This window comes from Ahaetulla prasina, chromosome 2, assembly GCF_028640845.1.
Source record: "Ahaetulla prasina isolate Xishuangbanna chromosome 2, ASM2864084v1, whole genome shotgun sequence".
Lineage (NCBI taxonomy): Eukaryota > Metazoa > Chordata > Lepidosauria > Squamata > Colubridae > Ahaetulla > Ahaetulla prasina.
In genome coordinates this window covers 232834002-233122359 of record NC_080540.1, presented here as the reverse complement: position 1 = coordinate 233122359, position 288358 = coordinate 232834002, and the positions used below count along the sequence as shown (strand labels likewise).

General features: G+C 38.1%; 4 protein-coding genes across 13 annotated transcripts in view; 1 reads left to right on the top strand and 3 right to left on the bottom strand.

Moving 5' to 3' along the window:
* VPS13A (vacuolar protein sorting 13 homolog A) overlaps window positions 1-25925 on the bottom strand; it is a 121452-nt gene extending 95527 nt beyond the window's left edge. The window contains exons 1-14 of the mRNA XM_058165989.1: window positions 25594-25925; window positions 16776-16819; window positions 16565-16607; window positions 14412-14507; window positions 13296-13397; window positions 10702-10808; window positions 9902-9961; window positions 9426-9485; window positions 6384-6464; window positions 4134-4191; window positions 3363-3490; window positions 2593-2699; window positions 2139-2310; window positions 37-99 (exon numbers count right to left, since the gene is read on the bottom strand). Of these exons, the coding sequence (XP_058021972.1) occupies window positions 37-99; window positions 2139-2310; window positions 2593-2699; window positions 3363-3490; window positions 4134-4191; window positions 6384-6464; window positions 9426-9485; window positions 9902-9961; window positions 10702-10808; window positions 13296-13397; window positions 14412-14507; window positions 16565-16607; window positions 16776-16819; window positions 25594-25693 (1221 nt within the window). The 5' untranslated portion in view covers window positions 25694-25925. The remainder of the gene's footprint in view (window positions 1-36; window positions 100-2138; window positions 2311-2592; window positions 2700-3362; window positions 3491-4133; window positions 4192-6383; window positions 6465-9425; window positions 9486-9901; window positions 9962-10701; window positions 10809-13295; window positions 13398-14411; window positions 14508-16564; window positions 16608-16775; window positions 16820-25593) is intronic.
* A 59672-nt stretch (window positions 25926-85597) lies between these two features.
* FOXB2 (forkhead box B2) lies at window positions 85598-86626 on the bottom strand. Its single transcript, XM_058168064.1, has 2 exons — window positions 86260-86626; window positions 85598-86148 (listed from the first exon to the last, which is right to left on the bottom strand). Exons 1-2 carry the CDS (start codon window positions 86624-86626, stop codon window positions 85598-85600), a joined length of 918 nt encoding a protein of 305 aa, XP_058024047.1.
* A 40528-nt stretch (window positions 86627-127154) lies between these two features.
* Window positions 127155-251648, top strand: PRUNE2 (prune homolog 2 with BCH domain). Of its 5 annotated transcripts, XM_058166498.1 has the most exons (20): window positions 127155-127342; window positions 165318-165422; window positions 167262-167464; window positions 169373-169524; window positions 177917-178069; window positions 178952-179046; window positions 203976-204131; window positions 206315-212621; window positions 213056-213842; window positions 232838-232914; window positions 234123-234323; window positions 235550-235726; window positions 237644-237746; window positions 239419-239550; window positions 241231-241317; window positions 242174-242272; window positions 243811-243846; window positions 244292-244324; window positions 247250-247297; window positions 251364-251648. In XM_058166498.1, the coding sequence occupies exons 1-20, from the start codon at window positions 127307-127309 to the stop codon at window positions 251389-251391; spliced, it is 9015 nt and encodes a 3004-aa protein (XP_058022481.1). In that variant the 5' UTR covers window positions 127155-127306; the 3' UTR covers window positions 251392-251648. The 5 variants fall into 5 exon arrangements, with proteins under 5 accessions (XP_058022481.1, XP_058022483.1, XP_058022482.1 ...); XM_058166500.1 differs by lacking the exon at window positions 243811-243846; XM_058166499.1 differs by lacking the exon at window positions 244292-244324.
* A 17407-nt stretch (window positions 251649-269055) lies between these two features.
* On the bottom strand, window positions 269056-287324 carry GCNT1 (glucosaminyl (N-acetyl) transferase 1). Of its 6 annotated transcripts, XR_009153148.1 has the most exons (3): window positions 282887-283864; window positions 271347-272989; window positions 269056-269782 (listed from the first exon to the last, which is right to left on the bottom strand). XR_009153148.1 is itself a non-coding variant. In XM_058166504.1 (2 exons), the coding sequence occupies exon 2, from the start codon at window positions 272910-272912 to the stop codon at window positions 271605-271607; it is 1308 nt and encodes a 435-aa protein (XP_058022487.1). In that variant the 5' UTR covers window positions 272913-272989; window positions 287222-287324; the 3' UTR covers window positions 270908-271604. The 6 variants fall into 6 exon arrangements, 5 of the variants coding, with proteins under 5 accessions (XP_058022487.1, XP_058022489.1, XP_058022486.1 ...); XM_058166504.1 differs by lacking the exons at window positions 269056-269782; window positions 282887-283864 and adding an exon at window positions 287222-287324 and having other exon boundaries at window positions 270908-272989; XM_058166506.1 differs by lacking the exons at window positions 269056-269782; window positions 282887-283864 and adding an exon at window positions 285751-287191 and having other exon boundaries at window positions 270908-272989.
* Between the last annotated feature and the right edge of the window lie 1034 nt (window positions 287325-288358).

Here is a 288358-nt window from a genome sequence, read left to right as displayed (position 1 = left end):
CTACATTTTGCACAGTGTAGTTTAGAAGACATTTACCTCAAATTCTGCCTGTTGTCTTGCTAGAGTGATGTTGAATATATCTAAAGTCTTCTCTAGATCCTATAAAGAAAAGTATGTTACATACAATACAATGTATTTATTTAAATGTATTTCTACAGAGTTTCAATCACTAAATAATATACTTGTAAAGTGTAACGTCATGTGACTGCATTGCATATCAATGGCAGTCTTGGTTGCTGTTGTTAAGTGAGGACCTCATGGGTCATTATGTAATGACCTCACATGACCATAACTTCCAAGTTCCTGCCATTGGCTTTGCTTTTGGGAAACTAACAGGGAATGGCTTGCTACAACATTGTAATCAAGAGCTAAGTGCCAATTCACAATCGTGTGGCTGAAGGGATACTGCAAAGGCCAAAGGCCAAAACTCCAAGACTGGTTTTAAGTCCCCTTGTTGTCCCAAAGGTGCTTTTTCAAGTCCTTCTAGCAGTTCCAAGAAGGCTCTACACCCATTTGCACTACTCAGGTGACTCTGAGGGCACAGACAAACCTCCAAGTGGCCTCAATGACTCTGTAAAAGAATGCAAATGACCAGTTGTCTGCAAAGAATATAAATCCTTCCATTCCCTACCATCCAGTCAGAGCTGAAGAAGCTTCTTGGATGAAAAGCGAAACGTCTTCAAAGAAAAACCAGAAAGTCCAGTTGCCTCTTAAAAAAGCACCTTTGGAACAACCATGACCTGGATGACTGAGAATCTCCATAAACAAGTCCCCTTGTTCTGTATGGTTGCAGGTTTGAGTGATCACTGAACAAATGAACATAAACTACCTATAGTAGAATTTTTAACAATCAAAGATTCATAAGTTGCTATCGCATATTCTCTAAACCAAGTACTATTGTTCCAGATTTCAGTCAACATGCAGCAAAAATCTTGGCATCTTCTTAGAAAATTAAGAAAAATATATTATATACTTCCACCAAGCTTCCATTTTGAGATGATAAGATTCAAATCAAATTACTTGGAACCACAATATAACAAGCACCCCCAATCACTCCTAGCATGAATTGTACCAATCATTTTGGTATGTTTGGAGGCCTAAATCTCTGAAAGGGTTAGGGTATCTATTTTTACCATCAAAAATCCCAAAATGTCAAGCAGATTTTTCTCGTTTCTTGTTCCAAAGGCTAAGAGATATCTTAATTATTGTCGAATTAAAACTGGGAGAAGCTATTTTTGACCCTATTCCCTACCCAGGCCTCTGACATGCATACATAGTTGGAATCTTCATCACAATTAGTTTTGGCATTCAAAATATATAAAAAAGACAACTGGGAAAAGGAACCTTCCCTTGTTCAACTAAGGAAAGACCTGGAGAAAAGAAGATATACCCCTTCCTGAAAAAGTGTTCTCTCAATCCAATCAACTGGGCAACTTCTACCCAGTGGATTATTTCTTATAGTCAAAATTTATGCCTGGGAATGGGACAGAAGTCACACTTGCCAGCCTAACCAGGATGGAAAAGGGAGATCTCCTGTTTTTTTCTGCACCTCTGAGATGCACTTAGTACCAATGACCAGTGTTCACTGGTATTGCTTCTGAGAATTGGGGGGTAGATGTTACCATTTTATAGTAGTTCCACTGTTTCCTAAGTGAATGAAAGTAACAGAATTGAAGTTAGAGAGAAATTAGTAATAGTTTTTTTGCATTAATAGTACTATGCACTCCAGACGATGGAAAGTAATTCATCCATTCTACCCTGTCCTGGTCAGGCCCTTTTGGTACACTTGGGATGGTAACTAACCGGCAAGTTCACAGGAAAGCTTCCAACATGGTGAAGGGAGACCAGAAATAAAGTCTTGTGAGGAACAGTTGTATATTGGATATTTTTAGGCCATAGAACAGAAAAGGGGATAGCATTTAAATATTTGAAATGTTATCCAAAGAAGAAGGGTTAGACTAGACAGTATAGGACTGACCAGAATCAATGGAAAACCACAATGAAATAGATTCAGGAAAGCTGTCAGGAGGAACTTCCTGTCAGCCAGTGAAGATTTATAAATAAATATGCAATCCATCATTATACTTTAGAAAACAATTTGTAGCTTGTGATAAACATAGTGATTTAAAACATCTAACCTCCAACATAAACAAACTCTCTTGTGTAGCCTTCTTTGAAGTTATTTTTATTTTATAGAGCTCTTTATAACTTTTCACTTGATTCCTATGGTATCGAATATGTTCCCAAGACCACATTTGTAGCTTAGGTTGGATGTTTACTTCAAGAATGCCTTGTGTAACATATCGCCACCTAATAGAAAAAGAAAAAAAATGTTAGGACATAATATTACATGCAAAATTAGTATTTCTTTTTAAATTATATTTTAGTAAAGCAATATTCACAAATTAATTTATAATTTTTGATTCTCTTCTCCAAAATACAAAAATTAAATCTATTACTTTATTAATAAGGGTACTTATGAAATTCTTCCCTATCAAGTTTCTTTGGGATTTTGAATTCCAATTTATGAGAATATTCTAACAGAAAGACCATCAGAATTGTAGAAGTTTCCAAAAGTTATTGGATGTATACCATTTCCTGGCATTGTTGTGAACAGGAACCTCTGGCCTATATTTCCTATATGGTAAATTCCGGGTCATCATATCAATTGATTCAAGGAGTTCCATAATACTGAAATACTGGAAGAAAAAATGCAAAAACATATTTACTACTAGTATAGTATAATAATTACAACAAAATGTAAACAGCACTTGCCTTAAAAGTTACATTATTTAAAGGTCAAATATAGTGTAACATTAAAAGCTTTCATTTTATAACGACAATGGAGTATTTAACTTTGAGTTAAAGTAATAATTATTCCAAGAAAAATCTGTTCTTTGGCAGATATATTTATTTCAAGTTGTTTGCAAATGAATACATATATGAATACATGATTAAAAATCCCCATGGCTATGTTGAAAATGGTGAAAGTGAATGATGTTGTATCCAGTCTATGCCCAACAATATGGCTAAAAATTCAGGAGTATGAAAAGTCCCATCCTTAGTGCTGTAATTGATTAATTGACTCTGCATTTGAGTTAGTATTGACTCCTGGTGGTTTTCTGACAAGGCTACAGTTTTCTTGGCAATATTTTGGAAGTGGTTTGCTATGTCTGCTTCCTGGGCACATTTTTGACACTTAAATAACCCTGATATACAAGTCTACACAAATGTAAATTTGGAAATTCTTTCAAGATTTAACAAAAACTATAGTTTTATAAAAAGATGCAAATAGAACAATGAGAATTTAATTCAGGAATAAAAAAGGTTGCTATGAAAATCTAAATCATTTATGTAGTTACCTGTGGCTTATTCAGTTCAATGGTTATATCCTGAAGGTTTACATCCAGATCTAGTTTTGGTGCAGAAAAGTCAACATCAGATCGTGGATTCATACGAAGTTTGGCTTTAGCTGAAATCGGACGGAATACTAAAAAGCAGAATTTTAGATAAAGTTAATCAAGAAACAAATAGGTCATGCAAATAGATTAATTTTTTTCAATATTATATGGATGCTCCTTATGGAGGGATATGAAAACAAGATTCATTTTTTAGGCACCAAAGTGAAAGCTAAATTTTATAACCAGTTGCCCAACTAGGGACAAGGCTATGCTATGTTTGCTCACATGTAGCATTCTGGAGGATAAAACAAAGACTTTGCTATAATCTCTATAAGCACTAAGCCACATCAATACTGTAGTTTAGCCTACTGTGATAATGCAAAAAAGGTTGAACTGTACCAATAAAATGTTACGTTCAGTCCTAGATAGATATTTTAGTGCCAAACACTATCTTACAATGAAACCTGTTTTTGTTTCTTTAGACCTATAAATATATAGAGTTTTCAAGGTACTAAATATCTCTTTGTATTTTATCCAGAAGTAAATCAGCAGTCAGTGTAACATTTAGCACAGACATATGATCCCCAAGTACCTTAAAAAAACTAATCTAACCACAATTGTCTGTGTTAAATGAAATTTTTAGACTAAATAAAAAGGTAGCTCCAAGAGGAAACTATACCTATGCTTACTGTATTCCACATACAAGTTTGTTAGGAAATATTAAAAACTTACCAAAACTATAGCCTTCTGGAATCACATTAGTGCTTGCAATTCCATATTTTAAATGACTCTTTTTGGAGAAAAAAATTGAATTGAAAATTTATTCACAATAAGAATGCAAAATGCAATATAAACCAAAGAGTATTTTTCCCAAGCAATATACTGATCAACATTAAGTTAAAACACAGAGACTCAAGAATATATCTTACACAGGTTCAATAATTCTGTCTACGTATTATGCAGAAGAGGCTCCCGGTTTAAAAATCTGAGAATATGTATTATGATAATACAGTGAAATGTAAATATTAAGTCACCCTTAGAATGCTAAATCACAGTAGACAACTGCCTAAATCAGAAGAAAAAAATATATAGAACAAATCTGACCTATCAGATCTCTGTTCAATAAGGTCTGATTGAAAAGAATATCATGAGGAAAGCAAGCATTCCCACCCCCCTTATTTAATGAAGAATTAAAAAAAACTTATGATAAAACATATCACTTTAATTTTTCAAACATAGACCCTAATGAAGCAATTCATTAATAAATCCCAAGTAACATCAGGTCTTCAATTCAAAGTATCTACTGTGGTTTTTGGTCAGAAATATACACACTTGATAGTTAAATGGGCATAATATTAATGAGCATTTAATATACTGCTTGGGTGGTCTGCAAGGGCATTTCCCAGGATATGACAAGATTCTAAAATATTTCACTTATTACTAAGGTTTTTGGTTGAAAGACTGAAAATTTCCAAGAAAACTGAGGAAAAGTACTTATATGCTTATGAATAAACTGAAAATTTTAGATGCAAAAATACATCCCCAAAATTGCTTTTGGCTTATTTTCTGATGAGTTTATCCATAAGTATATATAATAATACTTTTAAAGTACCTGTATTTCTGATTTAGGTTCTCAGATAAGCCATCCACTAATAGGCTGACACTCAAATTTTTAATCAAAATCCCACAAAAACGGACAATTTGTAGATTACCTATAAATAAAACAATTATGAAAATATAAGCATATAAAAATGTGAGGGTCAGCTTACACATGGATGATACGTTTTTAATAACTGGATTTAAAAAGTTGAAGTCAGCTAATATGTATGTAGATGAGCTTATATGTATGTAGATTAATTTATATGGGTGGGTGCCATGGGCAGGTACTGCAGGTGGGCTATAGGTAACTGCAGGTGGGTGTCATGGGTGGGAATGGGTGCTATGGCTGGGTGGCAGTGAGGAAGCGGTAAATTTTCATCATTTGACTGCAGGGCAGTAAGATTTCAGGAATTTTGAGGGCCAGTCATAAACTCATTTTTTCAGTTATATTGTAGCTTTGAACAGTTGCTGAACAACTGGACATAAAATGAGGACTATCTGTGTACAAATTCAAAAACGCCAAACCTAAATTCCAAACTTTTAATCATTTAAAGTTTTTTTCATGTTAAAGTGTAAATAATTTTTCCATCTTTTTTATTTTATATTTTTATTTAGGATCCTTAGCGAACATTATTGTACAATTTGGAGCAGACTGGCCTTAGTACAAAATTGGAGTTAAAATCTAAGATAATGACTTTGATTTTGATGAAAGTTATTTTCAATTTAGCCTTATAATTCTACACTGCTTTTATTTTATATTATTTCATTGTTTTATTTCAGAACTATTTACTGCAGAACCATTTTACAATGAAACTGAATTGTTAATAAACGAGTATATTGTACAGATAGCTGTATAATATTTCCCATAAAAATTTCTGATTTTTTCTTTCCATTTAATGCCTATATTAATCTTCATACATAATGTCTATTCCCAAGATCAGCTGAAAAGAGAAAAACCAGACATAAATTTGCTAAGTTCAGTGAACCGTGGTTTTTTTTTATGCCTTTGTGTCAGTTTTTGATTCCTGGCAGTTGCCTTGAGTAGTCCTTGCAACTTTCTTGGTACGGTTTTCCAGAAAAGGTTTCTCCATGTCTCCTTCTTAGGGTTAAGAGAGAGTGCCTGGCCCAAGGTCACCCAGCTTCCTTCATGCCTAAGGCAGAATTAGAATAGTTTCCTGCTTTCTAGCCTAATGTCTTAATCACCATACAAAACTGGTTCTCTTATCAGTAGTGCTTCTTGAAAAGTTAACTAGCACAAGACTACAGCATTAATGATCTTTTTTTAAAAGCTTATTAAAAAGACACTGTATAAAAATATAAATGAACTGTAATTCATTTTGGACAAATCATACTTGAAATGATGTATTAGCTTTGTCTACTCACCAAAGATTCTTTATAGTCACCATGATAATACATTTCAGACTTCACATTCCAGTATGCAAAGAAGTTGTCCAATCGAACTAACTGAAATATATATATATATATGAATTACTCAAAATCATTATTTTTTAATTTGAATTTATATCCCGCCCTTCTCCGAAGACTCAGGGCGGCTTACATTGTATTAAGCAATAGTCTCATCCATTTGTATATTATATACAAAGTCAACTTTTATTGCCCCCAACAATCTGGGTCCTCATTTTACCTACCTTATAAAGGATGGAAGGCTGAGTCAACCTTGGGCCTGGTAGGACTTAAACTTGCAGTAATTGCAAGCAGCTGTGTTAATAACAGACTGCATTAGTCTGTTGAGCCACCAGAGGCCCTTATTTAAGGTTATCTAGGTCTAATATCTTATACTTATGCATGTTTATGAAAATTATTACAAATATATCTTTTATAAAAGCTAAACACATGTAAATGGAACTACTGAAATTAATCAAATAAAGCAGCTGTCCCCAACCTTTGCAGCTTGGTAGCCTGGCCGGGGTGGGGAGCGGGGAGAGACGGTGACTGGACAAGTTGAAATGCATGAAAACATGTAACATATATTAGTTCTCAGTTGTGGACTATGACAATCAGAGCCAAAAAGGATACCTCTCCCTTGTATTTATTTTTAAATATATTTGTATTATAGATGATGAAATTAAGAAACAAAAATAAAAAAGTGGCAACAGAATTAAAAATAATCATAATTGTGTTTTAAAAGATTCATGGAATTATTCTCTGGCCATCAGGAATAATATGGCACAATGTGTCAGAAAATGGCTATTAGTATGTCCTAGCAATATAAGTAGGGAAAAAAAGAATATTCTATTTTGAATTACAAATGAAATTTAAATAAAACAACAATTCATCTGAAGAATAAATCACTTTATTTTATCTAAAAGGAGACCAAAATTTCAAACATCCCAGCAAGATAATATTAAAATAACAAAGTATATTTGCTTTAGCATGGGATGGACAAGACAATACAACATTGTACTGTTTCATTCAGTTATTTTTATTATTAGTGACCACATTTTAGTCAAAATTATTGTTAACTCTTGTATTTCTGGATTGACTTTATTTTATTATTATTGGCCACAGTTCCATTTAAATTAATTTAACAGTTTTATTTGTTGAATTGTCCTGTGCAAGTTGGCTGTGACAAGTTGACTGCGGCGAGTTGGCTGTGGCAAGATATCCCATTTCATTTTCAAATGTTTTAAATAATTATATCCATTACAGCAATAGTTCTCAAAACTATGGCTTGGAATCTCTGGGACTGCCATGAGCAGGTTGGTGTGTCATTGTGATTTTTCTTTAAAAAAGTGACCAGCCTTCCACAAGGAGAGTAGAACGTGATCATAATTTGCTCTAAACTCTACTCTTTATTTTGTCTATGTAGGTCCCAGTGGACTACTGCAGCACAGCAAAGTCTGAGAACTCTTAAAATACATAGATTAAAACGTAATTACTGAAAGTAGTAATTGGTATATTTATTACTTCTTCAATCCTAACCCCAAAGCAAATTATCTTTACTTATGGGTGCTGTCACTCATATATTTATCTATCACTTTAACTGATATGATACTGAAAAAATTGTCCTATGATTATTTTGAAACAATAATTAAATCATTACAGGTATTAACCAATATCTAAGAGTAGACATAAATGTTTAAGAATATCATATATTAACTTGGATATGATTCTATCTTAAAGCATCTAGGTAATTCATGAGAAACAGAACTGCTGGATAAATAGCAAGGTAATTCAATGTTTAACATGAATTAGATGAATTACCCAGAATATTTCTGAAACATGTTATGGTAATTGAGAAATATGGAGGTAGAGCATCCAACAGTACATACAACATGTTGGAAGGCAAAACAAGGCTATATTGTTTTTGCTACTATAACGAGGTATCAAACACTGTGGCAAATAAAATGGTTTGTCTCAGTGATCAATTTTCATAGATTTTATGAAGTTTTAACATAAAACCTAATGTATGGGCCTAATGCATACCTACTGCAAGTACAAAATCATTTCATTACAATGAATGAAAACAAAGATAATTCAAATACATTTTTGGTATAAAGTTCTCATAATTAACATAAGTGTAGAACAAAAGTAAAGTAATCAACAATACATTGAGTTTTTTAAAAAAATTATTGGAAAAGATTGCAAGTCATTCAAAATTCCTTTGAATTGGGATAGTTAAGTATGGTATATAAATAGTATGTATATAGTATTATATTGCATATAAATATTAAGGAGGCAAAGGTTTTGAAAAAATGAAAAAAAATATGGCCTGTGTGTGTTCTTCATTGTGATAGTTTTGACAATAAGAAACAAGCTCTTTCAGCACCCCAAACCCTTGGCCTTCTCACAGCCCTCCTTTCCTTTCATTTTTGCTTTCCTATTTATGAGACTAAAGAAAGTTCTTGCTTATGTGGCAGTTGAAAAAAATCGTAAAAAATATATAGCCACTTCTTCAGATATTGATGTTTACCTGATTTTACTTCCTGAATTCAAAATCAGCTGAAACAGGGACAATCTTTGGATCAGTTAAAAAATGGGTTTGATATGCTTTATCTCTTATTTCTAGATTTATGAGAAAAGTAAAGAAATCACTATAATTTCATGTACCAATGGTCTATGAATCATTAACTGGTTATCACACTTACTAAGCTATGTAAGCCATGTAATAATTTCAATTTATTGATCAACTTTACCACCCTGAGTTCCTGAATAAAAAGTAGGATTTAAATCCAACAAAAACACTTTTAGTCCCTTCACTGTGTCAAAATTACCACATGCACATTAAAAAACTTGCCATATAACAATTCAGTGTAGTTGTGATTTAGCTCTGGTCAAAATGAGATTAATTATGTGAAACAAACAACAAAAGAATGAAACCTCCCTTGTGCTTTACATTAACCCAAATTCAGAAGGAGTCTCACAGCACATTCTACTCAACTGGATTTCCACCTAGAACTCTACCTTATAGAACAATTTAGTGGTTGCATCTTGCATACATGGATTCCAATCTTGATCTGAAGTCTGAAATAGAACAGAAGTTATTCTGATATTATTTTATTTATTTATGAGATAAAACAACATTAAGATTTCCCCCAGCTGTCATCAGGAACACCTGACTGGATTTGTGCAGTGTTCCATATTTAGAAGTAAGGTCTGAATGAACGAATCTTAGTCAGTTCCCAAGTACAAAAAAAATCTTTCTGTGGAGACCACCCAAATTTCAGATCTTTTTTTATAAATAATGCAAACAGTTTTATTTAATATTCAATATTTATTCAATTTAAATCATAAAACTAGTTGTGCTTTAAAATTGTCTTTTTAACTTTTGAAGTTTTGTCATTTATTCCTGAATTATTAAGATTGAAGAGGCTACATACATATTAAGACACTCAAAAATAGGAACAAGTTTTAATTAAAAACCTTAGCAATGATAATACCTGTAAACTAAGATTTTCGAGTGAGATACCAAATGACAATGGAATATCTTTATTTGTGATCTGCAAAAAACAAAACAAAACACCACCAAATATTTTTCAATGTGCAACAATATAATACCGATATACAGGTATACAACATGCAGGATGTAAAATCTATGGTAACATGTGTCCTTTATAATAAAAAAACAGACATTTTTTGACAATTTCTCTACATATAAGTATTGATTTTATAAACCAGAATATGAATTGCTATGATTAACTTTGGGTTAAGATTAGCTAACCTATGATCTTAACTATATGTTTCAGCCTAATATTCCCAACACAGTATCCTTAGTGTTTTATTCTACACATACTTCTTTATGTGTATATATTTTAGATTAATGTACTGCTGCATAAAAAAGTACCTTCCAAATCTGAACTTCATTTGTATAATTACTATGGGCTTCAGGCAGAGAAAAGCTGTGTTTAGTTTTAAATCTAAGGGTAGGAATTTATATAGTCATTAGTTCTGCAGTCCTCTAAAACCTGAGAAAGAAGGGAGGATTCAAACGTTATTTGCTCAAAAAGATCCCCAGCATTATGCCAGTACTTAAATAATTTAATATGCAACTTTGCTATCATACTATCATTGAATCTTTCCAAATTACGATGCAATAGACAAATAAAGACGGCACAGACTCAACAATCTCAGCAATCACTTTCTTTATGGGTGAAGAGGACAAAGATTATCCATCTATACAACCATCTGAAGTATTCATATTTTTACAACTTATCTGAATATTCTATGCACATATACTTACATCATCCTCATATCGTATATGGATGTTGGAAATTTTCAATTGAAGGTTTCTTATAACTTGAGTAATTAGCTTCTCTATGAAAGTATCTGGCTTTTCTTGTGCTTTATCTAAATCAAGTGAATGAATACTTTATATTATTAAGCAATGGAGGCTATATTTGATTTAGGCAGAGAAATAATATTCAGAAATAAGTAACAGGTAATTCCATATATTGTTTTATTTATATATTCACATAGAAAGGGGTACCAGAAATAGCGTAGGTAGAAATTAAATATGAGTTCCTTTGAAGAGATGGATGCAATCACCTCTTTTTGCAACAACAGATGTGTGCCTTGTTAAACATAGAAGACTAAGAAAGGATGCTTAGGAACTCATTTGATGTAATCATTTGAGATGACACAAGCAGCCATACTATATGTGACCAAAGTGTGATGGAAGTTGGTCAGTCAAGCCTAAAATAGGGGGGAGAACATAAAGAGAAGGGTGAAGAGAAATGAAAACTCAAGACAAAGGATCTTTGGAATCCTTACAATAAATGGTGCTTCAGCTGAGTTAAGTGAGCTGAGATCCTCTATATAACATTTGTTACTGAAATCTAACAGGGACAAAGTTTGTTGCTGACTGAAGCAATTAATGGGCTACAGTTGGAGCCAGACTGGAAGTGACTATATCTTCTGCAAATGTGAGGAGTCAAAATTATTCAGAAGCTCAGTCTACAATGATTCAGCTCCACAGCATTAGAAAATAATAATAGTCAATAACTAAATTTGCAGGCTGCAAGCTATGATTATTTGTGATTCCACAGACACTTAATAATTCATTAAGTGGGTAAAAGGTCTACTGAATCCAAACTGAATTATACCTTTTAAGAGACTTATCAAAAGGGCAGCCAAACCTTAACATTTCATTTAACCAACAGCATGTATTCTATGGTTACCATACCAAATCCAGAAAGATCCCATGATGAAAAGTGTCAGAAGTGGCTGAATCTATTATTTTGAATATATTGAATATAGAATTGCAATTTATTCAAAATATATCAAAATATTTCCAAGAATTGTGTAGCCATCACTTATATTTGTGGCTATTTATTATTTGCCTATGATTTACATATTTAGCATTTGCTTAAATGTAAATATTTTACAATAGGATACATGCTGTAATAGATTCAGCCACTTCTGACACTTCTCATCATGGAATCTTTCTGGATTTGATATTAGAAGCAATCAGCATGAAATAATACACAATGCAGTCTGCATTTCAGAAAAAAGCAGCCTCAACTATAATACTCTGCTAAAAGTTTTAAATGGATTTCTCAGTTTTAATTTCTAATACAGTAAATATTGGTAGATATAATGCACATAAGCCAAAGCTCCTTTGGTCCTGTATCATTTTTAAGAAGGAGACCAAAATATTTGAAAATCACTGGCTTAAAAGAATGAAAAACAATTACAAACCAATAACAGAATTCAGAATCCTAGAAACAATTTGGAATGAGATTTGCAAGTTTGTTTTGCTGCTTGCCTGCTTGCCTTTAGAACATTCCTAGATGGGTCCTGAAGAAAGTCAGATGAGAAGTGGAACCTTCTTTGGAAAGCTTTTGGCTGCTTGTCTGACCCTCTTTACATCCTCTCTTTAGGACTCCTGTAAAGGTAATCAGACAAGTAGCAGAAAGAATTCCAAGGACCCAGCTTCTGCCATGGCTGTTTGCTGCATGTGTTCTGCCCTAGTCACTTTTTTCTTTTGAGTGGAACTTTTTCTTCAGCTCCTCAACGCAAGCTGCAGAAAGATTTTCTTTGCTCCCTTCCTTCCTTTCCTCTACTCTTCAGTCTGGCAGTCACTCATCAATATAAGTAACTTACAGATTCTGTCACCTTCTTCCCAGGCTTTCAGTAAATTTAGCAAAGGAGGTGGGAAAAGGGTTCAACATTGGAAAGTAGAGGCAGAGAATTTAGTTTCAGCACCTAATTGGGGAAGTAGTGGGAAGAACAAGTCTGTCCCTCCCAACTTTTTTTTTCTGTTTTCTTTATTGAAGAAATTAGGTTTTGGTGGGAGGGAAGGCTTAAGCAAGGAAAAGGGGGAAAGCCTCTTTTGGGGTGCCTCTCCTGAAGCTGCCACCCTTGCATGCAGGTGGCTGGCTTTTCCAAAACCCAGCACGATCCAGGAGAAATTTGCAGTTTCCCAGCTGATCTGGGCAGAAAACTCCAAAAGCAGTCACCATTTCCACAAAAAATTGTTGGAGTACTGAAAATGGTGCCTGCTTCCAGGAGGCACGGAGAGCAGGCCCAAGTACTGCAGGGTCCCAGTAGGATGAGGGGAGAGATGGGGAGCACTATAGTATCACTGTGGTTGGTTGTACGGGAAAAGGACATGGGCGGTGCTGCAGCCACCATAACTTTGAAACAAGGTTGTATATAGCCGGGGGAAGGAGGGGATCTGTCATAACTTCAAATGGCTGTTAAGCGACTGATCATATATCTCAAGGACTACCTATATTTTGTAATTCTTTTTAATTTTACTGCCTTTATATTGATTTGCTTTTTATTTTGTGAATCATTCAATTAAAATTGAATGACTATTGCATCTTTTCTTACCTTTGTCAGCAATCTTTTGTTTCGCATCTTCAATTCTTTGCAATTCCTTTTGCTTTGCTTCCAGATGTTGTTTTTCTTCTTTTTCAGCATCATATTTAATACCTAACAGAATGGATTACTTTAATAATTAAACACAACTAGATTAAATCAACATCTGAAATTGCACAAAATTAAATCTTATTTGGCTATACTTACATTCTGTATGAAAAATATTTAGTACCTATTCTTTGTACACATTCTGGCAGTAAGCAATAAGAAACATCTTTTTTGTAGCATCAATTTACCTAGGAAATTTTGGTGAAGAATTAAGGACAATATTCTTTAAAGTATTGTAGCATTCTTATAAAAATTTTAAGCTTGATGACCTGTTCTGAATCAAATATAGTCTTTCGGAAGAACAGGTGTATCATTTGGGAGTTTTCTTTTATTCAAAGATGTTGTTAGATTCATGGGGGGCTTTATTGGCAAGAAGAAGCTATGTTCGACTTCAGTTAATGTTTCAGATATAATCTTTTAATGAACAAAAATCTATTTCCATTGAACTATAGTCACTAACATTCTTGTAGCTGGGCTTTAGTGAAAGATTGTCATTGAAGAAGGTTCAGAAGCTGTGGGCTATGGAGAAAATAGCTGTTAAAATCCTGAGTAAGGTAGCTAAATAAAACCATGGGAGCTCAATCCTTAGCCTGTGAGCTACTAGACTCAATTTAGGGAGACAAACTATCCAGCTCTAAACAGCTTAGGACCCATTTTCTTCTGGAGGGAAGTATGAACAGATTCAAATGATTAGATATGTTTGCTTACCCAGAAATTGTCCACTAAATTAATTAAATCAACAAATAACAATACTAATTGCTTCTTTCTTCCCAACCGCAAATAACCTCAGATTTTAAACAATGATAAACACCAAAAACCAACTATTTTTTTTACAAATATATACTTAACTTGAAAAGGAGGTTTGACTCTGAGTTATTAACTTCGAATATGTAAGTCTGAATATTTATGGGTATCCAAACTATTGTATGATTAAAAATATAGAGGCAGAAATTATAATGGCTAAATATTATTTTATATATTTATTTTACAAAGTTCTGTTCTATATCTTAATAAACTTACTAGCTGTAGGTACTATAAGCAGATAAACTTCATCTAAAACAGCTTCAACTGGCTGAGTATAAAGATTTTTCCATGGTATTTGCAAATTTAGATGACCTAAAATAAGAAAGAAATAGTCATATTCCTCATAATTTAAAACATACCATGCATATATTTTTAAAAATTGTGCAAATATTACGTAAAAGAAAAACACATTTTAGGGATGGGCAAAAGTTGCTATGCACTGATCACCTCAAGTACAAAACACATTAATTCTGAGTCATAGTATATTTCATCAAGACACAGACCCTTAATGTTTTATCTGGAGACAAACCTAGAACATGATCATTTAATGCAGTGGATGTTCCAAGATGTGGAAGGGAAGAAAAGGGGACTATAATATGATTCAGCAGAATAGGATAAATGGAGGTATGCAAAGGAAAATGCAAGAAGATTAATGGGAGGAACAGGCAGGTTTGCTGGCTAGGTTCATGCAGCATTAGGTGTGTGTAACGAAGGGAAAACAAATAATGGGAAGATGGGAGTAACGTACACCAGACGTGCCCTACTTTTCCCACTAAACCCCTTTTGGAATTTGCCTCAGCTGAAATATAAAATATACAATACTTTTCACCTTCTGAGTCAGCTGGTCCATGGCATTTCCACAACAAACCAGCTGAATGTTCAAGCTACAATGTACTTGTGGTGATTTATCATTTTCCCATTAGCATTAAATGTTTCTAAAACCATAGAATTTGAATATAAATCTGAACTTTATTTTTCCCTATATGTATAAAAGTACAATATGGCATTACTTTACCCATGCTTGCAGTAATTTACTTACAGTTTAAAGTGGGGGGGAAACATATATTATTTGTTAAGTTTGTACACTATCCAATTCTCAATTATTTTGGAGGTTGACATCTAACAACCATAAAAGGAATAAGCAACAGAGTAATAAATAATAAGAGAATGCAAACTGGTAGGAGCAAAAAACAACCAAAAAGGGGGCTTCAATCATGCTTGCCCAAGACTTGGCAAAGAGATGGGCTTCAAAGCCATTAGAAACACCAGCAAGATAGCAGTCAATCAAATCTCAGAGGGGATTCCATAAAGCAGGCACTCTTCCAGGGACCCAACAGATGGTACTGTTTAATTGAAGGAATCTAAAATGCCCAAAATTGGCTGGGTAGATAATACTGGAGATACTGGAAATGGATGTCCCTCAAGTAATGAAGTCCTATGCCATGTAGGACTTTACAGATAACAACCAGCTCTATAATGACCACTAACTTATTGAAAGCAATAAAAAATACAATCTCAATATTTGAATCTAAATTCAATAGAAAAATAGATACATAAAATATAGCAGATACAGTAGTCCTCGATTTACAACAGTACATTTAGTGACCATTCAAAATTACAACGGCACTGAAAAAAGTGACATGACCATTTTTCACACCTACGACTGTTGTAGCATCCCCATGGTCAAGTGATCAAAATTCAGATTCTTGGCATCTGACTCATATTTATGACAGTTGCAGTGATCCCCTTTTGAGACCTTCTGGCAAGCAAAGTCAATGGGGAAACAAGATTCACTTAATAACCAAGTTATTTGTAAAGCACTGTAAAGTCTAAGTGCTATTGCTATTATTAAATTAAAAACTGCAGTGATTCACTTAACAATTGTGGCAAGAAAGGTTGTAAAATGGGGCAAAGCTCACTTAATAAATGTCTCACAGCAACAGAAATTCTGGGCTCAATTGTGGTCATAAATCAAGGACTATCTGTATATAAAAAACTCAGATTATATCAACCAAGAATACAAGAAGATATTTTTATATATTCAATACCATTAATAATCTGCTAATTAACCAAAATGGTGAACCATAGTAGACAACATATTTTTAGCTAATAAATACTATTCACTAAATATCTTAATTAAGAAACTACAATCTACTATCCATTGAATGGTAAAAGGTTAAACATATAGGCTTTTATTTAATCTATATGTAATTGCACATAAATATCAAAAGTTCTCAAGAAGCCTTAAATTTGTATTGATAGATAATAGCTGTATGATGAATCAAGGCATTTTTAAGTAATAAAAATCCCATGTTTTTAAAAATACAAATTTAATTAATTATTGTAAAAAGCTTCGGAATTCTACTTACCAATATGACCTGCTTTAACTTTAAAGGGGACATCAAATTGATACTGTAAAGATAAATTTTTTAATTACATTTCAATGATGAAAACATTATTATTGAAACAGCATAGAGCCCAGAATGTGCACAAGTGTTTTTTTATTAATTCCTAAAACAGCATAAAAACATGTATTTATGAAGAACTAAATACATGTGCAAAAGGCATTTTAGTACTTACCAATGCATTTTCTTTTATTTCAAGATTTTTAAGTGCTACAGCTCCTATTAAGAAATTTGGGGAAAAAATCATAATCAGAGAACAACAAACTTGATTTACAACATTTTCAATAGTCAGAAATACCTCTTATTAGAATCCTAACAATTCAAATGGAGCCCTAGCAAGTTAAAAAACCCGCAGTACTTCAGCCAAAGATTGCAAATTTATGTTTTTGTATTGCATGAATCAGCACACAACGCTTTGGCATTCCTCATGGTCAAAATTTCCTAACCTTGAAAAAGCCAGTCTCATAAGCCGGTAAAAAGTGAGAAAAGGGAAAGAGATCAAATCTTATATCAAGACTTCAACTCCAGTATGTAAACTAGAAGATACTTTGCAATCAGCTGCAAAGTTTGCAGATTCAATTAGACTGCTGCAATTTCAGCAAACACATTTACTTTGCCAACTTGTTCAAACCAACTACACGTTACACAAGAGTTCCAGGAATATTATTATAGCAGTATGTATAGCAATATGTAGCAAGTATGTGTAGTTGAATGATAATCTTGGGGAGAACACTGCAGAGAAGAATGAAGCCTTACAGGATTTCCTGGAATTGAGAACTAAAACCTCCCATCCATCACTGAGCTACAGTACTTATAAATTTTTTCTTTCTTTCTGATGATGTTGCCATGGTATTGCTATTTACCAAGATATAACACCAGAGGGACTGTAAATTCAATCTCTATTATTTTTAAAGGATATTTCTTTTCTTTAAAAATTAATGGTTAAGAATATATTTTGTTTAAAAATGCTTTCTAAATTAACAATTCTGCATAGCATGACAAAAATATTGTCACTTAAAAATACATCCTATGGATTTTTATCCGTCATAATACAAGTAAGTATAGATGTACATCTATTATTGGCATCTTCTTCAATAGTTACACATAGGATCCAGAGCATTCAGATTTGGGCCAATAACTTTTCCATTGTCCTTTTCAGCCTTTTACTACTGAACAATGATACCACAAACTTTTTTTAATGAAATAAAGGTTAAAAGTTATAGGAATATGTTTTAGTAAGTATATATATAAAATTAGAGAAAATAACAAGAAAATGTCAACAGTCTGTAAAGAACATCAGTCTGTAAAAAAACATCAATTTTTATAAACTGCTAACAAGTTTTAGCAAAAAAAAAAAAAGTCATGTTCTTCAGGACTGCACCTGTAGGAGTACACTTAAGTCTATTTGCACCCAAAATCTCAGCATACAGTCACAGATATGTAAGTACACACAACCATCTACCCATATATTCTATGTGTACACACACACATATATATCTATATATTATATAAATTGTATTTTTATATAAACTGCCACCCACATGCCCCCAAAACAGAATGATTTTCAGTTTCTTCACCAAGAGGAAAAGAGAATCTAAGAGCTTTTTGTTTTCTTCTAGCAAAAAAGAAGAAAATCAGTTTTACATTGGCTAGCCACAACAATTTTCAGTAAGATGATGGCCTTTTACTTCCCTTCTATTGAAAGGTCATTTCATGAAGTTTTCTGAGCAGCTGACTGATGGGCAGATGAGTGGAGCTGCAGGTTTCATGGAACATTATACTAGCACCTTCCAAGGATGAAAAGAGAATTGCCCATGTAAAATCATTCTGTACCTACTTCTGGATAATCACACATGCACACATAAAAATCACTCCCTGAATTCACTGAAAAAATATCCAAAGCCTTTAGACAGTAATGCCTTTAATAAAGTCAACTAAAAATCAGAGAATGAATTCTTTATCTAGCTGGGCCACAGGAGTTGGCACATTTTTAAAATCACAACTTCTGTAACTCTTAAGTTTTAAGATGAAGTGCAGACTTAAATTAGCTTCAGCTAGCTGTTAAGCTGGTTTCATGTTGCATTCACAGATGTCAAGACAAGTCACCTTGGTTGATGGCACATTTGTAATAAGTCCAGGAAGTAGAAATTATGCAGTTCTCTTATCTATATAATAAGTGGATTTAAGAAAGAAAAAATAATACAAAAGTGTTGATCTTCACATAAAATAACGGGGAGAATGGGCACTTAATGATCTGGCAAGTAATAGCAAGAGCAGCAATACATATCAGAAAGACTAGTGTGCCTTTTATTGTCATTTACTGACTGACTGATCATAATTTAGTTTTCACTAAAGTTTAATATTTTTTTGATCCACTTAGTATAATATTATGTGCCATTTATATTTCATCTTCATAATATATGAAACTGCTTTGTTGGCTACTTTCTCTCACATGAAAACCACCTACAACAAAGATGATGGAAAACATGAACAATGGAATAATTAGTTAAGGAGTGCAGTAAGAAAATCAATAAGACATTCAGAGAAAGAGCTATAAGGTCCTCTTAAAGGCTCCATGAACAAGACCAAGTAAAATTCTTGAGAAAAAAATAAGCATTTCCCAACAATGAAACATCACTAGAACATTCAGTTGTATCAGCCATACTTATCAACCACAATAATCCAGAAAACATGAGCTCATCTAATATTAGGTGATGTAAAAGTTCAAATAAGCGTGGGCAAGTATTAGAATATACAGATAATGAAAACATATGATGCAAAATTCTACTGCATACTCAAGTTATGTTGCTGAAATTTATAGCAATGAACTATGTTATTTTCAGGCAACTCAATAGAAGAAAAAATCTGTAATCTAACTGAAATATAACCAGAATTTATTTAGTTGAGTCCAGCATCCTAGTCCTTCCCGTTACAGACCAAGGCCCCCTTTTTAACCAAATGGAAATCCAGAGCAGATACTGTAATAATGCTTCCTCTGAAGCTGTATGGTAAGATTATTTTCTATTGGCAATATTTCCCTCCCAATCCCACTTCTGGAGGCTCCCCTTCTCTCCAGAAGACAAGCCACCACAACTTCTTTCTTATCCATTGCCATTAAAAAGATTTTTTCTTTCTCCTTATATTGGGCATTTTGTTCCTCCATATTGTAAATATGTTGACAGATGAAAAACAAACATAATGGTGGAACAAATCTCTTATTCTATTGGAGAGACAGCTGCAGGGAAAGAAATGAGACAGCTGTTGGTGCCACATACTGCATGAAAATTATTGTAGTGAAGGGGCATAGTGACCAGTCATATGGAATGGGGCCAGCTCTTAGTTTCTGAGCTAGATCTCGAACCAATTGTTGCACTTACTAAACTAAGCATCTACCTGAAAATGTCAGGTTTAGAATGTAGGACTTTATGAATAAAAGTATAGGTTCTATCACTGAGTTTCACTATCTCCCCCGCACATACACAGAAGAAAGTAGTAAAAAATCTGTTAGAAAACAGGCAAAACTACTGCTACCTTTCAAACTTGAAGATAAGTGCTGTATCATTTGAGCTAATTCCCTAACCAATGATTAATATGTAATGCTGTTGTATTTATAGTTGCATAGATTTCCTTACTGGTATTTCAACCTCTCTAAATTTAAGCACCAGTACAGTACAATATATCCCTGAGCACAAACAACACCATTAGTATTAGGTATGCTTTCTAGTACTCTTTTTTTATTCTCTTACTTCCAATACTATTTATAATAGAAATGGTAGCTGATGCTCTCTGGGCTCTGTTCAACTATGAGGCTCTTTTAAATATTTATTAAGTTGATATTAGTTTGCAAAAAATATATATACTATCTAAGAACAGATAGAAGATGCATTTCATATATTCTAAAATAACTAATTAAAATCAAGAGCTAAATAAGTTGTCTATTAACATGCAGAAAGAAAAAAACGTTGTTTTTTAAAGATTTAATATGCATAATTATAGCCTTACACAGCATTCCAAGAGCTACAGAATATTTCACTATCTTCCCCACAGCAAATTTAGATTCCCCTCTTCCTCTCAAGCAACCGAAAAAAAATATTTTCCAATACAAGTAGTCCTCGACTTAACAACAGTTCATTTAGTGACCATTTGAAGTTACAACAGCATTGAAAAGAATTATTTATGACAATTTTTCACACTTAGAATTGTAGTATCCTCATCAGTAGTGGGTTGCCCCCGATTCGTACTGGTTCTTGCGAACCGGTAGTAAAACCGGGGGGGTAGGCTCCACCCACCAACCCCAATGTCATCAGGAAGCTTCTGCGCATGCGCTGAAGCAAGCACACGCGCAAAGCAAGCAAGCGCACACGATCCCGCTGCAAACCGGTAGTAAAGGTAAGTAGAACCCACCCCTGATCCTCATGATCACATAATCAAAATTAAGACGCTTGGCTACTGACTCATATTTATGATTGCAATGTCCCAGGGTCATGTGATCACCTTTTGGAACCAGGGGTGAAATCTAAAAATTTTCCCTACAGGTTCTGTGGGCGTGGCTTAATTGGTGGGCATGGCTTGGTGGTCAGGTGACCGGGTGGGCGTGGCCAATAACCATAAATAATAAAAATAATAAACAAAGTATACAAAACAATAAGAGTACCAAAAACCAACTTTCACACTTTACACAAACACAACATAACACAACTGACTCACACACAATGTAAAAGCAGCTGAACTACACTCAAAATGGCCCCTGCAACAAGCAGGAACCTCACACAGCCACAAAAAGCTCAAAAACCAACTTTCACACTTTACACACACACACAACACAACTGACTCACACACACACACACACACACACACACACAAAATGCCACATACAGCTTTGTGAGATTTTGTGTTTGCGTAGTTAGTGAAACACTACAGAAACACACCAAATCTCAGAAAGCTGCAAAAATATTTTATTTTATTATTTTATTTTATTTATATTTTTTAAATAAAAGCAGCTAAATTTAAAACTTCCTTAACTTTAAATTACTGTCTAAAAAAAACTCCTTAAAAAAACCCCAATTAACTATTTTTTAAAGCTTCCCTCCCCCATTACTTACCCAATTGGAGGCAGGCAGATTGAGTTGCTCACCGATGAGATGGATTGCAGGCAGGCAAATTCAGTTGCTAGCTGATGCAATTGATTGCAGCAGCTGAAGCAAGGCTTTGCGAGCCCGAAAGAAGCAGCAATTAGGCCAGTGGGGACCGGGCGATTGCGTGGGCATGGGCAGGGGCTGTTGTAAGAGGTTGTAAAAAATGATTTTAAAAACCTGTGGTGATCAGGCAACTCAGCTGGGATCGCCAGAGGGGAAAAAAAAACTTTTAAAAGGCTCCTCTGACGATCCCAGCTGAAGTTGCCTGATCGCCAGAACCTCTTAAAAGAATTTTTTTAACAACCTCTTTGGCCGAAGTGCTTGTAGAAAACATGCTTTTTAAAGGTTCTGGCAATCAGGCAACTCAGCTGGGATTGCCAGGGGAGCCTTTTAAAACCTTTTTTTTTTTAAACAACCTCTTTGGCCAAAGAGGTTGTTTAAAAAAAGCTTTTAAAGGGTTCTGACGATCCCAGCTGAAGTTGCCTGATCGCCAGAACCTCTTAAAAGAATTTTTTTAACAACCTCTTTGGCCGAAGTGCTTGTAGAAAACATGCTTTTTAAAGGTTCTGGCAATCAGGCAACTCAGCTGGGATTGCCAGGGGAGCCTTTTAAAACCTTTTTTTTTTTAAACAACCTCTTTGGCCAAAGAGGTTGTTTAAAAAAAGCTTTTAAAGGGTTCTGACGATCCCAGCTGAGCCACTCGATCATCAAAGGCTTTTTTTTACTTTTAAAAGCATTTTTTCGGCTGAAGAAAAAATGCTTTTAAAAGTTTTTTAAAAAACCACCTCTGATGATTGTGTGGCTCAGCTGGGGCAAGAGGTGGGGCCAGGGATTTTTGCTACCGGTTCTTCGAACCACCCACTGCCATCGCTACTGGATCGGGGGATCCGGTCTGAACCGGTAGCATTTCACCCGTTTGTAACCTTCTGACAAGCAAAGTCAATGGGGAAGCTAGATTCACTTAACAACCTTGTTACTAACTTAACAACTGTAGTGATTCACTTAACTGTATCAAGAAAAGTCGTAAAATGGGGCAACACTCACTTAACAAATGTATCACTTAGCAACATAAATTTTGGGATCAACTGTGGTTGTAATTTGAGGACTACTTTTACTTTAATACGAGGTTGCCAAAAGGACATATGCAGGCCAGAATAGGTTCTCAAGAGTAGGAAACTCCCAAATGACCTCAATTTGGTTCACATGGCCCACTCAGGAAGACATTGGAAATTGCTCTGTAAAAGTACCTTTATTTTGCTGACAGTATTTATTTAGCATAAGAAAGAAAATAAACCTAACATATTAAAAAAAATGTAGAATAGGGTTGGAAGACATTTTGGAAGCCTTCTATTTCAACTACCTACCCGGGACATAAGTCTTTTAAGAAACATCCTTATGTGAGAATGTGAGAACTGTCTTAAATTATTTTGATTTTCCAGCTTTTAACAAATGATATATGCTATAATCACCATTTAGGAATTCAGCTAAATTACAAGTTACAAAGTGAATATTTTGATTTTGCTTGACATATTAAAGTGGCCAATTATAATTCATACCTGTGCAGCTATAGAATTTGATTATTTTCAAACTTGTACGTATTGATTTAGAACAAATTATTGTGAGAAATTTAACAAAACCAAATGAGAAAAATAAATCTTGTAATATATTAAATGAGAAAATTTGTTTATCTACTCTACTAAGATTTCAGAGGGTACATTTTAAGATACATATCACACATCTATAGCATTAGCAAATAAAATTACTTCGAAAGCACTTATGTCATCCTTAAATTAGTCCGCTCACTATATGTATTGTATCAAAAATATATTCAAGTGCAGTCAAATCAAACATTAGTTTTCTAAGGAACATTTCCAGAAATGGAAATATTTAAACATGATCTCCAATAACTTGGATTATCTAGTCATAGCATTTATTTCCTATTCCCTCTGTAATTATTTTGGACCAAAAAAAGAGAAATTTGATAAAATCAAAAGGCTAGCATCAGAAAATATTTCACTCATCTATGTATTATTAACCAAAGGCCAAATATGCTGAACAATGCAAACAATTCACCAATTCAAAGATATTCATATTCTAAAATGGGTTACTATTATGTTCAGAGAATTATACATATATATGCCACATGGTACATGATCGATTTCTTAAAGCACCTTGCCAAAACTACATCTGGCTTGAATTACTACCTCAGTAACAAATTAGGAATTCAATGAAAGAACTGTGATTGAAAACAGCTCAAACTGCAGGGAGGTACAAGTAGTCCTCAACTTACAACCATAGCTGAGACCAAAATTCCTGTTGTTAAGTGAGACATTTAAGTCAGCTTTGCCCCACTATGATTTTTCTTGCCACAGTTGTTCAGTGAATCACTGCAGTTAATAAATGAGTAACCTGGTTGTTAAGTGAATCTGGCTTCCCCAATGACTTTGCTTGTCAGCAGGTTGCAAAAGGTGATCACAACGCCCCCAGGACACAGCAAAGATCATAAATACAAACCATTTGCCAAGCATCTGAACTTTGATCACATGGTCATGGGGATGCTACAAAAGTCATAACTATGAAAAACGATTATATATCACATCTTTCTGTAACTTTGAACAGTCACAACAAAACCGCTGTAAGGTGAGGACTATTGTCTGTATTAGGTATAACACTTAAATAAAAGTGATTTTTATCATTATTCTTGAATGACAAATAAAATTGTTACTGCAAGATTTTCTGTCCCATTGCCTACAACCTGGAAAAGCAATCCATAGGCTCCCATTCTACAAGGACCTACCAGTCTTTGTCTAGAGAGATTCTCAATCATCCAGGTTATAGTTGTCCCCCAAAGGTGCTTTTTCCAGAGGCAACTGGACTTTCTGTTGTTGTTTTCTTTTATTTTTTTTTGAAGAGGTTTTGCTTCTCATCCAAGAAGCTTCTTCAGCTCTTCAGCCTCTTGAAAAAGCACCTTTGGGACTACAAGTCTTTAAAAACATAGTCTATCTACTCCCAGGACTGGAGTTTAATTATCTGTTGACTTTCTGCAAGGGAAGATGTATTTACTCCTGTTGCACATAGTTGTATCTTTTTGTTTTCTTTAATTACGTTAAGTTACAAGTGTCATTCGGGAATCAGGCATCTTCTAAAATTAAGAAATAAACGAACATGCTAATGCGAAATAAACGAACATGCTAATTATACGCCAAGCGGCGTATAATGCGAAATAAACGAACATGCTAATTATACGCCAAGCGGCGTATAATTAACCAAAGGCCACAGTACTAAATTCATGCAGTACTTGGGTTCCCACACCCACCCACCCAAAAAAAAATCACCTTAAAACAGAATGAGCAGCAAAGTACACAGTGGAAAAAACCCCAGTTTTTACACCTCGTTCAACACAACCGCCTCTTTATTCTCGAGCACACTGGGAAGAGGCCTTTAACTTCTCTCCTACAGTCTCTCCTTAAAAGATTTGGAAGATTCACTTCCAAAAAAAAAGAGCAAACACGGGAGAAGTCAAGGCATGACACGTGACAAGAAGGCCTGGCGGTGCTGGAAGGAAAATAACTCTAAGCAATTCAGCGAGACCGCCCGCGGGGGCTTCGCTCGCCGAGGAAGAACGAGAGTTTGCCCCCACTTCGTCGTCTCTCGGGCAGGGAACCGCGTTCGCTTTCCCTCAGCGGCACAGAACACGCGGGCGCGCCGGGAGGCTAGCCGCGGTGCCCTGCGAAGGGGAGGAGCCCGGCCACCGCCTCCTCAAGAGAAAAGAGGCTTTCCGAGATAAGGGGGGCTGGCTGCCGGACGAGGCCGAGTTCGGCTCCAATCCGGCCGGAGCCAGCTTGGCCTCTGGCTTACCTCCCCAAATGCCCAGCTGGAGCTGGGAACTATCCAGATTCACCACATAATCGCCCAGGAACCGGTTCAGAACGTCCACCACCACCGATTCGAAGACCATCCTCGAAAGCGGGAGGACTCGCTGGCTCCCCTTTCCGCCAGTTCTAAACGTCGCCTGACGGGGGCGGGGGGACAACAACCCCAAACCCCGGCAACCTCCGGGAAGTTCCCCGCTCTCGCCGGCCAGTCACCCTCTCCTCCAAACAGGGTGGCGCCCGGCCTTGGGCGTGTTCTGCTGTACTGTACTCTCGACTCGCCTAGCTTAGCGCGCAGGCGCGGAAGGGGAATGTGAGGGGACCGAAAGCGAGAGCCCTTCCTGGCGCGGCTTGCGTGGAGGTGGCGGCTCAGTCTCGCCTCTCACCAGAAACCGGCAATGCCGCGGCGGGGGGGAGGGGGGCGAGAGGGGGAAGGCTCGGGTCTCGCGCGCGCCTTGAACGGGTGGAAGGGCTGGGTTTTTCTTCGTCGCGCGAGACTGGCGGTTAAAACTGCTCCTCCAGCTTTGGGGGGGGGGCGGCGCCTGGCCGTGAACCCCAAACGTAGCGATGGAGTTGTCTTCCCCCCTTCTCGCTGGCTTTGCCCCTTTCCTTCTCTGCGGCCCGCTGTTATTAACGAAATGGGCGCGCGTGTAAACCGCTTCACAAGAGCAGGAGGGCCTGTCCCCACCCGACATGCCCTCACGGAGACCCTCGGCCGGTCTGTCAGTCATGCTGTTGAGCTGCTGACTCCGTAAAAAAAATTACAAGGGAAGCTGAAATTTTGGGATGTGATTCTAAGGGGCAAGAGCGTCTACTTCGCTTGGGCTACTTTCATATGTAAATAAGGATTGAACAGTGTACAAAAGAGGTTGTGGACTGTAATCCTTTAACGCCGGGGCAAGGCGTGATTTTGCAGCTACCGGTGCCTCATGGATGCACGTTTTTTTAATAGTATTAGTATTGTTAATAGGATTTTTTAAAAAAAAAATCATCTGGATTAATAATAAACAACCTTAATCTTGCCCGCGGCTAGAAATACTCCAGAAAACGCTTTTTAAATTAGTAATACTTTTATATAGCCTTAGCTGGCTGGCTGATCTGAAAGAGGGAGGGGCGTTATGTTCAGAATTGTTTGTGGAATTGAGACAAGTGGTTCTCATTGACACACCTGTGAAAAGTAGTTTACAGTGTAGTTTAACATGTCCTGACTACATCATGTTTTAAAAAAACCCTCCCAAAACGAATTGTCATTGCCCTGATCTCATTCCCAGTAATGAGTGAAATAACTTTAATCATTAATTGTACCAGTTTTAAAGTGGTATTTCCCCCAAAACTCCATATTATTTCAACCATAGCTACAAAGTATGCAAATTAGTATTGCTTCTTATCCATTATTTTGAGATCAGCAACCTATTGTGGGGAGCAAAAATGAATTTGGGAAATGGCACATCTCTCCAGTGTTCACAAGCCAGACACCTCTTGCATTCCTGACAACAGCAGAGGTCCAGCAACATTTGGTTTCTGGCTTTGTCAGGCATAAAGAACCATGAACAACACGTGGACCTACTTCTGAACAGTTTCTTTATTGTTGCTCACCTACAATCTTGCTAGACTACAGCAATTACCTACAAGAATTATATAGTCCTAGTCCTTGACTTATGACCACAATTGATCCCAACATTTTTTTTACTAAGCAAGACAGTTAAGTGACCTTTCTTGTCACTGTTGCTAAGTGAATCATTGCAGTTGTTAAGTTAATAACACAGTTGTAAAATGAAGCTGAATTCCTCATTGACTTTGCTTGTCAGAAGGTCACAAAAGGTCAGAAGGTCACAAAACAAAATATGACCCTGGGACACTGCAACCATACGAGTCAGTTGCCAAGTGCCTGAATTTTGATCATGTTGCATGCTGCAATGGTCGTAAGTGTGAAAAACGGTCTTAACTCATTTCGGAGCCATTGTAACTTCATACGTCACTAAACCAATAGTTGTAAGATGAGGACCACCTGTTTCACAAATTGCTAGGGAAAATACAAACTTGCTCTCTTCATGCGTACATTCCAAGCTCTGCTATCTCTTTGCCCTCTGAAAAGGCTCTCCCTCCTGCAACTCCAGATTATAGGTAGTCCTCAGCTTACAACTATAATTGAGCCCAAAATTTCTGTTGTTAAGTGAAAAGTTGTTAAGTGAATTTTGCCCTATTTTATGATCTATCTTGCCACTTGTTAAGTGAATCACTGCACTTGTTAGTAATGTTGTTAAGTGAATCTGGCTTCTCCATTGACTTTGCCTTGTCAGAAGGTTGCAAAAGGTGATCATATGACCTCAGGACACTACAACCAGCATAAATATGGTATGAGTCAGTTGCCAAGTATCCAAATTTTGATCATGACGATGGGGATGCTACAATGGTCATAACTGTGAAAAATGATTATAAGTCACTTTTTCAATACTGTTGTAATTTTGAATTGTCACTATATGAAGTGTTATAAGTCAAGGACTACCTGTACATAACACTACAGGCTTGTTTCTTACAACATGATCTAGTTTCCATGAGAAGTTGGCAACCATTTTGTCACCTTCCTTCAACCCCAAGTCTTAGAAAGGCAGCACAACCGCCATTATTGTGATTGTTTCTGACCTGCCCTTATGCTATTTACATCTGTAGCTGGCAGATAAACGCTTGTGGTTTCTGGACTGGGGTTTTGGCAGCGTGTTTTGCTTTGGTTGGAGATAATCTTTTACTATCTGGATGCTGTTGGGCTTTTCTGTGAGGGAGAACCATTTGCTGGAAAATGAACTCATTTTTTGCTTCAAATGATTAATCTGGTGGCTGCTTAGGTCTGATGCTGGGTTACATGGTTTTGATACCAAAATAAGTTCAGGGGTCAGTAACATAGCAATAGGTTAGTTGCCAACATCTGAATCTTGAAACCTCAAATAAATTTTACCTCTTATTTGAAATTGTCTGACTTTTCTGGACAAGCTAAGCAAGAAACTGCAAGAATAGACTTCCAATTCTGCTAAGTAAGATGCCAAATCCAATTAGTCTCCTATAGAGCTGTAAAAATCTAGCCCATTAAATGAGCCCATTCTCTTATGCAAGTGAGTGTTTGTTATACCCAATGTCAGTTATGAGCTCTGCTTTTTTAAATTGATTCTATTTAACTTTTGACTTGTTTTTTTATTCTTTATTGAACTTCATTCACAACCCACAATCCTGACAAAGCTAAATTTATTTGGGCCTCCCAGATCCAGATGTAGACTTTTAATAGTATTAGGTTTCCCCATTTGAAACTTATATGCTGGAGGTCTTCTTGGACTCTCCACTCCTATTCAAAAAGCAGATGGAAGCTTTGGCCCTTTGAACAGTACCAGTTGTGCCCTTTCCTGGATCAGAAGGCCCTTCAGGCAGGCATACCCTTTCACCTTGCAATTGGATTACTGTAATCCACTTTATGTGATGCTGCCCTAGAAGACCATCCAGAGGGTAAAGCTGGTCAAGAATGAAGTACAGTGGGTAGTGATGACGGATATTATGACCATGCTATTTTGTGAACTGCCCTGGTTATATAGTTGGTTTCCAGGTGCAGTTTAAGCTGCTGGTTATTCCTCTTAATACCCTTCATGGTGTGGAGCCTGGCTGTCTAAGGTCCTACTTATCTTCAGTTGTCTCTGGCGTGCGTAAGAGCACAAGCGTGCCTACCGTTTTTGTCCTATTGTTTCCTTTCATTATATCCAATTAATATAGTTATTATTTATGCTTATATATATGCTTATATATTGTATAGTTATTTCATGCTTATGCTTATATATACCGTGTGACAAAATAAATAAATCAATCTGGTATAGTCCAGCAAGATTGGTAATCTCCAGGTCCCACTAATTAAAGAATGTCAGTTTAAGGAATCCTGGAAATGTGCATATTTTGTTGCAATTTCTGCCTCTGGGCAATCTCTCTCCCCCCCAAGATGTGTTGGGCATTCATCGTTATGTCAATCAGATAAATATTGGAAACCTTGTTGTTCTCCCAGGCCTTGTGGATAGGGTGATTGTTGAGCCTCCATTTTGTTTGATTTGCTTTGGTTCTGTTTTGTCATTTTGTTCTATGAGTTGGTTAACATTACTTCTAAGTAGAAGTGTCTGTAGAATTGTCCTTTAGAACTTTATCAAACATTATTTCAATCTTTCCATGTGTGCCACTTTTAAATATGCAATTCTGATAATAGGATATATAAACACATAAATGTTTGACAAAGATCAGATTATATAGAGAAATTAAGTTAAAAAGAAGTATGTCGTTTTTTAAATGTGAAGGTGAACATGAGAAAATCAATACAAGTTTTTCTAATAGATTCTGTTGCAAAACAGATGGGATCATATGAGAAATGGAGTTATATAGAAAAAGTAGAACTGTATAGGCTAGAGACTTGGTTGTTTGAACTTCCCATGGGCATACAGTATTCACTCTGAGTTGGAAGAGTTATTATATTTTCCTTTTAGTTTAATTCTGGATGCTTAAGCATAGAAAGCTATACAGGTGCTTGTCAAGGTAAACAGCTTTCTACAGAATATTGTAGAGATTACATATTGTTTTTGAAGGTCTGTGACTAGTACATTTTTTAAAATTTCAGAATGTGATTTCAGTGAAGTTTTTATGTTGTTCATAAAAAGGGGCTCTTTAAAAAATAACTTAATTAGGAAAACTTTAATTCTAAACACTGTACTTACTATATCCAAACTTTTAAGAAATCAATGCATATTGAATATTGATTTTAAAATGTAGCTAAGAATTGTAAGTTCTAATAATATATCCTTTTTAAGATGGTCTAATAAGATGAGGAGATTGATTTCTATTTGTAGTAAGCAGCTTAAATTCCAAAGCCAATGTATAAGTAGCTCAAGTTCCAGAGCCACTCCACACATTCTATTAACTTCAGTAGTGTAAGGCCTATAAATGTAGATAATTTTTAGGATTGTAATTAAGTTATATACATAGAATATAAAACCTGGGCCCAGTTTTAATGTTTGTAAATGTATGCTTATGAAAAAAGACGAACTTCATGAACTGCTTCAATCGTTTCTTCAGAGTTTTGAAAAATGCAATCTTCTCCTGTACGCTGCTAAGAGAGTCCAAAGCAATGGGTTGTTAACTTCATCTGATTGGCCTGAGACTGAGTTGAATTTGTTTAAACACACCTCCTCTTCCTGTTTAGCTCCAGTTTATTAACTCAGTCGGCCATAGAGAGACTACCTCCTTTAGCTCCATTGCTTTTGACTCTTTTATCAGCTCATAGGACTTCAATAAATTAGGAAAAATTCTTAAAAAAAGTTTTAAAGTGCCCAATTGTTTTTTCTTGACTGCTGAGAGCCGGAGCGGCAAGGAAAGAGGCTCGCGCTTCGCGCGCAGCCCAGCGCCGCTCAGCTGAGCCGCCCGAAGGCCGGCGGCCGTTTTTTCACATTCCAAGCCTCTCAAGCCTCGTAGAATCGCCGGTTTGAGGAACGGACATCGCTGGACCTCACCAAACTGTAAGTGGAGGCCAGCGGAGCGCAGGAGAAGCCGTGGTGTCGGCTTCGCGCCTGCGGGGGTGGCAAAAAAGATCCGTGGTGTCGGAGGCTAGTTCCCCCTGCCAACGCTGCAGTAAAAAGGGCGCTATAGGAGCAGTGGTGCCTGCTTCGCGCCATTTGGGGACACCCCCCCCAAGCAACCCCCCATGCAGCCTTTGAATGCTTTGAATCCAGCTGTGGTGTCAGCTTGGTGCTAACTGGCCCTTATTGTTTGACCTTATTCCAGGATTCTCAGATCAGGGCCACTATATTATTTGGGCATATATTCCAAGGCCTCTGATAACCACTAGGCCTCATTTACAAGATGGCGGATCGCAGCAGATCTCCTTTCCGGGCTTCTGCCTCGCCCTCCCAAGGACACCTTACTAGCGTGGCTCCTCCCCCTCACAAGAGCAGATCCAAATCAAGGGCTTCTGCCACCAAATCTAAGTCTTCTACTTCTCTCCAAACCTCTGCTGCTGCAGAGAGAGATGCCTCCAGAAGACAACGGGCCTTGGATAGGCAATTTGATAAAGCAAAACAAAGATTAGCAGAGGAAGGCAGGGAAACTTCTGTTCTACTAACTGAAGATTCTCCTCTATTAAATCAGCCTGGATGGTCTCCCACTATCCCTAGTGGTTCAGGAGAAAACCAAGAAACAATTTGTACAGTTTTTGGAGATTCTTCTAGAGCCATGCCTGAGCCCCCACATCAGGCACCTTCTGCCACCTTCACTCCCACAGCAGCGGGAGTCTCCCACAGAGAGGACAGTAATCCTGCCATTTCCCAGGATATACGTCATCTTATCATGCAAACCATTTCTCAAGGCATTGACAATGCCTTCACTCAGAGAGGTTTCCCAGCTCCATCTCCTTCGGGCAGCTCTGACCAAAGACCCCATTCTGATAGCCACCCACCCAGACTATGCGCTGCGCACACGCTCTCCAACCCCTTCACACCATAGTGAGGACTCCTTTTTGGGGGAGGAAGACATAGCAGAGTATAATCTGTCTGAAGACGAAGAGTCTGCCCCAGACAAACCTGCTCCCACCGGCCTTTTTCGCCATGAGCTTTTCTACACATTACTACACAAGGCAAAAGTTACGGCAACATGGGGGTTGCCTTACGCCAATCTGAGGGAGCTTCAGATCCGTCAGACCCCAACAAATTCCTCTTTACTGAACCAGTCTCAGAGCAACGGGTAATTCCTTCACCCAAGCTCTTCTTGGACACCATCCAACGTCAGTGGGGTCACCCTGGTGCCATTCCTACTCCTAGTGGCTCAGACAAAAAGATGTACACGACGGATCAAGATCTTGAGGACCTCCTCAAGGTTCCTACCGTAGACACCCCAATTGCCACCTTGGCTTCTTCCTCCAACATTATACCTTCAGATGCAGCAGAAGGTCTCCGAACGGAGGACCGCAGAGCGGAACTCTCCACCCGCAAAACCCATCAAGCGGCTGCATGGGCTATCAGATCTGCCACAGCAGCCTCATTCTTTGCTAGAACCTCTTTGATATGGCTCAGACAAATGCAGGAGAGGATTACTCAGGATGACTCCAGATTACATCAGGACATAAATAAATTGATAGCGGCTGCTGAATACACTGCGGATGCCACCCTTAATTCTGCAAAATTTGCATCCCGAGCCCTTGCCTCCAGCATCACCTCCAGGAGGCTGTTATGGCTCAGACAATGGCAAGCCGACATGAAGACCAAATGGCAGTTAGCGGCTGCCCCATTTAAGGGTGGATCTCTCTTTGGTGAAGCCCTAGACCCTATTTTAGTTGAGGGAAAAGACAAACATAAGATCCTTCCCTACGTCTCGACGTTCAGATAGACGTCCTTCTCTTCCTTACCGCAGACAGCCTTTTCACACCCAGGATCCCGGTTCCAATCCCCGACCTATCAACGTTCCTTCCAACCTCCCCCTGACAGGTTTCAGGACAGACAGTCTTTTCGTGACAGGACCAGGCAATCCCAGACCAGACGTCCCTACCGTGGGTCCGGCTTCCGACCTTATCGCAGGAACAAATGACTATCCCGGCGGTCGTCTCACCAAGTTCGTCCCTATCTGGTCCCACACGACAACCAATGCCTGGGTACTGCAAATCATCACCCTTGGTCTCTCCCTCGAATTCAATTCAAATCCTCCGAGGAGATTCATCCAATGCCAGATTCCCAAAGAACCCACCAAGAGGGCTCAAATGGAAGACGAGATTCAACACCTTGTCCATCAGTGCCATAGAACCGGTTCCCACGCCTCACCAGGGGACCGGCTTCTATTCAATTCTTTTCCTAGTGGACAAAAAATCAGGCGGCACCAGAGCCATCTTAGACCTGAAGCAACTGAACCTTCACATCAAATATCGCAGATTCAAGATGCACTCCTTCAATTCAATCTTAGGAAGCATCAGAAGAGGGGACTATCTAACATCCATCGACCTCAAGGAGGCCTATCTACATGTACCCATCAGACCAGCCCACAGACGCTTTCTCAGGTTCAGTTATGCCGGAGCCCATTTTCAATACAGGGCCCTGCCCTTCGGTCTATCTTCCGCTCCTCGTACCTTCACCAAGATTCTGGATGCTGTGGCGGCCCACCTTCGCACAATTCCAGTAAGAATGCAATGTTACCTGGACGATATATTGATTCTGTCGTCTTCCGCCCAGCAGGCGTTACGGGACTTACAGGTAACAATTCAATCCCTACAGGATCACGGCTTTTCGGTCAACAAAGCAAAGAGCCATCTAGTGCCTACGACCGAAATTGTCCATCTGGGAGCAAGAATCAACACCAGATCCGGCCAGGTGTTTCTTTTCCGAGACCGTCTCCTCAACATGAGAGACACGACAAAAAAGGTAAAGGCACTCAAGAGGGTTCCACTTTCACTGCTCTCACAGTTATTGGGAAAGATGGTCTCTTGTCTGTCGATCGTGCCCTGGGCACGTCTTCACTCACGACCCCTACAATGGCTACTTCTCCCACATCAAAGAACAGGCAACAGCCATACCGATATCAGAATTCCTCTTCCCCCAAAGGTCAGAAAGTCTCTACAGTGGTGGCTGTTTCCAGCCCTGACAAAGGGCTGCTCATTCCAGGAACATTGCCGTCTCGTCCTCACCACGGATGCAAGCCTCTATGGCTGGGGTGCCCACCTATCAGACCAGGTAACTCAGGGTCGTTGGTCCCCCAACGACCTCAAGAACGACATCAACTGGTTGGAAATGAGAGCTGCTCATCTAGCTCTCAGGTACTTCCAAGCGCAGCTATCAAACCATCATGTGCTACTGCTGACGGACAACACTACCACAAAGGCCCATGTGAACCGTCAAGGAGGCACCCGATCCCGCATATTGATGAAAGAGGCTGCAGCCACAGGCCTGTGGGCAGAAAAACATCTTCTCTCACTACAGGCAGCCCACATATCCGGAGTCGCCAACACACAAGCGGATTGGCTGAGCAGGACGACCATCGATCAATCAGAGTGGCAACTGCATCCGGATCTGTTTCTCACAATCACGATCAAATTCGGGCAACCCATAGTAGACCTCTTTGCCAGCCCGACCAACAAACAACTTCCAAGGTTCTTCTCCAGGTTCCAAGCCCCAGGAGCAGAAGGAACAGATGCTCTACGATGTCAGTGGCCCCGGGGCCTTCTTTATGCCTTCCCCCCGACTCCCCTTCTGCCACGGGTCATACGAAGGATCTTGGAACAGAAGGCAGAAGTTCTCCTCATAGCCCCTTACTGGCCTCGACGGAGTTGGTTTGCGGATCTGGTGAGCCTGTCCGTCAATCCACCTTGGCGAATTCCACCGGATCAGATTTCACGCCAAGGAGCCATTCTCCACCCAGAACCTCAATGTTACCAACTAGCCGTCTGGCACTTGACAGGGAGATACTAAGGAAAGAAAAACATTCCATGGGGGTCATCTCCACCCTTCTGGCTTCTAGACGCCCATCCACAACGCGTATTTACGAGGCCACATGGTCATCATTCCATCGCTGGTGTCTTAGACATCGAATAGAACCTACTTCTGCCTCCATTAGACATATCCTGTAATTCCTCCAGGACGGATTGGACAAGGGTTTAGCCACCAACACCATCCGCTCTTGCCACTGTTTTATTCTGTGACGGGACCTCCACACTTTCTCAACACCCCCGTATCCGACGTTTTCTGAGGGGAGCTTACAATCTTCGACCGCCTCCGGTACACAGATACCCTACCTGGGACCTAACCCTTGTCCTTCAGAAGCTTACGTCTTCCCCTTTTGAACCCTTGAGCTCCTCCAGTCTTAAGCTCTTAACCTTTAAAGTCGCCTTTCTCATAGCCATAACCTCAGCCCGCAGGATCTCCGAGATCGCTGCCCTTTCGGTCAGGAAGGACTTATTGATTATTCACTCTAACCGAGTCATTCTCCGATTAGACCCTACCTTTCTTCCTAAAATAAACACAAGCTTTCATAGGTCTCAAGAAGTCATCTTACCGGATTTTTGTCCTCATCCCAAGCATCCATCGGAGCGTCCGTGGCACACGCTGGACGTAAGAAGGGCCCTGCGTATTTACCTCAACAGAACAGTTCCTTTCAGGAAGACAGAATCCCTATTTGTTTCCTTTCAACCAAGGGCTCTGGGCACCAAAGTCTCCCCATCCACCATAGGCAGGTGGATAAAAGCCTGTATTTCCATGGCCTACGACCAGCAGAAACACCATCTTCCAGGCCGCATCACTGCACACTCCACCCGCAGCGTGGCCACCACAGCTGCCTGGGCCACCCAGGCCTCTATCTTGGACATTTGCAGAGCAGCCACATGGGCCTCTCCTTCGCCATTTATTAAAAACTACAAGATGGACCAATTTGCCTCAGCCGAGGCCTCATTCGGACGGAGGGTCCTGCAGCGAGTTCTTCCTGTTGCTGAGTCTTCCTAATCTTTCCTTTCCCGCCCTAGGGATATTTAGCTTGGGTATATCCCATTGCTTTGGACTCTCTTAGCAGCGTACAGGAGAAGGAACATTGGCTTACCTGAAGGTTCCTTCTATGTACGCTGCGTGAGAGTCCAACCTCCTATTTTCACTTATTGTTTTTGTCTATATACAGGGATCTGGAGGTTATTGTTCCGTTTTTTCCAGTTTTCAAATTGAGTTCGTCTTCTCCAATACCGCTTCTTCGTTAATAAACTGGAGCTAAACAGGAAGAGGAGGTGTGTTTAAACAAATTTAACTCAGTCTCAGGCCAATCAGATGAAGTTAACAACCCATTGCTTTGGACTCTCACGCAGCGTACATAGAAGGAACCTTCAGGTAAGCCAATGTTCCTTATATAGAATTGTGCATAGGAAATTGGGATAAAAATAACTAATAATTCAAGGTTTACGCATGAATAAAGTGGGTTATTCATATTAAAATTAAAATTAATTATTGTAAGCCACCCCAAGTTTCCTATGGTAAGAGAGGCAGCCAATATATTTATATTGGTATGTGGGTGTGTATACATACCATATAGGTATGTATACACATCCACTAGGTGTATATATATACCTAGAGAGAGATTTATACTGAATACTAGAAATATATTTTATTAGAAGTAACTTCTTGCTTTCCCTCCTTAACAAAAACACACTGCACACAGACAGACCGTATTCCTTTCTACTGCTATCATGGCAACAGGGAAATTGCAGAGTGAGATATGAAGAAGCCTTATTGACTTAGTTTGCATTGGGCACTCTTCAAATTAACATCAAGAATGAATATAGATATATTTATTTATTTATTTATTTATTTATTTGATTTTTATACCGCCCTTCTCCCGAAGGACTCAGGGCGGTGTACATTTCTGAGTAAAACTATCCGATCATGTGGAATTTGTGGCTTTGATCATTACTTTATGATTGCATTACTCTGGAGGACACTAGAACTACCTTGGGAGGACTAATTTGAGGATAATTACGTAGAGCTATAATGGGTTCTATGTGTGCTTTTACATTAATTTATTTCTCTAAACAAGGTTTCACACAGTAGTGAAGCAGATGGGCAGTTTCTTTTCCGTGAAATGATGAATCCTTGCAATTAAAACGAACACAGTAAAGCAACTCACCTTGTCTTAAAACAATTAGCCAGATAACTGATTTTAGCATTATTATAAGCTTCTTTAAAATGAGAACAGTATGCAGATATTAAAAAAGAAACGGAGATGATTTCCATAAAAAATAGAGCCGGCAGTTGTCATTGGTAGGAGAGATGAAATGTATCTGTTATGTATTTACCATTTATAAAACGTGTTTATTTTAATATTTATTATGCTGTAAGAGTTATTTAAAATGAGATGGGTGGCATATTTAATCAATACCGGTAAATAAAATATACCAATTTATAATGCTGTGCATTCACGCTGTCCTTTAATGTGTGACTCTGAAGGCATACAAAATAACCAAGATAAATTAAAATATAATTAAAATTACTAGGGTATCAGCCCCAGTAGACACACCAGACCAAGAAAACAATTCCACAGGATACTAAAACCACTTTCATTGAGATCGGCTATAATAACAGACTCTTGTGAGTCTGATTATGCTTTGCCTTCTTCCCCTTTCTAATAACTCAATGAATTAGGGAATTATGTATAAGCCACTTATGAATGCTATCTGGGTACAATTAAAAATTGCTGACTGTAACCTATAAAGCCCTTCTTGAAATAGAGCCATACTATTTGCAGGACCACCTGTCTCCAATTACTTCTACAAAACTAATTCAATGGACAGATATATATACCAGGTCCCATCACTCAAATAATATCACGTGATAATAATCAGAAGACATGCTTTTTTGGTTGCTATGTTAACTGGAGAACAAAAGTTTTCCCTCCAAGGCATGAATAGTTCCAATCCCCTCTGCCTTTTGACATTTGTTTTTCTACCCAGTCCCAGTCCCAGAATCAGGAGATTTTGTTGGTTGTTTCTGATAGTTTGAGACTCTCTGAAGTTATCCTTCTTAGGGAGTAAGGAAGATGACTGAGAAATTCTGTAACCTAGGAGTGACAAATATTTTAAATTTGCCACAGACAGATAACTCTCCTGAGGGCCATTCCTTGTTGACCACTCCAGAAGCTCCACCCCACCCCTCACCATTACCAAAGTTCTTAATAGTTGTCAACAGTTCCTCACAGAGATGGAAGGACTTACAAATACCTACAATGGAAGAATGGAAGGGAAAGCTAATGGAATTGGCTAAGTTGGCTTAATCAGAGGACTACTCTGATTAAAGAAAATATTTTGGCTAACTATTGCTACTTGGAAATCACTGTTCAACTGTTTTCTAGAAACTTAAATGAAAATGTTAGGATCTGACAATTAGAATTACTTATGATTATAGAAAACTATTTAATATTATTGAATTTAGAGAAAGAGATTAATGTATCTTATATCCGTATCTGTACCAAAGAAAGTTGGAAGTTATTTCCCCCTCTTTCTTCCTTTTTCTTTCCCCTTATAGTCCTGATTTTGTCTTTTCTTTAACTTTCCCTAATCCCTTTTCTTTTGGGTTTATTTGGATTTTATTTTTTGCTAAAATTTAATGTTTTTTTAAATACTTGCCAACAGTTCAAGAATTTCTATTCCTTCCACAATCTCCATTTTAGCCACTGACTCTCTCAAAAATACATAGCCATTCAGACTCTGAAGCCCATCCCAAACATCTATCTTATCCTATTTCAGATTTTAAATCCATAGTTATTAGGTGCAAAAATCTGTAATATAATATTTTGTCCAAAGCTGAATAGATGGCAAATGAGAAAAGAAATGTAAGTAACCTCTGTGTTTCTTGGAAAGAAAGCTTACCTGTTTAATTTGGCTTTCAGCAGGATCATACAGGGGAAAAAAATGCAAAATTAGGTCCAAGGTTCAGAGAGCCAAGCTAGTTCATCAGTATGAGAACCCAGATTGTTGGGGGCAATATGCTGATTCTATAAACAACTTAGAGAGGGTTGTAAAAGCACTGTGAAGCGGTATCTAAGTCTTAAGTGCTATTGCTATCCAAAGGTCAAGGTGTTTGGGGGTTTTTTTATATGAGGAGAATACACAGGAACAATACATCAGAGAAGAGAATCAGAGAGTTGTTTCCAACACAGAAACATTGCATTAGGCCTGCCTTTTAAATCAGGCTGTAGCCACCAATCTTTAATTAAGATTGTTGCTTCCTTGCTTGGAAAGGAACCTCATTTAGCATCTTTGTTCTGCTCTCTGCTCTCCTTGCCAAGTCCAAGGGCTTACAATTGTCTGATTGTTCCAACTGTTCTGATGATGCTTGTGTTTGATCAGCCTCAGGTGACTCCTGGCTGGATGTGCCCTGACCATTCCACTGGTTTGGCTGGAAAAGCTTATTCAGAGTATGAGCATGAGTCCTGGGCCATGACACATCATTTCTTCTATGGAAAATAAGTAATAGAAAAACAAATCTTCCTTCATGAAGCATACTTTGGAATTTATCTGTCCTTGCTCATAGATTTTACTTCTAAAACTGCTGTCTCCAAACCAAACTTACGTTAGTCTTGCTCAGGTTTTTTTTAATATTTGTTTAATGAACTAATTTATCTAAGCAGTTAACTAAGATTTAGCACCAAATTCAACTAAGGCCTCATGTGGAGCAGCAACATCAGTTATTTAATCCGCTAATACAATTCTTAAAGAAGACATAGCATAATTTCAATTTTGGCTTACCGGTAAGTGCCAAATTTTTCCCAACCGAGCTTATTCTTTTTTAGTTTTAGATTAATTCCAATCTTCCTGACATTCTATAATACTAAAAAAAAATGTTCTCTCTCTTGATCAGTTATTGTTTTTAAAATATAAACAAATTTGCTAAATGATTAAGACTATATTAGTTGATAATGGACAACAGAATTAATTTGGTTAATTTCACATCATATTTAGACCTTAAATGGGAACCAAGTAGATATTTAACTACATTTATATCTCTTGCACAACTGTGAGACTTGTTAAAAGCCAGATATGGTGTTTTAGCTATAGCAGTTCTGAGTGCTATATCATTAATAATATAAAATATAAAAACCACAATGCGTGAATGTAAAGCGCAATAATGGTGCCATCTCAGGGTTTCACTGATTCCCTGGGATTCCTAAGCCTGATGACCTAGCCAAGTCTTGAGGAACCTCTGCAACATTTACAGGGAAGGTGTTAACCTCGCTTCAGGGGAAGAATATTTCATAAGTAGGTGCCACAGCAGAGAAGACCTGCCTCTTGGAACCTGCCTAATGTAGTTCCCTAGGCAACAGGATAGGCAGCATGCCTCCTCTGCAGATCTAATGGGTCAGGAAATATAATCTAGAAGAGATAGTCCCTTAGACGAGCCCCATGCCATAAATGACTTTAAAGATTAAAAGCAGCATCTTGCATTGGACCAGAAGCAAACTGGCAACCAATGTAGCTCATGGACAAGAAGTGTAACATGCTGTTTTAGAAGTACACGTAATTGTCCGTGCACGCCACTGCATTCTGCACCAGCTGAACCTTCTGGATATTCTTCAAAGGACCTCATATAAAATGCATTACAGAATCTAATTGGGAGGGGATTGGGGTATGAACAATTGTGAACAGAACCCCCCAATCCAGGAACAGGTGCACCTGGTGCACAATGAGAAACTTCAAAAATTCTCCCATGATTGCCATCTGCTCTTCAGGCAGAAATTATGAGTCTAAAAAGATCTCCAGATTGCTTACACAGTCTGCCTGGGGAAGTCCAATCCCATTCAGCACAATGATGATGAAGACCATAGTTAAGTATTCACACACAAACACATGCAGGCTCATAAACACCAGTGTAAAAATATGATAAAGATAGCATAATCACAATGTAAAATCTTACCTACAGTATTAGTGCATCAGTAAATATGAGTACGTAACTCAGTTGGAGAGATTTTTAAAAAATCGTTTAGAGAAATGGAAGATAATGCTTTTGAAGACTATTTCATATTATTCAAATAATTCATGTGATCATTGTACAACTATAATTATAGTATCAGGACTATAGTAATTTAAAAGTTCTAATGCTATCACACTTTTCTTTCAGTTACTTTATCAAATGAAACTTGTGCCTGATTGGATTGTGTAGCTTCAAAACATAACTTACTTTCAAAAAGTAACTGCTTCTAGTAAAAAAAAAAGTTTCTTCTTTTCCATGGATTTATAAAATGCACATAGTTCATTACATGACCAGAAGATGGCAGCATGGAAACTGAATTACTTACCGCATGTAGTCATTTAAAACACACACACACACACACACAACCTTGTCCTTTGTAATGTTTGTAACTGCTTTTACAATGAGGAGAAAAATAATTTCCATTTGCATCACCCGTAGTAAAACAGAAGACTAATCAATATCAGTCAGATTTTCCATTATATTATTAAGGTCCTGAACCAACAATGGATAATATATTCAAGTGAAGTGTGTAATTACTAATATAATTCTTAGTAATGCAAGACCACAGTTACATATTGAATTGTAATCTAGCAATTAACTAGTTATTACATGTTTAATAAAAAAACTTGCCACAGAAAGTTAGACTAAAAGTACATACTGATTTTAATTTCCGAAGTAATATTTCCTGTGATGCTTCAGGTAATGTAAAAAACATGATTTAAAGCTCTTCCTTCCTTCCTTCCTTCCTTCCTTCCTTCCTTCCTTCCTTCCTTCCTTCCTTCCTTCCTTCCTTCCTTCCTTCTCCTTGACAATTCCCCAAAAATATTGATGTAATGTACCTTTAACAGTTTTGGCGGGAAAATAACACGTTGCTGATTGGTCGAAGCTCCCAGCCAAACTGTATATAAAGAGAGGTTTTTCCCAGCGTTGGTTGCTGGGTTCACCATATAGTAAAGAGCTGTTGTCACTATCCATGGTCTCCTGCCTCGTTATTGCCCGGATCTAACACTGGCGACGAAGGTGGGATCTCGAGGCTAAGAGCACCAGGAGCAGGCTGAGCATGCGACAGAACCGAACCCAGCAAACGCAGGGCAGAAACGCAGCGATGGCCAGCTACACTCCACCCGCGCCGTTTGACCCATCCAGGGAGAAATGGGGAACGTACATGACCCGTTTCGAGAGCTTCCTGGAAGCAAACGAATTGCAAGGAGTTCCAGACAACCGCAAAAGGGCGTATTTCCTGAGCCACTGCGGTCCCGAGGTCATCGACATCGCGGAAGCCCTGGCAGAGCCAACGCCGGTACAATCGGTATCGTGGCAAACTCTGCAAAATCTATTGAAGAACCACTTCGCGCCAACACCATCCAAATATGTTCGGCGTTATGAATTTGGAGAGCGCAGACAGAAAGAGGGCGAATCCATCAGCGAGTACATGGCCGCCCTGAGGAAAGCCTCCAAAGACTGTGGGTACCGAGACTTGGATGAGGAGCTGTTAGAACAACTCATCCGTGGGGTCAGAGACATTCGTTTGCGGAGGCGGCTGCTATCAAAAAGCAATCTAACGCTGGCAAACGCTCTGGACGAAGCCAGAGCTCATGAGATGTCCACCCAAGCGGCGGAAACCCTACAAAAGCCGCTCACGCCAACGGCGAGCGCGAAAGCAACCCCGGTCCACAACGAAGAAATCCAGACCGAATCAGACGGCGAGGATGATGTGGAAGGAATTTGCCACACCGAACGAAGGGGCAAAGACAACCGGGAGGAATGCGGAAGTTGCGGAGGGCAACACCAGCGTCACAATTGCAAATTCAAAGACGCTACATGTCGGCGGTGCGAGAAGAAGGGGCACCTGGCTCAAGTTTGTCGAGCACCTCAACCTTCCCGCCGAAAATTTAAACCAACCAATCAGAGCGCGGGATCGGCAAGGCGACCCGTGATTGGTCAAGACAAAAAAGGCGCGAAACTAAACCGAACAACCGTGATAGTGGGGCGCGCAGCAACCCGCCTAGAGAAGAAAATCTTTACGAAGCCAAAGATTGAGGGGGTGCCATGCCGATTGGAGGTGGACACAGGCTCAGCAATCACGATCATGTCCTGGGACACTCTCGCGAAAGCCTTACCCGCCATCGCAAAGCGCAAACTGAAAACACAGAAATTAAAGGTACAAGACTACCAAGGGAATCGCATCCCTGTTCGAGGGACAACGTCCGTCCACGTCGAGTACGGACCCTACCAAAGAACTCTGCCCATCACCATAGTCGATGGAACCCTACCAAGCTTGCTGGGACTGGACTGGTTCCGAGCATTGGGCATGGGAGTGACTGGAATATTCAGAAATGGAGTCATAGAAGGCGAAGCCGACCTCAAGGACACACTCGTGAAAGAGTTTGAGGACGTTTTCAGAGAAGGACTGGGCAAGTACAAGGGGACCCCTATCTCGTTTAACATAGACCCCCAAGTTGCCCCCATCCGTCTAAAGGCGAGGAGGGTTCCATTCGCCCTTAAGCCCAGGATTGACCAAGAACTAGACAAACTAGTAAACCAGGGAATTTTAGTGCCCATTGACCATGCTAAGTGGGAGACCCCTATAGTCACCCCAGTCAAACCGGACGGGTCGGTCCGGATTTGCGCTGACTATAAGGCAACGCTTAACAAAGCGTTGCAAAAGAGTGCTTACCCCGTTCCGGTGGTACAGCACTTACTGCATTCAATTGGGCAAGGGCAAGTCTTTGCCAAGCTAGACTTGGCCCAAGCCTACCAACAGCTACCCGTAGATAACAGCACAGCTGAGGCACAGACCATTGTGACTCATAGAGGGGCTTTTAAGTGCACCCGGTTACAGTTTGGGGTTAGCGTGGCTCCAGGGTTATTCCAGAACCTAATGGAGCGGCTATTACAGGGTCTACCAGGGGTGGTACCATACTTTGACGATGTACTGGTATCCGCCAAGAATCTAGAGGAACTAGGGGCAAGGCTGCGAAAAGTATTGAGAATTTTCCGGTCTGCCGGCCTCACAGTTAAACTGAACAAATGCCAGATCGGGGTGGAATCTGTGGAATTCCTGGGCTACCGGATAGACAGGGAAGGGATTCACCCCACTGAGAGCAAAATTAGGGCCATCAGGAAGGCTCCAGCGCCAAAGAACAAAACGGAGTTACAGGCATTCTTAGGTCTAGTCAACTTCTACGCCGTATTCTTAAGGAATAAGGCAACTGTAGCCGAGCCGCTACACAAACTGCTATCCAAGAAAACTGCATGGTCTTGGGGAAAGGCGGAAGCCAGGGCATTCGAAGGGCTAAAGAATCTCCTGTCGAGTGAGAGCCTCCTAATCCAGTACAATGGCACGCTACCATTAGTGCTAAGTTGCGATGCATCTCCCTATGGGGTAGGGGCTGTGCTCAGCCACAGATTACCAAATGGCAGGGAAGCCCCTATAGCATATTACTCCCGTACCATGTCATCAACTGAGAGGAATTACAGCCAGCTTGATAAGGAAGCCCTGGCTATAGTCTCTGGGGTAAAGAAATTCCATGAGTATGTATTCGGTCGTGATTTTGAAATCATCACGGACCATAGACCCTTACTAGGTTTGCTGGCTGGCGACCGCCCAACGCCCGCGGCACTCTCACCAAGACTGACCCGATGGACTATTTTCCTGGCAGCATATTCGTACAAATTACTGCACCGGCCAGGAAAAGAGTTAGGGCACGCAGACGCCCTGAGCAGATGCCCGTTACCAGAGACTATCGAAGACCCCACGCCGGGGATACCGGTTCTACTAATTGACTCTCTGGACTCAGGCCCAGTCACATCAAAGGAAGTGGCTCGGGCTTCGTACAAGGACATTACAATAAGGACTGTAATGGGATGGGTACAAAGAGGTTGGCCCGCTGCGCCGGGCGAGTGTTTTAAAGAGTTTGTCAAGAAACGGGGGGAACTTTCTGCTCAAGGGGGGTGCCTGCTATGGGGGGATCGAGTGGTAATCCCAGAGAAATTGCGGGAAAAGGTATTGGAGATCCTCCACGAGGGCCACCCAGGGATCGTTAGGATGAAGGGTCTAGCGAGAAGCTATGTGTGGTGGCCCTTAATGGACAAGGAAATAGCTGAAAAGGTAGGGAAATGCCAGGCCTGCCAGGAATCCAGACCGCTACCCCCAACAGCCCCGGTTAGGGAATGGGAGAGACCCCAGGGCCCGTGGTCTAGGATCCACATCGATTTCGCCGGCCCCTTCCACGGCCAAACCTTTCTGGTAGTAGTCGATGCCTACTCCAAATGGCTGGAAATCATTCTCATGAGATCCATGACAGCCGAAGCCGTAATCGCAGTCCTACGGCACCTATTTGTGACCCACGGGTTGCCCGACACGTTAGTTTCCGACAACGGCCCGCAATTCACGGCAACCCAGTTTGAGGGGTACTTGGCAGAGGAGGGCATCCGACATGTCCTCTCGGCGCCTTTCCACCCTGCGTCGAACGGCCTTGCAGAACGTGCCGTTCGGAGCGCAAAAGAAGCATTATCTAGAATCAAGCCGGGCGATTGGCAAACAAAAATCGATATATTTCTAGCGGTCCAACACAGAACCCCTTGTGTAGCCACCAGCCGCAGCCCGGCAGAGCTACTAATGGGCCGGAAACTCAGGTGTCCCCTAGACCGTTTGAACCCAAACTACACACCCGATGGATTCAAAGGGACACTCGAAAAAACTAGAGAAATGGCGGTAGGCGATCTAGTTTGGGCACACAATTACAGTGAGGGCCCGACCTGGGTAACTGGAGAAGTCATAAAATTAACGGGACCAAAATCATACCTCATAGAAATAGAGGATGGCCGGGTATGGAGGCGCCACATAGACCAAATTAGGAAACGCATAAACGGTCAAATAGAATCAGACGAAATAGGCCCTGACTACCCAATGCTTGAAAACACCACTAACTCAAACCCGGCGGAAACGCAAGGCTTATCTGGGGTCCAGGAGGTCCAGCGACGCCAACCGGTTCCTCCAGAGGACAGCAGGGACGACACTGCAAATAATCCAGGGCCGGATGGCCTAGAGGAGGAGCTGAGAGGAACAAACAGTCCCTCCGGTCAGCTCGACTCACTCCCAGGGAATGAATTGCGCAGGTCTGAAAGAGTCAGGAGACGCCCAGTCTACTTGCGTGATTACGTCGATAAATAACATGTAAATATTATGTAGATAGAGGTAAAGTGCCTTCTGGGAGGGAAGGAGTGTAATGTACCTTTAACAGTTTTGGCGGGAAAATAACACGTTGCTGATTGGTCGAAGCTCCCAGCCAAACTGTATATAAAGAGAGGTTTTTCCCAGCGTTGGTTGCTGGGTTCACCATATAGTAAAGAGCTGTTGTCACTATCCATGGTCTCCTGCCTCGTTATTGCCCGGATCTAACAATTGACTTAATTTATTTGGGCATTTTAGGACTAGTGTTCTAAATTTTAAGGAACTAAACATTGGTCCAATGCATGACAAGGGATTCTAGGGTGCACACACACATTCACACACCACATACAAACCTAAAACCACCCTACAATACAATTTAGTAATTACATCCTGTATCAATAAAATTAGGTTTATGCCAAATATGTATGACTAAAATCTCTCTTTGAAAAGCTAAGAGGTGATAATTTGAATCTATTAACTAAAATACTCAGATTCCCAGTAACTGTATAAAAAAAAACATGTTGATATTGCTTATATATATATTTATTTATTTATTTTGTCACAATATCATATAAAAGATTATATAGTATATAAACATATATATGAGTAAAAAAAAATTAGGAGGTATAAGTATATATATATATATATATATAGGAAGAAGAAAAGAAAAAAAAACAATAGGACAGGAACGGTAGGCATGTTTGTGCGCTTATGCATGCCCCTTATGCTCCTCTTAGGAATGGGGTGAGGTCAATAGTAGAAAGTTTTTGGTTAAAGCTTTTAGGATTATGGGAAGAGACCACAGAGTCAGATAAAGTATTCCAAGCACTGATGATTCTGTTACAGAAGTCATATTTTCTGCAATCTAGATTAAAGCGGTTAACATTAAGTTTAAATCTATTGGTTGCTCTTGTATTATTGCAATTAAAGCTGAAGTAGTCTTTAACAGGAAGGACATTACAATAGATGATTCTATGAGTTAAACTTAGGTCTTGTCGAAGGCGACGGAGTTCCAAGTTTTCTAAGCCTAGGATTTCAAGTCTGGTGGGATAAGGTATTTTGTTGTTTTCAGAGGAATGGAGAACTCTTCTTGTAAAATATTTCTGGACTTGTTCAATTGTATTGATGTCAGAGATGTGGTGAGGATTCCAAACAGGTGAGCTGTATTCTAGAATTGGTCTAGCAAATGTTTTATATGCTCTGGTTAGTAGTGTAGTGTTTTTTGAAAAGAAGCTACGCAAGATTAGGTTAACAACTCTTGGAGCCTTTTTTGCTATGTAGTTACAGTGGGTTTTGGCACTTAGATCATTTGACATGAAAACTCCAAAGTCTTTAACGGGGTGGGGGTCATCTGTAAGGTAATGTCCATCAAGTATGTACTTAGTGTTTGGGTTCTTTTTTCCAATATGTAAGACTGAGCATTTGCTGGTTGAGATTTGGAGTTGCCAAGTTTTAGACCAAGTGGTTAGATGATCAATGTCTTTTTGGATGATAGATGCATTGTCTGTGGTGTTAAATAGTTTGACATCATCAGCAAAGAGAACACAATTACTTGCAATATGGTCACAAAGATCATTAATGTATAGTATGAAGAGTGTTGGTCCAAGGACGCTGCCTTGAGGAACGCCACTCTTGACAGGAACAGGATTTGATAGAGCGTTGCCAATTTTGACCATTTGTTGTCTGTTAGACAGAAAAGCAGATATCCATTTGTGAAGGGGTCCTGAAATGCCATAGGATTTTAGTTTTAGGAGAAGTTTATTGTGTACTACTGAGTCAAAAGCTTTGCAGAAGTCTATGTAGATTGCATCTATTGTTTTGCCTTGATCAAGATTTGTAGTCCATATGTTTTTACAGTGGAGAAGTTGTAAGTTACATGATAATTTTTTCCTGAAACCAAATTGTTTGTTGGAGAGTAGATTGTTAGTTTCTAGGTGTGAGGTAATGGATTGGTTGATGATTGATTCCATGACTTTGCAGGTGACGCAGCACAAAGAGATCGGTCTGTAATTTTCAACTAAGCTGGGGTCTCCTTTTTTGAAGATAGGGATGACTGTGGCTAGTGACCAAAGTTTGGGAAGGGAACTGGTAGTGAAAGCTTTATCAAAGACTATGCTTAGGGGTTCTGCTATATTAGTGTAAAGTTTTTTAAAGAAGTATGCACATAGTCCATCGGGTCCAATAGATAGCGATGGTTTCAAGTTATAAAGAGCTTTTTCAACGTTATCTTCTGTGAAATCTATATGAGTTAAGTCATCATATTCATTGCTGGTGCGTTTATGGAATGTCGGATATGTGTTATTGCTGTTAACAAAAACTGAGCCAAAGAAAATGTTGAAGAGGTTAGCTTTAACTGTTTTGTCATTGTATTCTTTGTTGTTAGAATCTTTTAGTGGTGGGATGGATCTTGAGTCTTTAAGTTTATTGTTAACAAAATTATATATAATTGAATATAAATATAAATATAATTGAAAACAGCAAGGGTTTTAGGTGATTTTGTTACAAGATGCTATGTCTTTCCCCGGAAATTTCACCATTTTTAAGTACATAAAAAAAGTAATGCTATTCGACTAGTAATTTTACAAGATAGCCACCAAAATGGACTTTTCTTTTGGTTCGACAAAAGATATTGATGCTTGGGGGGTTTGAAGGCAACTGAAAAAGAGGCCCATCGCTCATTCAACATTCTCAGTGATGACACTCTTAAGCGTGCAATTCTATGAAACAGGTCCTGGTAGAAATGATGTTTCTCCTCCCCCTCCCCCTCCTCCTCCTCCTTCAAAAAGTCAGAAGGAACTGAACAATAGCAATAACATCTCAGAAAACGCTGTGGGGCTTTTATCTAAGTAATCAGATTATATACTGTATTGCTAAGGAAAAATGTTTTGCATACTCATTTAATGAAAACGGAAAAACTTAGGTGGGTTATCCTGATATTTTTAAAACTATTTTAATATCTAATTTTGTATTTCCCTCAATACAAGTTGAGAGCCAGTTTGGTGTAGTGGTTAAAGCATCAGACTAGAAACAGGAAGATTGTGTGTTCTAGTCCTGCCTTAGGCACAAAGCCAGCTGGGTGACTTTGGGACAGTTACTTTCAGCCCTAGGAAGGAGACAGTGGCAAAACATTTCTGAAAAACTTGCCAAGAAAACTGCAGGGACTTGTCCAGGCAGTCTCTGATAATTGGACACAAATGATTAGTTACGTGGCTTTAGTACCTCTTTACTATAGATTCTTAATTTAGTACTCTGAGTAGTCACTGTACGAGAAACTAAGGAAGAACTGTGAAAAAAGTAATTAACATTTCACACAGTTGCTATTATAAATAATCATGGGACTCAAGCCTCTTTCTTTTAAAAAAAAAAGAATTCTTTACAAGAGGTTTTATCACTGTAATGTAAGTATGAGAGCTCTCTCTAGGGAGAAAAACAAGTTATATTTCAAATAACCTGTGACTGCTGACAAACATAATCTAACGTTTGATATTTTTATCAGCAGATCCGGGATCTTCCAAGAAGTGGAGCATGTTGCTTAAATACACAGTTGCCACTCGTATTATTTGAGGCATCTCATACTGTTGTTTAGTGAAGGAGGAAAAGCTGAATCTGGTAATTGAGAATGAATGTCAAGTAGTGTCAAGAGTCCACTGTTCATAAAGCCAATGACTCTTTGTATGATTGCATTTTTACCTGTACAGCTGCTGTACTCCTGGACTTGGTTCTTTATGTCATATAACAAGTGAGGCTTACAACAAAATGCAGTGGCTTCAAGTGCTCCCTTCTGAGGATTCTAGTTACTCTAGTCCATTTCCCTATTTTCATGGATAGATGATGCTATTGTGGCTACACAAGCCACACCACACACAATCTGAACAATACATAGATCAGTGTTTTTCAAACTTGGCAACTTTAAGATTTGTGGAACTCCTCTGGAATTCAGAATTCTTCAGCCGACACATCAAATTAAGTCCTGAGATTGGATTTTGGCTAAGTGCATTGTATGACCATCATGATTTAAAACAATGGGTTATTAATCAGCCAAAGTGTTAACCAAGTCATTGTAGCTTACTTAAACTAAACCGTGGCCCAGCTATATAGACTCCAGTATCTGATGATGAATTCAGTAATGTTGGCATTACTTAAAGAGAAAAGGCTAGTTTTTGGACAATTTTTACCAAATTAGTACTTGACAATGATCAGAGCTTCATACAACATCATTTTGCTGATAGAAGATTTTCCACCTGTACAAAAGAAATGTTTATAAAATTATGGAGACTTTGTGTTTTTGGAAAAAGAGTCATTGAAGTTTTATTAAAAAAAATCAGACTATCTATCAAGCCTTAATTTTCACGATGTTTCATTTTAAAAATTAACTTTAAAATCAATATTACTAAAGAAGGAAAAACCAACCCTATTCTGTTATGCATTTGTCTCTGATATACTGGCATTTTGACATAAGTGATATATTCTCTATATATGTGCATATAAATATATCATTATTTTACTTCAAATACAGTAAAATATTTTACTTTGATTAACATGCTGTGATAGTAAAATATTTCCAGTGTTTAGAAAACTACTTGTACAGTTTATATTCAGCAGTATTCAAGCTTTGCTAGTTCTAAAATGTTTTAGGAAAAAAATCTATCTTGTTTTTAACAAAGAGATAATAACTAGTTGATGCTCACATTTCATGATGGCATATGAAATAATCTGTTCTGAAAAATACAAGGGAGTTGCTGATTTTTTTTCTATGGCTCTGTTTAAACAAAATATTAACTTTGCCCTATAGTCTTTATTCCTATTAAATAGAGCTAATATTTACGACTCTTGCCGTCTAGCTATTCTTTTCTTTATCTTTTTCTTAGATAAAAATTAAACACAGGCACACAAACATGTATATAAACATAAACATAATAGTAGTAGTTAAATACATCTTTTGAAACCCTCCAGATAATATTTAGAATTTAAGAATAGCACATGAGATTCAACAACTAAAGAACAATGAATACTGACACCAGTTCAGTTATCTGGATAATAATTAAAATTTGTCTCAATGTCTTATTAAAGAACAAGTAAAAGATTATGTCAGAATTGGAGAAGACTTCAGCAGTTAAAAGTTATTGAAATGTAATTGAGCATGAGTAGAGCTGCTGGATAATGCAGACAAGATAATGAACTGGAGATAAATGATCTCAAGAGGCTATCTGCTTGGTATCGGGAGAATATGTGGATGAGCCAGATTTATTATCTTAACATCTTATGGTTATGACTTGTAATTTATCGAAAATACCTGTGATACTTTTAAGTGTTCTCTTTGTGTTGTAACTCCATCACAATATATTTCACTTACCAGCATTCGTTTCCCAGAGCCTTTCACAATAGAGTAGAATACCGATCTTTATTTTATCTTATAACGATGCATTTAAGTCCAGATTTTGACTTTCAGAGACAAGCTTCAATCAGTGTTCCCCAAAAAGAGTTTAGTCTGATTTATGCATCTTTAAACAAGAAGAGCATGTTTTACAAAAACAACAAGTTGTTTTATATTCACCACCTAAAACATACAGTGGTTAACATAAACCATTAACAATATGTTAACTTCTTTAACAGAGTATATTCCATTAATATTCCCTGGAACATAATAATGGATATTTTTGGCATTTATTTATGAATCATCAATTCTCTATCTGAATTAAATACTATAATAGGGTGCCACATTTCTCAGTCTCTGGAACTTGCACTCATAATTCTTTCCACGGCTCAGTGACAAAGATACTCAATGGGTATCAGGGAGAAGCATTTTTCCCATTTGCCACAATTTGCTTTGGCCTGAGAAGGGAATTTCTCCCCTATTTCCCCCAATTAAACTGGAAAACATTTTTTTTAAATCAGGTTTGATATCAAATTGATATCAATCATTGTATTTCACTGATATATAATCAGTCTTGTATAAAACATTTCAATAACTGGAATGTTTACTGAATAAGTAAGATTTGAACATCTTGGACCGGCACATGCAAAGTTAAAAATGCAACAAGAATACTTAATCACCGTCCATGACCAGAAATCTCAGTTAAACCCTTTTCCTCAGATCTGAATCTACTCCTCCTTTTCCTTTAACAGGTTTCTTCTTCAAATTACCAACTTTAGTTAATATTTCTTTTACCAAAAATGTCCTCTCTTTCCTTCTCTCCAAACAGCAAACTTTAATTCCTTTTTGGGCAGCAACCACTATATATCTTGTACGCATAGGATAATGTTACTGTAGGAGGGAGGAGATAGGTTGATAGGTCTATCATTAATACCTATACTATCTTGTCAAACCCCTGCTTAAGATCTTCATTCTCATATCCTTCATCTTGGTAGCTATTTCATCCTGTTGGATAAATATGCTCACTCTATCTATTTATGAATAGGAGATGCCTCCTTACCTGCAATTCACATTTCCAAAACAAGAAATCCCAAGCACTTTCCCAGGGCTTTCAAATGAATGCCTCCAACTTCCCCCTGTTAACTGGAGCTATCAAACCAAGCTACTTAAAGTTAAGATATTCCCTAGTTAGAGCTAGCCATATCTTTTCTTGGAACCATCCAACAATATGGACAATATGAACACAGTCAAAACCGTAGAAATGGTTAGGAGAAACCCTTCCATACTTCCACCTCTCCCAATACTAGACAACACAGTATCAACAGTAGAAACCTTCAGATTTCTAGGTTCTATCATATCGCAAGATCTAAAATGGACAGCTAACATCAAAAACGTCATCAAAAAAGGACAACAAAGAATGTTCTTTCTGCGCCAGCTCAGAAAGCTCAAACTGCCCAAAGAGCTGCTGATCCAGTTCTACAGAGGAATTATTGAATCTGTCATCTGCACCTCTATAACTGTCTGATTTGGTTCTGCAACCCAACAAGACAGACACAGACTTCAGAGAATAATACTACAGAAAAAACAATTGCTACCAACCTGCCTTCCATTGAGGACCTGTATGCTGCATGAATCAAAAAGAGGGCCGTGAAAATATTTACAGATCCCTCACATCCTGCACATAAACTGTTTCAACTCCTACCCTCAAAACGACGCTATAGGGCACTGCACACCAGAATAACTGGACACAAGAACAGTTTTTCCCCGAACGCCATCACTCTGCTAAACAAATAATTCCTTCAACACTGTCAAACATTTACTAAATCTGCACTACTATTAATCTTCTCATCGTTCCCATCACCCATCTCCTTCCACTTATGACTGTAACCAGTGGTGGGATTCAGCCAGTTCTCACCATTTTGGGAGAACTGTTTGTTAACTTTCTAAGCAGTTTGGAAAACTGGTTGTTGGAAGAAATCATTAAGGCAGAGAACCGGTTCTTAAATTACTTGAATCCCACCACTGACTGTAACTTTGTTGCTTGTATCCTTACGATTTATACTGATATTGTTTCCTGATTGCTTAATTGGAGCCTATGACTATCATTAAGTGTTGTAAGTGTTGTACCTTGATGAAGGTATCTTTTCTTTTATGAGTGCATATGCACCAAGACAAATTCCTTGTGTGACCAATCACACTTGGCCAATAAAAAATTCTATTCTATTCTATTCTATTCTATTCTAGAGTTACTCTCTTTAATTTTTCTTCCACTACTACTCTTCTATTTGGTTACTGTTGTGGGCTCTTTTATTCTATAGCATGCTAGTAAGAGTTACCCTGTGATAAAATGGATGGATGGATGGATAGATAGATAATTGCTAGATAGGTCTTACTGGGCAAAAATCAACATTTTATTTCTACTGTCCTGAGAAAGTGACACTTTTGAATAGTTTAAAAATGGACAGTAATATTTTTTTTTTAAAAAATGAGCTGAAATGGGAATATTACTATTAATCATCTAATAAGTAACAGTACTTTTAAAACTTTATAACCTTCGCAACAAAAAATATAATTTACCTAAAATGGATGAATATCAATATCTTGACATCTCTGAAACTTCAAAGACATTGAGTGTGTGGGAAAAGGCCTTCAAGAATTCATCAAGAATTAATCAACAACGCATTACAATTGTAATTTTTTAAAAATTACAATTAAAATTACAATATTATCCAAGCTAAGCTAAACTTGGATAATATACAAGAAATCTGGCATAGTCAAATAGAATATCCTATTGAGTGGCATTATGGTGAATATAGTGGTGAAGACTCGTGCCTCCCACTTGGAAAGGTTGAGTATTCAATCCTAGGTAGGGGCAGAGTCTCTTTTAGGATACAAAGGAAAAATATCTGCTGTAAATTCCATGTGGCATCAGGAAGGACATCTGGCCAGTAAATGCTCAGATCCATCCAGTCTATCCTGAATTAAGGGATTATTGGGTCATAAAAAGAGAGTTTAAATGGAATATCCTTTATTGTCCAAACAATATCTTCAGATTTTAAGGAATGTCGGATATATTTCATATAACTTGAACACAGCAACCCAGGTTTATTGTTCCCTTCAAAAATGTTTAACCTATTAACCCATCCATGCTGGAAGTATGTGAATAAACCTTTTTATACCTACCGCCCACTTTTGTATCTCTGTTAGTAGTAAAATTTTCTAACCACCCACCGGTTCCACAGTAATGGTGATTTATAAAGTAGGGAAGTAACTTTACTTTATAAAATTTATAAAGCAGAGTTACAGCAAGTTAAAGCACATAATAATAATTACTTACCATTTAGTTTCACTTACGTAGCATGAACTAAACTTATGCGCGGGCAATACAAATAGTGTATTTTCAGAAATTTAAATTGTCACTGAGAATTTTATGAAAACCTAATGAAAATGTTTTTAAATAATGCTATGAAAATTTTTTTTAAAGTCAATTAAATTTAAAAAAAGGAAAGTGCTTCAGTATCGGACAAAACCCCTACCGCCCACCATGAAAGCTGGGATGCCCACTAGTGGGCGGTAGGGATCAGGTTGACCACTGCTTTAGAGCAAATGCTATGAATGTGTCCACTGGCATTACTATGGTGAATCAGATTCTTAGAAGGAACTTAACAAACGTATATATTAATGTGTTGCTAAAAGTTAGTTCCCATTTGGTATCTCTCTGTTTATAAAGAAATTGATATATAGTAAGAACAGACATTTTGGGAAAAATGATTATGCATTCTCGGCAACTGGTAAAATGAACGTTATCAACTTTCAGTCTTTGAACTAGCTTTAGATCATAGGAGAGACTAGATTGAACATGATTCCATATAGTTTAGTTCAATTCATTGTTTAAAAATTGTAGGGTAAATATTTGTATTAATATAAAATTAATAGGATAGTGTAGAATGGTGATATAATTGTGAATTTTGAATGGTTTGCCATTTCATTAATTTCTTTCTTCTATTTTCTTTTTTTTTTTCTTTGTTGCTGTTGCATTCCCCTCTTTTTTCTTAGTTTTTATTTAATTAGTTTAGGTTTTCTTCTTCAGCCTATAGTTTATTATATAATAGTTTATAGCTAGATATTTGCTATTAATTATGTAATGCCTTTAAAAGAAACCCAGCTTTAATGATTTTTTTAAAAAAGCATAGATTTAGTTTAGTTGGATCCATTTTGAATTATTTCCAAATAAATATAGCAGCCAAAGTACATCTTAGTTCTATAATATCACTATTATTATGTATTAATTATTATTATTAGTAGTAGTAGTAATAATAATAATAATATTATCACTATCACTAAGGGTTAAATTGCAACCTATAACCATCATTTGTGTTGTAAATGTACCTTTGATGAAGGTTTTTTTTTCTTCTTTCTTTTTTTTTCTTTTCTTTTATGTACACAGAGAGCATATGCACCAAAACAAATTCCTTGTGTGTCCAATCACAGTTGGCCGATAAATTCTATTCTATTCTATTCTAATATGGAGACAAAAATCTAGTCATTCATAGTGTTTCTGTGAAATATTTTGAGTGTACATGGCCCCAAGACATCTGGCCTTTATATGTCCATATGTAGCAGAATTTGTAGGTGAGGTGAGGAGTGAAGTTAAGAGGCTAGGTAGATTGGAATCCCTGCAAAGGAGGAAGTAACAGTGAATTGCCCCCCCCCCAGTTCAATCCCTGAAATGTTTATGTGGTTGTTCTCAAGAGAGTAAATTCTTCTAAATAGGCGACCCTTCTCTGAGTATCATTCTGGTTCCTTGCTCCTACAAGCAAGGATTATAGCTATTCCAAACCTTTTCTACAGTAGCTATTGGATGACTTGAGAGTTCACACATATATTGTAACCATAGCCAACAACAAACAGGTATGAATAGACCTCACAAATGAACATGAAAGAGTAATTTTGTATCAGTGTTTGATCTACTTTGGAAAATTTGCAGAATCCCTAAGTTGCAGCAAATACTGTATCTCTTGGCTCCTATGTAGTGGCTGTCCAGCTTTTTGGAGGCTAGATAAAGTAGATTTATGTAAACTACAATAGGTTAGAATAGACCACATTGTAATTTCAGAGCAATCATTAAATGAAGTTACAACTGTATGAATTACCCCAAAGTGGAAAAATTAAGTTTTATTTTATCTCATTTCCTTCTGCCGTATGATATGTAGAGCAATTAATGTTGGAAGCACAAATCATTGTTTTATGAATTACTTAGCAGAATCATAAATAGTCATGCATACAAACATATTAAGTGATTTAGAACAGTAATTAGTAATTTTAAAGTCCTGAAAAACAGCAGGAAGATCATACTTGGCCTGTTGCACTTTCAAAGAAGGGCAGCTCTTGTTTTTTAATCTGTTTTTCCAAAAGCTACCAGCAAATAAATGAACAGGACTTACTTGCTATGATGAATTAATATGCACACTGACAACTTATAAGATAATACTGCTCGAGGGAATTTGCTATGAGAATATATACATACAATTATATGTTTTAATGGTTTATTTAATTTTCTGAATAATATACCTCTTAAATGGAAATTGATAAAAATAGAGAACACAAATATAAAGTTTTATCAACTTTGCATTGAACCTATTAAGATAAGGCTTATTTTAATGAGAAAATTAATGTATTAAGCGTTTCATTATGGATGAGCATTATTTCTCGTTGTTAAGGATTTATTGCTTCCAAACTGTCATAGTCTCTCTAATTATGATTAATACCTTATCTTGAATTCCATTGCCATTCACAGATCAGAAATAAATGCAAACTTCTATCTCACACCCAGGGTTCACAAAAGAAGAGTGATTTATTTATGTGCTTATATTTTATTCATTTATATATTCACATTTAAAGCATAACATTGATTTTTCAAATTCTGAAATTTATTTTATCATGACATAGTACATAAATCTTTATCTTCCTCTGAACTGATGTTTGTCTATAGAATAAAAATAAAAAAATCAACAACATAATTACTATTTTACAAATATAGTAATAATTGTTTTATACTAATCTTTAAACATCTCTTCTCCCCATACAAGAGAAAAGTAATAATAAAATTGTCTTTTATGTTGATTCAAATGTAACATTTCATTTCATAACACAGAATCAAAAATGAGTTATATGGCTGTTCAGAAAATTATAATTTTTAGGATATTTTTTTTTGGTATTATTTAGCATTCTCACAATACAGCAATATATGAGAAATTCAGATAAAATAATACATATAATAAAAATGTAAACAAAAACATGAATATACATTAACAGAATAAAAGAATAACAGAATTGGAAGGTCTTCTAGTCCAACCCGCTGCTTAAGCAGGAAACCCTATAGTATTTCAGACAAATGGTTGTCCAGTCTCTTCTTAAAAACCTCCACTGATGGAGCACCCACTGCTGTTCCCCTGATTTATTGTTCTCATTGTTAGGAAATTTCTCCTTAGTTCTAGGTTGGTTCTCTCCTTGATTAGTTTCCATCCATTGTTTCTTGTCCTGCCATTAGATGCTTTGGACAATAGAGTCTCAACATCTTTTTTATATTGTGGTGATTAAAACTGGATGAAACATCCCAAGTGTGGTTAATACAGTCTAGGACTGTGTTGGCTTTTTTGGCAGCTGCAGCACACTGCTGACACACATTTAAGTGATTGTCTGCTAGGATTCCAAGATCTTCCTCAAAGTTACTACTATTGAGCCAGGTTCCACCTATTCTGGTGTATTTGTTTTTTTCTTGCTTAAATATAGAACCTTACTTTTCTCACCATTGAATTTCATTTTGTTAGCTAAGACCCAGTGTTCCAGTTTGTTGAGATCCTTCTGTATCTTCTTGAGTCTATCTTCTGAAATACTGAATATTCCTGCCAGCTTGGTGTCATCTGCAAATTTAATGAGTTCCCATTCTTCCCTCTCATCTAAATCATTAAGATATTGAAGAGTACTGGACTGAAGACAGAGCTTTGAGGTATCACATAGCATATTTCCTTCCATGTAGATGCAGTTCCATTGAGTACCACATGTTGAATGTAGTTGGTCAGCCAGTTACAAATCCATCTGGTGGTGATGCTGTCTAAACCACATTTTTCTATCTTGTGGTCTACTTTATCAAATGCCTTACTGCAGTCCTAGTAAATTATATCTACAGCATTTCTATGGTCCACTAATTTTGTCACATTGTCAAAGAACAATAAGATTTGTTTGGCATGATCCGTTTATGACAAATCCATGTTGGTTTCTGGTTATAACTTTGTTTGCCGCTAGGTGTTCATAGGGTTCATTACTTTATCTTTTTCAGAATCTTCCCAGGTATTGATGTCAGGCTGATAGATATATAGTTTCCAGGAATAATTTTTTTCTTTTTAAAAAATTGGAAACTACATCGGCCCTTTTCCAGTCATCTGGTACTCCAGGTTATTTTAAATATATAGTTCAGTAGTTCTGAGATCACATCTACCAGTTCCTTCAGATGTAATCCATCTAATCTTGGTGATTTGAATTCGTCTAGAGTGGATAGATGTTCTCACCATTTTCTTGCTTATTTTGATTTGTATTTCTGTTCTGTATTTTACAGTATATTTTTTGATAGATTTGACTGTTTTTTTCCTTTTGTGTAAAGACAGATGCAAAAAGTGAGTTAACAGTTCTGCTTTTAATTAAAAATATAAAATGTATTCCCAGGTAAGCAGATCTAAAACACTTACCCACAAACAATTTGAAAGTCCAAACAGAATTTTATTTTATAAGAAAATATTTGAGTTTGCAAGTAATAATATACATGCCTGACAAACCATTCTCTGTCAGTATTCAGTGATAGCCTTACAAGTTATTGCACTCATAATAGACAAAAGATGTTATGTTCAAGGAATGGGTGATTATTGCCAAATTAAGACTTAAGAAAGGCTGTGTCTATGGGTGGGACAAAACAACTTTTGATCTGTGAAGAAGAGTGATTCTATATCCAATTTCCTCTGAAACCATTCCCTTATTTATTTATTAATGAATAGATTCTGTCTTCCTGGTAATCAGGATAGTTTATACATTAAACACAATTACAAGCTGATAAAAATTGCAAAAACAATAAATATTAATGGAAATAAGATGAAAAGTTTAGAACATCTAAGAGCAATTGTAGAGAACACATAAAATCTTTGATTTAGCTGCTTAGATATCTTCTGGAATAAAATTACCTAGGTTATTGAGAAATACATTTTTTCATATTTTTTGTTTTTACCCCTAAGTTTGCAAACCAGAGCATTTTTTTCTAATAGTTTCATTTAACAATTTATATCATACCACCAAATTGGAAGCTATGTTTGCCTCAAAATGTATTTTATCATTTAAATCGTAGAATAATAATCCTAATTTAAGAAGCAGAACAGCCAAATATTTCAGTGATAAAAAATAAAACTGGTTACAAAATATTATTTTCCTTTTATCCTCACCTGCTATTAGAACCAAAGAAAGAATTTTTTTAAGGTTTTCCACCCATTTTTCTGGTTGTAAATTCCTTTTGAAAATAACACGATTTAATAACATTTATTAATTATTATGCAGCAAATGTTGCAACTTTGCTTTTAATGCATTTGATTATTTCTTTTCTTGAAGATAAACTATTGTTTTGTTCTGTAAGTTAAAACTTAGCTTTATTCCATTTCACATTTTCATTACAAGAGCACATCAATTGTACTCACTAGAAAAAAACTACTGTAAAGATAAAATACACTTTCAGAGCTGTCAAACTCTGCATCTTAATGACATTTTCCCATAGGTATATGGGGTCATATGTTTAAGAGTGTATGAGGTACTTAAAAGTTATTTCTTTCAGCAGTCTCCACCATTGAGATAATGGGTCTGCCCTTTTGAGAGTCACCCTTTGTCATATTTATGACAGTGTCTAGTTCTTCTAAGTCAATTGATTATGCCCATTGAATTTGTTGTCTTGTCTCTTGTGGGAAACTGACAGCTCTTGTGATAGTCTATTCTTTGTCAAATAATCAGATGTAAATTATTTCTAATTTTGGGTAGACAATCTGTATCATACATACACTTCTCATTCTCAAATTTGAGCCACTTCCAAATGGTACTGCCAAAATTCTTCTATTGAAGAATGTCAATTTTTGACTGCATGCTTTTTGTTAGAAAATAACAAAGAAAATAGATACACCAACCCTCTTTTCTTGTACCATCAATGCAGACATCATATGAAGGACAATATATGGATCAGTCTTCAGGGATTCTAATATATTTTAGAGGAGCAGGGAACATATGTTGCACTTAACCGGAGTCTCATCATTGTGCCAGGATCACAATATGCCCATGGTCACCTCCTTGATATGTGCATGGTTAAGCAACTACCAGTTGCCTGTTAATTATAGACTTGACCAGAGTCTCACATTCAGAATACAAGTGTAAGCACTATGTCCATTCATTTGATTCCCAAGTGTCCCTAGTAATACATGCACATACCAACACTATACAAATCATCTCGGTTAAGACTAATAAACACTAAATACCTAAGCTATGTTCTTATTCATTAAATATGAAGCTACTTTTTCCTTGTTCTCACAAGCACTTAGAAGACACACACAAAAATAACACATGTCAGAGGACAACTCTTCTGGTCAAAGTCTGCTGATCAGCAAATCCCACCTCAACCAGGAAGTGGGCCTCTTGACAATATGGCATCAGAATCCAGTAAATATTCTATATAAATAACACATAACTTGAAGAGGACAAAATAATGTCTAAAACATCGATGTGAGGGTTTATGTTGAGATAGCGAATGCTAGCCAAGTACCTGAAAGGAATGCATCAAAAGTGTGTATATCTGAGGCATAAGCTCCATGTTACTAGTAAGATTATTTACAAGTCAAGTGAAACAAAAGAGAATTAAAAATGGTGACCTGACACTTTCCCCAGACATTGGAACAGGTGAGATGAAGATGGGATGAAAATGTGGCTGCGTTAGAGAAGTGCCTACCGTTCCTGTCCTACTGTTTCCTTTCATTATATCCAATTTATATAGTTATTACATACTTAAAGTCATATATATGCTTATATATTATATAGTTACTTCATGCTTATGCTTATATATACTGTTGTGACAAAATAAATAAATAAAGATTGTAGCAGCGGGTGTTTCTGTTTTTAGTTTTATTGTTGTATGTATTCTAAATTGCTCTACGCTGTTTTATTGTTGTAAGCAACTTAGAGTGGCTTTTAAAACAGATTACTGCATAAATGATTTAAATAAACAAATAAAAATTAAACCTATGCTTTTATAAAATAGGAAGTATACACCTAGTAAAAAACCAGGGAAGTACAGCAACCAAGGTCTCTAAATAGCAATAACATTTAGACTTCTATACTGCTTCACAGTGTTTTTACAGCCCTCTCTAAGCGGTTTACAGAGTCAGCATATTGCTCTCAACAGTATGGGTCCTCATTTTACCAACCTCGGAAGAAGGCTGAGTCAACCTTCAGCCTGGTGAGATTCGATCTGCCAAATTGTAGGCAGCTGGCAGTCAGCAGAAGTAGCCTGCAGTACTGCATTCTAACCACTGCACCACCACAGCTTAAAGCCAGCTAAAGGACCTGAATCAGCCAAGGAATTCTCTTCATATTTTTTTATATTTTTTTAACAAAAAAGAACTACAATACATAACATACATTGACATAAAGCATATATTCCTTCTTTACATAACCTTTGTTTCCTTATTCTTCTCATATTTACATCTTTATTCCCCCTCCCATTTCTTTTAATTGTACTTTTCTTTTTTGTCCCATTCTCTCTTGTTTCTTTTTGTCTTCTATCCTACCTATTCTAACTATTCATTTTCTTTCATACATTGCCATTTTATATACATACTGTATATATATAAGTTTTTCACCTTTTTTCATCATCTAGTATTTCTAGTCTCTAGCCAATTATACAGTTTGTTCCATATTATGTAGTATTCCGACTCTTCTTTTTCTTTTAACTCCTCTGATAGTTTGTCCATCTCAGCACATTTCAAGATTTCGTTTATCACCTCCTCATCCATTGGTATATTCTCGTTTTTCCATTTCTGTGCGTAAACTATTCTGGCTACTGTTATTATATGTAGAGTTAGGTATCCTATTTCCTTATTATATTTCGTGTTGAATATTCCCAACAGGAAGGTCTCTGGTCTCCAGTCTATATGTTGATTAGTTATTTCTTCCAGCCACTTTTTAATTTTAACCCAGAATTTTTTCGCTGTTGGGCATGTCCACCATGTATGGTAATACGTTCCGTATATCTTTTTATACTTCCAAAATAGTGTGGAGCTATTCAGGTATATCTTAGCAAGCCTTACAGGTGGAAGATGCCATCTATAAAACATTTTCAGCTGGTTTTCCTTGAATGCCGCTGACATTGTCATTTTCATATTTGTTTTCCACATTTTTTCCCCATTTCTCCAATTCTATATTGTATCCTAAGTTTTTTGCCCATTTGATCATTGTTTCTTTAACAACCTCATCTTCCATTTTATATCGCAATAGGTATTCATATATTTTACTGATTAATTTTAGCTCTGTTCCATGTACGATTTTATCTAGTTCTTGCTGCTCTCTTTGTATTTCATATGATTTTTTATCCTCTGTGTATCTTGATTGTATTTGTGTGTATGTCCACCAATCTACCTCCCTGCCTATTGCTTTTTTCAATTCGTGTTTTGTTCTCAAATTTCCCTATACATTTATTAATTTCTCGTATCTAATTGTATTGTCTACGTCTAATAAATTTGGGTGTTTCATTATTTCTGTTGGAGATAGCCACATTAGGATTCCTGTATAATGTTTTGGTTTTATTTTTTTCCAAATCTGTATCCTAATTATATGTGTTTGAAAATATTTATGTGTTTTGTATTTGTCGTCCCAAAGGAATGCATGCCACCCCACTTGCAAATCGTGACCTTCTATTGCTAGAATTCTTTTATTTTCCAATTCCATCCAGTCTTTTAGCCATGTGATCATTGATGCTTCGTAGTATAATTCCCAGTCTGGTAAAGCCAAACCCCCTTTGTCGGTCGTGTCTTGCAATAGTTTTAATTTAATCCTAGCTTTTTTCCCTTGCCATATACATTTAGTAATCAATTTATTCAACTCTTGAAAGAATGTTTTCCCTACTTTTATTGGATAGCCAAGGAATTCTAAAAATCTATATCAACAGGGCCGAGACTTTATAAACATTAGCTATAACTGTACTATGGCTTATAACTGGCAAATAAGTTTAATGCTTTTACATAGTCAAAAAAAAAAAAAGGTGGAAAGCTGGCATGCTGCAAAACAAAATGCCTACTTCCAGCATTACCTTTACTTTCAAGAATACATCTGGTCTATATGGTTGAAACTCAAAGTTACATTTCAATATGAACCCCTGGTTGACATATCACAAAGATAAGCAATAAAGTAGGCTATATTATATAAATATATTTGATATTTATGTGGGGGCTAAAGAGAATAAAATTATTTTAAATCACTACAGTATTTGACAACTGGAGGTTGTCTTTTATCACAGAGGGGAAGATTTTTGACTGATTTGAAAAAGCAGAATTAAACCTGTTAAAATGTGGATTGGAAACAATCAAGAAATGCTGGAGCTATACTGTACTGCTGGCTAGTGAGCTAAAACAACAACAACCTCAAGGGGAGAATTAGGATCATCCAATGTAAATTAGACCCTATATGGAAAAAGAAAAGGCCAAGGAACGTGAGACATTATTGCTGATGTAAGTTGGATAGTTTCAAAAGCTGAAGAATACCAAAAAGAAGTCCTCATGTGTGTCATAGATTATAGAAAGACTTTTTGTATCCAATCCCATTAAGCTGTGGAAAGTGCTCAGAAAAACAGGAATCCCAAAACATCTCATTGTTCTCGGGAGAAATTTACAGTATGTAGACCTGAGGAAGATGCAATACAAACACAACATGGCAAAACAGACAGGCTCCAGGTTGGCGAAGGAGCATGTACATTCTCCCCTTGTTTATTCAACCTATATATTGCATATATATTAAGAGAAGCTGAAGTGGAAGAAGATGGGTGTGGTTTTAAAACTGGAGGAAGACACAACAATAAACTGCACTATGCTGATGACACTATCCTGATAGCTGAAATGCAGAAGGTTTACTAAATGTCAAAGAGCACAGTGAAAAAAAGGGGACTAAAATTAAATATTAAGAAGACTAAACTACAGTAATGACAACAGGTAGAACAATCTGCCCTAGAACTGGCAATGAAGATATCAAAGTGGTGGATAGCTGCTGCCTTTTAGGATCAACCATCTACAATCAAGAAATAAGCTGTCAAGAAATATCTCTCAGACAGCGCTTGGTGAAACAGCAATGAAATCTTTGGAGAAGATATTCAAATGCCATGACGCCTCTATATATACAAAGAACAGAACTCTGCAAGCTGTGGCATTCATTCCCTATGACACTCTATAGAAGCAGAAAGTTTGAAATTTAAAGAAGTAGGATGGGAAGAATATTGACATCTTTGGTGTTAGAGAAGACTCCTGAGAATATGATGGACAGCCTAGAAAACAAACCAATAAAATCATCAAACAAATCAAGTCAGAGTTTTAACCTGAGGTAATTATGTCCGGGTTCAAATTACTTCATACACAATAACCAAATTTCTAGCTTTCTAGAAAAAGGCTCTAATGTTGGAAAAAGTAAAAGAAAAGAGAACAAGATAAGTAACATCAGGGTGAATGGTCTCAATTACAGTGATGAGTGATGATGAGTGCACCATTGAAAGACTTGAAAGAACAGGTTAGAAACAGATCATCATGGAGAAAATCTATCTGTTTGGTTGCTAGGAACTGAAAATGACTTGATGGTACATAATCAATTAATCAGAAGAAGGCAATGGTAAATTAATCATTTCTAAACCAACACAGTCAGGGTCACAATCACTAGGAGTCAAGCTTGTCTTGAAAAGTTCCCTCTTGGAAACTATTTTATGGATGGGCAAGCCTATCTGTAATGCTTTAGTGGGAATATCACAGATTCTCAAAATTTCAAATATGTCCACCAGTCTACAAATGTTGGAAACCTCTGCCCTAGGCCATTGTTTGTTTGATACATTCAGTGAGTAAGACACAACTGGTTTGACACAGCATGCTAACCATACCATAAACCATGCTAACATACTACCTAAAAATCAAACCACATTATGACTTGGCACAGTATCTGAACTCGGGCTGTTTATGTGTTCATAGTGACTTTTATGAGAAAATGTTAGAATATCAATTTATATTCAGACATAGTAATTCCAAAATTGCTGGTTTATTATCAAATATTTGCTTTATAGTCAGCCATAATAGTTATAAAAGCCAACAATGATTCTCTTGAGAAATGCAGACTGAAATATCAACTTTTAATAAACATAAACCACAGTCTCAATGCATTAACCTTCCATTACATAATAGGAGGGGGGAGGAAGAAACATGTCTCTGGAAATAAAGATATAATAGCCATCAAGGAAGGTTATAAACAAGAGGTACAATATGTTACATTTTCACTGGATTGTTGTTTAATTTCGCTTTTAGCTGTATAAAGACTCTACCCTCCATTCAATCATGTCTGATTCTCAGAGACTCCCTAGACAAGTTTTTGTAAGATATGTACTGTATGTTCTGTTTTACAAAATAAAAAATAAAAAAAAGTTTTGGCTTGTCATCTCGTCAGCAACCCCAGTCCACAACAGACCAATGCAGTCTTGTAATTTAAAAAATGAAATCCAGAAATAGAAGACAGAGCCATGCCTTTTATACAGCATCTACAATAGTTTGTCCCTGACTTGCAACAATATCTGGAGAACAGTGTAAATCATAGGTGAAAGTAAATTAGAACTGGTAGCAGAGCAGGATTTTAAATTATCTAGGTCTTAATTCAATGAAGCAGGAATAGGCAGCCTACTTTTTTTGAGATCATCTTCCCTCAGAGATTATCTATCCGGATTTGCACACCAGTGAGAAAATAGCTGAAGGACATAATAAATAATGGACTATCTTTTCTCTTTTTCTGTTTTTCTTTCATTCTACCCCATCAGGCTTCTGAGAAATAAGCTTCTGCTTGAATAGATAGCTTTCAGACAGCTCAAAAATTAAAAACTGCAGGTTGTATTTCTGCAGCTATCTTCATGTAACATTCTTATGTTACAGAATAAGAGTGCTAGTTTTTCCTTAGAGAAACCACTGATGTCTCAGTTTATTGATCAATATGTAAACCATTGTCTATGGTAAAAGGTTTTAGTCTGGGCATTTACAGTATATGTTACTGCTAATCCCTGCTTTGAGGTTGTTTTTAAAGATAGTAGGCTGAAATTAATATAAATTGAAAAAATAAAAGTACATTCAGATAAGGGTGTTTTTTTTCATGAAAAAACATAGTTTTAACCATTACTACCTCATACTGAAATATTTAAGATGGTAATAATATTAAATAATAATTTTTTACAACATTCCTATTCCCTGTAATATCAAAACAAATTAAAATGTGTGTATATTTATGTTTATGTATGTATGCATGTACTGTATGTATGTACTTATGTGTGTATGTCCATCTTTTATACAAGAAAAGTGATTTTACCTTCATTATTTATTATTTTGCCTGATTAATTTTACCTCAATAACATTTAATTATAATACTGGTAAGATCCAGTTTGGTGTAATGGTGAAGGCACTAAGCTAGAAACCAGGAGACTCTAATTCTGGGTTATGCACAAAGTTTTAATCATAAACCCAGAGGGGTAAACTTAGACCAAACACCCTCTCAGCCCTAGAAAGAAGGCAATGGCAAACCACTTCTCAAACTCTTGGCAAGAAAATTGTAGAGACCAGTCTAGGTAGGAATCAAAACAGACTTGAAGTAACAATGGTAATATAAATGTTTACTTTACTACACAACACTGTCCTACAGTTTATTCCACTTAGGGGTGTTTTTTTTTACATTTTAGTATTTTAATCAATGTAGCAAACTTTTCCAGTGTTGTGCAACTAAAAGAAATTAGCACAAAATCCTATGCTATCTTTGTTGAATTTTGATAACTTTTAAATGTGGAAATCTATATTTTTCTTCAAAGATCTTCCAAACTGGAAAGGTTGCAGTGGCACAACTTTTTCCAATAAGTGTATTGTAAGATAGAAGAATTCAGAAAAGAGGAAAAAGAATGAACTCCCATAAACACACTATACTTATAAGTTTCAGTCATGTATACTGTCTGATCAGTTGTCACACTTCTAAACTAACCAAATATCCATACTTCGGTCAAGGAAAATAATATAAGCTGTAAAGTATAAGCTCACATTTCCAGCCATGAATTTGTTAACTATACACAGTATCACTTACCTTGGATTTGAATTCTTTGTCTCGAAAAAGCTTTCAAATTGCTGGGTATAAGACTTTCCTTTAGGATGCAAAACAGAAAACAGCAAAAATGGTTCAAAAGAGAAGTAAACCTATGGCCCTTAAATTACAAATTAAATGAACTTTTTTCTGCTCTGTTCTGAGAGGCTTCAATCTGGTGACTTCAAAGGAAGGATTATGTAAGAAGCTAAAAACTTGATTAACGCTCATGTCTGAAGTCCCTAAGCTTCCCCTTTACAACCAAAAATAGCTCTCCTTAAAGCATAAAAACCAAGGTCCAAGTGCAAGCAGGAAGCTACAACTATGTGCTGAAGATTGTAGGAAGAAAATTAGAGAAAAGAAGATAGCTTTTCCTTAATATTCTCATGGTTGGCTTTTGTACACATAGAATATAATTAACAGGGTGGCTTTAAAATAAGTATTTCAAGGGGTAAAATAGGAAATATTCATAATTAGGTAGGTAGTGGCATGTTTGGTAGTTATTAATTTTTCTATCATATTGGAAAGAAGGGAGTTCACAAAAGCAGATCAGTGTAAGCAAAGCATGTGCTGCGTAAAGCTTTTGTAGCTGCTTCAAATATCATCTCTGGAAGTTTACTTGTATATGTGTATGTGCCAACTCTGCTGGATTTCTGTGAAAGCACAATCTTGCACAAATATGAACAAGCAGAGAACTGAGGATAGATTTGCAGCATCGTGTGTTAAGCATTTGAATAACAAAGTTCCTTTAAAGTTTAATAGAAAGAGTGCTTTGCTTATATGAAGCATCTTATGAGATACCAGTTAATACTTTGCATAGCCCCAATAGCAAAAATCTTGTTGATAGTGAAATTTTCAGTTTTTACAGATCTCCAATGCTTGGTTTCCAAAATGAGATTAATAGGCAAATAGAATAGAATAGAATAGAATAGAATAGAATAGAATAGAATAGAATAGAATAGAATAGAATAGAATAGAATAGAACTTTCTTGTCACTTTAAATGTACACTAATCAGCATACATTAAAATGAAATTTCATTGCATTTATCTGTCAAAATATAACCATTATACATATACCCACATACAAATACATATACGAAACAGAGAAACATCAGTCTAATTCAAATATATACATATACATGGCGGGGAAAAAGAATCCTGCACATTTATAAGATGGTTGGTATAAGGAACAAAGCTGTTATAGAATCTAGTAGTCCTACTATAAAAACCTCCTCCCAGAGGGAAGCAACAGACCTTGAAGTGGGTGTGTGGGGTCTCTAAGAATGCTTCAAGCTCTAAGCACATAGAGTTTATAAGCAGTATCCTGAATAATTGGAAGCAAGCTTCCTATAATCTTCTCAGCTGTCCTTACCACTCTCTGTATGGACTTTCTATCTGAGACATTGCTACCACCAAACCAAACAGTGATACAGTTTGTTAAAACGCTCTCAATCGTGCCTCTGTAAAAAGTGGCCAGGACAGAAGGAGAAAGATATGGTCTCCTTATCCAACAGAGGAAATGGAAATGCTGGTTTGCCTGCTTCACTAAAGATAAGATATGAAGAGACCAAATCAAATCGTTAGTTATCTGCACCCCCATACTTAATACTGTTGACCACCTCCACAGTTGCAGCCTTGATGTGGTGTATGACTATGCTGGCTCTTTGTAAAAACAACAATGATCTCCTTTGTTTTGTTAACATTCAAAACCAGGTTATTTTTATTGCAACAGTACACCAAAGCCTTCACCGCCTCCCTATAAGAATCTTCATTGTCAGATTGCCACATTGGCGTGTTATCCGCATACTTTACAATATGATTTGTAACAGACTTCACATAGAAGTCATGGGTCGTCAAGATGAACAGTAACAGACTCAAGACATAGCCTTATAGGGAACCTGTACTCAAGGAGATGGAATTGGAAACTTTTCTTCCAATTTGCACAGTAAGTTGGAAGAAAAGGAAATAAGGAAATCAAGTATTCAATTACATAAAGAAGTATTAAACCTAATAGGTCCAGTTTGTTCACCAAGTGCTCAGGAATTATTATGTTGAACGCTGAACTAAAATTAAAAAAACACATTCACACATAAGTATTTTTCTCCTCCAGATGAGCCAAACTAAGATGAAGCACAGAAGAAAAGTGCATCTTCTATAGACCGGTTCTTCCAATAAGCACACTGTAATGAATCAAATGTAGAGGGAAGGCATGAAACAATATAGTCCTTTACCAATCTCTAAAGGGAGAGTGGAATGGAAGTGAGTACAACTAGACGATAATCATTAAGGTACGTAATTATAAGTTTTGTGGGGATTGGTACAATGATTGCAGTCTTAAAACATGATGGAACCAAAGCCTGGTGCAATGAAAGTTTGAAGATGTCTGAAAGAACAGAGGCCAGCTGGTCACACACTCCTAAAGTACTCACCCACGGAAATTATCAAGACCCGCAGCCTTTTGTGTTTTGACTTTCCGCAAGATCTTCCAAATGGCAGTTATATCAAACCTGAGCACCTGAGTCCAAGTCTTAATATTTGATAGCTTCAGTTTCAAAGTCTCACATAGTTGGTAATATACTCTTTATAACTATTAAAAACTATATATAAAATACACTTCAGAGAACATTTTATGATTAAACTTTAACTGTGTATCACCAAAACCCAAATGTTGATGATAGGATCTTACAAATTGGGACAAATTATACATGGAATTTGACAACTGTATCTGTAGAGTGCCACAGGCAGTCTGCAACTCTGGAACTTAATAATCAGTATATTGATGCATTAATAACGGTTGCCTTAAATATATTTTTTTACTTTTGGAAAATATCTTAGTAAGAAATTCACATCATTATTTCAATGAACATTCCATAAAATCCAACCGTACACTTTCTGAATGGAAAGATAGATTTTAGATATAAAGATATAAAAGATAAAAAACGTTATTGCTGGGAAAGCTAACATACAAATATGTGCTAATTAACTTTTGCTTCACTTTGCAATAGCATAAGATTTATGCTAGTTCCTGAAATACCTTACATAGCTATTTGGATTGATTTTATAGAAAGTTGAATCTTAGAGTTAGTTGAGTTTATAGACAGTGTGTGTGTCTCTGTGTGCATGCCAAAGCCATTGTCGTAAGTTCTGGTGATAAATCTTGTGCTTCTATTTCATTTTCATTGAGTAAAAATAATGTTAGCTCACTTGTGAAAGAAAAGAGTTTTATTTTTTTTTATTTCCAGGAATTATTAAATACGCATTTTAAAAGTGACAAATTACTGTTCCTGAAAATTTATTTTGAAGCATTATCAGAGGCAGACTTTCTCTCTATTCTGTTTAAAATACAGCATGGTAGAGTTTCAGTTCAGGGCAATTGTATTAAAGTACTTTGGAAGAGTAGAGCAGAAGGTCTTTGTTACTTGATGATGTTTTATAAGCACTCATTGAGAGCTTTCTGAAAAACTTTAAAGAGGACCAAATTTAATTTAACAAATAGTCCTTGGCGGTCTTTATAGTATTCACAGATCTGGGTGGTCCCACTAGATTCTTTATTTCTAAAGACTTTAACATTTTGCAGATAACATTGTTAGAAGATGCTTCAAACTCTTCAAGGAGAACTACATTCACATTTTTCAGGGGTCTGTTATGCTACTTTTACATTTACAAATTTCAGAGCTCGAAAGCATAAAACATTTTATACCATTTTATGCCAGAGGAAAGGCAAATAACGTCGTTGTGACGAGTATAATTTTTATTTATTTATTTATTTTGTCACAACATCATATAAAAAGATTTTATAGTATATAAACATATATATGAGTAAATATTGGGAGGTATAAGCGAAGGCCTCCAAGGTCCCTTCCAACTCTGATGTTATGTTATGTTATGTTATATATATATAGGAAGAAGAAAAGAAAAACAATAGGACAGGAACGGTAGGCACATTTGTGCGCTTATGCACGCCCCTTCTGGTCCTCTTAGGAATGGGGTGAGGTCAATAGTAGAAAGTTTTTGGTTAAAGCTTTTAGGATTATGGGAAGAGACCACAGAGTCAGGTAAAGTATTCCAAGCACTGATGATTCTGTTACAGAAGTCATATTTTCTGCAATCTAGATTAAAGCGGTTAACATTAAATTTAAATCTGTTGGTTGCTCTTGTATTATTGCAGTTAAAGCTGAATGATAATGAATGATAATGAATCACTGTTTCCTATGATATTCTTTAGAACTGATAGAATTTCTTTATCATTTCTTAACAGTAGAGATCATAAAGTTTTTAATGAAGTTTTTAAAAGGGGGAAATGGTCATTTCTTGATTTATGACATAAACAAAGGAATTTAGGACAAATATAACAGTTTCAATATCAGGTGGTAGCTAAAAGTGATGAAATATTAATATAAGTTCAAAATAATTTAATAATTCAAATCAAGCAAAATGATATTGGGACGATTGCAATAATTTCAAACATTTTGCATATCACTATAATTGATTATTTGCGATTCCATTTGTTCTGATATTAGAGAAAGTTTAAATATACCCTAGCTTTGTATCTGCAGTTAGATCTAAAATTAGCAGATATACAAAGCAGTATGTTATTTTCACAGACAGTAAGACGCTTGCACATTTTATTTTAAATTAGATATTCAAATACTTACAATTTTTTTCAAAACAAAATACATATTTTATATCAATAAGTATATTTTTTCCAAATAAACAATTGCAAAATCTTATTTGCAAACAAAAATAATTATAGTGAAGATTCATAAATAATTAGCTAGGTTGATGTGTGGAAAATCATTTAAAATGTACATCAGGAAATTGATTTAGTCCAATTATTTATAATAAACATTAAAATATAAAGATAATCTGAAGCCAAATTATTACATTCACTAGGCTAGGGTACACACTTGAGCTTTGCAAATCATGTGAATTTTCTCTATAGATGGCTGATGTGCAAATTATTTTATAAATATTGCAAACTTTTAGAACAATACAGCAGTCAAACAATGCAGTCAAATCTGTCAGGAGCTGATATGGACTGAATCAGCCAGGAAGGGAAGAATGTGGATGCAAATTGGAATTGTTGTAACTGTAGCCACTAGCATCACCTTGACATTCATCCATACCTCTTCAAGTGATCTACCACCCATCTGAACCAGATTTTAAATCTCTAGTCTACTCAGACCAGTAGATTTCTCAACTATCATGCTTTATTTAGGGTTGGATTAAATTTCATCCTAATCTATGCCAAAAGTGCTCTGAATTCCAGTTCAGAGGTTTCCCATCTGAAATTAGTTAATACAAACAAAGACCACATTCAGGCGTTGTGCTATCTGATAGCTGTATTTATTCAAAACAATAAATCAAAATTAAACAAACTACACTGGGATTTAGTGCAAAGCATAAACTCAGCCAAAAAGCAGAACCCAATAAATCCAGCATTTTGATGCTTTAACTAAAACCTCTGGATAACCTCTCCCACTGATTTAATGCATACGTTCAAAACCTGGAGATAAAAAATTATTCAAGGTGGGTTTTTTTCTGAGAGTAAAAGAAATGAGTTGTGGTTTTGATATCACACATTTATTCATATTTAGATGAACACTGCATGTATATGTACCCCTTCATCTCCTCCTTCCATTATTTCTCCCAAATGAACACCTTAAACATATAGAACTGTGGTGTTTTGGATCTTTAAGTTAGTTTTGACACCTGGCAACTGCCTAGACAAGTCCCTGCAGGTCTTTTTGGCAACATTTTTGGAAGTGGTTTGCCATGGCCTTCTTTCTAGAGCTGAGAGAGTAAGACTGGTCCAAAGACATTCACTTGATTTAATGCCTAAGGCAGAAGTAGAAAATACAGTCTCCCACAGTGGTGGAATTCAATTTTTTTTACTACCAGTTCTGTGGGCGTGGCTTGGTGGGCGTGGCAGGGGAAGGATACTGCAAAATCCCTATTCCCTCCCCACTCCTGGAGAAAGGATATTGCAAAATCTCCATTCCCACCCCACTTTGGGGCCAGCCAGAGGTAGTTCTCCGAACTACTCAAAATTTCCGCAACTGGTTATCCAGAATCTGTCAGAACCTGCTCTATAGCACCCCTGGTCTCCCACTACACCAAACTGGCTCTTCATATATTTATTTATTAATCATATTTATAAAACACAGAACCTTAAGGATTGTCAGCAGTCAGTTTAAAAGGTAAAATACATAGAACGCAACATACAAATAAATGCTAAGCATAAAATAAAGATTTGCAAACTAAGGAAAGCAAATAAAATAAAACTAACCAAAGCAAACCAAAAACAAATCAAGATAGAATCAAAATCCACATTCTCTACTGAAGAAGCTCTCTTTTTGGAAAGCCAACCGAATGCCATTGGGAGACCATTCCAAAGTGCTATCACAAAAAAGCAGCACCACTGAACTTCAGCTCAGCTTGCCTTCTTAAATTGAACTCACCAGGGAATTTCAAAGGGAAAATGCAGTCTTCCAGTACCAAGTCACAGAGGGCTTTATAAGTTAACATCAGCATTTTAAACTCTGTAGGCGAGGGGTGTCAAACTCAAGGCCCGTGGGCCAGATCTGGCCCATGAGGTGCTTAGATCAGGCCTGCACCACCGTCCTGGAAACAGTGAAGGACCGACCCGCTGTGCCTCTGCCAGCGAAAACAGGCTCCCAATCTCCATTTTTGGCTGGGACGGCCTCCTGCAACCCTCTGCCAGTGAAAACGGAGCTCGGGAGGGGAGGGGAGCCCATTTTCACTGGCCGAGCACTCGGGCCACCACAGGCGCCCCTGACACAAGTGATGTCAAGTTGGCCATGCCCACCCCGGCCACGCCCACCCCAGCCCCCCGAGATCAAACACAACCCTGATCTGACCCTCAATGAAATCAAGTTTGACACTCCTGTTTGTAGGCAATGAATGCAAAGCCTGTGTTGTGACTCCAGCCCCCGAACCTGGCCCCATGCCCCATGCCCCATGCCCGGAAGTGACTTGGAGCCGGGCCTGCTGCCAGAAAGTGACTTGGACAGTGAGGGGGAAGGGCCGTCAGGACTTACCTCGGGAGCACCGGCTTCCCTGGCTCAGCTCCAGGACCCAGAAGCAGGCCAGGTGGAAGAAATAATGAGGCCTAGGAAGTGCTGAGTCATGGAGCCACACCCCACAGGATATAAAAGGCAGCCAGAGCTGGTGTGTCTCTTTGTAACAGGCAAATCCACTGATTGACTAGAGCTGAAGTTTGTGACTCACCAGCGTCATCGAAAATAACAAGGGCTCTTGGCAGACGCTGGCTCTTTTGCCGCCAGAGCTGATAGTGCCGGCTAATTAAGCCATCATTCGGACGGAGGCGGAGGAGGACAGAACAGCCTGATTCTGTGTGATCCACCACATGCTGAGCCAATTGCAGCTTCCGAGTGATATTCAAAGGCAACCCAATACAGAATGTGATATAGTAATCTAAGTGGATAGTGATAAGATTATAAGTAGGGCACTAGTGACACAGCAGCAAAGTTAAGGAAAGCAACCTGCCCTGGGTACAATCTCTACCTGCTGTCTCACAGGACCATGAGTCCAGAATAATTCATAGGTTGAAGATCTGCTACTTCAGGGGTAGTGTCATTCCATCAGGAGACAACCCTGGAACAACCCTGGAACAAACAATCTAATTAAAAAAAATCTAATAAATAATAAAATAATTACTCTCTCTTATTGGGATTTAGTTTAAGTCTTCTCTTTCTTCTTGTGTTAGTCCAGATAAGAAGCACAATAACAAATACTAATTCTATCTTTACTGTAAGGTTACATTAACAAAACTTGCAGATCTGAAAGTACCTATCTCATCCCCTCACTTTTACTCACCCCAAAACTAAGGAGCATTTTTTTCTCAGATGCTTTCATGAGCTGCATCCCCAAATATAGCTGGGAAGGTAAGCCTGATGGATTGAAAGCATGTGAAGTGTTATAATTCTAGCCAATGAGAGGCTGGGAAAATGGTTTGTCAGAGAGATATAGGCATTGCGGGGTGGGGGGAATCAAAGAGTTTTGCTAGAGGAAATTAAATTTGATTTACTGAAATAGCAGCTGTGTTATGGAAAGGCCATATTATATACATATACTGCCTACATTTGTTCTGAGATTTTTGTTTCCTTTTTATCTATACTTGTGAAACTGATTCACGCTGACCCTCTAAGCTCCTTTGCTGATAGGCTTTGTGTACTTTTGTTTTGCAATTTGTTGTTGATCTAAATAAACTATCTAATTTCAGTAATGGAGTTCATCATTCTTTGGGGAGGTTTTAAATGCTTGATTTGGATCCAACCTCATGGGATTTATAATGGGGGGAGTGGGGGTGGAATGGAAAGGAGATTATCACCTGGAAGAATAATAGAGACTGATTTTATTTTATTTTTTATACTAGGAGAAAAAAGAAATCAAAAGGCATTGGCTGTCCCAGTATGTCATTCATTTTCACAACTTTCCAAAACTCAGAAGGGAATGGACCTAAATATTAGAATAAAAAATTATCCAAAGTTAAATTATTAGATTTCCATTCTACCATCTATTCTTACTTCAAAATAGTCATGCTTGATGCTAGATGTCCAAAACAGCAATATTCTGAAGAGTATGTGTGATTGTTCTCAAAAAGAGAGATAGATAAGCTATCAGAGATTTGAGAGAATAATACATTTTTTTAAAATCCAAAACCAGTCTTACGTCATAGATAAATGAGCAGGAGGTGAGGAAGTAGTGAAAAATTCTTCTTCAACAAGGGTTTTAACCAGAGATAGAGGATTATTCATTTCATTGTTGTTTTGAGGCAGGTTTATAGGATTGTCACCTCCTAAAGTTAATATCCAAATCTGGGCTAGAACTTTTCTGGTGTATTTGATTCTGGTGTATCAAAGCTTCTGAAACTGAAAAACTGTCATAGCAAACCAACCAGACAGTACTATCAAAATTATAGAGGTCAAATGTAAATAAGTGGAGTGACAGTAGTCTAGCCAGAGATGTCAACTATTCCCAATGGCCAAATTGAAAGAAGAAAAGGAAAAAAAAAATGTTAGAGAATAAAAAAGCAAAGTCTCAATGGATTGTGAAGAAACTGAATGCATTTCACAGGAATTCTTCAAGGGCACAAGAACATAATTTTTGCAATGACAACTGAAGGCATATTGTAGATTAATGGTCCTCCATAATTGCTTGCACTGCCACTGATTGTACAGAAATAGGTCATTTTTCACAGAAGCGTTTTTTCCATTTAACTATCAACCCTGGGACTTCTTGCTGTCTTCTAACAGAAGGAAGTAGAAACGCATGCACTAAATCAGTAGGATCATTCTTTTGAAAGACCCCCTGCCTCAAAAATCAAAACCTACAATCAGTAAATTAACAGAATAGTAAACTACTCAGAATGAAGATAGACCTATTTTGGGAGGGAAAAATAATCTGAACAACTGCTAGATGACAGCAAAGAGATGCAAAAGTGTCTTTGTTGTGGCCACGTGGATTTTTGCAATCTAGAACTGGTAGCTTTACTAAAAGTATCTTTCTTTGACCTGCCAGGGAAGAATGATACAAATGCCATCTCTTCTCCCTCTGCATAAAAATATTAGACTTTTACATGCCAATACCGCAGCATGTATAAACTAGCTCTATTCCATAATTGCTTCAATTGTAAAAATCTGTAAACCAGGTTCTGTGAATAATCCCCAGTGAATGACGCTTAATTCTGAGTAGATATTGATAGCATATTTTAAATCAATTCTGTTTGTTTGGTAAACTGTACACCATTCTCACTCTCTTCTCACATATCAACCCCAAAATTTTAAAAAACACGCAGAAGCTAAATTTCTATACAGATGCTTCAGAGTTTTGATATAGAAAGAAAAGGCTTTTCTCTGTTTCTGCTGAGAAGAGTTTTGATATAGAAAGAAAAGGCTTTTCTCTGTTTCTGCTGAGAAGAGACAGAAAAAATCTATATTAATTTCAAGGATAATGCTAGGATATGTATACTGTCTTAGATAAACAAATACTTCAACTCTCTTTGCCAAGTTAAATCCCAAGGGTCTACAATATGAAGACTGATTAAACTGTTTTGAAACAAGGTAAAAATACCCACCATCATGTCATTTCTCCCATTTCCCACAATAAAATTTGAATAGTAATTTATTTAGTAAATTGCACATCCTAAATCTGCTTGAGTTTATTCTGGCCCATTTAGTGATTGCTCAATTCTGCCACAAAGACAAAGCTATTATCTGAAAGAAGATGGGAAAGTCCCTTTTTGGATTATGCTCTTCTCATCAGGAAAAAAAACCCACATCTTGAAACATCTGAGTGGTTGAAGTTTCTGTATAGTTGAGAAATAAGAAAAAGACAAGGAGAAAGATGGAAACTTGGAAGAAGGGGACATCTGGATCAGTGGAATGAAAAAAAAAGCTCTCCTAATAGAAGGAAGTCCCAGTTAATGAAAGCATTGTAACCTCAGAAGCAAAGCACAAATCCTTCTTTATAAATTGCAGTGAAGAGGTATCATAAGTTAAGCATTCATGTGAGAGAAAGGTAAACGACATTTATTCCCCATTAAACAAAATATGAACTGTACCCAGGGAGGCAATTCCTTGAAAATATTATTCTCAGGAGAAGGAATCTAGCAAAACCTTAAAGCTCTTGCTAGCTTGCTCTGTCTGCTATACCGGTAGTAGCAATGTAAAGCAATTGAATCTGTACTTAGAATTAGGGAGTATGTTTTAAACAAGATATTTTAAAGACAGCCAGATCTATTCAGTTCTAAAATCTCCTTGGAAATTAAATAGTATAAGTTTGGCTTCTAAACATATTAATTTTTATATTGGAACCTACTGTAACTAGCGTGGATTGTAGTTTCGGTCTACAGAACCCCTAAGCTTTAGTTTTACAAAATGCAGTTGGCAATACAGGTAGTCCTCAATTTATGACAATTGAGCCCAAAGTATATGTTTGTTTGTTTTTTTACATTTATATCCCGCCCTTCTCCAAGACTCAGGGCGGCTTACAGTGTGTAAGGGAATAGCCTCATTCTATTTGTATATTTACAAAGTCAACTTATTGCTCCCCCCAACAATCTGGGTCCTCATTTTACCTACCTTATAAAGGATGGAAGGCTGAGTCAACCTTGGGCCTGGTGGGACTAGAACCTGCAGTAATTGCAGGCAGCTGTGTTTTAATAACAGGCTATCTTACAGCCTGAGCCACAGAGGCCCGTTGCTAAGTAAGAAATGTGTTAAGTGACTTTTGACCCATTTTACAACTCTTCTTGCCACATTTGTTAAACGAATCACTTCAGTTGTTAAATGAGTAACACGGTTATTAAGTGAATCTGACTTCCCCATTGACTTTGCTTACCAGAAGATCACAAAAAGTGATCACATGACCCCACTGCAACTGTCATAAATATGAACCAGTTGTCAAGCATCTGAATGTAAATTCCATTGTCCGTGGGGATACTGCAATGGTCATAAGTTTGAAAAATAATCATGTCACTTTTTCCATTGTATCTTCAAATGGTCACTAATGGACTACCTGTATCCAGTTTGACAGCAGGCCATGGAGGCTAGATTCTTTACTCAGCTTTCTTTTTGATGCATTAAGAAATGTGAACATAATTTATATAATCTGTGTTTCTCAACCTTAGCAATTTTAAGACGCATGAACGTCAACTCCCAGAATCCCCCAGCCAGACTTCTATGGCTGGGGAATTCTGAGAAATGAAGTCTGCACATCTTAAAGTTGCCAAGGTTGAAAACATTTAAATTAAAGAGTATTTAGTGAAATGTGTATTTCAGTACAAAATTCATCACTGAAGAGTTCTATTTGGCTCATCAAAACTTGAAAATAAGAGAGAAGAGTAGTCCATTTTGACCCCAGGCATTTTTTGTTCCAGGCAGTTCCCATTTGATCTCCTCTTTGGAAAACAGCATAAGCACAGAAGTGTTTTCTCTAGAAGACAAACTGAGTCCTTCCCTTGGAAGGTGGAAGGAACTCTACCGCTCTCATCTTTTTTCGCGCATGCGCTATCGGTACATGTTCGTTTGGTGCTAGAAGACTTCGCAGCACACTGCGAAGAATACAGCCACGTAATTTAGGAACTTGAATTTTGTTGTTGTTGTTGTTCTTGTGAAACCCCCACTAAACCTCCCTACTGAGATGCCTCGGCAGGTATAGGTAGGCGGGTACACGTCACTTGCAGCCTGTACACGAGTGTTTCTCTCCCTCCCCCCTTATTTTACCTCTCTCCCCCCACCATTAGCCAACCTGGCGGGCAGAGGTTCGTCTCAGTTCCCAAAGCCCGGAGTCCCCCTTGCCTCCCCTGCCCGCTGCCTGACTTGCCGCTGGAAACCGGAGAGGCAATTCCTGAGGGAAAGCAGCTCCACTAATCGGGTTGGCATCAGGCAGCGGCCGTTTCGGGTTTCAGGAGTTGGCGGTATGTGTGTTACAGTACAGATGATCGACTCTCCAAATACTGACTGCTGCCAGGGAGGCTGGCAGCCAAGCTGTGCCTCGGGATTCCCGCAATTGGCAGCGGATCCGCTCCTTCCCGCCCGGGCCTGTGCGCGGACTCATCATCTCCCCAACTTTGACCCAAAGAGACCTTTTTCAAGTCCGATCGCCCCCCCACCACCACCAAGAGCCCCTGCCCCTGGCAGAGCCGGGAGGGGAATTGTTCGGCCTGGAGCCGCGAGGCTGCCAAAGACAAGGGCTCCCTCCCGCACCTCCTCTGGGCCGCTCCCTGGGCGCTGCCGCCGCAGGTTGCCAACCTGGCACCGGTTTTCTGGTGGTGCCGCTGTGGCTGCAACCGAGTCGGATGGCGCATCCCAGCCGCCAGCCCAACTGTCAGCGCTCAGCCTCTGGCCTTCTGAGACACGGAGGGATTCCCGGGGGATAACGGGGGGCTCAGCTCGGCGGGATCGGGGCGCCCAAGCGGGGCAGGAGGACCCTTCCTTTGCAAAGGAGAGATCCTCCAGTTTTTCTCACTGGAAACTCCCAAATGTCTTCCCAAGTGGGGTCAGCAATTGTCAACTGGACACTTGAGAAAGCATCTGCAGCGCCTGCCGAATACGTGCGATTTGGGTTCCAACAACAAGCTCTCATCCCTAGAAAACTCTATTTGAGGGACCATTGATCCTCATGCAAATTTAGAGGACGGAAGGAGGTTAATACCCACCAGCAAAACTTTAACTTTATAGTATGATTGTATCGTAAGCAGTAATTATCATATCTTATCAGCCCCTCCCCCAACAAAAACCTAAAAGAAATTTGTGTTTTTAATCGATTCTAATGTCTTATGATAGGTTTTAATGTCCTGCATCATTAATATAATTGTTCAGGGAACAGTTTGTTTGCTCTGTTAAATGAAGTCCTTCCTTACCCAGATAAACGCTTAATCCTTTGTAATAAATACACAAATCAGGTTCGTTTGGTAATTTGTCGCCTCTTTTTTAACCAATAGACTTTTTAAACTAAAGATTAAGTCATTAAATCACTTCCCCAGTATGACAGTAAATACGGTGACTCCCTTCCCATACTTTTACCCACTTTGATTTTCATTGACAGTCCCAATTTACAATATATTGACATTGTTAAAACACCAGTTTACAACAGCAGATCTCAAAACCAGAAACCGCGTGTATCTTTGACAGGTTAATAGAAAGAGAATTCCGCTTTAAGAGTAGACAGTCCCTGCCCAGCTGAAATTAAGCCGACATCGGGGATTTACAGCCGTTCTCACGAACGCCTTTTCGGAGTCAATCAGGCTACTTTGATCCAATTTACTCTTCAGTTTTTAAGGTGCCCCGATCCAAAGTTCAACGCCAGGAATGTCTCTTTTGGGTAGGGCTGCTGGAAGACTTCAAGCCCAACTGCTGTTGTGTCCTCCCCACCAATCAGGTTCCTTCTCCAGCGCAGTCCCGGCGCCTTTCACCCGGGGGGGGGGACCAGACGGTAGTGAAGAAGGGTGAAGTCAGCTTCCCACCCACTTTTTCTACGACTCCGTTCCCAAGCTGTCTCACCTCAATCGTTCTTTTTTTCTAATCAACAAATCCGTTTCAAGATTATCTTACCCCTTGCCTCTCCTTCCCTTATTAAATGAAACGGCTCCAAGATATTTATTTATTGAACCAAGAGTCATTCCATGTTTCGCATTTTTTTCAGAGTACGAAAAGTGGTGGCTCATTTTATAATTCTTTAACAAGGGTGGGCAGTGTGACTGCCCTACCTATTTGTAAGATTTTTTTTTAGTGAAATCAAGGTGAAACGATGTTTTCTCTAGTAATAGGAATAAAACTCCGTTTCATTAAAATTATAGGACAAAATACGGGTCTCCAGCTCTCTTCTAACAAAACTAAGGAGCATTTGTACATAGGGTGAGATTAAAGTTACTTGTTCATCTGGAATAAGAACTGAAGCCTACCTAATATCAAAGCCTGTTGCAGGGATTCCTGAGTTCATCTCCCTCCCCAAATGATTCATTGCACTTATGTAACTGTTATTTCACCCATATATATAATATAGTCTTCCAATATTTTGACAGATATATTGATTTATCACTACAATTTCTCATATATCTTATTATGTAAAAATATGTGATACAAGTATGTCATTAAAACTCTTCTTTAATTCCAGAAAACAAACTTCTAAGGGTATTGATTTCTTTATTATTTGTTCCAAGTACTTTGGTAAGAACCAACCTTGCATTATGTGTGTTCAGATTTTCTGAGGAGAAAAATTTCCTGAAAAAGAAAGTATGAAAGACATTTAAAAATCAAGGAAAAATTCAAAGCATCTCAAAATGTCCTAAACTTAATAAATGAAATTGTGCTGAAATGTTAATTTTAGCTCCAGATTACACTGAATTTAAAATTGGATGTAGTGGTATAATTCTAGTTTTCAAGACGTTCTAGTGAGTATAGAGACTAATACATCATTTTACTACCAAACTTCATTATATTGATCCTCAAATACAATTGCGTGAGAAATATAACTCAGATTTTATGTTACTTTTTAAAAAAAGGTTGTAATTTAGGTATAAAAATGTTTGCTGCAGAACAATTTATTTCCATACATCATGATTATTGCTGTAGATTAGTGATTGAAAAATAAATGAAGCAAAAAATATATATTATCCAGCATCAAATGAGATGATCATCTCCTATCTGGGTAGAATACACGCAGAACAATAACTTGTGAGTTACAACTTAAGTTTTCAGTTAGAGATTTATTGATGTTTTATGGATAAAAATGGCTAGCTAGACTGAAAAGCAAAAGTTCCAGAACTATATTTCAGTCTGCTGGGAATGTTACTACATGCTATTCTTTAAAGCCTAAGAAAGAAACTATGAGCACATCCTTTAAGGGATCACTTTATCCTTCTAGTGGAGCCTCTCTTGATCTGCCCCTTCTTGCATAAATAAAAATACAAAAGCTGATGCAATTTAATCTTAAGAAAATTGAAAGCACTCTGGTGCTAACTGACACTTCAGCACGAAGCATATTATGGCTTCAATGGGATTTCCTTGTAGACGCATATAATGAGTTCACAGAAAAACTACAGAGGATGGTGGAGATTTTCTCTCAGAACTATACATTTGCACAAACCAATGCATTTTTAAGTAGGATTTCAGAGGATTTTGTTCTAACCATCACAAATTAAACTCTGACATTTAGTCAAAGGGTTAACGTATGTATTAATCGTTCTTCAATTCAAGAGAACATCTTTGGCCTCCAAAAACACTTTCATGTGGCATAGTGCAGATTATCAATGCACACACTTACATTCAAGCATACACAGGTTAATAAATCATAAGAATTAGAGTTAGAGCAGGAAACCAAGAGATCACTTTTAATGAAAACAACCATGTACAATAAAGCTCCAACTACAACAATTCACAAACCAGCTGAGACTCAAATTCCAACCAAAAGCAAAGCTCAAAAGCTGACTCCTGGAACAGAACATTATCTTATTTCATTGAAACTTCTTTGTGTAAAGTGCTTATCTGATAGGTAAGTATGTAAATAAGTGGGGAAAAGAGAAATCAAAGCACACACATGTAAAGCAGAATAGTACTTTTGAAGATAATAAAAATGTTGTGATAAGCATTATTCACAAGAATAATTTTTTGTTAATAAACAAACAGAAAAATACAAGTTTTGCACATGTATACAGCAATATAACATTGATGTGTTGATAGGCTGAAACTTATTTCCAAATAAAGATCAAAAGGGCAATAGATTTACACCTTAGCTTCAGGAACTTCAATTTATGCTTTACTGCACTCTTTACTGTACCATCTGGTGGCAATGCTTTCAATCTGACATGGAATACAAAGCAAATTTAAACCCCAAATTCTTTTTAATCTCCATTTATTTCTGTGTTTTAATTGTTTCTTCTTCATTCATAAAATGAAGAAAAATCAAATTGCAAAGAAACAGAGTTAATGTAAAACTGAGAGAGACTCTAAATTGTCATATAAATCTTAGTTGTAATATTCCCAATCCATAGCACAACTGTCATTTTTAATACTCTTTAGGCCCTGGGAAATTTATGTTGCTCTAATATTCAAAATTATCAAAATTACAGTAACAAAAATATAACAAGAATAAATTTTAATTAAACCTTTAATCTTAATATCAGTCTCCTGAAATCATGACATTCTGTTGCTGCTTTATTTAGCTTCCTTAACTTTTAAAAGCTATCTACTTTACTTCATCCCTGTTTGACAGTGTCACTTTTGATCTAAACTTAATAGTTTGAAATAAGAAAGATTGAATAAGTTAATGAAGAATTCTGTGTGATTTAAAAGCTCACATACTTTAAACTTGCAAGAGCATTGTGGGGGGGGAAATCTTTATTTTACAGAAAAAGTGGCAAACCCCAATCAATGGCAACATTTTCTTTGATTTTTATAGCTCATAACCTACAGTGCTAAAATACTTCATTTGAGATATGTATATATATTTACAAATTCACTCCAACTACACCTCACTTTTGTACATGCTAACATAAAAATAATAAGTACTGGGATGACCCAGTACTTGTGGAATTCTAATAGGCATTCATGTAATCTTGATTCTTTTCTATTGCAACAATGGTTAAGGGTAACTTATTTTCAAGAAATTCAGGGAGGCAAAATTGTGTATAAAGTTTCTTTTGGGACTGGAGCTTGAGGCTTGAGTATGGTGTCTGTGTGCGTGCATGCGTCCTTGTATCATTATATAGCAATTCATGTGTTAACTGAATACAGCTTTAAAAGTATTTCACAAAATTAACAGGACTATTTCTGAGTTTATGATGGCTAACATTGAACACAGAAATTCTTACCTGAACCTGGCTCTGAACACTTTGATTTTACAACAGACAAAATACATAATAATTGAATTATAATAATACAAAATGTTCTTTCCAAAGACACTCAGCAGGCCCAGACCAATCTTTGCCCTGTGCTTAGATCTTAGAGGATAGGACTATGTCAAGAGTCATACTTCTCCGTCTTCCATTCTATGAGTGTACCAAGGCAGAATGTAAGGAGATTTTGCCATTGGAGGAATTCGGTGGAATCTGTTCAAGAAGGGAAGAGGAGACACTGGGAGATGTGGTCTGACAGAGCTGCTGTGTGACATGGCTGACCGTCAGGGCAGAGATGGCAGTGGATGGCGCAATAGACGGGGTGGGCTTGATTGGCACAGGGATTGCAGGCAGTGTTTGTGTCGATGGGTGGCAAATGGTCTTGACCGGCATCCCGAAAGGTCCGTATTCTCCTGGCGAAAGAGGAATGCCACCGGCAGGCTCAATCATGCCCACGTGGGGCCACACCGAGCTGACCATGGTGCTGATCTGTTGACCGGCCATTGGGTAGCCCAGGTGGTGCATTACGGAAGCCAAGGGCAACCCACCGCCCTGGATCACTCCTTTGTAGTCTCGGCCAATGAGGTTCTCGATGGCGAAGGGATGCTTGAAGCCAGGAGCCGGGCTGTAAGGCTGGAACTGAGGCAGCCTTCCTACGGCCGCTGCCGCCGCCGCCGCCATGGCCGCCGCCGAGTCTGGATGTCCTTTGGTTGCCCCTGGAGGCTGCAGGGGAGGAGGCGGTGGCGGCGGCAGCGGCGGGTGATGAGGGTGGAAATAGTGGCTCAGGTGGGGGTGCAGCACCCCTCCCGTTTTGCCCGCCGCCGCTGGCATGTGGGGCTCCGGCCGCGGCACCTTGAAGCGCTTTCTGCGCCTGAGGAAGCTGCCGTTCTCGAACATGTCCCCGCAGTCCGGGTGCAGCGCCCAGAAGCTGCCTTTGCCGGGCTGGTCGGGCCGCCTCGGGATCTTAATGAAGCAGTCGTTGAAGGAGAGGTTGTGGCGGAGCGAGTTTTGCCAGCGCTGGGTGTGCTCGCGGTAGTAAGGGAAGCGCTCCATGATGAACTTGTAGATGTCGCTCAGGGGGAGCATCTTCTCACTCGAGTGCTGGATGGCCATGGCCGTCAGCGAGATGTAAGAATAAGGAGGCTTCTGATCACTGTACGAGCTCTTGCCCGGCCGAGGCATGGCACATTCCTACCCTCCTCCGGCTGCCCTGCCCAGAAGGACCGCGCTCTTGGACCAGAAAGGGCCGTTCACCACGTCAAGGAGAGGAGCAGGAGGATCTGTCGCCGCTTCTCCAGGAGAACCGCTGGCTCTTCGGCGCATTCAGTCGGCATTTCCAAGGGAGTCGGCGGACACTTTGCAAGTTCTCCTCCTGCCCAGTCCGCGTGCGCAAGGCTGGTGGCGCCTCCGTTGCCGGTTTTCCCCTCACGTCGTTTTTCCCGCCAAGCCCGGCGGCCGGCGCTCCTCTTCCCCTGAGCTCGAAACTGAGCGGCTTAATATCTTATTAATTGGCCTCCCGCCAAAATAAGAAAAAGCCTTTCCTTAACTCCCTTTGCCCCGCCTCAGAATCAAACCCTCGCCGAGCGCTTCAGCCGAGAAGCGCCGGAGTCCAGCCGCTCGGTTCCCTCCATCTTCGCCTCGATTCTGACCGAGTTCCCGACGAACCTCAATGACCGCCGGGGTCGTCTTCAGTCTTTCCCCCCAGTTTTCCTTCCCTCACACCCGTCCCTTCTCTCCGCGAGGAGCCGCAACCGACTCCGCTTCCTAGTTTCTGAGCCGTCTTAGCGCCGGCCGAAAGCCGCGACCTCAGACGCCTGGCTGTGAGGCGGAGACTTCGGGCTCTGCTTTGAGATTCGCGGGGATGGCAAGGAAGAGGGTCCCGCGTCTGCCCCCCCACCTCCTCGCCGGCTTGGAAAAGTGGAAAAGCAGCAGCGACCCGACTGGTTCCTTTGAAAAAGAAGCTGACGGAGCCGGCGGATGCCGCGGAAACCAGAGCAGGCGGTGGCCGGTGCCCTTGGGCTGAAAGGCGCGGGTTGGCTTTGGCGAGGCGGCGCGGCGGCTGGGTTTGTGGCGTGACGGAGCTTCCCAGCTCGGTTTTGTGCCGGTGCTGGCTCCGAGTCCGCGAGCCCCCCGCCTCGCTCCGCTTCCCTCGCGTCACATGACCGGGCTCAGGAAAGAGACGGAGCTACGAATGGTCTCTTTCTTCTCCCGCTCCTTCGGCGGATGAGGTGGGGGCCAAGGAGACCCGCGGCGAATCGAGGCGAGGCGAAGCCGGAGGGAGTCTTCCACGCAGGTCTCTCGCCTCGCAGGCACTTGAAGGACGGGCGGCTCGCTTTGGCTCCCGGCCTGGGAATCGGATTCAGTGCCACCCCTAGCTCGCTCCCCCGCCTAAAGCCTCGCTCGCCCTCCTCTCTGAAGACGCTCCCGCCTGTCCTCGTAATTGCCGGCAGGACAATGTGAGAGAAAAGACCACGCCTCTCAGGGCGCAGCGATGCTGGCTGGCTCCGTTGAGGAAATCTTCCAAACTTTGAAAAGTGGTGCTAGACTAGAGATAGGAAGGTGTTCCAGATGTTGAGACTCTGGAAAGAGTGCAGAGAAGAGCCATAAAAATGATTAGGGGCTAAAACAGACGAAGGACGGCTACAGGAATTGGATAGGTCCAATCTAATGAAAAGAAGGACTAGGGGTGACCTGATAGCGCTGTTCTACAAAGACGAGGGGTCAAACTAGTTTCCAAAGCACCAAAAGGCAAAGCAAGAAACAATGGTTGGAAACTAACCAAGGAGAGAAGCAACCTAGAACTAAGGAGAAATTCCCTAACGGTAAGAGCAGTCAACCAATGGAATAGCCTGCCTTCAGAAGTTGTGGGTGCTCCACCACCGGAGGATTTCAGAAAGCCATTTGTCTGAAATGATATAGAGTCTCTTGCTGGAGCAAGGGTTAGACTAGATCTCCGAGGTCCCTTCCAACTCTATTGTTCTATGTTCTAAGGCTGCCTCAGGTATCCTTGGCCTTGGTTCAAATCCATTTCCATGGTTTTTTGTAGTGAGTGGCACAGTCCAGTTCACATCCTACTATCTTTCCACTAAGAGTCAAGTATTCAATTTGTCTCAAAGAAGTAGCTCAATCTTGTATGTTTCCTAAACTGAAAAGAAGGCAGCAATTCGGAAGTCACTTTCTGGTACTAGAGATAGAATACAAAGATAGGAAAACGAAAGTTGACATCTCCACGAGGGATGATAGTTTATACTTGCTTTTATGATCATAGAGTACAACGAATCTGAAGTGCCTCTAGGTTAGTATATCGGGCCAGTAGGGAAAGGCTTAGCCTTCGGGTAAGATCTGTTGAAATCAATTGGACCTCATTGTAAAGCAGCCTTCCCCTCCAGAGCAATTAAAGCTAGAATTTATCAGCGTAGGGAGGCGGGAAGTATAAAGTATAAAATATAAAGTATAAAGTATAAAATAATAGCATTTAGAGCTGATGGGTAAAAATGTGAACTAAAACTACCTGAAATTGATGCAGAGAGACCTTGGAATTTCACCCTATTGTCTCTGAAAGGATATCTTATGTTTTTAGGCTTGTGGGCTAAAGAGTGCCATTTCCCTTACCCCAACCTAAGCAAAATTGGACGGCGTTCCACTGAAATGAGGGTGCTTTTCAGCATTTTTGGGTGGAAAGTATATTTCTTCCGGGCGGAGAATGAAGTTTTGGATAGTATTCTAGAGTCACTGAATCAGCACCGAGGAACGGTCATAGCCAAAAGGCACAGAGAGGTTTCTTTCAGCGCTTAGTCCATGAGCCGCTTCGCCCGTCTCAGGATAAACAAGAGCGCAAACGGGCAGTTGCTTGTGCAGGTGCCTTTCTGTAGCCCGGAGCTGAGACTTCCTAGGGAGGAATTTTTGGTGGTCGGAAAACAGTTACCGGATCCGGAGAAGAATGTGAAATTACCTTGTCAGGGAAAGAAAGGCTTGAAATATCTGCGTAATTGTGTCTCTGTCTCAACCCTGAGCGATTCGCACCATTATCCGTTTTCGAAGCTTATTAGAATCGCTCTGCTGAATCGGTCCTAAAGTTTGCAAGGAAAAGTAACTCAAATTAACCGGCAGCAGAGAGGAACTCACAGAACAAAACACATTTTCCAGCAAATGAAAATACACACCCACAAAACAAACCATGACTGAACAACTTGTTGCACTGTTATGGGGAGAAAAAGCACTGGACAAAAGCATTAATTTAGTTTTGAAATGGCTCGTGTCTCTTTTCAGCAGAAAGTTCCGTGAGCATTGATAAAACTGTAGATATATGTAGATGATTCTCCTCCCCACCCCACCCCCAGTCCAAGCAATGTGCAGATCTATCTGGGACAAAAAGGGTTTGGGTCACAACAAGAACAATAAAAAACACCCTGGCATCAGTACAGTAAACTACATTTCCGCATAATTTCTTCCTTTTCTGCTACACTCCCCCCCACCATTAGCCAACCTGGCGGGCAGAGGTTCGTCTCAGTTCCCAAAGCCCGGAGTCCCCCTTGCCTCCCCTGCCCTCTGCCTGACCTGCCGCTGGAAACCGGAGAGGCAATTCCTGAGGGCAAAGCAGCTCCGCTAATCGGGTTGGCATCAGGCAGCGGCCGTTTCGGGTTTCAGGAGTTGGCGATGTGTGTGTACAGTACAAATGATCGGCTCTGCAAACACTGACTGCTGCCAGGGGGGCTGGCAGCCAAGCTGTGCCTCGGGATTCCCGCAATTGGCAGCGGTTCCGCTCCTTCCCGCCCGGGCCTGTGCGCGGACCCATCATCTCCCCAACTTTGACCCAAAGAGACCTTTCTCAAGTCCTGTCGCCCCCCTCCCCCAGAGCCCCCCTCCCCCTGGCAGAGCCGGTAGGGGAATTGTTCGCGCCTGGAGCCGCGAGGCTGCCAAAGACAAGGGCTCCCTCCCCCTTCCTCTAGGCGGCTCCCTGGGCGCTGCCGCCGCAGGTTGCCAAGTAGGCACCAGATTTCTGGTGGTGCCGCTGTGGCTGCAGCCGAGTCGGATGGCGCACCCCGGCCGCCAGCCCAAATGTCAGCGCTCGGCTCCCCTCTGGCCTTCTGAGACACGGAGGGATTCCCGGGGGATAACAGGGGGCTCAGCTCGGCGGGATCGGGGCGCCCAAGCGCGGCAGGAGGACCCTTCCTTTCCGAAGGAGAGATCGTCCTGTTTTTCTCTCTGGAAACTCCCAAATGTCTCCCCAGGTGGGGTTATTGACACGTGATCTCAGGAAAAAGTATTTACAACATTTGACAAATCGGGGAGGCAGTGATTAATGATTATGTGCCATCAGTTATGTGTCGACTCTTGACGACCATATAGATTTTCTACGGGATGACATCCCCCATACTTTGAATAGTCTTTATATAATGTGTCCAATGTACAGTATTTTGTATGTGTTTATTTGTGCCTCGGAGTGATTTGTCCCATGATCCAGTCTTTTGGCAATCCATGATATTCTCTGGAATCTTTTCCAACATCAAAGTTAAAAACTGTCAATCTTCTTTCTATCCTACTTATTCAAAGTCCAACTTGTGCTTCCACAGAGTTTCATGGGGAAATCCTGTGCCTGCACAATTGTGATCTTTGTAGGTATATACATATCTTTGCATGTGAATTTCTTTTCCAAAGGCTTTATTGCTACTGTACCATGTAGAGTAGCACCTGTAGTAGAATCTGTTGTATTTCTTGGCTGCTTTTTAATGTGAATGGTTGGTCCTAAAAGGCATACTATATATCTTCATTTTCAATGATGTGGTTTCAATGATCCAATAAAATTGGGGATCAATAGGGTTAATCTCTTTGCACCCAAATCACCTCCTAGCAATGGTCATTCACCCACATATTTATTTCTAATCCCATTTCAAAAAAGCAGGGATACTTACTCCCTTCATATTTGAGCTTTTGCAAATCACCATAACTTCAGCATTTATTCTCAGGGCAGATTCTCTTTCCTAATTTTCTATCCACCCTCAGAAGAGAAGATATGTATTTTTCTTGTTAGATTTTGGTTCCACCCATCTACCCTTCAAGAGTTTAAGGCTGCTTTCATCTTGTCTTTATCCCTGGAAAAATAATGTTGAGCAGAAAGAGTGGCCCAAAGTCCTACAGGATATGTCCATTCCTAAGAATGGGCCTGAACCCATCCTTAGGAATGCACCTAATTCAGGACCTAAATTAATGAATGCATCAAGTTGTCTGGTAAATGTTGCGGAACAATGGAGAAAACTGTGCAATTCAAATATTCTTTTGAATATTTCAACATTCAGAAAAATTAATTAAGATTGGGACACAAAACCCAACCTTAAATATGGCTTTTAGAAGCCAAACTCATGCCTTAGTCCAGCTTATTATCCAGTTTGCGAGGGCTTTCCAATACTTAATTGTGATGGGTTTCAAGTATCTTGGGAGCCTGTCTGGCAGCAGGGGGTGGCAGAGCCTAAAGCCAAGCTAAAGATGGATTTCCTTGTCTCTCTCCTTGGAGATATTGCTGCAAGATCTGGTCCAGATGTCTGCCTCCGTTCTTTTTATTTCCCAGTAAAAGTTTCAAAATCCAACATTTTAATGAGAGTCAGTGATATGGCTCCCTTATCTGCAAGATCAGATCAGATCTGCTCTGTTTTTGCCTTTTTAATAATATATGACTGCTTTTAATTGTTGATCATTTTTTCATATTCCTATTTTATCCTTTCTATTGTATGCTGCCCAGAGTCATATTCTCTGAGATGGGTGGTTATATAAATCTGATAAATAAATAACTTTATAACATGATTACAGTTCATATATTTTATCCAAGAGTGATTTAAAAAGAAACTATACTTGTAGATAAGGGAAAGGGGGCATCTAGGTGGTAAAACAGACTTTGCCTCTTCCATTTGGAAAGGTGTCAGAAATGGAACGCTTGGGGGGTGGGGAAATTGCTTTAAGTCAAAGGGAAGCTCTTTTTTTTTCTTTTCTTCTGGCAGTTATAAGGAACAAAGTTTTCCTTTTCTCTTGGAAAGAGTAACAACAAAAGATTGTTCATCAGCAGCCAGGTGTCACGGTGCAACTCTTGACAGCAACTGTCTTCCTTTTGAGCCAGCCAGCTCTGGAATACATTACATTAATTAAGTCTTTGGTGATTTAGCCTCCTTAGAGATAAGTCCAACAATGTAATTAAGAGCATGGTGGTTATATTAGGTATGAATATTCAAAACAGCGTCAATTAATTAGCCAACAGATCTCTCTCACTGTTTCTCAATAGCCCCTTAAGTCCTCTGATACATTTCAAGAGTCATTGTCAGGAAAAGAAGAGAGAATTTAAAATGTTTAACCACCCACCGTCAAGCATCCACACAAGCAGGGCAGAGCAGGCTTTAGATGGTGTACAGCATTTTTGTAATGCTGCATATTACTCTCATTCCCTCTCTCTCCTCCCCCGAACCCCCTGGAGCATGTGCAGAAGGCAATGAAGGTGGGATTGAGTGACCCACGAAAGACAAGATCACTTACAATTAAAGGCAGGAGCAACTGGAGTGGAAGGCCTTCCTTCCAGGCACCAGGAGGCTAATCCATTCTCCATCCTTTCAGACATGTTAGAAAGATAAATATTAAATCTGCTATCACAAAGGGAGCTGTTAAACAGATACTAAGCTGATATGCATAAAAAATTAATTAGGTAGTTTTCTCAGCTTCAAACTCCTGGACAAATAACTACTTGTAAAGTACACCTTCTGGGCATATTGAACATATGCTGGAATTATCCTTAATTGACTAATTACATAAATTACTCATTAATTTTACAGCACATCAATTATAAAAGATATATCAATTAATTTTGCATAAATTAAGACTCAAGCCCTCCCCAGAACACAAGAGAGAGAGGTTGGTGTAACAAAACATGCAGAGCGGGAGGAGAAAAAACAATGTTTGTGTATTTGTAGATGGCAATAATAATTTGTTCTGCTCTGGGCACCAAGATTTTCTTAAAGAACAATATCCTTGGCAATTAAAATAGTCCTAAAGACCACTTACGACGTGATCATGCGTGCACCAAGGCGAAACAGACCATTTAAATCAATTAGAATTGCTCTGATGGAAAATGAGAGCTTGGCAATGACAAAGTACTTAGACATTAGTAATCACAAATGATTTAACATCCACATTAAATGGCTGACTGGGTAGTAAAGCTTATTTTCCTAAGTCAGCAGGGTGCCTATAACTAAGTAAGTTATCTCTGTATATTCCAAAATAGACTTTGGCAACGATTTCACACACAATTGGTAAAAATTAATTTGACACTCCTCACACCAAACACATGCATAACTGTTTTTCCCTTCAATTTTCCAATAGTCTTAGGAGCATACTTTTTTATTTTTTCACATTGTGTTACCTTAAAATATAGGCCTGCCAAAGTTTTTATTTTAAAGAAAAAAACAAAGGAACAAATAAAAATAAAGACATGTTCCTTTATTTGTAAGGATAGTAAAGCCAAAGCCATCAGTTTAATCTGTTGGGCTGTCAGTCTAGGTAATAATAATAATAATAATAATTTAATTTTTATACCGCCCTTCTCCCGAAGGACTCAGGGCGGTGAACAGGCAGATAAAATAATACAATACATTTCAATAAAAACACTATTTAAAAAACTTATTCCAAAAGCCTAAATTTAAAATACAATACAAAATATAAAATAAACCCCAATAAAATCCATGTTTAAAAAAACCCTATTAAGCCAGTCCTGCTCGGAAGAATAGATATGTTTTAAGCTCGCGGCGAAAGGTCCGGAGGTCAGGAAGTTGTCGAAGTCCTGGGGGAAGCTCATTCCAGAAGGTAGGTGCCCCCACAGAGGCAATAATAATTTGTTCTGCTCTGGGCACCAAGATTTTCTTAAAGAACATTGTACAGTACTGTATACCAGATTATTCTTAAATTGGGGTTAATATATCTTGACTTTTCATTATCAGATTAAAATGAATCTTGATGAGAAAGTCTTTACTTGATTGATACGATAGATTATTTTGTTTTGTCTGACTAATTAGTCCAACTATTTTTGTAATGCAAAAATACCTAAAATAAATGTATACACAAATGTCTAGTGTTTAGTTTTTATATACATTATACATACTGTAGAGTTTCCAGTTTTAATAGCTGTGATATACTTCTAATTTTTGGATAGCATTTTTTAAATATGCAAAAATCTTTGAATTTAAAAAAAAAGGTTGAGTAACAATTGACAATGAACACAAAAATGCAAGATCTAGGCAAATTTAAAAACTGATCTAACAAAACAAAACAAAATATCTCAGAATAACTTTTTAATATTAAATAATTCTAGTGCAACTAATATTAGATATATACATGTGAACATGCACAATAGTTAAATTTTGATCATTGAGATAAGGCAAACAATTCAGGCCCAGATAATTTTTCTAGCCAATATTATAGCAGTAATCCACTCCCCAAATGAAATATCTACGTAGTTCTGGCTATTTAAATATCATGTGACTTGCCTTAAATTGTCAAAAGGACTTTTGATTAGACTTAGATTTGAATAAATTTGTCAAAATTGAGACCTTAATATTTATATCAGATTATCACTTATGAAAAATAATTTTAGTCACAATTAGTCACAGATAACATTTTATATTTGGATGTCTGATTGGATGTGGATAAGGGTTCTCAGAAATCTGAAGCAATTATTTGTATTTTGTCCTATGAACGCTGAAGGTGCAGTGCAACAAATAATTTCATCTGAACATTTTTTTTCTCCATAGAAAAATGAAGACCAAAGTCAGTGGATATCAAAAGCTAAATTTTGTGATAAATTAAAAATCAGCATATTGCTAGATTTGAGTGGCATCCATTTCAGTTTGTAGCTGCTGATCATCTAGCAAAAAGATGATGCAAGGCAGAACATAACTGAAAAAGCTGAGGCAAAATGTTGTGTTTCTTGTACAGAAAATGTTATCGCTATAGTCACCTTTTGTTTCTATTGTCATTTTGGTGTGTCCCAGGAAGCAAATGTCCTAAACCAATTTTTACTAGGGGATTTTAAGTCCCTGCTGTTAGTCTTTCTGGAAAATTTTAAGTGGCTAGTGTAGAAGAAAGGACTTGGATGATCAATCAGCATTTTTAATATTCTTAGCTTAATATTTACCAGAGAATATTTAAAATTATATTCTGTTTTGCATAGACAAATCAAATGTTCTTGAAAATTATCCATACTGCAGAAATGGCTGTCCAAAGTGAATTGCAAAGCAATTACTTTAAGTCAGCATTTAATAATTGGATATTTTTGGGTTGGGTATGGCAGTTTGCAAGAATGGTGAGATGAATTATAAGGGTGTTTCATTGTAGATGATAACAGGTTAGTTCATGGTTTAAAAAAACTTTTTTCATTTTCTCAAAAAAAAATCCCAAACCTCTCCTCCAGAAGATATAATGGTAATATAATGACCTTCAGAGGGCATAGCAAAACTCTTTATCTTAGCACATGTTCATGGGCCTATTATGAGAAATGGTATATCCCCATCTAGCCCTGTTTTTGCTCAGCCAAAATCCTCATGTTCTTTGAGTGAATAGACAAAGAAAGGCTCTCAGGATTGTTCCCTTCTCAACTTAAATTTTTATGGGCATACTATGGAGGGGAATGATAAACAGGACTCTCTTATACTCTTGCAAGTTGTCTGTTCATCTGAGTGCCACTTCTTCATCAGGGCCTGACTGAGCCTAATTAATTAGGGGTAAACTCTGTCATCTACTTTCATGAGATATCTATTAAATAAAAGAATGACCCAGCACACAGTTTATGTACTTAGTCAGAAATCACAGTGAAATGTCATTATGTTTCATCAAGGGATTTAAGAGAAGTGAAGTGAGTTAAATGCAAAATTAATTAAGTTGTTAATTAGTTAATTAACTGTTATGCTTTTAAGTGATGCCATTAACAATCTGACATAAATTTCAGTTTAATTTCCTAAATGTAGAAAGTGTTTATGAAGCTGTAAAAGCCTGAGGGCTCCATTTACCCCACAGAATTTTAAAGCAACTTTCATATTTATATGAAAACTATTAGATTGCTTTTTAAAAAGAGTCCAAAGTAAACCTTGCTCTATTTTTGGAATACAGTATTGTTTGTGATTGATCCTCCATCATTCCAACTTTTTTAAGATGCCTCAGGTGGCTCTAGTCATGATGTTATTTATTCAGCTAATGTAATGGTTTGAGCAGTGGTCTAGGAGTGGGGACCATCTGGGTTCAAATCCCCACTCAGCCATGTAGCTTACTCAGTAACCTTGGGCCAGTCATTATCTTTCAGCATAATCTCCCAGGACTGCTGAGAGAATTAAATTGGATGGGTGGAGAACCTTATAAACTGGTTTGAGAAACTGTGGACTATAAATGCTCCTGCTGCCACTGTTCTTAGCATTGAACATGGACACAAACAACACGGAATGTTATTCTCAGTATATATCTTAATGTTAGTCATACTTTGCATTTTATCACTTTTCTCTCAAATGATTTGTATTACATAAGTTATCTAGTTACATTATCAAAGAGGTACTAATCCAGTGGCAGCCACTGGATTGTCCTACTAACTGGAAATCCATCTAAAAATGTATAGAGTGTTTCGCATAAAATAATCAGCCCTTTCTAGCTTTTGGAGCATGTGGCTTGAAAGTAAAATTCAAAAATTGAAGAATGTTATTATTATTTTTTAAATGGCTTGAATATAAGGGTTCTTTCTCTTTTACTACACATACCATAACAGCACCCACAGTAAAGCTCATTGAAAAATAATAGAGTCTAAGGTTCCTTTACATAATTTATTCCCAACATTCTGTTTGTCTGGAATAATAAAAAATGAATGAACCCATTGATTTTACTCAGACAAAACTGATATTCAAATATTCATAAATGGCCATCTTTTAGCTATAAATAGTTTACTTTCTATGAATCACCTTTTCCAAAATAATATTCTTAAGGTATTTGGATACAATTGTTGGAATTTCCATAGCCCATAGTATTTAGGAATCCTTGCTATTAGAGTTCCAACAGATTTGCACATATTTAAAGTAACCAGATATTGTTTTAAACTAATTCTAAGTAAATAGATGTACATATGAATCAGGGGTGAAATGCTACCGGTTTGCATCAGTTTGGGCGAACTGGTAGTGGCAGCGGGTGGTTTGGAAAACCGGTAGCGGTGGTAGCGCGAGGCTCTGCCCACCTACCCGGACATCATTACTTCCTGGTTTTACCTAAGAAATAACCTATTTTTTTTACCCTATGTGCATATGCAGAAGGCTTTGTGCATGCACAGAGGCTCCAAAATTGCACGTGATTACCTTCCGAACCGGTAGGGAAGGTAAGTAGATTTCACCCCTGATATGAATGTTAATATGCTCCTAGCCTGGCCTGTGAAATAATAATCTAGTAATTTACCATTTAATGTAGCTGCTATTTTCAATATAGCCAGCAGAGGAAGCAATACTTTAAATTTAAGGATTTAGTTTTGAAGAACTTCATTCTTAATAAATGAAGGCAGATACTGTTTTCCACTCTTTTATTTTTATTTTAAATTTACCTGAAGCATTGTGAGCTATTCCCTTCCCCTAAATAAATATGCTTACAAAATCTGATTGGGTTTATATTTAATATTTATAGATGGCTCGAATAAAACTTCGCCAAAAGGGAAGAACTGACTGCATCTCCATATTGGAGATACGAAAATTTTTTATCTGAAGCTTCGGAGAACTACTGCTATCAATCAGGGCAGAACAGGGATGAAGAGCCTGTGGCCTTTCCCATTATCCTTCAACACCTCTTATGCTAATTGAGGCTGCTGAAATGAATTTATGTCAAGATTAATTAAACTGAGTTAGATAGGCCAGTCAAATGACTCAGGATATAGAACATCCCATTTGAACTTGGTAGTCAATTTTATCCATGAGTTGCAATATCATTCAGATTAGTAAAGCTCCACATTCATGTCAGAAGCATCTAACAGCCTAACAAAGGTAAAAGTTTCCCCTCTGTCCAGTCATGTCTGACTCTAGGGGTCAGTGCTCATCTCCATTTCTTAACCGAGGGAGCCAGCATTATCCAAGGATCCTTTCTGTGGTCATATGGCAGCATGACTATACGCCAAGATGCATAAAACACCTTCCCACCAAAGTGGTACCTATTTATCTACTTGCATTTGATGCTTTCAAACTGCTAGCTGGGCAGGAACTGGAGCATGTAATGGGAGCTCATCCAGTCACGTGGCGCCTGGGTCTTGACCGGGCTGTCAGTTTATCAGCTGACAAGCTCAGCGTCTTTAACCACTGAGCCATCACACCCCTTCAGATTAGTACAATATTTATTACTTATTAAGTAATAAAACTGGAATAGAAACCTAATATATAAATAAATAATAAATGTAATAGTGTTTATTGAGAGGGAAGTGGTTTAGAAGGAGATGATGCTACTGAATAAATAGCATATTTAGAGGGATCAGTTATAATTTTCTCAAAAAATTATCTAAACAGCCAAAAAGTCTTAAGTTTTGATAAAATAATGAAATAAGGAATTTTAATAAATTTGGGAATTATGGCAGTTATTTTTCTACCGTAATTATAGATTAAATTAATGTTCACCTCTGTAGTGAATATTGGATTAGATTAGTTTAACTATAGTGCACATAATAACCCATTACAATACAAATAATACACATATCTGGTAATTACTTAATAAAAGGTTGGAGGGGATGCAAACAGAAGTGTAAATTTCTTCATATATGATGGATCAACAAAAAATTTGCATCATTTTTATAGAGAATTTATGGATCTATACTAAAACAAAAAGTACAATATGTTCCTGAGCTGGGGGTTATTGCATATATTTGAGGAAGAGAATTCATAGCTGATTAATAAATAACTTGTTATATTTTTACTCTAATCCATCAAATCTATAATAAGTCAATGGGAACTTTTAGATAGCTTAAAATTTAAAAATTGCATTCAGAGGTACACTATAGCAGGGGTGTCAAACTCAAGGCCCACGGGTTGTATGCAGCCCGCAGGGTGCTTAGACCTGGGCCACAGAGCTACCCTGGAAACAGCAAAGAACTGGCCCATGGTGCTTCTGCCAGTGGAAACACAGCTCGGAGGACTGCATGTGGCCCTCCTGAGCTCTGTTTTCATTGGCAAAAGGTTGCAGGAGGCCGTTGCAGCCAGAAACGGAGCTTGGGAGCCCTTTTTCACTGGCGAAGCACATGGGACACTACAGGTACCCCCGACATGAGTGACGTTGAGCTGGCCACGCTCACCCTAGCCACACCCACCCAGCCCCCACAACCATGTCAAACACAACCCTGATGCAGCCCTCAATGAAATCAAGTTTGACACCCTTGCTCTATAGCTATAGTTGAAAAAAAATAATAACATAAAATCTGTTTTAAATGGCCTACAATAAGATGTAACAATGTTGCTGTAATGCAATATTACAAATGATGTAAACTTGTTATTAGAGTAATATATAAATACCAGTGGTGAAATCTAAATTTCTTTCCTACCGGTTTGGTGGGCGTGGCTTGGTGGATATGGCTTGATGGGGTCATGTGACTGGGTGGGCATAGCTATGTAACCATGTGACAGGGGGATCAAAAGACAAAAACTCACTAATAATGTTCTGCTGGAGCAGGATTGGACTAGATGACCTCCAGGTCCCTTCCAGCCCTGGATTATCCTCTGAAGCTGCTTCTAGTGCTAGGTTGTAGTCCTTCCTTCCTCTCCTTTTTCCTTCCTTCCTTCCTTCCTTTCTTGGGTTCCTTTTCATCTGTTTCCAGTTCAGGCACTTCCTCTCCCTCACCAAATCTATTCCATCATTTGTTTATCAGGAAGATCCTTGGAGATAAAATAAGGAATGCTAGCAAAGATCCCTTACATACTTTCCTTTCAACAGAAAGTCATTGATTTTTATTGATTTATTAATCCAATTTATATTGCTCCCCTTCTATCTTAGAAACTCTGGATGGCAAATGAAATAAAAAGATAATTATTAAATTATTAAATCATTAAAGCAACAACAACAAAACCTTACTTTTCAGTGCTTTTAGTAAAAACACAACGCTGCTAGACACATCTATTCGTTCAAGAACACCTGTGTTAATATCAGAAGCCAACGCCTATGTTTGTTTTTTTAAACAAGCATTTATTATGTTTTTATTTATGGTATAACTGCTGGCATTATATATATGCTACCTTCATACAATCTATAAACAGAAAGGAAGATATAACCAGTGGTGGGATTCAGCCAGTTCGCACCACTTCGGGAGAACCAGTTGTTAACTTTCTGAGGCAGTTTGGTGAACTGGTTGTTGGAAGAAATTATTAGGGCAGAGAACCGGTTGTTAAATTATTTGAATCCCACCACTGGATATAACCAAGTGTAATAAATTATTATCATTAATGTCTTTTGTTTAAACAGTTTTCTGCTTAAACTAATATGATTAAGGATATAAGATAAGCTTGGACAAAGTCAGTGGTTTTTCTTGGTATGAAAATTTCCATATTATAAAAACTTCCCCAAATGTATTTTACAGACCTATATAAGATAATAAAGGACTCAGATAGTCCATTCATTTAGGAAATGGTAAGGTCACCAGAAACAAACAATTTAGTATAGTGATAGGTCAAATATAAAGTTCATTCATGAAGTCCCAAATTCAATTCCCATTGTCTACCTTCTCCCTGAAAATGTGCCTAATTTCTGCCAGTCTCAAAAATACTGGGCTAGAGAGACTGGGATTAATGCTGTCAATTCATCAGAATCTCTTTACCATTTCAAGAGATTAAAATATCTATTGTGGAAAGAAGAGACATGGGAATGAATACCGTATATACTCGAGTATAAGCCGATCCGAATATAAGCCGAGGCACCTAATTTTACCACAAAAACTGGGAAAAACTATTGACTCGAGTATAAGCCGAGGGTGGGAAATGAGGCAGCTACTGGTCAATGTAAAAAATAAAGATAGAGCCAAGTAAAATAACATGAATATTTATTTGAACGAAAAACAATAAAAGTGCAAAAGGGGGAAGGAGGATTCCCAGCTTTAGAAAATTTAGAACTACGCCGCCTTTGGTATGACCTGAGCATAGCTCATAAAATTATCTGCTACAATGTACTTCCTATCAATGACTACTTCAGCTTCAACCACAACAATACACGAGAACACAATAGATTCAAACTTAAAAGTGAACCTCTCCAATCTAGATTGCAGAAAATGTGACTTCAGTAACAGAGTTGTTAATGCCTGAATGTGCTACCTGACTCTGTGGTCTCTTCCCAAAATCCCCAAAGCCTTAACCAAAGACTATCTAGTATTGACCTCACCCCATTCCTAAGAGGTCTGTAAGGCGTGCATAAGAGCACCAGCGTGCCTACCGTCCCTGTCCTAATGTTCCCTTTAGTTGTATTCCTTTTATGTATTCAATTCATGCTTATATTTATATAATTATTTAATATGTATTTGACAAAATAAAATGAATGAATGAATGAATGAATAGAATAGAATAGAATAGAATTTTTATTGGCTAAGTGTGATTGGACACACAAGGAATGAATGAATGAATGAATGAGTGAGTGAGTTACTTCAACAACATTGTCTCACAGAAATTGACAATACAACTGCAAGCATGAAAATGAGTCCTCCTTTAGCTTCCAAGGGACCAGGGTGCCTCTGAAGGTCAGTGCTCTAAGCACTAAGAACCCAGCACAAATCTAAGCCTGTATGCACACCAATAGTGAAACATCCCTGCACAGTGTCTCTTGGCAGAGAAGGTTAATTTTCATAGACGTTGGGGTGGCTTTTTTTTTTTTTTTTTTGGCAGGGCAATAAGGGTCTCTAATATCATTAAACCCAAGTGTGAGGAAAAAGACAGCAGCTAAAATGTTAAGGCCAGTTGTGTGACCTTCTCCAATACAGTTGGCCTGGCTGTTTGCCAAAACTTAAAACACCCTCCCATCCCCCCTCCCTGCTAAAGCTTCTTTCTTAAAACAATTGTGGTCTTTGCCTTTCATTGTGCCAATCGACTTTAGAAGTCTGTGTGTGTGTGTGTGTGTGAGAGAGAGAGAGAGAGAGAGAGAGAGAGAGAGAGAGGGAGGGAGGGAGGGAGGGAGTGCAAAAGGGGGAAGGAGGATTCCCAGCTCTAAACAAAGGGAAATCCCGGAATGCCAGCCAGCGTGAAAGGCGGTGCTCACGTTCCTCCTCCCTTGCTCAAAAGCCCCAACATGATATTGGAATTGGATGCCATTATATACCTGCTGAGGGGATAATTTGAATAACTTGAAAGATATAAAAGCTCTAAACATATTTGTTTAAAAATCTAAAATCTATACTTAAAATAAATGAATATAAAGTAATAAAGTTCTTTAAAGTTGTAATTCACTTTGCTGCTGAAAAAGAAAAGAAGCTTAACACCTTAAATGGTATTTATTAACTGAAATATCATCAAATCAAATATATAATGAGGTATATTATAATGACCTTTGTTTTCAGAAAGAAGCATGATGGAAGTTTTTCAATAAAGGGGGAAATATAGAAAAAACTTAGTGTCATGCTCATATATCATCTTTACAGATGTTGTTAACACTATACTATGGCAGCATATGATGGTACAATGTTTCAATCAATTTCAGGATGAAAACTCATCAATGAGGAGGAGGAGTATAATTTATTAACCTTGTATGATATCAGTTTCTCAAGGACTCTAGAAGGACCCGAGGAAGAAATCTCTGCCCCTCCCACTTTCCCTTTCCAACCCAGCCTTCCAAGGGGACCTTGAGGAGAAATCTCTGCCCCTCCCACTTTCCCTTTCCAAGGCAGCCTTCCAAGAGGACCTCTCGAAAAGAGCGAAGCTTTCTCCTGGCCGTTTACCACCACCACACCTCCACGCCGCCATCCTAGGCTGGGTTAGAAACAAGGAGGGGAAGTTCAAGGACCACATCGATGGCACGAGCTCAGATTGCCGGCTGGGGATGATGGGCGCTGCAGTGCGATCTCGGGAGAGACTAGGGGAAGAAAGAATGACTGTTTCCCACACCCTAGGATTGGGGAAAACATTGACCCCCTTAGTTGCGGGAGAAGGTTGCGCTTCAAAGCGGTCGCCCATCCATCAATCCATCCTTCCTTCCTTACTTCCATCCATCCATCCATCCTTTTTTTTCCCAGCGAGCGGTGCGTGTGTGTGACATGCAAGCAAGACGCCTCACGGGCGTGTGTGTGTGTTTGTGGTGGGGTCTGCCCCAGCCACCCACCCACTCGCCTCCTTTCCCTCTTCGGAGCGTGGGCTGTTCCTGCTCGCCTGGCCTCCGTCCTCCGATCTCCTGCGCTGGGAGCGAGCGAGCGAGCCAGCGAACGGCTTCGGGCACCAAGGACTTTGGCAAGGAGGAAGGTGGGAGGAAGCGAGCTGCCGGCTGTGGGGGTTGAGGCGGCAAGAGGAGTGAGCGTGGAAAGGCCTTTTGTGTGTGTGCGTGTGTGTGCGCCTGTGTGCCCTAGGGAGGAAGCGGAGCTGCCGGCTGTGGGGGTTGAGGGCGTGCAAGAGGAGTGAGCGTGAAAGGCCTTTTGTGTGTGTGTGTGCGCGCCTGTGTGCCCTAGGGAGGAAGCGGAGCTGCCGGCTGTGGGGGTTGAGGGCGTGCAAGAGGAGCGCCTCCTCCTCTTCCTCCACGCCGCTCCTCTTGCACGCCTCAACCCCCACAGCCGGCAGCTCGCTTCCTCCCACCGGTCCCAGTCCAGCCGAACGGTGAAAGCGACATGCCGAGCGCCGCCCGCCACCGCTCGCTGACTGGGACCGTGAGGGAAGCGGAGCTGCCGCTGTGGCGCCCGCTGAGCCGCCGCCTGGAAGAGGGAGGAGGTGACCTTCACGCGGAGAGGGTGGGGATGGTGGGGTTGAGGCGGCAAGAGGAGCGAGCGGAGGAAGAGGAGGCGCGCCTCTTGCACGCCTCAACCCCCACAGCCGGGTAGCTCGCTTCCTCCCACCGTCCCAGTCCAGCCGAACGGTGGCGACATGCCGAGCGCCGCCGCTTTCACCGCTCGCTGACTGGGACCGTGGGAGGAAGCGAGCTGCCGCTGTGGCGCCCGCCGAGCCGCCGCCGCCGCTGAAGAGGACCTCTCGAAAAGAGCGAAGCTTTCTCCTGGCGTTTACCACCACCACACCTCCACGCCGGCTATCCTAGGCTGGGTTAGAAACAAGGAGGGGGAAGTTCAAGGACCACATCGATGGCACGAGCTCAGATTGCCGGCTGGGGATGATGGGCGCTGCAGTGCGATCTCGGGAGAGACTAGGGGGGAAGAAAGAAGACTGTTTCCCCACACCCTAGGATTGGGGAAAACATTGACCCCCCCCTTAGTTGCGGGAGAAGGGTTGCGCTTCAAAGCGGTCGCCTCCATCCATCAATCCATCCTTCCTTCCTTACTTCCATCCATCCATCCATCCTTTTTTTTTTCCCAGCGAGCGGTGCGTGTGTGTGACATGCAAGCAAGACGTCTCACGGGGCGTGTGTGTGTGTGTTTGTGGTGGGGGTCTCGTCCCAGCCACCCACCCACTCGCTCCCTTTCCCTCTTCGGAGCGTGGGCTGTTCCTGCCGCCCTGGCCTCCGTCCTCCGATCTCCTGCGCTGGGAGCGAGCGAGCGAGCGGGCCCGCGTACGGCTTCGGGCACCCGCGGACTTTGGCAAGGAGGAAGGTGGGAGGGAAGCGGAGCTGCCGGCTGTGGGGGTTGAGGGCGTGCAAGAGGAGTGAGCGTGGAAAGGCCTTTTGTGTGTGTGCGTGTGTGTGCGCGCCTGTGTGCCCTAGGGAGGAAGCGAGCTGCCGGCTGTGTGGGGGTTGAGGCGTGCAAGAGGAGCGCCTCCTCCTCTTCCTCCACGCCGCTCCTCTTGCACGCCTCAACCCCACCATCCCCCACCCTCTCCGCGCGTGAAGGTCACCTCCTCCCTCTTCCAGGCGGCGGCGGCGGCGGCGGCTCCGAGCGGAGCGCCACAGCCGGCAGCTTCGCTTCCCTCCCACCGGTCCTAGTCCAGCCGAACGGTGAAAGCGACATGCGGCGCCGCCCGCCACCGCTCGGCTGACTGGGACCGTGGAGGGAAGTGAGCTGCCGCTGTGGCGCCCGCTGAGCCGCCGCCGCCGCCTGGAAGAGGGAGGAGGTGACCTTCACGCTGGAGAGGGTGGGGATGGTGGGGTTGAGGGCGGCAAGAGGAGCGAGCGTGGAGGAAGAGGAGGAGGCGCGCCTTGCACGCCTCAACCCCCACAGCCGGCAGCTCCGCTTCCTCCCACCGTCCTAGTCCAGCCGAACGGTGAAAGCGACATGCCGAGCGCCGCCGCTTTCACCGCTCGCTGGACTGGGACCGTGAGGGAAGCGGAGCTGCCGGCTGTGGCGCCCGCTGAGCCGCCGCCGCCGCCGCCGCCTGGAAGAGGGAGGTGGTGACCTTCACGCTGGAGAGGGTGGGGATGGTGGGGTTGAGGCGTGCAAGAGGAGCGGCGTGGAGGAAGAGGAGGAGGCGCTCCTCTTGCACGCCCCTCAACCCCCACACAGCCGGCAGCTCGCTTCCTCCCACCGTCCTAGTCCAGCCGAACGGTGGCGACATGCCGAGCGCCGCCGCTTTCACCGCTCGCTGGACTGGGACCGTGGAGGGAAGCGAGCTGCCGCTGGCGCCCGCTGAGCCGCCGCCGCCGCCGCCGCCGCCTGGAAGAGGGAGGAGGTGACCTTCACGCTGGAGAGGGTGGGGATGGTGGGGTTGAGGGCGTGCAAGAGGAGCGAGCGTGAGGAAGAGGAGGAGGCGCGCCTCTTGCACGCCTCAACCCCCACACAGCCGGGTAGCTCCGCTTCTCCCACCGGTCCTAGTCCAGCCGAACGGTGAAAGCGACATGCCGAGCGCCGCCCGCCACCGCTCGCTGACTGGGACCGTGGAGGGAAGCGAGCTGCCGCTGTGGCGCCCGCCGAGCCGCCGCCGCCGCCGCCTGGAAGAGGGAGGAGGTGACCTCACGCTGGAGAGGGTGGGGATGGTGGGGTTGAGGGCGTGCAAGAGGAGCGAGCGTGAGGAAGAGGAGGAGGCGCGCCTCTTGCACGCCTCAACCCCCACAGCCGGCAGCTCCGCTTCTCCCACCTTCCTCCTTGCCAAAGTCCGCGGTGCCCGGGTTGCTGGCTCGCTCGCTCGCTCCCAGCGCAGGAGATCGGAGGACGGAGGACGGAGGCCAGGGCGAACGGGAACACTGCACCACCAGGGCTTCCCCGCGCCAATGCACAGCCCGCCAAGTTTGCGCCATCCGCCCACCAGACACGGGAATGGGGGCCGGTCTGGGGGGGACAAATCCCGCGAGACCTCGGGCGGGCCCGCCTCCCGCCCCTCCCATGGGAGTCCGCTCGTACCCCTCCTGTGCGGGGTTCTCGAAGTGACTCGAGTATAAGCCGAGGGGACGTTTTTCAGCACAAAAAACGTGCTGAAAAACTCGGCTTATACTCGAGTATATACGGTATTTCTCAAGGAACACAAGAGGTTTTTAACTTCTCTGGTAGCTTCTCATACAAAATGCTACAAGTGACAGACAGATGAACAAGTATTCTTGCTTTATGACACTGAAAATCAGTGTTTAAATAGCTGTCTCATTTTACAAAAATCATACACGAAAATCAACCATTTGTTATCATTTATTTGATTTCCATGTATAATTTTAATACAATGAGAAAACTAGATAATTCCTCTAATATCTAGATGATCAGATAAGGAATTATTCCATATGTAATCATCTAGACCAGGGGTGTCAAACTCAAGGCCTGGGGACCAGATCCGGCCCGCAAGTGCTTGGATCTGGCCCATGGGGCCGCCCTGGAAACAGCAAAGGTCTGGCCCGCGGTGCTTCTGCCAGCAAAAAAAGGAGTTTGGGAGGGCTGCATGAGGCCCCCTGAGCTCCATTTTCGCTGGCAAAAGGTTGCAGGAGGTTGTCGCAGCCGGAAACAGAGCTTGGGGGGGCACATGCAGCCCCCCAAGTTCTGTTTGTGCTGGCAGAAGGTTGCAGGAGGCCGTCGCAGCTTAAAATGGAGCTCGGGAGCCCATTTTTGCTGGCAGAGCACTTGGGCCACCACCACCTCCTCCTCCTTTTGGATACTGCCTTTCTCCTATAGTATCTGCCGTGCTGGTTCAGTTTGGCATAGTTGTTACACTCTTCAATTAAACAGTCTGCTGGGATCCTGAATGTGCACCTTCTCAGTTGCAACAACTGCTTTCTAGAATGAAGTTCCCCAGAGACCTAGAAGGCCATGTGATGGTGCTCAGAAGGCCTTTGAAGACCTGACTTTTCATCCAGGCCTTTGGCATGGGTGAACGAAGCCCCCTTGGATGGGTTTGTTTCTTTTCATTCCAGTCTGGTTTTTTTCTTATCCTTGCCTTCTTTACATTTCAGATGATGACTTCCTGGTATCCAAATCATCATCTGTATCACTAGAAGAAATGAAACTTACAGTACCTAGTAGTAGAATTTCATTTGATTAGCTCTTTAATTAGGAGGCCCAGTTTGGGATAGTAGAAACTAGCAGACATTGAATTCTAGTCCTGCCTTAGGCACAAAGTCAGCTGGACCATCACAATCCTTTGCCCTAGAAAATAACTGGGGCAAGACAACCAAAAATGTTGCCAAAAAAGCTGCCTGCACTTATCCAGGCAGTTCCAAGAATCAAAACTATCTCAAAATCATAGGGGGAGAAAAAGGATAACAAAGGTTGTGGCTCAACCAACGCTCTTCATACTATACATAAATGATCTCTGTGACCTTATCTCAAGTCATTGTGTTCTCTTTGCTGATGATGTCAAACTATTTAACACAACTGACAATACTTCTACCCTTCAAAAAGACCTTGACTTTGTATCCGATTGGTCTAAAACTTGGCAACTCCAAATCTCAACCAGCAAATGCTCAGTCTTACATATTGGAAAAAAGGACCCCAACAATAAGTACAAGCTTGATGGACATTACCTTACAGATGACTCCCACCCTGTTAAAGACCTTGGAGTTTTCATATCAAATGACCTAAGTGCCAAAGTCCACTGCAACTACATAGCAAAAAAGGCTCTAAGAGTTGTAAACCTAATTTTACGCAGCTTCTTTTCCAAAAACTCTACACTACTAACCAGAGCATACAAAACATTTGCCAGACCTATTCTTGAATACAGCTCACCTGTCTGGAACCCATATCACATCTCTGACATTAATACAATCGAACGTGTCCAGAAATATTTTACAAGAAGAGTTCTCCGCTCATCTGAAAACAACAAAATACCTTATACCACCAGACTTGAAATCCTGGGATTAGAAAATTTAGAACTCCGCCGACTTCGACATGACTCTGTGTTTAACACAGAGAATCATCTTATTGCAATATTGCAATATTGCAATATTGCAATATTGCAATATTGCAATATTGCAACAACTGCTTTCTAGAATGAAGTTCCCCAGAGACCTAGAAGGCCATGTGATGGTGCTCAGAAGGCCTTTGAAGACCTGACTTTTCATCCAGGCCTTTGGCATGGGTGAACGAAGCCCCCTTGGATGGGTTTGTTTCTTTTCATTCCAGTCTGGTTTTTTTCTTATCCTTGCCTTCTTTACATTTCAGATGATGACTTCCTAGTATCCAAATCATCATCTGTATCACTAGAAGAAATGAAACTTACAGTACCTAGTAGTAGAATTTCATTTGATTAGCTCTTTAATTAGGAGGCCCAGTTTGAGATAGTAGAAACTAGCAGACATTGAATTCTAGTCCTGCCTTAGGCACAAAGTCAGCTGGACCATCACAATCCTTTGCCCTAGAAAATAACTGGGGCAAGACAACCAAAAATGTTGCCAAAAAAGCTGCCTGCACTTATCCAGGCAGTTCCAAGAATCAAAACTATCTCAAAATCATAGGGGGAGAAAAAGGATAACAAAGGTTGTGGCTCAACCAACGCTCTTCATACTATACATAAATGATCTCTGTGACCTTATCTCAAGTCATTGTGTTCTCTTTGCTGATGATGTCAAACTATTTAACACAACTGACAATACTTCTACCCTTCAAAAAGACCTTGAGTTTTCATATCAAATGACCTAAGTGCCAAAGTCCACTGCAACTACATAGCAAAAAAGGCTCTAAGAGTTGTAAACCTAATTTTACGCAGCTTCTTTTCCAAAAACTCTACACTACTAACCAGAGCATACAAAACATTTGCCAGACCTATTCTTGAATACAGCTCACCTGTCTGGAACCCATATCACATCTCTGACATTAATACAATCGAACGTGTCCAGAAATATTTTACAAGAAGAGTTCTCCGCTCATCTGAAAACAACAAAATACCTTATACCACCAGACTTGAAATCCTGGGATTAGAAAATTTAGAACTCCGCCGACTTCGACATGACCTGTGTTTAACACAGAGAATCATCTATTGCAATATTGCAACAGCTAACATCAAAACATCATTAAAAAGGACAACAAAGAATGTTCTTTCTGCGCCAACTCAGTAAGCTCAAACTGCCCAAAGGAGCTGCTGATCCAATTCTACAGAGGAATTATTGAGTCTGTCATTTGCACCTCTATAACTGTCTGGTTCGGTTCTGCAACCCAACAAGAAAAACACAGACTTCAGAGGATAATTAGAACTGCAGAAAAAATAATTGCTACCAACTTGCCTTCCATTGAGGACCTGTATACTGCACGAATCAAGAAGAGGGCCGTGAAAATATTTGCAGATCCCTCGCATCCTGGACATAAACTGTTTCAACTCCTTCCCTCAAAACGACGCTATAGGGCACTGCACACCAGAACAACTAGACACAAGAACAGTTTTTTCCCGAAGGCCATCACTCTGCTAAACAAATAATTCCCTCAACACTGTCAGACTATTTACTGAATCTGCAGGAGGCCGTCGCAGCTTAAAATGGAGCTCGGAGCCCATTTTGCTGGCAGAGCACTTGGGCCACCACCACCTCCTCCTCCTTTTGGATACTGCCTTTCTCCTATAGTATCTGCCGTGCTGGTTCAGTTTGGCATAGTTGTTACACTCTTCAATTAAACAGTCTGCTGGGATCCTGAATGTGCACCTTCTCAGTTGCAGCAACTGCTTTCTAGAATGAAGTTCCCCAGAGACCTAGAAGGCCATGTGATGGTGCTCAGAAGGCCTTTGAAGACCTGACTTTTCATCCAGGCCTTTGGCATGGGTGAACAAGCCCCTTGGATGGGTTTGTTTCTTTTCATTCCAGTCTGGTTTTTTTCTTATCCTTGCCTTCTTTACATTTCAGATGATGACTTCCTAGTATCCAAATCATCATCTGTATCACTAGAAGAAATGAAACTTACAGTACCTAGTAGTAGAATTTCATTTGATTAGCTCTTTAATTAGGAGGCCCAGTTTGAGATAGTAGAAACTAGCAGACATTGAATTCTAGTCCTGCCTTAGGCACAAAGTCAGCTGGACCATCACAATCCTTTGCCCTAGAAAATAACTGGGGCAAGACAACCAAAAATGTTGCCAAAAAAGCTGCCTGCACTTATCCAGGCAGTTCCAAGAATCAAAACTATCTCAAAATCATAGGGGGAGAAAAAGGATAACAAAGATTGTGGCTCAACCAACGCTCTTCATACTATACATAAATGATCTCTGTGACCTTATCTCAAGTCATTGTGTTCTCTTTGCTGATGATGTCAAACTATTTAACACCACTGACAATACTTCTACCCTTCAAAAAGACCTTGACTTTGTATCCGATTGGTCTAAAACTTGGCAACTCCAAATCTCAACCAGCAAATGCTTAGTCTTACATATTGGAAAAAAGGACCCCAACAATAAGTACAAGCTTGATGGACATTACCTTACAGATGACTCCCACCCTGTTAAAGACCTTGGAGTTTTCATATCAAATGACCTAAGTGCCAAAGTCCACTGCAACTACATAGCAAAAAAGGCTCTAAGAGTTGTAAACCTAATTTTACGCAGCTTCTTTTCCAAAAACTCTACACTACTAACCAGAGCATACAAAACATTTGCCAGACCTATTCTTGAATACAGCTCACCTGTCTGGAACCCATATCACATCTCTGACATTAATACAATCGAACGTGTCCAGAAATATTTTACAAGAAGAGTTCTCCGCTCATCTGAAAACAACAAAATACCTTATACCACCAGACTTGAAATCCTGGGATTAGAAAATTTAGAACTCCGCCGACTTCGACATGACCTGTGTTTAACACAGAGAATCATCTATTGCAATATTGCAATATTGCAACAGCTAACATCAAAAACATCATTAAAAAAGGACAACAAAGAATGTTCTTTCTGCGCCAACTCAGTAAGCTCAAACTGCCAAAGGAGCTGCTGATCCAATTCTACAGAGGAATTATTGAGTCTGTCATTTGCACCTCTATAACTGTCTGGTTCGGTTCTGCAACCCAACAAGAAAAACACAGACTTCAGAGGATAATTAGAACTGCAGAAAAAATAATTGCTACCAACTTGCCTTCCATTGAGGACCTGTATACTGCACGAATCAAGAAGAGGGCCGTGAAAATATTTGCAGATCCCTCGCATCCTGGACATAAACTGTTTCAACTCCTACCCTCAAAACGACGCTATAGAGCACTGCACACCAGAACAACTAGACACAAGAACAGTTTTTTCCCGAAGGCCATCACTCTGCTAAACAAATAATTCCCTCAACACTGTCAGACTATTTACTGAATCTGCACTACTATTAATCGTTTCATAGTTCCCATCACCGATCTCTTTCCACTTATGACTGTATGACTATAACTTGTTGCTGGCAATCCTTATGATTTATATTGATATATTGATCATCAATTGTGTTGTAAATGTTGTACCTTGATGAACGTATCTTTTCTTTTATGTACACTGAGAGCATATGCACCAAGACAAATTCCTTGTGTGTCCAATCACACTTGGCCAATAAAATTCTATTCTATTCTATTCTATATCCTTCCTGTAAAAGACTACTTCAGCTTCAATTGCAATAATACAAGAGCAAACAATAGATTCAAACTTAATGTCAACCGCTTCAAACTTGATTGCAGAAAATATGTAACAGAGTTGTTAACACTTGGAACTCACTACCTGACTCTATAGTCTCAACTCAAAATCCCAAAAACTTCAACCAAAAACTGTCTACTATTGACCTCACCCCATTTCTAAGAGGACTATAAGGGGCGTGCATAAGAACACAAAAGTGCCTACCTTTCCTATCCTATTGTTCCCTTTCATTATATCAAATTAATATAGTTATTGCATACTTTTACTTATATATATGTTTTTATTTTATGATGTGTTGTTGTTTTATGTCGATGTTTGCGTATACTGTTGTGACAAATAAAATAAAATAAAAAAATATCAACCCTGTCAATTCCCATTCTGGACAAATTAACTTCAACATTCATATTATAGTCCTATGCAATTTTATTAAGACATAAGTAATATAGAATTGAGTGACACTTATTCTTCTGCAAATATATTTCAGAGTGCAGCCTTACAATTATTAAATAGTTATAACCTCTAAATAGGACAAAATAGTGGAAAATGACTCTTTTCTACTTTTAAATAGAAAGACAAAAATTATTTATAATCCTTGGTTAGTCATAAAACTGGGTGACAGAGTTAATTGCTTGGCTCAATCAACACTGCAGGATTTCCTAGAGATTATAAAAGGAAGATGCAGTGTATAAAACTCCTTAGAGTAGGAGTGGAAAATACATGTAATAATCGTAAATATAATTCACTGGATATATTTTTAAATTCTTCCCTGATGCTCATATTCTTCATATTAATTTTTAAATTCACAAAGCATACAAAATTATCTATTTCACCAAATCCCTACTGGATTATTCTCTTTGTATAAAATTTGATACCCAGTTTGATCAGAAATCTTGAACGCAAAGATGCCAGATTTATAAAATGTAAATGAATGAGATTTAGTAGTTATTCTCTGTTGAATCATGTGCTTAATTCCCATTGTTGTTAAGAGAGGTTATGCAAAATAACAAGTCAAGATGCTTCCCTTAAGGTTAGCTTGTGAAAAGAATGCTAATTTGATGTATTTACAAGCATCAGAAATTTGAATAAATTATAAGTATAAATTCTAACTAAAAATGCTGTCTAAGCAGGACTGTCTGTATCCAATTGTCTGTTCTCATTCTATGATATTCAGCAGGGTGGGCTTGCTTTCAGGACCCTTCTCTGAAATAATGTCGCCTGGTAAGGATCTTTCTTCCTATTCTCATCCAAGATTTGGATGGCCCCAATTCTGTTATCTTTTGTGTAAGGCTTTGAAAACCTGATTTATCTTCTGGGTGCTGGGCTAGATTGTTGGATGAACCCATCCTCAAATCACTTTGGGACTGGAATATATGGTGGCTTGGCCTTTGTGTTGTGTTTTAGGTATTTTGTTGGTGGTGCTTTTTGTTTTTATGTTTTTAATCTGATTTAAGGTACCCAGAATCACTACTTGCAAGATGAATGATCACATAAATAATATAAATAAATACAGCCTTTTTTTCTAACATGTCAATCTGAATTAGAAAGAATCACATTGCAATGACTGTGTTTGCATCACTATACATACTGCTGTAAGACTTGGCATTTTGACAGAAGTAATCAATGGAGCCCAAAATATTGCTGCAAATATAAAGCCAAATCCTTACTTAGGAAAATTACCGTAAATGGCTCAGAAAAGTTATTATAGAAGATTTGGTCTAATCACTGTATTTCCAAAGGCTGTGTAGGTTTGAACGCTGACTATAAAAAAGACACAATTGAAAATCAATTTGTTAATTGGAAGAAGAAGCCAATTCATGGTCAATACTTGAAGACTATAGAAGCAGAAGTTGATTTAAAAACCCACATGGAGTTAGTTGAAGTCAGGAGTGTTAAAGAAAGAAGCAACTAGACTTGAAATCCTGGGCTTGGAAAACTTGGAACTCCGTCGCCTTTGACAAGACCTAAGTTTAACTCATAGAATCATCTATTGTAATGTCCTTCCTGTCAAAGACTACTTCAGCTTCAATTGCAATAATACAAGAGCAACCAATAGATTTAAACTTAATGTCAACCGCTTTAATCTAGATTGCAGAAAATATGACTTCTGTAACAGAATCATCAGTGCTTGGAATACTTTACCTGACTCTGTGGTCTCTTCCCATAATCCCAAAAGCTTTAACCAAAAACTGTCTGCTATTGATCTCACCCCATTCCTAAGAGGACCATAAGGACCATAAGGACCATATTCCTAAGAGGACCATAAGGACCATAAGGACCATATTTTGTCACAACAATATATGTAACTATCATACAGAAAGGTTATATAGTATATAAAGGTATAAACATATATATAGGAAGAAGAAAAGAAAAACAATAGGACAGAAACGGTAGGCACGTTTGTGCGCTTATGCTGTATGATAGTTACATATATTGTTGTGACAAAATAAATAAAATAAATAAATAAATAAATAAATAAATAAATAAATAAATAAATAAATAGATGTGAACACTCTAACTTTACAGAAAAACATCCCGTTTTGCATGGAACAGCCAACATCCTTAGGCACCATCTTAATAAGTCTTAGGTTAGAATAAGTTAGAACTTGAAATGTTAAGCTTGCACCAGTCTGCAAATCTAACTGCAAATTATTCATCATAATAATTTAACAAAAATGTATGTTGTCCAACCCTCATTGGCTCTTGTCAGCTCACAAACAATAAATCACATCAATAAATAGTAAAAATGAAAGATGGTTAGTGTGATGAGGCAAGTGTTCTCACTCTTCCTTGCTAAAGTCCTTCACAGCTCTTCTAAACGTCTGGCCATCTGGATCTTGGGGTGGTGGGAAGTTGACCTCTTTGGGGTAGGTTTCATGCAATGTAAAGATCTCACTGAGTTAAATTTGACTTCTAGTGACTATATTACCATCTCCATGTAGTTTTCTTCACAACCATAAAGAAGTATTCAAACTTTGCCTCTTCCTAGGTTTTAGTTTTTCCTTTCTTTTCCTTCTTTCCAACTTCCCAGTCAAACATATAGCCCTGTAATAATTTTACAGAAAAGAGCATTTTGAAAGGCTCAATTTGTTGTGCAAAGTTTTATCCTTTGCACAACAAATTGAGCCTTTCAAAATGCTCTTTTCTGTAAAATTATTACAGCTCCATACTGTAACTACAGCCACCATCTCGGTAAAAGCAGAAATTAGGTACCCAATTCAGCCATTCCAGCTGCTGAGCCATCAGCTCCCTCTACCACAAAGATCCTGCAGGAAAAGGGCAGTATGGACAACCGTGGGATCTGGCAGGGTGAGAGCTGTGAACCATAAACACAAAGCTTTTACAGTGTCCCAGTATAACAGATATAGTGCCCTTGCTGACCTAAATAGGAACACTAAAGTGACAGATTCTGTAAAATTATTACAGCTCCATACAATAACATCAATTATTTCCTGCAACTATTAAATACTGGGGAATCCTTCTCCTTGGGAAACTTAATTTTCTTTAAAATCAATATAGTCCACTAATTTGAGAGTGATGCTGTTTTATATCCAAGTTAATAAATGGGCAGCATTTTGTTCATGGCGAGATTCTACAGTTATTAACCAACCACACTATCTTTTTTCAGTAATATTTCATAAGATTACTTAAGTCCATAGGGAAACTTATGGATAACAATAAGTACTTCATGACCATCCATTTAATGGCATTCTATATGTGTATATAATTTACAGACATTCAATAAAATACACTAACATATTAAGTACAATAATTTTCATTAATTATTATAAAAGCATTATTTTCTTGTTTTATTCTCAATTATTATGAAAATAAGTAGTCCTGTAAGGCTGTGCCATTCAGCAATTCATATTACTTGTTTCAAGGTGTTCTTCAAAACAGAAGCTGATTGCCCAGTAGAACAAATTGTTCCTGACAGGCAGCTCCGTAGTATGTTGTACAGAATATCAAAAGCTGCTAAATCAAATGGGAGTAAAGCAGATCTTTATGAAAAGATTTGCTAATAAGGAAACAAATGCTCCAGAGTGTTGCCGTAATATCTTCAATGAACTGTAAAATAGCACAAGTGAGGAAAAAAATTCCCAAAACCTTGAAATACACCAAATGTATATCTGATTATGTGGCTTCTAATTTATGCACCATTGTAAGCTGATTCTCTTTCTTTCTCTTTTGTTGTTGTTGTTTTATTTTGTTTTGTTTTTGTTCATTCAAGTCTGTCTTGACTCCTGGTAATTGCCTGGACAAATCCCTGCAGTTTTCTTGGCAACATTTCAGAAGTAGTTTGCCATTGCTTCCTTTTTGGCTGAAGTCGAGTGATTGGCCCAAGGTTACCCAGCTGGCTTTGTACCTGAGGTGGGACTAGAATTCATGGTCTTTAACTAATTTATATGGATGTTATCATTTATAATATATGCAGCTAATGTATACAGATATCTCACATGATCTATAATCTATTTTATTTTCCAATGGTTTCTGATGGCCAGGCTCAAATAATCAGATTTGTATCATGACGTGATTTTCACAACCTCTTATTGTGGAGAGCATCTTTCTCTATCCTCCTTGGAGAGGCCATGATCCAATTTACTTCAGCATTTGCTCCTCAGAGTAGCCCTCCAGATGCCTCTGAATTGTCTGCAAGTAGAAAAGTGACATGCTACTGTCTCATTTTTACTGCCCAGCAAGCGGTATTTGGAGCCTACTGTATTTGGGTTCTTGAAGACTGAATCTTGAAGACCAATAGCTTTGATACAACTTGTCCTCCATGAATTTATTCAGTCTATTTTAAAGCCATCTATGCTAGTGGCCATTGCATGTCACGAGGTAATGAATTAAATAGATTAATTAAACATTGTGTGGGGAAAAGCACTTATTTTTGCCTGTTTTAAATCTTTTATCCCTCCATCAGCATTATACCCTTCTCATTCTTGCCTTCACATTATTTGTACAAAATATCTCAGCTTTTAGCTTCATTATTTTTTCCAGTGAGCTGTTTGGTTTTATTCATGCAATATGGAATGATTTATAGCCCAAAATATTCTCAGCAATTTTAAATGCCACCACAAATAAAAGGCAAACTTTTTCTGCATTAGTCTTCCTGATGATCCAACATTCATAGACACATGTTATAACTGGAAAAGCTATGTCCTTAAGAATGCATACCTTTGTGGTCAATGCTAGTCTCTGTATATTAATATTTCATCTACATTTTTCATAAATTTTCTCCCAAGGAGCATATGTCACTTTTTTTGTAACTACAGCCACCATCTCGGTAAAAGCAGAAATTAGGTACCCAATTCAGCCATTCCAGCTGCTGTGCCATCAGCCCCCTCTACCACAAAGATCCTGCAGGAAAAGGGCAGTATGGACAACCGTGGGATCTGGCAGGGTGAGAGCTGTGAACCATAAACACAAAGCTTTTACAGTGTCCCAGTATAACAGATATAGTGCCCTTGCTGACCTAAATAGGAACACTAAAGTAACAGATCAAGGTAGTTGTTATACTGATAACTCAAACAATCAAGGGATTATGGTCCAAGATGAAGAACTTACTTTGGAAAAGTGTGAACCTACTTTGGAAAAGTGTGTATCAAGTATTACGGATCGGTCACACAAGAAGAGCACGGTATCCAAAAAGAGAAGCCACCTTCTGATTGGTGATTCAATTGTAAGGGATGTAAATTTAGGAAAGGATATGGAGGTTTTGAAAGACGTCAGGTGTCTACCTGGTGCTACTGCCAGCAGAGATAAGAGGCGTATTCTTAAGATAGTCAAGAATGCCAGTAAGGATTCTGATGTTGATGCTATTATACATCTTGACACAAATGATCTGTCCCAAAAGGGTGTGCTTTCTGTGCAGAATGATTTCCAGAGCTTGGGGTATGAACTTAATAGCATAGGTTGTAGGCTTAACTTTTCAGAGGTTTTACCAGTACATAAGAAACAAAAAGGTAAAGGCCAGTGTGTAGTGGAGTTTAATGTGTGGCTAAAGGAGTGGTGTAAAAGGGAAGGCTTTGGTTTTATTAGTCATGATATCTGCAACTGGTCCAATGAAAAATTGTACAAAAGAGATGGATTGCATCCATCAAAGAAAGGGACTGAGTTACTTAGCAATACATTCACAGATTTTCTGGATAAACATTTAAACTGAACAGTGGGGACAGAGAATTAACTGATACAGAAAATTTCTGTCCCCAGCAATCGAAAACTAAAAGGGCTATCAGTGCATGTAACATAGATGTCTGTGTGGGTAAGATTATCAACCCTGCTATCAAGCAAAACCAAGCATTTAATAGTGAGTGCCATACCATGTGCACTAAACCAACAGGTGGCAAGAAAGTAGGGGCAGTCATGCACAACACAGGTTACGTAGACAGTAAACACATGGCCAATCCAAATGAACTCAAATGTCTATACACCAATGCACAAAGTATGAGGAATAAACGGGGTGAATTAGAAATTCAAGTAAATGAGGGCAGATATGATATTGTTGCCATTACGGAAACTTGGTGGGATGAAACTGACAAATGGAACATACAGCTAGAGGGATATAAATTATTTAAAAGAAATAGACCAAATAAAAGAGGAGGTGGAGTTGTACTATATATAAGAAATAACTACATCTCTACAGAAATAGAGCACAACAATGATGAAAATCATCTTGAATGTATTTGGGTCAATATAAAAGGGGTGAAAAATGATATTGCCATAGGTCTATACTATAGGCCACCCAACCAAACAGAGGAAGTAGATGAACTTTTTGCTAGTCAGCTAACTAAGGTATGTAGGAAGCACATCACAGTAGTAATGGGGGATTTTAACTACCCTGACATCAACTGGGAAACAAATTCTGCACCAAGTTTCCACTAACAAACCTAGCAGACAACTTTGTTTCCCAAAAAATAGAGAAGGCGACAAGGGGATCAGCCATACTGGACTTAATTCTCACTAACAGAGATGAAACGATAGAAGGTGTTGAAGCTACAGGAACCTTGGGGGCAAGTGACCTTGCAATATTGGAATTCGACATTAAGCAAATACAAGTAGTAGAACAAAGTCAAACTAGAGTCTTGGACTTTAAGAGAGCTAATTTCAATAAACTTAGAGAGAGCTTGAGAAGGATTCAATGGATGAGAATCCTCAGGGGGAAAACGACTCAAGAAGCTTGGGAAATTTTGAAAAGTGAGATTATAAAAGCGCAGTCTAACACAATACCAATGAAGAAGAAAAATAATAGATCTCAAAAGAAACCAGCATGGATGCATAAAGAACTATCTGACAAATTGAAAGACAAAAAGGACAAATATAAAAAGTGGAAAGAGGGGCAAATAACTAAGGCAGAATATCAGCAAATAGCCCGAGCCTGTAAAGATGAAGTGAGGAAAGCTAAGGCTCACAATGAACAAAGGCTAGCGACAAAAGTAAAAATAACAAAAAAAGCTTCTTCCAACATGTTAAAAACAAGAAAAAAGTCAAGGAAACAATTGGCCCATTGCTGGGAGAAAGTGGCAAGAAGATGACAAGCAACAGGGAGAAAGCAGATCTACTTAATTCATATTTTGCATCTGTCTTTACACAAAAGGAAAAAACAATCCAACCTATCAAAAACAGCACTACAAAAAACAGATTAGAAACACAAGTTAAAATAGGGAAGAAAATGGTAAGTGAACACCTGTCTACCCTAGACGAGTTCAAATCACCAGGACCGGATGGATTACACCCCAAGGTTCTGAAGGAACTGGCAGACGTGATTTCAAAACCACTGAACTATATCTTTCAAAGATCCTGGAGCACAGGCAGCTGCCAGAGGACTGGAAAAGAGCTGATGTAGTTCCCATCTTCAAAAAAGGAAAAAAAACAGATCCAGGAAACTACAGACCTATCAGCCTGACCTCAATACCGGGGAAGATTCTGGAAAAGATAATCAAGCAACGAATCACCGAACACCTAGAAGCAAACAAAGTAATAACCAAAAGCCAACATGGGTTTGTCAAAAACAGATCATGCCAGACTAATCTTATCGCATTCTTTGACAAAATGACAAAATTAGTAGACCAGAGGAATGCTGTCGATATAATTTACTTGGACTTCAGTAAAGCATTTGATAAAGTAGACCATAACCTACTACTAGATAAAGTAGAAAAATGTGGGTTAGACAGCACCACCACCAGATGGATTCGTAACTGGCTGACCAACCGCACTCAACGTGTAGTCCTCAACGGAACTACATCCACATGGAGGGAAGTATACAGTGGAGTACCCCAAGGCTCTGTTTTAGGCCCAGTACTCTTCAACATCTTCATCAATGACTTGGACGAGGGGATAGATGGGGAACTCATCAAATTTGCAGATGACACCAAGCTGGCAGGAATAGCCAACACTCCAGAAGATAGGCTCAAGTTACAGAAAGATCTTGACAGACTTGAACACTGGGCGCTATCTAACAAAATGAAATTCAACAGTGAAAAAAGTAAGGTTCTACATTTAGGCCAAAATAACAAAATGCACCAGTACCGTATATGTGGTACCTTGCTCAATAGTAGTACCTGTGAGAGGGATCTTGGAGTCCTAGTGGATAACCATTTAGATATGAGCCAGCAGTGTGCAGCAGCTGTTAAAAAAGCCAACACAGTTCTGGGCTGCATAAACAGAGGGATAGAATCAAGATCACGTGAAGTGTTAGTACCACTTTAATTATAAACTTGGTAAGGCCACACTTGGAATATTGCATCCAGTTTTGGTCGCCACGATGTAAAAAAGATGTTGAGACTCTAGAAAGAGTGCAGAGAAGAGCAACAAAGATGATTAGGGGACTGGAGGCTAAAACATATGAAGAACGGTTGCAGGAACTGGGTATGTCTAGTTTAATAAAAAGGACTAGGGGAGACATGATAGCTGTGTTCCAATATCTCAGAGGTTGCCACAAAGAAGAGGGAGTCGGGCTGTTCTCCAAAGCACCTGAGGGTAGAACAAGAAGCAATGGGTGGAAACTGATCAAAGAAAGAAGCAACTTAGAACTAAGGAGAAATTTCCTGACAGTTATAACAATTAATAAGTGGAACGACTTGCCTGCAGAAGTTGTGAATGCTCCAACACTGGAAATTTTTAAGAAAATGTTGGATAACCATCTGACTGAGATGGTGTAGGGTTTCCTGCCTGGGCAGGGGGTTGGACTAGAAGGCCTCCAAGATCCCTTCCAACTCTGTTGTTATGTTATGTTAAAAGTTTGAATCTCCTTCCGCCTAGATTTTTCCATGTTTTTTTTTCACCTCTAATTAAAGATTACTTACATTTTTTTTCTTAATTAACCACTTAGCAATCCATTAAAAAGACAAATTATCTGATAGTCGCTAAGTTTACTCAAGAGCCTTTTGTAAAGTTTTTGGCAAAGTTGTTTTTAAATCAAAGTAGATTTCCTTTCTGCAAAGCTTGTTCTGTAGTATGTGTGGCTGAGGAACTCTGGAAGTTGAAGTCCACAAGTCTTAAAGTTGCTAAGATTGGAGACCCCTGTTTTAAACAATTTAATGTAAACAATTTAATTTAAATAATTAAATTTTGCTTTAACTGTTCTAATTCCATCACAGAGGAATGCAACAGGCTTAGAATCTCTCTTACAATTTCCATAGTCAAAACAGATGCAAAGAAGTCATTGAGTTCTTTGCAATTTCTGTATCTTGATTAAGGATTTCCTTCTTTCCTTCCTTTCTCTATTTCCTTAATTAGTTTTGTGCTACATGTGACTTGGTTCTACCCATTATGCACTTTTCATTCTTGAACTGGCCAGGCAAAAATTCAGAATAATTCTGGGGAAGAATATTCAGTTTGCTAATACAGTTTGCTAATACAGGATGAAGACTATTGCTTGACATAGTGTAAGCCGCCCTGAGTCTTCGGAGAAGGGAGGAATATAAATGGAAAAAAAAAAAAAAGTTTTCTCATGGATGAACTGTCTTCAGATACAATTAAGAAAAAATAGATGTAGTTGGGCCTAACTGAACCTAATGTAGAATAATAAAAATATCTGGCTTCAGATTCCTTTTACAGGTTACAGTCCTTGAATAGGCTGTCTGACATCTGGAAAGTCATTAACATACCGTTCCAATAATGGCCAATTTAATGAAAATGTACTAAGGTAAGCAGAAATAGAAACAGTATACAGATGGTTTGTTATAGAGAAATGATAAGCTGCTTAAATTTTATTGCCCCATCAATCAATTTTCACAATGGATTTTAATATGTAAAATATTTTCATGAAAAAGTAATAGTATACCCCAGGTATTTGTGCTGTTTGTTAAATTTAATGTATAATTCAAATTTTCTGGTGAAAATTATCTTAGTACATATTTCATTAAGTATGTTCTACAATGTTATTTCAGATCTTGTAATCCATCCTGCTTACCATTGATTACCCATTACATTTTAATGGTCATTGCCATTTACCTGACAACTACTTAAAACTTAAAATCTTCTGGTAATTATTCAAACCTTGAAGAAACCTGATACTAGGAGAGCCCAGGGTGCTTTGCTTCTACCCAAAATCCTGGGATTCCCAATTGTTTAGCTGTAATCTCCAAATATCACTACTGTATATCAGCTAAGTTTTTCAACCTTATTATTTCTTACATTCCTATAATCAGTTATCATTTTGCCATCTCATCTGTCACTTCAGTCAGCATATGTGTTAAAATCAAAGAACTGTAAGTTGGTCCCTCTAACTTGTGCTTATTGTACAACAGTAAACTTAGTTTTTTTAGTGTTAGGCCATGATACAATGACCTTTGTCCTACATTTGGCATGAAACCAGCTGAGTGACCTTGGGCCATTCACTTTATCGTACCCTATGAAGGAGGCAGTGGCAAACCACTTCTCAAAAACCTCACCACCAAAATTGTATGCACTGGTCCAGGTAGTCTCTGAGGGATGGATATGATTGAACAGAAGGAAAAAAAAGTAGTCTAATGTTACTTATGCTTTTGAGAGCTAAAGTAAAGCAAGCACAAAATTCATACAAACATACGCTTATATATAGTAAGCATGCACCCCCTTAGACTGGACTCTAAAAAGTGGAATCTTAAAATCATATTCAAACTAGGGATTCCCTTCCAAGCTAAACCCTTTTACTAGGTAATTATCCTAAGCTAAATTGAATGCTGTAGTGAAGGAGAAAAAAAACGATACATTGCCTTGTTGGCTCATTGGCGTCTAAGTTCTTGGCTTACTAGCAAGCATTAAAGATTTTGGGCAGTAATTCGAGTACTCTATGCCAATTTGAATTATGTTTAGTAATGAACCTAAACAACAGTTGCCTTACAAAACCCTTGATACTGCTAAAAATCAACTTTAGGAATTTAGATACTTCCAGTGATCAGAAAGAATGGCACTCTAAATACATTTGGTTGCTAAATGGAACAACTCTCTAGTGACCAGATAGCAAGAGTATTTCCACTTTATGCATGTTTGCTAAGAAGCAAATCTTAGTGACTTTTGCAGGTTTCAAAGCAATGCACAGCAATTACACAGAAGATCTCATTAAATGTTTTTTAAAAAATCCAGCTGTGGATGAGAAATGGGAGTGTATGTTCTACTTTGACCTGGGTCACCCCATGCTGATCTGGAAATTATATTAAATGAAACTGTAGCTGCATTATTTCCATTTCTCCTTCTCCAAGCCATCTTTTTTTCTTAAAAAAATATCTCTGTAACAATTCTTTTATGGCCACCAGAATTTCTCTGTCAATTTTATAGGGTTTTTTTCTACCTAGTCAATGTTGAACATCATGTGGCACCTGGATGGTACAGAGAATGCTTTTTGGCCTGATTTTTCTTCTTTATCTTTTAATGTATATTTAAATGCAAATATTATCTTGGCACAAATAATCCAATTTTCAGGCTTAGGAAATAAGTCACCAATTTGCTAAGTTAATATCTGACACTGGAAGAAGTAAGTCTGTAAGCATTATTATAATTAACCTTAGGAAAAATATTCAAAGCAAAGTCATTATATCACTGAATTCATAAGCAGAATGGTGGAATATAATTTGTACAGCTAAATTGTTCACCTCCAATGCCATTATTAGTCAATTAAAAGTAGCACCTTATTATCTGTGTTCTTGAAGATTTATTAGAAGGTTTAAACAGTATCAGAAATAACAATAACAATAGAATAAAGTAAAAAAGTAAAAACATATATACAAATCTATATATGTATATAAAATTTTACAGAATGGTTTCATTCACTCAATGGTTTCAACCATATTTCATTTAACTATCCATTCATAATCAGATGTAAATAATTATTCCAATAAGTTGCAAGTGACATCAGCCCTTCTATCCCTGGAGTAACCAGGACCATAATTTTACCTTTCCATGTTGAAGGTCGAGTCTCTTAGGAAAAGAAAGCGGGGGACATGGAGAATCCATTTTCATTGCCCATAGATCAATTCCATATAAAATGGGTGTAGAGAAGAGTATGGATATAAAAAAAATTAAGCTCTGTCTCAAAATCAATAAATGTAAGAGTGTAACAACTTTAGGCTTTCTCAAAAACTTGTTTTAATGAAGTGTTTTTTTTTATTGCCTCTTTAATAAATGTGACCCAATAAATTTGAAGGATTATTTTTCGGTTAAATTAGACAAAGTCTAAGAACTATTTAAATTTTTGATACAGACATTGAGGCAGTTTCCTATAGTTCAGACAAAATGAAGATCTTGTTGTGCCTCGCCCTCCATTCTCTCCTCAGCCGGGCCCTTCCCATCTCCTGCTATCTGAGCCAGAGTCTGATAATGAAGAGGAACAGCCTGGCATGCCTCCAGCCCCCAGCCCTGACACCATGCCCGGACAGAATGTCAGGAATGAGCAAACTAACCTCCCTTCTACAGCGTGTGAGCACGAAGCCAGCCACGTGCTAGAATTGCCAGCAGCAGATCAGGAGGACAGAAAGTCACAGTGGATGGATCCCTGCTTCCGGAGAATGGAGAGACGACATCAGCAAAAGGAAGGGAGGGGCAGGCCTGGATAAGTGCTGAGTCATGGAGCCACACCCCATGGCCTATATAAAAGACCAGCTTGAGTCAAGCAATTTGAGTCAAGCAAAGTCTCATCTGGATTGCTGAAGTCACACCTTGGATTCCTGCCTGCCCTGAGAACTCTGAAAGGAATTTGGCAAAGCTGCAGAGGCTTTGTGGCCAAGCTTGATACAGACTTCCCAGACCTGGCCATCGGAGGGGGAGTGGGGCACTACAGATCTCCAATTCCTTTTTATTCAGGTTTTAAAATTTGCATATCAGATAAATGCATTTCTATAGACTTTCTTTCATAAGATTTGGTGATCAGTTCTAGTAGGTGTCATGGTGTCAATACAAGTCACAGATACTGCCAATTGGCAGCAAAGGCAAACAATATTTATTTCAATATGCACGTCACTTTTTTCTTCACAAATATGGATATTCTACATAAAGTATGAAATATTCTGGCTTAACAACTCGTTTATCAATAGCCAAAGAAACCTCTTTATATATCTTATTTGTATTTAATGTAACTATTTGACAAATATCACATGAAGTCAGAGTACCTAAATAGTTAATGAATAAAGTGCATATGTAAAAATTGTGTATTGTATTAATAAACAAATATTTCTATAATGCATTCATTTTGATTCAGTCCATTAACAGAGCATCCTGCAGAAGTATTCTGCAAGTCAGCCAAGTTTCCAAAACTGGAAACAAAGTACAAAGTCCAGGGGGAAAAAAAGAAATATAATCATAATCAAGATATTATTATTTGGATCCATTTTATAAATAATACTAAACTGAAATGTAGTATGCCCAAGTATGCCTTTGTACATATCTAGTATAAATAACACTTTCTGTTATGTATGTATGTTGTATGTACATATGAGATGTGCTGGAGTTTGTTTTACAGCAGTATACTAGAAATTTGAACAATACACTTGATTTCTGTGTAAAATACCAAAATATATGAAGTGGCTGCCATGCTTCACTGAATAAAGTAAGACATGTTGTTTGCTCAGGTTCCTGCAAAGGATAAACAAACGCTGACAAACATCCCAGCCATGATAATCTGCAGAAATATATGTTACCATTTTTATGTCTTTAGAAACCTCATTGAAAGCCATAGGATTTACTTCTAAGCAAGCAGGGTAAAATTTGGCCGTCGGGGCTGCATCTGGCAATCGGAAGTTTCCAGCACCCACAAACTCTAATTACAAAGAAGGAATCGGGCATCACAACACAGTAAACAACGTTTTTCGTGGAGCTTTCCGGCGCCAGATATAGCTCGCTCCTTGTTCCCACATAGCAGACATCCATTGGGGCTCTGCAGTGCTGCTGGGAGGCGAGCGAGCGGACCGAAGGTTTCTTTCCTCTGCCGCAGATCTCCGCATCTTGTATTTCGCCTCACTTTTGGGCGCTGTCCATGGTTGCAGCAATTGTCCGCGTGACGTCAGCCCGCCCGAGAGTCTCTGCCATTGGTGGAAGCGCTCGGTCGGCCTGTGGAATCATGTAAACTCTTCCCACCCACCCCTCGCCCCCTCCCATGCCCGGGGACCCGAATCCACTTTGTTGCCTAAATAGGCAGAGGAGTCCACCGGCAGCGCCGATCTGTGGGGAAGACGTATAGCAGCCGCGCGGCGGAAGAGGCAGAAGCCAAGGCAGCGGGACAGTCGATGCTGGGGAGGCAAGGAGCCGCCCTACAGAAGCAGTGCGGAGCTCTGGCATGGGACTTTGCCCTGGCTGAACAGAACCCGCAGGCCAAACAAACACCATGGATGACTTTTTGCAACGCACCAAAACAAAGCTGGTAAGTTCTGCAGAAAAAGAGGGTATCTTGGAAAGACTTTTTTTTTTTTTTTACCATGCCAGCTTGTTTTGCTACACTTTCCTGCACGTTTTTTAAAAAGTTTTGGAAGACATCCAGATGAGCTTGTATGAATCAGCATTTTGAATAATAATATGAAATACTTAACAATGACACCAGAATGTTGCATTTTGCAACTCCTGTGTTATTAATGGAATCCATTACTTCTCAAGCGTCTAGACCATTTTTTTAAAAACACACAACAAATAGCTGAATTCTCACCCACTCATTTGAAGAACTTGGTCTGTAGTTAGAAGGAATCCCAAGGAACTGGCAAGCTTCTCTGTCTATCATTTTAGTCAACCACAGAAATGAAACCTTATGGTTTGTAAGATAATTTAATCCATGTTTATTCAGAAAAGAGTTCCACTGTACTAAGTTAAGTATACTCTTGGGAAAATGTGCCCAGGATAATCTGTTCAATAGTCTACAACAGTGCATGGAACCCTTTTTGATTCTGTGGGTTAAAATTATGGAAGTAAACAGCAATAAGTGAAAAGATGGAAGTTCAATCAATGTCATATTATGAAACATCAGAGTAACAAAACAAATTCACCACCACTGAGATCACTTTAACTTAAAATAACTGTTGATATGAACCAAATGTAATTTTGGCACAATCAAGCTGTGCAAATCAGTATCTGGTTCTGTAATATTTCTAAGGAAAGTTCAGTTGATAATACATAAGGGCAGAAGCCACGAGCTGCTTCATTTTAGCATGTCATCTAACATTTAAAGTTATGTTTAAAACTTTTTTAGCATATGGTCATTAATCAGAATCCATTCCACTTGAAATAAAATTACTCTTAGACTTCATTCAAATGCATTAAAATAAATATCTCCAAATAACACCATAAGCAATATTACATTTATCTTCAATAATATGCATTCCAAATGTAGTTAATGGCATAATATGCCATCTCCAGACTTATGTGGGTTTTTTTTACCAAATATTTTATTTTTGTATTTTTAAATATCTTTAAACAGATATCAGTTATTTGAAAAAGTCCTAGATAAGATTTCTTAATAGAATAATATTCAGTGTTATACCTCTTTTTTTAAACCTCAGCTTTTGCTTAAATTTTCTTCAAAGCAAAATAGAGCAAAAGCTGATGACAAAGCACAGAAAGCATGAATAATTGAGGACTTTCTTTTTACTCTAGAACCAGAACACAAGCACTCAAAGTATAAAATTAACATTATGCCATTGTAGCAGGAATTGAACATTAAGAATGTTGAATTCCATTTTTAAAGTTCTCTTAAGATCTTATCTTGCTAATTTCCCCTGGCTAATTCCTTGTGTGTCCAATCACACTTGGCCAATAAAATTCTATTCTATTCTATTCTATTCTAAACACCAGTCTTCCCATGCTAACCTTAGATGAGAATTGGAAGGTGGCACAAATCAGCACATTTGATGATGACTTAGTTATATTAGTAGAAGTAGCCTGAATGGGAAATTGTAGGGCTGTCCTTGACTTACCATGTATACTTGCTGCACTTGTATCATTTTGTGCGTAGCTGAAATATTTTATCATTTTTCAAACATGGCTAATATATATTATAAGGTTCCCTTTGGGATTGCTAACAAAAGTGAATATAAAATACAATCACTATAGATTCTTAAGTACCGGTAAGCAAATCATGCTAAAGGACAAATTCCAGACGAGTTTCTGAATTTGTTTGTTCAGCAAGGAGTCAAAAAGTGCAATGGAATTACAGAAGAGCATTTATTGATTGAAGCAAAAGCTTTCATAATTAATGGCTTACTTTGTAAGATATAGTAAGGTTGTTTTTTTTCAAACGAAAGGTAAAGATGCCCTTGAATTAAACTCAATTCTTAGTGACTGATTTGCGGCAACAGGACCTGAATTATTTGCAGCTGCCTTTTTTAATGTTTTAAAAGTTCTTACTTTGGTTTACAATGCTAGAAGTACATAGTGATATCTCATTTGATACTATTGATACCATTGCCTGCTTATCTTCAGGGCCCAGGGAGTCAGTCAGCTGGGGAATCCACTGTATATATTATAATTATAAATATTAATATAATGAATAAAACCTAAAAGTAGCCAAATAAAATCAGGGTTTAATTATTCAAAGCATGAACGAAGAGTATAGACATCTCCCAACGTCAAACAGAAAAACAATATAGTACCAGATGAATTTGCCTGCGGTAAGAATTTCACAGAGGGAAGAAGCAACTGTGAAAAATTTATTTGCTTCTTTGTGGGAAAATTCAAATTGGCAATTTTTAAGTATGCATATGTAAATAATCTTTTACAGCATGGATTAACAATATTTTTGATGCCAGGAACCAATGAACAACATTATGCTCTATATATTTGTTACCAATATATATATATATATATATACCCTTATATACCCTTATAAAAATCTCCATAATAATGGTATACCAAACTACAACTTCAAAAAAGCCAACTATGATCTTAAAGATACCAACCTCTCATCTCTTGACTGGCAAATTCTATTCTCTAACTATATCACTGCTGAAGACTACTATAGTGTTTTCCTGCTTGAAGTCAATAGAGTCATTAAACTATATGTACCACAAATCACCACCAAAATCAGAAAAAACAAATTACCCATAGCAATAAAAAAGCTCCAATCCCAAAAAAATTCCCTCTGGCAAAAAAACAAAACTGGCTCTGTAGCTAACTTTAAAAACCGCTACAAAAATATATGCCACCAAATAAGGATTGAATAAAAGGGACACGGTGGCTCAGGGGCTAGGACGTTGAGCTTGTCGATCGAAAGGTCGGCAGGTCAGCGGTTCGAATCCCTAGTGCTGCCATGTAACAGGGTGAGCTCCCGTTACTTGTCCCAGCTTCTGCCAACCTAGCAGTTTCGAAAGCACGTAAAAATAGGGACCATCTTTGGTGGGAAGGTAACAGCGTTCCGTGCGCCTTTGGCATTGAATCATGCCGGCCACATGACCACAGATACGTCTTCGGACAGCGCTGGCTCTTCGGCTTTGAAACAGAGATGAGCACCGCCCCCTAGAGTCGGCAATGACTAGCACGTATGTGTGAGAGGAATCTTTACCTTTACCTTAAGGATTGAATGCACCAATTACCACATCAAACAAGAAGACCTTCTGTGCACAAAATCCAATTGTGCTTTCTATAATTTTGTAAACAACAAACTTAAAGACTCGCGATCCATCCTACCCCTAAAAGGATCTAACAGTAAAAAATGCAATGATGAAACAATTAAAGCAAACCTCTTTAACACATTCTTCGGCTCAGTCTTTGTTAACAGTAATGGCTCATACCCAACATTCCCCAGTCGTACCAATAATGATTACAACGATCTAACACAAATAGATTTCACAGAAGATAATGTTGAAAAGGCGCTACGCAGACTGAAACCATCTCTATCTATTGGACCTGACGGTCTATGTGCATACTTCTTAAAAAAGCTTTCCACTGTTATAGCAGAACCCCTAAGTATAATCTTTGAAAAATCCTTCAGGACCAGCTCCCTTCCCAATCTATGGTCACTAGCCACGGTCATCCTTGTCTTCAAAAAAGGAGACCCCAGCCTAGTTGAAAATTACAGACCGATTTCTTTATGCTGCATCACCTGCAAAGTAATGGAATCAATCATCAACCAATCCATCACCCTCCACCTAGAAACAAACAACCTACTCTCTAATAAACAATTTGGTTTCAGAAAAAAATTATCCTGTAATCTACAACTTCTTCACTGCAAAAACATATGGACTACAAATCTTGATCAGGGCAAAGCAATAGATGCAATTTACATAGACTTCTGTAAAGCCTTTGAGTCAGTGGTACATGACAAACTTCTAAAACTTAAATCCTACGGCATCTCCAGACCCCTCCATAATTGGACAACTGCATTCCTGTCAAACAGACAACAAGTGGTCCAAACAGGCAACAAGTGGTCCAAATCCTGCTCCTGTTAATACCAATGTCCCCAAGGCAGCGTTCTATTGACCATATGTGACCATATTATAAGTAATTGTGTTCTCTTTGCTGATAATGTTAAACTAATTAACACTACCAATAATGCTGCTACCTTTCAAAAAGACCTTGACTTTGTGTTGGAATGTTCAAAAAATTGGCAACTACAAATCTCAACCAACAAATGTTCTGTCTTACACATTGGAAAAAAGAATCAGAACACTAAATATAAGCTTGATGGACATGACTTGTAGATAATCCTCACTCCATCAAAGACCTTGGAGTTCTCATATCAAATGATCTAAGAGCCAAAGCCCACTGCAATTACATTGCCAAAAAGGCATTAAGAGTTGTAAACCTAATCTTGCGTAGCTTCTTCTCCGGAAAGATAACACTACTAAACAGAGCATACAAAACATTCGCTAGACCAATTCTCAATTACAGCTCGCCTGTCTGGAACCCACACTTCATTTCGGACATTAATACAATTGAGCATGTATTATTTTACAAGAAGAGTCCTCCACTCCTCTGATCGCAACAAAATACCTTATGCCACCAGACTTGAAATTCTGGATTTAGAAAATTTAGAACTACGCCGCCTTCGGCATGACCTGAGCATAACTCATAAAATCATCTGCTACAATGTCCTTCCTGTCGAAGACTTCTTCAGCTTCAACCATAACAATATCCAAGTACAATAGAGTGAACTTAAAGTGAACTGCTCCAATCTTGATTGTAGAAAATATGACTTCAGTAACAGAATTGTTAATGCCTGGAATGCACTACCTGACTCCGTGGTCTCATCCCAAAATCCCCAAAATGTTAACCAAAGACTGTCTACTGTTGACCTCACCCCATTCCTAAGAGGTCTGTAAGGGGCACACATACGAACACCAGCATGCCTACCGTTCCTGTCCTAATGTTCCCTTTGGTTGTATTGTGTGGTTATTTCATGATTATACTTATATATATTGTTGTGTTTGACAAAATAAATAAATAAAATTAATTAATTAATTAATTAATAAAAATTGGTATGCCACACAATTTCACTGACTCTTAAGTAGCTTACATTGATAAAACAAGGCCACCTGATATTTAACAAGAATGCTGATTACTTTGTATGTGGGCATGTTAACCAAATGAATCTATAAATAAATAATATCCAATATTATAAAAGACGAAGAGCCATAGCTAGCAAGTGACTAAATCTTGTGAGATTTAGTGTGCCTGAGAGATTTGGACCATATAAAAAACACTGGGAATCATGACACTGATACTATCTGTTATATTATGGTCTGTACAGGTACTCCTTGAGATGTGACCATAATGAAGCCTGCCAGTTATGGTGGCCTGTTGCATTGGTCATTAGGTGAAGTGTCTAACAACTCCCCCATCCCTGCTGCCCCAATGAATTGTTAAATGAACATGTGGGTTGTTAAGTGAAGCTTGGGTGTCTTGGGATGCGGAAGGCCCTTAGAGACCTAGCACAGGCCCAGATCTGTCTGTCCTGGCCTGCCTAAGGTCTCCTCCACCTCCTGAGATGCCCTGTGCTCTGCTTCCCACCCCTTGGGTCCCACTAGTGCTCTGAGTCCTTAGGTCTGAATCCTGCTTTACCAGGCCAAATATCCACCTACTCACCCTTTGAAGAGTCCCAAGCCTTCCAGAGCATTGAAATGGCTTGTTTCTTCTTATTTTATTGTTTTGTTTATTAAATTTATGGGCCTCCCATTTTACCACTGGGTAACTATGGGTGGCTTACAATATTAAAAAGATAAAATTATATAAAAGCCATACAAAATATGAACAAAGTATAACAAAAATATAATTGCTTAACTCGAACTAAAAGATAGGGACGAAGGGAGTAGGATGAGAGGAAGCGGGGAGGTGGAATCTGTTATTAATCTGTCAATCATCCCCAATGCAAATTCTCCCACCCACCCCCATTACATCCCCAAGCCAACTGGCAGAACCATGTCTTTAAACTTTTGTGGAAGGTCAGGACAGTTGCAGCCGACTTTTTTTTTTTAATTTTTAAATTTTTTTTTAAATTTACATTTATATCCCGCCCTTCTTCGAAGACTCAGGGCGGCTTACAGTGTATAAGGCAATAGTCTCATTCTATTTGTATATTTACAAAGTCAACTTATTGCCCCCCCAACAATCTGGGTCCTCATTTTACCTACCTTACAAAGGATGGAAAGCTGAGTCAACCTTGGGCCGGGCTTGAACCTGCAGTAATTGCAGGCTGCTGTGTTCTAATAACAGGCTTCTTTACAGCCTGAGCTACCACGGCCCTTTTACGACTTCACTCTGGCAGGGCAGGATGTTCTAAAGGGTAGGAGCAAAATTCTGCTGGAACCCACCCACAGAATACCCTGGCCAATGGGGCCCACAGCAGGCCTGCCCTGCTGGCATGGGTGAGGCAGGCCAATCCCATTAGGATGAGATGGTCCCTCAAATTACCTGGACCCAAGCCATGAATGGCTTTATTTTTTTATTTTTTTTATTTTTTGAACATACATCAATATCAATATATGAATAGTGAGGCATCTGGGTATCATTCATTTGAATACAGGTAGTAATAATAGCATTAATATTATTTGTTATTTAAATCATACTTATGTAATTGTAATAATATTCTTATACATATTTGTATTAAAATATAAGCCTTCATTATTTAATTGTTCAACATTCTAATAACAATAACAGTATCATTAGACCATACATAGTATCACCATCTTTAATCTTTGTGTCTAGCTATTACTTTTAATATATTATATAAAAATACGCATAATAATATTTCCCCTATTTCTTGTCTCTGCCTCTATTCTAGTTCCTAGAGAATAGAATAGAATAGAATAGAATTTATTGGCCAAGTGTGATTGGACACACAAGGAATTTGCCTTGGAGCATATGCTCTCAGTGTACATAAAAGATACCTCCATCAAGGTACAACTTTTACAACACAAATGATGGTCATAGGGTACAATTTAACACTTAATGATACAATACTTAATGATAATCACAGGGCACAAATAAGCAATCAGGAACAATCAATATAAACCACAAGGATTACCAGCAACAAAGTTACAGTCATAGAGTCATAAGTGGAAAGAGATTGGTGATGGGAACGATGAGAAGATTAATAGTAGTGCAGATTTATTAAATAGTTTGACAGTGTTGAGGGAATTATTTGTTTAGCAGAGTGATGGCCTTCGGGAAAAAACTGTTCTTGTGTCTAATTGTTCTGGTGTGCAATGCTCTATAGCATTGTTTTGAGGGTAGGAGTTGAAACAGTTTATGTCCAGGATGTGAGGGATCTGCAAATATTTTCACGGCCCTCTTCTTGATTCGTGCAGTATACAGGTCCTCAATGGAAGGCAGGTTGGTAGCAATTATTTTTTCTGCAGTTCTAATTATCCTCTGAAGTCTGTGTCTTTCTTGTTGGGTTGCAGAACTGAACCAGACAGTTATAGAAGTGCAAATGACAGACTCAATAATTCCTCTGTAGAACTGGATCAGCAGCTCCTTGGCCAGTTTGAGCTTTCTGAGTTGGCGCAGAAAGAACATTCTTTGTTGTCCTTTGTTGATGATGTTTTTGATGTCCATTTTAGATCTTGCGATATGATAGAACCTAGAAATTTAAATGTTTCTACTGTTGATACTGTGTTGTCTAGTATTGTGAGAGGTGGAAGTATGGAAGGGTTTCTCCTAAAGTCTACCACCATTTCTACAGTTTTGAGTGTGTTCAGTTCCAGATTGTTCCGGTCGCACCACAAGGCTAGTCGTTCAGCCTCTCATCTATATGCAGATTCATCATTGTCTCGAATGAGACCAATCACTGTTGTGTCATCTGCGAATTTCAGTAGTTTAACAGATGGATCATTGGAGATGCAGTCATTGGTATACAAGAGAAGAGAAATGGGGAGAGCACACAGCCTTGGGGGGCCCCTGTGCTAATTGTACAGGTATCTGATGTGATCCTGCTTAGCTTCACCTTCTGCTTCCTGTTTGTTAGGAAGTTTGTGATCCACTTACAAGTCTGTTCAGGTACCTGTAGCTGGTTTAGCTTAGTTAGAAGTGTGTCTGGAATGATGGTATTGAATGCTGAACTAAAGTCTACAAAGAGGACCCTTGCATAGGTCTTTGGAGATTCAAGATGTTGTAGGATGTAGTGCAGAGCCATATTAACAGCATCATCTGTTGATCTATTTGCTCGGTATACAAATTGCATAGGGTCTAACAGCGGATCCGTGATGGTTTCAAGTAGGAAAGCACTAGTCTTTCAAAGGTTTTCATGACTACAGATGTTAACACATCTGGTCTGTAGTCATTCAGTTCCTTGATGGTGGGCTTCTTCGGCACTGGGATGATGGTAGAGCGTTTGAAGCAAGGAGGAACATAGCACATCTCTAGTGATTTATTGAAGATATGGGTGAAGATGTGGGCCAATTGATCAGCACAATCTTGTGTTACAAAACATTTCCTCTATCCATCATCTTTTGCCTGTTTTAATATTTCGATTCTTATTTGTTTTTTAACTTGCCTCCCAAATTCCTCCCTTTGGTCTTCATCTCTGTCTACCTCTTTCCTGGTTAGCTTAGATATTTCTTCCATCTCTACTATCTTTCACTGCCAAGCCTCCAGAGGATCTGCCCAAGTCTCCATTTTCTTTTCAAAGATATCTTTCTGTTTATCCAGTATCATTTTTGGCCTTTTAGCATGTATTTTCCCTGAATTGCTTCATAAGCTTTTATTATCTTCTCCCTCTTATATTCTTGTTCTGTTTGTTTATTTAGTTCTGCCTTTTCCCCTGGTATCTCCATTGTCTCCTTTATTTCCTGGGCTTTTTGATAATTATTCATTATCTCTTGTGGAGCAGTTTCTAATTTCCCATTTATGTTATTCATTAAGTTCATTATCTCCCTGTGATTCGTTGTCATAGTATCATGAATGCTTTGAAACATTGCCACCAATTCTTTTTACAACCCACTTATTTCCCCCTGCTGAAACATCTTGCCTTCTTTTTTTGATAAATCCAAATATTGCTCAGTAATCTGTCAATGTTCTATCACTGCCCCAGAGTCTCAATTATTTTGCCCTCAGAAAGTCAATCTGGAAACTATTTACTCAGTGCTGATATTGCTCCTCTGGAAATACAGTAATATGGTTCTTTATGTCCCACAGTTAGTCAATTTAGCTCTTTTTAGGTAATTCAGGAAAATTTCCAAATGCTTCCTTAAGTCCCCACTATAAGTTCAATCATAATTCCTGATATTTAAAAGTCACTTTACTTAGATGTCTTCTGTATTTTCAATTTCAGAGCTTCAGTAGTCATAGAATAGATAAGTATAAAGCAATAGATAGCACAGCAGTGCTCCAGGTGTTATTTCCACTTTCTCCTCTGTTTTATCAGTATTTTTCTGAATTGTAGAGATGTAATGTATTCCATTCACCAGTAGAGGGCACCTTCCGTTTAACTTAACACTGCATAGATTCTAACAAGTTCCATTTGTATTTATTCAAACAAATAGTCAAAGTTCTGACAAGTAATTCCAGCATTTTAAAATGCCTTATTGCCAATAAAAATTAGAGATCCAGTCTTACTGTGTTTTAAAAGTATTACATTTTCTTCTTAATATCCTTTCCTTTTCTTTCGGATCTATGATTTCTCTCTCTATAATTGTTCGCCACTTAAATTAACTCTTCAGAGTCCCTTTTCCAGAGTTAATTTTCTTTGGGCTAGTTTTTAAATGAAAAAAAAAGACACCTCACCCAGTTCCAGACAACTGTTCACACACTGCTCCAGCACAGTCTTTGTTTCTTTGGCTGCCCCAGTGTAATGGCAGCCATAATGGCTGCCTCTCCTCCTCATTGTTGGATGAAGGGAATTAGTCCTGTATCAAGCAGGAGAGCTGCTGCTCTCTGTGACTTGCAGGGTTCCCCTGCACTCTTCATCATCCCTACAGGGTGATTTTAGCCCCTTATGGGGCCCTCCAACAAAGGGATTTGGCATGAATTCATGGCCGATAGCATCGTGACATCAACCAGAAGTCCGATGAATTAAAAGTGATTACCAACACCTTGAATTGCACCAGGGGTGAAATGCTCCCGGTTCGGACCAGATCGCCCAATCCCGTAGCAAAGGTGGCTGGTGGTTCAGAGAACCGGTAGCAAAAATCCCTGGCCCCCCCCATGCTCAGCTGATCATCAGGTTTTTTTTTATTACATTTAAAAACATTTTTTTGCCGGAAAAATGCTTTTAAAGGAAAAAAAAAAGCCTCTGATGATCACACGGCTCAGCTGGGATCATTAGAGCCTTTTAAAAGCATTTTATCTACAATCTCTTCAACCGAAGAGGTTGTAAAAATGCTTTTAAAAGGTTCTGACGATCAGGCAACTCAGCTGGGATCGCCAGAATCTTTTAAAAGCATTTTTTCTACAACCTCTTCGGCCAAAGACGTTGTAAAAAATGTTTTTAAAAGGTTCTGATGATCCCAGTTGAGTTACCTGATTGTCAGAGGCTTTTTTTCTTTTAAAGGCAAAAAAATGCTTTTAAAAGAAAACAAAAGCCTCTGACGATCAGGCAACTCAGCTGGGATAGTCAGAACCTTTTAAAAGCATTTTTTACAACCGCTTCGGCCGAAAATGCTTTTAAAAGTAAAAATGCTTTTAAAAATTTAAAAAAAAACTTAGCCATGCCCACCCAGTCACATTAACCTCCCTAAGCCACACCCACAGAACCGGTAGTAACAAATTTTACATTTCACCACTGAATTGCACCCAGAGGCAAACCGGCAGTCACGGAGCAGTAATGTGACGTGGGCCACTCTTGGGACTCCAAAAACTTTCCAAGCCATTGCACTTTGCACTACCTATAGTTTCCAAATGCTTTTCGAGAATAGCCCCATGTAGAGTGAGTTGCAATAGTCCAAATACAAGTTGAATAGGGTTTGAATGCCTGAGCACAGGGACTCTTGATCCAGGAGAGGCCACAACTGGTGCTCAATCTGAAGTTGTGCAAAGGGTCTCCTAGCCACAACTGCCACCTGCTCTTGGATTCATTGAGAAGAACTCCTAAGAAGCAGACTGTATCTGTCTAGGATAGTGCCACCCCATCCAGGACTAAAGATGTCAAAATCCCACATCTTGGGGTTCCATGCATACAAAGCCATTCGGTCTTGCTAAGGTTCAGTCGGAGCCTGTTTTTCCATCATCCAAGGCCCCATGGTCTCCAGGCATCATGAGAAGGCAGCAATAACATCACTTGGATCATTAGAGTAGAAATACAGAGTTGAGCATACTGAAGATATCTCAAGCTGTGATGATGGATTATCTCACCCAGTGGCTTTGCATAACTGCAGGGCGTGGTTCCAGAACTGGCCAGCTATGCCCAACCCACAAATAGTGGCCACGTTTGAATCACCATCCCATAGCCCAGAGACAAACTGCTTAGTTTTGCTGCCTTAACAAGATTTGCACAGTTTCTTCAGCACTTGTTAAGGCATAAAAATGAAACAGTTCGTTGTTGCCCACCATTTTCATTCCACCCACAAGGAGGTAGGACAAAATGACGGATGTATTCCAGTTGCCACTGTGTGGCCCAGGAACATATTCCTAAGATGAGGTCCAGTAAGCTTCAAAAGCTAATGTGATGGGTATGTGGGAAGCAGGCCCAAGCACTGTGGGGTCCCAGCATAGGCTGGGGGAGAGGTGTGGGGTGGCTCTAGCATCCCTGTGGTTGGTTATAAGGGTAATTGACCACAGGGGTGCTGTAGCCTTTGTAACTTTAAAGCAGAATTGAATGTAATTTTGGGGTGTCTGCTGTAAGTTTGGACATTTGTTAACGTAGCTCAAGGACTACTTGTATAGGTGTGTCTCATATTTTTTTTTTTATTTTTTTTTTATTTTTGCAACAAACAAACAAAAAGAAAATACATTATTACACCCTTGTGCTATACATAAAAGGAAGATTTGGGTCTTCGGATATATCCTCATGATTGCCAAAATCCACGTTCTCGAGGTACAGGTACTGAAGCGTCCAATGTTCCAAGCGCAAAGTCCACAAATGGTTTCCAAGTCTTCCAAAAAATATCTTCTTTATACACACCACTTCTAATTTTAATATCACATGTCATTTTATCATTTAAAGCTAATTTCCACATTTCAGAATTCCACTCTTCTATTCTAAAAATCACATCTAGTTTCCAATATCTAGCTATTATAATTCTACCTATTATAATCATAATTCTAATCAATTCTTTTTCATATTTTGTTAATTCTATTTCCTTAATTACCAACAATAATATAGTTTCCACTCTCAATGTTATTACTTTCCCCATCATTTCAAATATCATTTTCTCCAATTGTTGCCAAAACTTTTTAACCTTATCACAATTATACCACATATGTTCATAAGTCCCCAATTCCATCTCACATCTCCAACATTTTTACTAATTTTTTATCCATTTGTGACAATCTTACTGGAGTCAAATACCATTTCCAAACAACTTTATAATTGTGCTCTTTAATCCTTATAGATAAAGTTCTCATAATTCTACTCTTCCAATTCACATTCCAATCTGACTCTGGTATTTCAATATTAAGATCTTTTTCCCAATTTGTCCTCATCACTCTGTGAATTTTTCATCAGAATTTATAATCTTATAAACCCTACTAACGAGTCCCTTTAGCCCAATTTCATCTTTCATAATCCGAGATACTAAATATTCAAATTCAGTTTCACATCTATTTATCGAATAATTTTCCTTTAGTTTTTTGTCCATTTTCTATCTGTATTTTTCAAACCAACTTAACCCTAATTTTTCAATAATTTCTTTATTCCTCCTTTCATTTCCATAACTTTTATCCAATCTCTAATAATTTCTATATTTTCCTCTTTAATCACTTCATTACGTATTATATTATTTTAATTGGCCAAATTCAATTGTCTCCCCAAAAGATTATATCCGAATTAAAATTTTAACAAATTTATTCCACATTTTACTTAATCCCTTTAACCAATAACTTCTACTTACACATTTTAAATTTGCTTTATCTAAAACCACCTTGATCCAAATTTCTATATCCTTTAACTCTAAGTCTCTCCAATAGTTATCTTCACCTTTAATATTTTTACCACTATCCGGATACCATACGCACAATAATAATTAAATAATTTGGGGATTCCTAATCCACCTTCCTTTTGATTTTGATACCACATTTTCTTCACTAATCTAGGTCTTTTGCCACCATTACAAATTTATCCAGTTTTTCTGATATCCTTCAATATCTTTCTCTGTCAAATTTAGTGGTAGCATCTCGAATAAAAGTTGAACTTGGGCAGCAACATCATCTTACACATTGCAATTCTACCAAACCAAGACAACTTTAAAATTTTATATTTATCTATCTTCTTCTCAATTTCGTTAATCACCACATCATAATTAAGTTTTTCAATTCTTTAACCTTAAGTGAAAGCACTATACCCAAATATTTCAATGTGTTTTAATCCTTATCCCAAATTGCTCTTGCATATTCTCAGACTCATTACCATTACTATCCATCAATAATTCTGACTTTGACCAATTTACTTTCAATCCTGTCATTTCCTCAAATTCTATCAAATGCTTATATATCTTTTCAGATCTTTCTCTACATTTTCAAAATAATTAAAGTATCATCCATACAAATTTATCTTATACCCTTATATCCTTCTAATTCTTCATCTTTTCTATCATTTTGTCAATATTTCCATAGCCAATAAAAATAATGTTGGGGACAGGGACATCCTTGTCTCGTACCAGCTTCTAATTTTATCTCTTCAGTTAATATTCCATTCACCTTCACTCTTGCACTGCTCTTTTGGTACAATTTTGAAATAACATGTATAAACTTATTACCAAAGCCTAAAGCCTCCACAATTACTTTAATAGTTTCCCATTGTACAGAATCAAAAGCTTTAAAAATATCCAATGATACTATTCCAATTTTATCACCATTATATTCAGCTACATCTATAATATTTAATACTCTTCTAACAATATCACTCATGTATCTACCCTTCACAAAACCTACTTGATTATAACTTATATATCTATCTATAAATCTATTTAATCTATTGCTTATAATAGCAGTAAATATCTTTGCATCCTGATTAATTAAAGAAATGGGCCGATAGGACTCAATCCTTTCTAAATCTTTATCTGGTTTAGGAATTAGGGATATCACCGTTCTATTCCATGACGAAGGTACTTCCCCACCATGTAATATTCCATTGAATAATTTTTGCAGTCTTGGTATTATTAATTCTTTAAATTCTTTATAAAACTCAACAGGTAATCCATCCTCACCTGGAGCTTTCCCTAATTTTAATTTTTGTATTATTCCATTAATCTCATCTTGTGTTATATCTTCTTCCATCAATTCCTTATATGTTTGATCAATTTTCACCACATACTTTTCTAAATAGCTTTGCAATTTTCCCCGATTAATTGGTTTCTTTGAATATAGATTCTGAAAAAAGTTTCTAACCACTTCACATTTCTCTAATTTTTTATAACATCTTATACCTCTATCATCTATCAAAACTCCAATTTCTCTCTTCTCTCTTTTATCTTTCGCCATCTTTGCCAATAATTTAGAATTTCTATTACTAAATTCAAAAAAATTCCTATTTAAAATCTCAAATTTCTTTTACTAACTCTGTATCTTCTTCTATCATTTTATTTCTTAACATATTAAGCTCCTGAAGAATTTTTTTTCTTTAGTAAGCAAAATTGATTTTCCAATTCTTTAATCTGATTTTATCTCTTTCCATTTTAATTTTATAATTTTTATATTTCCTACTTGATAATTTGATACTCTCCCCTCTAAACACCGCTTTCATCGCATCCCAAACAATTTCAAATTTAACCTCCCCGTTATCATTTAATCTCCAACTTTCCTCCAATTTTTTAAGTATCCATTTTTTATCCTTTTCATTTTTATACAATTTCTCGTCATATCTCCAATAGCTTCTTTTTTTCTCAAAATTAAAATCTAAGTCCACCATAACTTCTGCATGATCAGAATCTTTAAAAATTCCCACATCTACCTTATCCACATTGTTCAACAAATCTTTAGAAAGAAAAATATAATCAATTCTAGAATATGTATTGTATATCTTAGAGAAAAAAGTGTATACTCTCTCAATTCCTTTAACCTCTCTCCACACATCAACCACACCATTTCGAAGCATCCACATATTTAAAATCCCCATTTTATTTGCTCCTCCACAGCGGGTGGGATTAGTACTGTCTATTTTATCTCTGATTAAATTAAAATCCCCAGCCACAATTACTTTCCCTACACTTTCATTCTCCAAAATTTTTGTTATTTTTTCAAGAAATTCTCTTTGTTTTTCATTCGGTAAATATAAATTAACAAGTGTCACTTTTTCCTCATTAAGATTTCCAACAATTATTACATATCTTCCATCTTCATCCAAAATTACCTTATGTTTTTCAAAGTACACCCTATCTGATATCAGTGTTGCAACTCCTCTAGCTTTTGAAGTTCCAAATGCTTTTTCATATATTTGCATACCTTTTATATACATTCTATTTGAATCTTCAGATTTCTGATGGGTTTCTTGTAAAAATAAAATGTCTGGTAAATCCCTTTTAATCTTAAACTCCAATCTTCTTCTTTTAATCTGATTCCCTGTACCCTTCACATTCCATGACATTATTTTTATAACTCCCATTTAAAATATAATTTTTTTAATCCTATAATGATTAAAGATGAAATGGAGCAGCTGCATGTGCATGAGGCAAAAGTAGATCGGCAAATTGGCAAAATATTTTATAAAAATGAGCAGCAAGATAAGAGAATTTGTCTTTTGGAAGAAGAGATGAGGAAATATAATTTTGTTATTAGAGGAATCTCGGAAGAAAGGGAGGATAAATTGAAACAGCGGGTTTTGAAATGGATTAATGATTTGGATACGCAACTTACGTTCACATTAGCAGACCTGGCAAGTGTTTTTAGAATTGGATATAGAAGGCAAAATGGTTCTAACAGGAATGTGCTTGTCAGGTTCGCAAATCTTGGTGATAAGTTGGAAGTTATGGCCAAGTTAAGAGAGTTGGGAGATGCTTTGAAGTTTGAAGGGAAGACTATTCAAGTCTTCCCGGATATATCAAGAGAAGAAAGGGCATGGAGATTCTTTTTAAAACCAATTACAAAAGTTTTGAGAGATAATGGAATTAAATACAATTGGAGGCCACCACAACAATTGAAATTTTTTTACAAAGGAAGGATGCGTACAATCACCCCAGATATAGATGCATTATTATATTTACGGGAGCTTGGATTGATTGAGATGGAGGATTTAATGGAGATAAAAGATCAAATGCTTCAGATGGGTGGAACATACGTGGAAACATCAATCTCAGAAGAAGAAAAAGGGGCTATTGGAGGGCAAGACTCTAAAGGGTTAAAGAGGAAAGAAATATCACCTGTGTTGGTTGAACAGAAGAAGAGTCGTGAAGATACAGTAGGAGAAGAAGCAGATAAGAGTCTTGGAAAATATGAAGCTGAATGCGGGTCATCGCTATCTTTTTTTTTGAGTGATGAATTCAAATAGACAGCCCGAAAGAAGTGCCCCGGGCATTGGCACGTCCCCTCTCCCCCATTCTCTTTATAGAGGCGAAACCGATGAGGATGTGGGGGAAGAAGATTGTTTGTATTTTATTGTTTGTTTTGTTTTTTGTTTTTTTTCTGTTTGCTTATTAGTGTCTCATATTTTAAAGAGAATAATTTGTTAAAAGTTTTCAGCTTCATAATAATCTGATATGCATTTGAGAACCTTTAGCATCGTGCAATTCTACAGTCCATAATGTATTATATGATTTAGAAGTTCCAGTAAAAACTCCATGTATTTATTTCTAACATCGTATATGTGAGCTATGTATGCACCCATATTTTTTATATTCAGCTTTATGTCTTTTTATTACTAAATAAAAGAAATATTGACCCAGCCAGTTAAAACACAGTAGTAACGCCTATATTTTGGACCTAAGATATTTAAAAATCATCGTGCAACTTTTTCTAATGAATCCTGTTGATGTTCTTATCCTATGGCAGAATGCCATTATGCGGTCAATTTAATAAGGTTTTTAAATTAATTAAATAAGATTAATAAACAACTATCCCAGATGAAGAAAAGGAGAGTATATTGGTGAAATATACAGGATACACATTATTCTAAAAATAAACAATTTCTCACATATAATAATTTAACACTCATGCTATCTAGATAGCAAGCACAAAAATATATTGCCACATTTAACTTGACTTAAAAACAAGACCATTCGGAAACTGGAAGTATGTTATTTCTATCCTCACTACTAATTGATATAAAATGTTGTTTCTTGGAAATAATCAGAAGATTTCATATTGAACATGACTTTTATATAAATCGCCTAGTACACATATAAAAATTGGACATGTTTATAAGAATACACTTATTAACTCTACTAGTAATCTTGGATTAAATTATGAGTATATACATTGAGTTATTAATTTAACATGATACCAGTGATCGGTGTTACAGGCTTGATCCAATATACATTGAATAATACATTATCACAGCACTTCATGTTATGATTTTGTTTGAAGTGTGCCAGAAATGGGGAAAACAATAAAGTTGAAATGAGTCTGTAATGTCAGCTATTCTTGGCCAAAAGTGATATCATTCCAGTATTATAAGTATTTATATATAAAGTAGGATAAAGGACTATCTTGGCTACCTCTCATGAACGGAATGTAGCTAGTTATTGTGGCTAAAGCTGATATACAATGAGTGAACTGATTCCATGAAATCAATTCATTCATTGCATATGGTGAATCTAATTGATGTTTCCTTTATTCAAAACAGTTTCTGGATATGCAATAAAAGATTGAAAGCATTTCCTTAATTCTGAATTTCCTGATTCTCTACAGATTCAGTTTCTTAATAAAATATTATGCATACTAGGGATTGGTCAGAAAGAAGAGCAATGATAAAACCTTGAATGAAATATTTCTCTTAATATTATGCTCAGAGTTATATATATAATGCCTAATTTTATGTTGCATTTATGTTTCAAGTCTCAATTAGGCACAGAGCTTATACAGTAGATTTGCTGCATGCTTCCCGGTGTGTTGAGCACTCTGTAAAATATTTCTTGCCATGAATCTTCAGAAGCAAATGCATAAAAACTGGTGATCCCATTGTAAATGTTCTGCTAATTTGGATACTAAATATTTAATTAAAAATTCAGCAAACTCAGCTTTTTAGCCTTCTATTCTAAGAGACTATTGATCTCTTAGAAGACTTACTGTCTTCTTAGAAACAAAGATTGTTGGTAGCAACTCTGTGTTCATTATCCACTTTTGATAATTAAATAAAAAAGTACAGTATATTTTTCAAGCTTCTTTTAGTTTAAGATGAATTAAGATGATTCAGTGTTGAATCCATTTACATTTAACTTGTAGTGGCTCCATGGATGAAAGTTTCAAACCAAGGGGGTGAGCTTAAAAGTGCCAGATATAATACTCTTTGATTAATAAAAATGCAACTAAATTATTACTAAATAAATTACTAAATAACTGATTTATTGAAAATCTTGAATTGTTCTTAAAAAACCATTCAAGCTTTGTTTTTGGAAAACATTGTTCTGAAAAACAGTATATACGATCTCAAGAATGAAGGTAAAATAGTAAAGGTGATATTTTACTTGTATTTTATTATTTCAAGAAATGACATGTTGAAGATAACCATGAAAAAATATTTTCATAAGAGTCCTCAGATAAATCTCTCTCTGCATAAATGATTCAAAAATAACAGCTGTGTTTAAACACTGCTGCCACCTGCACAATTTTAAAACATGCAAGATAAAATGCATATTTTTTGCACTTTGATTGATGAGTAGATTTTAATTAGTAAGCTAACCACTCTGAAGTTATAGTAGCTTCTATTTAAGATCCAATTTGTTTAATGATTTAATATGGAATGCCCCCAAAGAAAACATTTAATGTGCCTTTTCTTGTAACCTACTTGTGACTAAAAACCACATTTAATTTAAGGGAATTCCCTTTCCTGAATTGTTCTGTCATATTATATTTATATCTATTTAGACTCTCCAAAGTAATTTGCAGAAATATAGCATATAGCTCATTTGTCAGAAATTAGTTTTCTTTTGTGAAACAGCTAGGCAAAATATTTAGCTGTTAATTACCATAAGGTGTTATAGACATCTTAGTTTATAAGATTATAAAATGTTTATTCTCCAAAGCATCTGAAAGCAGGACAAGAAGCAATGAATGGAAACTAATCAAGGGAAGAAGCAACTTAGAACTAAGGAAAAAATTCCTGACAGAGAAAACAATTAATCAGTGGAACAACTTGCCTTTAGAAGTTTTGAATGCTTCAACACTGGAAGTTTATAAGAAGAGATTGGACAACTATTTGTCTGAAATGGTACAGGGTTTCCTGAGCAGGGAATTGGACTAGAAGATCTCCAAGGTCCCTCCCAAGTCTGTTATTCTGTTTAACTTCTTTATAGTGGGAAGGGAAATGTCTTGACTAAAGATAATGGCAGAAAATATTAGGGTATTAACACTTTTTTTTTAAAAAAAAGAAGTGAGTCGGAGTCTTACAATATACAAGATCTGTTAAAATCTAAGAATCACATCCTCAGTAACAAAAAAGGCCAGTTTCACTACATAATCTGATAGTTAATTTATTATATATTGTAATGTATCTTTAAATATTTTGGCGGGAAACAAGCACGTTGCTGATTGGTTGAAGCCGCCGGTTAGACTGTATATAAGGAGAGGTTTTTCCCCAGCCCGGTTGCTGGGTTCACCATATATTAAAGAGCTGTTGTCACTACCCTGGTCTCCAGCCTCGTTACTTCCCGAACTTAACACTGGCGACGAGGGTGGGATCTCGAGGCTAAGAGCACCAGGAACGAGCTGAACGCGCGAAAGAACCGAACCCAGCAAATTCAGGGCAGAAACGCAGCGATGGCCAGCTACACTCCGCCCGCACCGTTTGACCCATCCAGGGAGAAATGGGAACGACATGACCCGTTTGAGAGCTTCCTCGAGGCAAACGAACTGCAAGGAGTTCCAGACAACCGCAAAAGGGCATATTTCCTGAGCCACTGCGGTCCCGAGGTCATCGACATCGCGGAAGCCCTGGCAGAGCCAACGCCGGTACAATCGGTATCGTGGCAAACTCTGCAAAATCTATTGAAGAACCACTTCGCGCCAACACCGTCCAAATATGTACGGCGTTTTGAATTTGGAGGCGCAGACAGCAGAGGCGAATCCATCAGCGATTACATGGCCGCCCTGAGAAAAGCCTCAAAGGACTGTGGGTACCGAGACTTGGATGAGGAGCTGTTAGAGCAACTCATCCGTGGGGTCAGAGACATTCGTTTGCGGGCGGCTGCTATCAAAAAGCAATCTAACGCTGGCAAACGCTCTGGACGAAGCCAGAGCTCATGAGATGTCCACCCAAGCGGCGGAAACCCTACAAAAGCCACTCACGCCAACGGCGAGCGTGAAATCAACCCCGGTCCACAACGAAGAAATCCAGACCGAATCAGATGGCGAGGATGAGGAAGGAGTTTGCCTCACCGGCGAAGGGGAAAAGAAGACCGGGATGAATGCGGAAGTTGCGGAGGGCAACACCAGCGTCAACGATGCAAGTTCAAGGACGCTACATGTCGGCGGTGCGAGAAGAAGGGGCACCTGGCTCAAGTCTGTCGAGCACCCCAACCTTCCCGCCGAAAATTCAAACCAACCAATCAGAGCGCGGGATCGGCAAGGCGACCCGCGATTGGTCAAAACAAAAAGGGCGCGAATTCAAATCGAACGACCGTGATAATAGGCGTGCAGCAACCCGTGAGAAGAAAATCTTCACAAAACCGAAAATCGAAGGAGTGCCGTGCCGACTAGAAGTGGACACAGGGTCAGCGATCACAATCATGTCCTGGGACACTTTTGCAGCTTTGCCGAAAATCGCCAAAGCGCAAACTGCAAACACAGCGGCTAAGAGTTCACGACTACCAAGGGAATCGCATCCCTGTTCGAGGACCACCTCCGTCCGCGTCGATACGGACCACACAAGAAGACCCTGCCCATCACGATAGTCGAAGGGACCCTGCCAAGTTTGTTGGGACTAGACTGGTTCCGTGCATTGGGCATGGGAGTGACTGGCATCTACAGAAGTGACGTTAACCTAAAGACGCACTCATGAACGAATTGAAGATGTGTTCAAGGACTGCCTGGGCAAGTACAAGGGACCCCTATTTCCTTCAATTTAGACCCCAGGTAGCCCCATACGGTTAAAAGCAAGGAGGGTCCTTTGCCCTTAAACCCAAGATTGACAGGAGATAGACAAGCTCATCAGTCAGGGATACTGGTGCCAGTCGATCATGCAAAGTGGGAGACGCCAATCGTCACCCCAGTGAAACCAGATGGGTCAGTTAGAATCTGCGCTGATTACAAGGCAACGTTAAACAAAGCCTTGCAAAAGCGCTTACCGGTCCCGTGGTGCAACACTTGCTGCACTCGCTGGGGCAAGGGCACGTTTTGCCAAATTAGATTTGGCCCAAGCCTATCAACAACTGCCCGTGAGCGCCAACACAGCCAAGCCCAGACAATTGTGACTCACAGAGGTGCTTTCAAGTGTACCCGGTTACAGTTTGGGGTGAGTGTGGCACCTGGTCTATTTCAAAATTTAATGGAGCGACTTCTGCAAGGGCTCCCAGGGTAGTCCCTATTTGATGATGTATTGGTATCAGCGAAAATTTAGAAGAATTGGGGAGCGTTTGAGAAAAGTTCTGGGCATTTTCCGGTCAGCGGTCTAAAGGTTAAAGTGAACAAATGCCAAATAGGGGTAGAATCCGTAGAGTTCTTGGGCTACAGAATAGACAAGGAAGGAATCCACCCACTGAGAGCAAGGTCAAGGCAATAAGAAAGGCTCCAGCGCCCAAAAACAAAACAGAGCTACAGGCATTCCTGGGTCTAGTGAACTTTTACGGTCTTTTGAAAATAAGGCAACCGTTGCGAGCCGCTACATAAGTTACTGGGAAAGAATACTGCTTGGTCTTGGGGAAAGACGGAAGCTAGGGCTTTCGAAGCAGTAAAAAACCTACTCTCGAGCGATAGCTTACTGATTCAGTATCATAGCACAATGCCATTGGTATTAGTTTGCGATGCTTCCCCTTACGGGGTGGGGGCTGTGCTCAGCCACAGGCTTCCAAATGGCACAGAAGCCCCAATAGCCTTCTACTCCAGAACGATGTCCTCGACAGAGAGGAACTATAGTCAGTTAGATAAGGAGGCTCTAGCTATAGTGTCAGGGGTAAAAAAGTTTCACGAATATGTTTTTGGTAGAGACTTTGAAATTGTTACAGACCATAGACCATTGTTAGGGTTACTGGCTGGCGACCGCCCAACGCCTGTGGCACTTTCGCCCCGATTGACCCGATGGACTATCTTTTTGGCCGCCTACTCCTACAACCTGCGGCATCGACCAGGAAAAGAGTTGGGGCATGCGGACGCATTAAGCAGATGCCCACTACCAGGGGCAATCGAGGACCCCACTCCGGGGACGCCCATACTGTTAATTGATTCTCTGGACTCTGGCCCAGTCACGTCTAAGGAGGTGGCTCGGGCGTCATACCGGGACATTATTTTGAGAACTGTACTTGGTTGGGTACAAAGAGGGTGGCCCGCTGCGCCGGGCGAGCGTTTTAAAGAGTTTGTAAAGCGTGGGAACTTTCGGCTCAAAGGGGCTGCCTGCTATGGGGGGATCGAGTGGTGATCCCAGAGAAATTGAGGAAAAGGGTGTTGGATCTCCTCCACGAGGGGCACCCAGGGATCGTAAGGATGAAGGGTCTAGCGAGAAGCTATGTGTGGTGGCCCTTAATGGACTCAGAAATTGCTGAAAGGGTAGGGAAATGCCAGGCCTGCCAAGAGTCCAGACCGCTACCCCCAACGGCCCCCGTTCGAATGGGAGAGACCCCAAGGGCCCTGGTCAAGAATCCACATTGATTTTGCCGGCCCCTTCCACGGCCAAACCTTCCTGGTAGTAGTGGATGCCTACTCCAAATGGCTGGAAATCATTCTCATGAGATCCATGACAGCCGAGGCCGTGATCTCAGTCCTACGGCACCTATTTGTAACCCATGGGTTGCCCGACACACTAGTTTCCGATAACGGCCCGCAATTCACAGCAACCCAGTTTGAGGAGTACTTGGCAGAAGAGGGCATCCGACATGCCCTCTCGGCGCCTTTCCACCCTGCGACGAATGGCCTTGCAGAGCGTTTCGTCCGAAGCGCAAAAGAGGCATTGTCCAGAATCAAGCCAGGCGACTGGCAAACAAAAATCGATGTTTCCCTGGCCGTCCAACATAGAACCCCCTGTGTCACAACCGGCAGAAGCCCAGCAGAATTATTAATGGGCCGAAAGCTCAGGTGCCCCCTAGACCGTTTAAATCCAAACTATACACCGGAGGGTTACAAGGGAGGACTTGAAAAAACCAGAGGGATGGAAATAGGCGACCAAGTGTGGGCACACAACTATGGTGAAGGCCCAACCTGGGTAGCAGGACAAATCATAAACATAACAGGTCCAAAATCATACTTGGTGGAGTTAAAAGACGGCCGAGTATGGAGGCGCCACATAGACCAAATACGAAAACGCATAACCGAACAATCCGAATTAGACGAAACAGGCCCTGACTATACAATGTTTGAATCCACAGCTGACTCAAACCCGGGAAAATCGCAGGACTTATCTGAGTTCCCGGAGGTCCAGCGACGCCAACAGGTTCCATTAGAAAACAGCAGGGACGACTCTGCAAATAATCCAGGGCCGGATGGCCTAGAGGAGGAGCTGAGAGGAGCAAACAGCCCCTCCGGTCAGCTCAACCCACTCCCAGGGAATGAACTGCGCAGGTCCGAAAGAGTCAGGAGACGCCCAGCCTATTTGCGTGATTACGTTGAAAAATAATATGTAAATATCATGTAAATAGGGGTAAAGTGTTTTCTGGGAGGGAAGGAGTGTAATGTATCTTTAAATATTTTGGCGGGAAACAAGCACGTTGCTGATTGGTTGAAGCCGCCGGTTAGACTGTATATAAGGAGAGGTTTTTCCCCAGCCCGGTTGCTGGGTTCACCATATATTAAAGAGCTGTTGTCACTACCCTGGTCTCCAGCCTCGTTACTTCCCGAATTTAACATATATCATGTTATAAAACAGATTACAGTACAGCATAAAAACAAGTGCATGTTAAGTCTTTTGAAATATACCAGTTGTGGTCCGGGTATAAATATAATGAATTCTCTTACTTTTCAATAATGATTTTTTGTTGAGATGCAATTAAAGAAGAGGAAAAAGAGCGTTTTTTTTTGTTTTGTTTATTCACTAGATTTCTATCACTGGGCTCTCCCTTCAGTTAAGTGCCCAACAATCTTATGTTGTTTATTGGTAGAAGGACTGGCATATGAATCAATGAGTCTCCTTGGCTAACGATGGAATTTAAACTGGTTTTACCAATCTTAGTACAATGCCTTAAATTTCCAGTAACTGAATTTAATCCAGTATTCATAACATAAATAGTTAAAAGTTAGGGACACAATTTAATGGGAGTTTCTCTTGTGCAAGGTCTTGCAAAAAGGAATAAAACCTCTTGCTAATTTGAGTTTGCTCATGAGTTATTTCCAATGGGATGTGCCCTAGTCTTTCAGGTGCAATTCAGATTTTAGCTGTATAGTTGTAGCTAAACTGCAAAATCTGGATGACAATTAAATGTAAAGGTTCTCCTTGCACATATGTGCTAGTCGTTCCCGACTCTAGAGGGTGGTACTCATCTCTGTTTCAAAGCCAAAGAACCAGCGTTGTCCAAAGACATCTCCATGGTCATATGGCCAGCATGACTAAATGTCAAAGGTGCATGGAACATGTTACCTTCCCACCAAAGGTGGTCCCTATTTTTCTACTTGCATTCTTTACGTGCGTTCGAACTGCTAGGTTGGCAGAAGCTGGGACAAGTAACAGGAGCTCACCCCATTATACGACAGAAGGGATTTGAATCAGATGACAATTAGATGACAGTAAATAGAGTTTGCTGCTACATAGCAATTTTCAGGATTTTTGGAGCCCAGGTATGGTTGCCCTTCTAAACAGAAATTAAAAGGAAGGAAAAAAATTAATGCATTTGGGCAGGGCGGAAATACACAGAGATAAAGTGCACTATAGAATAATACCCTTATTATTACAGGAATATGTTCTTAGCCCAATAGTTTGAAATTCTACTCCTATTTAATAATGTTCAAATTAAATAAAATTAAATAAAAATACTTCTTAGCTGATAAAAATGTTATAGTATTTTGTTCTTATTTAGAAATGATTGTGCTTTCCAAGAGCTTAGATAACAATTTCTCAGAAAATTTCTGAATAGATTTCCTTCTCAATAGGTCTTACCGCCTGAAAGCCACGGTGTCATACTAAATGTAGCACTTTTTAATTTTATGGATAAATGTAGAAAATCAACTTCAGTCTTCCACTTGCTACAATTTGGATCTTTCTTGAAGAGAAAATCATTGAATGCCATCTAAGTTGTGAGAATCGTACATTATTGATTTACTCTAACGAAAGAGCTTGGATCTCTTTTTAAAATGCAGATTACTGACCTGGGAAGTCTAATGGCTTTACTGTAATGATCTAAATTATGCTAATTCATTCTTAGCCATGCCAACAGAATAGTTCTGTAAAAGGCAACAAGAACCTAATAATAGTCATTTTACTGACTATTGATAGTGGAATAATGACTCTTCTATAACATTTGATTGGTTTCCTTATCATAATATATAGCGCAAGCCATTTCTCAAATATAATCAAAGCATAGTTTTTATATTTGCTTTTATTTTTTGCAATCCATATGTTTTTCTAGAATGCAAAGAAATGAATTTGGGATCAAGAGTGCAAGAAAAAGTAGATGTGCTGGCATGTTTTTCACCAAATTAGTGGTATGCCATTGTTTCCCCTAACTTTCTTTTTTCTGCTGAACTAATTGAAAGAAAATGCATTTTGTTTTAATCTATTTGATGACCATTTTCACTGAATGAAAGAGGGTGTAAAATATTTCTCTATTATCTCAGTTCAATTTCTAATTCTTAAACTTCCATTATTTCCCCTTAATTATATACATATTATATATTGCCAGTTAATTCCTTAACAGTATGTCTTGTAGATTTTTTGAAGCAATTATTGGATTTTCTAGCATTAAACTAACATAGCCAGATAAACAGCATACAATTACTCTTTCCATAACGGACAACTTGTGTCAAATATACTCAAAAGAGGTTATACTTAGAAATAAGAAGAAAGTGAGCTTCCCTTAGATTTATTTCCTGACATATTAGTATGTATATTTGCAAACTTTGAGATTAATGAGGATGTCATTAAGAAGTGAATCAGAGGCACTTGATAATACATGTAGGGTTAGCTGACTGCCTCTTTTAACAGGAAGTAATGTTGAAGTGATGTTCCCCTGAGGCCTAGAATGAATACACATCTGTAATTAATGTAAGAAGTGACTGGATGTCACATTTACTTTTCTTTTGCAATGAAAGATCATTCATCTTGAAATATAAGAAGCCCTAACCTTCAAAACAAACAGTTCATACATAGTAGTTTAAGAAATCTGTTTCACAAAGCATATTTGAAGCAGATTACACTGATATGTAGAATCTTTCTGAGAATCTTTAATATTCAGGCTAGTAGAAAATTAAGCAGAAGAGCTAAATGAAATATCAATTCAATTTCATCTTTTTGTGGTCGAAGACCAATATAGAACAAAACAAAATTTAAGGCAGAGTTAAAAATACATTTATAAAACAATGTAATTAATATCTGCAGGATCCAATCTGGGTTGGTCATTGGAACCAGAGAATTTGTCTTCCAAGCTTTTGGACTAATGCTGGAGCCCCTTTTCAGTCTATATCTAAACACCCCAATCTACATGTAAAACGCTACATTCAATAGCCACCATACATCATATTTTTTGGAGTATAAGACACTCCAGAGTATAAGACGCACAGGTTTTGGGCAGGAAAGAAATAATAATTCTGCCTCTGCTACCAGCATCCATTGGTATTCATCTGGCTAGCATTCTTGCAGCAAATAGCAAAGAGCCTTGTCAGCTTCAGCACGTTATTGCAGCCTGATTTAGCATGAACAGCTAATTGGCAGTTGGATCAGCCTCCCGGAATACCACCAATCAGCTGTTCCAGACTGCAGGAATTGCTACAGCACATCACCACCAATTGTTGCCTCCACACATCACGTTTTTGGCCAGTTCCAGGTGTCAGGGATCAGCGGCAGCAGCAGTGGCGATCCCCACTGCCTAGAACCGGCCAAAAAATGCCATGCACAGATGCCAAAAATGGAGCATGCGGAGGCCGAAAATGGCCGAAGGGTGGGGTCTGGTGGGTGGGTGGGGCTTCAGTAACATTCAGTGTATAAGACACACTGCAATTTTTCACCCACTTTTAGGGGGGTGGAGTGCGTCTTATACTCCAAAAGGTACAGTAAATGTCGTGTCCCACTCCTCCGCTGACGGCCGGGTCAGGGAAATCCGAATCAGGCTTGCCTCTGCAGCTCTGCCCAAAGTCCTAGCAAAGTCCTCAGAGCAGGCAGGAGACCAGTAAGTGACTTCAGCAAGATAAGTTCGACTTTGCCTGACTCAGAGACTGCCAGAAAGCAGATCCTTTATATAGGCCATGGGGTGTGGCTCCATGACTCAGCACTCATTAAGGCCTGCCCCTCCCTTCCTTCTGTTGCCTCCGCCTATCCAATCTTTTGATGCGAGGGTCACTCCAATCAGCTGTTGTTGGAAGTAAATTTTCCTCAGGCTCACATGCTGTGGAGGAGGGGGAAGGGTCTAGCTGCTCCGTTTGCCTGGGCATGGAGCCAGGGCTGGGGCCGCGGGATGCTCCCTCCTCTGCAGCCTGCTTGGGCATGGAGCCAGGGCTGGGACCGGGAGGTGCCCCCTCCTCTGCAGCTTGTCTGGGCATGGAGCCAGAACTGGGGCCGGGAGGCATACATTCCTCCGTGTTCGGGAGCAGATAAGCAGACCCCGGCTGCAGTGAGAGCGGACAAGACACAACAGTAAATGCCACACACAGAACAGTCCAGAACACACAGAGAAGTTCCCTGAAGATGGGCTCCAGCATCCTGAGTCCAAAACCTCAGAAGACAAAGGTTCTGGTCTGGTGACTGACCCAGATTGGATCCTGCAACATTATCCTGGGACAGGTATATTTGCCCTCATTCATAATGAACATCTATATGTGAGGTACAGCCTATATTAAATAATAATGTAAATCCTAAAATTATATGAAATATGATAATATCTAAAATTATGATAATATCTAAAATTACAACAAACTAAAACTTAATATCAAGAAGGAAGAATATCTAAAATTTGAATGAATTATACTTACATAGAATCCATCGCAGGATATTGGCCCATCAAAGTTTGACGAATCTTCTGTGCTGCTGCACAAAATCTAGCTAGATATGCTGTAATAAGGGGTACTTGGTCTATGAGCAGCATCTGGGCATAAGATGAATCTGGATAACCAGAATGTCTACTAATGAGAGGCACCATAAATTGCAAAACATTCTTATAATGCTTTATTAGGCTTATACTATTTGTCTCCTTTACTGGTCTTTAGATTGGTCTTTATTGATAAGCATCACAGTCCTTACCTCATATATCCTAGAGTACAATGTATGTCTTCTATTCCATTTATTCATGTTTCTAGAGAAGCATCACTATCATCCATCATACATTCAGACTGCAACAATTACATTCAGTGCCCGCCCCAGTTACAATTTTTATACATGCCTAAAATATAAATGGTTATATTTTCTTTATGTTGCAGAAATTCAAACATTCCTTTTCTATTTGATTTCATGCTCTTTACTATGTAATGGATTGAAAATAATCTTCATTTTACTTTAGATTATATACTACAGAACAACCCTTGGAGAAAAAATTAAGAAGTCATCTGAAAGAAAGATAAATGATGCTATAAGGGCTGTCCTGCCCCCCTACAGCATCATATTAGTTGATATTACATATTATATCAGTATCAGTCCATAAAATATAGTGATCCGAGAACCAGGATTCTAAATAAAGGCTATACATTGCTTTTAAATTGGTTTTAATTAAACCAACAGTCAATTCTGCCATAATACAATATTATCAGTTCCCTGATCAAGGTACTGAGCATGCAGCATGGTGACAAGATAAGTTGCTCTGTCTTGCTCCATATGTTTGTTGTTTCAAATTTTCCATACTTTTAATTGGTTCCCTGAAGAATAAGATTTACAAGCATATGGTATGGAAAAATGCTGACTTGTATTTGTTATCATATATTTTAATATGCTGGTGGCACAGATCACTTAATTTTAAATGTGATTATGAACTTACTTAAGTGTAGACAACAGTGTGTTTTAAAAATGCTAACAGTCTGCAATGAACTAAAATTCACCCCAGTTCTTTTTAAAACGTTTAATGGAAAAGCAAAGCAGCCACGTTTTTAGGGGTTTTGACATAAGGGTTTTGCTGAAAGAATTATGCTAGTAACTATTTTAAAGACACATCCAGAGGTGGTATTCAGCAGGTTCTGACCAGTTCTGGAGAACCGGTAGAGGAAATTTTGAGTAGTTCGGAGAACTGGTAAATACCACCTCTGACTGGCCCACCCCCATCTATTCTCTGCCTCCCAGCTGATCAGGAGGAAATGGGGATTTTGCAGTAACCTTCCCCTGGAGTGGGAGGGAATGGAGATTTTACAGTATACTTCCCTGCCACTCTCACCAAGCCATGCCATGCCCACCAAGCCATGCCCAGAACCGGTAGTAAATTTTTTTGAATCCCACTACTGGACACATCTATGGTTAGTTGCAACTGCAGAAGAAAATTTAAAGTCTTGGGACCTTAGGTGAGGCCAATAGTGTCCATATCAGTATTAAAAATATTTTAATATTTCAAAGCAGAAAACAACGGAAGACTGAAATAAATCTCTAGCAATATGGTTACATTCATATTGCTATGAATGTATCATATTTTATTTTTATTTATTTATTTATTTTGTTGAGTACATAAATATATATATAAGTATAAGCATGAATTGAATACATAAAATGAGTATAATTAAAGGGAACATTAGGAAAGGGACGGTAGGAATGCTGGTGCTCTTATGCACGCCCCTTACAGACCTCTTAGGTGAGGTCAACAATAGACAGTCTTAGGTTAAAGTTTTGGGGATTTTGGGATGAGACCTTAGAGTCTGGTAGTGCATTCCAGGCATTAACAACTCTGTTACTGAAGTCATATTTTCTGCGATCGAGTTTGGAGCAGTTCACTTTAAGTTTATATCTATTGTGTGCTTGTGTATTGTTGTGGTTGAAGCTGAAGTAGTCTTCGACAGGAAGGACATTGTAGCAGATGATTTTATGAGTTATGCTCAGGTCATGCCGAAGGCAGCATAGTTCTAAATTTTCTAAATCCAGAATTTCAAGTCTGGTGGCATAAGGTATTTTGTTGCAAGCAGAGGAGTGGAGGACTCTTCTTGAAAAATATTTCTATATGTGCTCAATTGTAATAATGTCCGATATGCAGTGTGGGTTCCAGACAGATGAGCTGTATTTGAGAATTGGTCTAGCAAATGTTTTATATGCTCTGGTTAGTAGTGTAATCTTACCGGAGAAGAAGCTACGCAGGATTAGGTTTACAACCCTTAATGCCTTTTTGGCGATGTCGTTACAGTGGGTTCTGGCACTTAGATCATTTGATATGAGTACTCCAAGGTCCTTGACAGAGTGAGGGTCGTCTACGAGGTTGTATCTGCTCAGCTTGTATTTGGTGTTCTGATTTTTTTTGCCAATGTGTAAGACAGAGCATTTGTTGATGATTTGGAGTTGCCAATTTTTTGACCATTTCAACACAAAGTCAAGATCTTTTTTGAAGGGTAGTGTTAAATAGTTTAGTGTTAAATAGTTTAACATCATCGGGGAGAGAACACAGTTACTTATAATATGATCACAAAGGTTTCCATATGAATTTATCATATTTAGATTCAGAGCCTTTCAGAGGCTTCAATGATTGTTGGAAAGGTTATGAATAAAGTTAATAACATTTTTGTAGAAGAATGGCCACTGAGTTATGTGCTTGATTTCTTAGGAAAAAATTGTAGTGCTTTTTAAAGTTGACATGTGTGTGTATAATGTTGTGAAAGGTTCTACTGACTGACATCTAGGCCAGTGATGGCTAACCTTTTCCAGACTGAGTTCCCAAAGCGCGTGCATGCATATGTGCATGTGCAGACACATGCCCAAAACAAAAAAATGCAATGTGTGCATGGGCCCCGCACATGCACCCCACCTTGTGTATGCACACGTGCTCCCTGCACAAACACACACACACACACCCTACACATGCGTGACAGAGACCCAAAGACAAGCTGGTCAGAAGGGGTGTGTATGCAGGCACGGTGTAGCTGAACTGGGGCGACAGCTCATGTGCCCACAGATAGGGTGCTGCAGGCCAACAATGGCATGTGTGCCATAGGTTCGCCATCACGGATCTAGGCTATTTCAACTTTCATTATGATCCTCTTGCTCAAAACCTGACCATAGAGTTCTAAAATACCACATATTACTTCCTCATTTTTGTATTCCACTTTTTATCTATTAATTATCAATTTTAGAGTAGATCTTTCCTATTTCATCATCAGCCCATTTTTAAGACAAAATGTGTAGTTGTGTTACTGTCTTGCTGTGGTTTCATGATGTTCATTTCATGCTCTCCAGTGGTAATGCTGACTGGAATTTTTCCAGTTAATTTCAAGAATATTTATTTTAACTATCCTTATTAACTTAGAACCTTCTTATTTTTTAAAAAGAAGGAACAACTTTTTTTTAATGAAATAGAATGAAACTGGGAGGGATTTAGGCTACCAAATCCAATTCTTGCTCAAAGCAGGAATCCAGAATAAAATATCCCTGACAGCTATTTGTCTAGTCTCTGATTACGTCTACTGCAGGACAATTGAACAAATCCTACTGTAATTGTTTTTACAATCAAACCTCTGTTCCTATTGGGAAGTTTTTCCTGACATTCAGTTGGGATCTGTCTTCCTGCAACTTCAGTAATAAAGACATTATCCAATGCCTTATTCTCTGTAGAAAAAAAAGACATGTTTTTGACTTGTGTGATCAATTGCACTTTATTTCCTTCTGGTCACTTTTCTGCAAGATTTTGCATAATTTTTCAGTTTCTCTTCGTACGGCTTAGTTAAGATCTTCTTACTGTTTCCTGTGGCTGCTCTATTACATCCTATTTTTATTCAGAATTTCAATCCCTAGTGCAACTGAGCATAGTAGTCATTGAATTGGGATGAGCAAACAGTTTTGGGCTAAGCACTACATTCACTTTCATGTACCATTTTTAGAGATGAGTTTTAGAAAAAGAGGTTGGGGGAAAGGTGGCAGAATTTAGATTTAGAGCCAAAATGGAGATTAAAATTTAATAATCAAAATTCTCTTCTGACAGATGCTTCTAACTGTTTGCTTCTAACTGTTTCAACTCCTACCCTCAAAACGACGCTATAGAGCACTGCACACCAGAACAACTAGACACAAGAACAGTTTTTTCCCAAAGGCCATCACTCTGCTAAACAAATAATTCCCTCAACACTGTCAGACTATTTACTGAATCTGCACTACTATTAATCGTTTCATAGTTCCCATCACCAATCTCTTTCCACTTATGACTGTATGACTACAACTTGTTGCTGGCAATCCTTATGATTTATATTGATATATTGATCATCAATTGTGTTGTAAATGTTGTACCTTGATGAACGTATCTTTTCTTTTATGTACACTGAGAGCATATGCACCAAGACAAATTCCTTGTGTGTCCAATCAAATTTGGCCAATAAAATTCTATTCTATTCTATTCTAAAAGGTCCAGCAGAACAATGAGATAGGACAGTGGATTCTGATACATGATTTTCCTGTCCATTGGCCAACATTTATTGTTCTAAAATAGATATTAAATTGCTATGAACTGGTTACATATCGAATTCCTAAGATGTAAATTGTCCTTTAATTATTAATATCTCTGCTTAATATTTCAGGGAGAAGGCCCAGTTAATTCAGGGATTGTTTGTTGATTTTAATAATCAAGCATCCTGTGCCACTTGCTTGCCATGCCGGTTTTGTTGCTCTAAGTCTTCAAAGCAGTCGTTTTTGTTTAAGCCAAAATGCATTAACAAATAAAACACCAAAGAGCCAGTTACCAATAAAATTTGGTTCAGCTCCAATGACTTGATGTACACCAGGCCAGCACAATCCATAGAGGGGAAAGGGTCACACTGCTACATTAAAATATTTACTGGCCACAAAAGAAGAGTTGGCATGCCAATCAATTGTTCAGAGCGGGTAGTGGAGAGGCAACAGCAATGTTGCTGGCAGTGTTGGTGTTGGTGAGAACTAGAAACACTGGAGTTGCTTTGCAGCATGTCTTGAGGTAGTTGTGAAAGCCTAGACAATGGCGGCAGATTCTTTGCAATGGTGACATTTAGCAGCAGTGGACTGATTGCGTTTTCAAAAAGAAATATTACAGGCTGCACAAAACTGCTTGACGCGCGTTTTGTAGGTCTGCTTTAGAAGAATGTGTAGATAACCTGAAGGAGTACAGTTAAAGCAAGGAAAGGAGGAGGTGTGAGAAAGAGAACAGTCCTTACTTGGTGTAAGAAGAGCCTACTTGGCCTATCTCTAAAAGCTGACACTTGGTGATTGCTTCCATTATGAGAATGTTTTATCTTCAGTTGGCAACTCTTCCAAGTTTTAGAAGGTGGTACTAGTGTGGAATGCAACATCTCACTAACTAACCGAGGAAGGCTGGAAGAAAATATTCAGCCAGTCCACTGTTACCTATGTAAATTGATTACTTTTCTTGCTGTCTTCTATAGAATCAATCATGTCTTACAGTTCTACATACAACTGAAAACTACACCAAGACAAGAAATAAAAAAAAATGTGTGTAGGTACATATACCAACAACAATTTAGTAAATAGCTTAAAGTGGGTGAGGCTGTCTCACTGTGAGAGTATGATCCCTGAGGGACTTGCCAAAAGTCACATTTCTTTTTGACCCTTCTCTTTTGCATTTTGCTCATTCAGTATACCCAGGGGTGGTTTTCAAAATATTTTACTACCGGTTCTGTGGATGTGGCTTGGTGGGCGTGTCATGGCTTGGTGGGCGTGGCAGGGAAAGGATACTGTAAAATCTCCATTCCCTCTCCAATCCAGGGGAAGGTTATTGCAAAATCCCCATTTCCTCCCAATCAGCTGGGACTTGGGAGGCAGAGAATAGATGGCCAGTCTGAATTTTTACTACTGGTTCTCCAGAACTGGTCAGAAACTGCTGAAATCCACCTCTGAGTATACCCCATTCACCCGATGGCAACTTGTTTATTTCAGGCTTGTTCAGTAACAGATCAAGACCGAGCCATTCAGCAGCTCCCTTTAAAGAGGAGCTGTCTGACAGCTCAGCCATTTGGCTCCCTTACATTTCCCTCCAAATCAAGGGAGCCAATCAATTTAAACTTCTGGTCCTCCCACTATTCAGATGGACCAGAGGGAAACCTTAGCTTCAGGCTTCCCTCCTCATTTCCATATTTAACAGGAACAATTTGAGATAAGCCAGATCAGGAAACAGACATTGCAAGAAATACTAGGACTCTATAGATATAGGCTACAAGCTTGTAAATCTGAAATAATTACTCCTTCCCTTCCACTTATATCAAAGAAAGACAAGATAGAACAACAAACAATTTTTTTCCTCACACTTCCCTGTTTCCATAGGCTAATTTTTTTTTTACTAACAATCTCCACATATTTTTTCCAATCTTTGAATTCTTCTATTCTTCTCCTTGCTTTTACACAGCTATTTCTCCCCAGGCATCCAATGCTTGACTGCAGCTGGAAATGTACAGCAAGGGAGGAGCCCTGAGGAACTATCACTTTTAAGATTTTCCCAGAACCTTGATCTGACTACTTTCCATTTCCAGAACATAATATGTACTGTTTCTATTGTATGCACTTTTATGTAAGTGCATGCAACTCTGTTATTTTTGAAAGGCATTGTAAATTTCTTATAATATTTGCTGTTGGACACAGGCAGGCAGGCAGCGGGCACGCTGAGTTGGGAAACAAGATAGAATGGAAATTATAGGGAGCACAATTTTAGAGGAGGAAGAAAAATACAAACTGGACAAATAGAGTTTTTGTTCCATGTTCCATGTTCCATGTTGAATCTCGTTGACATGGTATTACTACTAGCTGCTGAAAAGAGAATTGAGTGGGGTGTGTTAAAAGAAAATATGCACGCATTACAGAAACTTGTTTTGATTACTTGGTTTATGAAAGATTTATAAAGTAACTGCAGCAATGTCTCTGTTTTATAATCAGATAAAGATAAATAACAGTCTGGGTTTTTGTGTGTGTAAGTATAAAGACTGAAAATACTCTTTGCTATAAAAAAGTCACTTTCACTTTTTTTTGTTTAGATCTTAATAAAACTCGTACCTTTATATGAGTAAATATTCACTTTGCATTCATTTGGGTATGTATTCCATTTATCTCATGGCAGACACTAAGGCATTTCAGTATGAACTAGGTATGAGCAATGGGAGGGTTCTAGGAGATATTTTATTCCTTTATTTGTTTAATAAATTAGTATATTCCCCCAACTCACATAGAGGTGACTCCAGATGGTTTAAGAAGTTATGCTCCTTAGTTGAAGTTGCTGAAAAACAAAGTATCCTACAAGGATTAATTATTTTTTATTTTTGAAAACTTGAACTAATTTCACCATTCTAGAAATCTGAGAATGTAAATACTAATGTGAAGAATTTCAGAATAGATGAGATAAGAGCAGTGCTAAATCTTTTAAGCCAACGTAATTTTGCATCCTCTGTATGGCTAACAATGGAAGAACTAGTTCTTGCTTTATATAAGTGTACAGAGATGGTGGATTGCCTTGCTATCATATTTTGTGTAATTTATTGGCAAATGTTATAAAGAATTATTAGACATTGGTATATTTTGGCAATAGATATACTTAATATCTCTGGAAGAAACTATTAACCAGACATGCTGATAGTGTGCAGAAATAAGTACTGTGTAATCAATTTATTACAGCATTTCTATTATTCTCATCACATTTTATTTTGCTTTGTTAAATCAAAGAATAATTACACTTAATTTTTAAAATGATATTGTTTGATGTCTCATCAACACTTGTCTTTGATCACTTTTAACAATTGCATTATTTGACAAACATATTTTGATCATGTACTTGAACAGCCTGATTTCTAATATTACTTTTTTTTTCATAGAGAATGAGATATTGATAATTATTTTTTATATCTTTACAAAGGTATGCATGAATCTGCAAATGAAATCTGGGCAGACAGATTTCTTTCTCATCTTGTTTTACAGAGAATTTAAAATAGTTAGGAATGGATGTGCTTTTTTTTTTAAACACACATTACAGTAGTTCTTTCAACATCTCCACTATGTCTTGCACCATTAATCGTTATATTTAATGTTTTCTTCTGAATCTGTTTAGTTTGCTTCAAGGCAAACTTTCTCCATCTGTTGTAATGTTTTATGATTTGGCCTGTCCACAAGGACTTCTTCTTAGCTTAATTCATTTAAATCACATATTTACCAAGTAACATTAATTTATGGGTGTGGGTATAATCAGACGGAGTAGTATCTCGCAATAGTAAGTACCTAGGCATATTTAAAATCAGGAGCAGCACTTATTTTTCTCTCACTCCACATCCAGAAGAAGTTATTGAAGAGTTTGATAATGAATAAAAATATAAATAATTTAAGAAATAGAAAGCATTGGAATAAAGGCTATGGTAATTAAACAAAATTCTGGACATGGAATATTAAAAAGCATTTATCCCAAAATAAGGAATATTGGAAAGAAATAAGAAATTCAGATAACAAAAATTAAAATACCTGGTATATTCCTGTGTTCCAGCCAACCAGTCAGGATTAATGTTTCATATATTTATTGACCATCCCTTATAGAACTGACCATATTTTGTGCCCACTGTACATTCTCAATTTGTACTGATCTACTTTATTTTATGTGGGTAGTTGACCCCTGATCCTCATCTCACCAATAGCTAGATATTTAACAAAGCATGGCAGCCTGTGCATGGGGATACAGTGGTACCTTGGTACTTAACTGCTTCGAAACTCATAATTTGGTACTCAATGCATTTTGAGATTAAAATTTTGTCCTGGTGCTCATTGTTTGTTGATTCTCAATGCACAAGCTAAAACCTGTCAGTGTCGGCTGCCTTGTGACTCACCATATTATTCCTTATGGTAAAATGTGTTTGGTACCCATCGGTTTTGGTATTCATCGCACCTCCCAGAACCAGTTAATAATGAGTAACAAGGTACCACTATAATAAGAAATTACAGTCTGTTTAGAACTAGAAACAGACATGACAAGTCCCTGACATAAAAAAGAAGAGAGAGGATATTAGGAATGGCTTAGATTATTTTTGCTTGATCTGTGCTGCTCTGTGATTGTAATAAAGATTTTTTTGCTTGTTCACATTGATAAAACTATGGTTTCTCTAACATTTGAGCTGGGCTTCCACCTTTGTTATATTATTTCTAGTCTCATATGTACCAAGCATCAAGGATGGCCTGCTACTATCCAATAAATGGGTGGGCTTTTTTGCTGTTTCAAGATATAACATATGCCTGCATTCCTTAACCACTTAAAAATTGATTTTTGTTTTAGAGTCGCAATAAACATTTGGATAAAGTACATGTAGTCCTTGGAAAGAAATCCTGTGATTTGGATTCACTTATTTCTGCTTTAGCTTATGCTTACTATCTTGAAAAGGTAAATATTTTTATGTCATTATGTTTCAATCATTGTAACTCCATTATCATATAAATATTAATCACTTATATCATAGCAAAAGTGATTTAATGACCGTGAACCATTGCAAGGCTTTAATTTCTGATGTTTGTCTAATAACTATAGCACAATTTTCCAAAAATATTTTACATATATAAATCTAGAATTCTATTCTGGGATCTAACTAGCCTATATAGTTTTCCTTATAAACTGTTTTTATACTTTAAATATTTGTTGCATGGAGATTTGTTTTGCTTACCTACACATATCTACTAAGTAGAGCTGCATAATTTTTGGTGGATGCAAGCAAATTTTCTCTCACTACTCCTTTCATTAACTATATAACTGAAAAGAGATTTGCTCTGTCAAAACAGATCTTCCAGACTGGCATAGTATCTCTTTTGGACTTTTGGGTGTGGCCCATAGATATATCTATGAACCAGGCCACTAGGGTTTGTCCAATAAATCATGTTTACAATAAACCATAAGTTACCATGATATGTCTATTCTGTGCATTTAAAGTAAAATAGTATCTGGTGATGTATTTATTGTTGGAGAAAAAAATCTTCAGTTACTTTAGATTGATACGATTTTATCAGAAAATGAACACCAGGTACTTTAATATTCATATATCATAATAAATCTATACTGTTTTTATTCATGAAGATGCTTCCATAATATCTATTCCATGTCATCTGTTCTGGGCTGGAAAAAAATGTCACCTATAAAGTTGCAGTGAAAAATTTCCTAAGGAATCAAACCAGGAGCGAAATGCTCCTGGTTCAGACCGGCTCGTACATTCCGGTAGCAATGGCAGTTGCTGGTTTGAAGGACCGGTAGCAAAAATCCCTGGCCCTGTCCCCCCCCATCTCTGCTGAGCCACAATATCAGCAGAGGGTTGTTGTTTTTTACTTTTAAAAGCAGGTTTTTCTTCAGCTGAAAACATGCCTTTAAAAGTAAAAAAAAGCCTTTGAGGATCCCGCCCCTCAGCTGAGATTTTAAAGGCTTCTCTGGAGATCTCACCTGAGTTCTTCATCAGCAGAACCTTAAAAAACATGTTTTCTACAAGTAAGAGTAGAGATTCTAAGGCACTTACCTGATTACTGATCGAACGCATGGCTTTTTTCCCAGCCCGAAAGCAGTTTCACTTTCAGCACCAGACAGAATCAATTGCTTAGCTAATCTATTTCCTCAGTGAGCTACTAATGCTGGCTGGCTTTGCTGGCTGAGGAACTCTGGGAATTGAAGTCCCCTGATTTAAAAATATAAATAAAATAATAAAATAAAATATTTGTGCAGCTTTCTGAGATTTGGTATGTTTCTGTAGTGTTTCACTCTAACTACACAAACACACACAATCTCACAAAGCTGTATGTGGCATTTTGTGTGTGTGTGTGTGTGTGTGTGTCAGTTGTGTTGTGTTTTGTCTGTGTAAAGTGTGAAAGTTGGTTTTTGAGCTTTTTATGGCTGTGTGAAGTGTGAAGGGCAGCTGCTTTTACATTGTGAGTCAGTTGTGTTGTGTGTGTGTAGAGTGTGAAAGTTGGTTTTTGGTACCTCTTATTATTTTTTATACTTTGTTTATTATTTTATTATTATTTATTGTTATTGGCCACCCCACCCAGTCATCTGACCACCAAGCCACACCCACCAACTAAGCCATGCCCACAGAACCGGTAGGGAAAATTTTTAGATTTCACCCCTGAATCAAACTTTTTTTTATAGAAGTGCAAACTTGATCCAGGGTGTAGTGTCAATTCATAATGAAATTGTTATCCTCACTATTGGAGTGCTTTCTAATTTCCAGGAATTCTCTTGATGTAGGTCAGTCCATCTAACATCGTATGCTTGCCAGTACTGAATATATCAAGAAGAGAAATCTGCTACCACCCAGAAACTAGATTTATTTTGGAGGAACTGAATATCCCAGAGTCTCTCCACATCTTCCGTGATGAAATCAATTTATATCAACTGAACAGCGAAGGGAAATTGCTTCTTACGCTAGTGAACAGCAGTACATTGACAAGGTATCATCTTGAATTCCTTATTCATCATTATTATTGCTAGCAAACCTGCTTGAACAGATTCATGTACATCTCAAAGGTACTTTTTCAAACAACCTGGATGTATCACTTAGATGACAGAGAATCTCCATAGACAGATTCACGTATAGCTACTTCTAGAAATCCTCTTTCCTGGTAGTTTACCTTATTCTTGGATAAATTACTGGTTACTTTATTTTGAAGCTTTTGCATCATACAATGACACTGATATTCATAAAGTTTTATAGTATTAAAAGGATAATGAAATGTTAGGGAACACAACACTCACAACAATCATTTACTACATACATTTAGGCTATTCGTATTTGGAGTTGAACATAATTTACTCAAGCCTTATTCACTTATCTCTATCTGTAGAGTCCTGCCTCTGTTTAAGGAATATATTAAAATATATCTTTAAGTGAGGCGTGACATTTCAGTTAGAATTAGGTGTGTAAGCTATGTTAAATGCCAGGTTCATAAAAATGAGTAGTAAGACTGAGATTAACTGTAGAAGCAGAGTTCAATATTTTTCTTTCCTACTGTAGGTTTTTTAAAAAAAACAACTTATCTGAACCTGGAATCCCCTCCAGGTTTTACTCAGTTTTCACACAAAAAGTATACTAATTTGTAACAGAATATTCTTTGCATGATTGATGTAGACAGGATTTTGCCTCATCTTCCACACTATTCCCTCCCAATTTTTCCATGGCTGGAAGAGAAGAGAGGGACAGACTATCCATCCTGTCTTTTCTCTACTATCTCAGTTCTGAAATTCATTCTTTCAAATTTGTACTACTAGAAAAGGGGAGAACTGCTTCTAGAAGGGGACAGGAATTTCATCACAAGAAACTCTTGTGCTACAGTTATTTTATATACGGGTAATGAATATATGTTCTTCAAGTGCTGCAAACTAAAACTCCCAACAATCCCATCCAAATGACAGGTGGTGAAAAATGTTGGAAGTTGTAGTTCATCAACTTGGTGGAAAAAATAGGACTGGAGTAATCTTGGAAAATTTTGGAAACTCTTACCTCTCCAAATCAACATGCTAGTGTAAATATATTCTTGGAGTACTGAAGAGAGAGTGTGTGTGAGTGAAATTTCTTGTGAAACACATACTATGTTGTAATGTCTTTACAGCTCCTAGTTGCAAGATGTATTTATGTGCCATCATTAGCATTCAGGGGTTGATTCTGTGCAAAGCAGAAATTCAAAACACCCTTCAAAAATGTTCCCCTTCTCAGCAATGTCGCATAGCTTATAATTGTTATAGTCTTAACAGAGCTGCTTTTCATCAGTGTAAAGGTTCCTCAACAGAAAAACAGATGTTATCCAAAAAGAGTCTTGTATGCTTAAGTCATTCCTATCACAACTTGGCTGGGGAATATTGTTAGCGCATACAATATCATGAAGATGGAAGCAGCCAAATAAATTTATGGTGTTCTTTCCATGCTGTTGGCTACTATTGGTTTCATATGCCCAAGGGATAATATAAAGGAATTATTAACATATCACAGTAGATTCATTTCTTATTTCTAAAAGCAATATTACTTAACTACTGTATATTTAGATTAAATTTCCACTTCATAAAAAGTGTCCACAAAAGAGATTGAAAACAAGATGGAGCAAAGACATCAGTAAGTATTGAGGCCCAACTGGCAAAGGAAAGCTCAAGACTTTATGATTTAGAAGCACACAGAAGATGCCTTCATCCTGCAGTGGACAGACAATGGCTAGAATGATGATGATGATGTTAAATCCAATGTTATATTAAGAGCCAGTTTGTATGGTGGTTAAAATACCAGACTAGAAACTGGAAAACTCTGAGTTCTACACAAACGAAATACACAAATGAAATAATGAGCAACTTTTAACATTTTTCTTTTATAGCGAAGATAAAAATTTAGAATCCGCTGTTGTCAAAGTCATCATCCCCAAAGAGCAGAATGAGTTGTTAGAATCTGCTTCCTGTCTTGTAGCAAAAGAACTTCTCCGAAAGGCACCAGAGTTAATCACTCAGCAACTGGCTCATCTTCTCAGAGGTGAGAGGTTGGTCTTTATATTAAACACTGAAAAGTTTAATGGAGTATTTCTGCATCCACTCATGCAGTGAGACTGTGATCCATTCTTTGGTTAACAATCCTTTTAAAAACCACAGGAAGCTGCAAGAGACAAGCAGAATGAGAACAGTTTGTTACATATTATGCAGAATATTATAAGTAGGTATGGCTGGAATGTTTGTTGTATTGTTAGATACCAGTGTTATGTGAAGGCAGCCGCATGAAAGAACCAAAGTATATCTCATATACCCCTATTTTTTATATATGTGGGATTAAGGAAATAATGCCATAAGTAATGTCCTAAATGTAGATTGTCCTAAACCTACGACTGCAGTCGGAACCAGAATTTCCATTGGTAAGCAAGGCAGTTGTTAAGTGCCCAATTTTATGATCTTTTTTGCTGTGGTTGTTAAGCAAATCACTGCAGTTGTTAAGTGAATCATACCATCATTAAGTAAATCCAGTTGCCCCCATTGAGCTTGCTTGATGGAAGCTGGCTGGGAAAGTCAAAAGTGATGATCACATAACTCATAAATACATGCCAGTTGCCAAGTGCCTGGATTTTTGAACGCATGACCATGGAGATGCTGCAGTGATTGTAAGTGTAAGTGTAAGATTCAGTGCTCTTGTAACAAATGAGTTGTTAGTCAAGAACTATACCCACGATGCCTTGGAATAGATATATTGTCTAAATTTGTCTGCCATTCCATTTTGGCAACCTGTGGTGATGCACCATTATACTTCAATTAACCATTGGATTGTTTTCGTTATGTTAGCTTTCTCCTTTTATGGATTAAATAATCAAAGCATTTTTTGAAGGTTAAAATAACCAAAGTTAAGGAGTTTGGTGAAACCATTCCAATTTTGGAAGGATGATGTAAACTGTTGCCCATTCTATTCTTCCCACCCAAGATTACAAATTAAACATTTCCTCCATGCTACTTATGATATTATTGTCTATGAATAGTGTTCTCAATTCAGATAGAATAGGAGGGGGATATTAGCGTGGTAATGATGTATGTGTCCAACAGACATACAGATTACATAAGTGGAAAAAAATAAATCAGTACACGAGGAAGATAATGTTTGGCCATTTCTGTAACAAGTAAAATAATAATTAGTTTTAGAAGCATAGAGAAGATTAAGTAAATACTTAGCAAATGAAGGCTAATATAACATGTTCCAGGATACTGTTGCAGGATCCTATCTGAGTCAGTCACGAGATCAGAGGTTTAGTCTTCTGAACTTTTGGGACTCATTTTAGAGCCCATCTTCAGGGAATTTCTCTGTAACACAGAGGTCTTCAAACTTGGCATAGCTGGCTGGAGAATTCTGGGAGTTGAAGTCCACAAGTCTTAAAGCTGCCAAGTTTGAAAACCTCTGCAGAATGTGTGTTTTGGGCTATTCTATTTATGTATTCTATCTAATTGTGTGTGGGGTTTTTTTAATTTGAAAAACTTAGCTTTTAAAAAAGAAGTGTGAGAAGAACATTACTGAAAAACAAACACAGAAGGACTAAGAATATAGTCATAATATTTGCCATAATTTTACCAGCCCTGCAAGATGCTTTTTCTGTAGAAAATTAGAGACACAGAAGGTAAAAAGGAAGCCAAGCAGGGGTGAAATCCAGGAGGTTCTGACAGGTTCTGGAGAACCGGTAGCAGAAATTTTGAGTAGTTTGGAGAACTGGCAAATACCACCTCTGTCTGGCCCCAGAGTGGGGTGGGAATGGAGATTTTGCAATATTCTTCCCCCAGGAGTGGGGAGGGAATGGGGATTTTGCAATATCCTTCCCCTGCTACGCCCACCAAGCCACACCATACCCAGCCAGCCACGCCCGCAGTAAAAAAAAATTGGATTTCACCACTGGAGCCAAGGAATTGTTTAACTCTGGAAACTTTGCCTTCATTTTGAAAATAATTTGTACAGGAGTTGCTAAATTTGATTTGTTACAGAGAATAGCATAATTACATTCACTGTAGATTACTATTGGGCTAAATCATTTTAAGAAATTGAACCAGCTGTGGCAGGGAAGAAGAGCAGTACTGAAGCTGCAGCAGATACAGGAAGTCATGTAATTAAATGAATGAACAGACCTAGGAAAAATGGACATTCTTCCTCTGCCTGCACAATTTGTCTTCACAAAAACAAATATATGAATCAGTATGATTCAGAAAAATAAGCGCAGAGATGGGGCTTGCCTGCCATTAACACAAGCAATGCTGTAAACTAAGAAAATAATTCAATACATTAGTTGCAGAGGTAATTATTATGTGAGTTAAGTTTCATATTTAAAGTATTTTTAAAACTCTGCTTTTCACTGGCACTCTTGCCAATTCTCCATTCTACAAAATAAATTAATTCTTCCCAATAGACTTGAGCAAAACTGCCTCAAGATTCACTGTACTTCAAGACAGGCTCTGCTGTTACTTGAGCTCTGCTCCAGTTTTGGATTTATGCCAGAAGCAAACAATTAGAAAACCTGCCGGAGACCTGAACCTGTATCATCTTATTTCCCTAGAGGTAGCTAGTAGGGAACTCTTGCCAAACTCAAGACCCATTAAATTGCTGAATCATTACATTTTTGGCTGCAGCCAGCTGTCAAGGATATAATTTGGTTACTGATTGTCAAGTATCTTGAGCCATTGCATTCTCTTCTGTTTGTTTATATAAGGGCATAAAGGATGCCACAAGGTACACAGATTGTAACATAAATAAAACAAATTTAAGTAAGGAAAATATTACAGTACAAATAAACTATAGAACAAAAATGACATCCAGTTGTTAAATAATATGAAAGAGATTGTGTTATTTTTTAAGCAGCTTGTATTGACTATATGTGTTTAAAATATGTTTTTAAGGAGTTTGGGAAAACAACCTGCATCTTAAAAATGCGAAACGGATTCAAAAGGTTTTTAACTTTTTTATATGGTTATAAAAAAACAAAATGGTCAAGTGAGAGATGGCTTAAAGAACACATCTGTGAGTCATGGAATTGTTAAAGAAAAATGTGTGGAAGTCATTCCTTAGAAAGCAAAAACAGAACGTGGACACCAAAGTTAAAAAAAAAAAAGAATTTAAGATTTTTAGTATTTTGGGAACATGAAATAAAAACAAGTATATTTTCTGTTTTGCTGTGTTATAAAGACATTAATAACTAGAATTGCTCTGCAAATTCGCCTGGCATGCTGATAGTATAGTCTGCAAGGAACCAACATTCCAAGATTATGGTGGAATTTTACTTACATACTTAATTAATTATTAATTAATTCATATTTGCATAACTACCCTTCTAACAAAATGTGACTCTGAGTGGTTTACAATAATTCTAAAAAAATACTAATATAAAAAAAACCCAATCAAAATTTAATATTACAATTAAAAAAGGCAAGTATTGAGTCATCTGGAGAATGATCTTGGTGCCCCCAAGCCTGATGATCTAGCCAAGTCTTCAAGGGTGTGAAAAATTAAAAGGAATGGATCCAGACTGAAACATAAGACTTGCATAAGACTTTGCAGAAAAGTCTATCTCTGGGGTTCCATCAGATGTAGCTCTTTATCAGACGGCATCTGCAGCATACCCCTTCTGTCGGATTTGATGGGATGGGCAGATGTAATTTGGAAGGGGCAGTCCCTCAAATAACCTGGTCCAGGTGATGAAGAGCTATAAAGATCAAAACCAGGACTTTGAATTGAACCCAGAAATAAATTAGCCATTTAATGCAAGTTGTGGAGCAGGAATGTAATGTGTGCCATTCTAGCTGAAGCTTCTGGATACTTTTCAAGGGCAGACACGTGTAGAGAGTGTTACAATAGTCCCCGCTCACACTCTGGAAGATGACCAGGCTATGAGTCATTGTGAGCAAAGTCTCCCAATCTAGGAACAGAGCGGACACAACTGATGCTAGACAAAGCTGTGCAAACCCTCCCTGGCATGACTGCTACCTGCTCTTTGAGCAGGACTCCTGAGTTGAGAAGAACTCCCAAGTTGCACAGGACTATACGGGGCAGTGCAATCCCATCCAAAATCAAAGATGACATTGTCCCAGGAACAGAAGGCCCCAAAATCCAGAGCCACTCAGTCCTGATCTTTAAAAACAAAACAAAACCAGGAGAGGTTGATGTATTTCAACTATTGCTTTTGGGCTTATATAAGTTGTTCTAGGACATTGAACTTGGGTTAGTGCAATTTGGTGGATGTGATCAAACAGGTTCCATCTATATTTTTGTTAGTCTCTAGCTGTGAGAGCCCTTAGAGGGCTCCTTTGTGTGACTAATGCAGTTACATTTTTCCTAATGTTCTTGAATTTTAAACACACTTTTTTGGGGGACGACTATGTGATGGCAGATTAGGCTGTTAGCGCCTATTATTGAGATTTGAAATACTGTACATAATTGTATTCAATCTACATTGTGCTCACATGGTAGGCAGTAATAGTTGTCCCTCTTCCTGCACTTTGCTTGTAGTGGAACAATTACACAGCAAAAGACTTACAGTTACAAATGCAATTATGAGTCACATACAATATACATTTCTATTTTTAATAAGTATTTTTTTTTTAAAAAGCTACATTATTTTATCCCATGGGATCAAATTAGGAATTAATTAGGAATGTTTAGTTTTATAAAAGAAAAATCCATTAGACTCTAATTTCTGTTCTTCTTTTATTTCTGCTGGAGGTAGGAGAACCTACCTTGCCTAAAGCACTTTCCATCTCCTGCTCAACTCACTCCTACCTTCCTTGTTTGCTGGCTAATAACAATACTTTCCCACTATGACAATTATGGGCTTCCCTTCTGCCTTTCCTGACTTAAATATCTTTCTCTAAATCCCCATGAAGGATTTGGGCTGGAAAGGGAGAGTGGTAGAAGACAGCATTACGGCAACCATCTGGCTCGCTAAGTAAGAAAGAAGTAGAATAAGGAAATTTGGACTCTTCTTTGTGTTCCTCTCTGCTGCCTGATGGAACAGCAAATATCCAGCCATAAGTTACCTAGCCCAAGAATTTATGTCTCATCTTAACCGATATTCTAAATTGACTTAGCAAAAGCTGGTGTGCAATTATTGGTCAATTCACTATCAATTACATAATTACATTGTGTTGACAAGCAATAAATTAATTAAATCATGGTACCACCACGGCTATATTGAAGCACAGTCTTCTTTATCTTCTTTTTTATGTACAATTAAGCTCACAAATCAGCGCACATACTTTTGCCAGCTTTAATTCTAAAGTAATGAGCCTTGGTTGTTTTACTTTGCAATTTGGATCTGATAGGTTAAACTATTTGATATTATGTACTTTTTCTTTTTTCTTAGAACATTTCTAAAAACATTATCCAGTAGAGGGCTAATTTAGGCCTTTTGATTTGTAAGCTAGTTTAAGCTTCTAAAGCAATCTGGGGCATCAATATGCATTCATAAACAATGATAACCACAGAATCTCAAACTTCTTTATATTTGTAATCACTTAGAGACCAGTTGATATGAAATCATCCTTATTTATAACCACTATTGCATCATTCAAAAATTTGGGCAATATTGTACATATTAAAGACACAGCAAAACTAAAGTACTGCAACCAATTTAGTGTTCAGCTACATTTTATAATTTGGTAACCTCAGAAGGTACAATTTCTAATGGTGTTGATCGTGGTTTTCTTTTTGGAGTACTTACAATTTTCTGCGACCTGCATTTATTTCTAATGATTATGGAAATGCTTCAAATGGCATTTATTTCTTACAAGGTATTCTCCAACTTGGGTGTCCTCCAAACCTGTTGAGGTAGGGAACTGTAGTCGCAAAATATCTGGAGGGCGCTGTAATTGAGACTTATGACCACAATTGAGCCCGGAATATCTGTTGCTAAGTGAGACAGTAATTGTGAACTTTGCAACTCCATTTTATGACTGTTCTTGCCGCAATTGTTAAGTGAATGACTGCAGTTGTTAAGTTAGTAACATGGCTATTAAGTGAATCTGGGTTTTCCATTGACTTTGCTTGTTATAAGATTGCAAAAGGTGATTACATGATCCTGGGATACTGCAACCATTATAAATATGAGTCAGTTGCCAAGTGTCTGAATTTTGGTCATATGACCATGGGGATGTTGCAACGGTCATAAGTGTGAAAAACTGTCATAAGTCACTTTTTTCAGTAAATAAACTGTGATAAGTTGATGACTAGTTGTATAGCCTTCATATATGCTCAATTTTGTGGTACAACCCTGTCAAGAGAAAGGATACACATCTACGAACAATATCCATAATTATGAGCTGGTGTTCAAGTAGTGTTGCCTGAAAAATCAAACTAGATATGACATGGGACATCTATACTTGAGATTCTACTATTTTTACAAAAAAAGTCATTGACAGAGGCAGAGCTATATTATTATAGTATTATATATACTATTAGTTTGCTGGGAGTAGGTGGATAATGGATTGAAAAGAATTCAACCTTAAAACTGCCTAAAAATTGTTCTTGGCTATAGCAAAAGTATGGCCTTCTGCCATTTTGAATCTTTATATAGTTTACAAATTACTTTTTTGTACAGTATTGTTGGTTTCTCCCAACAATATGTATGGAAAATAGCAGTTGTTTTAAACAGGGATGAGGGATGGTTAATTTTGGTTCTTCACTACAGGACTGATCATGGATGTAAACAATTCCTAGTTCGTCCATTCATTCAATCATGATACACTAATGCAGATACATGTATCCATTGTGTAACATGAGAGTATTAAGAAGATGTATTTTTTTCAAACATGTGCAAAGTACAAAAGCTCTGTAAGTTAAAACAGGTAAATAGTGAATGATGAAAAAAGAGTCACTTAAGTGAGGTGTGCATTACAGAAATGTGAAGAAAGAAAGAAAGAAGGAAGGAAGGAAAGTAAGTAAGTAAGTTAGTTAGTTTTATCAGGAAAATTGCTGCCTGGAGATATGAAACTAGGTAGCAAAATAGTCTGATCTGTAATAAATATTCTTATGGGTGAAAAGTCTGCCTTTTGTGATGGTATTGTGGAAAACCTGAAACAATTAATATGCAGAAGCTCTTAGAAGTTCAAAGGTTAATCCATTTAGAGACATTTTGGAGCTGAACAGCCAACAAATTTAATAAATAAATAATACATAAATGCAGGTATTTAACCTTCAAAAACTTCCCTTGGCTTTTTAATGTCATCCATTAATATACATTGCTGTATTCTTATTTGCCCAAATTATTTTAATAACATTACACAGTAGATGGGGAAATTACGCTTTGGGAAAAACTCTTAGTTCACTTAGAAGGAAGGTTAATTATTAGGTATCCTTAAGGATTTCCCCCCCCCCTTTATTTCCTGCATAGCCCAGAACTGATACTATAATATTATCAAGCAATCCCTTTTAGGCATGTATAGATACTTTTATATTACTAAATATATTTTTAAATTAGGCAATAGTTTGTCTCATAGCTTAACAAGCAGCATACAGACATTTCTGCTTGAGGGAAAACTTCTAAATTACTAGGCTCACATAAAACTAATTGTAGTATTAATTACAACCATTCATTTAGTGACCGTTCAAAGTTACAACAGCACTGAAAAAAGTTACTTATGACCGTTTTTTCATACAAGTGTTGCAGCATCCCTATGGTCACATGATCAAAATTCAGATGCTTGGCAACTGGTTGTGCTGTATTTATGATGGTTGCAGTGTCCTGGGATCATGTGATCCAGTGGTGGGTTGCTACCGGTTCGCCCTGGTTTGGGTGAACCGGTAGCAGCAGCGGCAGGAGGCTCTGCCCACCTGTCCGGACGTCTCTGCGCATGCGCAGAAGTGTTATGCGCATGTGCGATCACACGCGCACCCACGACCAAAACGGTAGCAACGTGATTTGAATCCCACTACTAATGTGATCCCATTTTGCAATTTCCTGACAAGCACAGTCCATGGGAAAGCCAGATTCACCTAACAACTGTGTTACTAACTTAACAACTTCAGTGATTCACTTAACAACTGTGGCAAGAAAGGTGGTAAAATGGGGCAAAACTCACTTAACTGTCTCACTTAGCAGCAGAGATGTTGGGCTCAGTTGTGGTCGTAAAGTCAAGGACTACCTGTATTCCCTGGACTGTGGCTCTGAAAATACATTTTTCCAGATTAAAAGCAAAGGATGATTTTTTTGTGGTAAGAAGATAGTTTGTAGGAACAAGTATATTAAAAAGATAATCATTGAACGTGAACAAATGTGACAGAAACTACTAGAAATAATAAAGAATGAAAAGAAAGGATAAATAGCTATTTATTTAATAATTATTTACTTTATTTAATAAGTTAATTGTAATAGTTGTCTTTTTTTAGTGAACTAATTTCTTTAAAAAAAAACACCCTTCAGGGAGCATTCTCTCAAAAGTCATGGATCAAGATGTCCTTAAGATTCCTGGAGAACAGGAAGAAGTTCTTTCATGTTTGGAGGAGAAATTCCCAGAACTTTCAACCCGAAAAGATATCATCACCTTCCTTCAGGAGGCACAGCTGCATGCCGATGGTACACCATTGCTTTAATTTTTCCCTTTATTCTTTATTTGAGCTGTCCGATACTTTCTCATTAAATGTCTGCCGGACTCTTAAATTTATTAGAATAATGAGTAGTAATTTCTGGTTTAGTTCCTAGTCTGAATGTTGGCTCTAATCTAAACAACACTTCTTATGCAATATGTCTCCATATATTTGGCTTATTTTATATTGGCTCAGTACCAGTCATTTTGAACCAGCAATTCTGAAAATGCTTCGAAAAGAGTGTATGTTCTTTTATTGTATCAAAATCTTTCTACTTATATATGAGCCAGAAGATAATAATTTGGGAGAATATCTGGAAGTTGGCATTGATATAGATATACAGTATATCATATATTTCGTATATTGAAAGGCAGATCTCAAGGTTCTGAAATGCAAAAACAACATGGAGTCCACTTTCTCTGTTTCCCAATGCTACTGCAGCTCTCTCTGCAGTGGGTTGCCATTCCCTGAATCTCTACATGAAAACATGTCTGAGTAAAAGTTTAAACAATAAATATGATCTGATTACACAGTAAATGTGAAATTCCTGTAAAGCTGCTGTCCCTCCTTCGTTCCTCTGTATCATAAACCTTATATTACAGAAATTGTTCTTGACTAGAAAGGAACTATATTCCAACAGGTTCCTATTATGTTTGATACTAGATACTTTTGGTCATCTAGTTTTACCTCAGACTGACCAAGTATAGATGAATCTTGTCGATATCAAAAGGCTTTTGAATTATCATGTTTCTTTGGAAGAAAATTAGAAATCTTACTCCTTCTCTTGTGCAGGTGTGTGTACACACACACAACTTATACTTAGCAAAAACAATTTTAAGCAAAAATGAATGATTTTCTATCTATTCCGCAGAGCTGAGGATTGATGAAGCTTTGGTCAAGGATCTCAAAGAGGTGTCAGATGGAGAAATAAAAGTAGCAGTTAGTACCATATATATCAATTTGGAGGTAAGGAAAAATCAAACTGGAGGCTTTTACCAGAAATTACCTGAAGTTATTCTTATTTTTTTTTATTGTTATAAGGATTTTTAAAACTGTTGATGGATTTCTTTTGACTTACTTTGTGTTGTTAATATTCTAGAATAGCTTTTTCTAGTTTGGACATTTGAAATATATACTTAAACAATCTTCAAACAACACAAGGTCTGACTCATTTTATGTATGGTTGTCAAGACCCTAGATCAGGGGTCTCCAACCTTGGTTTCTTTAAGACTTGTAGACTTCAACTCCCAGAGTCCCTCAGCCAGCAAAGCTGGCTGAGGAACTCTGGGAGTTGAAGTCCACAAGTCTTAAAGGGACCAAGCTTGGAGACCCCTGCCTTAGATTGCAGAAAGCCTCTTAAGGCCTAGTAGGTGCATTTCCTAATTAAACCAATAGAGAGGTGATTCCTAAACATTTATCTTCATTACCCAAAACCACTTATTAGAAAGTCCTTCTTTAATATCCCTGTAGAAATAAAAAAAAAACCCCAGCTTTATCCAGTTTGGGTTAATTTACCTAGGTTTGGGAAGCATTGCCATAGGGCAGGGGTGTCACACTGGCAGCCTGCGGGCTGGATGCGCCATGCACAGACCACACCCACCACAATTCCGCAAAGGGGGGAAAATGTTGTGAAACATCATGTGACAGCAAAGTGATGCTGTGAGTTTGACACATGTGCCATAGGGGGTGACTTATGGCTGGGATTTATCATTTTATTAATGTTTTCTCTGTTGTGTCTACCTACGCATAACAAGATAGTAATGAAAGAAGGGTAACCCAACCCTAATCTTACAAAGAGACATGGGTACATGTTTCTATGTAAGAAGTCCCAGATAAACTTCTATCATCTCCAATTATAGTTTTGAAAGTAATAAGGACCAGAAAAACTAATCCAGACTTTTCAGGGCTAACAGCATTGGCAAAACAAATAATGCACTCATAATCTGTAGTCTCATAATCTGTAGTCTCTCTATCCTTATCTGTCCAGGTTGAAGGATTATAGTAGTAGTGCAACTGCCATTATACAGACACAATTCTTCAATTTTGGGGGGTATGTTCTATAAGACTACTAAGCAGAAAAAAGTATGGGTATCAAGGAGCCTTCTTTGCCAGTGTAGCCATAAGATAGCTGCTTAAAAATAATTGGAAACGTGGATTAAGTATTGTTTGGGGAAAAAAAGAAAAAGATTATGTGTTCACCCAGATAATATACTATTTTCAGCTTTTGTAATTTTTCCATTAAAGAAATGTATGGTATCAGTGATTGATTATTCTTGCATACATATTTATCATAATGGTATCTGCTATATGGTAAGAGATGTGCACCACATACTGTGATTGGCATATTTATTTCCTAGGAATTTAAAATTATTTGTTATTGGGCATGTTGCTAAGCATTATAGATTGAACTGCAGTGTTGATATCTGCCATTCTGCTTGGTTTTAAATGTTTTTTGGGGGACATTACGAAATATAAATTTTTCAAATATGTCTGTTTAATATTGATGGGATGTTTTGAAAAGCAGAAATAAAAATCTCTGGTGGAAAATTGTTCTTGAGTACCACTGCAGAAAGACATAGATAATTGCTGCCAAAAAAACTGTATGAACAGAAAATCACCAGGAATTGAGCAGGACGGAAGGAGACTTAAATTTTTCAGTGTTTCAATCACATGAGAGGCCTTGTATTCGATCACAGCTAGACAACCTATGACCCATTGGGTCATCATTTCAGAGATAGATTAGATAGATACATCTAATATTTTGTATTATGCCCTAAATGTTTTATATGTTTTATGTCCTAAAATGTTTTGTAAAACTTGCCAAATTTCAATTCCACAGGAGTCACAGGTTCTGGATTTTGGATGTATTCTGTAAATTAGCCCATTTGAGGTACCTTGGTTCAAAAATTATTGCTCTTTTGCCCAGTTAAAATCATTACAAAGAGTTTTAATAATTTCTACTGTACAAAGCCTTAAATGCTACTAAATGGACTATGTTCAGGCTGATTATAGAAATTAGATTTCCACTTAGAAAACCCAATAAAAGTAAAGTACTCTTTAATATTTTAATAACGACACATGAAATAAATTTCAGACTTTGTAAAAAAAAATCTCCAGATGCTTCTTACAAAGACATAGGATACGAAAAAATAAATGATTTATGGAGCTGTAGGAATGTGACTTTTGCAGACTACCTTATGTCTAAGGAACATTAAACATAGGGTTTTTGTTTAGCAAATAAATAACCATTCACTTCAATGGTTGCATAGCCTGGACTTCTGTGCATATTTTTGCAAAGATAAGGAGAGGCCATTAGGGATTTAATATAAAATAAATCGCCAAGGGGTCTTCTTGTAGTCCTAGTCTTTCTGCCACATGGTGTGTTACTAATGTGCATAAATGGGCTTAAATGAATGTGTTATCTGTACTACATTTGTAGTGTGTATATAGATATTATTTTAATTGCATCTTTGTAAAAGAACATATATCATATTTTTGGATCTTGAAAATATTCTACACATAAACAGATTAAACTTGTTTTCAAGTATCAGATAATCTTTGCCTATAGGTGATGTTTTGATGTATCTGTTGTACAGCAGGAAGTATACTTTGACTTTGTCCTGTCATATGTATTCCTAGTTAAGTAATCACCTTCTAAGAATAAATGGGGCAGTCAGAGATCCATTATCAAATACCTTCTGTTCACAAGGCTATCATTTAAACTTGTGTACCACTATGGAGGATGGTAGTGGTGATATGTTGATGCTCTAGGTCAAATTAAAACTCACATCAGTAATAATAAACACCATATCTGCATAGGCTTAAAAGTGTGATACCTTCTGAGACTGTTTCCAATTTGGATAATTACTAAAATGGAGTTGAAACATTAATTTGTCTCCACAATAAAGTGATATTTCCTTGCTTTGCCCATACATAAATGTGACAGATAACCAGGAGGTTACTTAGCTTAGAAGCTTACTAAGTGAAAATAATGCAGTTCTTGAACCTAGTTGTACTATAATTATAAACCATGTTTTATAGCTTAAGATATGTCTACCTAACTATATAATGGTTTATATAATAAAGCATGCTTAAACAAACTACGATTCTACATGATGCATGTTGTTAGGGGCTGGGGATTCTTTGGAAACCCATATAAAAAGATAAATCAATACAGAAATTATGGGCATCATTGGGAGGCCAAAAGGTAAAATCTGAGTGGTGGCATGGCAATTCAGTGGCTATCCCTTTTATATTTCCATCATTTTGACAAAAATCCAGCTTGCTGTGAATGTCCCTGACTAAAATATCCACTGTACATGTAGATGTCTGTCATTAAATTATGTTATTTGTCCTAAGGCTGGATATTCTCACTATCACTGTCTATTGATTTTTCCTAGATTATATAATGGCTGTATGATTTGTACAAGCTTACCAGTTGCATGGGCTCAATTCACCCCAAAGTCTGTAGGAAGTCAAGCGACATTTTGGGAGGGGGGATTTTATTATGTGCTGTTGTGTATAAGCACATACATACTTCTAAAACCGGTAGTTTTATTCCATTCTTCATGCAAGGATTTCACAGTATCATGTATTGTGTTCTCCATTTTTATCCATCAATTGCTAAGACAACCAAACTGCATCACTCCAATATTTCCAATAAAAAGATTAACCTATTGAGTTTTTTGATCTATCATACTTTGGAAAAGAAAGTAAAAGTTAGGTTCAGTAAATAAAAGTTAGCATTTCTGTTCTGGGACTTGCTGAAAGCAGATTGCAGAAAATGAGCAGGGCAGAAAAATCCTGAACTGAAGGATTAAGGGTTTCTATTCCTTTTTTTCTTATTGTTGTTATCATGCAGGGGTGAAATCCAGCAGCTTCTGACAGGTTCTGGAGAACCGGTAGCGGAAAGTTTGAGCAGTTCAGAGAACTGGTAGAGGAAATTTTGAGTAGTTCAGAGAACCGGCAAATACCACCTCTGTCTGGCCCCAGAGTGGGGTGGGAATGGGGATTTTTCAGTATCCTTTCCCTGGAGTTGGAAGGGAATGGAGATTTTGCAGTATCCTTCACCTGCTACTCCCACCAAGTCACACCACACCCACCAAGCCACGTCCACAGAACTGGTAGTAACAAAATTTGGATTTCACCACTGCTACCATGTTATAGTAAACAGAACTCTATAGCATGTGTTTCTTCCTTTCTTATGGATCCTTGCTGAGACTTTCCTTCTTTCTATTCTATTCTATTCTATTCTATTCTATTCTATTCTATTCTATTCTATTCTATTCTATTCTATTCTATTCTATTCTATTCCTCCAGACCTAATCACTTAATATTTCTGGTCCAATATGCAAAAACTTGCTGATTTCAAGTTTTATTCCTCAGGGTTTTTTCGTTTAAGGGCTCAGTAGAAACTCACTAGAATTTTATATTTTTATTTTATTTTAAAAATCACATTTGTTGCCCTTATCGCTATTTCAGAATATTATGTATAGTGGAGTAATATCAAAACAAAATTTGGGCCATTTTAGCTATTGAGAGGAGACTAGTTTCTTAATCTTTCTTCATGGCACAAGACATTTGGTATGGAACTTACAGTACAGTATATTCATTTATTGTGCTAAATCATTTTATATCAGGAACCATCAGTTTAATGCTAAAATTTGTGCATCTCTGGCCTACTATTAGAAATGCAAAGACTAAACATGTTTCAAATAGCGCTCTGTGCTGCCAATGATGTATCAACACCCTATGCCATTACTCTTTTCTAAATGTGATAATAATGTGATCTGTTAACATAAAAAAAGTTTGATGCCACAAAGCAGCTGGAAATGGACAACTGAAATATGCATATATCTAACTCATATCATCAAATGCACAGTTTGATATATGTTGTTAAAAGATTTTCATGTGTTTCTGTTCTTCTCAAGCAAAAATAGCAGCTTTTTAATGTTAAATTCACAGATTTGTAACACCCATTCCTTACTGAGGTATTTTACTAGTTCCAAACACTGTTGGGTGAGTAGGGATAGCAGTGTTTAACCTAAGATGTTTTTGTGCTAGTAATGTCAGGATTTGTAGGAGAGATGCTCATGAACAATTGCTACAGTATGTAGAGGCTAGCTTCAGTAGCTCCCAATACACTTGATTCCATAATAGTTTTGCTGCTATCTTCTCTTGTTGGCCCTGAGTTTAAATGTGAAATTCTTCTTTTGGAGAAAATGGAAAGTCTTGTAAGACTTTTTTTAAAATTATCCCTTCCTTTGGCCTGCCTTAAAGATCTAGCTGAAAACATCCCCTCTGTTGTAACTCAAGTGTATTTTTTGTGAAGTGCAGTGTTGGACTGAGAAGCAGGATTGCAAATCCTCTTGGAGAATCAAGGATATGTGCTACGTAAGTGCAATATTCACCCTTGATTTTCTGTGTTTAATACTGATCTTAAGAGCTTTCTACTCAGATTCAGTGGCTTTTACTCAGGTTTCCCCTCATTGGATATTGCTTTGCAACAGTACAAGTGTATCTTTGTCAGCAGCTGGATTCAGGATAGACTTAGTACTTAGAATCGGTTCAATATAGAGATCCCCTTTTATGCCCTCTGAATGTAATTTGTAATGAAAGATAGTTAATCACAAACATAAATAAAATATAAATGTATTAGCAGCATGTATTAGCCGGAATTATTCTCTCCCCCACTTCCTGTCCAGTTGTTCTATATTTCATCAGCAAATATTAAGGAGAAAATGTGGTGAATTATTCTCATAAAGTAGGTATGATAGGGAGCTTGTATATACAGAAAATGGCTAACATGGTAGCTATGGTCAATCACAAAGTATTCAATGTATCAGCACACAAACTATGGAAGAAACTAAAGTTTCTCTTTGTCAATTCTTCTCACTTTGCTACTCCCTCTTCTGCTATCATGCAACTGAGACATCTGTCATGATAACACTGAATGTAGACCCATGTTGACAAACCTGATAATATCAAGAGTATATACTCAACTTTGGATGTTCAGGCCTCTGAAACTGGCACTAAGGTTGCACCAGTATTATCACCAGAGACACATATTTTAAATTCTGAATAACTTTACCTATAAGCATAGACTTTCATCTTTTACCTTAAATCTGCCCCTCTTTTCATCTTTTATGAAACACATTCTTTCTTTGAAAATTAAAGCAACACTTCTATTTCAGTTAAAGTCTTATCATAATATTCCAATGTAGGATCTAACTTTCTATATTTGCTAAAGAAGGATGTGAACCATTAAAAAAAAAAAAGCTAAATATTAGTGTTGACCTTTTATGAATTCATGTCTACACTTAGTATTATTTTTTACATTAATAAGTTCCTTGGCAAGCTTTCTTTTTTGTTTAAATTTGGAAAGTGCAATTATATTGGCATATGGTGATAATGTAATAAATCTTAAGGGTTAGAGGTTGAAGGAACCATGGCTTTTCAATTAGCAATGTAAATGAAACATTCATTATCCAACATGCTGAGAAGTTGATGAAGTGTACAATAATCTGATCCCAAGTTTTTTCTGAAATAAGTCATTTTAGATAATAGGATATTTATGAGGATCAAGGACAATGCTTTGGATTTCTTGTTATTTTTATTTTGTTTCAATATATAGTAGAACATAGAAAATAAATTTTGAAATCCTATTAAATTTCAATGTACCGTAGCAGAAAAATATTTAAGCATTTAGAAAATTATTCTATGCAATCAACTATGTCTTTCTCAATCCAGTATAACCTGAGTTAATTTAGCTGAATTATCAGTATTAAAAACTTAAGGTTACATTTTAAAAAGTTCAACAACACATGAAGAACTATTTCTAATTTTGGGATCCACTTTGGAAAAAGTTGCAAATAATCCCGGTATTTGAAGTTAATTGTGCATTTGTTTTTGTGGTCATCACTATAACGGAATCAATTTTTTTAATTTTCTATGACGGCAGTTGAAATCAGCCTTTTAGGTTAATATTTTTATTGATATTGGTGTTGAGACTGATGGCATAATGGGTAGTTACTTCCATCAGTATGAATACAGGTAGCATCACCATTCTTGGGCACATGGAAGAATGATCTATATTATAAAAACATGGAGTTTTACAATCGCTGCAAAAATAGATTTATTTTTAATAGTTTATTTAATTGTATTAATCAGTGAACATTTATTATCATTCATTCATACCACTTATTCATAAATTATTTTTCCAAGAAGTTCAGGGAAGTACATGCAGTCTTCCCTATCAATGCAAGAATGCTGTTAGGTAAAACACACTGAAAAGGAATTTCTTGTCTAGGATTCCTATGTACCAGGGATCTCCAACCTTGGTCCCTTTAAGACTTGCGGACTTCAACTCCCAGAGTCCCTCAGCCAGCAAAGCTGGCTGAGGAACTCTGGGAGTTGAAGTCCGCAAGTCGTAAAGGGACCAAGGTTGGAGACCCCTGCTATGGACCTTACTGTGAAATTCAAACCATGGCATCACAGTGGCTTTGTATTCATAAACAAAATAACAACAACAAAAAAAGAGTACTGCAATTTCCCAATTTCTTATGACCAGGCATTGCATTGATGCAATGCAACTTACACCTAATACTTTCAAGTCTGCTACTGTGTCAGTGGAACTCAATGTATATAAACCCTCAAACACCAACTCGCTTGTTAGAAAAACCTTGAGAAGCATAAAAGGATGTTTCTCTGGAAAGTTGCAGCCACCCAGTGGCCAGGAAACATAATTTCCAAGCAAATGTTCATATCCAGAGATAACCGAAATGCACAAAGGCACTTCAAACTGTTTTCACATGAAACATAACAACTCATTCCCACACTGGATTAATGTCAATAGTTCATTAATTAAATATTTAAATAAACAGAATCTAATTATTGAAATATTGACGTTAATCCAGTGTTTCATGTCTGATGCAATTCAACATTTTATATTTTTTAAAATTAAAGAGAATTCTTTTTATTGTATGACAATTTGCAAAAACCCATTATGTTCTTTAAGATTCGTTGCTTAAAATATTTTGCCAAACTCTTTGCATGAGTTTGAACAGTTTCTGTCATTTGTAGAAACTGTAAATGGTTAAGAAAGCAAACATGAACTTGTGTTGAGATAATGAAAAACCCAACTCACATGGATGCATATGAGTAGATGAATGTCATGCTAAAGAGCCATTGTAATGAATTCAGGTTGCATGAAATATTTAGAGATATTAGACTCTAATATTTAGAAATAATGGAGTTTCAGAATATTAGCCTCGATTTGTATTTTGAGTGACTATCACTTGAGGGGGTTGTTTAGTTGTTTATCCCACAAGATACATTATGGGGAACAATTTAGGTATTTTGACACAAAGGAAAATATGCCCTTTATAATGAAGAGACTCATGAATGTTTATGAGCCCGCAATCTTTGTTGTTGTTGTTAGTTGTGAAGTCGTGTCTGACCTCTTGCGTGGACAACTTTTCTCTAGGCTTTCCTGTCCTCTACCATCCCCCAGAGGTAATTTAAGCTGACACCAACTGATTCAGTGACTCCATCCAGCCACCTCATTCTCTGCCGTTCAGTTCTTCTTTTGCCCTCAATCATTCCCAGCATTAGGCTCTTCTCCAGTGAGTTCTTTTAAGATTTTGAATAGCTCAGCTGGAATATTGTCACCTCCACTAGTTTTGTTGTTGCTCAGACTTCCTAAGGCCCATTTGACTTCACATTCCAGGATGTCTGGCTCCAAGTCAGTGGCCACTTCATCATAGTTATCAGGATGTTAAACTCCTTCTTGTATATTCCTTCTGGAATCTTTACCATTGCATATAAATACCAGTGCCAAAGAAGCAAAGAAAGGCTTACATGTAAGCAGCTGTACTCCCTCCACAGTGCTTATCTGTCTGTTCCTTTTCTCCTCATGCAACTCATTGATGACTGCTGGTGTATTTTCCCAGTGCTCCTTATCTGTTTCCAGCAGCTTAGTCCATGTTCTCATCCTATTCCTCCAGTTTGTGCGCAGCTTTTTGGGTTGCCAATCTGGCTAGAAAAATGAATGTATCATGGCATTTATTTCTAGTTTGAACCAAATGGATTGTAAATAAATGAAGGATGCCTGCTGGGATTAGAATAAAAAAATAATAATCAACAAATAGCTATTGGAAAAGTAGCATTATGCTACAATAGCTGCTATTAACATGCATTAGCAACCTCGATGGCCTGTTTGAGTTTGATGCATCATTTGTTGTGAAAGGTTTTTCCTATCAAGGTTTTAGGAAAACATTATTTAGTTTTCAGAATATGTTCGTAATAGAGTACCACTCATTCTGTATCCTGAGATTAAAACTCATGTATTTCTTATAGGTGAACTGGTGACTTCTTATTTGTATATTGTATATTATATACAATGTCCCAGAGGGACATGATGGCTCAGGGGCTAGGACAGCTGAGCTTGTCGATCAAAAGGTCGGCAGTTCAGCGGTTCGAATCCCTAGTGCTGCCGTGTAATGGGGAGAGCTCCCGTTACTAGTCCCAGCTTCTGCCAACCTAACAGTTTTGAAAGCACATAAAAATGCAAGTAGAAAAAATAGGGACCACCTTTGGTGGGAAGTTAACAGTGTTCCGTGTGCCTTTGGTGTTGAGTCATGCCGGCCACATGACCACGGAGACGTATTTGGCTTTGAAACGGAGATGAGCACTGCCCCCTAGAGTTGGCAACGACTAGCATGTAAGTACGAGGGGAACCTTTACCTTTACCTTATACAATGTCCTACCTGTCAATGACTATTTCAGCTTCAACCACAACAATACACAAGCACACAATAGATACAAACTTAAAGTGAACTGCTCCAAACTCAATTACAGAAAATATGACTTCAGTAACAGAGTTGTTAATGCATGGAATGCACTACCATACTCTTGTGGCCTCATCCCCAAACCCCAAATACTTTAATCTAAGACTGTCTACTGTTGACCTCACCCCATTCCTAAGAGGTCTGTAAGGAGCGTGTATAAGAGCACCAGTGTGCCTACCATCCATGCCCTAATGTTCCCTTTAGTTGTATTCACTTTATGTATTCAATTCATGCTTATACTTATATACTTGAATGCCTGGTTTTGGTATCTTCTGCTCTGATTACACTTGGCTGTCTCTTTACATCTTCCATCTTCACTACATTTAACAAACATATTGCTTGTCTAACAAACTGCATAGTCTGTTCTCTTAAAATGAAAGTAGTAGAAAGGAAAAAAGATGTGTAAAATTGAGAAAAGTAACTTAATTTTTTTTTAAATTTACATTTATATCCCGCCCTTCTCCGAAGACTCAGGGCGGCTTACAGTGTATAAGGCAATAGTCTCATCCTATTTGTATATTTACAAAGTCAACTTATTGCCCCCCCAACAATCTGGGTCCTCATTTTACCTACCTTATAAAGGATGGAAGGCTGAGTCAACCTTGGGCCGGGCTTGAACCTTAATTATACAGTGTTAAAGGGAACTATGTTTTATATAAAGCAAGGCTGGGTTTCAGTTAAGCCATTTAATTTGATACTGCTGCTTCTGTCTCACCTCCTTCCTTCTCAGTGGCTCCTGGTTCTTTAAAGAAGAAATGGAAGGGAGAGACCTACAATATTTAATTCTAGAAGAAAAACAAGATTGCTCTAATAAAGTACAGATAGTTCAACACCGCCATCTGGTGGCTGTGATTGTTGGGAAATACAGATGTTTCTTCAATTGTACACATACAGGCAGTCCTCGACTTACGACCATACTTGAGCCCAACATTTATGTTTTTAAGTGAAACATTTGTTAAGTGAGTTTTGCCTTATTTTACGACCTTTCTTGCCACTTTTGTCAAGTGAATCATTTCAATTGTTAGGTTAGTCAGTAGCACGGTGGTTAAATGAATCTGGATTCCCTTTCTGACCTTGTGAGAAGGTCGCAAAAGCTCCACACATGCATGACCCCATGACACTGCAACTGTCATAAATATGATCTAGTCCCCAAGTATCTGAATTTTGATCATGTGACCTTGGGAATGCTGCAATGGTCATGAGAAAAATGATCATAACTCACTTTTTTTCAGTGCTGTTGTAATTTTGAACAGTCACTAAATGAACTGTTGTAAGTCAGGGACTACCTGTACTGTATTATTTCAGAGGTGGGCTGCTGGGGGTTTGCAGAGTTTTGGGAGAACCTCTAGCTAAGATTCTGTGCAGTTTGGAGAACCCCCAAATCCCACTCCTGGCTGGCCCCGCCCACCCCTCCCCTCCCCTCCCAGGAGTCCCCATATAGCCCGTTTTGGATGCAGGTAAGTGCAGGGCACGCACAGAGGCTCAGGGAGGACAAAGAACAGTAGTACTAGAAGTTTGGCTTCCTCAGAGGGCCTCCAGAGCCTGGAGAAGCCGTTTTTGCTCTCCCAGAGGCTCAAGGAAAGCCTCCAGAGCCCAGAGAGGGCAACCCCTTACCGCCATGGTGCAGGAGGCTGACTAGGCCACACCCACCCAGCAATCGGGCAGAGAACCCCTTGCTAAAATTTTTGAAGCCCACCCCTGCATTATTTCAATCCTAGTTCCAAGTCAATGTATTCTAAACTGAGGAAAGAAAGGATACTAAGGTTGTTGGACATTTGATTAGATGTCAAAGGCTTTCTTCCATATTACTTATTTTGTTTACCCTAATACAGGGCTGGGAAGTGACTCAACAGGCTAATGTAGCCTGTTATTAACACACAGCTGCCTGCAATTACTGCAGGCTCGAGTCCCACCAGGCCCAAGGTTGACTCAGCCTTCCATCCTTTATAAGGTAGGTAAAATGAGGACCCAGATTGTTGGGAGGGCAATAAGTTGACTTTGTATATAAATATACAAATAGAGTGAGACTATTGCCTTACACAATGTAAGTCTTCGGAGAAGGGCGGGATATAAATTCAAAAAAATAATAATAATACTGAGAATGTCTAACTGAAAACTGTTACAGAAGAACAATCCTATAATAAGATTAGAGTGTTCTGGCACGATAAAAGCAAGAATGGAAATACTTTCTCATATTTCTGACATTTTTCACGGTTTAACAGAAATTCTCTCCTACTCTACAATAGAAGAGAGTTAATTTATAACAAGTCTGAAAAGTTATGGAGGTATACCCTCAACTCATTCTACCTGGGCTGAAAGATTTACTATTTTTTCATACTATTTTTAGAGATTTTTCAAAGTTCAAATTCCCAGTTTTGCACTCAAATACTTGAGTTCTGTTCCCAACAGAATGGGAAATTGAACAGTATTGTGTCTTGGAGGATCTTATAACATTCAACTATGAAAATAATTTTCATTATATCACTGGCCAAAATTCAATAGGTAGACCAATAATTAAAACAATTTAACTGTCTCTATTTCAAATAAATTAAGACAGTATAAATTAAGAGCTAAGTTATTAAGCCAACCACAACATGTTTAGTTTTACAATAGTAACAAATGTAAATGTAACACAATTTAGTCCCATTCAAGGAAACAAAATCGTACGAAATAAATGTTTGGCTACTTAGCCAGATAGGGAATTATAAGATGGGTGTCAATGTCCAAAATAGCGCGCCATTCAAAGTGGCCACGATGCGCTGTTTCGAACTTGCCACACACGCATAGGGGGAGGGGGATGTGTGGGGCCATAGATGGGTGTCAGGGGATGGGACTCACGTTGGGTGTTGGCAATTTGATAAGGCGCATTATAAGAAGACATGACAACTATGAATCCAACTCAGTTTTATTTTTCCACTCTGTCCAATGGAACAATGTTAGCTTGAATCTGGGAAGATACTGAAATGTGTTAGTTTCTTCAAAGTTTGGGGATGGTTATTTGATTTAAGTATCTTTCCAGACTAAAGGAGGCCATAGCTATTCTGTTATTCCTGGATAGGGAAGATGGATACATTTGTGCTTCTAGTTTTCTAGCACATTGCATAAGTTTAATAACTGCTCAGCTGTAGCCCATTATTAGAATAGCTTCTTTTTAAAGCCCTTCTTTATGCTAAATCTGAGGTGGGCCCCTTTATGACCTGTGGCCTTTTAACTCCCAGAAATCCTGAGCCAGGCTGGCTGAGGAATTCTGGAAGTTGAAATCCACAGGTCATGACTGAGTCATAGTTGCTCGTCCCTGTGCTAAGTCCAGAACAACACAGAGTTTAGTACCACAGCAACACTCTAGATCAGGGCTGTCAAACTCCCAACCTGCGGGCTGGATGGGTCATGCTCTGGCCACGCCCGGTTTTGCGAAGGGGGAAAAAGTCCCACCGCAGCCGTGACAACATGAGTTTGACACCCCTGCTTTAGACTTATGTTATAGTATTAATATATGCAGCTGCACTGGCTTCCATGCTGAAGTACCTAATTATTCCCTCTGCTAGAAAAGGGTAGGGCTGATATGAAAAGCAATTATGAAATAGAATCAGTGGGATCTCAGCATCTTTAACTTTAGTTAGTGCATAAATCCTTGTGAATGTGTCAATGCGATATTAAACCCAAGAACTTTAATCCAATTTAGTTCTGGTAAATATATTAATATTTTGTGTTCTGGGTCTTGATTGCTATTCCATTGGTAAAAGGACTAGGATTGGGAAGCAACATGTAAATTGTTGAGATCATGAATTATAATCTCCCTTGTAATAGGATCACTTTGATTATTAGCTGTCCTCAAGAAATGCATTCTTTTCCCTTCTCCTCCAAGTTTCATGCTTTATTTCTTTTTTTTTTTACTGAAAAAGTTTTTAAAAAAACCAAAGACATTTTCCCCCCCTTTTCCCCCCCTCCCTCCCAAAAAAAACCCCCTTCCCCTCTCCCTTCCCCCGCCCCCCGCTTCCCGGGTCAATCACAAGGTATTGTATGCTTTATTTCTAATTAACATTCAGCATTCCATAACTTTTGTGAATCTTAGTGCCTCTAAAATATTCAGTCCTCCTCAAGCTCTTAGATCTTTTTAACCAAAACACATTTCTTTTAGACTTCTGCCAATCTCAAAATTCAGCAGATTGAATAACCCCCCTTGTTTAGCTTCATATTTCCCATTAGTTCTCACTGCATGTGATAGGAGTGTACGTTTAAAATTAAAAATATTATCAGAGTTAGAGATATCTGTCCTACTTGCTGTATTCCAGGGAAAATATGTGTTTACAGCTGGTGAATGTCCAACAACAGCTACTGGAACATTTTGCATAGGATGGACATCTGGAAATTTTTTTTTTCCATCGTTGATAGGATAATGACTCTTACCATTTTCTCTGAAGGAACTGACTGTTTAATAAATGAGTTGCTAAAGGCATCTTCTAATTCACATAACCATGAGTGTTTACTAGGGTCTTTAGCAAAACAGCAGCAGAATTACAAAGAATGATTAAAATACTTGTTTTGTATTTGTATTTTCAAATTTTGGTACAAAATAATTGTTTTGATTTTACTTCGTTATATATATAAACAAGTATACATATAAATAAGTAAAATAAATAATTATATTCAGTTAATGACAACATATTTCTGTGAAAATTGCATTGTTTTCTCAGGAAAGTGAAAACAGGACTGCTTTTTTCCCTTTCAAGAGGATTTAATGGAGAACATATATTTTTACCCTTGTTTTCAAACAGCATATGCAAGGCAGGCATTTATGGCAATATTTTGGTTTTATGCTTATTCCGCATTATGCCTATGGTGATGACATCTTGACTGTCTGAATGAGAGTAATGGTTTGAAATGCTCAAAAAAGGAAGGAATTTGCACTTCGTTTCTGTGAAATGAAAGGAAAATGGTTAATTTGGCTGGGAATAAACCTTCACAAAGGAAAACCTGAACTTGTAGAAAAAAGCCTTGAAAAATGGCTTGCCCAGGGAACCTAGAGGCCTGGGGCTTAAGAGGAGAAAACAAAATAAACACTAAAGTATTTTAAAAAAGACTCTGAAAGGAGAATATTTCAGCAACAAGGTTGGAAGGGACAGATTTCAATTTAAGGGAGCTGAACAGGAGGACTTACAAAGGTTTTTAATGCTTTAGGTCAGGGGTCTCCAACCTTGACAACTTTAAGACTTGTGGACTTCAACTCGCAGAATTCAACCCGATGGAAAGGGTTCGCAACTTGGGCGTCCTCCTGGATGGACGGCTGTCTTTCGAAGATCATTTGACGGCCGTCTCCAGGAGAGCTTTTTACCAGGTTCGCCTGGTTCACCAGTTGCGCCCCTTTCTAGACCGGGGTGCCCTATGCACGGTCACTCACGCGCTCGTTACATCTCGCTTGGATTATTGCAATGCTCTCTACATGGGGCTCCCCTTGAAGAGCATCCGGAGGCTTCAGTTGGTTCAGAACGCAGCTGCGCGGGTAATAGAGGGAGCCCCTTGTGGCTCCCACGTGACACCTCTCCTGCGCAGACTGCACTGGCTACCTGTGGCCTCTCGGGTGCGCTTCAAGGTTTTGGTGACCATCTTCAAAGCGCTCCATGGCATAGGGCCGGGTTACTTACGGGACCACCTGCTGCCACCGACTACCTCCCACCGACCCGTAAGCTCTCACAGGGAGGGACTCCTCAGGGTGCCATCCGCCAGGCAGTGCCGACTGGCGACACCCAGGGGAAGGGCCTTCTCTGTGGGGGCTCCCACCCTCTGGAACGAGCTCCCCCCAGGATTACGTCAACTTTCCGACCTCTGAACCTTCCTCTGTGAGCTTAAGACACATCTATTTATCCGTGCAGGGCTGGCCTAGGGTTTGATTTTTATAAATTTAATTTTAATGGGGTTTTGTATTTTAACTATAGTTTTAAATTTGGCCTAATGGAATAAGTTTTTTAAATGTTGTTTTAACATGTATTTATATTATATTTTATGTTTTATAAGGCTGTAAACCGCCCTGAGTCCTTTGGGAGATAGGGCGGTATAAAAGTTTGAATAATAAATAAATAAATAAATAAAAATCAGCCAGCTTTGCTGGCTGAGGTATTCTGGGAGTTGAAGTCCACAAGTCTTAAAGTTGCCAAGGCTGGAGACCCCTGCTTTAGGTACAGTCACCTTTGGTTTTCATATATTTTGGAATCCAATTATGCATGATTTGTGAAAAAAGCGGATAGAAAACTTTAGCCTGTCTAGGGACAAAAACTTGTACAAGCACTGTACTTTCTGCAGATGCCATATGGTGGTTAGCAACTTTATTCTGCCTGTGATGTCCATTATTAAAGACATCATAAACGTTTTTAAATCCTGACATACAAAAATAAAATTTCAGTCATAACATTTGGAAAATAATTGGTTAGGACATAGAATATATTTTGGTGAAAATATCTGAATTTTTCTTATTATCATCTTTTTTTTTAGTTTGGGAGCTTTTCCAGCCAAAAAAAGTATTCTATATGCAATGCTTAATAAACAACTTGTTCTCTGAGTAAATATGTGATATGCAACATGACTCTGCTTGTATTGGAAAAAAAGCTCGTAATGGCAATCAGTAGAAGAAATAAAAAGTTATTTTGGTGTGACAGGAGTGAGTTTTTAAACTATATTAATTGATACCTACAATAAAGTTTTTAACAAATTAATCAATTTTTGAACAAATAAACTTGCATTTAATAATTGCATTCAGAGCTATAAAAAAAACTGGGATAAATAAATCCTAGGTATCAGTGTACAGATTCATACTTAGATGTGAGTTAAAATATATAAGCAATATAAAATAAAGGATTTGCTAAGTAGGAAAAGTAAAATACCCCAATAAAATTTTCATCTATTTATGACTAATAGTTTTTAGTTTAAAGCAACAAGAACTCTATAATTTTGAGCTAATGTCTCATCTTTTTCAGATCAGTAGTGTTTAAACCAATAGTTAATGATGTTCATCATGTAATTTGAGTGTCGAGTTTGTTTATGCTAGACCAACTTTATCCATACTCCAAACAAATTATCTCTTATAATCACCAGCCTGAAGATAAATCTGTAAATGTTTTTCTGATGATAGTGCTGTGGTTGGCAGGTGTTAAAAGTGCCTCCCAGGGACAAAGATTGAAGATGGGTTTGTTTCCACGAATCCTTTAGGCGATGATGTTTAGCTTTCTAGTCTGTCATCTGCGAAGGAACCTTGCATGGTGCCCTGCTAATGAAATCTAATGGGCAGAGGTCACATATCTTTATGAAAAAGAACCAAAGCTACTGAGTGATGAATGGACTCTGGGGGCTATAGCACATTTATATATTGTTGCAGATTGATATTTTTTGTCAGAAAAATTCTTTCTAAGCATGTGGATATTTGATTATTAGGCAATCATATGCATATCCACTTAGAAAGTTTCCCCTCTAACAGCTGCGTTTATGTACATGGCAAAAAAGGCAAGATGGCAAATGGAGAATAGGGATACAAGCTCCATACTTCTTGAACGTGTGTGATGATAACCAATACACATATGAAAAAGGTAGGACTTGCATTGCGACATTCTGTCTGCCATCCTTTTGGTTTTGACTCTCCCCTGCAGACTCTGATGCCTATAGATTTAGGTGGGATCTATATCCAGTCTGAGCAAATAGGACTATCTCTGGAGAAAGCAGTCAGCCTCATTGGCTAGAGTGCACCAAAGTAGAGGCACCTGCTTTCTGCTAGTTTTCCCACAGATGATCTGCCTTATTTTTCCTCCAGAGGAAAAAAAGACAATGACCTCATTCAAAATAATGAGACAGATATGCTTCGAATATGTCAAAGGCTAGCCGAATAGCCTATCTTTGTCCCCTTGACATCCTTTCTCCCTTCAGGAAGCCCAAAACTGACAGTCTATGGAAATTCCCAGTCAACCAAGTCATAGTTGTACAAAAGGTTTCAAGAGGCAACTGGACTGGTTTTTTTCTTTGAAGACATTTTGCTTCTCATCCAAGAAGTTTGGATCCTTCCAGTCAATCCTTCCATTCCCCACCATTGATTAAGAGCTGAAGAAGCTTCTTGGATGATAGGTGAAACATCTTCAAAGAAAAATCAGAAAGTCCAGTTGCCTCTTGAAAAAGGACCTTTGGGTTCATATCTGACAGTATCAGAAAAAGCTAATTGCATAGATTTGTGGAGAATAGGAAGGAGATATCACTCTTTGAAATTGGAATTTTCCATCCAAACTTGAGAAACTTGTCTGGGATACTGTCTCAGAAGTTATATGACTACAACAATATATATTCAAGATACACAGAAAACTATCTTTATTCTATTGCTGAAACAAAACATCAGTGCAAGTGTATAAATGAAAATTTGCAGAATGGCAAGATGTACTGGAATATAATTGCCTCCATACTAAAATGTATTAATATATTTACATTTTACTATATGCACGTGAAGTACATTAGCAGTGTCTTCAAATTGTTTTCCAAATATTCTAACTTTTATCATTTTGGAATACGCAGTTGTTTGCTGAGCCACGATTCAAGACCTTTAAAAAATCTTTAATCTGTGGGAAGGAACGTAATGCATCAGATAATGCTGAACATTACTGAGTCTTTTTTTAAAGTTGTTATCAGTTCATTTGCTGTAGTAGTACTGCTGTGCTAAGAGACAGTTCAATAAATCAACTCAAGCTTGATGGATTCGATAGTCTATTGCAATGAGTGCACGGAACACGCAAAGAATCTCTTAGCTTTCCCTCTTTGAGAAAACGGTATGCAAAGAGCCTGGATGGATGAATGGTTGATTAATTTTCCTAGACATTTTCTTGACAGCAAGAAATGGCGTTTCTTTATTACCATGTTTGCATGACAGTGATACTGCATGGGTGATAGTACAAATTACTGAATATAAATTTACACTTGGGACGGTCTCACTAATAGACAGCTCCTGGACAGTAACTATGCTGGTCATTTTTCTGCACAGTTTAGTACTTTATTACCTGCAGCCTGACCATGGTATTTTCGTCAAACAGCACATTTCTCTTGGTGTATTAAGTATAAGAACAGATTGTGAAAGGGCATACTATGGATATGTTTGAGCAGCTTTTCAAGAAAAAGGCTTTAAGTGTAAAACAACAAAGTTTTGTAGAAGTTCCATACTTAAAAGTGCTTTTATACTTTAGATTCCAAAATAAACAAGACAGTAAATAGCAAAAGATCATTAGAGAAAACTGTTCTTTTGCTTGTTCATAAATTATATGGGATTGAGATGAGCATTGAATTGACTTCTGGCCTCACGTTACTTAAAATACTTAATAAGGGGCAGACTGAATAATTTTCCAGTCTGAAGACAATAAACTTAAAAGGGGAAATGTGGCGTAAAATGATGAATGTTGTGTCAAAAAAATCTTAATATGCATATGGTTCGAATTGGTACAATTGACCAGGAAAGAATTCTAAGCTTAGTAGTGAATAGCTTGATGAAAACAAACTTCTGCTGTTAAGAAAGTCATATAATGCATAATTTTTAAAAAAGAAGTATTTATGTATTTACTTAATTTATTTGAAAGTTTTATATGATTGCTCATCTAGCTATGTACTACTGAAACTCTCATTGTGTATATCTACAATATTTGTCTGTTTGTACCCCATGTTGCAACAATTTTTGAATCGAGGTACCTAAACTCTGCTAACATAAATAATGTGTAAAAAATCTGAGTTCCATTAATCCTGTGCAATTGAAATTTCTATGATGGTCAGACCAATTTTAACTGCAAAATTATGGCCACTGCCATCATCTCCATGATCATGATCTCTAATGCTGCCTACAGGCTTCCCATAAGAAAAGTCAATAGGGAAGCTGATAGAAAATCGGAAGTTGTTTCTTCCCACTACTTTTTTTTTTTTTGCTTATCCTTGATCATTCTGTGTATCTTTTTAGGTAAATAAATATTGATAATATTGAACTTCATTTGCCACTACAATCATTTTTTTATTTATAATATATACTCTTCATAGATGATCATGGGACTTTGTAGCATTGGATAAAAAAAAAATGGTTATCCTAAAAGTTCATTCTGATCATATAAGGCGACATTACCTTTCTCTCAAAGGATGACCCAACTGGTCACAGAGTTGTCTAGTACAATATTAACCTTGAGTAGTCAACAACAATCAAGTCCTATAAACACATAAAAAAAAATAAAGCAAAAACTCTATAGAATTAAAGCCACAAACTAACCAAGGTGCCATAGCACTTCCACACCAAATATACCTTTGTAGGCTCAGTGCCTGGGAGAACAACTGAGATTACACAACCTTCTAATGGGGTCCTCCAGATTATAGGATGGAATCTGTTCCACAAATCAGGCACTGCTATGAAGAAGACCCACCTCCTGAATATCCCATCCAATGATATTGTTTGATGGGAGTGCTGGTATATGCCTCTCTTATTTGATATGCTGGTACAGGCAAATAGCGGTAGAGAGAAGTGGGTCTTCAAATAGCTGGGTCCCACACCATTCAGCCAGGCTTTAAAGCTGAAAACCAGCACTCTGAATTTTGCCCTGAAATAACCAGGGAACTATTGCAGGTCACACAATACTGTAATTAGGCTATGGGGCACCCAAAACTGCCTGTGTCACTGCATTCTGGACCAATTGAAGTTTCTGGGTGGTTTTCAAGGACATCCCCATATAGAGTTCTGTATTCCCATGTTAATATAATGTGTTATACATATCTATGGATTGAGTAATATTAGATGTAATTCTGACTTCTGCTGTCAAAAAAGAATAAAAAGGGCAACCAAAGAGATTGAAACAATATTGATATAAAGAAAAAATATGTGTTCTGTCTCTCCCACCTCAGTCCGGGAGGCACGAGCGATGACTTAATTAGCCGGCAATTCAGTCCACGGCAGCTATCAGCTCTGGCAGCAAACTAGCGAGTGTCTGCCAAGTTTCTCTGTTATCTTTTCTTGATGCCGGTGAGTCAACCAGGAAACCAGGAACAAACAGTACTTCAGTTCAAGTTCTCTCTAAGCAGTTGATTTGTTCGCCATGGAGTAGTATAGCAGCCCCTGCTGCTTTTATACCCTGTGGGGTGTAGCTCCATGACCCAGCACTTCCTAGGCCTGCCCCACCCCTGCTTCTGTTGTTCCCGCCTCTCCTGTCTACGAAACCTAGGGTCCAACCAGGACTGATTGTCCTTAGCTGGGTCTGGGAGTATTGCCTGGGCGGGGGGAGATACAGAGGCCTCGTTATTTTTTCCACTTGGCCTGCCTCTGGCTCCTGGAGCTGAGCCAGAGAAGCCGGCCCTGCAGAAGGGAGCCCTGACAGTCCTTCCCCCTCACTCTCTCTCTGGCAGGGGGCCAGGCCGGGAGGGGGGGGCGCTGGAGCCACAACAGTATGTTTGAGGGCTTTTTAGGTTAGGAAAAAACAATAAATAAATATGGTGGGGTATGGAGAAACTAGACTAGGTAAAATCATCAGTTCTGATGACCCTGATGATATTACCTAATTTGGGTAATGAAACATCTGTAAGAAAACAACCAAGGTCAGAGAGCACCAAGGACCCCTCAGTTTAAAAATATCTTGGAAGAAGAAAATGGCTAATGATTTTGTACTGTTACCAAGAAAATTGCATGAATGTATCCATGTAATCATTAGGAATCAACCTTAAACTGAAGGTAATTTTGTCTTCACCTTACCATTAACAAATTACTTTGCTTTAATTGGTTGCAAAAAGAAAGAAAGAAAGACCATGGTTTCACCAACTGTAGAAAACTAGATAAAATAGGCATCCAGAATGGCACAGACAGAACTTTCTAGAAAGAAAGCCATAATAAGAAGAATGGAGTCTAGGATGATCAATATCAGCTTCCTTTTGTTTTCACAACAAAGCAAATTAGTATTATTACCTGAAAACTTTTATTAAAAAGTCATCCATGTCTGGGTTCAGGAGGGGGTTTGCAGTAATTAGCACACATTTTTCAACAAACAGCACACAGGCTGTTGGCACGGCATGTGTGCAAAAACACTAATGTTTACCCTATTATATTGCAATTTAAAGATGTCATAAAGTTTGCCCATGAGTTCAGAAAAAAGAAAAAGAGCAAACTGAAGCATTGGTCATGAAGAGGCTGTTCACCTTTCTCCTACTGAGCAGAGTTGAGTTTATCCTAGCTTGAAGATCATTGGGGTTCATGATATAATTGTCAATGTGAGGAAAATGCAGAGTAATGAGGAAAGAAATATATTCCTCATTTATATTTTGCGATAGTTGGATATTTTTAGCAAATGAGTTGTCAGCAGAAAGGCTTCATTAGACCCATCAGGATATCTGGCCATGAATAACAAATCTCACACTGTAGTGACAGTTTCTTTGAGCCAAAATGATGGAGCGCTTCTGACAAAAGCCATATTGTGCTCCCCATGCAAGAAGAACAAAAAAGACATCTTATTTTTAATTTGGGCAGGTTAATATTGACACAGTTAGTTTCTCCAGAGAGTCTGATGTATGAACAATGAACATTTACACAGGGCTCACTTGAGTAATCAACTGTCATATGCCATCAATCAGAAAGTATTCTAACTATTGAGAAGAACAAAAACAAAATAAATTTCATTTTAGTCCTGTGCTTAAAATGGTATTATTTTTAATTATGCAGGTTTACCGCAGCTTTCTCTCAGAAAAAGAAATGTGATAATATATTTGACTGCATTTTTCTTCCTGCATCTCTATATCCCTCTGTGTTGTGTTTGAACTGAAGTTAGCAGAATTTTTGTTCTGTCCTTCAAGTACTTTAAACATATTCAGGTTTTTACAGGATAAAATAACAAAAAATGTAAATTACCATATTGTTTCTGAGCATAACTTAAGGGACTTATTCTTATGAAAATAATGCACAAGATTGAGATTCACACACAAAAGAATGGAAACAGCCAGTATTTTTAAAAAATAAGATTAGTTCCATATTTTTGTCTAAATAGTTTAGGAGTGGCAAAGCAAATTGAAATTATTTATGATTCAAGGAATTGAAGTAGATTTCTCTAGAAATAAAATGTGACTGTAACTTATTACAGATTTAGGTTCCAGTATGTGGGTTCCAGTATGTGGGATGCAATGGCTCAGTGGCTAAGACACTGAGCTTGTCAATCGAAAAGTCGGCAGTTCAAAGGTTCAAATCCCTAGTGCCTTGTAACGGGGTAGGCTCCCATTACTTGTCCCAGCTTCTGCCAACCTAGCAGTTCAAAAGCACGTAAAAAAATGCAAGTAGAAAATAGGGACCACCTTTGGTGGGAAGGTAACAGCGTTCTGTGCACCTTTGGTGTTTAGTCATGCCGGCCACATGACCACGGAGACGTCTTCAGACAGTGCTGGCTCTTTGGCTTTGAAATGGAGATGAGCACCGCCCCCTAGAGATGGGAACAACCAGCACATATGTGCAAGGGAAACCTTTACTGTTACCTTTTATGTGGGTGAATGATTCAAAATTTAGTCTAGAGTTTTATTGAAGCTCAGTTTTAAGACAGCTTTAAGAATTGGTATTTGACTTCTACTTGAAAGAAATTAAATTAGAATATGGAAATTATTGGAAATATGAAGCATGAAATGTGAATGGTTATATTTAGCAAATTGTATCTACTAGTCAAAACAGTATATTGAACAACCTTCAACACTAAGAGCCTTTGCATATTAGATTGTTTGAATATATGTATTTATTTATTTATTGGCTTATCCCTGCCTCAACTCTCAGCTAATACAGGTAGTCCTTGACTTACGACTACAATTGAACCCAAAATTTATGTTGCTAAAACATTTGTTAAGTGAGTTTTGCCCCATTTTATGACCATTCTTGCCAAAATCGTATTATTTATGATGAAATACATTTGACAGCATTTCTTATTTATTGTAAGCCCAATAAACCCAAAGAAGTTTTTAAAAATGGCTGAAGAATTAAAATAAAAACTAAGGATTTCTGTGAAGAGAAACAGTTTTTCAAAAAGAGAAACTCTTCCATAGTTCAACGTGCCTGAACAAATGACCTGGGAGAATAATTTGACAGTGCAGAAGTGCAGAAGAGAGATTGTTAGAATAATGCAGATGAGTTCACGTTGTACTTCAGATTATTAATGTTTGAAAGCTCTGGCTCTATCATCATCATATTATACTTCCCAATTAAGACTTTGTATGGCCTAAAATGCTTTTATTTTTGCTGAAAATTTCATCCTAATAAAAACTTGAGAGACCTATTACTCCAGGTTTTCTTTTTTTTTTGGTATTCTTTTTTTTTTAACAAACATACATAAAATCATCATCAATCCAAATACATTGTGTCGGTGGGTTGATCCCCAATCTTGTGTGCCCATATACATTCCAATTAATTTATCTAAACTTGCATTTTATCAATCTGATATGTATCTCAACTATAATCAAATAATTTCTAATTAATTATAACATTTCAATTTTTCCCTTGAAGTCGACTTTCCAAATTAATATTATACATCTTCAAATCCATTCCCTAAAAACAATTATATAATTTGAACCTTTCCCTATATTCTAACCTTTCTTAATTACCTTTAACATAATTCCATTTCTAACCATTGATAAAAGAGATCCCATATCTTATAGAATTGTTTATCCTCTTGTTCTCTAATTTCTGAAGTCATTTACTCATTTCTGCGCACTCCATCATTTTCCTAATAATTTCATCTTGCAATGGTAATTTTTCATTTTTCCAATTTTTTGCAAACACGATCCTTGCTGCTGTCAAAACGTTTACAATTAAATATCTCAATTCTTTACTACATGCATAGATGCCAAAAGATATTGGTCTAAAATCCACACATAGTTGGAAAAGATGATAAACATATTGACTTTAAACCAGAGGTTTTTCTATTGGGAATCTTAGCTGAAACTCCAGGTTTTCAAATGACTTCAAATATTGCTTTGTATTGTACAGACATGACAGTGTCAGTTGTTAATTCAATTACTTTCTTCAATAAATAGTTGATTTTCATATTACAGGATTATCTGTTTCACAGAAATATCAATGAAGACCTGAAAGCCTTTGTAGATAAATATGGTTTTGATGTCCTTGTCATTTCGGCCAGCTACTTATCAGAAGGACAAGAAAAAAAGCAAATAGCAGTTTATTCAGAAAACATGGAGCTAGGAAATCAGGTATGTATTCTGGAAAAGAGAATGAAATAATATAAACACTGGTATTGTCTTAGAGGATGCAATATTACATCATATTTTGACATTATTTTTTAATAATACAGGATATTAAATTCTTAGAACAATAAAATAATCATTAGATGGTTAAATGATAGGAAAATCAGAGAAGAAAAGCAATTCTAAATTTTTAAAACTGAACTCTCTTTTAATAGTTCTATGTCATTATTTTGTTTTCATTTAACACCTAAATCATGAATGTGCATGGATTTCTCAGTATAGTTTTTAAATCTGCATCTTTAGATAGAATAGTCATAAATACTATATATTAGAAATAACCCAGTTTCTGTATTTTTTGCTGTCTAAAGTTCACACCACAATAATTACTTTTTTAAATACAAAACATATTTGTATTTATTGTTGTGGTTGAAAAAAAGGTATACTTCTTCTCCATGTCCTAGAACAGGGGTCTCCAACCTTGGTCCCTTTAAGATTTGTAGACTTCAACTCCCAGAGTTCCTCAGCAGGCTTTGCTGACTGAGGGACTCTGGAAGTTGAAGTCCACAAGTCTTAAAGGGACCAAGGTTGGAGACCCCTGTCCTAGAATGTCCCCTACTCTAGGGTTCTTTACAGTATATTATCCTATTTACTGTTCCTTGTTTGCTATTTTTGATATATTTAACTTTAAAATATCTTTTCTTACAGTTATATCTAATCTTAAACCCAGAATCTTGGAGTGTAATCCATCTGGTTCTGGTGATTTGAACTCATCTAGGGTGGACAGGTTCTCACTTACCATTTTTCCTATTTTAACTTGTGTTCTTAATCATAATATGGTTTTTTACCATATTGTTTTTTATAGGTTGGATTGATTTTTCCTTTTGTGTAAAGATGGATGCAAAAAATGAGTTAAACAGTTCTGCTTTCTCCCTGTTGCTTGCCATCTTCTTGTCACTTTCTCCCATTAAGGGACCAATAATTTCCTTGACTTTTTGCTTCTTTTTAACATGTTGAAAGAAGCCTTTTTGTTGTTGTTATTTTTGACTTTTGTCACAAGCTTTAGTTCATTTTGAGCCATAGCTTTCCTCACTTCATCTTTGCAGGCTCAAGTTATTTGCTGATTTGCTTATTTGCCTTAGTTATGTGCCACTCTTCCCACTTTTTATACTTGTCCTTTTTGTCTTTCAATTTATCAGAGAGTTTTATATGAACCAATGCTGGTTTCTTTTGAGAGCTGTTATTTTTCTTCTTCATTGGTTTTGTGCTAGACTGGGCTTTTATAATCTTACTTTTCAAAGTTTCCCAAGCTTCTTGGGTTGTTTTCCCCTTGAGGATTCTCATCCATGGAATCCTTCCCAAGCTCTCTCTACTTTATTGAAATTAGTCCTTTTAAAGACTGTAATTTGAGTTTGTTCTTATGTTAATATAGGTTGTTGTTGTTGTTGTTGTTGTTGTTGTTATTATTATTATTATTATTATTATTATTATTATTATTATTATTATATAAATATTTTAATAGCATAATTAAGTCATGTAAGAATGATGGAAATGTCAATGTTTGCATTATGTACTCTTTATCAGAGTACATATTTCATGGTACATTAATTAGAGGACTAATTAGTAATTAAATAAACCCAATGTTGAATTTATTTTTTTCTTAAGCATTCCATTGGCTTTTGCCAATGAATGACATTGAAATGATCTAGAATTCTATGCTTCCAGTCCCACGTAAGTTTATTAGGCAGCGATTAGCAATAGCTGAACCGATTCCTCATCAAACCATACACATATATTAGTTAGTACAATGCTTCTTTCTCCAGAATTTGCCTCCATTCTAATATAGTAAGGTTCTGGTGAATTCTGGGAATGGCTATTGTTGTTATATCTGGTGCTTCTAAATAATGCTGGACTGAGAATACTGCATAACAATATTTTCTTTTATTCTTCTAAGGGGAGGGAATATTAGGGACCAAGATCAGTAATATTCGACTCACTGAAACCCATAGCCTAAAGTTTTATTTCATTTAAGTTCTTGTTGCTTAAGAAGAAAACACTTGCTCAGAGTATATTAGAACATGAAAAGTATTACAAAGTAAAAAGAAGACTTATTAAATCAGGATTAATTTTTACTAAACTTACTTTAATTAATTACTTTGATCAAACAAAACTCTGTTCCCCCCCCTTAATAGATTTGCTGCGAATTAGAAGAGTGTCAGAATCCATGCCTGGAACTGGATCCTATGGAATATGGATGCGACCAACTTCTTATTTACCAGCAAGAGAATTATGTAGCAAATGGTGATGAAATTTTTTTGCTAATGAAAGATGCTATCAGCAGAAGACATCCTGAAATGGCATCAAATAGTAGAACATCTTCCACTGAAGCTGTGGCTGGAAGTGCTCCACTTTCTCAAGGATCTTCTGGTATTATGGAACTATACGGTTCAGACATTGAACCACAACCAAATGTTGTGAACTTTATAGAAAACCCTCAAGATCATAATGGATCAGTACAAGCCCATGCTGATGTTAATATAGACCTTGTGAGTCCTGACAGTGGTCTTGCTACTATAAGAAGCAGCAGATCATCTAAGGAGAGCTCAGTTTTTCTTAGTGATGATAGTCCAGTAGCAGAAGGGGGTGCATCTCATCACAGTTTTCTTTCTGGATTTGACTCTTATAGTCCCATTCCTGAAGGAGCAGTTGCTGAAGAAGAAAAGCCTCCATCTAGAAATAACAGTGACAATTATGATCTTTTCAATTTTGATTTAGCACCTATGCCATCAGTTGAGACATTGTCTTCACATTTGGTGGACTGTTCTGTGGATGATTTCTCCCATGACAGTGGTTCATCAGAAGAACAGTTGTCAGCTAGTTCAAAAGCAGATGACAAGACAAATCTATTGGAATGTGATATTGCAAGTTATTCAACAGACTTTCGAAGAAGAAATGAAGATGATGATATAGTAACGTTGAATGAATCTGGCCACCAAGAAGAAAATCACAGAAGTTTCTCTGATAATAAATCAAATTTGGTTGACTTGGAAAATGAATTTTCCTCTTGTCCAGAAATCTTGAAAAGTGGTGAGAGAAGAACTCCACCAACCCCTATGAATAGCCTTGTAGAAACATCACCTTTAGATAGTGGGCCACCTTTATTTTATCCACAAGATATAATTGAAAGAATTAATGAAATTGATCCCGTTAAAAATCCTCATTCCCGCATTAGATATGGGAGCTGGTGGGATGGTTTTGAATTAGATTCCAAAAATGTTGATACATGGAATTCAACTGAGCCAGAATCTGTATTTCAGAGTCCTGATTCATGGAAAGATTATAAAGTAAATCTGTTACTGAGACAGCAAACTGATAGAAGATCATCAGATTCGGCATGTATACAAAAGCAACCAAAGCATATGGAATTTTCTAGAACAGATACTTGGAAAAAACCATTTAGTCCTGCCCCAAATACTTTGGAGTATCAACAGAAAGATGATGAACAGCAAATAGAAGAATTTGCTAATGTGTGGAACTCCAGTCAACCAGCTTGTGGACAATGGAATAATAGTGGACATATAAAGACAAACTTGCCTAATGTTTGGGTAGAGTTTGATCATGATATCTCAAGACCCACAGAACATCCATGGAATGTTCCTCCAGTGGAATTCGACCACTTTTCACAAAATTTTGATAAATATTCTAAATCTTTGCTGGAATTCCCTGTAGATAATTTAAGTGAAAATCCAAAAAATCAAATTGATTTCAGTTCTCAAAACAACAAGCAAGATAGCTCATTAGAAAATCATACAGCATATAAAAATGCAAAATCTAGTTTTGGCATTGTGCAGAAAGATGTTAAATTGATTACAGAAAACCATAGTAACACTAAGTCTGACAATACCACTGTATGGGATCCCTGTGATTCAAACATCAGGAAAGATATGCTTGGAAACCTTGGCTCTTGGGAAGATCCCTTCCTGTCATACAAAGATCCAGAATTTGTTACATCAAATACAGGTGAAGATCTAATTGTTTCTCCACCAGATACAAACTATTCAACATCTGATTCATATGTATCACCCACAGGTGTTGGAGATGAAAAAGAAAGTGAAGACAAATATTCTGATAGGAAGCCAATCTTTGACCAGATAAGAAACTCAAATTCAGATGAAACTGGAACAGAAATATATGATTTATCAGATAATAAATCATTGCCACAAACATTTCCTGTTTGTTCATCTGATTACAGCAAAGCTTGGGAACTAACCCTTAATAATGAAAAACAAGTAGAAGTTGAACATTCTGGCCTTAATATAAAAGAAGCTATTGTACATGATTCAGAACAAAAAGTTGCAGAGCATTTTTCAGGTGACTATGATGTGGATGACAGTAGTCTTTCTGAAAATAGTGGAATGATGTTGATCCCGGCACAAAAAGATAATAATTTTCCTCTAAGTAGTAATGTGTGCACAATAGAAGAAAATGGTGGGAGAAATAATGAAATCATTTTTGAAGACATAGGATCTCCTTGTTTCAAACCAAATGATACAGAAAACAATGTTTTACTTAATTATCAACTTAGACAAAACAATCAATCAGATCAAGAAAGTAAACTTTTGAATAAGCAAATTGACCAAAAGGCTGACCATCTTCAGCACGATCAAGAAGTTACATTGGAGGATAACAGCTTAACTTACTCTTCAACACTAGAAGTCATTGAAAATAAAACTATTGTAGGGTCACTCCCTCTTAATGATATTAGAAATGAAACAATGCAAAATGACACACCATTGTCACTTTTACTATCTCTTTCATATGTTAATAGTTCAGAAGAAAGCAGAACAATTTCTGATTATCCCAGTTCGCCAGAAAAAACAATAACTAGTGGAAGTCTGGAAGAAGTAGCAGCAGAACCACTAGAAGTAAATATACCATGTTCCAATTGGACTCATCTTATCACAGAGGAAAAGAATGAGGTAACTCAAGACAGTAAGGCAAAACATGTTGTTACCTCTCCCAAAGAAGATAATGATCATTTGGATCATTTTAACATGATTGAATATCAAAACTACCATTTAGAGGAGGTATCTACACTAATTTCTAAACCTTTTGATACAGATCTTTCTGAACAAAATATTCCTGATATGGAATGTCCCTCTCCAATTTCTCCCAAAGAAGAATACAATCAAAGGAACCATTATCCAATGATGATTGAAAATCAAAACATGATTAATAGATCAGAAATGAACACTTCAGAGTCAGAACAATCAAATCTTTTTTTGCGTGCTGAAGAACAACCATCAACAGGAGAAGAGTTAACCCCTAACTTGAGCACTGATAAATTTGAATTGGAGAGTTGTGAAGACATTTCAGAAATGCTCGACATTGAAGACACAACTTCAAATGATGAAAATCAAGGAATTTCACAGACTTTATATGCAGAAGATATTGAACCCTTGGATACAACAGATAAGCCACAACCAAGTAATTTATTACCTTATAAAGCTGATTCTTCTGAATTAAGTGAAACTCCTGAAAGTGTGGAGAGTGAAAATGAGTTCACTCATGAAAAATGTATTGATATTATACTGCATCATGAATTGTCCCAAATCCTTGATGCTTGGAATACATCAGTAAGTGAAGAAATGCAGTTTGCTGGATTAAGCCCCCTGAAGAATGAAACGTCAGAAGGGTCAAGTAACTCCCCTGCAAATACTTCCCTCAAAATTACTGGTGAGGAAGATAATAGCAGTGGTGGGTCCATTAATAATGATATATATTCAGGTCCAACAAGCCCAGATATAAGTGATTCTTCAACTAATATACATACCAGGGAGAATTTTCAAGGAACTAATATTCAGAGTGAAGGTATATCGGACGTTACAAATGATATCAAAATAGATGAATCTGGAAAGGAATCCCTTGAAAATAAAAGCCAAGAAGATTCCGAAACCAATACTGATCACAAAGTTCCTAAAAACTTAGTTCTTTGGAATGCTCATGTGGATGATGATACATCTTCATTATCAAGTCCTGGAACAGATGACATTTCAGAATGTTCAAATATACATCAGAGAGCAATAGAGTCAGATGTAGACTCTGACAAATTGGAGGATGCTATGAGAGAGAATGAATCTTTGCATTGCCACGAAACCAATCTTATAGTTGGTTCGAAAAATTCAAATGGTCAACCTAAGTTGAAGGAAAATGTTCACATGGATGCATTAAATAAAACCTCTGAAGATGTTAATATTATAACAGAAGACTATGCCCATGAAACATCTGAATATTTTATAGAAAGAGAAATAGATCAGGAAGATGTACATAATCACCTTGAACAAACATATGCTGTAAATAATGAAGAAATTTATAGTCCAAATAATTTAGATGCCTGGGATATTCTGCTGCAAGATAATGCAAAAAGTGCATTAGATGAAAATAAAAAATCCATAGAAGAATGTTTTGGATTTCCAGATGATACATTTGAATGGTGGAATTTGGAAAAACAAAATGAGAGTTCACTTGGATTAAATTCAAGGAATGATTTACCAAAAAGCTATGCAGGAGTTATCCCTGATAATACATGGGCAGTAAATCCAAAAATAAATGAAAATGTTGAAGAACCAAATCTTACAGCTACTTCCACGTATGAAAAAGAATCTACACAATGTAATGATACACATGAATATAAAAATGCGGAACCAGTACTGACTCATTGGTATGAAGGATCCAATCAAGCTTGTGCAAACATTGGAGAATATGATGGACTACCATGGCCACATATTGATGAACCAGAGAGAAGACAAGAACCATCTCCTAATACTGTTAAACAAACTGTTCCAGAAGACTGGCAGACAAGCTTGTTAAATGCTGTTGCTCAGGAAGATCTAAAACTTGATTCAGATATGATAACTAGAAGTAGATTTGTCCCCAGTATAATAAATCAGTACAGTGAAATGCAACCAGAGACTATTAGCAAATCTCCATCTGATCCTTCACTATCTTTAACAAAACCTTTGAGCTCAACGCCTACTGAAGAAAGAATTACCCAAAGAAATTCATTTGTTCCTGACATATTACAGAACAGCACTCCAGGAAACTACCAGATATTTAGTATTGATCCAGATTTGTGGACTGATGTAGACCAGCCCTTCATTTTGAAAACAAGCAGAGAAAACCCAGATATATTAAATCACTTTGATCAAGACAGCAGTTCACAGGCCTCAAGCAGTCCTGACGTTTGCCAGTATGAAAGCAAGGAAACATATGCACCAACCTCTGCCCTAGCTGAGCAGGAGGAGCTCGGTGTGATGTCCCCCATCTTGTTAAAAAACACTGATTTTCATTTTAATCAGCAACTGGCAATTGACCGAGTGGAATTATGTCCTGAAGAAAACCACTCATGTCTTTCAAATAAGTATGAGAAAATCTACCAAGGAACATCTCCAAATGACAAACTATCTGAAGTTGAAAAAGAAAATATTAATCAGGAATCTGTTTTGGCCACAGATAATTTTATGTGTGATAATTTTCCTGGAAATGATCAGCTTTCAGCCTTTGGCCATGTAACAGGACAAGTTGAACAGCTGAAAACAGTGCATATTGCACTTGATGACACTGGGAAAGAGTATAGTATGAATAAAGTACCAATGATGAATAACCAATGTATGATGCTGAATGAAACTAATCCTTTAACGGTCATTGACAAATCAGAGAAAACAGAAATTCATCCAACACTTACAAAGAAACAATCACCACAAGCCTCATTAGAAGAAAAGGAAGAGGTCCTATATAATTCAGAAATACAACATTCTGCAGATCGTCTACAAAATCTTCAAAATACACAGGAAAATTATACTCCAGAGTTTATAGAATCATCCCATAAACAATTAACACTAGCCTGTATTTCTCCTTTTGGTTTGGACACTCTTCAAAAAGACAACATGAACATTGCAGGATCTAACGCTACTGTCATAAAAGATGATGTTGCCGAATATTCTCAACAGGGTTGGGGATCCCTGTTATTAGAATCGGATGGGACTCCTGGATCTTCATGTACTTTGAAAGCATTTGAGTTTGAAACCGATTCAAGTAATATTGAATCTCCAGTTGCTGGTAGTGAAACTGACATTTTGGAATCTAAAACTACTGGTTTAAAAAACGAGGTTGAAGAAGATCAAGAAAATCAAGGCTGGGAGTCATTTTTATTAGAATCTGATGAGAAATCGCAACCCTCATGTACTTTTAAAAAACCCGTGCATGAAATATATTCAAATAGTATTGAGTCACCAACTAGTGAAGATGAAAATAATATTTTAGAAAAGAAATCTAATGATGTAAATAGCAAGGCTGGAGAAAGTTCTGAAAACTGGGATTCGTTATTATTGGACTCTGAAGTAATTCCCGAGTTAACAGATGATTTGAACAAATGTGAATACAAAGCAAAATCAACTCATATTGATTCACCAGCAGATGGAGTCGTAAGCGTAGACAACGGTAAGTAAAAATTAACACATTTATTAATATAAGATTTTTTTCTAGGCAAATAAAACCTTTTTTGCATATATTATAATCATGAAATGGTTTAAAAAGAAATTATGAAAACTTTTCCAAGTAAAATGTAAAAATAGAGATACTTTTTAAAAAAAAGTATACTTATTTTAAAAAGAATATTTCTTTTAAAAAAATAATTATTCAAAATCAATACATACATTGTAAATGTACTTTAGAGACATTCACTCACACACACTAGTATTCTTTTCCAGCTGTGAATTGTCTAGCATGTCTTATTTTAAGTGAAAAACTATTCTAAGTAAAACATATAATGAAATAATAAGAGGCTATACAAATCAAATTGATAACTGTTTTCATGTTTAAAATTAGCAGGAAGAATTGATCGCTTTAACTAAAACTTTTTTGTTTAATTTCAGAAGCTGTCTGTGATGTGTTTAATTTTGGTAGTAAAGAGACCAAGTTCCCAGAAAGGACAAGAAACGACAATAAGGAAGATAGACAATTACAGGAAGCAGAAGAACAGTCTTCTTTAGAAATGGACTATGTCCTCATTAGCGGTGAAGAACATGTATCTTTGTCAAAGGACTTATTGGTAACACAAGAAAGCAATTTCCCTTCAGCAGTTGCTGAACAAATGGATTCTCTTGAAACATTTTCAGCAGACTCCTCGGATACATTACAGTCAATCTCCATAATAAATGAAAGTGAAGGACAGTCTACTCTGGAGAATGAATGGGATTCTTTCTACTTGGAAGAGAAAAGTTCTGCTGCTGTGCCCCAAAAATGGGAAGGTGAAAAGAAATCACCCAGCAGCATCCTTGTAAAAGACCAGGAGTGGACTATAGTAGGCCAAAATGGAGAGCATGAGGTATCATCTGAAGATAATTGTAGTAAGCCAGTCACAATAGAGTCATTATGCAGACAATCCATTAAAGAATTAGACAATGTTTTAAGCCAGGAACTTATTTCTGAGACCCAAACTGATATCCCACTAGATAAAAGCACTTACGAAGCCTGGGAACAACAGGACAAGATTTCATTCGATACCAAAACAGATGCTCCTTTCTTGCAAGTGGTTGCTAATGATGTTGAATTGAATGAACATCCACAACAATCTCCTGGAGAGAGCATGGTTACAGAACAAGAAATAGAAGCCAAGATTCCATCTGTGGACAATGAAAGAGATCTCCATCAAACAGTAGGGTGAGAACAGACTTATAAATGTTAAGGCCTATAAATGTTACTGCTGAATTTATTATTGATGAATATATTGGTACATTTCAGAAGGTTGCTCACACCAAAGCAAGAGGTGGATAAACTTTATGCTAGTATGAGCTTCCTTTTATGCAAGGCAGATATCTAACTTTTACCAACCTCTCCTATATTCTGCAACAATCCAGCAACTAGATAGAGCAATCCAGCAACTGATGATGTGCAATGAAGATGTGCATTGATGAATAGTACTAACTGTGTCTATTGAAAGGATATTAGACTTTTGAAATACATTTAGAGTTCTATATTTTCAGTGTAGATGCTGTAGGGGGAAAATAATAGTCGAAGGTATTGGTAGTTGAAGATCAGATGGAGCCTGTTATAACAATATTATTAAAAGACATAAGATGTTATGAACTTCAGTTCACCTCATCAGATACACAGGCTATGTGTCAGCTCATATGCCTGGAAACATCTACAGTTTTTGATACTTTGATATAATATAATATTATCAACAAGAACATATGTGTGTTTAACTTACAGTAATTGATTCAGTGATATTTGAAATTTTGTTAATATCAATCTAAACCTACACTTTGATACAGTGACGTAGTGTATCAAGCAGCTAACCTGCATATTGAGAATTCTGATTTAAAGTGTGTCTTAGGAACTCTCTGCTAGAAAAGCTAGCAGATAAAGTAAATGAAATCAAATAATACAGTTTAAATATAATTTGTCATTCAAAATAGCACTCAACTTTGATCTAACTTTTAAGATATCAAATGTCAAAGTTTGTAGTGAACAAAATTATTCCAACCATCATCCTATGGTCCTATTTTCCACTCCTGTCCTTGGAGGCCTGGGCCTTTGTTTAAAAAGACATTGTTCACTTCTCATATTGATTGAATCTTTTTCCTTTCAAATCAACTTTCACAGTTCTTACTCGTTTTTACCGTCACCGTATTTTTAATCTACCCTGTATTCAGGTAGTCCTCTTTTAGCTACTGTTTCATTTAGCTACTATGTGCAGTTATGATGGTGATGGAAAAAATCAACTATGACTAGTCGATGATTGCACAGATCTATAAAGCAAAGGAAAGTTGAAGTAAGAACATAAACAGTCTGTCAACTCGCAAAGCATCCTTGGCAGCGATGGGATTCAATTTTTTTTACTACTGGTTCTGTGGGCGTGGCTTGGTGGGCGTGGCAGGGGAAGGATACTGTAAAATCTCCATTCCCACCCCACTCCAGGGGAAGGACACTGTAAAATCTCCATTTCCTCCCAATCAGCTGGGACTCGATAGAAAGAGAATAGAAGGGGGAAGGGCCAGTCAGAGGAGGTATTTACGGGTTCTCTGAACTACTCAAAATTTCCGGTACCGGTTCTCCAGAACTGGTCAGAACCTGCTGAATACCACCTCTGATCCGTGGCCTGCTCACTTAGTAACTGCTTTGTTGAATGAACTAGTTGTTGGTTCCCAACTGTGGTTTTTAAATGAGAACTACCCATAGATCTTTTCTCAGTTTGTGACCTCTCAACCTTCACAGATTCTTTGGTAGAACTTGGGCAAGCTAGGGATATGGTTTACCTCTGAAATACTGCAGAGGAGAAAATACTGAAGTGACACTATGTATCCATTTCCCCCCAGTTTAGTTCTGTATGTCCTGTGCGGGCAAAATAAACATGAAGTGATCCTAATTTCACTGGAGCATGAAAACTTGCTATAACAAGTTACTTGTTGTTTAACTTTTTTCTCCAGTCCTGTGCTTATATGCATTACTTGCTGATGCCTTGTCTCAGAATGTCATGGAATTCTTGCAAAATATATTGCAAATGTTAAGTTTGTCTTCTTGAAGGTGCCTCTTAGCTGCAAATCTCATGACCATAATAATGGGGCATATAAACATTTTTGGTTTTTCTCATTCCGTTTATATTTTGCATAAACTGCGCCACCTCACCCGAGTCTATTACAGTGGTTTTTTTCCGTGTAAAGACAGCTAACTTTATCAAATAATTTTATCTCTCCTCTTGTTTTTATAGATCTAAGCATATTTCAGAACATTGCATTACTAATTTGAGATAAACTTATCCATTTAATCATTTGTTTATATATAAGTTGTAGAAAACAAAATTTACCCAAGAATTTATTTGGATTTATGTCACTAGTCCTCTCTTAAAAGCGGCCCTGGAACCAAAATATAATTATGTGTACAATCAAAATCCCAGAAATATAAAATTATTTTAATTTTAAAGGCTGAGAACTGAATGGGAACTAGCTTGCTCTATAGATCAACTTTACTCAACTGGCCAGAATTTTAGCATCAGCACATCAGGAAGTCTCTGAACTGGGGAAGGCTAATTTTCATAATATGACAGCTATAACCCTGCATGGAAATGACTACATATCTCTTAATGCTGGCACAAATTTAAAGATACTTTTCAAGGAAAAGAAATAGCCTTTTAATTAATTGGATAATGCAGAAAAAAAGTGGCTTTTCTCTAAAGATCCTAGTAAAAATTCTTTATTCTGCCTGAAGATACTCATTTTATCAGTGGCTAAGACCCTGGGCTTGTCAATCAGAAAAGTCGGCAGTTCGAATCCCTAGTATGGGCCTCCTGCATGGGCAGGTGGTTGGACTAGATGACCTCCAAGGTCTCTTCCAACTCTGTAACTGTTAACTTAAAACTTGAATCTGCCCTCTTTTGCATTGTTTTTTTAAATGAAACTCTCCACCACTATACGGCCTTAAATGCAATTTAAGGGATGTAGGTTACATAAAAGCTATCCAACACGCAGCTTCAAACTTGCTTTCAAATTGATTATGAGATTTTTTTATTTGGTTTTCACAGATACGTTTTTGCCACCAAGAAAGAAAAAGAGTTATTCTAAATAAGTCTGTTTGGGTTTGGTGTTCTTTGAGTGCCCATTAGAATGGCTGATTGGATATGCACAGCGTGGTATCCAAAAGCAGGTGATCATCTTCCTTATTTAGAACTGGCATCGGTCATGTGATCAGAAAAATGGTGAAGATCTCTGCTTCTAGTAAGCTGCCATGGGAAGGAGATCCTGAAATAAAGTCCTAAAGCAGCTTTGCACTTTTCCCATTGCAAAACTGCTTTTTAAACCTGAGGAAGGTAAGCACGCCGTTTGTACGGAGCAATCGGCAAAGATGGTGCTTTTTTTTTTTTAAACAGCTCTATTGTTGCAGTTAATTCGGAGGGAGGCGAGGGAGAAGAGAATATGCATCAGCAGGATTGCAAAGCGTTTGGTGCCTCGTAAGGAAATTAAGCAGCTGTGACTAGAAATTCAGTCACATCTGGTTATGAAGGAAACGTATCTTCTTTTCAGAGATATGTCGAATTGCAAGATGACGTGATTTTTGTAATTAACGAACAGAACTTTATTGTGTGTTTTTAATTGCGTAATCCTTCTCATTAGTATGATTTTGTTCTCCGCATAGCTTTTTGATGGTGGTAATGAAGAGGCAAGAAAGGCACTTTCACTAACGAAAAGCTTGCTTAACTAAGGGGAAGCACAACTAAATGCACGTGAGACTCTTATATCTTATAATAGGTGATTGTGCTGTTTTAGGTCCTTTTCTGTCAGTGAGAAGTATATAAGGTTTCTTTCTTGAAGTATCCTCTGGCTGCTCAGAAGGAATTGGCTTTCAAGTGGACAAAGTGTGGAAAACACAAAAGCTTGAAAAATGAGCAAGCATTTCTTAAATTACACACGTAGAATTGTGGCTCTTTGGTTATGTCTGCCAGTAATAAATAAATAAATAAATAATAAAAATGAAATATTTCTTTAAGAAACTTGTTTTCAGAAAATGCTTTGTGCCGTTAAAGACATGACCACATGCACAACAGCTTTCAGAAAAGGAAATACTTAAGAGGAGGATTTAAGAGAAATAAAGGAATAGGATGGAGGATCTGTGCTGTGTCTTCTTAAGCCACAAGAGGTTGATGTGATTGTTTGGAGCTGTGTTCAACTGTAAGTCTCCCATCAGCCATGTACTCTGCACAGCTCATTTGCTCTGTAAGATGGAATTTGTAATGCTTTGCCTCATGAGGCTGGTGGAAAAAGAAGGAGCTTATAAAACTGTAAAGGACAATCTTCCAATGAAACAGAGTGTTCTTTAACACTGCTTTTGATAAAGCATTGCATATTAAAAAAATACTTAGGAAGTTGACTATATTTTCATGGAATCTCTTCCTCATCTCCTTTTATTACTTTGTGTTGTTGCTTCTGAAGAAAAACAAGTGTCTTCTGTGCTTGAGATAAATGGAGCCTTTATGGAGTAGCTATTTCCCATCCAGGCTACCAAGAATATAGAGTATAACTTCTTGCTCTAAATTAAGTCAAGGGGTTAGAAAATTTATTTAGTTTTATAGTGAATAAGTTAGTTTGAAGCAGCTTCCCCATCAATAATTCTTTGTCTTTTGTAAATTCCATTCGACTAATTGTGTGTATAACCTATAGTGTATAACCTATAGTTCCCTTCTATTGATGCAGCTCCATCTCTTTGAAATTCCTGTCTCATAGCCGCCATATTTTTAGATTTTGTAAATCCCAATTTGACCCACTTAGAATTCATATAAATTCTGTTGCTAAGGTCTGACTAGTTAATTGTTCATGTCCTCAGTTCTGATATTTCTTATTTTATGATCCTACCTCCCTTTAGGAATAATGTACATTTTTGTCACCTGAGGATTCTTAATGTCAACATCCTTGATTTAATTATCTACTATACTAGTTTACAGTATGCTCATTAGGCTGCATTAGCCTGTTAAAACTATATTTGTCCAAATCAATATTTGTTTTCTTTGCTTCAGTTCAGTGAATCCTGTAATGGAAGATTGGCAAAATGGTGCCATGAGCTCTGCCATCGTGGCTCAGTTGCTGCCAATACTTTGAATAGTTTCAAAGAAACTATTATAGTTTCATGAATGATTCATTGGCATACCTTTTATAACATCAACTTCCAATAGTTGATTCTTGATGAAGGTCATAGTAAATTTAAGAATAAACATTCTTTTACAGAAGGAATCTTTCCAGAAAAAGGACCTTCAATCCAATACAATTACTGACTCATAATTTGGAAAAAGATTATTTTCTCTGCCCGGTTCTCTCTACTTTCAGAGTTTTAAAATGTTATGTGGATTTTTTAAATTGACTTTGTTGGGAGAAATATCCAGGTTCAGTTCCAAGCCAGGAAAAAGGCACTGGAGACAAAAGGGAGACTAGAGGCTGGTTGGAAAGATGGTTTAATGATGAAGCAGAACCACATGGGTAATTCTGGACAGCTGACCACATGGAGTTGAGAATGAAGAATTTTTATACCTTCTCCTGGGTTTTGCACTTGAGCTTCCTGTTCCTATGCAAGAACATGTATTCTATACGCTGTTGTCAGACTCCCATGGGGCCATGTAGGGGTTATGTAGGGGTCATAGCTGGCTCTATAGGCAAAGTACAAATCCTAGCTGTTGGTTGGAGCTAAATTTGTTTGCTGTTTCTGAAGGTGATGCAATAATTCCTATTTTGGCTTACTGGCTTTGCCCTGTTTTGGTTCTTGGGTGAGGGCTAATCTGCCTTTGTTCAGATTTTGGTGCAGGGAGTAATGGATTACCAAATCTGCATTTCTAAAAGCTTCCCCAGCTCAGGATCTGCATCGGGGCAGGGAGCTGGGGCTCTGAGTTTCTGTATCTCTTAAGATTTTGTTATTTCTCTTTTAGGGGAAATACTTTATCCTGCCTTTTTTAAAAAAATATTCCTCAAAATATTTCATTCTTCTAGGAGGGGAGGGGTAGCTTCCCACAACTTACTATGTGTGATCAAGTCAGTTTTTTGGCTTGATGGTGACCACATGGACAGATTTTCATCATGATGATCTATTTCTAACTTGGTCTTTCAAGTCTTCCAATATTGCATTCATCACCACTTAACTGTGATGGCATTGAAACCTTTTTAAGGTATAGTTTGTGTATTTTACTTTTTGGTTCTTAACTGTCTTGGTACTTAGCAGTGTTAGATTTGCATAAAATGTTGGACAATGATTCAAATTGATAATTTGGAAAATGGTTTGGAAATTTTTTTGGCTCTGGCATAATTGCAGTGCTTCTCATCCCATCTTTTTTGAAAAAACCCATCTTTTTTCAAGCTTCTGTGCATGCCTGGAAATAGATGACAGTGATTTAAGTAATCTACTCATTAAGGTTAATGTGACTCTTTAAAACATCATTTTTTCCCTCAGACCTTGTGAAAGCCTGAATAAAGCCAGGCTGCTTTCATGATTAGCCCAGAGGTACTAAGGTCTAAAGCACTTTGAATAATTTTAGAAATATATACAACAATAATTACCTGTACTGATTAAACAGTTTAATCAACTAAAATGGCCTACTATTAATCTGTTAGCAAATTATGATTTGTTTTTCTTTTAAAGCACCAATTTTTGTGATACAGGTAGCTTGAAATCCCCTTCTGCAAAGAAGCATTTGGTCTTTCATGAGATAGAACAGATTATGGATTTTTTTCTGGGGTGAGGATATATGGTCTACATTTCAACTGAAAACTAAGGAAAACGTTCCTTCTTGTCAGTGATTGCTTTTTCCAAATTACAGTAATACTTAATGAGAAATTAAAGCCATTGTAGTCAATTAACCATGTGAGTTTTAAATCAATCCATGGAGTTTTACCTAAAGCCAATATAGTTAATTAAGTAAGATTTCTTTCATGCCTAATTAATGTTGGCTTATTGATCATCTATCTATCTGTCTAGCTATCTATTCATCCTAATGTTAACCCCCCCACACACACAAAGCAATTATGGCAGAACTGGCAGAACTGTATGCAGAACTGGGTCCAATTCAAAGTTTTGGTTTTTACTTTTAAATCCCTTTTAAACCCCTTCATGGTATGGGTCCCATCTATCAGAAGAACTGTCTCACCCCAAAGAAATTGGCCCACCACACTCATGCTGGCAAAAAAGGCACGCTATGGACTCCATTGGTCAAGGAATTACAGCTGAAAGGGTCCTGGCCTTTTCTACATGGTTCCTGCCCTCTAGAACATTATGTCCCCATCTCCAAGGTGAAAGCCACCCCCCCCCTTTTGACCTTCCGAAAGGGCCTGAAGACCTGGCTTTGCCAGCTGGCCTGGGACCCCAGTGGGGGTGCATCATTCTGCAGGTGGTTAACAGACTAACATAAGATCCCACTTCCCCCACCTTTTGCTACTTTCCCCCATCTTTGTTAATTTTAAGCTATTTATTCCTTTGATGTTTTAATGTTTTTATCAGTTTTTTAATGATTGTAAGCCACAGGCTAGATGGACACTATATAAGTTGGATAAATAATTAAACATAATAAACCTGTGATTTTCCTTCCTTCCTTCCTTCCTTCCTTCCTTCCTTCCTTCCTTCCTTCCTTCCTTCCTTCCTTCCTTCCTTCCTTCCTTCCTTCCTTCTTGCCTCCATCCCTCCCTTCCTCCCTCCCTCCCTTCCTTTCTTCCATCCAACTCAGAAATCTTAACGTAATAAACCTGTTATCTTCCTTCCTTCCTTCCTTCTTCCCTCCCTCCCTCCCTTCCTTTCTTCCATCCAACTCAGAAATCTTAACATAATAAACCTGTGATCTTCCTTCCTTCCTTCCTTCCTTCTTCTCTGCCTCCCTTCCTCCCATCCAAAACTCAGATATCTTTCAGTCAAAGTTGGTAATAAAATAAACCCTGTCCAGACACAACATTAAGCCATCATTGTGGCCAAGATAAAGGAAGCCAGGAAAAGGATTTCTTAAGGAAGCTTAACAGAAGCTTTGCCTTCTGTTATACTACAGCTCCCATGGTTTCCCAGGGAGTGTGACCATTTGGCAGTACTTGTTAGTATTATGGGAACCGAAGCCCAAAATATGACCAGAATGCCAAGTTTGGAAAAGTCTCCTTTAGATTATCAGCAAGTCAAAAATAGCAGTCATTATTAGTTAAGATTTTTCCCCTTCAGCTGTAGGGCAAACATTAGCAGACAATATTTACACACCATATTGTACGGCATATAAAAATATGTGCTTACAGAGCTTTCCTACTACAGCAATTGATTGTGGATACCAAAATATTTAAAATATCCATGCTAAGAAATATGTCCAAGGTGAGGCATTTTTTACCATTTGGGGGAGGAGACAGATTCAAGTAAGGATTCCTTGAACTAATACCTGAAATTTTCTTGTGAAATTGTTCAGAAGTGGTTTGCCATTGATTTTCTTTCCTAGGGCTGAGAGAGAATAGCTGGCCCAAAGATATCCAGTTGGTTTCATGCTTATGGTAGAACTTAGAAGTCACGGTCTCCCAGTTTCTAGTCTGGCTCCTTAACCTCTACACCAAATTGGATCTTATCCTTTACATGGAATACTTTAATTATAATTTGTTAATTAAATAGTGTGTGTGTATGTGTGTATCTACATTGGTGTGTGGCAAGTTCATAAAATGAAATAGATCGTATCTAGTGAATTATATCTCCCTGTAGGTTATCAGATTAATTAGATCTAGTCACATGATTCTAATGTAAGCTATAAGTAAAAGAGGTTTTTTTTTCCTTTTGCTCCTTTGAGTCAATGTTGTCTGGACTAGTCTCCAAAGTTTTCTAGCAGGATTTTTAGAAAAGTTTGTCATTTTTTTCTTCCTAGGGCTAACAGAGAGTGATTGGAGCAAAATCTAAACCGGCTATGTTTTCCATTGATGGCCTGTGTAATATAATCCACAGGTGGCACATGTAGCCATATCAGTGGGCAAGTTGGTAAGTTGACAAACGGGCCGTTTTCAACCTCTTGAGGACCTCCGGGGAAGGGGGAGGCTGTTTTCGCGCACTCCAGACTCCTAGAGAGGCTCTGGAGCCACCCCCCCAAAGCCCTCCGGAGCCAGGAAACAGCCTGTTTCCCTATTTCTGGTGGGCCCAGAAGGCCCGAAAATCAGCTGGTGTGCCACAGCTGAGCTCATGTGCCCACTGATATGGCTAAGCATACCATAGGTTTGCCATCACAGTACTAAGGCATTATACTAGTTTGTTTTATGCATAACATCAGTGGTGGGTTGCCTCCGGTTTGGACCACTTCCAAGAACCGGTAGTAAAACTGGTGGGAGGCTCCGCCCACTGACCCGGACATCATCAGGAAGTTTCTGCGCGCGCGGTCCTGTTGCGAACCAGTAGTAAAGGTAAGTAGAACCCATCCCAGCATAACATGTAATGTGAATGTAGCAATATTATGTTAAACCTTGTTTAGATTTTTATTTTTAAATTATTTTAAGCATTGTGTATATTATATAGACATTATATATATATATATATATATATATATATATATATATATATATATATATATATATATATATTTGTTTTCTGAGGTTTTCACGGGTGTTTGTATATAGGTCTTTGGTTGTTCGGGTTTTCTCCCGTGTAAGATTGGAAGTGTCTTGGCGACGTTTCGACGAAGTCTCATTCGTCATCTTCAGGCTTCAGCTTCGTGCTTCTGGGAGCAATGTGTGATCGCAGCTGTTTCTTCCTTTTAACTGCTAGTGGGGGTTTGAACTGATTGGGTGGGAGCTTGGCTGTGCTCTGATTGGATGGGGTTTTTTCTGTGCTCTGATTGGCTGGGGGTGTGTCCTGTGTTGGTGGGGGCTTGGTTGTGCTCAGTCTAGTCTGTGCTGCAGGGGGATTTGAGCTGGTGAGCTGCATAGCTGTTGTTTGGCTTTGTGGTCGTGCTACATCTTCATAGTGGGTGTCAGTCTGCTGCATGAATGGATTGGAGGGGTTTGAAATGGCTAATGTTGCAGCTGCGGTCTGGCTTCTGGTCCTTGGTCGTGCTTCATGATCAGTGTGGGTTTGGGTCTGCTTTCTGGGTGGATGTGCGGTGGTGACATCCTGTGTGGACCTTGTGAGTGTGGGTCTGGTGTCATTCCTCGTGTTAGGGACTCGTTTGTCAATAAGGGCGGGTTTCGAAATGGCTGGTAGGCGGGAGGTGTCATCTCGTTTGTTCATGCTGTGTGGGCGTTTTTCTATCTCAATGGCTTCTCTGATTATTCTGTTGTTAAAGTGTTCAGTTTTGGCGATAGTTCTGGTCTTTTTAAATTCAATATCATGTCCTGTGACTTTAAAATGTTGGACCAGGGAAGAAGTTGGTTCCTCTTTTTTGAATGAGTTCTTGTGTTCTTCAATGCGTGCACTTATTCTTCTGTTGGTTTGTCCAATGTATGTGGTGGGGCAGGCGGTGCATGGGATTTCATATACTCCTTGATTTTCTAACTCAATTTTGTCTTTGGGGTTTCTTAGGATGGTGGATATTTTTCTGTTTGTGCAGAATGCTGTCTTGATGTTGTGTTTGTGGAGGATCTTGCTGATTCTGTCTGTGGTGCCTTTTATATATGGGAGGAGGGCTGTGCCGTTTTCTTGTTCTCTGTCTTGGATTTTAGTGAGGGGTTCTTTTTGGATTAGCTTGGTAATCTTATTTGTTTGGAATCCATTGGATGTTAGTACGTTAGTGAGAGTGTCTAGTTCGGGTTTTAGGTGTTGTTCATCAGCTAAGCATTTTGTTCTGGAGATGAGTGTCTTGGCTACGGAGTTGATCTGTGCTGGGTGGTGGTGTGAGAGTGCATGCAGATAGCGGTTTGTGTGTGTTTTCTTCTGGTAGATGGTGTGTCCTAGGGTGTGTCCTATATGGTGTGTCCTATATATATATATGTATATATGTTTTCTGAGGTTTTCGCGGATGTTTGTTTGTAGGTCTTTGGTTATTCGGGTTTTCTCCCGCGTAAAATTGGAAGTGTTCTTGGCGACGTTTTGACGAAGTCTCATTCGTCATCTTCAGGCTTCAGCTTCGTGCTTCTGGGAGCAATACCAAAGACCTACATATATATTCTGGGAGCAACACCAAAGACCTACGTGTACATACATACATACATACATACATACATACATACACATATATATATTTTCTGAGGTTTTCGCGGGTGTTTGTATGTAAGTCTTTGGTTATTTGGGTTTTCTCCCACGTAAAATTGGAGGTGTCTTGGCAACGTTTTGACGAAGTCTTATTCATCATCTTCAGGCTGGTGTTTACAGCTTCGTGCTTCTAGGAGCAACACCAGCCTGAAGATGACGAATGAGACTTTGTCGAAATGTTGCCAAGACACCTCCAATTTTACGTGGGAGAAAACCCGAATAACCAAAGACCTACACACACACACACACACACACAATATGTGTATTATACATACACATATACATTTGAGTACATAATGTATCATGTATAATATGTTATGCATAAGTTATGCATAAAACAAACTAGATAGCATAATGCTTTAGTTTAAACAGCATATTAAGACTATGCTTGGTTTTCTATATTATTCTGAAACCGTTATATAACCTCATTAGTCTAGTCTAGCATGTTGTGCAAATCTGTTTTGAGTGAATAACAGATCTATGCATGTTCGTGCAGAAGGGAAGTCTACTGTACTTTCATTTAACTAAATATATCCAGGATTTCAGCTTGAGAGAGAAAAGCTGCATAGCGCATTTTTTTGCCGGCAATGAAGATGAAAGTTTTAACCTTGGAATAAATCTTACTGAAAGGATATTCTGAGATTCTACTCGTTGCAAAAGATTCACATAAGATTTGTTCTTACATGGGCTAGATGTATACTATGCTGCTAAGTCCTAAATTGTTTGGTTTTGGTAAAGTGCAATGTATTAATTCATCCATATTTAGAAACAACATTGTTTGGCATGAAATTGTATCTGGGTTCACACATTTTACTAAGCCAAGACTTGTTATCCAGTTTTAATTAAATTCACCTATAATGCTAAGTCATAAAACATGTTTTGTGAATCACAATGGCTGGGTTTATACAGTGGCCTTGGGGCAGGGGAGAACGACAGCCAGTATCTTGTTTTGTTCTACCCTAGTAATCATTCAGGTTCCATATAGTTGTCGTGTCCCACTCCTCCGCTGACGGCCGGGTCAGGGAAATCCGAATCAGGCTTGCCTCTGCAGCTCTTCCCAAAGTCCTAGCAAAGTCCTCAGAGCAGGCAGGAGACCAGTAAGTGACTTCAGCAAGATAAGTTCGACTTTGCCTGACTCAGAGACTGCCAGAAAGCAGATCCTTTATATAGGCCATGGGGTGTGGCTCCATGACTCAGCACTCATTAAGGCCTGCCCCTCCCTTCCTTCTGTTGCCTCCGCCTATCCAATCTTCTGATGCGAGGGTCACTCCAATCAGCTGTTGTTGGAAGTAAACTTTCCTCAGGCTCACATGCTGTGGAGGAGGGGGAGGGGTCTAGCTGCTCCGTTTGCCTGGGCATGGAGCCAGGGCTGGGGCCGGGGGATGCTCCCTCCTCTGCAGCCTGCTTGGGCATGGAGCCAGGGCTGGGACCGGGAGGTGCCCCCTCCTCTGCAGCTTGTCTGGGCATGGAGCCAGAACTGGGGCCGGGAGGCATACATTCCTCCGTGTTCGGGAGCAGATAAGCAGACCCCGGCTGCGGTGAGAGCGGACACGACACAACAATAGTACACAGGTGAGTATCTGTAGGGATACTTTCAGTTTAGAAATTATTCAGTATAAATTCTTAAAGGCAATAATCCTCTTTTCACATTCCAGTCTTAACTCTCTCTTATTCAGATAGAATTATCTGTATCTTCGTCAGGACGTGTGGAGTCTATGTTGTCATAGGTCCTGGCTGAAACAACTTTGGAGAACATCCTTGGTTCACTTTACCTTATCAGGATTTAGTCGTTCTTAAGAAAACAAACCAATCTTAATTCAGCTCACTTTCCTGATACTAGCTAAATTCTGACAAAAATATAGATAATCTAAAGCAGATGATTTAGGACCTAGATCAATGATGAAATCCAATTTTTTTTACTACCGGTTCTGTGGGTGTAGCTTGGCAGGCGTGGCTTGGTGGGCGTGGCAGGGGAAGGATACTGCAAAATTCCCATTCCCTCCCCACTCCAGGGGAAGGATATTGCAAAATCTCCATTCCTATCCCACTCTGGGACCAGCCAGAGGTGGTATTTGCCAGTTCTCTGAACTACTCAATTTTTCCGCTACTGGTTCTCCAGAACCTGTCAGAACCTGCTGGATTTCACCCCTGACTGAGATCTTCAAAGAGAAAATCAGAATTTTATATTTAAATTATAGCTCAAATATCACTACTGTTTGTTTCATTTATAGATTCTGCTTAAGCATCCTATGCATATCACATTGGAGGCTTTCCTCTTTGACCCAAATTGGCCAATTATCTATTAGGGTGGCAGTTGACAGATACCCTACATTCCCTATGAAAGCCATATTTGAATATGTTCATATAAAATGGTTGTCTCTGTTTTTCACACTATATTTGAGTGTTTGCTATATACTCAACGGAGGCCAGAACTCGCAGTTTCAATTGTCAGAAATTTTAATTGTTCTTCTGAGCAGGAGATGCTCTTTTCCTCCTGCAAGATCAAGCGTCAGCGGTTTCCCAAATTTATAATAGGCAGCTATTATAAGGCACCTGATGATTTTTTGCATTGTTTCAGGCTTTCCTGTACAAGTTTATTGCTTTTTATATTTGATATCTGATATACTATTGTACTGTTATACTTTTTAAATTTTAGAGCCTTGGACTGTAAATAATTTAAAAAAAACAAACAAAAAACCTCAATTGTATTTCATTATCTAGATCAGGAGTGGCAGACTCGATTTAATTGAGGCCTTTGTTTGACCTTGGGGGGCCATGGCCGGGGTGGGCGTGGCCACTCGAGGCTTTGTTTTCAGCCCCGATGTCCTCTTGCAGCCCATCTGCCAGCGAAAATGGAGCCTAGAAGGGCTGCGCATGGCCCTCCCAAGCTCCATTTTCGCTGGGAGAGGCACTGCGGCCCAGTCCTTGGTTGTTTCCAGGGTGGCCCTGCAGGCCAGATCTAAGCACCCTGCAGGCCGGGGAAGGCCCAAGGTCCTTGAGTCCTTGAGTGATGCCCCTGATCTAGATCATAGTGTTTACGCCTATTGTAACTGCCCTGCAATAAGCTGGATAAATACTTGAAATTGGAATATATTTTATCCATCTTAAACTTTTTGCTGCTATCAGGTAGTCATCTGGATTTTTGTAGCATTGATAAAAGTAAATACAAGTATATTTATCTTGAAGCAACATTATAAGGAAGCCAGAAAAATGTATCTGAATGCAAAACTAACTCTGAGCTAAGAGAAGAAATTTGTTTGACAGTAAGACTCTGGAGTAGATGTGAAAGGAAGAAGATCTAATGCATGCAGGCATATAAAAATGGTATGATGCACTGACCCTTGTTATCAGTGCATTCTTTTCAGGAAACAGATATCCAGCTCTCGGCTTCACTTGTGGACACACGCTCTAAAATATCTTAGAATACTTCGATAGTGTGGCCTATGTGATAAAGGTGGCCATCAATACTCTTAAATTTTAACAAGAGGCTGAATAGATTGAATAGGTAGAATATTTGTGCAGGTTAGGGATAATTTAGTGACCTTGTTATGGCACCACCCTAACCTTAACCTTATGGCACCGCATATTAAAGCTTGTAAATTGTATTCTACCAGTCTGGATCTTTCGGGTAGGAATGACTAAATTTTGATGTGAAGCTCCTCATGTCAGGAATTTGTTTAATTCCTAGAGAAGCTTTAGCTTTTGAGGTCGGCTGCGGGGGTGAAATCCAAAATTTTTCCCTACCGGTTCTGTGGGCGTGGCTTGGTGGGTGTGGCAGGGGAAGGATATTGCAAAATCTCCATTCCCACCCCACTCCAGGGGAAGGATACTGCAAAATCTCCAACCCCTCTCCTCCTGGGGGGAAGGATATTGCAAAATCTCCATTCCCACCCCACTCTGGAGCCAGCCAGAGGTGGTATTTGCCAGTTCTCTAAATTACTCAAAATTTCCGCTACCGGTTCTCCAGAACCTGTCAGAACCTGCTGGATTTCACCCCTAGTCGGCTGGGATCTCCTTTTTCAAAAAGTCAGATCTGGGGCAGTGATGAAATACTCTGCAGATTGTCACTGGTTCACTGCCCGCGCATGCGCGATGCACGCCAAACGCATGATGCATGCACGCATATGCAGTGTGTGCCAAAATCATGCTGTGCATGCATGTGCAGTGCGCACCAAATGCACGCTTCATGTGGAAAAAGGATGCTTAGGAAGGTAAGTAGAACAACGAGGGGGGGAACAGCTGTACCATGTGATTTAGCTTCGCTAGAAAACAGGATTTCCTTTTTCCATTTTGCTTTTTTTAACTACTGGTTGACGAATCAGTAGCTTTTTTTAACTACTGGTTCGCCTGAACGAGTAGCTTTTTAACTACGGGTTTGCCCAAACCTGTAGCCTTTTTTTTACTAGTGGTTCGCCTGAACTGGTAATCTTTATGACTACTGGTTCACCCGAACCGGTGCAACTGGTAACATTTCGCCCCTGATCTGGAGCATGTATGGCATCTACTCATAAAATGCTCATGTTTAGAAGAAGAGGGACTCTCATAGGAGAGTGAAAAAATTCTCCATGATATAAACATAAACCTTGCATTCTATAGTGCTTGTTTTGGATAGATAAAAGAATCTTACTGGATTCCAGCTTCATGGATTCAGTTTCTGAAATCTGTATTTGCTTTGACTCCCACCATCTTTGTTGGGTACTTTGTAAGGGGCTTATATTTTGTGCTTCCATCAAAACTGCTGTCATAATATGTCATTGTGGAGTTAAGTGGTTCACCTGGGCTACCAAGGCATTGGTAACTGGGTTGACAATCAACGGAATTACCGGAACACCAGTAGCTGTTGAGTTAAACTATGATCTCCTTCCATACTGATGGAATTGAGCAATCAAGCTATCGGGCTGTCCAATTCAAAACTCTTGACATATCTCAATTTAGCTAGGCTCATAGGCTAGATTATTGCTTCTTCTTATAAAAAAATCCATATGAGAGGAAAACCCTCCTTCTTTTTGATTGGCTCCTCAGTGTTTGATTCTCTAGACTCATCTCCTGGATGAATTAAGTTCCTTAACATTTTCAATGTCTGAACATTTTAAAATGGAGTTTCTCTACATTCACTACAATGATGAAAGAAATACAGACGATCCTTTCTTAGCAATTACTGGTTTGGTGACCATTCAAAATTATGCCAGTGATGATCAAGGACACTTATAAGTAGTCCTCAGAATTGTGGCTATCACTTGTCCCTGCAGTACATGATTTGGATTTGGACTCTTGTATAGTTGTGAGGGCCTCAGTATCCTGTAGTGCTGTAATGCAATTTGTGCTGTTTCCTGCTGACTTCGGACAAGCAAAGTCAGTAGAGAAGCTTGTAGGTCACCATCCTGTGATGTCATTTTTAACAACTTGCTCCAGTTTGCTTAACGATCACAACCAGAATTGCTGTCATAAGTCAGCTTGATCGTATGATTTTTGACTTTACGACTGTGCTACATAACAACAGACTTGCCAGTCCCAATTATGATCATTAACCGAGGACTCCCTGTACATTAACTGAAGACTCCCTGTCGTACAGAGAGAATGAATGAGCTCCACAGTGCAAAAATAAAATGCATAAAGGAAGTAAATGGGCTGAGAGAAAGGGAAAGACAGAGAAAATTGTGTTTGTATAAAGTAGATGAGTAAAAGCAAGACAAGTGAGATGTTTAAAGAATAAAAGGTACTGTATAAATCAATTGAAGGACCATATAGTTAAGTGTGGCCCTAGAGTTTGGAGAGTCCAGGCCATCAAACATATGATGCATCTTAAAAGATTCCTGTTATAAGCTAAACCTATGTGAAATGTTTTCTCCCAAAAGACTAGCATGTACATCTATAGTAGTTCTCATGTATACACTTTTTCTGTGTAACAGTTACATTTATTTGTCTAAATTATCTTGCTACTGGCATAATTCAAATTGTCTTCTTGCTTTAGCTTTTCTCTTTCTTCTTCCAGGTGGATGATTATGACATGGTGTCATCTTGATCTTCTATAGAAAAGAGAAGGGAGTCACATTAGAATTCATAGACTAAGGAACCTTACAATAATCTGATTGGGAGCAAGGCTTATTTTATTTTTACTCTGTTCATCTTGTCTTTGGAAAAGCTTTGTGAAAGTTAAATAAAGACTCACAATTGCTTTAGGTAGTCAGAGAAAAAATGTGTTACAATAGATAAGATTTTTGTTTTGTTTTTTAGTCAGGTAATTTTTTCACCCATTATATATCATTTGCTTTTAAATAGTCCCTGGATTATTCCAAAATAATATTTAAAAAAAAATAAAGGATTTGAAGCAGCTGGAGAGGTTGTGGAGTTTTTAGCATGGAAGGGAAAGATTGGCTTTTAGAGTTATGTTAGTTGAGTGATGAGAACTTTTTAAGGACTTTAAAAAACGAATGGTACAAACGGTAACTAGGGAAGGCTGAGGCTGAGGTTAAACGAGTGCACTTTATGGCATACAAAGATTTATATAAAGGCATTATTTACTTTTTAAAAAAAATTACATTTCTTTTGATAAATATGCTGTTATAAGCATTTACATCTATAGTATAAGAATTATTGAGCCTTCAGCAACTGCTTGACACTTCCCAGAGGCATCTGATGGGTTACCATCAAACAGATTGTTGGATTAGATAGACCTTGGATATGACCCAAGGCTGATTTTATGTTCTTAAGATATAGTGACCAGACGTCCCGCTTTTGGCGGGACAGTCCCGCTTTTGAATAATTTGTCCCGCGTCCCACGGCAATTCCAAAAAGTCCCGATTTTTTTTTTGTTTCACTCCCATTCTGAAAATGGGAGGTGGCAACGCAAGAGGAGGAGGCGGAGAAGGGGGAGTGGCAGAGAAGGGGGGCGTGAGAGGGAGGAGAGACGCCGCTTGACTTCACCCGAGAGGAAGAGGAGAGCCGAGAGGAGAGCCGAGGAGAGCCAAGCCTCCCTGGAAGAGCCGAGAGGAGAGGAGAGCCGAGCCTGCCTGGAAGAGCGGAGAAGCAGCAGCCGCTCCTCCTCCTTCAGGCAGATGGCAAGACTCAGCGCGCATGCGCAGCCCCCCCCCCCCGTCAATGGTGTCCCGCTTTGCCATCACTGAAATCTGGTCACTTTATCTTAAGAACAACTAGCATAACTAAAAATGCTCATTAATCTATAATAGTTTTAATCAAAAAATACTAGTGGGCATAAATCTCTGAAAACCTTAATTTATTGAGTTTATAAAGTGATCTTATTTATTTATAAAAGATCAAAGTCTTCAGCAATAGTTCTCAGTTTGCATGCAGGTACAATCAAATAGTAAGGTAAATCTGGGTTTAGTGGAATTTGATGCCACAGATGAGTTTTCATTCAGACAGTAACATGAAATAACTTGCAAATCCATTATTTAGGGAAGCAGTCTGGACGCTGGCTGCTGCTTCAACTAAAAGATGAGTATGCTCCCATGCAAGATTTGCAGTTGATAAGGCTGCAGTTGTAGCTGGTGTAGCTGGAGAAATGTTGACAGATGGATGCATTGTGCATATGGAAAGGATGTGTGTCTTGTTTAACATCAGATCGGCATGGAGACTGCAACTGTGCATAGCAGTTGGAATAATGCTATTATTATTATTATTCTGTACAAAGTGAAGGGTAGGAAGAAACAACTGGCAGGGATATTCTGTAAGCTCAGAACAAAACATAATTCTCATTTGTGGCAGAATTTTTCAAGGCAGGATTTGTCTTCATTGTCAGAAAATTTATAATTGCTTTTGCATGCAAATACTGACATTTGGAGACAGCGTAATCTCTTTTGAAACTTAATCATCTCAAAAAGTCTCTATTCTTTAGCAAAGGCAAATTCTCTTCAAACTTCTTCAGGTCTTTGCATCTGTTTCCCTTTGGGCAGACTGAGAACAGTTAAATCTTTACTTTGTGTGCTTTGATTCTTCAAATACAGAAAACAACAACATATGTGTTTGTCTTGATGTTTTAGATTGGTACCAGAGGATGTGGGAATGGATATCCTTAATGAGGCCATGCTAGATTCCACTGCAATAGAGATGAGACCTGGTGAGTCTACATTTTAATTGTCTTTTTAAAAGTTTCATTCTCTCCTGGGGCATTTAATTATTCACCGAGTGAACTATTTCTGTACTGTGACTGATAATATTCATTTATTTAGAATAAAAATGGTTTAATTTTGATATTTAATTAATTCCATGGTTCCCTTGATCATCATTTGCCGTTCTCATCCACTTTCTACCGTGCTTAATTTCATTAGGCTGCAAATGAACTTGCTGCATATGATAATTAGCTACATTGCACTTTCTTCACTTCAGCCTGTACAGATTTAGCTTCTATTTACCAGTGAAAACAACACAATTAAAATCACTGCCTTAAGGTGTCATCAGTTAGAAAAGAAGTCTTTGACATATTAGATTATTCCTCAGCCACTGTATTATATCCAAGGCCAGGGAAGATATAAACGGCAACTGCCTAGGATTTGAGTATTTCAGTGTTTCAGGAAAAGTATACCATTAGTACCAGGGAAGGGGGATTTTACAGTTGTGTATAAAATCTTCATATTTGTTCTATTAATTAGAGGGGAACTGATGCCTTATTAGAAGTAACAAAAATAGACACAGGTTGGCTGGCAACAGCATTCTGCTGCAATTGAAACATTATCCCTACTTGAATTGTAAATACAGTATCTTCTGTATGTGCGATTAAATATTGGGTCCAGGTCTTCATAAGAATGCTTTGCGATAATGAAGCCTGCAGTGAAGCAGCCCATGGATTTCTAAGGATGAAGTGACTGTGTTGCTTCACTTTGGTCCTTCACTGCTTCCACTGGTCCTTGCTGCAGCTGATGGGGGCTTCAAGACAAATACCTGTCAAGGGAGATGTAGCAGTGAGAAGCATCTAATTGAAACATGCATTGCCTTTTTGTGCTAACAAAAAGAATCTTGTTCCTCTTTTCCCTGAAATGGGTTCATCCATCAGAACAAATGGTGTAATTTATCCTGATAATGGGGAGAAGATCCTTGGCAAAGCAAGATAGTTAGCTCAGGTTGGTACCTCATTCCTTCCATATCATGAAGATCTTCATCTAGGTGAATCCAGGCCCACCTCACCTAGGCCTGTTTCTTGTTTTCTGAAATCACATACAACTATTAGATAGGTTGAGTAATTTTTCAAAAGTCAAATTAATTTAAATGCTATTTGGAGTAATAGTTTTAATCTAAAACAGAGATTTTTCTCTTTTTGTGCTTATTCAGAACCTCCCAACTCACTAGATCTTGATGGCTCTCATCCCAGAAGGATAAAGCTTACTGCTCCAAATATCAATCTCTCTTTGGACCAGAGTGAAGGATCTGTCCTTTCTGATGATAACCTGGACACTCCAGATGAAATTGATATTAATGTAGATGATCTTGACACGCCAGATGAAGCAGATTCTTTAGAGTATGCTGGACATGGTAATGAGTTTAATTGGTAAAAGTGAATTTGCAGTGATTATCTACGTGTATTTATTGGGGGGAGGCCAGTGGTGGGTTGCTACTGCTTCGCTCTATCAGGCAAACTGGTAGCGGCGGCAGCAGGTGGCTCCGCCCACCCACCCAGATGACTCTGCGCATGTGCAGAAGTGTCGCACGCGCACAGGTGCCCATGAGCGAGCCACTAGTGATGAGATTTGAAACCCACTACTGGGGAGGGGTTGAACACTTTGGCATGAAATTTTACAATTTTCTCTGTCAGCTCATACAGCTATGACACTTATATATTATCTAACCCCAATCCTAAAATGTAATATGTTTTGTTTTAGAACTATGGATTTCTCTCTTTTTCCATCATACCAAGGGAATCTAAATACCAGCAGAGGTCTTTTTTAAAACCATTTTGTATATGTCATTTTTTCATAAATTATTTGCTCTCAATGATTTTTTCACAGATTACACTGTTCCTAAAAATAATCCAACATAAGTCTATTGATTATTGACTTCATTATGTTAGAAGGATTAAGTGGAAGATGCTTAATTTAGATTTAATATCTATAAGATTATTGTTATAATGTAACAAAGATTATAACAATAACCAAAAGCTTGACATTTAATTGTTATATAATGAATTATGAATTCGTCAGCCTTTAGAGCACAAAAAAAGTACAAAAACTTTCCACTGATAGAAAGTTAGAGTTATTTCAGATTTATAGTCTTGAACCACAAATATAATAAATCACATATTTGTGATTCAAGACTATAAATTGTTTACTGCTTATGATCTTGCTATCATTGTAATGGAAGAACTACTGAATATTACTTTATGTTGTCAGGTTTAACAATGCATTCTGGGTCCCTCATTAGAAATTAATTTTCCCACCAGGTGAATAAACAATAATCAAATGTTTAAGTTAACTTTATATTCAGAAAATGAATGGGAAATATCATAAAACAATAAACACACACACACACACACACACACACACAGACACACACACTTACATATCTACTTACATAGAGAATGACATGCTACCATAAAATTTGAAAAGAACACTTATTCATGGTACTTTTGAAAATAATGTCATTCAATTAATTGTACAATTGATTTCAGAGTTAAACTCAGAAATTCAGTTTTGTACTGGATGAAACAGGCTTTTCGTATATTAAAGACTGCTTATTTAAATCCTCTATTCTTGTATTTTCAGAAGAGCAGCCAGCCATTAAAGAAACTTATCAAGAAGAAACTGAATCCATTCCAGAATATACTGCTGAAGAGGAACGAGAAGACAACAGGTTATGGAGAACTGTTGTTATTGGAGACCAGGAGCAGAGGATTGATATGAAAGCAATTGAACCTTTTAAAAAGGTTATTTCTCATGGAGGTACAGAAAAAAATCTGTTTTATTAATTATACTAGTATAGAGTAATTAGAAAACATTTGAAAGTATCCTAATTGTAAATGGTCTTGCACATCTGACATAAATTTAGAATATGTTTCCTTTGAATAAAACAGAATGTGCGAATTATTGAATTAATTCCTTCACTACTGAAAATTCTGTAATGTATCTATAACAACAGAATACTTTTGATGTGAAATATGTGAGTTGATGAGTCATTAAATCATTTTATTCTGGGCATGATATGCTCCAGTTTCCAGATCTCTGATTCACACTTCCAAAGGAAAGATAGAGCTTAAAAAAGAAAAAAAATAAGAGAAGAAAACACAATATATTCAGTGTTCATGGTACAACTTCAGGCCTGTATGTTACAGGAACATTTCATCTTATTGAAAGTTTGCTTTGAACTTGATATGTGATGTGAAACCAGCCATGGTTTGTATACCATAGTTTATGGTGGAGTATAAACACCCATAGCAGCATATGCCCCCTGAAAACTACAGTACTTGGACAGCTTCAGAATCTCTGGAAGCAGTCTCCAAAGGAGAAGTAATTAAGATATGAGAATAGTGTATTGATTTTATTTAATTAATTTGTTTTTAATTAAACCCAGCCCAGCTCCAATGCATCAATCATAATCTTCAGTTAGAAAAGCTGGCTATTGTTGCTCTGTAGTTTAGTATGATGTGTGAATCCAGCCATTGTGGTTTGTTCAATAATTCATGGTTAAAAAAGAATACGGTTTAATACAATGTGCAATCACAAGCATAGCCAGATTTACTGAGGCTATTGTAAGGTATGGTTTAAAGATGTCTGTTACTGCAAGTTTCTCCCTACATGTCATTTAAACCAGAGGTGGTATTCAGTAGGTTCTGACCAGTTCTGGAGAACTTGGAACGGAAATTTTGAGTAGTTTGGAGAACCGGTAAATACCACCTCTAAGTGGCCTTGCCCCATCTATTCTCTGCCTCCTGAGTCCCAGCTGATTGGGAAGAAATGGGGATTTCGCAGTAACCTACCCCTAGAGTGAGGTGGGAATGGAGATTTTATAGTATCATTCCCCTGCCACGCCCACCAAGCCACACCCACCAAGCCATGCCACACCCACCAAGCCACACCCACAGAACCGGTAGTAAAAAAAATTGAAACCCACCACTGATTTAAACCAGTATGTTGTGCTCAGGTTTGGATGTTCTGAGAGTAGGATTTTGTACTTATTTTGTAGAAAAACACATGTCTTAAAAGAGAAAAGTTATTTCTTTTTCAGTGTTTTAACTGCTGCAATTTAGGCCCAATATGGGATGTGTAGCAGTGATTTATACCAGCAGTATCTCTATGCCAGCCTGCTAAGAGTTTCATTCAGGTTTAGGCAATTACTGTGGATTGCCTGATGAGCGAACAGGCCTATGGATCTGCGCAGGGCCCCGTAGATCTGGCAGAACTGTATGAGTTCAAGCTTTTCAGGCCTAACATCTGTTCTTTGCATTTCTTTTTCATTTACTCTACTTATTTATTAGTGTCTGTAATTTCTAGACTTATTTTGAATTGAAACTTTCGTAACAGATGTAGCTATCAATTCTCCAAATGAGAAACTTCAGCTGGGAAATTCTTACACCAAATAGGAGGATGTCATGAGACATTCAGGTTTGGAAGCAGCTTTGTCTATGATTCAATGTTGTTGAAGATTTTGCATTGAGATTCCCAGGTTGCTTTTCTCATTAAAATGTTACCAAATATGCCACTATGCTATTGGTTTGCTTCCCAATTTGCTTTAGCGTATTTGATACTTATACCCCCTGGCCCTGAATTATGCAACTAATAGGAGGCTTCAATTACTTATGAAACCTGCCAGTTCTGTTGTGTTAAGAACTGTTGGTGAGACATATATTTTTGACTCCACAGGATACTACGGTGATGGCTTGAATGCCATCATTGTATTTGCTGCATGTTTTCTACCGGATAGCAGTCAAGTGGATTATACATATGTCATGGAAAACCTTTTCCTGTGAGTGTGGAAATATTGTAGTAAAACTCTTTCATATAGACGATTTTCATTAAGAGATAAGTGCAGAGTTGAAATGGGTTCCTTTGTTGCTTAGTTGTTTTAAGGGAAACAGAAATTTGGTTTGTATAAACAAAGTAAAATAAAATAAAATACACTACAATGCAGTGGTGAAATCTGAACCGATTTGCCACTGGTTTGCTGGCCATGCATGTGCAGTGCATGCCAAAAGCATGTTGTGCGCACATGCACAGCGCACACCAAAAGCACGCTGTGTGTACATGCGCAGCACACACCAAAAGCATGCTGTGTGCACATGCGCAGCGCACACCAAAAGCACGCTGTGCGTGCATCCACAACACATGCCAAATGTGCTCTTTGCGCAGAAATAGAAGACTTCATTAGATAAGTAGAACAGTGAGGGGAGGGAACAGCTGTGCCACGCGATTTCCTGCTTTCTAGCGAATATAAACCGTGTGGCACAGCTGATCTTCAGAAATACCAGTTCGGATGAACCAGTAGCTTTTTTTTACTACTGGTTCGCCCAAACTGGTCATTTTTATCACTACCGGTTTGCCCAAACTGGGGCGAACTGGTAGCATTTCACCCCTGCTACAATGGAAAGAAGCCGTAGGGAAGAGATTCCTGTTTTGCCATAGTTAAGCCTTGCATAGTTAAGCCTGAATTGAGCCTTGATATTTAAGGAAAGTTTTTCTTGAACTGCCCCTAACATTCCATGGCTGAAGTCCTATGTAATTCCATAATACAGATAGCTCTCAGCTTACCACAATTGAGCTCAGAATTTATGTTAGTAAGCGATACAGTTGTTAAGTAATTTTGCTGCATTTTACGAACTTTCTTGCCGCAACTGTTTAGTGAATCACTGCTGTTGTTAAATTAGTAATGCAATTGTTAAATGAATTCCCCATTGACTTTGCTTGTCAGAAGGTTGCAAAATGTGGGGTAGTACAGCAGCCAGAAATATTAACCGGTTGCTGTGATCTGAATTTTGATCATGTGACCATGGAAATGTTGCAGCGATTGTAAGTTTGATAAATGGTCATAAGTTTTTTCAGTGCTGTTGTGACTTTGAACAATCACTAAACAAATGGTAGTAAGTTGAGGACTACTTATAAAACTATAATTTCTCATTGTGGGAAAGCCACATAGGTCAGGATTTCTGTCTGAATTTCCAGATTATATTCTTGCTTTGAATCCTGTCCCTGAAATGCTCCTAAATTCTCTGCCAATGGAGTGAGTGCAATCGTATACTGCAGTTTTCAGGCCCTGAAGAGTAAAATTAGCATGGGCTTCCTATTTAAATATTTCACATTTCCAAAGGAATGACAGTATGACCTGTACTATGTAGGTTACTTAACGTATGGGTGGAATTATACTTTTAATAAAGAACTCCGTCAACTGCCAATTTTGTTTCTGGAAATTGTGTATTTGCTTAAGTGCTAAAACATCGGGCAGTGTTTCTCAGCCTTAACAACAAGATGTGTGACTTCAACTCCCAGAATTCCCCAGCCAGTTGAAGTCCACATATCTTAAAGTTAATATTTTAAAGTTCCTAAAGTTAAAAAAATATTGGCATAGGTTCTTAAAAGGAAAAAAATGCTTGTGAAAATATTATTTCTCCCAACTTCTTTTTCTTCTCCTTCTTTTTGTTGAGATATGTAATAAGTACTTTGGAGCTCATGGTTGCTGAAGACTATATGATTGTTTACTTAAATGGAGCAACCCCAAGGAGAAGAATGCCGGGACTCGGGTGGATGAAAAGATGCTACCAGATGATTGACAGGCGGTTTGTGGATCACTTATATTTTCTAATTATTATTTTTCTTAGTCTATTTACTATTTTAAATCCTCTTGCTCCATTCTTTTTAAATGCAAGCTGTTGCTTGTATCACTGAAGATTAAGAATACATTTTAGAACACATGCCAAAAATGTGTGAATCAGAGTGTGATAGTGCTATACTTGTTGAACATGTGACTGTTATTTTTCTCAACCAATTTGTTTCATACTGAAGACTTAAAATATCATAGGCCCAGTATTCTTCAATATCTTCATAAACAACTTAGATGAGAGAATAGAAGGGGACATTACCAAATTTGCGGATGATACTCAGCTGGCAGGAATAGCCAACACCTTAGGTCAGTGATAGCTAAGCTTTTTGTCGTTGTGTGACAAAAGCAGGGAGAAGCGCGGGGGCGGGAGAGTCGCGCATGTGTGTGCCCACACCCATAATTCAATGCGCCTCATCCCCTGCGCATGCCTACATGATCCCCCTGCAGCCCCCCCCCCGCTTTTGGCATGTGATGGCACGATGGGCCCGGGAGGCCCATTTTTTGCCCTCCCCAGACTCTAGAGGCTTTCTAGGAGCCTGGGAAAGGTGAAAACGGCCTTCCCCACCCCATAGAGGCCCTCTGGAGGCTGGAAACAGCCCGTTTCCCAACTTCCAGTGGGCCCAGAAGGCCCGAAAATCAGCTGGCCGGTGCACACAAACAAACTGGAGCTGAGCTAGGGCAACGCTCACGTACCCACAGATATGGCTCCGCATGCCACCTGTGGCACGCATACCATAGGTTCGCCATCATGGCCCTAGATGAGAGGCTCAAGATCCAGATTGATCTTGACAAACTTGAACACTGGGCCCTATCTAACAAAATGAAATTCAATGTAGAGAAAAGGCAAGAAAACTTAGTCAAGAAAAACCAAAAGTACATGGATAAACTGGGTGAAATCAGGCTTAATAGCAGTAACTGTGAGAGGGATCTTGGACACTTAGTGGACAACCAATTAAATATGAGCCAATAGTGTGCCATGGCAGCCAAAAAACCCAATGCAATCCTAAATTGCATTAACAGAGGGATACAATCAAGATCAAGTGAGATACTAATACCACTCTATAAACCTTAGTCAGACCACTAGAATACTGTATCCAGTTTTGGTCACTACACTATAAAAAAGATGTTGAGACTCTAGAAAGAGTGCAGAGAAGAGTAACCAAGATGATTAGGGGACTTGAGGCTAAAACATACTGGAAGCTAAAACATGATTAGGAGACTGGAGGCCCATGAACAGTTGCAGAAACGGGGCATGACTAGTCTACTGAAGAGAAGGACCAGGGGAGACAGGATAGCAGTGTTCCAATATTTGAGGGGCTGCCACAGAGAGGAGGGGGAGAAGCTATTTTCCAAAGCACCTAAAGGCCAGACAAGGAATAATGGATGGAAACTGAACAAGGAGAGATTCAAGGAACAAGGAATAAGTTTTCTGATAGTGCGAGCGAGCAATCAATCAATGGAACAGCTTGCCTTCAGAAGTTGTGAGAGCGTCATTACTGGAAGCATTCAAAAAGAGACTGGACTGCCATCTGTCAGAAATGGTGTAGGGTCTCCTACTTGGATGGGGGCTTGGACTAGATGACCTACAAGGTCCTTTCCAACTCTGTTAATCTGTAATCTTTCTTTTTAAATGCAGATTAAGGAAGAATTTGAAATCATTCATCATAGTTCATCCTTCTTGGTTTATAAGGACAATTCTAGCTGTCACACGGCCATTTATAAGGTCAGATGTTATCATTTTCGGACTTTCTAAAATGCTGAGTTTTTACATGATCAGGAACTGCTTTGATTGTGAGATAAGCAATTGGGGAAGTAAAGAAACAGCTCTTCTGATTCAGCTTTGTGCTGATAAGGCTCTTTAAAATTATAAATATATTTGTTTAATTTTACCATGAGTAACATTAACAAAAAATAAATTAACTTATAATAATTACATTCTAACTTCTATATATGGCATTATCACAGAATAATTTATCCAGTATTTAATAGGTAGGTGCAGGCAAAACTAGTGCTTATCTAAGGGATAAGAAGTCTCTGCCTAGGTCTCACCTAACAAATTAAGTAAGTTATCTTGGATGAGTTTCATATAAATTACTGTGATATTTGAAGACAGTACACATAGTCCTCAACTTACAGACACAAAAGAGACCAGAATTTATTTTGCTAAGCGAGGTTGTTAGATGGATCACATCTGATTTTATGGCCTTTTTATCTTAGTTGTTAAGCAAATCGTGCAGTCATTGAACAAATCCAGTTTCCCCCATTGACTTTGCTTGTCGGAAGCTGGCTGAGAAAGTCACAGATGGCAATCACATGATGCTAGGACACCGCAGCCATTGTAAATACATGCTGGTTGTCAGGTGCCCAAATTTTGATCCCGTTGGGATGCTGCAATTGTTGTTAATGTGAGGACCAGTCGTAAGTGACTTTTTCAGCGGCTTTCAGTTACTTTGAAAGATCACTAAAAATCATTCCTATCCTAGCCTGCAATTTAGCAGCTTATTAGTTAAAATGGAGATGAATTTTATATTTTATTTGATATATTGCTCAACCAGTGAATTGTGCTTTTTGTGTTTCAGTTCAAAATTCAGTAATAAGATACAATACGTCAACACTTTGGCAGACCTTAATGAACTAATTCCGATGGAATATGTAAATGTTCCAGAAAGTATTATCAAGTAAGTGAAGAGCATTTGGAGAATAATAATAAGATAAATTACTACTATAAAACAAAAGGATTGCTATTTTAAGGAAAGTTAATTTTATCTAAATAATATATAATATTTACAAAGTACTCAACATTGTGATTAAAACTGAACAGCACTAGAAATAATTGCTTATCTTGTTTACTTGATTAAAATTTAAAAACACAAATTATAATATGGTTCCTTGTTATATAAAGAAAACCAAGCCAAGAAAACAAAAGAGGAATGGTTAAAAAATCAGAATAAGTTTAACCTACAGAAGAGGTGATTGAGGGAAGCTTATAAAGTACTCTTCAAATATCTGAATCAGTGATATCATTCTCAATTACCTCAAAGAGAAGGGGCGGGACCAATTAGTTAAACTATAAGGAAGGAAGTTCAGGCTAGAAGTTGGGAGAAACTCATGACAGCATCAGTTGTTAACCAGGAAACAGCTTGCCACACCAAGTGGTGAGTTGTCTTTTCCTGGAAATCTCCAAACAGAGGCTGGCTAATTGTTTACCAGGGTGATGTCATAGATCTTGCACTAAGCAGCATTAGGTGGCCTCTCTGATATCTGTCAACTCTATGATTCTGTGAAAGATCCAAGAATCTAATCCAATGTGTTATTGCCTCACTAATTGATTCATACCATCTATTTTGAATAAAAAATTAAATTTTCAAAATATTTTTGAGAATTGCACGAGACATTGTAGAATGGGAATATATTTTACTCACAGAAAGTGGAGATGAAATTCTCAAAGTGTTCATGTTCTGAGCACTGATGTTTTGGGGACGCATCGGTGTTTCTGATTTGGGGGCTGTATGCGTTATAAATTATTCTCTTGTCTAAAACTTTCAGGAATTGCTAAGGATGATATGATATTAGTTCAATGGAGCTGGACAGTGCCAAGAGGGGGAAAATCCAGAACATCTCATGGTTTTACCAGTTCTCTCACTGCGCATAGTAGTTCTCAGTGTGAACATGCCAACCCACTAATAGCAAAGCGAGTCTGGAGCCCATTGAATAAGGGCCAAGGCAGGGGTGAAATGCTCCCGGTTCAGACTGGATCGTCCGATCCGGTACTGATCATGGCGGGTGGTTCGGAGAACTGATAGCAATTGCAGCGTGAGGCTCCGCCTACCCATCCGGTTGTCATTACTTCCTGGTTTTAATGGAAGTAATGTGTTTTGTACTCTCTGTACATGCACAGAAAGGTTTTGCGCATGCGCAGAGGGCCTGTGTGCGCATGTGACGCATGGGGCGTGCATTTCTGAACCGGTAAGGAAGGTAAGTAGATTTCACCCCTGGGCCAAAGGATCAAACTGTGCACAATAAAATAAACATTGTAGTTTAAATTTGCATTGACACGAGATGCATATACAAGAGCCTCAGTGCTGACTCTACACTTCAACTTGACATTGGGAATAGTTCCTTGTGATGTGAAGGTGATACATTTGGCACAAATACGATGTCTGCATATTATTTGACCTTGTATATGTTTGTCCTTCACCCACTTTTATCTTGAAAGGTATGATGAAGAGCGATCCATTCAGAGAAGAGTAAGGTAAAACCCTTGCTCTGCTGCAGCCTGTGCTGATGTTTTTAGATAACTGAGGATATCTGAGGCAGTAGAGGATTTCACAGCTGACATTTAAAAAGATCCCATTGCTCTCTGTAATGAATGTCACGCATGAACTATTGAGATCAGTTATAAATTTCCTTAATTTGGCCTGTTCCAGAATTAACTTCAATCACTTTGTCAGCTTTGCACAGCATGCATGCTGCAAACTCCTGCTAGTTTTACAAGACCTGCCTACACATGGACTACACACACACACACAAACACAAATAAACAAATGAAATCAAAATCAGTAACACATTAGAAAAAAATATTTTGGTGCATAATTTCAAAAGCATGTTCCTTGCTTGATTGACATTCTGCTTTTCCCTGCTTCTATTTTATGTTCCGCTTGCTTCTTCTCCTTCACCAATAACCTTTACTCATGCAGACTGGATGAAGAGCTCAGGGAGGCATCAGCAAAGTAAGACAGAATTCTGATAATAAACTATATTCCTTTTTCATTCTTAAAAAGGATTAACTATTAAGAAAATTCATGTTAATCCTATACAGGACTTCAGCAGCATCTTAGTTCAATCTAATTATAAGTGCTAGGTAAAATGGTATTTTTAGGACATAGTGCACAATTGGTAATCCCTAAGACTTTGGGGGAGGCAGTGGCTCAGTGGCTAAGATGCTGAGCTTGTCGATCAGACGGTCGGCAGTTCAGCGGTTCGAATCCCTAGCACCGTGTAACGGAGTGAGTTCCTGTTACTTGTCCCAGCTTCGGCCAACCTAGCAGTTCGAAAGCATGTAAAAATGCAAGTAGAAAAATAGGGACTTTGGTGGGAAGGTAACAGCGCTCCATGCGCCTTTGTTGTTTAGCCACATGACCACAGAGATGTTTTTGGACAGCGCTGGTTCCTCGGCTTAGAAATGGAGATGAGCACTGCCCCTAAATCCAGAAATGACTAGCACACATGTACGGGGGAACCTTTATCTTTTAAGGCTTTGTATATTCCAAGTCCACTTTCAGTGGCTGCCAATTTTTAATAACAGTAACTTCAATAATCTGGAGATATTAAGAGTGGATAAGACTGCCCTAATACAGATAGTTGAGGGTAAAGAAGGAATCATACAAGTGAATTATAAACAAACAAGTTGTCTTTAGTTTGGATGCATCCACTTACTGATTTTATGTCATCAAAATCCACAAATCCACTGTATCTTTGTTACAATATGAATAAATAAAAATATGAATAAATAAATACAAATGGAAATGCAAAGAATATATTCAAAGACATTTACTTGAAAGGAGATTCCAGAGTATATGGGTAAATTTATTTCTTAAATGAATGTGTTTTCTATCAGCTTTAGAAAACAGTAATTTCGCTTATTTTTTCTTCAGGTGAAAGTTATTACCTATTAATTGTCTAGACTAGAGTTGGATATGACATTTACCAAATTGGATGATAAAATGGTTCCATTTATGTATTCGAAATCAGCCTAGGTCCCTTTAAGAAAATACCGGTAGATAATGTTTTAGAGAATATACGGTAGTTCTACTCATGCCCAGGATTTTACATTATGATGAAGATTGATTTTATGAACAAAAAAGATAGAGTGGCATAGTATTACACAGAATCCTCAGTTTAATGGACTGATGGGGGAAATGTTTTTGAGTCAAATGTTCATTAAATACTGAATTTTTCATATATAACACACACATACAATCTGTATCTTATAAAAATTATAAATTATATGTAGATGTACATAACATGAACATAATGTTCAAAATGTACAATTGTGTCATTCATAACAGTATTTGTCTATTACCAGGAGCAAAGTTTCTTGTCAAAAGTCCAGATTTTGTTGATTACATCCATTATTAAAGTTTACTGAATAGATTTTAAATCGGGGTTGACTGACAGAAAGAATCACTACTGAGTCACTGCAAACCTAAATAATCTTTTGCTAGGCTGGCTGTATCCATGTCAATTGCATGAGCTTTAGAGCACGCTGCAAAATGCATATGTTATATTACCTTATTATGTGATTATAGTGGTAACTTTATGGATCAAAGTAGCCATTTCAGAAAGCTTGAATATGCTGCTGCTGTGAAGTTGAACTCCAAAATACTGTTGTGAAGATGCATCTATTTTGAACGATGCCCAAAAGTAATTTTAGTAAGCTGCCTATCTGCTTGCAATCTTAGTACACTTGATAATGACCACAAGCAAGATTTTGATAGATTGCATCAACAAAGCTGTTCAGAGCAATTGAAAATATGTCATGACTATCATCTCATACTGCTGTGGTTAAAATTTTGTGCCTTATAGCATATATCCAATGCTATATTTGGTAGTAATGGGTGATATCAGTGCAACAGCTCACTCCATTATAGAAAATACAGTTTAATATACACATTTTTGTGTATGATACATTTTCCAGCCAGTATTAAGGATGAAACTGTATTCATATGACTCAGAGGTGAGTTTCAGCAGGTTCTGACCAGTTCTGGAGAACCGGTAGCAGAAATTTTGAGTAGTTCGGAGAATCGGTAGTAAAAATTCTGACTGGCCCCGCCCCCATCTATTCTCTGCCTCCCAAATCCCAGCTGATCGGGAGAAAATGGGGATTTTGCAGTAATCTTCCCCTGGGTTGGGGTGGGAATGGACACTTTACAATATCCTTCCCCTGCCACGCCCACCAAGCCACACCCACCAAGACATGGCATGCCCACCAAGCCACACCCACAGAACCGGTAGTAAAAAAATTTGAAACCCACCACTGATATAACTGTCTTATAGCCTCATCCTATCTATGCTTAGGCAAGTAGAAGTCTGTAAATACATTCAGGATGATCTAAAGTCATTTTCATAGGAGTAGCATTTCAACTATGAATTCTTAAAATGCATTATTTTTGAAACTTCTTGCAGTAATCAATTCCAATATTCCAGTTAGTCTGCTGCTATAACAGCAAAAAATAGTCTCATAACACTCTACAACAGTGATTCCCAAAGTGTGAGCCGCGGCTCCCCAGGGAGCCGCGCTATCGTCATGGGGGCGCCGCGGAATATCTGCGCCCGCTGGGTCTGCCGCTGATGCGCCATTTCTGGGGCGTCTGGTGCGCATGCGCAGTTGCAGGTCGGATTTCCGGGGGAGCCGCGGGCGAAAAAGTTTGGGAACCTCTGCTCTACAACCTAAATTTTTTGTAGCAAAAAATGACTGATGACTGTTGGGGAGACATTCCTTAATGAACATGGATAACTTCTGAAGACATCATAATATATATGATAAAATTTGCTTGTGAAAATGCCTTTGTTCTGCTTTTTAAAGTAAATACGCATTTATAAGTATCTAACAAACAAGAATGTGTTTATTATTTTTCATTTTCCCTTGCCTTCAGAGCAAGCTGCCTTTCAAATGAGCCCGAAATAACGTCAGTCCAACAGGAGTAAGAATTTCATAAACAAGCCATTATCTATGAGTATTGTTCACAATAACATTATGCAAGAAACATTGAAGAACTGGGTAAACTCCAGGTAGTCTCTTTGAGATCCAAATACTTACATGGGCCTTTTAGACCAGCAGATAAAAGTTTAGATAAAAGTTAAAGTTTGGACAAAGCTAAAGTCAGATAAAAATTGCTATCAGGTTTATTATAAACATGTAGTAACACATGACATAATCCTATTACTAGGTTACTAAAGTATATGTTAATACTTTCATCTTATTTAATTAGTAATTAAAGACAATAGATACAATTTGTAACTTTGCGTTAATGGAATAATCTTTTTTACTATATCTTTCTGGAGTCTACCCAACCTTCTTTTTTGTTTGCCCTGTCAACTTTTTGTATTCACTGTAAAATCTTTCACAGAGTTGCATTTTCATTTGCCTTTATGGTTTGAATAGCAAATAGTACAGGTAGTCCTCAATTTAGGACCACGGTTGTCAGATCCCATTGCTAAGCAAGGCAGCTCTTAAGTGATTTGCCCTTAATTAACAACCTTTTCTGCCACAGTTGTTAAGCAAATTACTGCAACTGTTAAGTGAATTGTGCAGTTAAGAGAAGCTGACTTCTCCCACATTGACTTTGCTTGTCAGAAGCCAGCTGGGAAAGTCACAAATGACCCTAAGATACTGCATGCCAAGTCCAAGCACCTGAACTTGATTATGTCATCATGGAGAGTTGCAGTGGTAGTATATGTTAGGATTGTTTATAGGTTTTTTTCCAGTACCCTTGTAAGTTTGAACAGTTGCTAAACTAAGGTTTTAAGTTGAGGACTGCTGCACAAAAATCCTTTTATAAAAAGGCATAAGTGTTCTGCATGTGTTGAAAATCACATTATAGTTTATGAAAGCTATATGATGGTAGAAGAAATAAACATTAGTGTTTACTTATTAAAGAAAATAAAAGGATGTATCTGGAAGTACGGTAGTTATTTATTATTCTGCAAGTTGTAAAAGAAACATTGGATTGGGCTGTACTTATTTTTAATTAGACTTCAGATGATTCATTAAGTCCTATTGTTTCCAGTTGCTCTGTTCTAATGTTAAAATTTGTATTCAGCCCAATTTTGCAAAGGAACTAAGGTATTAGGATCACGTCCAGCGTTGGTTGGTCATGAAAGTTAATTATGACAATACCATTATTAATATCTTGATTAGGCTTGTAAATTATAGAACCTTAAAAGAGTTATTATAGTATATTATATTAGCTATAAAATGTTCTTCTAATCTATAATGATAATATGTTAATTTTGACAAAGTTATTGTTCTTTTAATGAGATGAAAATGGGACTTTAAATAAAAGAAGATCAAAATATATTTATTATTGGTAATAATTTTTATCAGTTATGGTATTGCATGGCATTATACTTTGGACTAATCCATTAATAAAAAGTGCAATGATGATAACTACTACTAGAAGAAGAAAGCTTTTTTAGGAATGTTTGCTCTACAGTGTGTCATTCCATGTCTCTGTATCATGTAATGTAAATGGAGAATGGGGTCGGACAAGTATTGTGTTACAAATAAACACTCAAGTTTCAGAAGATTTAATAGTTCAGAAACGAGAAGATTCTGAGGACATGTTGAGCTGACCATATAGCCAGCTTTTATGGAGGAGAAATAAAAGTGATGGGATTCTTGTTAGAATTACAAACAATAGGCTTCTCAGGTTTGATTGATAGTTTCTAGGTGTGCCTAGAGCAGAGATAAGGTGGACCCTGGGAAACATTTCCTGTAAAGATTTTTCAGGCATCTATTGAAAAAGGATCACTTGGAACTGTTTGAATTAGACTCTGGCTAGCAGGTCCTCTGGAACTGGCTGAGATACAATCTTGCTAACTATATGGGAATAATAGAAGATAATATAGCTCAGGGTTAAATAGTGAGTTCTTGATTCTCTCTGAGCCTTTTTGTTTTCTTACATATGTTTCATCAGCTGACTGGGTAACGTTATCGGTATTAGTGAATGTGGGGTTTTGGTCTTTCTGTTTGTGTGTGAGGGGGTTTGAGTCTCTTGAATGGTGTGTAAATGCGATCACCAATAGACACTTAGAGATAAAGTACATTTACATACCATTCAAAGCAGACAAAAAAGGTCTATTCTGTCTGACAGCCAACAACCAAATAAGCACCAGACAAAAAATCAAGCAGAGAATACTATCCTGATCAAGGAATTACCTCTATCAATGCTGGCAGAGCAAACTATTGTACATAAACAGGAAGCAAAAGTCGGTTAATGAAGTGTCTGCAAGTAAACAACCAAGCTCAGAAGCCCCAAGGCCTACACAGTACATGGGAAGAGTTGAGATGTTGAGATGAGGAAATGGACAGTTTTTGTGGTTCCGACACATCTTTTGTCTTTAGTTCCTTATCTCACCTGGTTGGTTAAGACCTCCTGGGCAATGATATATGGTTGGAATCCATGTGGTGATGAATGATTCTTTAAGAAAGGGTTACAGTTCCATCTTATTTTGAAAGAAACAATTTCATTCCCTAAGATACCATCACTAGCTCCAACAGGGTTAGACAATTTTCACTTTTACAACTTTCTCTTCTTTGTAGCCAGGTTTCAAGTTAAGCTAAACAGCTGGCATGGCATGGACTGTCATTGTGAATAACTTCTGGCAGGCACAGGGTATAGGTGGTGTATATGTCCTGATCCTTCTTGATCTCTTAGCAGCTTTCAGTACTATTGATTGGAATATCTTTCTGAATCTGCTTAGGAGGTTGGGAGTGAGAGGACCACTGGTTTTCCTTCCTTCAAGGCCAGTTCCTGTCACTGTTGGTGAAGGAATAAAGGTCCAGCCTTAGATTTCCACATAGTAGGGTACTTCAGAACTTGACTCTTCCCCCATTCCTGTTTAATATTTACCTGTAGCTGCTAGGTAACAACATTTGTTGGCACAATGTTAAGTCCCATCAGTGTGTGATGCTAGAACTCAGATGTACATGTTTTACACTGTGCTGCCAAAATGAAGCTGCCAAGACTCTTTTCCATTCCCTGGGAGCTGTGGGATCTGGATGGGGAAGAACAGGCTCCAGCTTAACCCTAGCGAGACAAAGTGTCCATGGGTTTTAGAGTCCCCAGACCAAAGATTTTCTAATTCTAACAGTGGATGTCCATTGGATCCAATGCACAGTTTGGCAGTTTTTCTGGTCTTGAACTTATTCCTCAAGGTGTAAGTGGAGCTGTGCACAAATGCATCTGATGGGCCCTTTATGCCCATTCCTAGAAAGAGAGGCTTTGCTTGTGGTCCCTCAAACTTTAGTCACTTTCTTTTTGGACTATTGCAATACAATCTACATGGGGCTGCTCTTTAAGACCTTTCAGAAGCTCTACAGCTGGTTTAGAATGCAGTGAAGCAGGATAGTCCATGGGTCATACTCACACCATGCGACTGCTTAATACAGTGGTCCCCAACTTTTTGAGCACCAGGGACTGGTTCTGTGGCAAACAATTTTTCCATGGACTCTATCACTCTATGTGTGTGTGTGTGTGTGTGTGTGTGTGTGTGTGTGTGTGTGTGTGTTGCACCCTACCTAGATCCCATGCTTGCGCAGATGAAGCTTCATCTGCTTGCATTTCCTAATAGACCGTGAACTAGTACCAGTCCGTGGCCCAAGAGTTGGGGACTCCTGGCTTAACAATCTGCCCTACCTCCCAGTACATTTCTGCTACAATTTAAGGGCCTAGACATCATCTATAAACTCTACATGACACCGGTTATTTATGGGACCGCCTTTCTCCTATTGTGTCTGTTCATCTCATGTGATCTGACATGGTGGATTTTTTTCCAGGTCCCTTATATTGAAAGAATAAAAGTTCAAATGATATTTGAGATGATTCAGCTTTTATCATCTGTAATGTCTGGGCTTGGGCAGTAACCAAATGAGATATTACTATGACTTAGTTATATGTGTATTCCGCCCTTTGCTCCTTAGAGGAAGTCCTGGATACATATGTAATAACAATCCATTGTACTGACTCTTCTTTTCTTTTTCTAAAGCATCAACATGACCATGAAAAGTTCTTAACTTCCATGGAAATTGGAGAAGAAAACGTTCCTCTGTTTGATGTGCCTGACTCTTGAAGATGGGACAGTTTTGGCTTCTCATCGGAACAACTAGTATCTTCTTGTGCACAAATCTCTTTTATTTGCCCAAAGCCTGTCTGTGCAAGAAAGACTCCTGGTAGATCTCACCTTTGTTCTCTGATCGCTTAGTGTTATTTGGAGCATTCTGAAATTAAACAGGAAGTGGCTGCTACTGCCAGAATAGTAGCAGAGGTGCAGGTAATGACTTTGTGTAATATTATATCAGGAGTAGATTTACAATAAGGAAAATTCTGCATTTTTGAATTCCAAATTATTTTGCCATTAATGTGCCTCACCTGTGATTTTATAGTGTGGTTTGGTCTCTTTTGTCTTCTACATATTTATGTATCAATGGCTAGAGATTTTAGCTTCCAAGTAGCAATGCTGATCTTCCTTCCCTCCCTCCCTCCCTCCCTCTGACCCGATGATTGAGAATCTCCATAGGCAACAATCAAATGGCTGCAGGAAAGAGACCTAACATGGTGCTGCCATCTAGCGTATGCAGTAGTCCTACGTAGGCTGGGATCTTAGAGCATTTCCAAGGAGCTCTGGGTTGCATACTGTATTCTTATATGAAAAGATACAGGATCCCCTCTTCACAAATTGTTGGTTCTCCTTTTAAGATATGAGTCAATATTTTCTGGACTCTGCAATTTTCCTGAAACCAGGGCAAAGACAAACCCATGTTTTGCACGGCTTGGGTTTCTTTTTCTTCTGGCTTTGGTCTTGTTTCACCTTGCTTCTCTAAAGCAGGTAACCCCCTCAGTCAGCGTCTGCTTTCCCATAATTAAGATAGGAAAAAAATGCAAATGTGTTAGTAAACCAGGCAGTTCTAATCCTTCTAATCAGTTTTATACTCCCTGTAAAATAACAACAACAAGAGAAAATCCTGCTGGCTTCGTGTTTTCTGTTGAGAAAAGTGAGTTCATTGAACTCTTGCCTCTTCCGGTTCCTAATCTCCCCCCAAAAGTTATAATCCAGCCTGCAGTGATGGTTCGAACTACTAGAAAAAGCGTCCTTTTCACTGTTTAAATTGGAGATTGGGACCACTCCTAATTTTTTTTTAAAAAAACCCTTAATTATGTAGAAGCAATCGTGAAAAAAACCCAAAAGTTCAATAAGTTCTCTCATAGCCTAATATATGTGGGGAGAGGGATGACTACATATGAGAACATATACGGATAGAAATAAAACCCAATACATGGATTCAGTAAAGCTAAGACTCTTAATAAAATGATAGGATAATATTCTGAAACACTGGCACAATATAAAGTAAACAATATTTTGATTCCTATACTAATATTCTCGGCTATCATAGCATCAAATCAACATTTACTGCTAATTATTGCATCATACAGTCATAGAATAGCATTCCTATATTAAGGAGAAAGCTTACACATTTTGAAAAATGCTAGTTAATTTCAAAGCATGGTGACCAAGGAATCATTGGATGGACTGGAGTATATTGTTAGGAATTAATAGCATTATATTAAGTTATTTAATAAGCATATTTATTTAATCAAACTTTGCAGTAATAAGAGGCATAACTTGTTCATAAGAATTTATTATAATCTTAAAAACCACACAGTGCTATCATATTGTTGTAGCAATATAGCTTTCCATAGATTTAGGTATATACATCTAAGGTCATTAATATTATTATTATTAATCATTAATAGTCATGCTGAATAGAAATGACCTAGAGCACTTGTGTTTGCAGTTTTCTCCACTGATATACCATTGAGAATATATTGTTCATTTCCTGGGGAAACTACAAAACATATAAGGTACATCATAAAGAAGCAGAAAGCCAGCATATAAACCAGGAATGTTGGGGGGGGAAAGGCTTGCCTCCATTTTAATAAATGGAATTTTATTTTAGAATTTTATTTTGCCATCTATAGGATAGAAAAGAATTTTATTTTGTCATTTATGAGATTGTAACAAATATATAAATTAGCTAATTAATTCATTAATTTAGTAATCTGTCTTGTTTTTACCTCATGTTTTGTGCTCATAATCATATCCTGCGTATTTACTCTGAATATTTCTCAGGTCTTCTTTTATTATTTATGTCAAACTTCATCAAATTTGGAGATTATCGATCTCACATAGCAAGTTATTGTTTTTTAAATATAAGTTTAAATCTTCAAATTGAATCTTTAGGCTTTAAAATAACATTAGAATGTTAAAATTGTATTCCTTGGAAAAGGCATTGGTTTAAACCAGAATGCTGTCGTAATGATGACACATGCATCATAATGTCATCTTACAAAAAACGTGATTATGTAATTATGTTATGAATCACATCATAATGCAAGCATGTGATTGTTTTGTTTTCTATTCTGTATTCTTAAATTTTTATTTATTATTTTTTTAAAAGAAAAAGCAAGCAAGGACAAGAGAAAAAAAAGATACAAAAACATATTTATATGTGGACGAAAGGAATTACCAAGATTGTACAGTTAATGATTACTATATTTGTATGACTCTGTACTTTAAATCATCCCGAGTCGTTGGAAAATAGGATGATATAAACACTTATATAAATAAATGGAATAAAATAATAATAATTTGCACAAAACCATCATGGCATGCATCTCATCACTTGCTGCCTCTTGCAATCTCTTCAGATGTCTATGTTCCTTGATACCACACAAATCATGTTATCAGCTCTTGAGAATAACATCCTATTCAGTCTAGGATCTCTGCTTTGTTTATCACTTGTTTTTAATTTCTGTTTAGTATTTTAATCCTTGGAGTGAACTGAAGTTTTCAAAAGTTTGTTTTCTTAAACGTTGCCTTCTAATTTTGATATAGCACTATATTTATTTATTTTCATTTTTGTGTTCATATTGTTACTTAAGCTAAGCTTGATTTTCCATTTAACGATTTGTGGGCAACTAAGGCTATAAAGTTGGGAGCAGCCAGCAATTGGCTGGAGTGGCTTTCAGATTTCAGTGGCTGAGATTTTAGAGTTGTTAAGAGTTGAGTTGTTTACACCTTGGTCACTAGAAAGCCTACTCCTTATCCTTTTATTTAGTAAGTGAAATTAACAATATTTAAGTTACCATTCTAATATTAAGATTTGTATCTTAATGAGCATTTCTGATTTGAATCCTCAACATGGATCCATGATAGATGTTTAGATACTACCACCCAGAACAAGAGAGGGTCAATTACATAGATGTTATTGCAAAGCCAGTTATTCCACCACAAATATTTGTAAAATGTTTGTACTAAGAAACAAACATTTTGAAGGGTGGGTTGATTTGCAGAATTGCCATGAGAGCTGTCCCTGAACAATATATCTAGTTACACACTGTATTAATAGTGCATAAGCAAAAACAGTTCTGTAATTAGTACTTCAATTATCATTAGAGCCAAAATGCATCCCCCCGTGGGCTACTTGAGTCTTACTCAGACTATTTGGAAAACTGCAATTATCATACAAATCAACATGCCTTTACATAGTTTATAATCAACTTTGCATTGTTTCTCAACTCTGTTTAAATTCAGAACTGATGGTGTTCTTTAAAAATCCTCATGTGGGAAGATGATGACAGGTTAAGATTCCCTTCATTGCCACTTATGAATAGATATTGTTTACTCTTTTCGTTCTACCATCTCCTGGGACCACAGCAAATCTGTGGAAATGATTGGCTTGCATTGGATTGAATAAAAGAAGCAGTGTTGTATACAAAAGGGGTTATACGGCTGGAGAAGGAATCAGTGCATCTTCAAGTAAATCATCCTAAGACCCAGGGGTGAAATGTTTGGTTCGGACCGGATTGGCTGATCCGGTAGTGATGGCGGTGGGTGGTTAGGAGAACCGGTAGCAAAAATCCCTGGGCACACCCCCCCCCCGGCCAAATAGGTTGTAAAAAATGCTTTTAAAAGTAAAAAAAAAAAGATTGCATGCCACAGCTGATCACACACACCCCCTGCACGCTATTCTACTTATCCCATGCCCCCTTTTGGCGTGCACTGTGTGCACACGCACCTAACATTTGGTGCGTGGTGCGCACTGTGCATATGCGCATTTGGCACGCAGCAGGCATGCACAGCCAGAAAACCGGTAGTAAATTAGTTGAGATTTCACCACTGCTAAGAGCATATGTGCTTTGGTGTCGATTTTGAGCTCTCATCTGGGTTTATAGATATAGATTAATTGAACATTCCCAAACTGTATTTTAGGGTATAAAATCAGCTGCATTTTGTTGTCCGCTATAATACGATCTCTGACCAGTTGAACAAATGGGTCTGAGAATACAATCCATGTTGAATTCTTACATTCATATTGCTAATTCTTTTTAAGAGATGCTCTATATAAAAATTTAAACATGCTATGTTTTTGGAATTTCCAAATAATCCTTAACTTACAACAGTCATTAGTGACTTTTCGAAGTTACACCAGATTCCTAAAAAAGGGATTTAGAAGTTTGAAGTTCTGACATCTAAGCCCTCGTTGTAATGTATTTGAATATAAGTAGCTCTGGTTGGTAGTTGGACTGTTGGTCTGAGCTTTGAGCTTGACAATTTGGTTGCAAATGTTTCGTCACTATTCGAGCAGATATCGTCAGTGCATTGTCAATTCAATTCAAAGCGCACTGATGATGTCTCCTCAAATGAATGAAACTTTTGCAACCAAATTGCCAAGCTCAGAGCTCAGACCAACAGTTTATTTAAGCCTTCCCCCACAGTCATGTGACCTCAGTTTGGGCACTTGGCAACTGGCCTTTATTTATGGGCCATTTGCAACATCCTACAGTCACATGACTGTAATTTACAACTTTCTCCCCCTCCCCCCCGGGAACTGGCAGTAACTTCTGGTTTTTGGCAAAAAATGATCCATAGTGAAAAATGGGTTTGGTTATTACCTTACAAAAAAGGTAATAAAATTGGATGTGCTTACATTAGGGCCCACTTTACAACTGTCACAATGTATGATTGAAATGGCAGACTTAATTATACAAGGTTGAATTTGTAATTTGTAATGCAGACTTAATTATGTTTGAAAGTTGAGGACTACCTATGAATACAAAAACTGATTTCCCAAGCCAAAATTACCACAGCATTGTGCTTTTTATCTAATCAGTTTTAGTGGAATAATAGTTTCGAATTTTATGTTATCTTTTGGCTTTGAGATTAATTAATAGGAACGAACAGCTTCCTCTGCTCTTACGTGTTCATCAGAAGTTTAACTTTCAGTTCTTAGTGATCAACATCAGCTGCTGGAATTTTGAATTTAAGATTTGATGATTAAAATGGTATTGGATTATAGAAATAATGTACATCATTGTGAATTTAAGAGTTTGATGTATTTTATCTATCCCTGTACCCAAGAAAGTTGGAAGTCATTCTTTTTCTATTTTCTTTTTCTCTCGTTTTTGTTTTTGCGCTTTTATCTTGCTTTTTTTCTTGACTTTATTTTTTTCAATTCTTTTTCTTTTTGCTCATTTGCCTTCTTGATTGTTGTTTTTTTAATTTAGTAAAGACATGTGTATGTGTGTGTGAAATAAACATCACACATACACATGTGCATATAAGATGTACATACTTCTATCATGCACAATAGAGAACTTGCCATAGCTCAAAAATAGAAATGTTTTCGAGCATTACAACTTAAGGTTTTTATGGTTTGATCCTGTGCATCTTGTCTCTAGAGCAAATCCCACTGACTTCAGTGTATTTATTGCCTAGTAAGTGTACTTAGATCTACAATCTTATGATCCATCTATGGTTAAGTTACATGCATCTAAGCTCATGTATTTAAACCACTTATGCATACCTAATTTCATATAATCAGGTATGAATTATTGGAATTTTCTGTAAAAAAATACCCTCATTAACTATTTGAACAAAATGTAAAATCAATCCAATTCACTGTCAAATGTTGATAGTTGAGAAGCTATACACAATAAATGCCTTGTTAAAAATGTAATAGACTATCCATTATGATTGTGTCTGCATGTTAACTAATACATATTTTAACATCTCTTTTGAAATGTAGAGCTCTAATAACAAAAGCAAATTATTCTAAGTCTAATGTTCTAGGAAAAAATCAACAAAAATGATTTAAAATAAATAAATAAAAATTGTATACTTACTTTGGCAGACATAGAAGTAATCTTTTTAAAAAGCCCTTCTCTCATGATTTACTAAAGAAAAGATAATCCCATGCTCACAGTAACTGTAACCACAAATTTGTGTGGTTTGAACTTTGTTCGTTATTGACTAGTGGCCATAGAATGTGCTGATTTAACTATGAGATATGATACAGTATATCCAAAATTAAGAACTTTAAAGATGCACAAACTTTAGAGAAAGGAATTAAAACATAGCATCAGCCCATCAATCCTCAGTGCAGGCTGGAGAATCCATGCTGATTATTCAAACATACATCTTCAAGGTTCTGCTCACTATCGTGGAGAGGGAAGTTAGGAAGGAGAGGACACAAAAAGGATCTCACAGAACCTTCAGTTGTATTTAAATGATGCTGATTCCCTGATCCTTGACTTCACCAGGTGTCAGATCTTCCCTTCTGCTGCATATCTGGGCCTTCACAAGCAACGGGAAAAAATCACAAACCTATGAGCATCTCAAACAATTCCAGGGAACATAGCACTAAATTTGGTTGGGCTTATGTTTCTGGTTAGATGATAGCTTTATATTGCATATATCAGTGATGGTGAACTTTTTCAGCACTGAGTGCTGAAAAGGGAACGCATGTATGCCTGGGCCGCAACCCAGAAGAGGAGCTGCCCAGGGCATATAGGCGCGCCTGAAAATGAGCTTCCGGTTTTAGCTACTGAATTTCCGATTTCAGACAGCTACTCTTCGGAGTTTCTGGCGCGCATGTGACGATCAACTGGCCGGTACGCATGCTCACCTAGGAAAACAGAAGACCAGCTCTTCCAGTTTCTGACACTGCCGCACGCAAAAAGCCCAGCTGATTGTCACGCGTGCATGAATGCCAGAAACCAGGAAGAGAAATGGGCAATGCCGTGCGTGCCAGCCAACATGGCTCCCTGTGCCACTTTGGGCACACATGCCAGAGATTCCTCATCACGGGTATATATCATGATTATTTTTAAAATTAAGTTTACATGCTATGCAAGAGAGGAATCTCTGGAGGGGATGTTTTGCCATGATGCTATCATTGGTAATATAATATAATTTCTCCTTTATCTGGAATGGTTCTAAAGCTTTATTTTGTTCAGTATGCTAACTATGTTATATAGATTAAGCAATATAATATGTAATATCAGTAGATGTACAGTACGTATGCATGATTCAATAATAAAATGGATTCAAATCCAGTAAAAAAAAAAAAGTCCATTCAGGCCAAACCAGTTTCAACTGAAATTATCACAAGCCAGTCTTACATATTTTTTCATGACATTCCACTGGCTTTCATCTGTGCAGTCCAATCCAACATTTTTGCCTTTGTTCCTGTGGCATCCTTCATGTCTTAAGGCAGGGGTTTCCAACCTTGGCAACTTTAAGACTTGTGGACTTCAACTCCCAGAATTCCTCAGCCAGCTTTGCTGGCTGAGGAATTCTGGGAGTTGAAGTCCAAAAGTCTTAAAGTTGCCAAGGTTGGAGACCCCCATCTTAAGGTCAACCATGTGCAGTAAAGAGTTGTGAGCTTTCCAGAGCTCAAAATCACACTGAGAGGGGCCACAGATAGAAAACATTCTTCAGTACATGTGGTCATTGTCTTCAATAAATTGAGGTTGATATATGTGGAACTAGTGAACATGCCTGCGGAGATACCCACATAGTTGCTTGTTTTCTTCATGTGTAGAATTTATTTTAAAAAGCCTGAAGGAATTTAGTTGTCAGCGATTGCTGTGTTGCAGGAAGAGTGGGTGTTTGATAAAAGAATTGGACTGAACTGTTGAGGAAGTTGTGGGCTTCCTGCACCAAGCAACAGTTGGGCCCTTTCCAGTTCTGGAATTTCACACATTTCACCATGGCATATTGAAAGCCTTTCTCCAGAACTAAACTCTTAACTATGCACAAAAGTGCTGCTTACATGAGTGGGCCAATTTTTATGGTGACCTCTGATCAAACCCCAATGTTTCTAGCAGCGGTACCATACTGGCACAAGATAGGTCCATGTGAGTCAGCTAATCAACCAGTCTAAAGATTTCACACATTGTGGTACGGAGATACAATAACTCATATTGACTTTGTAGTGTTTCCATTAGTAAAATAAATGGAGACAAATTCCTTGTGTGTCCTATCATACTTGGCCAATAAAGAATATTCTATAATAATAATGATAACAACAACAACAACAACAACAACAGAGTTGGAAGGGACCTTGGAGGCCTTCTAGTCCAACCCCCTGCCCAGGCAGGAAACCCTACACCATCTCAGACAAATGGTTATCCAACATTTTCTTAAAAATTTCCAGTGTTGGAGCATTTACAACTTCTGCAGGCAAGTTGTTCCACTGATTAATTGTTCTAACTGTCAGGAAATTTCTCCTTAGTTCTAAGTTGCATCTCTCCTTGATTAGTTTCCACCCATTGCTTCTTGTTCTACCCTCAGGTGCTTTGGAGAATAGTTTGACTCCCTCTTCTTTGTGGCAACCCCTGAGATATTGGAACACTGCTATCATGTGTCCCCTAGTCCTTCTTTTCATTAAACTAGACATATCCAGTTCCTGCAACCGTTCTTCATGTTTTAGCCTCCAGTCCCCTAATCATCTTTGTTGCTCTTCTCTGCACTCTTTCTAGTCTCAACGTCTTTTTTGCATCTTGGCGACCAAAACTGAATGCAATATTCCAAAGTGTGGCTTTACCAAGGCATTATAAAGTGGTATTAACACTTCACGTGATCTTGATTCTATCCCTCTGTTTATGCAGCCCAGAACTGTGTTGGCTTTTTTGGCAGCTGCTGCACACTGCTGGCTCATATCTAAGTGGTTGTCCACTAGGACTCCAAGATCCCTCTCACAGTTACTACTATTGAGCAAGGTACCACATATACAGTACCTGTGCATTTTGGGTTTTTTTGGCCTAAATGTAGAACCTTAATTTTTTCACTGTTGAATTTCATTTTGTTAGATAGCGCCCAATGTTCTAGTCTGTCTAGATCTTTCTGTATCTTGAGCCTATCTTCTGGAGTGTTGGCTATTCCTGCCAGCTTGGTGTCATCTGCAAATTTGATGAGTTCCCCATCTATCCCCTCGTCCAAGTCATTGATGAAGATGTTGAAGAGTAAAACAGAGCCTTGGCGTACTCCACTGCATACTTCCCTCCATGTGGATGTAGTTCCGTTGAGAACTACACATTGAGTGCGGTTGGTCAGCCAGTTACGAATCCATCTGGTGGTGATGCTGTCTAACCCACATTTTTCTACTTTATCTAGTAGTAGGTTATGGTCTACTTTATCAAATGCTTTACTGAAGTCCAAGTAAATTATATCGACAGCATTCCTCTGGTCCACTAATTTTGTCAAAGAATGCAATAAGATTAGTCTGGCATGATCTGTTCTATTCTAATTCTAATAACAAACATTTCATTGGAATGATCAAGTAACTGACATGCTGATACAGTTTTCTTGGTAAAAGTATGAAATTAGTTACCATTGCCTTACGGAGTATTACTTTTCAATTTCCTGATCTTGCTTCATGCCCTAAGATATCCTGAGGTCTCCCATTTAAGTACTACTCTACTCTGACCTTGTCTTTAGCTTTCAAGATCAAGCAAGGTTGGCCATAGTGCCATCTATCTGGGTGCTATGTATCACTAATGTCATGTAATTTTAACCCCAAGCAATATAGGGTAGTAAATTATAATGACTATAATTGCTGCTTCTGTTTCCATTTTCTGTTGTAATTGATTTTCTTTAACCTTACATTTTTTTTCTCCTTTTTGCTTTTGAGACTGGTTTTTGCAACTGGAAATGCAGTATCTTTTGTAGCCTCCTTTTTAAAAAAAAATTGCAGATCACCAATTAAGGAGAATTTAGTAGAGATTTGCAGAATACTCGCAATTTATGAACAAAGAAAACCTGAACACAAACCATGTCAGGTATTTACTTTGATTAAAATACATATGGCAGTGGAATTATACAAACCTAATTTGCGTTGCCTGCTAGAATTTTGTTAGAGAGGCAATATTGTGAAAGGGAGGAAGGATCAGTGACAAAACTTTGACAAGGTCTGTGTGGGAGAAGGTAGCACAGCTGTTGTGCTTGCTCCTACTCTCTTTCCCAAAAAGTGATATTACAGGGTAATTAACCAAAACACTGGAAAAAAGAATTATTCGGCTACTACTGTTATATCTAACAAGTAAACTTCATGTCTAATACTATTAACTATCTGATGCTTATTCTTCTCTGATATATGGATAGAAGTAGCTAGATATTTGAGCATCAGTAATATATAGCAGAAATGAGACTGGAAAAAATTCTGGGGTTACATTTCTTATTCTAAAGAAAATTAAGATTTGGGAAAGAAATTGCAAAAGAAAATTGGGGTTCTTCAGTGAGTGATATAGAAAAATCACAAGGAATGTGTTTCAGTATCCATCTCTTTTTTGACACACAAATTAGCATTTCAGGAGTCTTGTTCTTACCATGACAGTCATATTAAACTGTTCTTTTTCATAATTTTACACTACTGTATATAAGTATACAGGAATAAATTACTTGAGCTTATATTAGAAATAAATCTAGAAAACTATAGAAAAGACGTTTTTAATTTGCTACAGATAAATGATTTAAGATATTTGCTATTAAGACTACAAGCACAATTTTTATTTTTCTTCAATATAGGGGTACACATTTTTTGGGGGAGGCATTACACTTGACTTGTTGAATGACATACGTATGTTTACTTCAGGAGCTCAAGATAATGTACATAGTTCATCTTCCTCTTACGTTTCCCCCCCAGAACTCCCATGTGACTTTGGTTAGGCTGAAAGTAGGACTGAGTCAAAATTATCTGTGATTCAGATTACTGATAGGATATGGGTTAGGTCCACTAGAACAAATGTACTTATTTAAATAACACTGTGTTAAAGGTCTATTCCAAGAAATTTGCTTGTATATGGTTAGGATTGCATTTAAGAACCTCAGTTTTCACTAAAGTTCTGAAAACGTTTTTTTCAGTCCATATGCTGGCAAATCAGCATTTTTCTTCAAATTGCTTTTTGGAACACTGTTATATACTGTGTTTTACTGTGCACAGTAGATTGATTCAGACTTACAAAAAAGTAACAGCTAGGGGCCAGGTAATCCCCAATTTCATAAGGAAACTAGTTTCTGGAAATAACCATTTTTGGGAGCTTGAGCATTTACACTAACTCCATTCATTTTAAAAATTGAAAAAAATTAACCTCCTGTCCTCTTTGCTAGTCAGCAATGAAGACATTGTCCGACTAGGTTAATTCTTATGGCTTGATTAATTCTTTCTACATTCCTCAGATATCTGGTTACTAGGAACACCTGTAGCTTATTTAGGAAAAAAGTCTTTTGCACTATAACAAGAAACCAATACAGACCAGCCTAATATTTCATAGATTAATCCAGTTTTTTACATGGCAACTTATTGAAGCAGATGCTTTCTGGATCCTTAGATTTGGCTTATTCTGTTAGTGGCAGGCTCCCATAATAACTGATATCTCTGTCTTAAGTACTTCTGGCTGTTAGCTTACAATTCACAGTCAGCTTTTTTGTGTTTGCTTTTATTAACTAATAAATGCTGTACAATCAGGCCAGAAATGCACTAACAAGGGAGATAAGAGCAGCAAAAAGAAGCTACTCTGAAAAGCTAAAGAATCAGTTTTCAGCAAATGAACCAGCAAACATGTGGAAAACTCTTAAAAATATCACCGGCTATGGCAAACCTCCTTCCCAGGCTGAAGGTAATCAACAACTGGCAGATGACCTGAATGAGTTTTACTGCAGGTTTGAAAGGAAACTACAGCCACCTATCTCCACAACCCCCATCTCAGACACACCAACAACAGCCAAGCCTCCTACAACTGACCCCATTTCATTGGGTTCACAACCCCTAGTGATCACAGAAAAGGAAGTGCAGGACCTATTTCACAGACAAAAGCCAGGAAAAGCTCCAGGCCCAGACAAGATAACTCCTTCTTGCTTAAAAGTCTGTGCTGACCAATTGGCCCCCATCTTCACCCATATTTTCAATAAATCACTAGAGATGTGTTATGTTCCTTCTTGCTTCAAACGCTCTACCATCATCCCAGTGCCGAAGAAGCCCACCATCAAGGAACTGAATGACTACAGACCAGTTGCTTTAACATCTGTAGTCATGAAAACCTTTGAAAGGCTAGTGCTTTCCTACTTGAAAACCATCACAGATCTGCTGTTAGACCCCTTGCAATTTGCATACCGAGCAAATAGATCAACAGTTGATGCTGTTAATATGGCTCTGCACTACATCCTACAACATCTTGAGTCTCCAAAGACCTATGCAAGGGTCCTTTTTGTAGACTTTAGTTCAGCATTCAATACCATCATTCCAGACATTCTTCTAACTAAGCTAAACCAGCTACAGGTACCGGAACAGACTTGTAAGTGGATCACAAGCTTCCTAACAAACAGGAAGCAGCAGGTGAAGCTAAGCAAGATCACATCAAATACCTGTACAATTAGCACAGGGGCCCCCCAAGGCTGTGTGCTCTCCCCACTTCACTTCTCTCTGTATACCAATGACTGCATCTCCAATGATCCATCTGTTAAGCTACTGAAGTTCGCAGATGACACAACAGTGACTGGTCTCATTCGAGACAATGACGAATCCGCATATAGACAAGAGGTCAAACAACTAGCCTTGTGGTGCAACCAAAACAATCTGGAACTGAACACACTCAAAACCGTAGAAATGGTGGTAGACTTTAGGAGAAACCCTTCCATACTTCCACCTCTCACAATACTTGACAACACAGTATCAACAGTAGAAACCTTCAAATTTCTGGGTTCTTTCATATCGCAAGATCTCAAATGGACAGCTAACATCAAAAACATCATTAAAAAAGGACAACAAAGAATGTTCTTTCTGCGCCAACTCAGTAAGCTCAAACTGCCCAAGGAGCTGCTGATCCAATTCTACAGAGGAATTATTGAGTCTGTCATTTGCACCTCTATAACTGTCTGGTTCGGTTCTGCAACCCAACAAGAAAAACACAGACTTCAGAGGATAATTAGAACTGCAGAAAAAATAATTGCTACCAACCTGCCTTCCATTGAGGACCTGTATACTGCACGAATCAAGAAGAGGGCTGTGAAAATATTTGCAGATCCCTCGCATCCTGGACATAAACTGTTTCAACTCCTACCCTCAAAACGACGCTAAAGAGCACTGCACACCAGAACAACTAGACACAAGAACAGTTTTTTCACAAAGGCCATCACTCTGCTAAACAAATAATTCCCTCAACACTGTCAGACTATTTACTGAATCTGCACTACTATTAATCGTTTCATAGTTCCCATCACCAATCTCTTTCCACTTATGACTGTATGACTATAACTTGTTGCTGGCAATCCTTATGATTTATATTGATATATTGACCATCAATTGTGTTGTAAATGTTGTACCTTGATGAACGTATCTTTTCTTTTATGTACACTGAGAGCATATGCACCAAGACAAATTCCTTGTGTGTCCAATCACACTTGGCCAATAAATTCTATTCTATTCTATTCTATTCTATTCTATTCTATTCTATTCTATTCTATTCTATATAATAACTTTTCTAAAATGCTGCTATATTTGCGATCTTTAGAAACTAATCAAGGAAATTTAGAACTAAGAAAAACTTTCCTGACAGAACAATTAATCAGTGGAACAACTTGACTCCAGAAGCTGTGAATGCTCCAACGCTGGAATTTTTAAAGATGATGTTGGATAACCATTTGTCTGAAGTGGTGTAGGGTTTCCTGCCTAAGCAGGGGGTTGGACTAGAAGATCTTCCAACTCTGTTATTCTATTGTTCTACACTGGCTGCCAATAGGCTCCCTGTTACAATGCAAGCTTCTATTTATCACCTGTATCCATGTCATAGGGCCTGATTATCTAAGGGACAGACTTGTCACCTGTAGCGTCCTCCTATCCCATCCCATCCAAGAAAGTGAACCTTCTGTGTTGTGGTGTCTGCCCTCTGGAATGCAGAGATTTATAATGTTCCTCCCCTGGTTTGTTCAAATGGATTCTTGTGGGAGAGCTGTGTTTAGGACAATTGACTTAATTATTTCTACAAGTTCACCATTTTCTTTTTCCTTGTTGCTGTTAATTTGTCTTTACTATTGAACATTGCGCAGAATCACTATAGAGTTGGGTGGCCTTACAGAGAAGAAGAAAAAGAGGTTTAACTTAATGTTAAGTAAAATATCTTAACGCCACTTAAAATGTATTACATAAAAGTATCTTTTAATAATATCACAATACGCTTAGGATGCTTTTTGCCTCCCCATGGAAAAGAAAGAGAAATAAACAGTATAAAAGATCAGTCTCACTCCCAAAGGCATTCTGGTAGTGAGTTTTATGCTTATTAACCCTTAAATGCATCAAGGTCTATAGAGAAGCCATGTTTGTTTCCTGCATTTTATTTATTAATTAAATTTTTATGCTGCATATCTCCTCTGTAAAGTGACTTTGGGCAGTTTACAAGTTATAAAATGCTTAGAAAAATAGTATGTTAAAAAATTAAAACACAGGTTATAATTTTAAAAACTATACTAAAACTGAATGTTCATGGGAAATTGGAAATGCACACACGTTTTAATCACCTACAGAGGTTTCCAGAAGACTTGTCCTTTCCTTTTACTCTGAAAATATCAGTGCACAAATTTTAGATCCGTCCCTTAAGTTACAGTCCGTTTCTGACAAAAGCTGATAAAGAAATAAAGAGAGACTAGTATAGATCTATTTCAAGCTTTTCACCTTTCACCTAGCCATACCCTTACTCAGATTCAAACTTGGACTGCCTGCATATTAGGCAGTTGTATTAACCTCTGAGCCACATATATATAAATATAATTATATATATATAAATTTTTTATATATATATTACAGATTCAAACTGATATGCAGTATTGGACCAATACTTATATTTATGAATGATAACCCACCCCCCGCTAATTATGAGATTTAAGAAACACTAATAGAGTTAAAAGAAAAGCAGCTTTTTTTCCTCTGAAAAGCTAATATTTCTGCTTTGGCCTTATATCAATCCCAACTGCAATCTGGAGTGGAGAAGAAAGGTCTTATTCATTGAATTGCTTTCATTTGACTAGATTCCCTAAACATTTTCCATGATTTACAATTTCAGGGCTTTTCCTGAAAAAGAAAAGCATAAACACCACATGGTTTAACATAACATGCACTTTGAAATGTGAGTAGGCCTATGCTCTTACATCAACATTTCCATTCTCCAGTGCTATTGCTTGCCTGCAGTAAACAAGGGAGCCAGAATTTCTTATAGCCTCAAGTCAGTTAAAATACATGAGGTTCTACTTTTTCCCTAGAGACAAAAATGGCCTGAGTATATTATAACCAGTTTCCACATCTATAGCAGCCTTGTATTTAAGTAAAATATTTTTCCCACCTAAAGATGTAGGGTTTCCTTAAGAAAAGCCAAGAAACAGAAAGGCCCTATTGCTTCCAGTAATTTTTTTTCAAAAGATCCCTTTAATATAAAGTATACCATGGGCAGTTTTGTGAGTAGTTAGCATATTAATAAAAGGCAACTGGAAAACAGTGTACATTGATCAAAATGATCAAATAACCTTGCATAGAAAGTGATGTAAATAGTCTGAATTTTCTCCATTCTAAACCAGTTAAACTGGTTATGTTTATTATCTTCACTGGGAGAATATATTGTCTACTAAATGATGTTGAACTATATCTCTCTGCAACCTAGCTAGCATGGCTGGTGCTGAGGAATGCTGGGAAATATAGTTCAACCTCTGAATAACTCAAGGTGAGCATATTCTGCCTCTGTCTCCTCAATTTTACAAGAGCTTATTTTACCAGCTCTCATTTCATTTCATTGGCTATTAATTTTCAGTGTAAACTCCTGTTGTGGAAATTAAAGTTCTTTGCCCACTGCTAAACTTTTATTACAAGAGATCAAGATGCTAGTGTTTTCTAGTTGGTTTTTTTGTTGACTTTACCGTGAGGCTTTCACTAAGGCAGCTTTTCTTGTTTAAGAAAAGATAGCTAAGCCACAACCTTGGAAACTCTTCAGCAATTAGAGGAATGTATGAAATGTCTGAGGAGGAGTCAGGTTAATTAAATGGAACAGTTCCCAAGAAACCCTGGATAAATGTAAATACATACCTGATTGTCAAGCCAAAGGCTCAGCTTGCTAGTTTGCAAAAATCAGGCAAATTGTTCAGTTCAGAGCCTTAGGAAGTACAGTAACCTATTCCACTTGAGAGATCAACTACATTGGCTGACTTCTGCGGAGCAAGTCTTCTAAATCAGGGGTCTCCAACCTTGGCAACTTTAAGCCTGGAGGACTTCAACTCCCAGAATTCCCCAGCCAGCTTGCTGGCTGGGGGATTCTGGGAGTTGAAGTCCTCCAGGCTTAAAGTTGTCAAGGTTGGAGACCTCTGTTCTAAATGGTCCTATATCTTAAAAGTGACTCACACATAGAAATTTGCACGTCCAAAATGTTTTTTTATACTGGGTAGTCCCATGCATTGCATTTTCCTTGTTAAAACATATAGGATATCGATATGACAGTTGGAAATCCCAAATATGGTTTTACTTTAGCACAAGAAGGATCACATTCTTAAGAGTTGCATCAAAATGCAGATTTTTTCTAATGCTAAATTCGTTCGGGCCGATTTTTACGATGGTATGGCAAGTATGCAAACATCAGAGAAACCATAGCTAAAACAGAACGCTATAAAAAGAGTACTGGTCTCCAATCCAGTTCATTGCTGTACACTGTTTCTGCAGCTGAGAAGCAAACAATCTCAAAGCAAATTTGTTACTTTTTACTTTACATAGTCAATGATTTCCACAGTGGTTAAAAACAGTATGTACATCAATACCTTTTTGAAGACCAGGTTGTCTTTCACTTGGCATGTTATGCTTTTGTGAGCTCTTGCATCTATAGAAACACAGTATTAATTAGACCAGGACTCTTCAACTGGAATCTATAGATCAGTGATTGGATTTCAGTTGGTCTATTTAAAAAGTTACTTATTTTCCCTATGCCCTACCTGAAATTTATTTTTTACATGTAAGCAACAAAGTGATATATAAACTCTAGGTTTCAAAAACATTTGTGAACTGCAAAAAGATCTTGTTACCTTAAATTATAACTTGAAGGTTGTAGGTAGTCCTCAACGTACAACCATTCATTTAGCAACCGTTTGCAATTGCAATGACACTGCAGTGACTTACGATCCAGTCCCTTACACTTTCAACCACTGCACCACTGCAACAGTCATGGGATCAAAATGTGGTTCTTTGGCAACCAGCATGTATTTATGATGATTGCAGCATCTCCAGGTCATGTGATTGTCATTTGTGACCTTCCCAGCTGCCTTCTAACCAAAAAAATAAAGGGGGGGAAGGAGTCAGATTTACATACAACCATGTGTTTCACTTATCAATTCTAGCACTTCACTGATCAACTGTGGCAAAAAAGATTGTATAATTGGGCAGAACTCAACCACAATTGTTATTAATAGATAAATTGTTGTCAATAGGTTAATAAAGAATCTCATACATTACTGTATCACATATTTATTAAATATTTTGGTAACTGTATTTGAGCATTACAGCAGAGAATTGGTCAAGTGAATGCCAATGTAGCTAACAAAAATCTATTCACTTACAATCAGTGAATTGTAATTTATAGTCAGTTATTATTGGAGGAGATCTTCAGTAATGTGAAATAAATTATCACATACAATGATTTATTGCATGTGCATGGATATTTTTGGAAGACATCCATTGTTCTTAACTGAAGTAAGAGTACCGTCATATGTAAAAACCTACCAAGTCAGATGTCAGAGAATTCATTCACATGCTAAATGAATCCAACGTGTGACACAACCCAATCAATGTCTTTCTGAATCTTGAAGTAAGTCACGACCCACTGCCATGGTCCTGTTGCATAGGTAAACTATGGTTTTCAGTAATATTTTGGGACCATGCCAAGCTAGATGTCTCAACACAAGTCTCTCTAAACAACCTACTAGAAACTCCAAATCGAGAGTAGAGCCAAGATCATCCAGTAGGGAAGATGAAGTTTGAAAAGAAGTCCATGGACAAAAAGGTGAAGGAAAGAACATAAGATTGTATTGCAGTAAAAAATATTTATCTGCAGAAAAAATATTTAAGTAGGGTAACTTAAGGAAAATCACAGGCATTGTGGGATAAATCCTACAACAGTGTTTCCCAACCTTAGCAAATTTAAGATATGTGGACTTCAACTTCCTATGGCTGGCTGGGGAATTCTGGGAGTTGAAGTCCACATATCTTAAAATTACCAAGGTTGAGAAACATTGATCTACAGAAACTCAGATGACAGCAGTTCCTATACTCAAAAGAGGAAGGTAGGAAGTAGGTCCAAAATGGAGTGAACATGCAAACTCATGATAACCCTTAAGAAACTTTGTCCCCTACGTATTATCTCTGAAATATAATTGATGGCAAATTTCTAAATAATTGTTCATCCTACTTGGTTGATTGATGGGCCAGGTAGTATTTTGTACTCTTTTTAAAATATTTTCACTTTTGTCTACAACTTTGCCTATCAGGCTATAAGGCTACATGGGGATGACCAATAAATAAATAAATAAATAATATCCTCAGCACTGGTCACCAATGCTGGCCAAGAAAAGGTGATGGGATTTCACCTTGATGTCAACGAGAACCCAACTCAACTTGAAGGAGATTTTGTCTCTTTTTAAAAAATTGACTCCTAAGAAATAAAACATGTAAAAACCCAGTAGCATAGAAATATAATTTGACATAAAATATTGCAGCTGGCAGACAGAATTCTATCCAGCGCAGTTTTAATTATGGGCTATTTTGGAACACTTTGGATGTTCAGCAGGAAACTGAAGTCCTATTTTGTACCTCATGCCATCTCCAAAAATTGTTTCCAAGCCAGCATTAGGAAAGACACCAAGAAAAGAAAGAATTGTAGCTGTAAAAAGAAGCACTCATTATGCCTGTTCTAGATCTTGTTTGTTCTGCTGCTTAGATTTATTAAGAGCTGAAATATGTTAACTCCTCCCCTTTTGAAGAGTGTTATGCAGTTAGCATAAAAGCAAGACTTAAAAAGGACATATTTTTTTAATTTGGAAAATTCAAAAATTTCTAGTAGCAAAATGAATGGTAGGAACTATCACCAATTAACAATTCTACTGATTTATTTTGTTCTCCCTTTATGGAAAAGTGACAAATGATCTGGCAAGCAGCAAACATAAATGCCATCAAGTTATATTAAAATGAACACAAACAGGCATACATTTTATTTCCCTGAGAATATTTTAACTGGGAGGCTTCTGCTACATTTCTGTAGACAAAACTTCTATACAAAACTGAATACAGTCTATCCGAAAAATTAAGCTTAGAAAAGAACAACTTCCATGTGTTTTGTGTATATATGTATATGTAAATATTGCTGGTAGTTTAAAAAAAAAAGGGGGGGAAACAGAATTCAATAATTTGACCAGAGAGACACAAATATACTTCAAATTCCAGTTCCATAATCTCATAAATTTCCCTGAATCTGAGATCTTTTCCACCATGACTATTTAGTTCTGTCTCCTTACTGTCCTCAAAATTGTCCATTTTCCACTAAGGAAAGTATCTTAGTGGCTGCACAAACTAAGGATCAGATTATTTGATTTCTAATAGAATTCTTTAAAGGATACAGAGGAGAGGTGAACTGAATGTAAGTCTTTCAGTTGTAAACTGGAGGATCTTGTTTCATGGCCTTTTGCAAGAGAATTTTTGTAATAGAACTATTTTATGAAAAAAATAATAGAATTAAGAAAGCTCAGGGGACACCATCAGCTAGATAATCACCCTACAAGCTTTGTTTAAAAACAAAAAAAGGCGTATCTTATTTTCCATCTCTTTTCTGCCAATTTAATCAAATAAAACGTGTACCATAAAAAGAACACTGCATATTAGTGTCTGCGCTGTTGTAGCATTTTGTCTCGTAAATGCTCTTCCAGACACTGAATTGCAAAAGGATCAACGTCAGTATCAAATTTGTTGGCAAAAAAATGATGTTTCCGTAACATCCAGCTCAAGTCTCCGACTCCAAAGACACATACAGAACGGACGTGAATTCCATTGCAAGGTGGGTAAGGAGCACCCTTGGATACATCCCCCTCAAAGTAATGCCATTTCACAAACCGGGCAACGGCATTCATATCGGAAACATCATATTTGTCACTGGCAGAGACTGCACCAGGAACTTCAGGGATTCGCTGAATTGTAGCCCATAAGTATTCATCAGGACTGTACGTGTCTTTAGCCCATTCTATAAAAGCAAGAATTTTGCTGTTCTCTAATACATATTCCACAAATTTCCTATTAACAACAAAATAGGCACTTCCAGAGAAAATGGGTGTGTCGAGAGGTGGATGCTGTTTGTCTATCCCCATATTTTTCACCTTGCCATCAACTATTTCATGATGTTTTTTCCATCTCACCTCTTTGTTTGAAGGCATTTTTTCTGTTTCTAAACTATTTTCACCATTGAGGGCTTTCAACTTCTCCACAATTTCTTGATTGGTCTTGATTGGGAAATCTGTGCCACAGAGATTGATCAAGTATTTCCAGCTCACATTTCTCCTGTAGAGATCCTTCATGCAGTTGAGGTCAGCTTGTACCCGGTTCCATGATGCATACACTACACTTTCCAATTGGCTGGCAATGAAGACGTTGTGAAAACATGATGCAATCCCTTTCACCGCTGCCAAGAAAGACTCCGGGGACTTTTTGTCAACATGAATGCAGTAATAGTTTTGAGGAACGTATATGATTCTCAGAAGTCTCTCAAGCATATTGATTTTATAATAAGCCACTATTGAATATGCAATGGGAAATTCTGCTTCTTCTTGACTAAGAGGTTCCATAATATATTTCCGCCTTTTAATAAAGGAGGCACAATCAACTGTCATGTTGATATAGTCATTTGGAGTCATTTTGGGGGTTTTCCTAAAGGAGACTGTTAACAGCTCAAGCTTTACTTTTTGAATTTCCTCTGTGTCACCCTCTAGTATCTTGGAACAGTTTACTCCATTAGGATGTTCACCAGTCAGTTCCAAATGCTCATAATCTTGGTAGGTTGGTTTCTGGTGAACTGTAATATAAGACCAGATTCCAACTGTACAAACTAACACCCAAAGCGGCTTAAACCGTAGGATACCACAGTGACGAAGTTTCCTCCTTAGCATTTCAGACAACATTTGAAACCTTCCAGACATTTAAGGGACTTTCTCTGTACATATGATATAAGTTCCAGCCGTGTGCAGTTCTGTTCGCATTTCTCTTTGATAGGTGTCTATAAATGAAAAGGAAGATAAAGTCAGGGAGAACCAGATCTTTTGTCTATAATTTGCTCCAAATTTATTTTGTCATTTAGCTGAAAGAAGACATAGAAATAATGATAGCACATATACTGTTCTATAGAGGTTTTTTTACAGCACTCTCAGGAGCTGTTTACAATGTTCGCATACTGTCCTCAACAACCTGGGTCCTTGTTTTACCAACCTCAGGAGAGATCTTTCGAAACATACATTAGACAGACTAATGCTTGATCATTAGCATTTAACCATATAGTTATGGTATGTACACAGACACACATACATTCAAACCTGTATTTAAGCTTGCTATTCGTAACTTTGATTTACATTTCTGCTTACCTGGTATCCCCTTTAAGAGGAAAAAAAAGAGAAAGTAATAAGCAAAGGAAACTGAAGGCGGAAGATAATAGAAAAAGAAAGGGGACATATCTAAAATCAAAATACGTTCACACAATTCAGCATACCTCTCCATACCTTTCTAAGCCTGCAAACCATCCATGCTTCCATCGTATCTCTACAATTTCATGTATTTCCGGTTTTTCTTTAAACTCTCTTTTTGAGGAGCACCAACTCCTTCCATGGACCATCACTCTTTTGTGAGATTTCCAGGTGCAATTCAAGATACTGATTGTCCCCTGAAAAGTTCTTCAAAGCCAGGATATATGAGGAAGGACCTATCTTCCTGTTCACCCAAAAAGAAGGTTCGACATGTTGCAGGTTCTTCCCATTAAATAGCCATCTGAATGGAGCCAAGAAGCATGTCTCCCTGACACTGTAATTGTCATTTGGAAAAGAACCCTTTCCATCGCATAAATAGAATAAAATAAATGAAGGAACATTTTATTTTCTTGGCTTTTCCCTACTTTTTATTTCATATATTGATTTCATCACCCAGACTTCACGCATCCTCTCTATATCAACAAACCATCCTAATGTATTTATTTCACTCATATATGTGCCCTGTCTATAACGGTATAAAGATTTGATTGATAAATCACTCATATTGGTATTCAACCCACTTTAGTTCAGCATCCATTCATTTTTGCATTAGCATATACCCCTCCAAAGTATCCCATACCTACTACCTGTAACGTTACTTGGATATTTCTTTTAACATACACACCTCTTATTTCTATAGAAGAAAGTGGGGCAGTCATGGCGTTAATACACAGCCATTTCTACTTCTTTTCTTTCCCACAACACGCTGCATACCCATTTCTATGATCACATTTGCATGCCTTACAGTTTATCCATCCATTTCCAATCTTCCCTCAAAGTTTACTCTAACAGGCTGGATTAACTTAAAGAGGTCCAAGGATATTATGTAAGCTTATTTGAAGGAAGTAATTGAGCCTGTCTTGTTCTATTTATTTAACTTAGCTTTCTGTTTTCTAAGCTTATTTTCCAATAGATCTGCCCAGTGCTTGGTTAGAGAAGACCATTCTAACTAGAGAACTTACTTTTTTAAACATTGTAATTCTTGGGGAAAGGAGGCAAGATTTAAATAAACCATTTCAATACAGATGGCTTTCTGAATAAAACTCTCTCCTCCCAAAAACAATTTAACAAGCTTATTATAGCTTCTCAGAATGAATAATCTATCAAGGGTACATGGTTTACAGGAAGAGTGGTAACTGTATAACTTTGCCTTCCAAAATTGTAAGCACATAGCTAGAACTTTAATCTTATTTCTAAATTTTAGAAATATATAATATGTGCAGATATTAATAACGTACCTGGGGTTGATTTACTTTTAAATGATTTGCATTTAAAACAATATTAGAATTAAAAGAAGTTTTTTTAAAAAAATGGAGATAAACAACAACATTGGCTATGTGGGATGGCAATCCTGACACATCAGAAGGGCACAAAATTGAGGAGGCCTGTGTCTTTTAACTCTTCTTTAAAAGTTTCTTTCTTTAACCAGTATTCAGTGGTTAACATTTTATGGCTAACAGCATACATAACAGCATTTTATGGCTAACAGTTAACATTTTATGCAATAAATCTGGAGGTGTGTGAAAACTTTCCTTAAGTAATTTTTTATTCTAAAATATAAATATTTTAGGACAAAAATGGTCTATCTATTTTTAGCAGCGAGAAAAAGACTGACCCTGAGCAGAAAGCCTAATGTGATAATGGTAATGCAAAAATAATATATAAAATAGCAATAACTTATATACCACTTGATAGTGCTTTACAGCACTATCACTAAGCAGTTTACAGAGTCAGCTTATTTTACTGACCTCGGAAGGATGGAAGTTTGCATCAACCTTGAGACGACAAGAATTGAACTGCTGGCAGTCAGCCTGCAATGCTGCATTCTAACCACTGCGCCACCACAGTTCCTAAAAGTCTCATTTCTGTTTCTATCCAAATGTTATAAAGTTATAAATTGACCCCATATTACCTTAAAGTTCTGAAAAAGACATTATAATTGTATGCGCTTAATTGATATGTCCTGTATTAAATGAACAGCCATAGGGGAGTAATGGATAGGGTCAGAAAGGCAATGTGTTGAGAATGGAGATTCATTTTTTTTCATCCCTGTATTATAATCATAATAAAACTATTGCTAAACCAAAGTAGCAATTCCTTCCTGGAATCAATTACACAAGATAGTTTTGTGGGGATAGGAGATTCTGTGATTGCGCAATGTGAAACTACATTTTAATACATCATTCCATTCGGCTTTTAACTCATTCAAACAGAGTACTTTTTTCTCCTGTAAATTAGATAAACATGGTGGATTCTTAAGCCAGAAGATTTTTTTTCCAGCATGCAGACTTTAACAAAGGCTTCCTTTTACACTAGGTTTGCAGACTATATTTTATAGTCACAGACTATATTTTTACATGTCACAGTAAAAAGCTTAGAGTGTAAGCCACAGTAGCAATCTTCATACATAATGGTGAAGTCACAAGTAACCCAGCTCTCATTACACTAGTAGTCATGTACAAAGATATCAAAATGGAAATATCAAGACTGAAGAGAAAGGTATTTGTAAAACCTCCCCTCTTCTATTAAAGTAATGACCAATCCACCTCCCAGTACTGATGAAAAAACTAAGGGGAGAAAAAAGATTGGATTCAGAGAAGAAACCCAGCAGATCTTAACACTGATTAACAGCCCTCTTTGAAAATTCTGCAGCATTGACATCAAGCTATGAAAAAATATATGAAATAAAGTGAGGCACTCAGTTTCATGCCTTTAAATATTACCATAGAATACTAGAAAATATTAGAAAACTCTTATTGCCAATCAGCTTTATTGAATATATTTATTTAAAATACAGAGGAAATTCTTTGGTAAACAATTGGTCCCAATAATATCTACTTGCATTTTTAATGACGTCCCACAGCACTATTCCAATAAAAGGGTTGGACAAAAAGCAGATTAGCGAAAAATTAGCGAAAAATATTACATCATTTTTCTCTAACTTGGATGAGTTGCTGTCCATAAATTCTGGGGAGCATATCACTGCCAGATGAGCACCAGGTTAGGAAAAACTGCAGATGACCAAGCAACTAGCTTAACTGCTATGTCTCATGAAAAGAGAGATAGGAAATATAAGAACAGCATTCCTCAGATGTGAAACACAGTTTTTAATGAATTACTTAGCAAGGACAATAGACTGAACTTGAAGATATCAAATGAAGTTTGGGAAAGGAAAACAGAGTGTTATCTCTCGAAAGGTGGTTTTAAACAGAAGAGTGCTCAAAACATCCCTTACATATAAATAATCCTTAATATGTATAAGTAGCATCTTCCCCCTATTATAAACCACTACAGAATCACTTCTCTTCTATAATGCCTCATTCCCATAACCCTGGTTAAGAACTACCAAAACCAGAATGCTCAGTGCTGGAAGTTCCACTCCTCATATAATCTCTCAAATGGCATCAATCTCTTCGCAGCATTTGTGGTAATGACTCTAGGAAGAAAGCCTACACATACAAATAGATCATGGTCACGTGATCAAAATTCGGACTCTTGGCAACTATCTCATATTTATGGTAGTTGCAGTGTCCTGGATGATACGATCGATCACCTTTTGCAACTTTCTAATAAGCAAAGACAATTGGGAAGCCAGAATCACTTACCAACCATGTTACTAACTTAACAGCTGTAGTAATTCACTTCACATCTGTGGTAAGAAAAGTCGTAAAATGGAGGAAAAACTCACTTAACAACTGTCTTACTGAACAAAAGAAATTATGGGCTTGGTTATGGTCGTAAGTCAAGAACCACCTGTATACAGTCCTGGAAATATCACCTTTCACACCTGTGGACTCCTGAATTACCTTTTGTCTTATCTCATGTAGAAGCTAATACAGCTATTCTCCTGAAGATGTTCATGGGGATGCGACATCTCAGCAAGGCAACTAAATTGTTCAAACATTGTTGGCAGGTGGTAAGCATTATCCAAATTAATACCACCTATTTGAAACATTTAATGAACTTTCCTATACTTGTAACAAACTACAGCAATACCATCTGGAAATTCAGTAAATAACAAATGGTCCAGTGATAGAAATATTGTTAATTCTATTCATAATTCTGTCCCTTCCAAAACATACGGTCTAAAGAGATTTTCAGTATATATAGAATTGTGGTCAGACACTCTCATTTATGTATATATGAATTTAACTTTACCCAATTTCAATAAAAGTCATCATATTTTATTATCATTATTCATAATGTATTTCTTTAAGCAACTTGTTCATAAAATGCAAGTAACATCAGGTCTTTAATCCACTGAATAACTAGCTCATGTTAAACAAAAAATCACCTCTTAGACATTATACAGATAGTCCTCGACTTACGGTCATAACTGAGCCCAAACTTTTTGTGCTTTGACACATGACCCCGAGACACTTGCAATCATCATAAGTATAAACCAATTGCCAAGTGTCTGAATTTTGATCACATGATCATGGGATGCTGCAACAGTCATAAGTGAAAAACTCGTAAGTCAGTTCACTAAATGAACTCTTGCAAGTCAAAAACTACCTCTACTTTCACAGGACTATGAAGTCAATTTACAGGGCTTACATAATCATTGTTCACGTGATCCAAGGAAATTCCCCATGTCATTAAATCCATGCAAATGGAAGCCCTTCATTACTCAAAAGATATGTGGGATTTGGGAAAAGTCCCATAAATATTTATCGCAACATGTGATTTTCTGATGTTCTATAATTTTTATGTTCTCCAGTGTCAGGAATTAAGTCTCACTAAGCTTGAAAAATACTTACATTTCAAGCCATCCACTGCAGACCTGTGGCACACAGCTTGTCTGACCCATTTCTTACTTTACCCCTTCCAACTTTTGACCGAGATCTATCAACAGATTATTCCTGACGGCATGCGTCTCTTGATAAGCTTTTTTTAAATAAGTTCTATACCCTCTCCTGTAAAAAGAAGACCCAAGTTTTGTGCACTAATGTTTGTGATAATAGTTTTCTGATTCTTTTTTCCTCAAAGTATGGCTGAAGAAAAAAGTGCTATTGCCAAAGGGGAGAGAAACCAAAACTATTATCTATTAGAAGCTTTTCTTCCTTTTTTATTTTCCATTTAGAATTTATCCTGAATTTGTAATAGCAAGGAAAGATGGAGTTTTGTTAGGTAGTACATTCCTTGCTCTCTGCAAGCTATCATACTATGTCCCCCCCCCAAAAAAAATACACCCGGATGCCAGACAAAGAGCTTATCCTGGGAAAAGGGCTCCAGAGAATTCATGCAAACAAGTCTGTGTGTACATGAGACAAGACACAGCACAGATTGGATGGCTTTGTGAACACTGCTATGTATTCATTCCAGGGTGAATCTGGAGGATAGATCTCCCATAAAAAATGGAAAACAATACAGAGAGCTTCTTCAAAAGGTAGCGTTTCAAAGGCATGCTTGTTCATCCTAAAAGCCTTGGGGTGGGGGACCAAGATCATAAATTATGTACCCAAGTCATAGATCCCCCCTTTGAGACTTTCCATGTTGGCAGCCTTCAAAGCTCTCTTCCCCGTGGGAGCAATCCAGTCTTGAGCAGGATTACTCTGCGCTCTCCATTCTCGCCTGTGGAGCTTATCTGACACCCTCACCAAAAATCCCATTGAAACGCAGGCCTGATGCTCAGCTGGAATGAGATAACAATCAACGCTCCCACTGACACCACCTTATTAAGGAAACTTAGCTCACTTTGACCATGCAGGATAATTACTTCTTATAAGCTGAAAAAAGAGAAGAGAATTTTAGCAGAAACAAGTCTGCCAAAAACTACAGGAAAGTAAGATAGAACACCAAAACAAAAAACAGAGAAGGCAATTGTGCTGCAGCACAACAGTATCTTTTGTTCACAGAAAGCTTGAAACCTGTTACCTACAGCCTTATTTAGGAGACCTGTTTGGAACAGCGCAGAGTCCAAATGGGTAACTCATACACCTTCTTTTTAAAAAAAACTCCCTACCCCTCCTTTTCCCGTTACACAACTATTCTTTTCACAACAACTTAGAAAAAGAGGCATAGTGCCAGGAAAACACCCAACTACTTACTATCTTTAGGCGTTCACAGGCAAGCATTCAGACAAGCATGGTTTAGGGTCTAGGAAATTGGAGAGATACCAAGTTTCCAAGATCTGGAAGAGATTCAGCAAAAATGGATCCTTCTGAGAAGTCTAAAACTATTTTTTAATGGATGTCAAGATCCAGGTGCACTGTGTCCTTCAAGAGCATGTCTTCTATGGGAGGCAAAGTAATTGTGGCATGATAGTAACATGCATTACCCTTCATAGAATTCACAGGTTTATCAAGACCCCCCTAAATATTCAGCATCTGATCTCCCTAGTGCAGGGGTCTGCAACCCTGGCTCTTTTAAGACTTGTGGACTTCAACTCCCAGAGTTCCTCAGGCAGCTTTGCAATTCTCAAAACACTTAATTCATAGAGATTTATTCTTTTTGACACTCATACCTTACAAATCAAGTTAATAAAAATAAGTGGATAATAAAGAGATAATATTGGAAGCAACTTTTAGCACAGATGCAACAATCAATTTGGTTTAAAAAATGAATGACATTGTAAATATCCTTGACTTGGTGTTCATTCACTAAGTTGTGTCCGACTCTTTGCAACCCCATGGACTTTACAGCGCACCAGGCCCCGTCATACTGCCTCTCAGAGTTATGGTAATACTCCCAGTATCCTTGACTAGTATGTTGGGGGAAAAAAAACCTCCTTCAAAATGTTTGGAAGCTGTCTAGTATCGTAATGGTGTCCCAATACAGCAAATTATCTCAACCAAATCTGAAAAGACCAGAAATTACTATGGAGAGGGGGTTAATTTACTTTTTATCAAGTGACAAGTAGATATATTTATCTGTTAACTTTGACATCTAAGTCTACATGTAACATACCCTTGAGTTACGTGGTGAGTGATGAGAAATTAGCCGCAAAACCCAAAAGTGCATTATATTATTTTACCAATGTCAGAAAAATATGCTCAAATTTTCAAGTTACATATTCTCATAACATCAGAGAAGCAGCTACTTTTGAAGAAGTTATAGTGGAAACCTGTTTTAAATAGAGAGCTTAGAAAATTCTTGAGAAACTCAATTTGTGTGTGTGTGTGTGTGTGTGTGTGTACACACATCCTGTTTTAATCAGTATAATAGCATTTGAGCACAAATAACTACATACAGAACTGCAACCCGTGTAGTAGCTACTTGTAGTGAGACTTAGTACATGTAGATAGTACTGTACCTGTTTCATAGTTAAAAGAAAGGATCTGTTAAAAAACAGAGCTGTTCTATTATATCAAGTAGAATCATTGAGCAGAAGCAACTCAACAACTTAAAAAGAAATTCTATGTTTTTCTGGTGCAAATTCATTGAGAAATATCAGATGGAGTTAAAATTCATTGAGAAATATCAGATGGAGTTAAAAGACTTTGGTCACTTTTTGATGCTAAAATTTAGCAACTAACCTGACTTATAAGGCATGAAAGAGAATAGTAATCACTCTTCTGCCCATTCTGCTTTAATGAGTAGCTACACTGAACATTCATTGGTCTTAAGTGCAAGTATCAGTTAATATGAATAATTCATTCATGTGCCTTAGGAGTCGGCAAGGTGATTTTCAAAGGTGGGGACAAAATATTTGCAAATCCTTAGATGGCTGCTGTGGAATCCTCATTGTGTGTGTATGTGTGCGCGCGCGTGTGTGTATTTCTATGTGAATGACTTCAAAAATGTGATGAGATTTCAGATGACAATGCTTAAAATAAAAGATATTGGGGAGGGGGAATCTGCATACGACCACATGAAATTGCTCGTCCTCTGGAAAAAAGAAAATGAACTGGCAAAACATTAACCTCTTGGGCAGGAAAATTGCTTGTCCTCTCAAAAAAACCCCAAAACCTTAACTGGCAAAACATTAACCTCTTGGGCTCAAAAAGAACATGTTTAGCCACTGCTGGTAACACCATTACAGTTAGGAGCTGAAGAAAAGCTGTTATAATAAACAATTTAACAGAGTTGGAAGGGACCTTGTAGGTCATCTAGTTCAACCTCCTGCCCAAGCAGGAGACCCTACATCTGCCTCTACCTAGGACCGAACTCGCAACCTCCTGATTGTGAGGCAAGAGCTCCACCTCCAGCCCATCAGGTCTTGTATATATGATGTATAGCAAACAAACATAATAAAATTCATTCAAAAAGCAGGCCTCTGAACTTTCCTTTATCTCCATCGATAACTTTCTATGTTGTCAGCCTGCATATATGGAAGACAGAACAAAGTCCTAGCTATCTCTTCTTACTCCAAACACCATCTCATTTGCATTATAGAACATAGATATGGAACATAGAATAACAGAGTTGGAAAGGACCTTGGGAGCCATCTAGTCCAACCTGCTGCTCGGACAAGAGAGCCTATCCCAGTCTCTTTTTAAAAGTCTCCAGAGATGGAGCACCCACAAATTCTGGAGGCAAGCTATTCTACTGGTTGATTCTTCTCAGTGTTTCAAAATTTCTCCTTAGTTCTTGGTTGCTTCTCTCTTTTTTATTATTATTTTTATTATTAATTATTAGATTTCTATACCGCCCTTCTCCCGAAGGACTCAGGGCGGTGTACAGCCAGAATAAAAAACCCAAAAACAATACAATATACAATTAAAACAAAATTTAAAACTTATTATACAATTTGGCCGAAAAACTTTAAAACATTTAAAATTCTAAAAACCCATTAAAATTCATATAAAATTTAGAAATATAAAATATAAATTTAAAATACAACAAAATTTAAGCCAGTCCCGCGCGAACAAATAAATACATTTTCAATTCGCGGCGAAAGGTCCGAAGGTCAGATATTTGGCATAAACCAGGGGGAAGTTCGTTCCAGAGGGTAGGGGCCCCCACAGAGAAGGATCTTCCCCTGGGGGCCACCAGCCGACACTGTTTGGCAGACGGCACCCTGAGAAGTCCCTCTCTGTGTGAGCGTATGGGTCGGTGGGAGGCATGAGGTAACAGTAGGCGGTCCCGTAAGTACCCAGGCCCTAAGCCTAATCTTTGATTAGATTACAGCCATTGGTTCTTGTCCTGCCTTCTGGGGCTTCGGAAAATAGGCTGACCCTCTCTTCTTTGTGGCAGCCTCACAAATATTGGAACGCTGTTATCATATGTATATATAAATATATATACATTGGTAGGTATATGATTAGTTCTAGGGAAGAAATCATAAATACCAGTAGGAACATCAGAGGGAGAGGGGAAAAAAAGAAAAATAATAGAAATAGAGAAGAAAGACAACTAGCCAGAGTGTTATACCAGGTAGTTGGTCTAGGATCAGGGAGACCAAATCACAAGTATCCTTAGCTACACAAACTCACCTTTGGGCAAATGGTTCTCTCTCAATTCAGCTTAACTCACAACACTGCTGTTGTAGGAATGGAAACCCAGAGATGATAGGAAATAAACTTAACAAATCAATAACATAATAAACTGAGTTAGGCTAATCCAAAAGCCATGGAAAAAATGTATAAACTGTAGATTTCTTTAAAGCTGTTCAACAGGGAAGATGGATTTTTAAAAAATCAAAATTAAAAGTATCTGATTTTCAAGCTGTAGAGTCTGTGTTTAATCAGTTTTCAGGCTGAATATGGATGGAGCCATTTAAATGAGCTACCAGATGTGATGATGGTTTCAAGTTCCATGTAGAATTATCTTAAAGAATGCTAGGGTAAAGGAAAGAAAGTTTTAAAAGATGGCATTGATCATAACACAAATCTTGGAGAAATCAAGTGTAATATTACACATTGGCCAGTCTCCTGTCAGAAAAGAAACCCAAAGTAAGAAAACCAATTATTTGTAACAAAAGAGACTCTTAATACTTCAGCCACCTGTAATCTTCTATTACTAATTTTAAAATGGATTCGTTTGAACAGAAGAGCTTCAAAAAGAGACACTGGTATACAGCTGCAACATATTGTGCGAGCGTTTGAACATGAAAGATAATATGCTGTTTAACAGGGTGTAAAACTTTCCTTTTTACCTTATATACAGAGTTGGATCAAAAGAAGAAGTGCTGACAATTTTGTTTTATTTTTGTAAACAAGTAGGAGCTTGGATTCATTAAGGACTAATAGAAACAGAACATGTTACTTTAGAACATTTCTTGATTGCTGGACTTGGAAAATTATTTTAGTAGAAACTCAACCAGTTATTGCTCTCCTCTACATCTTTGCCCTATTTATTGGACAAGTAAGATTCTGGACAAAATGTAGCACTTTTGTTAAGCAACCTAGTATTTGTGGACATAATTTTAAATTAAAGAAGGCGACTTCAGGTGATTCCTGAATCATATAGTCTGCCTATTCAGTAGCTGCTTTAACTTAAGTATTCTTGTAGCAGAAGAAAGTTGCCTTAAGCGAGGAGTACCCTCTGGATTTTAATGAAACAACATTAAGTGTAGTCATTTATTTATTAAATTTGTATGCCGGCCATCTCACTATTAAGTGACTTTGGGATACCATGGACCCAAGTTGCATTCTGAGCAGATTATCAAAATTATTTGCTGCCTATCTGGAAGTTCAAGGCAATTCTGAGTGGCAAACAAATAAACACAGCTATCTCACTCACGATAAGCACGCATAGAAAGGATTACAAGCTACCGTAATAAAAGAGCACAAACGGAAACTAAAGACATAATTTGATTTTTCACACCCAAATTTTAATCCTAAAATTACATTAAATTACATTAAGCAAGCTTTTAAAGGACACACCAAGAGATATGCTATAGCTATGTAGAAATCCTTCAACATTGTCCTGCCTGCCAAATACACAGCATAAAGTTGCCAGTAATGGAACACAAGTGTGACGTGACATAACAGCAGGGATTCTGCTTGGGGAAATAAAACTGCATGGAACTCACAATCTTTCCACATAGATTCTACTCCTGATAATTCTTAGGGTTTTTTTTCCCCCCCAGGGTAAAATTTAATTTAAGGAGACATTTTGATGTGCTGTTCTCAAACAAGTGGGAATAAAAAAAGGTTGCGACAATAATCCCTTCCTAAAGATTCAAAGTTTTAATTTTATACTTCTGTATGCTACAGCACTTGTCAAATCTATAATGTCCTTTTTGGCTCATTGTCTTGATGGTGTTTTGCAGCCTCCTTCCATTTCAGTTTTATGCCTCTCTCTTTGAAATGCAGCACTGCTTCTCTAGTGAGATCCAGCTTTTCCTAGGGCTCTTACTCCTATTAAACAAATGTTCCTCTCTCCCCATATTCCATCTTTAAAAGTTTCAGAATATCCCCACTTTGTTTCCATACCTCTTCATGTTTATACCATTATTCAGGTTATGTTTAATAAATTCACCAAAGATTTTTTTATATAGCTGTAGAAGAACTAGATGTAGTACATCACATATACCTTGGCCAATGGATCTCAATGGAAGATGATATAATAAGGGAAATTGAATGTTGTGCTAATTGTGGTTGGCTGGCATTCGGCAAGCTAAGCATAATTTTCAATAACAACTTCCCTCTATACCTGAAGAGAAAACTTTCCGATCACTCTGTGCTACTTGCTCTAAACATACGCCGGTGAAACATAGACACTAACCTCACAATCGATATAAAAGCTACGAATGGCGCAAAGAGCCACAGAAAGATACACTGTCGGCATTACAAGACAAGACACAAAGACCCGTACATGAATTAGAGAACTAATGAAAATATATGACATCATCAAGAAAGTAAAAGAATTGAAATGGAAACGGGCTGGTCACATAGCAAGAAGAACTGATGGCAGGTGGACCAAGGCAGTCATAGAAAGGATCCCAGTTGATAAAAAGTATCTACGAGAGAGACCTAAAACAAGATGGATCGACTACATCAGGACGTACTGCGAGCCCAATTGGCAAAAGAAAACTCAGGACAGTATCGGATAGAAACATGTGGACGAGATCTTCATTCTGCAGTGGATAGATAATGGCTAAAATGAGGATGACACAACACCAGCATTCCTTTCCACTCAAGGCAGGAAGGCTCAGACTCATGGAGGCCATGACTGGATCCATGTTGCTGGCTCAAGCAGAAGCATCCAGGACTGCAACTTGTTTTTTCTCTGCTGGTGGTCTCAGTACCACAGCTTTGCCAGTCAGATGCTCACAACGTGTACATGCCTGCTGCCATTCCATTAAGCCTCTCTCTTCTACCAAGGTCTTGACCCAAAGCAAGATTGTCCTTACCTCTTCCCCTCATTATCTGGAGCCAATTATGCCATGTCCAGTTAGCACCAACATACCACCAACACTTTCACTGTTCTTATCGCTGATCATCTGGTTACCAACTTTCAAAGCTCAACATCTCAGGTAAGCTAGGAGGCCCAATGTAGATCACTGTTGCTTGCAGTCATCACAGGGTGGGGGTGGGGGAGGTAAGTTTCTTGAGTGGTGGCTTCAGGCTTACAAAGGATGTAGTGGTCTAAAAATGAAGCTCTGAAACCTGCCAGAGCTGATAGCCAGATTACCACCAACAGGAAGTTTGCACGGCTGCTTGGACAAATTTACTCTCCCATCTATTGAAACTCTAGCTGAGCATCTCACAATTTACACTTTGCATTTTGTTTCTTGCCCTTTGCGCAATTGGCTCCTTCACAATTACCCTCGATAACGCAAAGCATCCTTTTGTGCATCTGAGAAAGTTCACTTTGGCCCCTGGATTGCATTTGTGAGCCTTTCAAGAGTGCTAGGGAACTTCTTTTTTTATTTATTTATTTAAACCCTCTTTCAACTAAGTGGGCTGAAACCCTGCTTCCTCCCAGTTGTAAAACTCCATTCTGCGTCCCCTTCGCACCGTTCTGCTGAAGGTTAGGTTAAGGCTGTGGTTTTCCACCCGACTGTAATTTCTCCACATGCGAGGTGGAAAACGCCCAGCAACCATCACTTTCCGAGCCAAGGTCTCGCTCGCTCTTTCGAAAGAGCCACCTGTCCCCAATGTTGATAAATGGCGCTCCTCCTCCCCGCTACCCCTCCAGCCCAAGGGCGGAGAGGGGAAAGAAAGCCACTTCGGAGTCTTGCGCGCCGCCAATTCTTTTTTTTTTTTTGGTTTTTCCCTTTCGAGGAAAATGAACTTCGAGGGAAGCTTGTATTAAGCAGATTTAAAACGTACTCGCTATGGTTTTTTTTTTTACCTCTTAATAAAACATTTACAATAGCAGTCATTAATACATCTCGTCGGTTCGTAGTATTTCTTCCCCCCCCCCCCACGGTAAATCGGTTGTAGATACTAGACGTAAAGAAAAGATAATTTTTTTGGGGGGAGGGGAATTTCCTCTGAGTTATAGAGGTTCTCCTAAATGGAAAAAAACAAGCATGCAAGCTACTTTTCAATATCGGAAGGGGCGGGAAAAAACAGCAACAAACCACCGCAAGTTCCCGGGCAAGTTCGCTTTTTTTTAAGCGAAGGAACTCGTTGCAACTTATTCACCCGGGCAAAGTTCCTCCACGCTCCGAGGGGATCGGGCGCACTTTCAGGATCGCGACCTACCCTAACAGCGCGGCGGCTGGGGCTCGGGAGCTCGCTTCTTTGGGGAGCCCTCGAAAGGAAGGAGAAAACCAAGCCGGGCCCAGAAAGAACCTGGGAGGGAACGAGTGCAAACCGCGGCGCATCCAATTGGGGAGAGGAGAAAGCAAGCAAGCAAGCAAGCAAGCGCCCTACCTGCCAGGGGATCGGAGACAAGCGGCGGCCGTCGAGCTGCACGAGAGGAAAACCCGAAGAGAGGCGGGGACCTCGTCGCTTTCCCGCCCCCTGCACGGCCCTCTCCCTCCTAACCCCTCCCCGTCGCCCACTTCTCTTCTTATCCCGGCCGGGACAGTCGGCGTACCATCCTTGTGTAGGAGCCGCCAGTTTCCTGCCCTGTTGCGGGTTTTCTTTTACTAGGGTAGAGGTCACCTGACGGGAGGGTGGGCGCGCTGCTCCGTTTCTTTTTAAACTGGAAGCCGCTTATCCTCCTCCCCTTCGCCCGCCCCCCTCAGCTCCTCTGGCTCATCCCGCCTTATCTATTCGGAATTTATGGGGAATGAAGGCTGAAATTTTACAGGAGTGGTATGAGGGAGGGCACGGGGCAGAGCAGATCGCATGGGGTCGCCTGATCAGTCGTGGTTAAACAAGCCACGATAAAGCGTGGGGCCCCGCTCTATCGGTTTTCTTCCCCGGGAATCGACCCATGGGGTCCATCTGATCTGCCTGTGTGATCGGGGGTTTCTTTCTTATTTGGTGCCCTTGCAGAGCTAACCAGTGATGAAATCCACAATTTTTTTTATCACCGGTTCTGTGGGCGTGGCAGGGAAGGATACTGCAAAATCTCCATTTCCACCCCACTCCAGGGGAAGGACATTGCAAAATCTCCATTCCCACCCCACTCTGGGGCCAGCCAGAGGTGCTACTTGCAGGTTCTCAGAACTACTCAAAATTTCTGCTACCAGTTCTCCAGAACCTGCTGGATTTCACCCCTGGAGTTAACTTGCAATTACCAACTCAAGAAAAACTGGACACAGACTCAGTCCTTCAGTCCTACACCAGAGACTGAACTTAAGAAATAGGGAGGGGGGGGGCTTTGAAAATTAATCATTTTCTTTCGTGTAAGTGAAGCAATTGGCAGGTATGTGCAAAAGTCAGCCCGTGTGGTTGCAGAAACCAAGTAAGAGGAGCAGAATCAACATGCCGCCAGGAGAGGAAAGAGCATGCATGGGAAGAGGTTTGCGATTGAGAACAGGCTGCCTCTCACCGACCCCCTCAAATGGTGGGAAAAGAGAAGGTAGATGCTGGCCAACATTTAGAGCAGAGATATGGAAC

Excerpts from the sequence above, each read along its gene's own strand:
- FOXB2 (XM_058168064.1), bottom strand. The coding sequence starts at position 86,626 with ATGCCTCGGCCGGGCAAGAGCTCGTACAGTGATCAGAAGCCTCCTTAT. Across the intron at positions 86,149-86,259 it reads CCACATGCCAGCGGCGGCGG|GACATCCAGACTCGGCGGCG; the intron begins GCAAAACGGGAG and ends GGGCAACCAAAG.
- PRUNE2 (XM_058166498.1), top strand. The coding sequence starts at position 127,307 with ATGGATGACTTTTTGCAACGCACCAAAACAAAGCTG. Across the intron at positions 213,843-232,837 it reads GATCTCCATCAAACAGTAGG|ATTGGTACCAGAGGATGTGG; the intron begins GTGAGAACAGAC and ends TTGATGTTTTAG. Across the intron at positions 232,915-234,122 it reads TGCAATAGAGATGAGACCTG|AACCTCCCAACTCACTAGAT; the intron begins GTGAGTCTACAT and ends GTGCTTATTCAG.
- GCNT1 (XM_058166504.1), bottom strand. The coding sequence starts at position 272,912 with ATGTCTGGAAGGTTTCAAATGTTGTCTGAAATGCTAAGGAGGAAACTT.